At 50.7% G+C, this 286,503-nt stretch overlaps 1 protein-coding gene and 1 long non-coding RNA gene across 3 annotated transcripts; one reads left to right on the top strand and one right to left on the bottom strand.

Annotated features, from left to right (window-relative positions):
- The first annotated feature begins 21,648 nt into the window (after positions 1–21,648).
- On the top strand, positions 21,649–239,737 carry GRIK3 (glutamate ionotropic receptor kainate type subunit 3). 2 transcript variants are annotated; one of them, XM_006212677.4, is made up of 16 exons: positions 21,649–21,763; positions 154,860–155,036; positions 165,194–165,451; positions 170,950–171,131; positions 173,446–173,499; positions 183,972–184,145; positions 184,851–184,994; positions 190,638–190,745; positions 194,046–194,159; positions 202,676–202,879; positions 216,274–216,497; positions 222,337–222,455; positions 224,904–225,121; positions 235,538–235,760; positions 236,276–236,526; positions 239,169–239,737. In XM_006212677.4, the coding sequence occupies exons 1-16, from the start codon at positions 21,649–21,651 to the stop codon at positions 239,361–239,363; spliced, it is 2,760 nt and encodes a 919-aa protein (XP_006212739.2). In that variant the 3' UTR covers positions 239,364–239,737. The 2 variants fall into 2 exon arrangements, with proteins under 2 accessions (XP_006212739.2, XP_072831913.1); XM_072975812.1 differs by lacking the exon at positions 239,169–239,737 and having other exon boundaries at positions 236,276–236,757.
- LOC140700937 (uncharacterized) lies at positions 119,562–123,469 on the bottom strand. Its single transcript, XR_012079697.1, has 3 exons — positions 123,426–123,469; positions 120,020–120,239; positions 119,562–119,907 (listed from the first exon to the last, which is right to left on the bottom strand). It is a non-coding gene; the product is annotated as an uncharacterized lncRNA (long non-coding RNA).
- Positions 239,738–286,503: the final 46,766 nt, after the last annotated feature.

A 286,503-nucleotide genomic window follows, 5' to 3' on the forward strand; every position in this document is an offset into this window, starting at 1 on the left:
CCCTCGCCCACAACCTCCAGCAAAGCAAAACCTTGAGAAATTTCAGGCTAAAAATCAACCCTCAAATTCCACTGGAGGTTATTCAAAGGAGAAAAAGAATAAAAATCAATGCGACCCAGTCTCCGGTTCTGAGGAGCAGTCGCATCTTGTTTGTAACCTGAAGGGATCAATAAGAGATGCTTCTTCTGGTCCATTTTTTAAGCTCGATACCATGGATGCAATTTGGTTGACAATTATGAACAATCAGCTATCTTGTACATTCTCGCTCCCACATCAGCCGCCCTTTCAGACAATCATGAGCTATTACCGGGGTGGGAGGGTGGGGGCGGTGTTGACGAGGGGCTGGCTCCTGTGACGCACTCACCGACCATCACTCAGAAGTAAACGGAATTTGCCGATCAGTTGAATCATTGGGATGGAGAAGTTATGAATGCTCCAATGCAGAAGACTGGCTTCTCAAGTTTTCGGACCCATTAGTCAGGGCATAGATGACTATTGATTAAATCATTCATTTCCCTGGCTTGGCCATCTCTAGGGCCAAGTCTAGGTTGGGACTTGCAGGAGTTCAGAAATCAGGTGTCTCTTACCGTCATCAAGAACTCAGTGAGATGGTTGCCTTCACAACACCGATATCTGAGTTGGGTGGATAAAACTCTGTGAGGTGCCCCTGGGTGTTCGTTGCCCCAGAGACAGGCCTGGGCTAGAGCCTGGCAATTCCCCATGGGGAACATTCCTCCAAGATTCTTAGCGCGTGGCCCTTTGGCTATAGGAACCCACAGGAGAAACCGAGTGCCGAGGACTTCAACCTCTTCTGGGTCATGGACCACGTTAAGCAACTGATGCAGGCTCTTATTCTTTCCTCTGGAGAACTGGTCAGATACTATGAAACAAGGGTGACTAAAGCAAAGCCAAGGGTTTAGGAATCAGATAAACCTGAATTTCTTCCTTAGCAAACTGTGTGATCCTGGGCAAGGAACCTTAGTTCTACAACCTGCAGTTTCCTCCCCAGAATGGGAATGGTCATTGTATCAACCCAATAGATTTACAAGATGATCCAGGCAGAGCAGTAATACATATGCTTAGCATTCAGTTAGTGGTTAATAAACATTAACAAGCATCATATTAACATGAATGATAACGATTAGTGGGAAATAGCTACAAATCCTGTAATCTCTCTATGTGTCTGTAAAATGAGGGTACAAGAGGACCTATCTCACAAACACATTTAAGGAAGTGTTACAGAAAAGCATGTGTGTGGGGCAATTAGCCCAGACCTGGCACACTGTAGGTGCTCGATAAACGGTAGCTGTTTATGGTGATTATGGTTGTTCACATTTTTTTACTAATAAATATAATTGATGATTTCCTGGTTGCTTCCCATCTGCCCAGGATTAGGCTGGGGCTGAGGGAGGGGAGGGGTCTGACAAAGGCCTTGGCAGCAGCCCAATGTCAAGGATCTTGTTGTTAGTGAGGGACCCTGGCAGGGTGGTGGGGATGGGGAGGCAACAAAACAACCACATGATGCAAGCTGCCCCAGCCCCCCAGCCCTGTGATGGGTATGCTGGGTGACCTTGGCTAAATTTCTTTCCCTCTCTGGGCAGTACTTCCCCAAACGTATTGTGGGAAATTGAACTGGATGGTTTCCAGTGGTGTAGACTCTAGTGGCTCAACCCAGCTATTTTATTGCTGGAGAGATTTCCTGGAGCTGACACTGAATCTGGAGGGGTGTAGCTTGATGCTACATACAAAAGAACCCACCTCCTTTGCTTCCTCCCTTCCCTTGGAAAAGTAGGGCTCATTGACTACAGGAGTTTCTCAGATCCTCCTGGCCACGGTGGATCTGCTTCCATCACATCTAACAGCTTCATGTCAGGCAAGACTGCTGAGTATCACTGTCCCAGCAGGCAGGACAGCCAGGGTCATCTCTCCATCCTTCTTACCTGAGACCAGGAACCATGGGCTGCCTCATGCTTGATGCTTTGGCTGGGGTGGTGGGAGGGCCCACCTGCCCTGCCTCCACCATTTACTTACAGATCTTTCTGAGCCTTACTTTCTCCTTCTGTGGGATAGGTAAACAGCCCTTGCCTCCCCTCACCCCTGAGGAAGAAGGGCAGGACTTCTTCATGAAAAGCAGGGACAGTGGTGGGTCACTAACAAAGCCACTGTCTGCCCCAACCCTGGCCCTTTGAGGGAGCTGGTCCACCCCAGCATCATATCCTCATGGCCTTTACGGAGAAACTTCTGATGCCTGGGGGTTGAGGGTGGGGTGAAGGCAGCTGCTTCTCATCCTGGATTTGCCCCTCCCTCTCCTCCAATGCCAACCTCCTTCACTCACATGCTTCTCCCCAGTTCCCAGTTCCTGAGGCCATCTCCCCACCTTTATGCCAGCCCCTGATTTCATGTCAGCAGGACTCCTTCCTGGCATCATCTGGGTTCCCACACTGCTCCTCTTGGCCGGCTCCTGGCTGATCTTGTCCCTTTATGTCTGGACCCCCAGCTCCTGTCCCGGGTCCTTCCTCTGAAACTATTTTTTTTTCCAATTCACAGCCAGTGTCACAGCCGTCTTCCTAGGGGAAGTGGGAGTAAGAGGGATTGGGTGACTCCTAAAACCCTGGGCTGCATGATTAGAAGCATGCTATATAGGAAAAGGGAGGTGACATTCCTGCTCATGGGCCTGCCAGGCCATCCTGGTAATAATACTTTCAGAGAGCTGGGTGGCCTTCCTTTACAGCACATGTCTCACTGTTTGTAATGACCTATTTATGTGACTGTGTGTTCATGTCTAACTTCCTCACCAGTCTGCATGCTCCCTAAGGCTAGGGGCCGTATTTAGTTCATCACTGAATTTACAGCTGCCATGTAGGAGGTACTCAATGTCAATTCACTGAATAGGTGAATGGATGAATCGATGGTTAGATGGATGGATGGGGAGGTTAAGAAGGAAAGTAGACTTTCTATAGAACCAGCCCCTTACAGATGTGGGTTCAGAGGAAGTTAGGAGGGGGAGGAGCCCTATATCCTCAGGTCAGTGTTCTGTGTGAGTCTGGGAGGCATCTCACCTCCGAGTCAGAACCCAGTTGTCCTCCCAGCTCAGGGCATCTTCAGGAGGAGCAGGATGGACCACGGGGTCCTGGACATGGCCCCGCCCCTTCCCCTGCCCCTACCCTTCTTCCCATTGGATGGCAAGCTTGTGCTCTTGGCTGCCTTGCCCCAAACCATCTTACTTTCAGGAAATGATCTGATCCTTTTAGGAGCACCAGAGACTTAAGTGGATTCCATTCTGGGGCTTATCTGCATTCTAATGACCAGAAAAAAAAATGTGCAGATGTGGTAAAACAGCAAGCCCTTGTGCAGGGCTCTTCCAGGTGTTTGGAGAGAAGGTCTCTAGGTGAGGAGGGTTTGGACCCTTGCTGGTTGATGTCCCCCTGCCAGGTCTGTGGGCCATGAAGCTTCTTTTCCTGCCTCCTACGCCCAAAACAGTCTTTATTTCCAGGATGGGGCTGGGCTTTCGATGGTGGGCATCATGGCAGCCTTTCGGAACACAGCTGTAGGCTCTTTTTACTCTCTCCTCCTCAGTCTAGGGTACTTCTCCCTGCCCAGGCCTCCCAGCTTGGCTCCAATTCAGCACCACCAGAGACACAGCTTCTGTACGGGCACTGTAGCTTCTGCAGAGGTGGGACTGGAACAGCCAGGCTGCTTAGAAGCCAGAACTGGGTTTGCAGGCAAGCCCCAGCCCCTCCCGTAATTAGGCAGGTGCTAGTGGGGAGGGGGTGGGGGAGGAGGGTGAGAGTGCGAGTGAGAGCAGGCATTCAGCATCAGAAAAACAGCCATATGACATGCCTGGGGGATTCTGGGACCAAACAGTCTCCCAGAAGGCCCAGATGGCTATGAGCGACCCCGAAGAGCACCCTCAGGGGGTGGGGATGAGTGGAGATGGTTTGAGAGGAAAGCATCCTTTTCCCAGCCTTCCTGGTGGAGAATTGCTCTCCCAATGAAAAACAGGCGCACTTTTGTTTAAGTAGCTGGTCTGTGCAGTGGCGCATTCATCTGGTATTCATAAGCCTGGCGTTAGTTCTAATGGCATGGCACTGCGGGCTCTGGCTGTGACGCTCAGCACGGCTTTGCAGCTCCCTTTCCCGGCCACCCTGTGATTTCCCATTAGTGAAAGGCACATGCAGAACTCAGACGACAGTAGCTTGGACTGCCAGGCATGGGCACACACCAGCATGCACACGTGTCTACACATGCAGACACATGGGGCTGGGTTCTGACCTAATGCCTGGGCGAAGGTGGCAGGACAGCTACCTCCAAACCCAGATAAAGATCCTCAGGGATCTGCATGGAAGCTGCTACATCATAGAACGCTAGAGCGTCACAGAGGAGGAGACGAGACCGGAAATCGAGAGACCCAGACTCTAAGAGCTAAGATCTGCTGCGTACTCCCACACTCTTGGCACTGTGCCGTGTGCAGTGTGTACCTTATATCCTCAAATTCACACAACAAATACTCAGGTGGGTATCATTGTCCCATTCTATGGATTAGGAAACTGAGATCAAGTAAATGCTTGACATCCTACAGCTAAGAGGCAAAGCTGGGATTCAAACCAGATCTGCCAGAGTCCAGCTAAAACACTGACCAGCACTGTCTCACTGTTACTTACCAGCCTCATGACCTTCTCAGTTTCTGCATCTACAAAATGGAAGCTCTTACTGTTTCTGCTTCCTACACAGGATCGTCATGAGCCTGGCAGGTTGTGTGTGTACTTACACACTCAATGATACTTTTAAGCCTCTTTGTCCATGTTCAGTTCTAGCCCAGAGATTCAGACTGTCTGAGATAGCTGAGAGCATTCTGAATATTCTCACTAGGAAAACCCCGTTCCAGTAACTTGACAAATGTTCTTTTCCTTGTGAGAAAGGGAGGATCTGATATGTTGAGGAGGAAATGACCTAGCCAGACTTGGCAATGCCTGAAAGGATGCAAGGTGAGGCATTTCTAGGAACTTTCACGTTGACCTCTCTGACTCGTTGCCTTGAAGGCAGAAAAAGAACCAGTGATGGGTGTCTGAGGCACCTGACCCTTCAGCCCTGGGGCTCTTGCCCACTCGAAAAGCCAGGAGCCAGCCCACTCTTCTTGCATCTAACTGCCTTTGTCTGTTGACGATGTCCCAGATCAGTTCTCCCGGGGCCTAGACCAAGGGACATTTACTTAGTTTGTACTAAAATCAGAGACCTCGGAGAAAGCATGAGTGGGCCTCCAAGAAGAGGGCCTGGGCAGCCAGGAGGCTGATTTTCCTCTGTTTTGGGGCCCAGGACACAGGATGGATGAAACCACCAGGTCGAGGCTGACCTGGTCAGACCAAAGTAGCAGGATTTCCATTCCAAATAGCAGCCTTCTCCCGTCTACCATCCTGCTCATGAGTAAAGCCATAGCCACCTGTGTGGTGGAGTTGGAGGTGTGCCCAGCTTGCCAGTCTACCGCCTCCACACTGAAGTGTCCTGGCTACCAGCCTGTGGAGACGTGCTCATTCCAAGTGAGCAAGGCACCAGGACATGCAGTCATGTGGTGAAACAGAACTGCGGGGCCTTTTGTCCCAGACCCAGGGTGTCAGGGGTGTGGGGTGCACAGGAGAGATGATGCAGATCCTGGAGAAAGATGAGCTTGCTGGGAGCCACCATTTGGTTGAAGCTGCCTCACTCTCACCTCTTCCTGCTCAGGCCCCAGGAGCAGAGGAGCCAAGACCCTCCTTCTCTCACTTTACTTGCAAGCTTCTTTGCACCATTCTGTAAGCAATTCTGGCCCACTGCTCCTCTACTTGAATGAGTCAGGGCACATTTATGAAGATACATGTGTATGTATATACATATGTATTTGAATATGTGTGTACATATGCTTATATGAGCCTGTTGTATGTCTACAGCACATGTGTGCATGCACATGAGTGTTTAGGAGAAGCACGAGCCCATGTGTTTGCATGTGTGTGCATCCTCAGCCCACCCTCCTCCCGACTCTCTTCCCTGCCTGGGTAGCAGGGTCTCCTGGGTGCTGCTCTTGGCCTCTTCTCTCCTGAGTCCACACACTCATAGGGGATCTCATCCTTGTTCACAGCTTCTTTTCTTCCCTCATGAGGATAATACTTCCAAATCCATGCCTCCAACCTCTGATCTCTTTTCCAAGCTCTAAAGCCTCATTTCCAATTGATAATTTGTGTGCGTCTCAAACCCAGTGTTCCCGTTGTCCCTTGTCACTCTTTTCCCTAAGCCAGGTTTCCCTCCAGCCCTCACTAAGCCTGAGACGGGCATCACTACCCCACCGGCCTCCCTCATCTCCTACATCTCACATTACAGAGGCCCGTGGCTTCTTCCTGTGAAACACGACCTTCCCTACTTCACCACCGCCATCCTAGGTCAAGACTTATCACCACACACCCGTTTCACTCACCAGCCTTACTTGGTCTCCCCGTATCCAGGCTCTCTGGCCCCAATACACCCAATTCAGAGAGAGCAGAGCCCTTTTGAAAAGCACAATCCAGATCATATCACTTCCCATTCCAAACTTTGACTGGGTTCCTGTGGCTTTTGGAGAAAATCATACCTTTTCTTTTCTTTCATTTTTTAAAATGTAAGTATAGTTGACTTACAATGTTATGTTAGTTTCAGGTGTATGGCAAAGTGATTCGAATATGTACATTCAGATATATATATATATATATATTCTTTTTCAAATTCTTTTCCATTATAGGTTGTTATAGGACATTATACAGTATACAGTGCAATACAGTAGGTCCTTGTTGTTTATCTGTTTTATATATAGTAGTGTGCATTTGTTAATCCCAAACTCCTAATTTATCCCTTCCCCCTCTTTCCCCTTTGGTAATCATAACTTTTTTTTCTACGTCTGTGAGTCTGTTTCAGTTTCATAAATAAGTTAAATTGTATCTTTTTTTTAGATTTCACATATAAGTGATATCATATGCTATTTGTCTGTCTGACTTATTTCTCTTAGTATAATAGTTTCTACGTCCAGCCATGTTGCTGCAAATGGCATTATTTCATTCTTCTTTATGGCTGAGTAGAATTCCATTGTGCATGTGTGCGTGTATGTGTGTGTGTATATATATATATACACACCACATCTTCTTCATCCACTTATCTACTGATGGACACTAAGATTGCTTCCATGTCTTAGAAGCCAACTATACCTCAACTCAAATCTTATCTCTGATGTTCGCTACCTATGGGCCCCTGGCCATGTTACCCAGTCTCTCTGAGCGGCACCATGGTTTTCAGAGAGATATAATGGAAACTGAGCAAAATAACATGTGAAAGTACTGCAAAGTGTCTTTTATGTAATATGTATGCTATATGCATATGTTTTTTACATATTGTATAAATATGTATAAGTATTATGTAAAATATGTATTTTCTTAATTTCAGTTCCTTGGTTTTGGGGGAGAAGTAGTGTGCGTATGTGTGTATGCAAATTTGCAAATATGAAGGAAAATGAGTGTTGCATATAACTGCATGCACTGAAATATTTTTATTTGTATTTCTCATTCATTCATTCATTCATTCAGTAAGCATCTGTTGACCCTCCACATACCATGTGTTGGTTCAAATATATAGAAGCACCCAAGTTCTAGCTCTTAAGAATTTAGCATCATATATGAACTTCCTCTCAAGTCATAAGTGCTGACAAAATCCAGATTCAGCTGTCAAGTCCCAACTCATTTGCTCAGAGTTCATGGGGTGTAATAATGTTTTCAAGGATGCCTGGCTGGCCCCCTACCTCCATCACTGAGGGACCCCTCCCCTGAAGTTATTTGCCCTGAAAATCGCCAGGCTCCATGGAATCCTTCTGCAGCCCAGCAGCCTGTCCTCTGCTCTCCTTTGCTTTGCAGAGCATGAGGTCCTGGTCCATGCAGACGGTGGCCTGGGCAGAGGTGGGGTGTGGTCCCTGCACACAGACCCTGGGAAAGCCACATTTGCCTTTGTAGGGGGCAGGGAAGTGGAGGTCGACGAGACTCCATCAAACTGAAGTCTCTCCAATTTACTTTCAGGAAGGAGCTCCATTAACGCGAGCGTTTGGGGAAAAAAACAAAAACACTAATCACCATCCAAAATGTACATGCTATTTCCCATCTGGTGTGCGGAATTGGATCGTCTTGGGAGTCTCGGGAAAATGCAGCAGATGGGCTGGGTTTGGAGCGCGTCTCCCCACAGGCGGCAGGGAGTGGAGGAAGAGACTTGGCACAGGCAGCCAGCCTGTGTGAGGGATGGTGGGCCCCGCTGGGCCCCCATCAACTGGGTCCTGGAGGAACCCTCCCCTCTGTCAGATGCCTGATGCCGCCAAAGCAGCTGTGCTGGCTGCCCCCGCGGCTCCTGGTCCATCCTGGGAAGCAGTGGCTCCTGCTCTCTGTTTGCAGAAACTCTGCGGCAACTCTGACTGCAGTGGTACCAGAGAAAGGTTCGAGGACATCAAACGCTTGCTGGTACTGCTTCCTCATGGTGCAGGACAGGCCAGTCGCTCACCAAGGATCGTAGTTGGTGCCTCCTAGAGTCACCAAGAGACTTAATGGCATCGACAGGAAGCATCCAGCACTCTGCCTGCACATGCTATTACTTGGTTTGATGGCCCCAAGCGGAAGATTTAGGTGGTCCAGAGAGGATGGGGCAAAGCGATGGACGTCTGCTGGAGGGTGGGGGTGGGGCATCATTTGCAAGCTTCTAGCCAGCCAGGCCAAGGGAAGAGGTACCCAGAGTCCTGTGCTGCACCACTGCCAAGGGGCCATGGGGCCCAGACTGCAGCTTATCTGTGACCTTTGAGTGGAGTCAGAAGGGCACATGCAGCAGGCAGGAGGCTGGAACAGCTCCCAGCAGGCTGGAGCAGCTCCCAGCAGGCAGAAAGAGAGAAACTGGGAGGGAAAAAATCAGCTACAAAAACAGGGTCCCCGGAGAGAAGCACCACGGAGACCACAGGGAGTGAAAAATGCTCTCAGAATTTCCTGCTCACTGGGGTCTCTAGAGAGGGGACAGCTCCCTTGTCCGCCTCCATCTGACCCCCGCAGATGGCTGTTGTCCTATCCGATGGCAGGATGCCACCAACACCTTTCTTTTCTGCAGTGACTCTCAGTCCTCCTCCCTGGGGCAGTCCCTCCCCCCAACATCTAATTAAAGGGAAGAAAGTAATTAAGGAAGGGCATGTAACATTCCCTGTAACACTGAACTTAATGACGGCCCCCGGCCCCTCCCCACTTCCAATCCATAAATATGACAGGCAGAACAACTTGCCGCAACCCCAAATTGTTTATTGCTTGCTAAGCTGGAAAGCACTTGAATTAACCTCCTGAGTAAGTGGAGTTAGGCAAGATCCAGGCGTCTCTAAGTGGAAAGAGGACGTGAGCTAGACAGAGTCGTCACAGAACCCAGAGGATGGGACCTCACTCACTCATGCACTTGCTCATTTATACAAGCATTTACTGAGTGCCAGATACAGAATGGACTTCTCAGGATAGAGAGGAGAATAAACAACATCATCTCAGCAGTTCGAGACATATTTCAAAAGTGGCGGCTGTGACCCGGTGACAGGAAGACCTGTTACATTAGAAGAGGACACTTCGGGGCTGGAGGCTAAAATGAGATGCAAGGGCAGCACCCCAGTCGCCCCCACCACCTCCAGTCCTGGCTGGACCCTTGCTGATCAATAAGCCAATTATATACACCAGGCACAGTTAGGGGTACGGAGATAAAGCAGATGCTGTCCCCCTCAATCTAGAGAAGTGCACAGTCAAGGTGGGGAGACGGACTGGGACACAGCATGAACTGCAGCATTAAGAGAGTCACTCCTTAATCAAGATGTGTGCAAAGTGCAGGAAAAACACAGGGACAGGAGCGGTTAACGCCATCTGGGGGAGTTCTAGAAAGGATAACAAAGGAGCTGACATTGAAGTCGGGTTTTGAAGCATAGCTAGGAATTCCCAGTGGAGAAAAGGGCACAGGAAAATTGAGTATTAGGAAAAGCTTGTGCAAAGACTCAAAGGCATGAAAGAGGAGATGGCTGTTAAGGGCTGAAGTGGAGAGGGGTGGGGGGCACGTGGGGGAGGGGAAGGAAGCCACGGAGATAACAGAAGAGAGGAAGATAATGCACAGTCTGTGAAGAGCGATGTGGTCTGGTGGTTAAGAGAACTGGAGAAGGTGGCCAGGATGCAAAACCCGGTGCCACCACTTCCTCGCTGTGTCTTACTCAGTTTCCTCACTGGCAGAGTGGAAAAAATACTGGTACCTACTTTACAGGGCAATTTGTGGATTAAAAGAGCAAACACATGCAAAGTGCCCGGAATGGTGCCTGGCATGTACCAAGAGCCAGTAAATGCGTGTGATTACTGTCAACTCCTTGTCACCTCTCTACCCGACATCCTTGTCCCGGGGCCATGGAGGGTTTTGAGCAGAAAAGCAGCACCTTTGCTGCATGTTGTACTTTGGAAAGATCCCTTCAACAATGGTTTAGACTCAGTACGTTCCCAACACCGCCGTCCCAGGATCCCCCAGGGAGACTTGTTCAAATACATATTCCTGGGCCTGCCCCAGAAGCACGGAGTCAAAGTTCCCCAGGTCACGAGGGGTACTTTGGGGAGGAGGGAAATGTTCTAAAACTGGATTGTGGTGATGATGGCACAGCTCGATACATTTACTAAAAATCACTGAATGGTATACTTAAGAAAGATGAGATTTATGGTATGTAAATGAGCCTCAATAAAGTGATTGGAAAAAAAAAGACCCCCCAGGTGATTCTGTAAGACAGCTCAGCCTTGGAGGTTGGAGCACGTAGGCGGGGCTGGGGGACTCAGAGCCTGACTTTGTGAGGCTGGTGGGTGAGTTGAGGGGAAGGAAGGACAGAGATGTGGAGTAAATCCTGCAGCAGCTGGGGTAGTGCTTGCCTGAATTTGAGGCTGCTTCTTGGGACTTAAACAGCTCTCTCATCTTTATCAAGGAAGCCATTGGATTTCTCTAAGGGCTGTCCCTCCTCAGGGCTCCCACTGCACCAGCGTAGCCTACCTGCTGTTGCAGCACTCGGCCCCATCCGTGGAGTGCACTGCTTCCAGGCCTGGCTCTCCAGGAGTCCTGGGAGCCCCTCAAAGACAGGTAGACAGCGGGGCACAGACTACATGGTCACCTAGCACACAGGGGGTGCCCTGTGCATGCACCGCCCTGGGCTTTTCTTCTGTGTGGGGTGTGGATGGTGCTTCAGAACGTAGGTGGGGCCCTGGGTACCTGGCCCTGCAAACATCTTTCCAGGAGCAGATGCTAAGGTTGGCCTTCTACTCCTAGTTGCTCAGAAGCCACTCTTTTTTTTTTTTAAATTCAGATTTTTTTCTAAATTGAAGTATAGTCAGTTTTTACAAATGTTGTGTCAATTTCTGGTGTACAGCATGTTTCAGTCATACATTCATACATATACATACGTATATTCCTTTTTATGTTCTTTTTCATTATAGATTACTATAAGATATTGAATATAGTTCCCTTTGCTGTACAGAAGAAATTTGTTGTTTATGTATTTTATATATAGTAGTCTGTTTCTGTTTTGTAAGTAAGTTCATTGTCTTTTTTTTAAGGTTCCACATATGAGTGATATATTTTTCTTTCTAGCTTTCTTCACTTAGAATGACAATCTTCAGTTCCATAATGCAAATAGCATTATTTTATTCTTTTTTATGACTGAGTAGTATTCCATTGTGTGTATGTGTATGTGTGTATATATATATATATATATATACACCACAACTTCTTTATCCAGTCATCTGTCGATGAACATTCAGGTTGCTTCCATGTCTTGGCTATTGTAAACAGTGCTGCTATGAACATTGGGGTGCAGGTATCTTTTATATGTAGTAGTTAGTATCTGCAAATTTCGAACTCCCAATTTAACCCTTCCCACCTCCCTTTCCCCTTGGTAATCATAAGTTTGTTTTTTATGTCTGTGAGTCTGTTTCTGTTTTGTAAGTAAGTTCATTTAGTCATTTTTTTTTAGATTCCATATATAAGTGATATCATATGATATTTTTCTTTCTCTTTCTGACTTACTTCAATTAGTATGACCATTTCCAGGTCCATCCACGTCGCTGCAAATGGCATTGTAGTACCCTATAATGAAAAAGAATATGAAAAGGAATATATGTTTGTACGTACATGACTGAAACATTATGCTGTACACCTGAAACTGACACAACATTGTAAACTGATTATACTTAAAAAAAAATAAAAAATAAATTTAAAAAACAGTTAAAAAAAAACAAAGAACAAATGAATGGTTGAGGAAAGCAGGTGTGCAGATATTTGGAACTAGCTTGAAGTGTGATTGGTGTAAAGGGCTTTCCCTTGAATTATCTGGAAAATTGTTTCTATTTTTTGCTCAACGGTATGTGTGCAGACATGGGCCAGGCCCTCAGCTCGCCACCATGGGCTGTGGAATTTTTGTCCACACCCCTGTCCTTCTTTCCTGGTCTGTGGCCACAGGAGCAACAATCAAGGAGATAATAAACATCTAACTAAGGGCTCTTACTCCCTGGGGCACATCCCACCCATTGGCTCTCTCAGGGGCACCCAGGAGAGTAGTGTAAACAGCCACCCAGGGCTCCATCCTAGCTGATCTGTGGGTAGGGAAACTCCTGCCCTTGGTAGGAAGAGCCAGAGGGCCATGTCAGCGTCCCTCATGTCCCTGAAGAACAAGCATCAGAATCTTGTTTTCTGTCCCCATCCCCTGGTTCTCCTCTGTCCTCAAGCTGCTCAGAGTTTTGGGCTTCTCTGTGTCTCTGAGCATCCTGGTGCTTAGAAGGGACATACATGCATGCTTGAAGGCAAATGGACTCAGCCAGCTGAGTCAATAGAATGAAATGAAGCCAAATCAGAGAAATGAGTCTGTGGCCACTGGCATCTGTCCCCATCTGGCCTGTTTACTCAACCCAACCCAACCCAGGTGGAAGGGGGGAGCCTGGGATTAACGAATTGGCAGAACCTGGTTCCCCATTGCCCGTCTTCCTGGTGCCTCAGAGATAACGCAGATCTGCGCCTGGCTCCTGCAGCCTGGCCTCCTCCATCCCCAGTCCAGGGCTCCTGCCCAGGCCTCTTCTCCCTGCTGCCTTCTGCAACTGGCTTCCCTCTGTCCTCTGGGAGGCACAGCAGCATTCGCAGCCAGGCAACTAGGCCTGTGGACCTTGGGACCCCAGCTCTCCTTGAGCTTTCCGAAGGCTCCCAGCTCTGGATCAGGGTGGGAAGGGCGTGTTCTCTTTCTAAGTGGGATCTTCTAAATGGGAATTGTTTCTCAGGCCAGAGGCTGGGATATATCCCTGGGGATGAGAAGGTCCTGGACTGAGATGCAGGAAGGGGTCAGGAACATCACCAAGGTCAGGACCAAGAGGAAGCCCACGTGGGTAGGGGTGGGGGCTTGATGGGGAGGAGGGAACCTGGAGAATTTTCCAAGCCTGGTAGCAAGTTAGGGGTTCAAGTCCTAGGCTTCTCTTTCCCTGGCAGCCAGCTTGCCCACTGCATGAACAGAGACCCCCACCCACTCTCACACACACACACACACACACACACACACACTCAGCAATCCCACAGCTTCGGTGGGTGCGGTCCTCATAGTGTGAGTGGGTCAGGAAGGGAGTAGAGGAGTGGCTTAACATGCATCATGCCTTCTGAGCCCCTCCCCACCCCACCTACACACATCCAGTGAAGCCTGGAAGGCCTGGAGTGAGGGTGGAAGCTCACTGCCCTTCCTACTGCAGGCTTGGAGGAGAGAGGTTTTTTTCCCAGGATCAACTCAGGAGCCTGACGTGCCCAGGCAGCAGAGAGAGTTAATCACTAAGTACCATATGCCCTGCCCATGTGCTGGGCACTATTCTAAAGCACATCACTGGTATTAACTCATTTAATCTTCACAACGACCCTACAGGGCAGATACTATGATGATCCCCATTTTACGCACAGAAAACAGAGGCACAGAATATTAGGTAAACTGCCCAGGGTACTCAACTGGTAAGAAACAGGGCAGATATGAAGCCAGCTGCCTGGCTCCAGAGTTTCCACTTTCACTAGTCCTAGGAGGATGCTAGTAGCTGTGTGTGTGTGTGTGTGTGTGTGTGTGTGTGTGTGTGTGTGTGTGTGTTTGTGAGCAGTAGCATAGGCATGTTCCTGTACTCATGTTTGTGGGTGTAGAGGCAGACCACCAGGGACAGGTGCCCTGTCACGCAGACCTGCCCAGTTCTGTTCAATGAAATCTTGAGCAATCTGTCTCTTCTCTGTCCCCTAGAGGAGCCTGTAGCTTGGCCCAAGCTGCCCCTGCCTCTGACCAGCTCCCAGAGCCTGGTCCTCTGGTCCTCTGTGTCCTCACTGCCTGTGGACAAGGCACTGGAAGGAAACAAGAAAGCAAAGGTGCATCTGAACTCTGAGTGTTTAGGTGTGGGATAAGCTGGATTTCCAGCCTCTGATGCAGTGGGAATTTTGATCACCCCCAGCCCCATTCTGGGCACAAACACCAGTACTTCCTTCCACATTTGGCAGTTGCTGGAGAAAAATCTCTCCCTAGATCAAGGCAGGATAGGGGCTGTGTCACCAGGGATCTGCTGTATCACCAGGTGGAAGCCAGGACTGTCCCAATCAGAGCCCAGGTCTGATGTCATGGAGAATCGGGGACCCAGTGCCCACTCCCTCCGGGACCTGGGGCAAGGATATAGCATCTCTTCCCAACAGCCTGCTGTCCCCATCTCCCCGGGGTCCTCCTCCTGAGCGTGGAGGGCACATGCTCCTCTCCACTCCCAGCCTGGATGCCTGCTGTCTTGCCTGTCTTACGGGCAGAGAAGCACCATACCTGCGTGCCAGAGAGGCACAGGTGTGCCCGTGCCGCTCACACAGTGTACCACCTGCTGGAATCTTGGCGAAGGGCAAACTTGGGATGGGATCCATGGGAGAGACAGTCTGTGGCATAATTAAGAGGGAGCAAAACACAAAACAAAACAATGTTTTCCTTCCTCTCTCTTTTCTACCACTTGCCCTAATTATTTTCCCACTTTAAAATTCTACATCAACTTTAATTAAGCTGGCCTCGGGCAGGGAAGTCTGGCAAACTTGGAGAAGTTCTCTTGTTTATTTTCTTATCATCACTCAGTGATTGGATTTTCCCAGCACACTGTCTCCCGCTCTCTAAGGAGGGGTGATGGCAGCCTCCCGCCCGCAGGGGGACAGGTGCAGACAGGACTGCTCGCCGCAGCCTCCGAGGGAGGCACGTCTCCAGAAAAATCCACTGCCGGTCAACTTATGCTCTGGTTTTGTCCCACCTCCCCCTCCAACCCCTGCCTCTTACGACACCCTGGAAGGTCAGGGTGTGAGAGTAGGGTGTTAAGCAGCTGAGAGAGCACTGGACTCAAAGTGCAGGAACTTAGGTCATAAGCTCAGTCTTGTCACTTATTTGTCGGACACGGGTCATTTGTGCATTCATTCATTCATTCATTCACTTGTTCATTCATCTGCTCAATCTCTTACGTATTCATTCACACATTCACTGACTCCCATCACTCAGTTGCTCTTCCATGTGCTGTCTCCCTATCCCAGTGAGCCAAGTACATGCCTGCTTCTGCCCCACCCTCAACCCCAGCAAGTTATCTGTGGGCAGGTTATTTGGTTCCTCTAAGCCCATCTCTTCATCCTTGGGTTGTTTCAAGGACAAAGGGATCATGTGAATGGACCGGTGTGGCTTCTGGCTCAGCGTGGTGGCAACACGGGGCACCTCTAATAGGACATCCATCATCAGACCTGGGCTCTGGGGCTTTTTGGACCTCGGATTTTTCCCACAAGTCAAATGCCCAGAGCATCTCCAGGGTCAGGGATGTCAACTGAATCCTGAAGCTTGCTGAATTTCACAGTAAAGCAGAAGCTATGAGAGCTGGGTGCTCTGAAGGAGCCACAAAGCCCGGGTGGCTGATTGAGGAGCTCAGTACAGCCCTGGGGAGCCCAGGGCTGTACCATGAGGTTGGACGGAGTCTGAGGTTCAGCCCTAGGAGTGGCTGAGGACAGGAGAAACAGGCAAGTGTCTGCCCAGTATGGTGGGGAGGCAGCACATACCTGACAGGGTGAGTGGATGGATGTGTTAGTATCTGAGCAAGTGGGTGATTGAGCAAAGGCCTGAATACATGAATGAATGAGTGATCAACTGAGAGCTTAAAAGCACAGATGATAACTAAGTACAGGAATGAATGAATAAAGGTATAAGTGATTAAGTGGGTGAGTGTGAATGAATGAATGAGTGAACAAAGGTTGACTAGATGGATGAATGAATGAATGAATGTCTGAGTCATTAAGTGATTGAATGAATGAGTTAGAAATGACTGAATGAATGCATGTGAGGATAAATGGGTAAGAGGCGAGTAAATGAATCAGTGTAAGAGCAAATGACTGGGTGGATGATCCTATGAACAAATGAATGAATGAATGTGACAGTGAATGTCTAGTGAATGACCGAGTGATCATAGGAATAAGTTAATTAGGGAATGACTGAATGGCTTCAATAAGTGAGTGAGTGACTCTCATCTCCACCCCTGGAACTGGGACCCAGGGACCCGAGAGGTGATGGGTTCCTGTGGACAATTCTCCCTTCCTCCCCTCCCCCCGCAGCAGCAGAACTCACGGGCTTCTTGACTATTGGAGACCGTTCCATTATGCAGAGATACAACAGGATTGCCATGTAGCATTTACTCCACCAGAACTGCACCCAAACTATTGAAATGCAGATGTCAGTAAAATAACAGATCTCTGGTGGCTTGTCTACCTGTCTCCCTCACTGCTGAGAAATAACTCTCAGCAGCAGGTTAAGCTGACAGTAAACACAGGAATTGACTTCAGTGGGAATGAACTTGCTTGACTGTTGACAAAAATCTAAGGTGATGCAACCCTCCCAGGGCTTGTTGCTAGCTCAGGTGGCAGCCGGCCCCACTGCTATGCTTCTTCCTTCCTGGGACAAGGATGAGGGACAAAGGCACCAGGCTGGTGAAAGAGTCCCTGTTCCTGAGCCAAGAGGCAGGTCTCAGTGTCCTAAGAAGGGCGGAGCCTTGGGTCTTGCAGTTGGCAGCAACTTTGCAGAGTAGAGAATGCTGTTAAGTAAAGAGCGGGTATAATATGGCCTCTCCTTCCTCCTGCCCCCTGCTCAGGCAGTGGACAAAGATCAGGTGGGCTGGCAGCTTCCAGGATGAGATGGTGGGGGGGGCTTTCTCCCCCACCTCACCAAGGCACCCAGAGCTAGCTGGAGCGCAGGTCTGCAGAGTTGCCAGTTAGGGGCGTGGCCAGAGGCCGGCTTCAGCGTCCAGCCCCCACCAGCAGCCTGCCCGCCGGGCAGTCTGAAGGGAGATGAAGGTAGGCAGGCTTCGGCAGAGGGCACTCAAGTCCTAGGAATCTGCACTCAGCAACCACACGCCTGTGTTTGGGGGTTTCCTGGGGAAGCGGAGCTCATGAATCTCGGTAACTCGAGCCCAGGGCCTCATCACTCACCGTGATTGTGGGGGGATTGAGAGCCGGAGTGGATCAGTCTAAACAAAACACACACACAGGGGACTCGTCCAAATGAGCCCGCTTGGCCACCACAGGAAGCTCCCTCCTCATCCCCCACCCCCACAGAAGCCAGGGAGGGGTTTGGAGAGGGGCCAGGAGGGGGCCGGCAGCCTAGGGTTTCTCTCTCCCCCCAATCCCCACCTGTGAGCCGGTGGGAGACATGAATCTGGCTGGCAGCGACTTGGGCCAGCTCAGCCGTTTTTTTCGGGGATGTTAATGAAATGCGGGAGCACTTGTCCTTTCAGACAGCGGCTCCTTTTATTTTGGAATGAAAAGCTGCATTAGTCTGAATGAGGTTTGGAGGCTTCATAAATCCGACGCTGACTGCCTCGTTGGGGAGCGAAGAGCAAGGCCTGGCTGGTGCGGAGACTTGTTTACCAACAATTTGAAAAGCCAGGATTGGTGCTCCCAATCCCGGGAGATGTAGCTTGAGATCATGCCAGCCCTGGTGCCCACAGATGGCAGGGCAGCCCAGAGAGGTGCACGATGACAGGGAAAGAAGGCTGCCTGAGGTGGGGACAACGGAGCTCCCCAGTTTGCTCTTGTAAACTCTTGTAAAGGATCCACATCCTATTCCACTCTAGCCTTTCTACAAGCAGCCAGAAGCCCCAGTGAGCCTCCAGCAGAAGTGCTGAGGATCTTCTGCTAGAATATCTGTCCCCTACTCAGGCCAGACCAAATGGGACAAAAGTCAGGCATGCCAGCTTAGGATACAGATAGACCTGAATGTGTTTCCTGAATCCACACCCACAGTGCCTGACAGTGATGGCCAATAAACATTAGAGGAAGGAAGGAGGGAGAAGAAGGGTCCCATACTAGCTGTGTGACTTTGGACCTCTTAACCTCTCTGAGGCTCAGCGTCTTCAACTGTAAAATGCAAAAATCACACGGATCCTGTCACAGAGGGCTGAGAGAGGGTTAGAGGAAGCGATGCGTGTAAGGTATGCTGAGTGAGTACATCGCCTGGAACACAGAAAACAGGTAATAAATACTAGTGGTCTTTATCCTCACTGCCGTTGTAATGCCTCCCACCCTCCCCCAGACCGGGAGGGAGCGGCCACTGTCCGTTTGGGGAGACCTCTGTGTTACAAAATGGCTTGCAGCTGGGTTCAGAACAAGGCCCAGTCCTGGGCTGGGGGCAGTCAGCTTCCCTAAGACCCCAGGGTTCCAGTGACCAAGCCCCACAGTCCCCGCAGCTTGAGGCTGTTTCCCAGCGCAGCCAACGTGGCAGCAGAGGAAAGCTTCCGTCCACAGCGCTGGCTAACTCCCGCCCACTCTGGGATGCGGCAGGAGCAGGAGCGAGCAAGGCATAGCCAGTGCTGCTTCCCTGGGGTCGGAGAAGGGGCTTCGGGTGACAGGGCCACACTCTCACACCCTGGCATCCTAAGACTCCCTCTCTGCCTTCATCCATTTGCTTCTCTAGCACCATTCTCCTTCTTGGCTTTCTTGGAGACTGCTGCTCCTTCTCCTGCCCTCCACCCTTCATCCCTCTCTCCCACTGGCCTTTCCCAGGGTTCTGGTCTGGGATGTTGATCTGCCCTTTCCCTAGAGTCCCTTCTACTTCTTCAGTTTCCCCGCGAGGCCACTTGTTCCCTACACCCTGCCCCTCTCAAGGCAAGAGGCTGTCCGTAGGATAACCAATGTGGAATTAGCATCCAGGCTCTCCCCTCCTGCCGTGGCCCCTAACCATCCTTGGGCACTGCTAGTGATGCTTTCAGAGCCTTGCATCCTTTGCCTTGATTTCAGATCCTGCCAACCCCCCTTCCATTTCCTTATTAGGGCATTTTCTTCCTTAGAGAATAGCCAGGACTTTCTGGTTCCTCTGAGCATCTAAACTAGCTGTGGAAGCTGATAAGTGATGTGTATGGGGTGTCCAGTCTTGAATAAAGAGGCTCCCTCAGCTTTATCCTGGAGGGTGGGCCCTTCTGCTCCCCTCTCCTGCACTTCCTCCTTGCTGGTGCCCACTGGGGCCCGTTACTCTCTATCAAGAGGTGGCAGCTGCTGCTTCTCTGGCTCTGGTCTGCTTGTCCTTCCCTCTTGTCCCTCGGGCAACATTTTTCAGTGGCTGCTTGGGAAACCAGCCACTCCTGCTTGAGGGTGAGGGAGCCCCAAAGTCTGGGGGAAAAAAAAGAAAAGAAAGGTAACCTCCACTTGCTGGAGGATCTTTGAGGGTGCCCTGGAGACCAGCACATCTCCTTCCCTTCTCAGGAGGGGGTCCCTGGGACTCTCTCCTCCTTCCCCTACAGCTACCGTCCCCTCCATTTCAGGTGGTAGGGAGTCCTCCCAGCCCTCAGTCGACAGGATTGGCCACGCTACAGTATTCACATTCCCACACAAAGCCACCGCCTCCTATGTCTGGACGGGGAGGGAAAGGAAAGACTGAGAAATTAACAGGCCAGATAGAGCCCGACTCATAGTCTGTTTGTAAGAAAATTAAAGATTTGTTTTTCAGATGTTGGGGGCCATGCTCTTACCAGACAGCTGGCAAATGGGAGAGTTTGGGAATGATGGAATAGATCAAATTATTTAAATGAGAAAAATAAATTCACACACAGCCTAGCCGCTGCCCGGTGACAGATCCGTTTATTTATCTACTGTATCGGCATCACTTTGTCTCTGTCAAAAAGGTCATTAAACTCGCCTAACTGCGTATTTCGCAGCCTCCTGCTCCAGACTCGCTCCACAGCCCTTCCCTTCCCTCGACACCCAGCGCCACTTGAAAAAAATTTTATTATTGCTAATAAACAAGGATTTTTTAACCCCTTCTAGCTTGCTCCCCCATGGGTCCTGCTCCATCCCACGGAAAATTACAGTTTCTCTATTCTTTCTCAGGAGGAATGGAGGCGGGGGCCAGCCCCTCCTGCAGTTGGACAAGAGGGATGGGAAGTCGCAGGGTGTATCTCAGCCGCCCCTCTGTATGGAAGGATTTAGCCATCTTCCTGCGAAGCCTCTGTAGTTACAGTGCGCGGTCAAGTCCTGCCTTCCACAGCAGAGGGTCTTGCCTGGGCTCTCCCACCCCAACCAGCTCCTGCAGCTCCCCTAGCCCAGCGTGGACAATTCTCTTTGAATTCTGTCTCCCCTGAGTCCCAGCTCCAACTCGAACTCTGCTTCCACGAGGGATGGGATTAGGGAGGGAAACCGCCTCCTGGGTCAGTCTCCGGCCGCAGCCGTCCAGCCCGCGCCGGCTACGTGGGAGTCGGAAGGCGAGACTCCGCAGACGGCGGGCTCCGGGGCCCTCTGCTCCTGGCGGGCGCGTCTCCTCCAGCTGGTCGGGCTGCGAGGCTGCCGCCGTCTCCCAGCTCGCGGTGCCAGCTCTCGTGCTCCACGCCCGGCTCGCAGGCTCCGTGCCCTCGCAGTTGAAGGGACTAGGGGCCGCAGGGCGGATGGGGACGTCTGGGAAGCGAGGATAGTCCTCGTTTTCTCCGGGCGTCCCCCCAAACCAGGTCCCGGGTCCCCTTCCCCGCCCCCTGCGCAGGTGTGAGCTCGCGAGTGTACGCCTCGGCGGGTGTGAGTGTGAAGTGTGTGTGCGTGGGGGAGTGCGCGGAGGGAGCGCGGGCGGCGGGCGGCGGGCGGCGCGGGAGGCGGGAGGCAGGGCGCGGGGGAGGGGGCTGGGAGGGAGTGTGTGCGCGCGTGCAACTCCACTCCGGGGCTTTGTGCGAGCCCGGGCGATAGCATCCGCGGCAGCTGGAGGAGGAGCGGCCGGAGACGCGTGCAGCCCGCCCGCCAGCGCCCGGCAGCCGGGCAGGTGGGAACCCGCGCGGGAGTCGAGCCGACGCGAGCCGGAGCCGAGTCCGAGCGGAGCCCGGGCGGAGCCCAGGAGCCTCGCTCGCGGGCGGCCCGTGGGCGACAGCCGGGCGGGGCGGGCGCCGGCGGGGAGGCCCCCCAGTAAGATGTGCGCGGCGCCGCGGGGCGCCCCCCACTCACAGCAGCGCTCGGGAGCCGGGCAGCTGGGCCAGGCGGCGCCTCAGGGGCTGCTGCGCGCCCGCGCCTAGAGCTGCCGCCCCAGGGAGCCCGCCACGGCCGCGCCCCGGGCACGCTCGGCGGCGCCCAACGATGACCGCTCCCTGGCGGCGCCTCCGGAGTCTGGTTTGGGAATACTGGGCCGGGCTCCTCGTGTGCGCCTTCTGGATCCCGGACTCGCGCGGGATGCCCCACGTCATCCGAATCGGTAAGGGCTCCCTGGAGCCGGGGGTCTCCGTGCGCCCGGGCAGGGGAGGGAACGAGGGGCCTCTGAACGCGACCCTAAGAGATTTTCCAACCTCTCTCCGGGGTGCCGGGGCCAGGTGACCACCAGGAGCTCGACCCATTAAGGACAAAGTTCCAAAGCCGGGGTCACGGGCCTTACTTATTGGCGAGGAGGCAGCCAGCCGGGCTGCGGCGGGCGAGGGGCCCTTGGCGCGCTCCTGGGAGGCCAGACCTGGCGGAGTGTAGCGAAGTGTTCCGGTCCCAGCCCGAGTCGCGGGCGCATTCCCCGGAGACTGCCAGCAGGACCGGCCGCAGACCGAGTTCTGGGACCTGGCTTCTCCGCGAAGCGGGAACCCTGGGGAAGGCGCCAACTTCTCTTCCTTCCCTGCTCCCCGCGGGCCCCTTGCCCCGACCTGAGGCATGGCTGGAGCGGCCGCGGCGGGGACGCAGAGTCCGGCTTCGCATTACGAGGGCAGTCGGTCTCCTCTCCTGGTGGCCGCTCTCGGCCTCGGTGGCCCCGGTTCAGCCCCGTGGCTCGGGGTAGGGGAGGGGCGGCCCTCGTTGGTCGCTCCAGCCGTCCGTCGCGGCCGAGGCCTCTCTCCCGCCTGGGGCTGCGCAGGCGGGGGGAAGGGAGCAACGGAGCCTCCCCAGCGCAGCCAGGGAAGGCCACGGGAGGCATGCGAGTGGTTTTTAAAGTTATCCGAAATCCCTCCGCAGCTGGCGGCGGCTGGCGGGGCCGCGCGCAGCTTTCTGGAGCTCTGGCGTCTCCGCGTCTATACTCGCCAGAGACTCTTACTACGGGCTTTAACTTTGTTGTGGCCGCCCCAGGCACCGTGTAGGCAGCGCTATCGGCTGTGCGGCGGGCCCTGAGTGTCCCAGGCCCGAGACCGCCACGGCTGGGCCCGGCCTGGCCACGCGGGAGCCTCCGCCACGCAGGCCCCGTGCACGCCGCCAGGCCGGAGACCTGGGCCGCCTGGGTTCGCTAGGCGCCACCACCAGCATCTGGCACAAGGAGGCCAGAGCTCTGCTGAGCCGGGACAGCCTTCCTCCCCTGTGGCTCTAATCCAGGCGCGGACTCTGGAATGCCAGCGGCGTAGAGGGGGTGCAGGGAACCAATATCGAGCTTGGTTTCCTCACTTGAGGTTTTCCTAGGAAGCAGGCAGAAATCCTGAGGGTGCCTCTCTCCTCCCTGGCTCTCTCCTGGATCCCAGATCCTCTTGAACTGGACGTCTGGACCAGGAGTAGAGTACAGCCCCCAGCACTGCCCATGCTGGGGTCTTTCTGTCCATGCCCAGGACCCTGGCAGGCAGACATTTGAGGCAGAGGAATCCAGGCACCGGACTCTGGGGACAACCCTCTCGGCCAGGCTTAACCCTTTGCAGCCCAGGCTGCTCCTGACAAACCGAAAATGTCTTTTGTATTTCTGCGCCTTTTCCTGCCCCAGCACCGAGTCTGGTCACCATTCCAGGAGCAGGCAGCCCCTAACTAGTGGGCCAGCCCTTCCTTTATTCCCTCCTTCCTTCCCTCTGTTTTTGTTATTTTCGTTTGTTTGGGTTTTTTGTGGGCCTACATGGTAGGGCACCCTTGGAAGAAAAGAAGGGGGACTCAAAAGGTGCTATACACCCAGTCCACGCATTGCAGTTTCCTCTTCTGTGGTCCTTCCTCTGCAGGGGTGTGATGCCTGCACTCCCAACCCAGCATCCGGGATGGAGGTCTTACGGGGGCTCAGGAAGACAGGAACAGGTGAGGGAAGCCCCAAAAGGATGAGCTGAGGAGGGCAGAAAGATGTATCCTCACCTGCTCCCTCTTGCTGTGAAATGAAATTGACTTGCACTGGGGGACTCCTCACTGCCCTGAGGGGAAGCCCCAAGCCTGCCCGCCCTTTCCTGGGTTCAGTGTGTAATAATGCAATTAAGGATGGCAAAGCCCTCCTCTCTTCTAATCTTCTTCATATTAAGCCCCAGGATTAATTAGCGTGTCGGCCCAAGCCATTTATATCCGAGAGCCCTGCCCTATTTGATTCCCAGCCGGAGGACTAGGGTGCTGTGCCGATGCCAAATGTGACCGCCGGAGCTGTGCCAGCTTGGACGGAGGATGGGAAGGCTCTGAGGCCTCTGGGCTTCTCTGGAGCTTCCTGGAGAGCTGAACTTCCATCCTTCTAGCTCAGGCTGGAGCCTCAGCTGGGGCCAGGGGCTACAGTGGATGTGGCACAGAGAGAGAGACAGAGAATCTCATGCTGAGACACAAACACAGCACCTTGGCTGGGCCCGATGCCATCTCCCTTTTCTCCTCTCTCCCCACCCCTGGGATCTCAGGGCTCTGGCTGAGGAATCGAGGGCTGTAGGAATTGAGACCCAGGAAATTGAGCTCCGGGATATGCTGGGTGCGTCTGGTTTCCCAGACTGGTGCCTGAGCTGGCTGCGCTGGGAGCCGAATCCTTCTCCAGCAGGCAGGCGTCGCCCAGCACCAGCCTGGGAGAGGGTTTCCCTGCAGGTGTGCAAGGTTCTTTTTGGGCTGGGGAGCAGCATACCCGCCCCTTCTCTTTGTGCCTTTTTTGGGGGCTGAAATTTCCTCTTAGACAAGGAGATGGATAGCTCAGCAGTGTGACAGAGTGTTCAAACAATCCGTCTTGAATAGATGAATTGCGTTGCTCTGTCTTTTTGTAATTGTGTCTATCAGAGGGAGAGGTCAAGGCATTGATTGCTTGGATGGTTTGCAAGTAACAAAGGAGAGTGAGGGAGAGAGCGAGGGAGAGAGAGTAATTGGATTGTAGTCTGCGGGAAAAAAATGATCATTGATTATTTTATATGAATATGTGGAAGATGTATTCTGCGTGTGATTATCAAATGTTGCTCATTGAAGGTTTTCAAGGCATATTGTTCAGCATTTTATTATTATTATTATCATCGTTATTATTGTTCAGATGGATCCTAGTCATAACTCACAGAAAGCAGCTTAATGCATGGGTCCTCCCAGCCAAATGTGGTTCAGTGGACTCATGTGGGAACCTGGAATTCCTGGTTATGTGACCTGAAGCTGAAGTGGAGGGGCCCTGGGCTGGGAGCCAGGAGGCCTGGGTTTTTTGCTTTGCCTTCCACCAGTTTTCTGGGCCAGCTTGGTCAAATCGCACTCTCCCATCAACCTCGAGCCTCAGTTTCTCCATCTGTAAACTACTGAGTTGGCCATGATGGTTTGGGATATTCTGTGGTTTCAAAGTTCCCTTTAGTGCAGGCTCACGGGGACTATCAACGCCATCATAGGTTTCGTGGCTTGCATTACGTACACACCACAGGATTCAGGGCCAGCCTGGAATTTGAAAAGGGAACCAGACAGTGGTGGTGGCAGCTGGGGAGCTCGAGTGGACGGTGGTGATCTCTAGTCAGCCATGGGGGAGATTTAGAGCCAAATGACTGCAGAGACATAAAGCAGGTGTGTGTGTGTGGGCAGTGGGGAGGTGAGGAGTAGGTGGGAGGGATGGGTTGGCTCAGCACCAGACTCTCGAGCATCTACAGAGCAGAACAGAGTTTCAAGGCTGCCCAGCGGGCGTAGAAGTCTCTCCCTGGGGCTTGAAGTCCCCTCCCCCAGAGTTCCCAAATCAGCCCTGTCCGCATCTCCTCCCATCAGTTCACCCAGACGATCCTGAATGTTCATATCCTGAGTTTGGGAGCCGCTGTGTGTAAAACAATGAGAAATTTCTCGCAGTGACTGGTGATGTGCTGAAACATCGCTGCTGTGGAGGAGCAGACAGGAGCTGAATAAAGATCAATAGGGTTTCCCCCCCTGGAAGTAAATAGCTTCAGACAAGACCTGGGAGTGGCCCGAGGGGCCTTAGAAAGCATCAACTTGAGGAATCTCTGCCTCCACTTTCTAGCCCTGCTGCTCCTGTCAGCACGGGCTCCCCTCCTTCTGGAGCTGGAGTTTAATTTCTTCTCGATGCCTGCCTTGCACTGCGTTAAACGTTAAACTGTCTTTTGACGTCAGGATGATCTGGGGTTTTGCGAGATGGTTAATGCAGGGTGAGCCAGCCCACTGTCCTGACTAGGCCCTTCCAAGGTCACTCGCATCCCCCTGCCACCACCACCAGCACAACAGCTGACTTCAGAAGTCCAGCCGGCTGTGCTCTTTCGAAAGGGCTTTCAGGAGCGGCTTTTCATCCCCACCCTTCAGAAACACAAGGCTGCTTGGCTGCTTTTAGGATCCTTCGTGGGACCTGGGAGCCTCCCTGAGTCCCCGCGTTCCCACAGGCACTATGTGTCCCTGCCCCAGGAAACAGCCCCCTCCGTGGGGGAGGAGGTGCAGATACCCTGTAGATACTAGAACAACCCCTTCGGGGTGGGGGGTGGGCAGTGGTGCACGGCTGCATGCAGGGGGGCTCAGGACTGCTTGGGGTACTCCTTTTGGGGAAGACCTGATTGTGCTTCTACACCTGGGACTATTGCTGACCTGCCGAGGCCGGGCTTTCTCCATGCTGTCGCCGTCAGCTGCCCCTGCCTCTGCCTCCCTCCTCGCTGGCTCAGGACCCTCCAAGGTTCCCTTTGGCTAGGCAGCAGCAGAGAGGAGCTCGGCCTCACCAGTCCTTGCCTGGCAGGCAGAGGGGACTGGAGCTCCAGGAGCAGGGCCCTTTCTCCTAGGCTAGCACCCAGCAGGCCCTAGCTTGTCCTCCCCAGAGGCTGGTGTGATGGGACAGGAGCTTTGGATGGATGGATAGGCCGAGGGAGGGCCTGGTGCAGAGGGCGGGGGCTTGTTGGCTGGAATAGCTCTTCTGGCAGGTGCTGATTCCCCAGCAGCAGCACCAGGGGGCAGTGTGCCTGTGCCGAGGTGGCCGTGCCATCTCTGGCCTGGGACCCCACCTGGGTCTGGAGCAAAGTCAAAATAATAAAATGATACACAACAGCAATACGATGGCCCCGATTTATTGAGCACTTACTAGCTGCCAGGCACTGTTCTTTTCAAACAATGACTCCTCACTTGGGTAGGAAGGGCTCCAGGAATGTAGCTGTTGCATTTTTTTTTTCCCTCACCATCTTGTTTCGCCTTCACCACCCGGCAGATATTATCCTCATTTGGCCGATGAGGAAACTGAGCTTGGTGAAGTCCCTTGCCCAAGATCACGTGGCCAGTGAGTGGGGGAGGTAGGATAAGAACTCCTGCCAGCCTGACCCCAGATCCTGTGTTTTTAGCTGTCGTTGTAGTGGGAACATAAGAAGCACTGGTTTTCACAGACGCTGAATGCCACCCCCCGCCCACCCCCAGTTCTGGGTGGCATCACTGGGCTGGGCTCTTTGGCTCACTATGGGTGATGGCTGTGTGGGCTTTGTGACATTAAACTGTACCAGTGCCAGTTTTCAGAGTCAGACTGACCTTGCCAGTGGGCCACTGGGCAGCTAGCTATGCTTCCTCTAGAGCAAAGGTATAGACGGCCTTTTTCACCCTTCCTGCGCCTGCAACATACATCCTTACACTGAATACACCCACCTTGTCTGGGATTCTGGACTTCTGGACTCTGCCTAACACTTTAATCAAAGCCCCAGATATAGTTTGGACTCTCCCAGAGGAATCCCTCTATTCTGGAAATTCCAGCCTATGTATCACCCTAGTAGCCATCAGGCTGTCCTCAAAGACTTCATCAGAGCCTTGAGGAAACTCCAGGGCCACGCGTCTGTGTCTCCCTCTCCTTCCATCCTCTTCAGCTGGTGGCTTGACCAGAGAAGGTGATCAGTGCATTAGCTCTTTGCCCTTCCTTCCTTCCCCCACCTCCCTTTTCCCTCCCCAATCCCATCTCCTCTCCCCTCCAGCATCCTTTCCAGGCTAATAGGTTTTATGGTCATTTTATTTTTAAGCAAGGGTCACTTGCTGACCTTCTAAGTAAGCCCTGCCTTGCCTTGAACTGGGTCTGGTGGACAATAGGAGGGTCAGGTCCATTGGCGCTGGGCCCTGGGGTATGTGTTGCTGTCCCACAGACACTGTGGGTTGGTGTGGGGACCTGGGTGCCAAAGATGCCCAGTCCACCCTTCCCCTTCCACCTCTGCAGGAGCAAAGGCAAGCCCACATTCACCTTTCTTGTAGATCATGTTCCTTCTTCCAGGAGACAATGGGAGACTGGGATAATAGTGGCCACCAGGGACTGAACTGTTCTGGAAGTGGGGAAAACTGCTCTGCTCAGAGTCCCTACAGAGGTGACAGACTGGGGACAAGCACAATCAAAGGGGTCAGGTTATTTTCCAGAGCCTCAATTTCCCTGTGTGTCAAATGGGGAAGAGACTACCTACCTCAAATAGAATTAAACAGATGTAATGTCTTTTCAGGAAAGCTTAAATCCTGTCCAAGATCAGCATTTCTCCTTCTTATTGTGGAAGGAGAGGAGTCTGATGCCAGCACTGAGCAAGGGACTGGGGTGAGGTGAGTGAGGCTGTTGGGGTAGCAGGATTTAAGGAGGCTCTCAAGTGGTGACCCTGCTTTTGCTCAACTGGCTGTGAGAGTAAGCACGCGCCTCCTTAAATTTTGTGCCCCAGGTGCCTCACTGGCCTGGACCATTTTAAAGCTGCTGGGCCCCAGGGCACTCCGCCCTACCTACATTGGTTAATTTCCTTGGAATTACCTCCAGGGTCTGCTCGACCTCCTGCTGCAGCCAGGCACTCTCCTCCCCACCAGGCTTGCGTGCCCACATCCCTCTCCTGTCTTCCTTTGACCTTTGTGCCTTGTTTACTAATGCTTACTGACCTTGACTGTAGCTATGCTTGTGGGTAGGTCAAAGGCTTTCTCTAGTGAAGAAGTTTTTGGAGTCAAATGATGTATTTCATTGATTCTAAGATGGATTCTTTCCCTCCCACCCTCCCCAGCACAGTTTCACATCTTTGAAATCAGTCTGTGTCTCCCATGTCAAATCCCAGTTTACTTGTGGATTGTTCCTTTCTTGGCACCTCCAGGCATAATGGTGTGTCTCCGGGTTTGGTGGAATGTGGTGGGTCTGAGTTTGAGCCGGGGAGTCTACCGAGCTAGCTGTGTGACCTTGGGCGAGTCACTTCACCTCGGAGCCTCCATTTCCTCATCGACGAGATAGAAATATTAATATTAGGTTAAACCGTATTCAGCTAGTTTTGACTTATAAAAAATTCATATGGTTGAGCCTTACAGTGTGGTCTTCATAAGGTTATTCTGAGAATTAAAGGAGATAAAGAATATAAAGCTCTTTGCCCAGAGCCTGATTCTTAATAAATGTTAGGAGAAAAAGTATTCGCCAAGGGTGGAGACTTTGTCTCTGCCATCAGACTCTGAGCTCTGAGGCTGTCTGCTTCCTGTATGTCCTCTGCCTTGTGCCAACCCTGGTGCTCAGTCCCTGCAGCTCAGTATGTGACGTTTGCCCACTTCCCGCAGACCCATGTGCCCGGCAGTGGAATGGATGGCGCCGGCAGCCTGCGACAGTTACTTGCCATGCTAGGAAGCAAGAGCGGTGCCCTTCCTAGGATGCTCCGGTACATCTAGAAGCTTCCAGACTCCTCCTAGCCTGTTATTTGTCACATACCTGCAGACCACAGTGTGCTGGTTCTTCCCTACATGTGCAGTGTTTTAACTGAAATGCATTTTGCATGTAGTCAGACCTGGGAAGATCCTGTTTGTGGGATGCTCCAGAGGGATTGGTCCAGGGAGTCCTGATCAATCTTTCTTGGATGGGGAGTCCAAACTTGCTTCCTCAGCAAGCCAGTGTATCCCAGAGAGGGTCTGCGGCTGGAGGCTGGGCCTCAGGGGATAGACATTGCTGGTTCTGCTGGGAGACACCAGGTAATGAGTCCACGGCAAAAGCCAGGGAGGAGAGAGTCCCCATGGTGATCTTACAGATCGGAGATAATGAGATGGAGTGAGATCCGGGGGGAGTGGCAGCTTCGACTCCAAATCCTTTGGTGCGATGCTGAATGGTGGTTAAGGAAGGCAGAGGGAAAAAGAGGAGAGAGAGGAGCTAAGATTCCAGTTTGTGTGAAGAGGGTTCCAATACATAGGAGACAATTAAGTCTTTTGCTGTTAAAGGGACTGATGCAGACAGGCTGCGATGGAAGAGGGTTTATAGAGTTCTCAGAACCACTGCAGGGATGGGCTCTTTAAATATGGGAATGAGGGAGACTTCTGCAAAGCCTTCCTGCATCTGCTTTGCAGAACTGAAATATGCTATTCCAAAAAGCCTGCCCAATTGGGCGGAAGAGCAGGAGCAGGGAGCCAAGGACTTCCCAGGGCTCCAGGCATCACATTTCCTGTCTATGGTGAAGAATCACAGAATCCAGGCTGAAAAGAACCCCAGGGGTCAGTTTGGCCCCTGCTTCTTAAATATTAACATGCATCAGAATCACCTGGAGTGCTCAGTAAACTAGGCTGCTGGGTCCCACCCCCAGAGCTCCTGATTCAGTGGATCTAGGGTGAGGCCTGAGAATTTGCATTTTAACAGGTTCCCAGATAATGCTGATGCTGCTTATCTGGGGACGACACTCTAAGAACCACTGTTCTAAGTCACTGGAGCACCCCCCTATTAGGTGGAAATCTAGTCTCTGATTGAATATCTCCTGTAACAGGAAGCTCACCATTTTTCGACCACGCTTTTGTTCTTTATTGCAAACGTTTTGGCTCATTCCAATTTTTGTTGTACATTTTCCCCTAAAATTGGTTTCCCTGCAGTTCCAGAAGGCAGGATAACTTGAACGTTGAGAGTGTAGGATCTGAAATCCATCTGTCTAAGTTTGAGCTCTCATTCCCTCCTTCCAGGCTATGTCACTTTGGGTAAGTCATTTAACTTCTCTAAGCCTCGATTTCCTCACCTGTAAAATGGGGATAATAATAGATTTGACCTCGTGGGATCATTATGAGAATTAACATGCCTGGCCCAAAGGAAGCTTTCCATATATTTTAGCAATTTAACATTGTGGATAAGCTCACAGGTTCTGGAATCTGACAGCCTGAGTTTGAGGGCTGCCTCCATCACTTTCTACCTGTGTGATCTTGGGCAAATTATTCAATCTACAGTAATAATAATACTAGTAGTGACAGTAATACCTGCCTCATGGTTTTTTTTTTTTCAAATTGCAGTACAGTCAATTACAATGGGTCAATTTCTAGTGTACAGCACAATGTCCCATTCATGCATATACATCCATATATTTGTTTTCATATTTTTTTTTCATTGAAGGTTATTACAAGATACTGAGCGTAGTTCCCTGTGCTGCCTCATGGGGATTTTATAAGGATTAAATAAGTTAATGTACATAATGTGTTTAGACCACAGCCATGGTAAGCACTCAATAAATGTTACCATTGTTCTTATGATTATGCTCACCCCATCCTCTGATATTGGTTTGGATTTGCACCCTGCCCCACTGTGCAACCCTACAGAAATGTAAAGGCATTTCTCCAGACTAAAGATGCCCACTCCTTCCAGCATGGTGTCGAGAGCTAACCTCAGTCCCGCTTATGTGTTGTAACTGGTAACCTCATCACCAATACCTCCGTGTTGGTATCTACTTATACAACCCCAGGTTACTTCAGCCTTTTCAGCAGCCATTTCAACTCTGTTGATTTATACTGAGCCGGTGGTCTCATGAGATCGCAAGGTCTTTTCCACAGGCATCGCTTCTCTCTTTGGCAGTTGATTTTTGAACCTCGAGGCAGGACCTGTCATTTATTTCTAGGAAACCAATCCTTGAACCTCAGGGCAGTTATTCTTGCTCTTTGTTTCTGGACCACCAAAGCCTGTTCCCATCTCTCCGTCTTTGGGAGGTAGGCATGGATTTCACCCTCTTCTTCCTCCCTTGCTTGCCTTCAGGGGCTGTGGTGGAGAAGTAAGTGGTTGTTGACCTGTGGCTGGGATTGGGGAACCACTGATCTGGACAGTGAGGCTTTTTTGGCTCCCTTTCTGTTGTCTGGCGTGCTTCATGCCATCTGAGCCTGGGATGAACGTGCCTTCCCTCACTTCGGCAGTCCCTGCCATCAACACATTAGGCAGGAAATGACCAATGTCAGAGTCTGTTGGCTCTAGTCAGTGGTCTTGGATCCACTGCCCTACACTTTAACCAGCTTCAAAATCCCACTAGCCTCCTCTTGCTTTCAGGCCCTGTCTGACCTGCTGTGGTTGGCTTCTCCGGGCTCATGCACTGTCCCTTCTTGCCTCACACACACTCTCTGCCCCTCTGTACTGAACATCCAAGTCCTCAGAAGGCACTGCACTTTCCCTCACACTCAGCCTCTGCTTTTGGTATTCTTTCTGGCTAACTTCTAGCCATCCTTCCTTCAGGTCTCAGCAAACATATCTTTTCCTCCAGGAAGCACTTCTTGACTCTCACCTCCTTCTATGAGTCCCCACAGCACCCTGAACTTCCCTTGTCATAGCACTTGCTGTGTTGTAATTTTTGGTTACCTTAGAGAGAAGCTCTCTTAGAAAAGTCTTAGAGACAAGCAGGGACGTAGGGACCACAGTTGGCTTAGTCACCACTTTGCCCAGTGCATCTAGCACCATGTGTGACTCATAGTAGGTGATTAAGAACTATCTGCTGAGTAAATGAATGCCTTGATGCACACTGGGTTCTGGTAGTGTGAATGCATGCACGTGTGTGTGTTTGTGTACTTGTAAGAGACGACCAAGGAAAGATTTGCTTCTCTAGCACAGGGTTCCCAAATTGGAGTTCGGTAGCCATTCTTTATCCCAAGCTTGATGAATGAATATAGTCACTTTCCTTTGTATCAGTGGGGAAACTGAGGGCTTAAGTGATGGTCCCAATTTCTGACTGACTGGGCTGACCTATCTGCAGTGTTAATGTAGCTGAGAGTGAGGGTGGGACAGGTTTGCAGGGCAGCCCTGAGCTTCCTCTCCTGAACATGACAGGACCAGGCTCTCCCTTGAGGCCAGGACCTCCCCTTTCTTGCTTCCCTCCCCAAGGAAACAGATGACACATTATAAGCAGAAAGAGCTTGTTGCCTACATGGCCATTTTTCCTGCCCAGTTTAATAGAGGTGACAGCCGTCTATTTTACTTGTCTCGTAACATCGAATCAGTAAATAAAATATGGGTGAACTCTCAGGTTTAGCTGAATTATGGCTGGTCCATGGGGACTGAGGGCTAGGGGGGTGAGTTGAGCAGAGAGATTGAATCCCTGGCTTCTTGCAGGAGAAGCTGATCCTTGTCTCTTCTGGATCCAGAAAATCTTCCTGCCTGGAGGAGGCCAGGTAAGGTCATCCTGTTTGACAGTCTCTGAGTCCATATAAGAACCAGAAATCACAAGTGGAGGCACCCCAAAGGTCAGAGTTACAGGAGCACAGTTCCTGTCCCCACTCTTTTCTCTTGTAGATTGGGATACTGAGGAATGAAAAGGGGGAAATGACTTGTGCCACATCCCTTGGTGAGCCAGGGAGAAATCAGATGAAAACATGGTCTCTGATCCCCAGTCTGTTAAGAAAATCCCATCCATTTTCCTGTTACACACACACGCACACACGCACACAAACATGTACACATTGGAAGCTTTAAATTTTCAGTCTTTAAGAGAGATAAGGAAGCTAGATTTGTCCTATGTGGCAAAACAGGCCGAGAAAACCTCTTTTTCACATTGAGGAGAAATACAGATCAGATTATTATGTGTTTCTAAAAGCTCGTAGATAGTGATAACACCCTGTGCCAGTGGCGAGAGGCAGGAAGATTAAGGTTCACCCCAAACTCTGCATTCAGCACCACGGAGAGCAGCCAGGCCCTGGGGTAGTGAGTGGGCACCACCTGCACGCTGACTCGTCTTCCAGGGGCGATGTGGTTATTGTAGGATTTTGCTAAACAGGCATTCTGTACAGGCATCCTTTTCCCCAGTGCTATTCCTCTAGGACTCTGGTGTTCGCAAACTGGACCGAGGTATTTAGCAGGTACACAGCAGGCTAGTAGGAACTATTATTTGTGGTCATTCAAATCGAGTAACTTACAGTAAAAGAAAATGGAGCCAATGGATAGAATTTTCTCCTTTTTTTTCTCCCACATAAATTGTTCTTAAACCTTTGGTGCCTTGTACGGCTTGTCTGCTAGGGAGCAGTAGCAGATGACAAAACGAGTGAACATTCCATTGTCAAATATCACACCTGATACCAAGCGTCTTTGCTCAGCTTGTCAGCATCATCTTTCACATTGCATTTGGTAAGTAGGCTTGTGTTATGTATTTTTATCCTGCTAAATGTGATTTCTTAAAAGTATTTTGTGTGTTATTATTTTCTGAGATGTGGAGCCCTGCATACCTATAATAGAGCCGTATTTTCTGCTAGTAAATAAAATTACTCCTCATTCAGGTGATGGGAATTAAATGTGTCACAGCTTTGTGGCATTCCCCAAAGAACCCCAGCAGTGCCAGGTGCTCCACCACCTGGATGTGTCTGAGAAGCCTTGTGATCTGGCTGGGCATTGACAGAAGTCTCTCCCAGACAGGAAAATCACGCCATGAGTGACCTCAGCAGGCTTCAGAGAAAGGGGGAATTTTGTTCATCATTGGGATACTGAGTTGGCTGAAACACCTGGACTAGAAGCCAAGGGCATAGGAGGCTAAGAGTGTTAGAAAGATAGAGTCAGAGGATTGGCATTTGTCTTTGAACAAGGAGAGAGTTTTAGGTAAATGGGCTCCTGGAATTTAGGAGGCAAGATGGCACCCTGAAGTCTACTGCAGATAGAAATATCTGGAATGGGCAGGGGAGATTTGGGCTATGGTATCTACAGAGTAGGGGCCCTGACTTGAGACATCCTTAATGCAAGGGGATTGGGGTTTTTGCTGCTTCTGCTTCGATTCACGAATCAGAAAAATCTGCTTGGAAATGTGGCTATTTTTATGCTGCTTGTAATTTAGTGTTTATTTCCTGTCTTTTCCACATGGTCTCTGGGCTGACTCATTGATTCACCAAACATTTATGGATCGCCCACTCTGTGTACTGCAGAGTACACAGGGCAGGGGATTGCAGGGGTCTGCAGGATGGTGCAGCATCTCTGGACCTGGTGGCATCTGAATGGCTTCATGGTATGTGCATGTAGGTGACCTTAAGTGATTGCCGTGGTTCCTGGAATATTTAGGTACACACAGTTCAGGCTAGAGCCCTGCACTGAGGTCTACCTTGTTCTCCTGTGTTCTGGGGAGGAGTACTGAGGCTCAGAGAAGAAAAGAGACAAGGTGAAAATCACACAGTAGAGCCAGCTGGGCAGCCACATCTTTTCCCTTTCACCCTTCATTTCTGCCCTCTTTATTGCCCTTTCTCCTAAATCATTTCATCACTTACATTTTTCCTAGAGTTCTTTTATTCCTGAGCTGTCACACCCTTATCCTCCAGTCCCACTCCAGGTTCATTTCTGTCTCTTGGTAGAACTGAGCCTTAACTTCCCTAAATGGAATGAGTGCACGTGTAAGTAGGAAGGAAAAGGTAGAGACGGGGGTTAGTATCCTATTTTTTATGTCTCCAAAGGTTACAATTCCATCTCATTGATGGGGAAAGTCCTCTTTCTGGCCAGTTCAGATTCTTCCTGCTGCAGAGTAAATCCATCTCATCCATAATGTGAAATGGCCATTCGTGGTGTTTGGGAGGAAATATCTAGATTGGGAGCTGTTAACTTGAGGGACTTTTTTTTCCACTGGGGCTGCAGCAAAGAAGCTCTCAGACAATTAAACTGAAATGGCTACACTTTCACTCACACAGGTTTGGGCAGATTTATAATATTTTCTTTTCTAAAAAATTGGGATTTTTTTCATGGAGACAGTGATTTATGGAATAATCAATTTCTTTATCTACCTAATACATTGGAGTGATCTATCAGTCCAGGCATCAATCTCCCCCAGAGGCTGGGGAGGGTGGACAGCCTTTGAGCCTGACTCACTCAGGAGAAGACTTTTTTTAGTGTGAGCTACTGTGATCTCAGATCTGAATCTGAGGCCTGCTGTAAGGAAGGTCTGAGCAAGGATGCTAATTCCTTCTCCTCATCAGATTTACCCCCACCCAGAGAGGAGTAGGGTGCAGCACATGCTGTTGCCAATGTACAGGTGTGGAGACTGAGCACCAGGGAGGATGCTCAAAGACCAGAGGTTGGTGATGTGAGGCCAGGAGTGGTTATCTCTCAGTCTGAGGACAGCAACAGAGAAGAGGGCGCACATCTGAGCTTAGAAGTCCTAGGAGAGAATTGGGGCCAGTAAGGCGATGGTCCAAGAGGGCTGAATTTGGCTCAACACCATCTATTTCTGTGCTATTTGAAGATTAAGTAAGACACATTGGGAGTAGTGAACTTCTTGCTACAGGAGATATTCAAGAACAGATTGGCCAGAGATGTTTCAGAGGGGCTCTGGATTCCTTTCACTATGAAATTCTAGGCATCTTCAACTGTGCAGCCAGAGATGCTATAAAAATTTAGGCTTTCTGAGTTCCCTAAAAGGTTAGAACTATGCCTGTTCCAGGTTACACAAACTCCATGAAGGCTGAGCTCAGTTTGACGGTTGCAAGAAATACTCTTAAGGTCAAACCCTTCCCTGCGTGTCTTCCACAGCAGTTCATCTCATGACAGGGACCCAGGGAAGGAGCCTGGTGGCTGCAGTCAGCTCCAGGGAGGGCCCATCAACATTTCTGAGCAGTATACTGTCAAATGCCCTGGCATGCCCAATGTCACTTAATTTGCACGTCTCTTTGATATAGGAGGGTTACTGTCTTTTGCAGATGTGAAAACTAACATCTGAGGGAAATGGATGGTCCAAGGTCACATGGCCGGTCAGGGTGGAGCTTTGTCCACTCATTCACACATGTGGTTGGTTGCTCAGTGAGCCTTTACTGAGCACATCTACATGCTAGGTGCCAGCACACAGGGTGAGCAAGACAGACGTGATTCTGGCCTCATGCAGCTTGCAGTCTGGCAAAAGATAAACATCAAACCGCCATTACAAACTCAAAGCGTATTACAGAGGGGAATGCAGACTGCTGGGGGAACATCAGGAAGGGCTTCCCTGAGGAGGTGACATTTGGGCTGAGATCTGAAGCAGGAGAAAGGGATGGTTAGGTGAAGATGATGGGAAGGAGTGAGAGATGTGTTCTCGGCAGAGGGAACATCAGGTACAAATGCCCAAAGGGTGGACAGTTATGTTAAGCTGAAACCCTATAAGCGTTGGAGGTCAAACATGGTCAAATATCAGCAATTTCATGTGTTTCAAACTAGAGTTTAAAAAACTCAAGCATGTCCAGGGGATGGATATAGCTCAGTGGTAAGAGTGCATGCTTACCATGCACAAGGTCCTGGGTTCAATCCCCAATCCTTCTATTAAAAAAATAAAAATAAGAATAAAAATTAAAAACTCAAGCAAGTCTAGTGTGAATGGAAAAATGTCAGGGGATGTGAAAAAATAAGACTTGAGTAGTGGGAGTATGGAAGGCCAGATAAGCTAAGGTAAGGAGGCTGGACTTTACCCCCCAGGGCACTGGGGAGCCATTGAGGACTTTATGAAGGGGAATGACGTAACCAGATGTATACCTTTGAAAAGTCGTCCTGGTGGCTGTGTGATGTGAGTGCAGGCACAAGATTGGAAGCTGGGGGTGGGAGGAGGGTGGGCAGCGGGCATTAGGGAGCTGATCAAGTAGTCCAGGTGAGAAAGGACAGGGAGATGAGTAGACAGAATGGAGGGTCAGTCAAGAACAAGTGTCCTGATTCCTGGTCCAGGGCTCTCCCCAGAAGCCCGGCCATCACCTTAGCCCCAGGCCTGAGCACAGTAGGCCAGGTCACGACATGCCATGAGGCCACGCGTCTGTTTCCTGTGTCCTCCATCGTTGGATGCCACATCTGCTGTCTGCGAGCTCAGCTGGACCTCTAGCCCCACTTAATGGTTCCCTGGTTTGACTGGAAAACCCTGGGTTTGTTCCGTCTCCTGGCACTCGAGGCAATGAGCACTCCTCGGCAGGTGGCAGCTCCCCTTGGTCTCTCTGACAGCCTGGCAGGGAGACCCAGGAAATGGGCTTTGTCTGGTCTTGGCTTTTCTCTTAGATGCCTCCATGGGGCCGGGAGCTTCCCTGTGGCTGAACTGAAACGTCTTCTCCCACTAAGGGTAGAGTCATGGCAGATGTGGTGGGAGGAGGGAGACCTCAGCCTGCAGGACAGGTGCAGGCACCACTGATACCCAGCACTGTGGCCGCAGGGATGGACATGGCGGCCCCAAGCAGATATGGCTGGGCTCTGCTTCCCTTACAATATCCAGTGACCTGCACTAACACGGTGTTACTGTTTTAATGAAATAATAATAGCGATCCCTGGAAGGCTTACTATGTGCCAAACACTGTGCTAAGCATCTTACACACCTTCAGTCACTTAATGCAGCAAATCTAAGAGGTAAGGCCTTTATCCTCACTTTATAGATGAGGAAGTAGAATCCCGGGGTAATACACACGGAGAAAGCATTCCACAGATGTTGAGGAGATCATCATCGCCTTCGTCATGATTGCTGTTGTGATTTTAAGTAATGGACCTGTCACAGTGCCAGCCCATAGTAGGCGCTCAAGAGTATTTGTGGAATCTGTTTGTAGAGATTTGGTCAGAAAGTGGGGTGAGTGGGCGGGGTCTGGTAACCATCTTGGGACAAGGCTCTTCCCAGCCCCCTCAGTCCCTGAGGATCTCTCGCTCCCATTCCTCCACGGACTTTCTTAGCCTAGTCCCTCCCCCTTCTCATGCACGTAGCCTGTCTCCAATTCCTCTAGCCAGCCACCTGGATTCTCTGGCCTGCCAGATGCCTTTTCTTGGCAGCCGCAAGGAATGCAGGGACAGCCCTCAGTACCCCCTCTTTTGGCGGGCCGTGGCTGTTACAAGACCCCCATCCTTCAGGACTTCTGTGGTTGGCTCCTCCCAGTCGTTAGCCACTGGCAGACCCCTCCGCTGGCCCAGCCCAGCCAGGACACCACAGAAACCCCTTTACCTCCTGAACCATTGTCAACTCAAGACAAGCAGGGCTGTTTCTGACTTCCATGTTGCTGCATGCTGTGCTTCCCACCTGGAATACGCTCCCCTCTTTGGCCTCCTGCTGAATTTCTTCTTTCTCACACTGCATGTGCTATCGTAAGTCTCACCTCTTCCAGGAAGCCCCCTCTGATGCCCCCGGGCAGTGGCTCACAACTGTCCCTGAGCCTCTCTGGAGCCTTGCTCTAGCCCCCTTTATTGGTGCAGAAATGGCTCCTCCTTCCCCACTATTCTGCCTCCTGACCCCACAGCCCACAATGTTGAAGCTTATAGACCTCTTGTATTTGCCTCAGACTGTTTTTTTAAGCTCGTTATTAAAATAACAACACCTTTTTTAAAATTTTATTTTTTATTGAAAGGTAGTTGATTTACAATGTTAGTTTCAGGTATACAGCAAAGCAATTCAGTTGTACATAAATATTTTTTCAGATTCTTTTCCATTATATGTTATTACAAGAAATTGAATATAGTGTCCTGAGCTATTCAGTAGGTCCTTGTTGTTTATCTATTTTACATGTAGTAATGTGTGTGTTGTTAATCCCAAACTCCTAATTTATCCCTCCTCGCCCTTCTCTGTTTGGTAACCATAGTTTGTTTTCTGTGTCCTAACCTCACTCTTCCTTTCTTTCTTTTTTTTTTTTTTAAACACCTTTTGATAGTTTACTCTCTTGAAGACAAGCTCCTTAGGCTGGAATTCAAGGAGTTCTTCTTCTGGACTCTGTTTCTAAGCTCTGCCCTCCCCATTCCATCAACTTAATAGTCAGTTGCATTCATTTTTTAAGTGAATTAGCCAACATTCAAAAAATTGGGATGTTTTATACAAAATTGTGGATTTCCAGCTTCTTTTCCCACATCCCCACATCCCACAGCCCCCACCTCTCCTTAGACTGCGTCCCCTGTGCCAGGGCCATTGACTGTCATGCATATGCCCTTTTTATTTTTTGCAGTAGAGTTAAGAGGGAAAAGTAAAATATTTTGTGTGCCTGTGTTTTTGTTATCAGGAGTGAACAGAAGACAGCCTAAGAGGGCCGTTTATTTTGAATCTTCTTCTCTCACCAACCCTGCTTCACTTTAGGTTTTCCGTGGGCTCCTGCAGGCACTGAGTCCCCGACCCCACAACCCTGACCCAGTGGACCAGAAGCTTCTCAAAGACAAGGGCCTTTTCTCATTCCTGTTTATCGTGATAATAACAGCTATTGTTCATTGAGTCCTTTTCCATCTTCCCACTTTCCAGGGAAGGCATTTGAGTCCTGGGGTGGGGGGAGGTACCCCTTCAGGAAGTGAGGTTTCACCAGTGTGGGAACGCCCATCCACCTGGCTCCAACTCCATTCCCCATGTATTCCCAACATCTGCCCCAAGCGATGCCCACAGTAGGCAATTAATAAGTGTCCGACAAATCTAATTGAATTCCAGAGTCACAGATGGGTTGGAGACAGGTGGGGAACCTCCACCCTGGGTGGACTGTGACATGTTTAGTTTGCTCCTGGCTCTTCCTTCCTTCTTTTGGCGCCTGGCTGGCCCTGAGCTGTGCTGTGTACCTGTAGGGTGGCACATTACCCAGAGTTAAGTTAACACATGCCGGGTGGGCAATCTGCTGTGGTCCCTTTGCATTACCATGTCTTTGAAGCGCCAGGACATGGTGTGAGCATCGGAGCTCTGCAGGAGGATTTCAACAGCCTCTGTCCTTGTTCGCTCCCTGCAGTGGTCGCAGTGGCCGCAGGCCCATCACTCCGACACAGTCCCAGTGACTAATTGGGCCTGGATAATAGGCCACACAGATGTACGCCCTTTCCCATCCCCCTCCTGGCTCTGAGGTGAAGCTGCCACTTCTGCTTGGAGGGGGTCTGGGTACTTACTGTGCTTGGCACCCTCACCCTGGCCAGGCCTTGGCAGGGCACCTACAGTGAGAGTGTGGGCTGTCTGGTGTCGAGTTCCCTGTGTACATGGTCAGGAGATGGCCATAGGAGGAAGAGTTAGCAAAGAACGAAGTGCCGGCTTTCTGCCTAGAGTAGTGCCTGTAAATCCTCCCTCACCTACATCCTGAGATCTCATTATTCCATCGGCCCCTCGGAGCCAGGTGGCAACAGGAAGCTTCAGATTCGTATTTGGAAGGTGATTTCTTTGCAGAGCCTCCAGCTTCCTGTACAAGTGGATTAAGTTCTGGACCAAACGGGGGCTCTTACTTTCTTGGCATTTGGGGCAGGCTCGGCCTTCCTGCCTGTGGGCTGTGTGCTGGATATATGGGTTATCCCTCAAATCCAGATTCGGGGATCCAGAGGCTCAAGCAGGCTTATAGCTTGAGATTCTAGACACCCGGCCTTCCTGGGCCTGGAGCAGGTCCCTTTCCAGAGAGAGAGTATCCTTGGTTGATGGTGTTGGATGTCACAACAGGGGTGAGGAGGGAGCAATTTAGTCTTTGCTGCTCTGGTTTGGGAGCCAGGAAGGCCTCTCTAAGGAGGTGGCATTTAGGCTGAGACCTAAAGAATGGGGCAAATCTGCCAAGTGAAGAAGGGGGTGCACTCCAGGCAGAGGGAATAGCATGTGTGGGGGCCTTGAGGTGAGAAAGAGCATGGGTTGGTCAAAGAACAGAGAGAAGGGCCAAGTGGCTGGGGCTTGGTGTGCAAGGGGTGGGACGTGGCATAAAATGAGGTAGGGGAGGTGTTTTTCTAAAGCTCTACTCGGGGTCATCCTGGGCTCTCACTCCATCCTCATCCTGCATCACTTCTACTGAAGACCATTGGTTCCTTGGGTCCTTTCAGGCTCCAGGGCTCAGCCTTATCCTCCTTTCCTTGAATCCTTCCGTGGAGCTGCTCTTGGTGAGTGATGTCTCCTCCCAGCAAGGGGTCTCACCAAATCCTGTCCCAAGCCCGTGCTTGGCCCAGTGGTGGAAGAGCTGACATTGCATCACTGGGGAGCAGAGCTCTCTGCAGGGGAAGGGCTTCTCTTCCAGGAAGATTTACATTTCCTGGAAAATCCCTAGCTTCTAGGTAAGTGCACCCATGGAGGCCTAAAGGTGCAGAATCATCCTGGGGCAGGTGGGGAGTTAAGCAGCAAAGGTTCTGATTGGCTCCGTCCATGAAGCCTGTGCCAGAGTTTGTAGCTAGGTGTGGACCACGCATCTGGAGGAAGAGTACACACCCATCACCCAGATATTTCGAGGATGTGACCCCAGGCCATCAGTTCAATCCACTGATGAATCACCCAGCATGTATTAGCCTCGGGACCTAGGCTAGGAGCTGGGGGGAGTCTAGGAAGAGAGACTGCCATTTGCGGTAGCACAGTTCTCTTCAGGTTGCCATGTGCGTTCCCCTCTCTGTCCGGTTTAATGCTTCCAGTTGTGAGCTTAGCACGCAGGGCAGGGCTGAGTCTCCGTATGCACATGAAGAAACTGAGATTCAGTGAGGCTAAGTCACTCATTCAAAGTCACACCAGTAGAGCTGGATCTGACAAGTGCTGAAGTCAGATCTGAACACAAATCACTGCTTCACCCTTTGGTTGCTCTGCCACCTTGGAAGCACACTATCAGTCTCTTTTTTATCTGAAACCACAGAGGAACATGGTGAGTGTTACAGCACTTAGCTCGGGGGCCTGGCAAATAGTAGGTGCTTAGTAAACGCATAGCTCCACTCCTGCCCAGCCTTCAACCTGACCCTGGGCTGGTGTTTCCTAACTCGTCACTTTCCGAGCTTTGAGTGCCTCAGGTTCCTTGTTGTGACCTTGCGTGGAAACATCTTGATATTTGCTGCCTGGTAGACAAAACATCTGGAAGATTGGCCCATCTTTTTTCTCTCCATCCCAGCGTTTTGGTGTCATGACGATAAAGCCAGAGAGATGTAACTGCCAGGGCCCCGTTCCCAGAAGGCCATAAAACACGGGCGGTTCTGCCCGGCCCTGCTTGCCGCAATCCAGCAAAGTGCTCTTCGCATCCAACACATGGTTATTTTTTATAAAATCGCTGAACTAGCCATGTTAGCTGTATTGATCAATAAATTACTTTGATGAAAACTCAATAGGCAGTGGCCCCCTGGCACTCGTTCCCACACAAAGGAAGGGCTTTACAACTTTCCCATCTCAGGAACCTAGGTGCCAGTTCCCATCCCACTTTTCTTCTCTTTGTACCACTCCCAGGGGCCACTGGCCTGGCCAACAGCTGCCTGGACAGGGCTTGGAGATTTCTGGGACCACCGGCAGAGGTTCTTAGGGACCAGGGCTTGTGGGCTCCGTGGGCAGGGGAGTGGAGCTTGATCCATCTACCCAGGCCTCAGAGAAGAGTTTTATTTTCCAGGCCATACTGGAACCATAGCCACAACTGCTGCTGGGCATCCTTGCATCATTAGCTGCTCTGCTCAGGGAGTGACAGCCAGTCACAGCCCAGCCTACATGCTGGGAAGAACCAGGAGCCACAACAGACCCATGGTCTTCCCTTAACTTCCCCGCTTCATTCATTCATGTGACATTTTTTGAGCCCTGGCTCTTTATTGAAAGCTTTCCATGTATACTCTTACTGAATCCTTACCAAAAGGCAGCTGTTTGAAATTAACTTTTCATCCCTTTAGACAGAACAATAGCCTGCCTTGCATGCTTAGAAAAGGCCGGTGCTATACTAAGTTAGACACAGGCATTATATGAAACAGGGAGACCATGCTGGTCATGAGCCCAGACACTGGGACCTCACTGCCTGGGTTCCAGTCTTGACCTTGGATGCAAGTTTGGAACCTCTGTGTGCTTCACTTTCTCCATCTGTAAAATGGGGATGAAAAGTGTTTACCTTACAGGGTTGTAGAATAGATTGAGTTACCATGGCTAAGCTCCACATGCCTGGCACGGAGGATCCCAAGTTGTTGGCTGCTTTTAGCTGGTGAGGATGAAATGAGCTAATAACATGCAAAGTGTTCAGAACAGTGCCCGATAGATACATAGAGCTCAGTGCACAGAAGTGCATATATCATCATCGTCTTTTATAATTGTCACAACAGTGCGGCGAGGCAAAGACTGTGAGCCTCCCCAGGTTACAGTCGAGAAAACAGAGGTCAAGTAGATGGCCCAGGAGTTTAGAACAGAGAGTTTAACAATGGCTGGTCTGACTCCAGCCTCAGGCGTTTTTCTGTAGCGCTGGACCACCTACTGCAATCATAGCGCTTTGGAGCTGGAAAGCACCTAGAAGATGCTTGGACCAGCAGAATAAACGTGGTACAGGTGGGAAAACTGATGCCCAGAAAGGTGCAGTGACCTGCCTGAGCACCCGCTGACAGTTGGGTCAGTGACTCGTGGGGGCTTCCTGTGTCCCTTACAGCCAGTGACCTCATGCCGATGTCCTGGGGTTGCTGGGCTGTTCTAGGTGATTATGAATAGTGCCCCCTTCACTCCAAGTGTGTCTTTAAGAGCCTTCTTAACCTAGCTGTTAAACACATAGGTTCTTGAATCAGACTCACTGGATTTGAATCCTGCATCCTCCCCTTCCCATCAGTCACACTTTCTGTGCCTCAGTTTCCCCAGCCTGTAGAAAAGATCGAGTGGGATAAGATGCCTGGCACGTAGGAAGCACTCAGTAGACATTATCTTTAATTTAGTCTTCTCAAGAATAAACATTCAAATAAAAAGAATCCATGTCCATGCATATAGCCCTAAATATACGTAGAGCTCGTTCTGACTCTAAGATAGCTCTGGGAGATGGATTGGGTAGAGTTCGTCTTTCCTAATTTGGAGCTGAGCAAAGAGCAGTCCAGCTCTCTTGGGTGACTCGTCCAGCTCACCCGGCTGGCTGGTAGGAGAGGCAAGGCTCAAATTCACATCCATGGATCTGCAGGGGGTCCCCCGCTGCAGGAAAACCCCACCCCCTTCAAGAAACCGGTATCCAGCAGAGCTGGCCTCTCAGGCGGCTTCTCCCCTCTTCCCAGGTGTAGGTGTGCTCTCGCTGGGGTTGGCCTGCCCTGCTCAGCAGTCCCAGCGCTTGCTTCCTCTTCTTTATTATTGAGACATTATCCAAGCTCTGCCCCCTCCCACCAGCATCCTCAGGACCATGGCTGTAGGCCAGGGGACATTTTTCCCAATTACTGGGATCACCCAAGTTCCTGATTTAGCCCGCCCCAGCCCAGCCCCGTTTGAATATCATTAGCTATGATGCCATGCATTATGGATTCATATTTAATTTTAGTATTTTTGGGAGGCAACTCTAACCTAATTAAAATCTCCCTCTCCAAGAACCTGACATTTCCCCAAACTATGGTAACATTGACTGCGCACAATTGGACCACACACACACACACCCCTCCAGCCATAGACACACATTGCCATTTTAGCCCCAGTGCCATGGATTCATTTTTTAAATGAAAAGGGAAAAAAAATGAAAAAAAAGTCTTTTTTCTCCAAGATGATTTGTATGCAGACTTAGCTCTGAGAGCCCCTGGGGCTTGTGCCTGGAGAGGCCATCAGAGCCAGGCTCCATGAGAATCCAGGTGGGGCAGCCTGGCCTCGACCCACCTCCCCCTGGGAGTCACCGAGTCTGCCCGGGCCTCAGTTCCCCCTTCTTCTTGAGACCATTGAGTTAAAATTCTCAAGTCCTAATCACACCGTTATCCTCAGCCCAGTTCCACTTAGGCGATACGAAATGAAGTATGTGGAAATCTTTTTCCTTAATCAAATGAAAATAAAATAGCTGGGGCAAGGGATGGATGGATAGGTGGAGCAGGGGAGATTTTTAAGGCAGTGAAACTCTTCTGTATGGTACTATGATGACAGATACGTGTCATTGTACATATGTCAAAACCCATAGAATGTGCAACACCGAGCGTGAACCCTAATGTGAACTCTAGACTCTGAGTGATAATGACGTGTCAATGTAGATTCACTGATTACACCAAACATCCCACTCTGATGGGGGATGCGCTTGATAGGGGACGCTGTGTCTGTGTAGGGGAAAGGCATATATGAGAATCTTTAGACTTCCTGTGCCTTTTTTTTCTGTGAACCTAAAACTTCTCTTAAAAAATAAGTTCAAAAAAATAAATTAAATAACTTTTTTTGTGTGCTCACTATATATGTCAAGCACTTTACATGCTTTAATTACGGTTGATCCTTGAACAATGTGGGGTTAAGGGTGCTGGCCCCCAGTACAGTCAAAAACCCTATCTCTTCCTCAAAAACAAAGAAATTGATAAAGGACTCACCCAAGGACAGGAAGCTGAAACATTTTGGATAGACTTGGGATGCAAACTCTAGTTTTTTTAATTCCCTGTACTGTGATCTCTAATCAAACAGAAACATCCCACCACACTTAGTTTATTTAAAGATCTAGAACATGAAAATACAGGTACTGTATTGAAAAAAATCTGCCAATAAGTGGACTGATGCAGTTCAAACCCATGCCGTTCAGGGGTTAACTGTAATACTCACAACAATTTGAGGTTGATGTTACTATTATAATTATTCTATCCCCACTTTACAGATGAGGAAAGTGAGGCTCAGAGGGCTACAGAGCTTGCCCAAGGTCACACAGCAAGTAAACAGTGGAGACTGGATTTGGATGCAGACAATCTGACCTCAGAGTCCAGTCTTAACTGTAACACAGCTGCCTCTTCCTTTTCACGAAGGAAAGGGTCAGAGAGAAGGGCTGGAATTACTTCATTGTTCTAATTCTATGATAATGACTTAATTCTCACTGGACTCAGGGGCAAGGTATGGGCCACCATTCATCTCCCTGACATTTCTCAGAAATCAGCAGGTCAGAGTTTTCTGAACAGGCTCTACTGGAGGCAGCAGAGCTCAGGTCAAACCTGGGCTAACTGGGCCATCCTTCTCCGGGAGAGCAGGGGGAGGGGGTGGGGGGTGCAGTGAGCACAGTGCTCCCAGGGAGGGAGGACCCTGGCCCTGTGCCATTCCCAGGCTCTCGCTGTCACCTGCCCAGGCCCTTGAGTCTTTTCATATATAGAATAACCAGAAAGAGACATCTAGGTGGGTTGCTTTTTCTGTGTCTGACTCTGGGTTTGCAGTGTCAGGGGAAGAAAAGAAGGTATTTCTTGTCCCCAACATTGAATTATGAAACATTGGAAATGTATGGAAAAGTTGAGAGAATTTTGCAGTGACCACCTCTGTGCTCACCTGGTGTCCTTTAGCCATCATCTGCCTTGTGCTCTGGCATCATCCTGGGTGATTCCCTTACACAGTCATTTAAGACCCCATGGCGTGGGGCATCTCCCTTCCATTGTGCAGATGAGGACACTGAGGGTCAGATGAAGTAAACCTTGCAGGGCCCCCCAGCTTGGCAAGGGTGGAGCTAGGAGTTGCACTTAGAGCTTTCTGACCCTCAAGGCTGCTGTTTTCCTCTACTCTGTCCCCTGTTATCCCCACGAGACTTGGAAGTCCCCTTTACAGTGGCAGGCAAAGCTCTCCCCACCCAGGCCCCTCTGGGTGTTGGGAGGAGATGTGGGTAGTGGTCAGAGGGTGGGATGAGAGGTGGAGGTGAGATATGGGGCGTTACTCTCAGGCAAGCTTGCACTGGGCACGTTAACCTTTATAGCAGTGGCTCCCACTTCTGAGGCTCCTGGCCCATGAGGGACCCAGGGCCCTGAAGAGCAGCTGAGCCCCTGGTATGAGCTAGGAGGCTCCCAGGCTCAGGGCCCTCCCTACTGGAAGTCCCTTCCCACCTTCCCTCGGCTGCCTGCTTGGTTGCCACACTGTGAAGGCCGGATGAGGGCTGGGTCCCAAACCGCCTTCCTCAGAAGCCTTGCATGGCTCCCACCATGCTCAGCCCCCAACCTTGGTCCCCTGGGACAAGGCACTTCACCTCTTTGGCAGGACCACATTCTTCGACTGTGAAGTGAATAAGTAATCATTGGACCAACCGCATGTGGTTGATGATGTTGAGAAGATGCCTTGAATGCTTAGCCCAGGGCCTGGTGCCCGGTAGGCATGTAGCGTGGAGCTGTTCCCATGTCCTCCATCGGGAATTTCCCAACAAGATCTGTGCCCTGTCTCCAGCCTGATGGCTCCCAAATACCACCACACACTCAGCCCTTTGTTCCTGTGGTTCTCTCTGCTAACATCCATCAGGGTCATCTCCTACCTCCTCCAGGAGGTTTTCCACGGGCCGCCAGGAGGAATGACTCTTCCCTCCTCAGCTTCTCCCTGGTACCTGAGCTCTGTGGAGAGAGGCACAGATTGGGGCCAAGTTGTCTGGTTTGACTCTCAGCTCCATCACTTACTGGTTGCATGGTCTTGGATAAGGTGCTTATCCATTCTAGACCTCAGTTTCCTCATCTGCAAAATGGGCATGATGATAGTACCTATGTCGTTGTGAGACTTAAATACATTATGAGAAGAAAGAGCATTCACCTGGTGCACATGGCATCTTGGAACCTTGTGGGTGGTGGGACCTCCTATGCTTGTTTGCTGACTTAGGTGATTCCCACTCTCTACATGTGAGACGCAGTAAGGAGGAGGCCCTCCAGTGGACAGGATGCTCCGAAAGGCAGAACTTCGGGCAGCTGGCAGACCGGGGCGGGGAGTGGGCATACCGCTGGGCTGAGGCTGGGGCTTTTCTCCTGCATGGGGGCATCTCAGCAAAGAGATGGGCTTGCAGGGCCACAGCGCCGGTGTTCAGGCATGTGGAACAGAATCTTGGTCATAAGAAGTGGTTCTGGGGACAGGTAAATCTGAGGTCAATTCCTGGCTGTACCACTGGCTTGCTCTGTGGCCTTGGGCAAGTTCCTTAGGCCCTCCCAGGCCTCAGTTTTCTCTCCTGTGAAGTGGAGATGGCATTTGTCCTCACCTCCTAGGTGCTCAGCACAGCAAAGCGCAGCCTTTCCAGCATTTGTTCTGTGGCTGCAGATGTTTCATCTCAGTCTTGACAGCCCCGCCTCCCTCACCCCGCAGCCCCGCCTCCCTCACCACGCAGCCCCGCCTCCCTCACCCCGCAGCCCCGCCTCCCTCACCACACAACCCCACCAGTGACAGGCAACAGAGCTCCCACCTGACCCACATGCCTGGTTTACATGGAGACTGCCGCTGGTCCAGAGGGATTTCGATTTTTCACGAATAAGTTCATCTGAATCCTGCAGAGCATTGACCAGGAAGGTCTTTGACTCCAATCTCCCATTAGCTGTCTCCTCCTCTCACACAGAGGCTTTTGCAGAAAATCATTTAATGTTTTCTCTGTGTTTAAAAGAAAGCTCCAAGGGCCCATCAGGCTCAGCCTGGCTGACTTGATCTTGAAAGAAAGTGCAGTCCCCCATGGAACGTGCCAACCTCTGCTCTTAAGTAAATTCAGAGGAACATCTCCGCACGTGCCCTGGCTGGCTATATTTAGGCCTTGCCAGGCCTCTGAGTTCCTCCCCACTGCATTATTAAGGTTGCTGCGAGCCTGAGAGGGCTCAGGCCTGGAGGACAGCGGGAGAAGCCCCACCCCTGTGAACACAGCTGGAGTTTGCCCTGCGAGGCCTGGAAGTCATACTTGACTCTGACAATTGTGTGTTTAGAAGCAGAAGAGCCACAGGCCCCAAGGAAGCCGATGGCCTTCCATGAGAGGAGGCTCCCCCAGCCTCGGGTCTCCTGTGCTCCCATCTCACTCCCCACTGATTCACATCCACATCCTTCTCCCTTGCTCTCGCTTTGTCCCCACCATGGCCCAGGTCATCGCTTATGTCAGTGATGCCCAGTCTCCTGTATGCCTTCGCATGTCAACTTAGCCTCACTCCGAATCCCTCAGGGGCTCCCCTGTGCCTGCAAGATAAAGGCCAACCTCCTCAGCCTGGCATTCCAGGCCTCCCATGGTCTAGTCTTCACCTGCCTCGTCTGTAGCCCTAACGCTCTTGAGAGTGAGCTCCGTGGGAGTGGGGAGGGGCTTTTGTCTTTACCACAATATGCCCAGTGCCTTGGACAGTGTCTAGAACATCGTAGGAGCTCAGTGAGTATTGAATAAATAAATGAAAGAATGACTGAATGAAGGAGTGATGCAGTGATCTGTAGTTTCCCACTCTCATGGTTTTGCTCTGACAGCCATTTGCTGCCTGGCCAGCCCTCCTGCCCTATTTCCCACCTGCATTCTGCCCTTTAAGGCCCAGATCAGACCCGCTTCCTCGTGTTCCTCCCTGGTGGTCCAGCCCCTGTGATCCCTCCGGCTAACTTTGGCACCGTCTCTTGTCAGATACTCAAAACCTTCCTTGTTATCTGGCTTTCCAGAGGCTGCACCTACTCCTGTACTTGGCTGCGCAGCCCTGAGGTCTAGGACAGGGGAGCATGTCTCTACCCCTCAGTATCCCAGTACAGGCCGACCTCGGGGATACTGCAGGTTGGGTTCCAGAACACTGCAATACAGTGACTATCACGATAAAGCAAGTCACACAGATCTTTTGGTTTCCGGTGCCTCTAAAAGTCACATTTACACTATACTGTAGTCTGTTAAGTGTGCAGTAGCATTGTCCTGAAAAAGTATGTAAGTGCCTTAATTAAAAAATAGAGTATTAGTCAAAAATGCTGTCACCTGAGCCTTCAGCGAGTCATAATCTTTTTGCAGTGGTATCATCAAAGATCACTGATCACAGATCACCCTAAAAATATAATAATGATGAAAAAGTTTGAAATGTTGTGAAGATTACCAAAATGTGACACGTGACATGAAGTGAGCAAATGCTGATGGAAAAATGACACCAGTACACCTGCTCGGTGCAGGGTTGCCACAAACCTTTAATATGTAAAAAACACAGTATCCTCAAAGCATGATAAAGCAAAGTGCAATAAAAGGAGGTCTGCCTGTGCCTTGAAGAGTTTCTGTGTGCCTTTTAGTGGATGGAGGAGAGCAGGTTGATCAAATAGGATGGAACTCAGGCTGTCCAGGCAGGCAGAGCCACCCCTGGTAGGAATAGTGGGTCGGGGCAGAGATGTAGCCACAGATAGAGGTAGGGCTTGGTCCTTTCAAGGCAGAGTGTGATGTCCAGAAATGCTGGCAGCCAAGGTCAGGAGGACCTAGGCAAGCAGGGCCACCAGTGAGGTGCAACATGGGGCAGTGGAGTGGCCAGAAGTTGACAGAGCCCAGGGGAAAATCCCAGGTGCTAGTAAGATGCAGAGATCCAAGGCAGCAGACAGAGTGGGCCAGGATTGGACTTTCTGTCATTGGATTAACTGTCTTTGGAGGGAAGAGGCTTTTAGGCAGGTGTCTGAGTCCAGCACTCAAACCCAGGGAACAGACAGGAACCCTTTCCCAAGCTAGGGACCAAGGTGAGGACTCCAGCTGGCTAGGGGGGCCCTTGATGGTGGCCCTGCTGTCTACAGTATGGGGCTGACTGGTTAAGTCCCTTCTGCCTCACCTGGGGTGGGGCCCAGAGATCTAGAGAGCCCAAAACTGCGGGTAGAATCCAGTGATCTTGGGGAGATGGAGATGACGTTGCTTACGTCACACGCGGTATGTGTTTTGTAAACATAGGTTTCAGTCACTGCAGATCTTGATTGTCCCCACTGTGGTCACCACACTAAGTCACACATGTGAAATCTATTGGAAGGCTTTAGAGGACACACACATGCACACACAGAGAGACACTCACGTGTAAGAGTAGCAACTGAGTAGGGAGGGACCTGATGACCTCCAGGTGACGTCTGGAGACCTCATCTCTGAAGACTTAGGCCTGTTGATTCAAGGATCCAAAGGAAAACAAAGGGAGTGCTGATTCCATTTAGGCGAGGGGTAGGGAGGGGGTGCTGGGAGCCCCCTTGGCCAGCCCACCCCCTCACCAAGTCCAGAGCCTGAAGCTCGGTTTCTCTCTGGTTCTTCTGGGGTCCCTTAGCTCTCAAAGGGAACAATCACAGTAACAATTCTCACTCTTTTATGCAGTTCTTTATCCTTTTCAAAGCCCTTTTGTGCCGAGTTTTCAATTGGATACGCCCTCTGTGAGATAGGCTGGGATCCTTATCTCTGCTTTAAAGATAAGGAAATCAAGGCTCCGAGAAGGTGCGGTGGCTTGTTCGAGCCCCCTAGGAGGGTGGGCTGTGGAGTGGGGATTAGAACCAGACGCATGTGACTTCCTGCCCTGTTGTCTCTTCCTCCTCCCTCTGATGTGTGATTTTTTTGGAGAGCAGCTTCCCCTGGCCTGCACAAGTCTAAGCTGCTGCGATGTTTCCTGGGGTGTGTGTGTGTGTGTGTGATGTGTGTATATGTGTGTTGTGTGTGTGTGTGCCTGCATGTGTGCTTGTGTGTCTGAGGTTGGCCAAGTGCTGCCTCATGTATTTAATCTTTCCCCCTTCAGCCTCCCTCAGGTTGGCTTTGGGCTTCCTGATGGGCAGCAGGAGCCGTTCCAGCACCCCACCTCCTCTCCTCGCCTCTGCCCACCTGGGACAGCATACAGAGGAAGTTTGGGAGCTGAGGAGCCAGTGGGGTGAGTGGGGTGGGAAAAGAGACTAGAGGTGACCTCCCAGAAGGGTGGCAGCCAATGGGACTGGATTCCAAATTTGTAAAGACAGAGGGAGCAGAGAAGGGGAGTGCCCCGACTCTCTAGTACCCACTGAGGCGGGTCTGTCCTCGGACTGGAAGGGACAAGCTTTAGGATAAGTTCGAAGAAGAGGTTACGAGGAGTTTTGAGAGAGATAATGGGTTAGATAGTCAGTTACTCAGAAAGGCCAGGACTTGATTCAGGATATAAATGAAAACAGAGAATGGTGATTCCATTTGGGTGAGGTACATGGAGGTGGGGGGCTTGGAGCCTTCTGGCCAGATCCCAGACCCCACCCCACTCCAGATCCTGAATCTCAAGCATCTTCAGCTCTTGAGGCTGATATCACAGAAGTTGAGCAAAGAACGTTTCTCTTTCTCTTGTCCAGGGCAGACTCAGCAGCTGAAATATCATGGCACTGACTCAGGAGGGCGTCATTGATGTTTTTTATTTGTGTCCAAAAGCGCTACTGGGGCCATCATCGGCTGGGCTTAATTTTTCCTGGATAAATTAGTAACTGCTTCATCTCACTCCACAAAAGTAATTTGAAGTTATGTACAAGAATTACACTTAATAAGATCATTAACTTATTGTTGAAAGAATTCAGGACCAGGAAAAATATAAATTACAAATATAATGTTTCCTAGGAGGGAAGGTAAAATGCTCTGTCCATAGTGTATGCTATATGATGTCCATTACAGTTGCTATAATTGGCTCAAGCATTTGACTTTGCATTCCCTGGTGGCCACAGGGAAAAGAGAAATACTGCTAGTTATATAATTTTACCTTTTCTATGTGAAGAAATCACCCTAGTATCTCTGAAACAAAATTAAGCTTTTATTAACCCTTCATTTTAAAATAATTCTTTTTCACCTGGGGCTTTGTGGGGAAGATACTGAGAAAGACAGCATCCTTCTACCAAATGGCAGATTTCCCGAGACTGTGTCTGCTATTTTGTCTGTGCTCCCTGTCAGCTGAAGGCGTGATGACAAAACACACAACGACAAAACCAATCCAGGAGCCTAGGCATGTGGTTTGGGTGCACAGCTTGATCGAGGATAAATCCAAGAAGAACTGGAGACATAAATGGCCAGCCTTTTCTTCTGCCTGTTCTCCAAAGTGCTGTTCCTCTCCATTAGACTTTGGATTTGTGTTGGGCAAGAGATGTGTGTTGAGGTGACCATCTTGGCAAGACCTGATATCCAGGTAGTTGGCTGTCGGTAGCTCCCTTTTAATCTCAAGCAGTTGATCTCGAGGCTTCGATTGATAATGATCACCCATTAGTGACAAAGTTTAGCATGGACCCTGATAAATGTGATTTATTCTTTATAAGCTGTATACAAGTACACCTGGCTCAATCTACTATGTACGTAATAAATCGTACGTGAAAATAGGTAATTAAAAGGGATGAGGTTCAAATCAATGTAGGTGGAAGTTACATTCCCAGTGAGTTGTCTTGTGCACTCCTTGGACTGAGCACATATCCCTTTAGATTCCTCTGTGAGCCTGGGCTGCTCACTGAGAATACTTGCAGCTCTGACTGCAGAGTGAATGCCTCCTCCCAAAGAGATCAGGACGAGGACAGATCCACCACGATCCCAGTTTACTGTCCTTCATGATTCTGCGGCAGGTTCTGCACCACCTCCCAGAGGTTCCCGGCGGTGGGGGGGTGGCCAGATTGAGCTCCAGCTGCCCATGGGGGTAACTTACTCGGCGATGCACCCATTTATTAGCTGCTTCCCTTTCCCCATCTCACTTCCCTCTCCCCTACCAGGTATCCGGAGACCATCTCCCAACTAAACTACTGGCACTCAGCTCTCTGGGGTTCTGTCCCTGGTAAGTGCAGGTTTGCTCAAAACCTTTTAAGGGGATTGAAGACCCTATCGAGATTTGCAGATACTAACTACTATGTATAAAATAGGTAACAAGTTTCTTAGCACAGGAAACCATATCCAATACCTTGTGGTAACCTGTAACAAAAAAGAATATGAAAAGAAATATATGTGCCTATACGTATGACTGAAACATTATGCTGCACACCAGAAATTGACATGACATAGTAAACTGACTATACTTCAATTAAAAAAAAAAGTTGGCACCTGCGTTCCAGATCATGGGCTGAGTTCTGGAAGAGAAAAAAAAAAAAAACTTTTCTTCTCACTTCAACATGGAGAAGGGCCCTGGGTTTTTCATTCGAAACCAGTCCTGTGTCTCTTCCTACAAATGAACAAACGGACAGTTCATTTCCTGGTGTGATGATTCTGGTCTGGAAGGTTTCCTTATCAGCCATTGCAGGCCCCCTCCAGGAGCGGGGAGAAATTCCATAATGCTTCCGAGGAGGGCCAGGGGTGGAGCCCTGCGGCTTCCTGCCAGGGGATCAGGTGCGGAACATCCCCCGAGTAACTAAGTTAAGCTCCCTGCTGTATAGACTTATTGAATATAAACTCGTTAAATTTGAGAAGACAACTGCCAAATGCAATTGATTTTTGCTTTAGAACAATTGATCTCAGACGATTCTTTCTGACAACAGGCAGATGAAGGACCACTTGTCTATCAGCCACTCCCGGCCCATGACAATAAAATGAAGTCAGTGGCTCACGGGAGCTCATCTTTCTGAGTGCGATGGGCAGCAGGGGTAGGGGACATGGGACATACATTCACAGACTCTAAAGACATTTCAATTCTGTATGTTATGAATGAAAATTACTGCTTGGTAATCCCAGGAATATCCTTGGGTAGTTATCGACAGAAATTGAAGTGGGATGCTGCAACCTTTTGCGTTTTACTCCCTAACCTCTGCAGCTGGGTACTGCTGCCAGCTTCCCCTGCTAAGGAGTTAAGTGAATCAGGGCCCAGCCTAGTGATGTCCCAGTGGATGTTCATTGAATGTGGGTTTCGGAGACGGAAGACTTCCCACTGGCGTTTTGACCCAAGAAAGGAATTGGGATCGAGGCCACCGTTTTCAAGACTCACCTTCTCTCCCACTCTGATCTCAAGTCCCTCTGACTGCCCATGCCTGATGGGAAGCTTGCTGCCCAGGTGGGCATAGGGGAAAGGAGGCGGCTTCAGATTCAGACAGATGTGGGGTTCAGTCTGGGCTCTGCACCTTGCTGTCTCTGTGACCTTTGTCAAGCCATGGCATCTCCCTGGGCCTCAGTTTCCTTTTGCATAAAGTTAAATTATTGCCTTGTGAGACAGATGGAAGCATTAACTGATAGGATCCAGGTAAATCACTCAGCGTGGTGCCTGGCACATGGCTGTGTGACCTTGTGCAGGTTACCTGACTTCTCTGAACTCCATTTTCTCCATCTGTCAAATTGGGTTAATAGCACTTACCTCCTAAGGTTGCTGTGAAGATAAATTGATTAGACTTCTGTGTGTGAAACATTTATCACCTAGGAAGTGCTCAATAAAGCTGGTTGTGATTATTAATTACTTGTAATATATGATAGAGGTGATAAAAATAACACCTGTCTTGTCGGCCTTAACCGGAAGAGGGCTGAAAGATTCAAGGAGACAATGGATTTCTGAAGGTCATTCATTCATCTAGACAACAAGTATTTCTTGAGTGCTTACCACGTGTCAGGTACTGTTCCCAGCACTGGGGACTGAGCAGAGAGTGAAACAACACCAGTCCTTGCCCTCAGAGAGCCTGCATTCTCGCGGGACAGTAACCCCCAGCATAACAGTTAAAGTAAAACGCAGAGAGTGTTTGATAATATTGAGTTTTTAGGAGACAAAATAAGCAGGGATGAGGAACAGGAGGAGGGAGGAGAGGTGATGTGAAACATGGTTGGGTCCCCAGGGCCTCAGTGAGAAGGCTGTTTGAATAAGACCTGGAACAGCATCTGGAAGCTGGGGCTTGTCACCCATGTGTGTGGGACTGCGGTTGGCCTCTGCCCGGCAATGCCTCCTGCCGGGAGCGGGCTGAGCGTGCTGCGCTGAAGCCCAGCCAGAGGACCCACCCTGTACTGGGGTGAGCCCAGGCTTCTGAAAGAGGGTGCGGAGCTGAAAAGTCTGGGCCGGGCGGGGCAGGTTAGATGACCAGTCCTTAAGGCCCCTTTCCACCTGCCCTGGGCCTCTTTGGTTGGGAGGGGAAGATAGACTTAGACTTAGGGCCTCAGGTACTTCCCAGAAAGGACCTTTTCAGAAAACAACCCTGAAGGTCAGATGCCGATGCTGAGCTCTCTGTCCTGCTGCTCACCTGGCTCCCCACACCTGGCGCCTGACTTGCAGTTTCCTTCCTTCTGAGAAAGCAATGTCTGGTCCTGGTCTGGGAGAGATACCTGCCTCTCCATCTGCCCCTGCAGCTGCCTCTCCTTCCTCGGTGCACCAGGGCCGCTTCCTCTGCCCCCCATCTCTGTGCACTGAGCCTCCCTCCCTGATTCCTGGGTTGTCCTAACATGTGCGGCTGACTCACCTCCTCCCTTGTACATTCAAGCCCCTCAACCTTGGGCACCCGAGCCTTCCACTCTGTATCCCATATCCCAGCAGGTCACCTAAGCTGCCCTCATCCCTTCTCCTTCTCTCTCCACCTGCAACACACACCACCTTCCCTTAGTTCTGAAGTTAGCAGAGTAGGGTGGGGAAGGGTTAGAGGTCGGGTGATGGAACTGCAGACCCTGCAGGTGGACCCCTGAGGATGTAGCAGGAGCCTAAGAAGCCTCTTGTGCTTGAAGCGCTGGAAGGGCCCTTCAGTGGTTCTGGGGCCTGAAGACTTGCCGCGCTTCCCCTACTACCTTGAACTGAAATTCACACTGCCATTCACAGGCTGGGAAGGGGGGCTCCCTTCAACACTGAGATGTTAGGGAGCTTGGGAGGGGCAACAGAATGGGGTAAAGGGGGGCTTCTATGGGCTTCAAGCTCCTCTTCTATAAAATAGAGTTGGTAATCCCATGTTACAAAGCCATCAGGAGGGCTGGGTGAGATGGCACAAGTGAAGCACTGAGGACAGCACTTGGCATGTGGTGGGGAGTCCAGTAAACAACGCCTGGGATGAAGAAGATGCTGCTGGTACTTGCACACCAGTCAGCTACTGGTTCAGGGATAACTCCTAACAGCCACAGGTTGTCTTCTGCCTGTAGGCCCTTGACTGATGCTGGAGACAGAGAGTCAACTGAACATGGGCTGGTTCTTGGGGAGAACACAGTCTTACTAGGAAAGCAGTACTAAGTTACAAGGCCTTGCGGTCAGGCCCTAACAAAAGTGAGTTGGGGTGCCAGGGGAGGGGGGGACCAGCGGTAGGGCACAGTTAGGGAAGGCTTCCTGTTTGAACATGGTAGAGAAGGGCCTCTGATGGTGGGGTTTTAGGCCACTTTCACAGCAGGAAGCAACATTTTGGCCAGGGCCTCCCATCCCCAAACCTGGATCAGGTAAGCAGCTACCTGTTTTACTGGTGTCCTTGGGTCCTCCAATCAGAAACCTGGGCCTGAGGGAGGGGCATGGCCAGCTTTGGTCCTTGTAAGATGGGCCCGGACACCACTGCCCCTCCCATGCATTCATTCAGCTCTGCCTACTATGTGCCAAGCATCCTATGCTCTGAAGTCACACCAGAGAGCAAAACAGATCCTGGTCCCTGGATTAACAGAGCTTCAATTCTATTTGGGGGAGAGATGGCCAATAAAATGGGCCTGGCCTACTCCTAGGCTTGGAGTAGCCACTCCTCGCTCCTCCCTGCCTGGATTTAGTCATGTCCTTTCCAGGTTACAGGCTTGTCCACCCTCAACTCCATGCAGGTTAAGTCTGGTCATTTCTGGTTTTTCTTAGGACCCACACTGGGCCTGACCACCATGGCACCACTCCAGCGGGGTGTGGTCCCCCTTTCCCACTCAGTGTGGGCCTGGACACTCTCATCTTCCCCAGAAGCAGCCTGAGAGACAGGAGCTGGCAAAGGCTTTGGACTGAGTCCCTCTGCCCTGGGCTCCTCCACTGTTTTCGGTGTGGTTGTAGCTGGGCCCCCCCAACAAGGCCAGTGGGCGGGCGGGGCGCTGGCTCTCCCTCTCTGTGTGTGACGTTGAACTCTGGAATTCTATTTCCCGATTTAACAACCGCCAGTGTTTGCTGCACCTTTACTACCTTAAAAATGTTTTCTAATAATCCCCAGGTGTTTCTCTCGCATACAATAGCCTGGCTTGTTACAGCCCAATTAAATCCTTATTTGAGACGCTTAATTAAAACTCTGAACAGAACAAGCCATAAAGCTCTCTCCTTGCCAGCTTGGTGCCAAAAGTGCCTGTCCCTTCCCCCCACCTGTCACCCGTCACCCCTTTCGTAGGCCTACCCCTGGCGCCTGTTACTTCTGGTTTTGAGTTGGTAGAGGTAGGGGAATCCGGTTTCCTGCCTGAGGGTGGGGTAGGGCATGGATGCTGAGCTCAGTTTTGAGACAGGGAGGGGCCCTTCCTTGAACCCTTGGCTCCCAGGTCCCCAACCCGAATTAGCTCCTTCTGGCTTCCCCAGAGCAGGGTTTGACAGCCTCTGCACTATTGACATTTGGGGCCAGATAAGCCTTTGTTGTGGGAGCTGTTCTGTGCATTGTAGGATGTTAACCAGCATCCCCGGCCTCTGTCCACTAGATCCCAATAGCACCCTCCCCCACAAGTTGTGACAACCAAAAATATCTCCAGGCATTGCCAGATGTCCCCCAGGGTGGAGGGTGGTAGGCAAAATGATCCTCTGTTGAGAACCGCTGTCTTGGAGGAAGGTACCTTCCCAACACCATGTCCCCAGGAGCCAGGACACAGCTGGGCAGTCCCCAGCAGCTAATTCTCGCCTCCAACCCCCACTGAGTTCTAACTGAATGGGGACCACAGGCGACAGAGATGCCTCTGTTCCCCTCCAGGATCAGGGATGCCCTGACACCAGGAAAGTGCCTGGTGGGGAAGCTGAGAGGCGGGGCCCTGCTTTGGACACAGACACACATCTCTGCCTGAAGAACCGATTTTGCTTCACGTCTTCTTGGTCTTCCCCTCTTCTCCTGCTCGCTGCTCAGCTCAGGACAAAATGGAGCCAAGTCCCTTTGAGTAGCCTTGTCCTCCAGGTAGAACCTCAAGGTAGGGTGACCAGCTTGTCCTGGCCCGGGACTTTTCCAGGTTTAGATGGGAGACTCAGTCTGAGCAAACCTGGATGGTGGGGAAGGCCTGTCCGTTGCTCATCCTGCCAGAGGGTCCCTGGGGGACAAAGTGCACCTGCCCTGGGATAATGGGTTCTTACTGATAAAGCAACGTACCCTACATGCATCATATAATTTTATCCCATAACTAATTACAACAATTAAACCTGGTGGGTGGGTTTGGTCTTAGCAGCTTCATTTTATGGGTGAAGAAACCAAGCTCAAAGAGACTTGCCCATGGTGACCAGGCAAGCAAGTGGAGAGCCAGCACCCAAACCAGCCCTATCTCTCCCTCCTCTGCTCTCAGAGGCCTTTTCCACAAGATCCCAGAAAGGGAAGACTTGGACACTTGAGTTCCCCTCTACAAAGTCTCCCTTTGGCCTTGGCCTGGTCATGGAGGACGTGGAGCCATTTTCCTAGTGCTGATGCAGAGGCAGAGGTGGTGGTGATGGGAAAGCCAGGCCTCCAGACAGCAGCTGGGAGTGTCCTCAGACCCTCACAGAGCCTCCAGCGAGTTCTTGACTTGCCTGGTGACAGTTCCAGCTCCCAGGACAAAGAGAACATGCCCAGAGGAGCTGCCTGAGACCTAATTCTGACCAACCAGAAGGTGGTGGGTGAAGGGGCACAGCAGGATCTAGATCTGTGACGTCAGGGGAGGAGGATGCAGCCCAAACTTTAGCAAGTGATGTCTTGAAGCTCAGAGGACACATGAGCAGGGTTGTATTTTGAGACAGAGCTCAGAAATTTGGGGAAATTGCAATCTTCTGTTTCCGAAGGTGTAGTTGGAAATTGACCCCAGGAGACAGAAGGGTGTGGGGTGGTTCCTAAGGAAAGTGGCCTGATGGCATAGGGAGCTCTCTGAAGAGACTGGATTAATTGAGGTCGTATCCCAAGGATGGAAAGAAGGGCAGTTAATCAAAAAGGCACATCAGAAGAGGTGTGATTCCTAGAGCCCATCATCCCCCAGGAGGAATTTCGAATGCTGAGGCTTTCAGGCGCTGCAATGGAGTATGCATGCCTCGAGAAAATAACCATACGTCATAATAAGGCTGTTATGTACTGAGTGCTTACTATGTGCCGCAGATGGTGCTAAACCTCCTTCACATAATGGGAGGAATAATCTCCCCAACAGCCCCCGAGGAAGGAAGTACTGGTCACCCTGTTTTTTTTTTCCAGATGAGGAAATTGAGGCAGATTATGGTACCTGCCCCAAGTCAGACAGGTGGTCAGTGGTAGAGGCAGGATGGAGAACCCACAGACCAGGATTCAAGTTCTGGTTTGACTATCCTCTTCCTTGCTGTGTGGCCTTGGAATGGTTATCAACCTCTCTTTTCTGGAACGGAGATCGTGAGACTTGGAAGAATTCATCCATGAGATATGTTGACATGGATGGGTGTGTAGCTTATGTCCAATAAATAGGAGTGCCCTTCCCTTTAAGAGGCCTGTAATAATAGTGTAATAACAGCCCCTGGTAATAACGTATATTGGAAGAGAACCTGGAAAGAAAATATGCATATGGATGTATGTGTATAACTGAATCACTTTGCTGTACACTTGAAACTAACATTATAAGTCAACTACACTTAAATAAGAAATTAAAAAAAAAAAAGCCCCTGAATGGGCTGTGGAGTGAAGAAACAGGGGAGCAGAAGGCAGGCCAGGGAAGAGTGAAAAGTCTTTTCAATTTCTATTGAGAACGAGAAAAGGGTTTCATGTTGATGGGTGACGACAGACACAGAGATGACAGTTCACTCCTGTTTTGCTTTTACTATTGAGGGGAAGCACCGTCAACTTGCAAGGGGCAGCCGGGACCCCAGGGAGAGAAACAGCCCCATGGTGGGCTGTACAGGAGTCCCCCGCCTGGGCACTGAGGGAACTTGCCACTGAGATAATTGAACCAATGCTGGTGACTCCTGGAGCACATAAGATGGGAGGGTCCTGGGAGACTGGGGATGGGCAAATTTCAAAAGGGAGAGTGATTTCCAGAAACTGCCGATCAGAGAACTTTCTTGAGGCTGAAATGGTTGAACATGGATTCACCATAAACAAAAACCAAGTTTTCTTGAAAACCTCCCACATGTCACAGGCGATGTTAGGTACAGGGCCTAGTTCTGCCAGGTGAAACTTTCTTTCTCGAATGGGGTCAGCAAACTTTAAGAGCAAGGGAGCACTTATGCCTGAATTCAGCAAGGTGCTTGGAAAGCTTCTCAAGCTGTCCTTGTGGACGAGATGGAGGAGTGCAGATATCAAGGTGGGTTAGTAACTGCTCACTGATGTTCTAACCACAAGTAAAGGGGTTTCTGCTGGAGTGCCACAGGGTTCTGCCCTCGGCACATTGGCCAAGGGTACGCTAGAAGCAGACTCCCTCTCGTGACCTCAGGTCACAAGGGTTTGTTGCAAGGGTACTTGTGTGGGACCCAGTAAAAGTGAAAGAACCAGGACTCCAGCAGAGCAGAAGCTGAAGGGCACTTGGGGGGCGGGGGGGGGGGTCTGGGATGTCCCTGGGGACCTCAGCCACAGGAGTGCCCCATAGGCAGGCCTCAGATCCCCCGGGTTCTGCCTTGCTTTCCTGACTGCCCGTGGCCTCCTTACCCCATTCTCTGCCTCGGCACCTGTGCTCACATGCCCTCCTGGTGCCTGTTGCTTGCATGTGGTCTGTCATGACCCCTCTGTCCTCCCTAATCTCGTGGCCTTTCAGCTTCCACTACCAATCTCTTCATGCTCAGCGTTGCCCTGTTCAGATTCCCATGAGAAGGAATCTGATGGGACTCCCAACTTTCCACATGGCCTTGGCTAACCTGGGGCTGGGCTGCCAGCCTTATCAATCATTTGAAGCTCTAGGGGAGGAGGGCTAGAGGGTCGCAAGGCACAGAACAGAGGTGTTCAGGGACTGCCTATCAGCAGACTTGGTGGATGGAACATGACCGCTGTGAACAGTAGTGATCATTGCTATTACTGACAGTGTGGCCGGTGTGAGTGTGCTGAGTAATTTCACATGTAACGTGAAACTGTGGGAAATTGCAATTATGCTGGATGACAGCGGCGACATTTCTAAGGATCTTGATGGTTCTGCAGTCTTCATGAAACCGCTCCCTCCCCCTGGTGGGCGTCTGCCCAGCTCCAGTCCCGAGCTTCTCCTTCTAAGTCCCCACTGCTCTGCGGAGGTCACAGGTAGTGTCTGTCTGTCTCTCTCATTTGTGAGCTGTCTCTGCTCTTCTGTTTGGGAAGGGCTTTCCCCAGGCGAAACCAAATCGAACAAGGTTAACCGTAGTGGAGAGAATGGTGGGCCTAGCACACAGATTCAGAATCCAGCAAGAGTCAAAAGGCAAAGACATGCTATGGAATGTATGTGTCTGTGGAAGAGTTTTAGGAGTGGGTCACCCCCCACCCCGACTCAGCGATCTTAGTATGATGCTTTGTATGGTGAGGCATCCAGTTGCTGACAAGAATCAATCTCCAAAAATCCTAGGCAGTGTGATTCGAAGTAGAAGTCTGAAGAGAGAGGTGATGGAGTGCCACATTACTCTGCATGAGAGAGACTGGAGCCAAGAGTACTGCACTGAGCCTTTGGTACCAACTGATAAGAGCTCTGAAGACAACAGCCGACATTAATTAATCAACTAGCTAATTAGTTAATTAATTAATTAATAGTTTCCTTTTAAAAAAACTTTTATTTATTTTTTTGGAGGGGAGGGGAAGTAGTTAGGTTCATTTATTTATTTATTTTTAGAGCAGATACTGGGGATTGAACCCAGGACCCTGTGCATGCTAGGCATGCATTCTCCCGCTTGAGCTATATCCTTCCCTCAAGTGCTGACATTTATTGAGAACCTACTTCATGTAAGACACTGTTTCCCAAGTATTTTGTGGGTTAACCACTTATCTTCACACTAACCCTGTGGGATGGATGTCATTTTGTAGATAACAAAACTGAGAAACAGAGAGATTAAGTAACTTGCTTAAGGTGGCTCAGCTCCAGGTAACTTGAAACCTAGATGTTTGTATAATTATTTGAAAAATTGGGAACAAGAAAATGTAACAGTCAAACGGTCTGAAGGCAGAGCCCATGTTAAATAAGCAGGCAGTGCATGAAGATCCTAAGAAGTATTTCCTAGTTTAACACAACACTTGTGTGAAATGGGGGTTCCTATGCCTGTTTGATAATGGAGGACATGAAGGCTCAGAGAGGTGAATTAACTTGTCCTAGGTCACAGAGCTAAGAAATGGAAAAGGGGATAACCCTGACTGGTGTTGACCACCCAGCTAGAAAATGTCGATGCAGCTCCCTGGCGGGAGAATCAGATAGTGGCCAGCCCTGTCCACCGATGGTCTGGGCCCCATGGGGAGGTGGAGTCTTGCTGTCATTGTGTGGAGCGTGGGCATGGGGATCTCCTGGCCGACTATTTAGAACAGAGTGCTCCCAGGACCCACACCAGTGAAGGGAGGGAGGGGAAGCAGGGTTCGGCAGGGAGAAATGTTGCGGCAACACAATGGCCACATGGGCTTCTGCAAATCCCATAAGGAGCTCTGAAGTTGGCATGGCTCTTCCAAGCTGAACTGCACTGGGACAAGAGTACCCAGCCCGTGCATGTCCCTGTGCTGATCAGCTGTTCTGTATAGACCAGCCCTGGAAGGAGGCATGATCTCAGCTGAGGCAGTGCCCAAAGCGGGCTGCTGGCTGAGGGCTGTTTCAGGCAGCAGGGGAACAAGGGAGTGAGCTGTCTTCCTAAAGGGGATTTGGGGGGTGCGTGTCTCTGTCCACCACACCCCCTCCCTGCCTTCCACGTGTCATCTACACAGACCTTGCCCAGACTCACATCACAAAACCATTACGGTGAGAGTACATACAAATATCCATCAGATTTCCCGTTAACAAAAGGCTTTTGAAAGTTGTCGCATTTTATCCTCCCAAATACCCTCCGAACAGAGTATTTTTAATGTCTCCACTTGATAGAAAATGGGCTCACATGCTCAGAGTCAAGATATTGGTTCAAGGATGCACAGCCAGCAAGAGGCAACTCAGGGACTCATCAAAGCCGGCTTCCTGACCCCAGCTGAGGGCTCCTCGCACCAGGTTCTGCTCTCCCACGGCACATGTGCACATGGCTCTGTGGGTTTACCGCGCTCAGTCACCCTACCAGGCTCTTCCTCTGCAGCCTATCCTTCCGATGTGTCCTCCACAGGCCCACGCCTAGGGCTTCATCTCCCACGTTGTACTGATGCCTCCGGAACTTCCATTTCCCCTGAGACTCAGGCCCACAGTTTAGTCCACCCAGAGGTCCCGGCATACCTCAAACGTGCCACGTCCAGCACTGATCTTCTCCCCTGACCCCAGGGCAGCAGGGCAGTAAAGTTGCATGAGCTCAGGCCTCGGGGCCCGACTGGGTTCTAAGCCTGATTCACCACTTCCTGGCTATGGCCTTGGGAAGCTGCTTGGCCCCTTGTTGCCTCAGCATTCTCATCTGTAAAGTGGGGATGAAGGTGGTGTGCCCACCTCATAGTCTCTGTGAGCATCAGCTGAGCTAACAGTAGGGCCTGGCACGTCGTCGGTGCTCCAGACACATGAGCTATTTTGACTCTTGCTCCTCCACCGAGTCCCAGGTAGGTCCACATGCTCCCTCACCTTCCTTGTCTGATTGGTCTCTGCCTCCCCATGTCTTGGGCTCACGTTGCCTCCTTACCGTCCCAGTCACCACTGCCTCAGTCCTGGTCGGCTTCATCTTCCACCCAGACCCAGTATTTCCTAGCAGGTCCACCCGATCCATCCCCTACTCTTTGGCCACCAGAATTTGACTTTTCTAACATGAAGATTTGATCATGGCCTTCTGCTTGCATTCCTTCTAAGACTCCCTGTCGCGCTCCAGTTAAGGTACAGGTTCCAGAGACAGGTGTTTAAGGCCCTCTGGCAGCCCGGCCACGTCTCCCTCTCAGCCCCCTCCCGCCCCCACACACCCTGGGATCCTGCCTCACTGAATACCTGATGTCTCCCCTATATGTCTTGCCTTGTGACTTCTCGCACCTGGGTGACCTTCCTTCCTTAAAGTCAGCCTCCTTTACTTCCCTAAACTCTGTGAAGGGCAGAAAACAGAATCTTGTTCCTTTCTCTCTGTGCCCCAGGGTCCACTCATTATGGGTGAACTTGAACTCGAGGAGAAACAAGCAATGGAGAGGGTGCCAGTTGCACAGCAGGAGTCAGCTTTCTTCTGGGAGCTATTCTGGTCAGCTCCCCCATTTTCCTGCCAGGCCTTGGCCTGCCTGCACTCCCAGGTCCCATCTGCCCTCCCCACCAAGCGACACACTACCTCCACTGGGGGCAGGTGAGCCCTGGCCACCCAGCCGTCCCTAGCACATGGCCCCAAGCCAAGCCTCTTCCACCGGGTGTGACTCCCAGCCCATGCCAGGATACGGGTTCATCTGGGCAGAGGCTTGTACACTGCTCCTGGGCCCTCCCCACCACCTGGCTGAGACCCTTCACTATTAAGGTCAGTCTTGTTTCCTGGGAGAGCTGAGGGCTGAGTCCAGGAGAAGCAAAGATCTTAGCGTTCAGCTGGGGAAAGGCAGATTCCCGGGGAAGAGTACCTTTTGGAGCCACAGAGACATGGGTTCAAATCCCCACTTCTCTCCTTGCTGGTGGTGTGGCCCATACCCTTTTCCCTCTCCAGCCTGGATTTTCCTCTGGAAAATGAGGGGTGTTGCTAGGAAGCTCGTAAAACAGCCTCTTGTGCAGGTGAGCCGGTGGAGGCAGCCGGGGTGCATGGGAAGGGCCAGGGCTGGGTTTGAGTTTGGCTTCTGCTGCTGCCTTGCTGTGTGCTTGGGGCTGCGCACTGCCTCCCCCTGGGCCTGTAAAGCACAGGAGGTAAAGAAGATGGCTCCCGTGGCCCCTTCCGGCTCTGACCTAGGATGACCTAGGGCTCCTGCGAAGGGGAGCCCAGGAGAGGTGGGAAGAACGAGTAGAGCTGACGTCTGTGAAGTGCGTCTGGTTACCAGCACTGTGCTAGGTGCCTCGCCTGCATGGGCTCGTCAAATCCTCCCAGCGTCTGGTGAGGTGAGGGCTTTTATTCCTAGTGGAGAAGACAGGCTCAGAGCGGTAAAGTGACTTGCCTAAGTTCACACAGTAAGGACATGGTAGTGCTGAGTCTGAAGCCCACGTGCTTCCCTCAGGCAGCTCAGGGTAATCTACAGCCCCATCCCCACCACAGCTCCCCCTACACACCAAGGAAAAGGCAGCTGGGGCACAGGGGGATAGACAGGGAAGGTGGGGCCCAGGACCCAGTCTCCACAGCCGCATGGACTATGGCGGCAAAATTGTTGCCCCTTTGCAGGAGGCACGTAGCCCCAGCAAGGCCTTGAATCTGCAGCTAAGCAATTCTCTTCTCATCTGATCTCAGTGGCCGCTGGGGGCCCCTCTCCCCACTCCCTGGAACTCTGGCTACCACCAGCAGTCAGGGCCCTGGGCTCAGCAGTTTGCAGCTGCCCAGTTGTTCCAGACCTCAAACCAGTCCTCTGGGATTCCTCCACACTCACATCCATGCTTACAAAGGAATGGTGTCATCTATTCTGCTAACGGATCTCAGAATCCTGTAAATGCCTTTATTTGCCATTAGAGAAGACGAGTTTCATTTTCCTCCTTTATAAGCTGGGCTCCAGCCCAGGCATCTCCCTGGAACTCAAATATTTAAAACAGCAAATTTATGAGAACTTGTCTGAATGGAGACCTCCAGGAGTCCAAAAGCTTCTCCGAAACTTCTGGCCAGTCCTCCCAGTGGCCGCAGAGGCTATCCAGAGCCAGCTCCTCCGGAGTCCTCCCAGTCCCCAGGGATGTGGGGACATGGCTGGCCCTGGTACCAGGGTACTGGCCCTTCCAAGCTGGGAAGTGAAGGAGGATCTCGTGTTGGGGGATGCAGATGGCTGCACAGGGAAGCCTAACCCAGCAGGCACAGCAGGTGGATGGGGTGAGGACATGACGGTCAGGGCTGGCCCATGTTTCAGAAACAGGACCCAGTGCTTAACGTAGGTAGCTGGGGAGGCTGGGAGGACTGGGCAGGGGCTGGGGACTCAGCCTGGCAGGTCTGGGTGCTGGAGGGCAGTGGTCAGGACAGAGACCTGGAGGGCAAGCCGGGAGAGCCTTGTTATGGAGTAGTGGCTAAGGGTGTGTGCTGTGAAGCTGGACTGCTGGGAGTTCCAGTCCCTTCTGCTCTAGCATGATGCCTGGGTGAAGTAATTGCTCAGTAAAGGGGGACGTGGCTCCCTCCTGCATTGTGGGTGCCAGGTGGGCAAGGCTGTGAGTTAGGGCTACCTCAGACTGAGGCCAGGGTCCCAGCAGGACATACAGGAAGGGACCCTGTGGACCCCAAAGTGAGTGAGCACAAGGGGCAGCCAAGCTTTTCTGGGCTGGAGGAGGGGGCGGTGCCTGGTCTGTGTCTACTGTATGGTGGGCAAGGCTGGGCTGGGAAGCAGTGAGGGCTCAGGCTGGGTCTCCCCAGAAGGATCCCAGAGATCAGAGCATGTGATTCACAGGGACCATTTTGCAGACAGCTCCCCCGGTCACACCAGACTCCAAGCAATTAACCAGCCAGGCCCCTGGGAGGAGCGCTCCGCGGCAATCAGAGGGTAACCTTGACCTCCTTTGCACACTGCCGCAGCCGCCGCCTACCTCCTGTCTCCAAGGTGCTGAGAGCTGTTGAAGGGCAACTCTTCCCCCGTGCAGGGAGCCCTCCTCCCCCGCCAGCCAGAGCAGTGAGCGAGGACACCTGGGCCTGCCACTACTGTTGGCACTCGGGTCTACCACCCGGGACGGTTGGCCTCATTTGGTCTTTACATGCTGAGAAATTGTTCATGATCTGGGCACCTTTCTTGGAGATGCACAACATCCTCAGCTCTGTGTGTGTGTGTGTGTGTGTGTGTGTACGTGTACAAAGGGGAGAAGGGATGGGGGTGCGTGTGCATAGGCGTGCAGGGGTGGAGACACCTGTATGCCTGTGAGAGGGGAGAGGGCGTGCATGCATGTGCTGGTGTAGCAATATGGACCAAGGATGCCCAAGGATGCAGGAGTGGGAAGGCAATTGGGGTTGTCTGTGGGGTGGGTAGGAGGGTGGGGCCTTGTCAAAGTGGAGGGGGAGCTGTGCTCAGGGAGGCAGGGGAGTGTGTCTGAGCATCATGTGAGTGGGAGGCAGGGGAGTGGGGAGATGGTGCGAGGGGTGTGTAGGACTTGGGTTTTAGGATGTAGTGACAGTACGCTCCCGCCACCCCCTCTCCACCAACTCGGGCCTGTACGTTTCAAATACTTCATTGTCAGCCCTGGTAAAGCCTTTATTTATAAAGCGCGAGTGTTTCATTCAGCTTAACTGAAAAGGCCTTTAAATCACCGCAGCTGGGAAGGGCTAATTGCAGTTAGAGTTGTCAAGGACTCTCTTGTCTGCTTTTGCCATCTGTGACATAGTGAATGCAAAGATCATTTTAAACATAGGCAGTTAATGTAGAGAATAATTTGAGAGCTTTAGATATTTATGGTAAATTATTTAACTTTATAGTTGAGTTTTATTGCCTCATTATTCCATGTGTGAAGAATCTTGGCGTTTTCTGTGACTCGGCACTTTGTGGAGTTTCACTTTGCAACACTCAGGGGTAAAGTTACTCTGCACTTACGGGAGCTCTGGGCACGTTGCAAGTCCTCTCACGGAAGGGACTCTGATCTTTGTCCATTTGGCTGACAGCCACGGCTTCTTCTCAACCCACCATCAGGGTCTCTGGGTGGACTTGGGTGCTTAGTAAAGCTTTCTGGCGCTTCTGACAGTCGAACCAGCCTAATTGCTTCCTGCTGCCCCGTTGGTGGAGGCAGCCAACCAGAGCATCCGCACAGCCATTCCTGCCTTGGGCTCCTCGGTGATGCCCTGGGGCCAGAAGGATGGTGCCCAGGCACAGTTTTTGTCTGCATTAAAGTTCTTTGGAACCTCTATCCTGGCACCTTTTGTACCCTTCCTGAGTTCTATTAAGGAGGCACTTGTCATCTGGATGTCGTCTATCTGTGTGAGTTGTCACTAATCACTGTTCGGAGTTGAACCAATTACTTAGATTTCTTTTGAGTGTCTGAAACATGGCACTTCCTTCATCCCAGAAGTGAGCCTGTGCCTTTCCATGGTGGCCAGAGGGGCTCCTGGCATGGGCCCTGCTGCAGAAGCCACTGGTGCTGTGCCGTGTCCCCAGCACTCACTCCAGTCATGCTGTCGGTTTTTGCTCCAAGTACCTAAGACTCCTTCCCCCGGCCAAAGAGCTGGGGTTCTGATGCACCTGGAGCAGCCCTCAGCCAATGGTGGATAGGGATTGGAGGATAAGTACCCCGACTTCTCAGCTCCGCCAGAGGGATCAGCCTGGGACATAGTCTGCGCTGTCTCCCAGAATGACCCAGTGAGGTTCAGCCCAAGTAGCCCTTGGCCATAATGTACGCAGCAAAGCTCCATTTTGGGGCTTCCTTCCCTTCCCTGCCTTACATCCCCTTTCTTCATCAGCGTTTATTGGCATCATGTCCCAAATAAACTACTTGAACGCAAATCCTTGTCTCAGGTCTAGGAGAAACTCTACTAGACAGACGTGCAGTTGACCCGTAGCATTGCCTTCCTGGGCTTGGAGTTGTGACCCTTGAACTCACCTCCTCAACTCCCTGGCTTGACTTTGGCTTTGGACATGGCATGTCCACTGCTTGGGGCTCTGCTCTTAACAGTTCATCTTTGATCAGGATTTCTGTGAGAGGGGAAGGGATGGTCAGCTAGCCGGAGCTACAGCATAGACCCCCCTAAATGCACATGCTGGGATTTCTAGGGGAAGATTGTGTCCTTGGAAAGGGTGCGTGACAACTTTTTGTGAGGCTCCAATTCTTAGTTCAAGGTGTAAACTGACTGCATTGTGTTCGACATCAATGCTTAGGGAGGATTTAGTTTGAACCCCCAAAAGTTACTAGTTGTGGAGCTAAAACTATCACAGGACACCTCTGAGGAGTGTCAAAATGAGCTCTCCCCCATGGCTCCAACTGGAAGCCTGCCACTCTTTAAGACTCAGCTGAAATGTCACCTTCTCTGCCAAGCCTCCCCCAGCTCCTCCAGACTTTGACCGATGTGTTTCCACAGCTTCTCATTTGTCGCTTGGTAATTGGGCTTATCACATTGGCCTGTCATTTATCCGTCTCTATATCTGGTTCTTGACCAGGTTGGGAGCTCATCTCAGGCAGGGACTGTGTTGAGTCATCTTCTTTGTCCACAGAGCCCCAGGCTTGGGTGCAGCCATAGCTCAGGGAGCAGGACCTGAATTAATGGATGAATGAGTAGATGGGTGGGGGGGTAGATGGATGGACTGAGGGGTGGAAGGATGGAAGGACTGACAGAGGGAAGGAGGGAAGGATGGACTGGTGGGTGAGCGGATGGATGAATGGATGGACAGATTGTTGAACCGTGGCATTTTGTGTCCAAGTCGAGCTTCAGAACCAAGAAACATCCACTTTCTCCAATGACTCTGTATTTTTGAGCAGTTGGCTTCTTACGATTCTCTCAGAGAGGAGGAGACAGTGAGTCTGGGTCCCTGGGATGGGGTGTGGGCTCCTGTAGTCTGAAGGGCAAGGTCCCTTCCTCTTGGGCTGGGTGAGGACCCGTGGTTCAGGGAAACTTCCTCTCCAACCTTCTCCTGGAGCATCCTCCACCATCCCTGCTTTACAAAACTCTACAAAGACATCACAGCGAGGAGTGGAGTGGAAATCAACTGGAAGGGGCTGCCGACACCCTCTACTGCAGGTCCCACTTTGGGAGAGATCAGACAGAGAAGGGCCCCAAGTGTGACATGACCAGAGGGGAGAAGGAACCCGCATACAACTCCAGCTCTGCAGCAGGAGGTGGGGGAGGTGCGGTGGTGGCAGAGGCCCACAACGGCCTGGAGGGCAGAAGGCAGGAGTGTCTTTGAGGTCTAATGACCTTAGCTGGGGGCTTAGGATGTAGCCACCTTGCGGTTGTGTGGGTTGTGTGGGAGGAAGACTGAGACCCCAAGGACTTTCCTCTGCCCTGAGATGTCCCAGCTGGAAAAGTCATCCCACTGCCACACCTGAGACCCATCCCGGCCACCCTGCGAATGAGCAACACCCACACCTTTTGCCCAGCAGCAACAGAGGAGGCCAAAGAGGATCAGAAGGGCGTGTGCCCGTGTGCACACGGTCTGCACACACTGTTCTGTGCGCAGCATCCTGTACGCGGGTATGAAATTCACCATGCCTGCTCCTGCTGCCCTGACCCCAGACGTTGAGGCGAGTGAGCTCTATGAAGACTGTGCCCTGAGGCCCAAGTCCCAGAATCATAGTAGCTCCTGGGGAGGCAAGCTGATGTGAGAGGCTGTGGCTGGTAGGAGGGTGCATCAGGATGCCTAGCTGCAGGGGGACACCAGGTTTCAGGACTTGGGGCAGCTTTATTAGGGTTAGGCAGGAACATCCTGGCCTGCCTTGAAGCCCGAGGAGGGGACCCACTGGCAGCACCCCTCCCTCCTCCTCCCAGAGCCCTACCTACTTTCACCCTGACCCTCTGTCCTTTCGCCATCCCCTCCTTGTTGATCCCAGGCCTCTCTCTGACCCCTCTGGCCGGCCTCATGGTATCCAGGGCTGGAAGCTACCTCTGTTCCCCGCACTCCTGAACGCCCACTGCGGGGTGACCCTGTTTGGGGCTGCTCCGAAGGGCAGCGCTCGGTGTGATTTTTCTGCTCCTGCCCTCACTTCAAGGAGTCTGAGCATCGTACTGCTCCCTGCCCGACTTTAGCCCTGTCCCCGCCCCCTGTCCAACCTCCTCTGTCCCACCACTCCCTCCTCTACCCAATCTGCGTGCACCAGGCTCCGCCTGAGATGTCCCTGAGGCCTGGATCGCCCTGATTAATCCTCAGTCTGCTCTCGGTGTTCAGGTGGCCCGGCTGGCCTGGGCCCCGCATCCTCACCGCCCATGTGGCCAGATGGTTCCGGCATGGAGGTCCTGTCCCTTGGCCAGGCCAGAGGGGATGCCAAGGAAGGGAGGGGTTTTGTCCTCACCCCAAGGCCCCCAACTGTCATTCACTACCTTTTTCTCCCTTCTTTCCTGGCTGCCACCTCCCAGTCTTTCATCCCCACACCTACTGTTTCCAACTTGAAAGCACCCCTTGATACACACTGATCCCATCTTATGTTGCCCTGAGCCCGTAAGTCCCAGAGTTTGGGCAAACAGGGAGTAGCCACTTAGAGATTTGGGGGCAGGATCTCTGGCTGTCTGAGAGGCTCACTTCCTGGGACCAGATTGCTGAACTACAACTGCCGTCCTTCCTCAGCTCTGTCTCCTGGTGAAGCTCCTGAAACCACACCCCATCCCCACCAGTGTGTGTGTCAGGGGGCGAGTGGCATGGGTGCAAATATGGTGGGAGAGGGTACTCGTGAGACTGTGTGATCGCACATCTCTGGGAACGTGGCAGAGTGATGGCACGTGCGTGCTGAGGCTGTGTGACACTGAGTGTGCGAGACTCGGAACCCAAGGCTCTCTGCTGGTACAGATGTGAGAATGGGTTGTTGTAATGCTGTCTTCTGTACACATCTGTTAATTCTGTCTGGACTCTTACCAAGTGCCTGCTCTACATCCAAGACACCCTGGGAGCAGTATGGATGGAACCCCCAGCCCCATGGGGTGGACAGCGGTACAAGAGACAGTCTAGAACAGATCTCAGCACCCAGAACAGCGCCTGGGACCTGGGAGGTGCTCCATCAGCTATTGCAGAGTGAGTGAGTGAAAGTCAGACAATCCCATAAATATATCACCAGCTGTGATCACTGACTTCAAGGAAAAGGCCAGAGCACCCCTAGACCGTGTGCCAAAGGGACCTAACCTCAACTGAGTGGAGGGGGGAAAGGAGGGCCTCAGCTTCGAAGATTTCTTGCCGTGAGCATCGTGGGATGGAGCAGTTTAGGATCCTGGTCCCAAGCTCAGATCCCTAGCTGGTCCCTAGCTCTGCTGCTTATTAGCTGTGTGACCTGAGCCAATACTTTGACATCTCTGTGCCTCCAGATGTATGCAGTGAGAATGATCATGGCTCCTACCTCCTAGGGTTGCAGTGAGGAGTAAAGCCATGGACTTAGGACAGTGCCTGGCACGTAGGAAGCTTTCAGTGAGTGTCCCCTGGAATTATTACTGCTCCCCACCCCACCCGAGGTGCTGGAAGGGGTGTGCATGCATGCAGCTCGTGCACATAGGGGTGTGAGCAGAAGCGTGCACGTGGAAGAATGTATGTGACAGAGCAGGTGTGGGGATGTTTGCGTGAACTCTCTTGTGTGTGGAATGGTGCAAGCACGCTGTGGCTGGGGAAGAGGCTGTTTGTGTGTGCACCACGCCCAGAGAGGCAGCCGTTCCCAGGGCTCCGGCAGCCCTCAGGGGATACGAGGGGAGGAATATGCTCGCTACTTGGGTGTGTGGAGGTGCGGGTGCACGCCGATGTGCGGTGTGAGGATGGGAGGGAATGAGCATGTGTGACTGGGAGAGAGCAGGCGTGTGTGCGACAGGGAGAGAGAGGGCTGGACCCAGAGTCGTTGCAGCAGCAGCAGGTGGGCCCAGGGCTGCCAGGGCTCACCAGAGACAGCCGGGTTTTAATTGTCCGTGGAGGTGATGGCGCTCTAGGGAGTTGTCAGTAGTGCTCTGAGAGCTGCAGTCGGCTCCTTGCCCAACTTGTTGGCCAGCATCCTTCCACTGGCCTTCCTGGTGGAGGCTCTCGTTCCTTCTTCCTCCTTCTTCCTCCTCCCCCACTTCCCACTCGCCTCCCTCCCTCCTGCCTTCTCCCAGCCTCAGAGGTTGGGGTCTGATCCCCTCTCCACCTCTTCTCCCTCTCCCCCTCACCTTCCTCCACTGCTTGAAGACACTCTGGGCCCCTGAGCTGCCTCCTCCATCCTCCCTGATCAGTGACCTTCCAGGACCCTCCCTGTAGACCCACTGGGCAGTTCCTTTGGATAAGTGGCTTAAGGCTTCTCCAACTTGAACAAGGGATTGTTCTTCTGTGGATCTGATTCTGTGGGCCTGGGGTGGAGCCTGAGACTCCGCATTTCTAACAAACCCTACCCCCACCCCGGGTCTGGTCTGAGTACCAAACTTTGAGTAGCATGTTCTCCCAGCTCGTCCTCTCCGATGCTGGGCTGAGCCAGGCCGCCTCCTCTGACAGCTGTAGGAGCCACAGCTGCACGTGAGACCCCAGCCCTGGACAGCCACAGCCACAGCGCACATCAGTGCTTCTGGTCGGCTGGTCTGGGATACTGGCCATCTCTATCCTGTCCTGGGAAGCTGCCTCTCACCAGCACCACCTACCCACTCCACCCAGCCCACCAGTTCAGCTGAGCAAACTGGGATAGTGTCCTGAGAGTCTGCACGTAACATGCCTTCTGGGGCATCCGGGCCTGTGCTGGCTGAGCTGGCTGAGGTGGGGACAGCAAGGGTGGGATTCAGGAGCTGGGGGAGTGGGGATGCCTTGGGAGCAGGTCAGGGGCCTTGGGGAGAACTCTGTCCCACCTGCAGCGCCTCCTCCAGGTGCACTTGCCGCTTCACATTGCTTTGTAGGCACAGCCCAGAGAGACTCAGACACACGGCTCCCTCACTGCTAGGCTGGTGTCATTTGCCTCTTGACATTACAGCCTTTTTATTGGTTTATTGTCTGACCCCCTCAATGAGACTCTAGGCTCCAGGAGGGACCTTGTTCAATGTCGTATCCCCACTGGCGAGAACAGTTTCTTGGTACATAGTAGATGCTTAAAAACATTTACTGCATGGATGAAGACTAAACAAGAGTCATAAAAAAGGGACATGAATCACTTCTCATTCCCATCCCTCCTGGAGGAACGGCCAGGCTGGCTTCTGGGAGGTAGAATGGAGTGGAGGACAAGAGGAGGGTGATCGGACAGGCCGGGCTGTACTCCCTGCTGTGGTCACTTCAAGCTGCACAAGTCTCCTAGGCTTAGTTTTCTGAACTGTGAAAGGGAAACAATTATCCCCACCTCACTGTGGCGATGAAGAGTCTGAGAGCATCATCTAAACGGAGCTCCAGTGATGGTTCCCTTTACCTTCCCTTTCATCCCCTCTGATCCTGGCTGGCTGCCTCTCCACCCCACCTCCCTGGTTACTAGGCAACCAACTAAGGAGGCGTGGCGATGCCTGATCCATTCCCCCACCTGGAGACCCAGCTCAGAGCCTTGAGGTGAGGGCAGGTGAGCATCAGCTGGCCCCCTCTCTCTTCATGCACCCTCCAGCCACTTGCTTCCATGGAGAAGCCCCAAATTAGCCTGAGTTGGCCAAGGCAGCTCAGGTTAATGGAGTGGGCATTAGTTCTGGAACAAGACTTCCTGAGTTTAAATCTCACCACCACTTAGCAAGTGAGGGATACTTAAAATCTCCCTGATTCCCATTTTCTTCATCTGGTTAATGTGTTTTAAGAATGGAATAAAATCATCCATGTCAGACACTTAGCGCAGTGCCTGGTGGATGGTCAGCACTCAATAGATTGCAGCTGTGGTCATTATCTTCTTTGGATATAGCTCATTGTTCTTATGGCCAAGGCAATGGGACAGAAATGTGGAGGAGGACGGACGGATGGTGGGAGCTTTAGTTTCATCGTCTATAAATAAAAGAGCAAGACAGTCTTTCATTATCATTTCCTGCTCCTGTGGACCCTAAACTTAGCACTTGCATCCATCGCTGTGTTCTATGCTCTTTTCCTCAGGGGTGGGGGAAGGAGGAGAGAAGAGCCAGCCTCACTGAGGGAAGCCAGACCATCCCAGGACTGGGGCTGGGCGGGGGCAGGGCTGACTCCGGGTGGGCGGGGCCTGGAGCTCCCCTGATGCTTGTTGTTAGCACCCAGCAATGTGGTGTGGCCAGTCCCTGAGTCTGTGCGGGAAGGGCTTGTCCTTGAGGATGTCCATGCAAGTCAAGCGTCCAGACTATACAAATGGAGCCATGGGGGCAAATGGCACCCCAGGAGGAGGGAGAGTACCCCAGGCAGGGGGAGCAGCAGAGGCAAAGACCCTGTGTAAAAACAAGCATGGCACATTCATGCCATGAGAAGCTGGGTGCCTGCATGGAACCCAGCCAGCAGGGGAGGGGAGCATGGTGGGGGGTGGGCCAGAAGGCTGGCCAGAGGCCAGACCACACTGAGCTCCGTAGGCCTTGGGCAGATTTGCAGTTTATCTTAAGAGCAGTGGGAAGTATCGGAGGGTTTTAAACCAGGCTATGGCCAGATTTGAATTTTTAAAATATCCCCCTGGTTACTGCGTGGAGGTCCATGGTTTGGTCCCACTAGTTCTGCTACAGTGAAGTTGGATTCTTTCAAAGGGAGCTTTACTAGGAAATCAAGAAGGACATGAGGAGACCCAGACACGCTGGAACACGTGAGTTTGTGGAGTGTTGTGATCAGATTTGTCAAGTTGCAGGGAATAAAAGCTCACTTAGGAGGACTGTCAAGAAGCGTGTGGATTGGAACTGGAACTGGAAAGTCTCCAGAATCCAGGGGGCCCTGGAGAGCTGCCTCTCTCTGTCTCGGTCCCTCTCCCTCTCGCTCCCTCCCTCCTGCCCGCCAACCCACCTCAGGGCATTGCGGTTTCAGGCCTGTGAGTCCTCCCTGTTCTCCTCCCTCCACTTCCACCCTCTGCTCTCCATGGCTTCTGTGCCCCATCACTTGAACTCCCAGTGACCCATTACACCCTCCCTGGCCTGACAGAAACCTCATCATCTTTCAGCTGCAGCTCTGCTGCTGACCAGCAAATCTTTTCTGTTTCTTAGTTCAGATTCCCAAGAGAAGAAATCTGACTGGGTCCACTGTCCTTTATGAGCCAGGTCATAGATTATTTGTCTTTGGGTCAGGTGCCTGCCCTTTTGTCCTGTCAGCTGTGTCCAGGGAGGGTGTGGCCTTAAGCATGGCCTCCAAGGCAGCAATGGCTGTGAATGGGGCAGCTCCCTCTGGAGGGGCTGCTGATAGCGCAGGCACATAACCAGCTTCTTCGACACCTAAAGCATTCCTGAGCCAGGCCTTCTAGATCTGATTGCTCAGTTGGTTGTGCTAGGAGAAAAAAGCCAGGTCTTTGAGCTTTGGGTGGACCAGGACTGAATACGGATCTCCAGCCACACGTAAGACCTGACTCTGACCTGTTGGTTCACTAGCCCAGGCCGTCGGTTCCAATGAGGGAATGCGAATGGTTCCTTGCAGGCCAGTCCCACCATCAAAACACGCATTGTAGTGAGGGCTGGGGGATCTGGAGTGCTCTTCTGTCTCAGTGATTAGCCTATTAGACTGGGCTGAATACCACACTTAGAGGGGCAATTCAGTTTATAGAAGTCACCTTAACCAATAGGAATTTCTCTGCCCCTGCCCCACCCAACAGGGCTCTGACATCATGAAGTGGCATCTGAGCATGGCCAATGCCAGCCTTTCTTGGCCTTCCAATATGTATCGTTCAGACATGGCCAGGAGTAGGTTGATAGCAAATGGCTGTAAGTTTTCATTCTTCCCTGTATCCATGATCTATGCACTGTGATTGCAGTCTCTCTCATCAAGAGGTAGTCTATTTCAGCCAATAGAATTTTCAGAAGGGACATTGTACCCATTCTAAGCCTGACTTTAAGACTTCTTACCTGATTTTACTCTCTCTGTCTTTGAATCCTGCTACTTCCATATGAGCAACCCTGGTATACCTACTGGGTGATGAGAGATGGGAGGCCAAGTTACCCCTATTGTACCAATTGATAGTCAGCCAACTGCTAGCCATTAAATGAGGTTATACTAGACCATCTATCCCTCATAGGTGCAGACATACTAGTGAGCCCTGTGTAGGCCTGCCTAGCCTGGCCCACGTCAGTAGAGCCATTCAGTTGATCTATAGACTCCTGAGCAGTAGCAAATGCTTATTGCTTTAAGCCACTGAGTTTTGTGGTGGTTTGTTACACAGCAATAGCTAACTGATACACTTCCCTGCTGGGAGACCTCCAAGGATGTGTTAACATATGCTTTCTAGTTTAGTCCCTGAGCCTGGGAGATCCACTCCTTGAAGGCAGGACTCGAAACATGGTTGGTCTCAAGTTGCAATGATGACTGTATATTGATAGATGCCCCGTAATCCGGGTGCGGTGTGTGCCAGGCAGCTGCACTTCCTGCCACTTACAGAGAATTTGCTGTAATGCATTGTGATGCATTAGCATAATAATTGCTAAGCATTCACAAATGAATAGCTCACTGACTGATGGATTTTGTACAGAATCTGTGAAGGTTACATCGAGGGTGAAAACATTTCACTGTGTCAGTGAACATACTTAATTTTTCTGGAAGTGCTATTTAAATTGCGTCGTGCTATGACATTAGCATAACAAAGACATAATGCATTCGTTTATGCTGTAGTAGGGAACACTGCCTTAATCAGCGGACACAATGTGGGGGGAGTGGAGGGGGGAGAGAGGGTGGGATCTGTAGAGAGTGGCCTGGGAGCTTAGAAGTGCAGCCCCATTGGATCCCTGTGACCATGCAGGGGAGGTCCCAGCCCTACAGGCCCCGCCCCTGACTTGGCTCTGGGAGTGCTGGGGGGGCTCTTGCAGTGGGTGGACTCTTTATTGGCTTGTTTTCTTTTCACTGATTTTCTCTTCTCACTGCGCTGGCCACCGAATCCTGTTAATGGGTGGGTGGGTCTTGGCTGTCAGAAGAGAAATCCTCAGGAGAATTAGGAAGCATTCAAATCTGGCAGGATTCACCCACCCCCTTCAGCAGGGCAGGTGGCCTCCCCAGAATCAGCCAGCTGGTCCCAGGAAGCTGTGTGTTGGGCCCTTGGTCTCTCTAGCCCCCTCCCCTAAAAGGCCGTCAGAGCTGTCACAGAAAGCCTCATGAGGAGGCTGGAGGATGGCTCTATTACCTTAATTTTCTACATTTTCTGCATATCTGGCTCTTCAAAGGGAAAGTGCTTGGGAAAGAGAGAGTCTGCTAACAGTATATATTGCTTGCCAGGCACCAGCTCCCAGCTTCTCAAACAGCTATGCACAGAAGCTGGGCACAGAAGCTGGGTTCCATGGTCCAGCCCTGGGTTAGGCAGAGTGAAAACAGATTTTCTTTTTGCAGATCTTGTTAGAACTTTAAGTATAACACTGAATCTTATGTGTCTCCAAGAGGAAGATATAAGGGTATTAAACCTCTAAAACAGTGGAACTTGGTTTGGGAGAGGTGGATATAATTTCATTTGTTACTTGGTAAGGACTCAGTGAGGTAAAGATTGTTAACCCTATTTCAAAGCCAAGGAAATGGAAGCTTCATGAAGAAGTAATTTACACAGAGCTGGCGAATGGCCCAGGTGGGATTTTAATCCATAGCTCCCTGATTCTGACACTAGAGGAATGATATAAACTGGCTTCTTGAGGGGAAAGGAGGTGATTGTCAGTCAGTCTTTGGAGGAAGAGACCAAACTGAGGATGACCCACAATTGCTGCTGGTCACCCGCATTCGGGACCCCGATTGTCTGAGGTAGCCCATTCAGGGGATGCCCAGCTGAGGTCAGCACTGAGAAAAGAGTGACTCTCATCTGTCCTGTGGCCAGGGGCCCTTCTGGCAGAAAGCATGGAGTTCTGGAGTGTGAGTAACTGGGGAGTGGTTCCACCTGCTCTCTCTGGCCCCTGGGGTCCCACGGATGAGGTCACTTGAGTGTCCTGGTGCTTTGGGACTGGACTAGTATGGAGTGGAAGTGCAGAAAGGCTGTTAGGGTTCGGACCCAGGTGGGGACTCAGAGCCCTGGGAGTGAGGAATGGGGAAATCCAAGAACCATGGGGAGGGGATGGGATCAGCACCCCATCATCCCCTCGACCAAAACATACCCTTGAGATACAGTTGATTTCACACTCCCTGAATCCCAGTTCTCAATCCAAGGGGTTATGAGGTCTGGCTAGTGGCTGAGCCTCCTGCGTGGGCTCCTCTACTCTCACCTGCCAAGGTCCAAGGCCCTAGGTGGGGGATGATTTGAATGGGACCGTAACTCAACTGGCTTTCTCCCCAGAGCCAGAAACTTCTCACTCCTTGAGAGATCACAAGTCCTTTTAGAATCGGATGAAAGTTATGGATCCTTTCCCCAGAAAAACACACATTCATATAATAAGTTGTGTGCAATATGATGGGTCATGGATGCCCTAAAGACCATCCCAAGGTAGGGGATGGTCCTGGGGAGGAGACTTGGGACCTTGGCAGAAGGGAAAAGGCAACGAGCCTTTCCATTGGCTTTCAAGGACTCATTCAGTTGCCCTAGGTTGGCATTCAAGAGCTCATTCCCACCTTCTATCTTCCTCTCTAACCACCCCAGCACCTGTACCTGTGCACACCCTACGTGCCCGTCCTCTGCTCCAGCCCAGCCCGGCAGCTTGCAGTCCCTGGAACCGTCGACAGCTCTCCCTACTTTGGGTTCCTTCTTGGGATACTCTTCTGCCTCTGCTGCCAGAGCAAATCTTGTTCATGTTTGGAGTCTTTCCTCTTCCAGGAGACCTTCCTGATCGGCCACTTCTGGTTCAATCTCGTTCAATTGAGCGTGTCTTTATTGAGCACTTTTCCACATCCTATGTGCTGGGATACACAAAGGAACAGGAGAGACAGGTCACTGATCTCATGTGACCTATAGGCCAGCGGGGAACCAGACAAGGAAATAAGCATGTGATGGGGACCAGGTGTGATGGGGATTATCAGAAGGTGAAAGAGGAGGGTGCTCTGGGAGCAGTGGAAATTTCATTTCATCTAGAATGATGGTTCCCAAACTTTGATCATTTAAAGTCCACCTTCACAATTTTTGCCACATCAGCATACTGTAATCTGTACTGTTTTTTTTTTATTGAAGTAGAGTTGATTTACAATGTTGTGTTAATTTCTGGTGTACAGCAGAGTGATTCAGTTATACATATATATATATATTCCTTTTCATATTCTTTTTCATTATAGGCCATTACAAGGTATTGAAAGTAGTTCCCTGCACTATACAGTAGGACCTTGTTTATCTATTTTACGTATAGTAGTTATATCTGCAAATCCTGAACTAATATTTACTTCCCAATTTTTCTTTAAATAAACTTTAAATAGGCTGATCCTCTTAGCTTTGTCCTAAGCAATATTGTCTGTGAAATGATGGGTATTAATGTGCTTTTTATATTTTTTTTTAAATTTGAAGTTTTACATATTATGTAAAATACATATAACCTAAGCTTTACCATTTTAACCATTTTAAAATATATGATTTGGGGGCATTAAGTACATTCACAGCATTGTACAGTCATCACTACCATCTATTTTCAGAGCTTTTTCATTATCCCAAACAAACTGGACCCATTAATCAATAACTTTCCATTCTCCCCTCCTCCCAGTTTCTGGTAGCTTCTCTTCTACTTTGTGTCTCTATGAATCTGTCTATTCTAGATAGCTCATATAGGTGGACTCCTACAGTATTATCCTTTTGTGTCTGGCTTATTTCATCTTAGTGCAATGTCCTCCAAAGTTCATCCATTTTGTAGCCTGCATCTGAATTTCATTCCTTTTTAAGGCTGAATAATATTCCATTGAGTGTGTGTAACCACATTGTTTATCCATTCGTCTGTGATGGACATTCAGGTAGTTTTCACCTTTGGGCTATTATGTGTGCTATTTATATTTTAATAGGTGTTACAATATATATATATATATAACCATTAAAGTAAAAAGATAGTTTTCTTGATTGCTTGTCCTGAGATAAAGACTTGAGTGAAGGTAGTTTATTTGGGAAGTGCTTCCGGGACACAAAAGTGGAGGAGTGGAGAATGTGAAACAGGGAAGGTATAGAAGCCAGTGAAATAGTGAGCTGGTTATTGCTGTGGGCAGTTGGGGCTCAGTCCTACTAAGGCATTCTGCAGAACCAAGTAGAACACACCTCAGAATTACTCCACTGGAGGATAGGGAAGCTGGGCACATATCTGCAACTCCCAACACCCACCATTCTATCTTTATCTTCCCCCACACTTCCTGATTGCTCCTGAGGACCTTCCCAAAGTTCAAGAAAATAGGGAGACTCCATGGCCTGTGCTTGAAACGGGACATGGTCAGGGAACTGTCCACTACAGCTGTGCTGAAGTCAGGTGTGCTTAGAGGACATGGCACATGGCCTCATAAACATCTCCTACCTCATCTAGAAACATTTCTTATACCTCATTCTGTGCTTTGAGAGGGTTGGCCCCTAGAGAAAGTGATGTCTAAGCTGTAGGAGCTTGTCAAAGAGTGTGGGAAATGTGTTCTTGGTGGAAATAACAGCTCAGCCAAAGGCCTGGAGTGCAAACATAGTGAGGCATGTTTCCAGAAGGCCAGAGCTGCTGGAGTGGGGAGGAGGGGCAGAAAAATGGCTCTGGGAAGGTGAGCAGGGGACGGGCTATAGAGAGCCGTGAGTGCTTCAGTGATGTCTGTATGCTATCTTAAGAGCCATGGGAAGCCTGGGAAGGATTTAAACAAGGTTGTGTGTGTGATGGGACCACCTGCTGCCTTTCCTTTCTTCTGTTCTCCTGGGGCAAAGACTAGACTGTCATCAGTCAGTCACTTACAATACCTGACTGTCTTCCCAGGGAACTACAGTGATAGCCTCTCAGGGTTTGGCACCCCTAGGGTCCATTTGGCACATAGTACATGGTCAGAGTTGATGGTGATGACAGTGGAGACCTTGAGCCTGAGACCACCAGGGCAGGCCATACACCTATGTGTCTGTCTAGTTTCCTCAGTGTTAGAAAATCTTCCTTTGGACACATGTTCAACCCCATCCTTTGACCTCCAGTGTAGCAGAGGGGGAAGAGTCACATGGAACTGAGTCCCACCTCTACCACCAGCTAGCAGAAGGGCCTTGGGCAAGTCACTTTTCTTCTCTGAGCCTTAGTTTCCTCGTCTGTTAAACAGGAGTAATAATGTCTGTCTTGCATGGTTTGAGGACTGATTTCCGTGGAAGAACTTTACCAAGGGCACAGCAAAGTGCTTGGAAGCTTAAATGCTCAAGACATGGGGGTTTCTTTTCTCAGTACCCTATACTTATCTTGGTTCCCAGAGCATAATCTGAGGGAAAAGTCACATAACAACGGCAGAAAGACTGAAGATGGGAGGATTAGGGTAAGGCCCACACCCCATTTCTCAAGAGTTTGCTTCTGCCTCTTTCATCCTCTCCACAGTGTAATTAAGGGGTGAGATCGCTGTCTATCATTTTATCCTCATCCAGGGGCTGGCTGGGGTCAGATGGCCCCGATACTTTGCTCCCAAGGTGCTGAAGCCAGGAAGAATGGGCCATTCCAACAGGATCTGTCCACTTCCTGTCTTGGCTGGCTCTTTGAACCTAGACAGAGTGGGATCCCTGGGGGCTCCAAGGCAGCCTCAAGCCCGAGGGAGGTTCTGACAGGCAATTCTCAGGGTTCCCAGTGCCTGTAGATTTCCCTTCAGAAATAACAGCCTCGTTGGGATGCTGAGCACGTGGCAGAGTCCATGCCAAAGATGGATCTGGAGCCTCCGCGTGTTGGCCCGGCTGGGATGATTACAGCCGCTAAGTAAATTGCCGGTGCCTCCTCAAGCCCCATCCTGTCTGACTCTGTGATTCATTTCTGTTCAGAGAAGTTTAATAATTAGCAAAGGGGATTTCTACCAACAGATGGTTCCTGACCCTGGGGAGTGGTTCTGCTGCAGACATATTTTGCAGAGAGGTAAGCTGGAGACATTCTCCTGCTCTCTCCAAATGGGTATCTCCAGGGCTCTGTGACTACTGCGTCTATTTGCATAATGTGGCTGCAGGAAGAGCAGAAGGAAAGGAGGGTGTTGGCTGGGGGCACGTGAGTGCTGGTGGCTCTGCTGGAGAGGGGATGCCAGGCAGTGGTCTCCTTTACTCTGCTACTCATCTGGAGGCTTTCAAAGATAGAAGGTCAGAGCAAGAGCCATGAAAGACCACTCAAGAGCCTGCCTGGGACTGAAGCAAGACAGCGCAAATGGGCTAGGAGCCTTCAGAAATATCTAAGAGGCTTCTGATGTCCAACCACAAACTTTTCTCCCAGACTGTCTCTGAAAGCAGATCAGTTTGCTCATCTCCCATCCCTCTCATGGTACAGAGGGAGAACTTAGACCTTGGTCTCACTTGAGTTTAGAAACCCAGCTCAATGTATCTTAAGTAAAAGAGGAATTGGCAAGCCCCCTGAATTGGACAGATGAAGGGTAGACTGGCTTCAGACATAGCTAGACCTAGGGGATCAGGCCATGGCATCCCTTGACTTCGCTTCCATAAGGCCTAGATGTTGCTTCATTCTTTTTTATAGCATTGACTTTCTTTTATTGGTGTGGGAAAAAATTTTTCCCCCTGCTAGCTTTAGCATAAATCCTCCAGATGGGCCTGGACTTGGTCATGTGCCCATCCTAGAGTTAGTCTCTGTGGCAGTGAGAATGACTATGCTGATTGCCCGGCTTGAACACTTGCCCATCCCTCTGGCTTGGAGAAAGAGCACCATGATTGACAGCCCCACCAGAACCATGAGGAGTGTTCTCCAAAGGAGGTGCTGCAGAAGAGCCAGACTGAGCACTTCCTGGAGGTCCAGAAAGAAGTGGCCAGCCATGGTTATGCAGGAGCAGAGCTGAGATAAGATAAATTATCCTTTGCTTGGCTCGTGGCTTCCCATGGCTTGGCAGGGCTCCCCAGTGAAGGCTTGTTATGATCATATCATCACCTAGTGAGTTTCTACTAGGACTTGCCCAGTGATCCTGGACTGTATTGGAAGAGAACACAGGCTCTTTCTTCTTGTGGTAGTTGTAGAACTTAAAGAACAGATATAAACAATCAATCGCAAAACCAAGAGGAATACAAGAGACATTGCAGGGTAGTTTGTGGAATTAAGGCATGATTCATTTCCCAGTGAGCACAGCAGATCCATACCAGGAATCAAGAGGAACAAGTAATCGCTGTGTGATGAAGTAGGCTGGGGGTGGGGGGGGGGGTCCCTGGAGGAGAAGTCTTTTGAGTCAACTTTTCAAAGATGAGCTGGGTTTGGATAGGGTGTTCCAGGCAGAGCAAATGGCATGGTGGTAGGACCTATCCAACCATTAACCCACCCATTCACCCTTTTATTCATTCTGCAAGGTATTTATTGAGTACAATCTATGTGCCAAGAATCGAGCTTACAATGGTGATCAAAACAGTATAGAATGCAAGGTAAATGAGTAGAATGATCCAGCTAGTTTAGAGAGTATTGTGAAAGAAAAGGCTGGAATATAGTTTGGGTCAGAGTAGGGAGCCTCAAATACCAGATTCAGGTGTTTGAGGATTTTTCCGAGGCCAGCCAGGCCTGACACGGTGAGATGACCCCACTCACCCGCCGTGGATGCCATGGGAACAGCCTCCTAGGTCAGATTAGGGGTTTCAGGAGCAGAGAGACTAACTATAGAGTGATCTTTTCTCAAATCACAGAAACTGTGCAGTCAGTTGATAAGATATTCTCAATCACCCAACCCTAATGCATTGTTATCAAACCTTTGGTGCCTGCTAACACTGGTCCCCAGGAGGCAGTAGCAGATGACATGACCAGTGACTTTTCAGTTTTCATATCTCACACCTGACACCAAGCATCCTTGCCAGCCTGTTGACCTTACCCTTCACACTGTCATTGGTGAGAAAGCTTGTGATATATCTTCCTGCCAAGATGGGATTTCTTAGCAGTACTTTATATTGTTATTCTTGACATGATCATGATTTCTGTTGGCTGAACTGTTCTTAGCTTGTATAATAAGAGTTCTGTCCAGTCACATTTTCACCAAGTTCCATAGAGTGTGACGCGATTTCTGGGTATGCCATACCCAGATGCATTTGAGAAGACTTGTACTGCAGCCTGAAGCCAAGACCCATGACTTCACTGAACTATATGGTCTCCATGTTTCTCCTTGATGAATTCCTACTTATCCTTCTAGTACCTATGCCAGTGTCCCCTTGGCTGTGAAGCCCTTTCTGATGCCCTTAGAAAATAAAGAATCTTTCCCCACCATAGGCTCACAGGACACCTTGTACGTAGCTCTACCTTAGTACTAATTCCATTGTTAGGGTTTTCATTTCTGCACCTCCAAGGCCTAGCCTTGGGCTCAGTACATGGTTGGTGCCAACATATTGAATGAATAAGTGAGTGAATGAATGAATGAATTTATTAGTGATTATGTGTGAAAGGGTTAATTTTCAAGATTAAGACTCTGTAAACTCTGTTCCAAAAAAGCCCTGACAACACAAAACCCAACTCTGTTCCCAGGTCAAAAACAGGTCCCACTCTCCTTGTTAACTCCTGCCACTGGTCTTAACAGGGGTCATGTGGACTGAGGATGATCAGACAGTGCCCTGTGCTGGTTGCCGGGGCAGAGGTGACCTCCCTGAGTTTTTTAAGTCCCTTCCTCCCCCTTCTCCCTGGCTGTCTTAATGGGCTCGTGCCACTGGCAGGGACCTGCTCAGCCTCCAAGGAGGCTCTTGGCAAGGGAACCTCCAGGGCTGATTGAGGAGACGAGTTGGAGGATGCTTGTCTGGTTTCCTGGAAAGGTTGCTTTGTCTTGGGAGGCAGAATAATTTAGGGGAAGAGAGGGCAGCATTTGCAATCAATTCCATTCATCTGGTCTCCTCATGGCAAGCAGAGGAAGTAGAGAGTTGGGGCTGGCTCTGCAGTGGGCACTCTGATGGGGTTACTTAATCAGTTTCCTTCCCTTGGGAGAGGGTTGGAAAGACACTCTGCCTTGGTTTTGTCTCCAGGATATATCATCCTGTTTGCTCAAATTGTCGAGGTTCAAACCACAGTTGAGAGTGTGCCCTGGGCAGAGGGTCAGTTCTGTCCCGACAGGCACATCTGATCCTGAGACATCCATAGTTGGGACTTGGGGGCCGTGTTGCTACCACATTACTGGCTTGAATGTCTTTGCAAGGGCTCCATGAGGGCCAGACCGGCCCAATATGGAGCTGTGTCTAGGAGGTAGGGAGGTGGGGGCTCCAGGCTGGGAAGAAGATGCGGCTGCTGTGACTGTGTCCCAGTGTTGGTGGACTGGCGGGGTGTCTATGTGTATATGAGAGGAAGGTGGATCTATAAGTCAGGGGCCTTTGAAAAGGCAGGTGAAGATATCATCTGAAGCTGCCCAGAGCTTGACTGGAAACAGGTTAAAATGTTCCTTGCTCTTGGGGAAGTAACAAGTCCTGGGGGAAGTATACTTAATCAACCCCCTTAACAAAGAGCTTCTGACTTGCCTTATGAGAACATGTGTCAGTCTCAAGGGTCACTAGTTCTCTTTCCCTGAAGGGCAGTGATAATGATGGAGGGGAGCAGAGACAGAAAGAGACAGAGATGGAGAAAAATCATGCTAGAGGGAGCGTACGACCAGAGGGAGACAAATCAAACAGACATAAGAGTAGGTGAAACTGAGGAAGTGAATAATACTCTCATGGCCCATGGTGGAAATTCCTACCTTCAAGAGGCAGATATAGATGGGAGTTGTGCAGTGGAGAGTCTGCTCCCATCACAGAACACCCTACCCTACTCTCAGTGGGACAGAGAGCCTGGAGATCAATCTAGGCTTCTGTTCCCCGGTGCTTGGGAGCCAGGCCTTTCAGAACAGCGTCGCTGGACAAGTATATGTCATTCATATCAACATTATTGCTATCATTTGTTGAGTGCTTAACATAGATCATAGATCCATTATCTCAGTTAATTCTCACAACAAGGATATAATTTTTGCCATTATTAGCCCCATTTTACAGATGAAGAAACTGAGTCTTCGAAAGTTCAAGTAACCTCCCTGTGAGGGGCAAAACTGGGCTCTAACCCAGGCCCATCTGTCACCAAAGTACATCTTCTTTACCCTTTTGTCTTTCATCACCAATAAAATACCTTCTATGGGCACTACCTAAGGGCTCCTTCCATTGTCCACACCACTCTGTCCAACTGGATTTCCTTCTTGGTTTTCCTTCCTGCTTCCTTTTTACCTCTTGTTCTGTCACCTCGCACCTTCCCAGACCATAAGCTGTGGCTCTGCCTCCTGGTATTGGCTTTTCCCAGCTCACTACAGATGACCCAGTAGTCTCTGCTCCCTTATTTCCAATGTCAGACTTCTCAACGGTCCTGAGCTGCATATATGGAGTAACCCTCTAGGTGGAGGGTAGTCAGCTGCTGCTGGACATAGAGGTGAGAGCAGAAAGCCAGGACAGGCCAGAGGAAAATGATAGGGTCAGAAGCACTTCTCAGGGCTTTGTGGTGCTCAGGAGAAGGGACCCAGGCCTGAGCACACAGCCCCTGGTTTCTCAGCTGTCAGGGCAGAAGGGAAGATGAGGGGCTGGGGAAGGGAATTTAGGACCAGAAAAATCTCCTCTATGCACCCATAGGCCTCTTGCACACCATCACAGCACAGATCAAACTATATTGTCATCTTCTAGTGGTTAGGAGGGTTGGTTCTGGAGTCAGGATGCCTGGGTTCAAATCCTAGCTCCTCCTCTTGCTAGCTGCATGACCAGATAATGATGTCACCCATTGTATAGGGTTTCTTAGACGATTAAATGAGATGCTATCTATAGAGGGGCTCAACACAAGACTTAATACTTGGTAAGAATTCAGCAAATATTAGTGATAATTATCATGAACTTACTTGCCCTTTCACTCATTGAGAAAGATTCTGTACATTTAATTTTTACAGCTGTGTCTCCAGAAACAAGCACAATTGTCTTAATACATACTTGTTAAATGAATGAATAAGAGTCTCACCATACTGGGATCTATTGTTCTTTTTTCCCCTGAAGGTCAGAACCATCACGAAGGTGAGAGTACCAGGGTATGGGGATGCTATGCTGAAAGAAAGTTCTGATAAAGAGGATGCTGGTGAATAAGCTGCCACTGAATCCATGAGGGATCAGTGGTGTCCAGAGTGATCCATGCATGTCCAGAGATACCCTAGCTTCCTGAGGAATGGAGAGGGGGCTCTTGCATAGATGAGGACTAACCATTTCCAAAAAGATTAGGACCTTCCTTCCCCATCCTGGCCTTTCAAGCTAGAAATTTCTCTTATCTGCTTTTCCCTGAACTGTGGAAGTCAAAGGCTGTGGTCGTCCCTAGCCTGGGCCAAGCAGAGCCTTGTGGGAAGCTGTCCCTGGTGCTGACCTTCTAGCCCCAACTCTGTACTGGCAAAGAGGCTGTGGTCCAGGCTGACTTAGCCCAAGCTGGCCTGTTCTGCTGAACCTTCAAAAGCTCTTGTTGGCTTGGTAAAGTCTTTAGGCTCAGTCCAGGCTCAGCCCCAGTCCATGGGCTGTCTGTCTGACACTTGTCTGGTAAACTGTCTGGTCCCCTCTTCTGCCACAAGCCACCAAGCTGATGCAAACTGGACCTGTGGAGATGGGATTGGGGTGATGAGAGGAACACACACTGGTTTTCCTGTGTCTTCTATGCTCAGTATTTCACTTCTGACACCAGATATGCACCCCCCACACCAAAAAATTCATCAGTTCTCAGCAGACACCAATGTGTCCTACAGTTTAACTCAATTCTGACCCTATCTACCTGGAGTTGGCATCAGATCTCACAGGTTAGGGGGCTCAGTACCACAAGACTGCCCCGACTTCAGATGAGAACCACACGTAACAGGTGCCCAGGTTACCTACATTTCTTTTTGACTTGGCTATAAGTTGGGGGTGCCCACAACCCCCTCCTCAGGTTTGATAGTTTGCTATAACAGTTCACAGAACTCAAAGAAATATTTATGTTTACCAGTTAATTATAAATTAAAGGATACAGGTGAACAGCCAGAGGTACATAGGGCTAGAATTTCTGTCCCTGTGGAAGAGTGTATCACCTTCCCAGCACATGGATGTATACACCAGTCTGGAAGTTCTTTAAGCGCCACACTCCAAGGATTTTTTGGAGGCTTCATCATATTGACATGATCAATTATTACTCAGTCTCTGGTGCCTCTCCCCTCCCTGAAGGATAGGGGTTGGGGCTGAAAGCTTCAAGCTTCTGGTCATGGCTTGGTCCTCTGGTGACCAGCCCCCATCAGAAGCTCACCAAGAGTCACCTTGTTAGAACAAGAGATGTTCCTATTAGCCAGGAAATTCCACAGGATTTAGGAGCTCTGTGTAATATGCTCCTTTCACCCCCATCATTGAGGAAATTATAAGTAGTTTAGGAACTCTGTGTCAGGCACTGGAGTCAAAGATCAAACATTCACAGGAGCTGGAGGCAGAGACCAAATGTATCTTATGAAGTCACAGGTGACCCCCTTCAAGACAAAAGAGGTGGTGCATCAGTATACAGCTGGCTGGACCTGCACTCTTGGCTGATGCCTCTCACTGGCCAGGGAGCCCTATGGCCCAGTGTCTCTTGGGTTCATGGGTCATATTTCTCTTCCAGAGCAAAACTCATGTTTCAGGTGGGGCTGAGAAGTGCCGTCTCAGCATGATGCTTCCCCAGCTAATATAGCAGTGCAAAGGCTCATCCCTGGAAGGGCAGATTAATCATTTCCGCCCCGAGTCACCATCCAGGCCAGATTTATGGTGGTGGGAGCATGGGAGCCCCCGACTTTATGGTCTTGTAAATTACAGAGCTGCTTGTGCGAGAGGCAGGCTGGGCTGTAAATCATGTGTAAGTGCTTGTAAATTGGGAAACAAATAGTATTTTTGCTTAAATTACTCTCTTTGCAATGTTTCTTAGGGAATTGAGGTTCCATAGAGGACCTTTAACCTCCCTGGGACCAAAATTCCCATTGGGACTCAATATAAACCAACTCAGAGTCTCTCAAAGCCACATCCCAGCTGGTCTGGAGGCCTTTGGGTTAAATGGAGAAGAATTGACTGCAGTCATCATAAATTCCTCTTTTAAGCAGGCTTAATCCACATTCTCCTGGGACCTCCCCTCTCTCTCCCTCCATTTCAAATTAACCCCAAGGGTCCCATCTGGCCCCTGGCTATGGTCAATTCTCTCCAAGACTCTGGGAAGACAAGTCCACGTGAGCTGCAGGGAATCCAATTTCATTTTTCCTTATCCCCCCATGCAAAGGCAGTGACTCACTGTATGCTGGTAAGCGTGGCCTCTGTGTTAAGATGCTATTTGCTGGCTTTTTCTCATCTTTTCCCATTTCAATGAAATTACATTTATAATCTTTTTGCTTGCCTTGGTCAACTTCGAAGAGTCATTAAATTTGCTGATAGGCAGCCTGGTAAACTTTAATTGAATCACGAATCACACGCTCCTAGAAGGTTCAGCCTTCAGGGGACCTTGAGGACTACATAATTCAACTCCCGTGTTTGACAGATGAAGAAATAGAAGTCTGGGGTGGTTAAGTGACTTGCCCAAGGTCATACCCTGAGTGAGGGCAGCCCAGAGATGAGAACTGAGCCTCCTTTCTCAAGTGCCCCACGCTTTCTACTCCACGGTGCCGGGCGCCTTGGATTTAGCTGTCACTTGCGCAGTTCGGCTGAGTGTTAAAGCTTAAGAGGATCAATAAGCCTGTGTCTTATTATTGGGAGAATTAGCAGCATTTCAAAACCTTCCCTAGGAAACTGGGCTGTGATGGTGGCCCCTGGTGGCTGTGGGACCTTCCTTATGGGCTCTGGCACAGGACTTCCGTCAGATGCCTTCGGGACTCCACTTTTCAAAATGGTGCTTGAGGCTTGAGTTTGATGCTCTCGGTTACAGCTGCGCTGACCCACATCACGTGGGGTAGGTGTGGGGAAGCGGGTACTAGAAAGGACATGGATTGTCTTGGATCCAGGCTGTGCTGCCCACTATGAGTATGGTCCTGGCCAAGCCACTTCACTGAGCCTCAGTTTCCTCATCTATCAAACGAGCATCAGAAGCTTTCCCTTGCAGGGTTACTGTGATGACTACAAATGATGAGGCATGAGCCCGGCACGTGGAGAACCCTCATCCTTGCTGGTTGTATCAGAAGGGCTGAGATGTGGGGCTTTGGCTTTGAAGTGATCTGAACTTGTCTGTGGAGGCTCCACGTGTGAGAAGACGGAGAGGGATAACTGTGTGGAGGGCACCCCTGGTCACGTGGAGCCTGTGGTCTGAGTTCTTGTCCTCCAGGTCCTCATCAGCCACTCCAGCTGAGGCTGCCAGGCCAGAGCTCATGGGCAGCCTCTGCAGGGAGGTCACCTGAGCTCCGACAAGTCCTCAGCCAGCATCTCCCTGGGCAAGACAAGGGAAGGTACTGTCTGGGGAAGGACTTTGGGGCTGTCTGGAGGGCTGAGGTATAGCAGTGTGACCTACCTGCTCCATCTGTCCCAAGCCTTCTTTGGTGGTGAGCAGCCTGGTGCCCTCGGACTCATGGGTAGCTCTCTTCCTGCCTGGCCAGGCCCATGGCTTCTCAGGACTTCCTGCCTCAGCATGCTTGGTCCCATGGGACCCCCCAGGCCAGGGTGGTACAGACAAAGGGTGGTTGGCTTCTCTTTGGGTTTAAACACTGCCTTCTTACTCTCACTAATTCCTTGTCCCTGGTGCTGACAGAGGCAATTTGGGACTAGGTGGGATGTAGCGAATCCTTTGGGAAACCCTAAAGTCATTCAAAGCAGAGGTGCCTCCCAGGGTTTCACCAACCTAGAGAGTATGAAGGAGCCTGAGGGGACCCCGCACTAGGAACTTTTTTTTCTTTAATTTTTTACTGAAGTGTAGTTGATTTACAGGTAGTTTCAGGTGTAAAGCAAAGTGATTCAGTTATACATGTACATACATATATATTTTTTCTTTTCAGATTCTTTTCCATTATATGCTATTACAAGACATTGAATGTAGTTCCCTGTGCTATACAGTAGGTCCTTGTTTTTTACCTGTTTTATATATAGTAATGTGTCGCACCAGGAATTGTTTTCTAAAGGACTCTGGGCTTTGGTAGGTGAGGAGCTCCCACAGAAGACAGCACCCTCTCACTGCTCTGCATAGATCGCAGGAAATACACATTAGAAGCACAGGTTCAAATCTTCGTTCCACCACTTCCTGGCTGTTCAACTTTCGGCAAGCTCCTGAACCTCTCTGAGCCTCAGGTATTCAAAGTGCATGAATAACAGCACTCAGAGAGTTGTTGTGAGGACTCACTGAGATAATGCATGGAAAGAGCTGAAAACAGTGCCTGCCACACCGAAAACTTTCCTCGACATTGTGGCTGTTCGTGTAACTCCCAAGCCTCCTTCTGGGCATGCAGGAAACCATTGGGAAGCGTGACGGGTGTGACTTTCATGTTCAGCCTGGCGTCCTGAGTGTCCTGGTCTCAGGAGGCTGAGCAGGAGGATTGTTTATTCCTGGAGCTGTTTTCTCCACTGCCCGCCTCCCCCAGACATACTTAAGGAGCCAAGTGGGCAGGAGGCACGAGGGAGACCTGCCAGCCTGATGGAGTGGAAGGCTGCGGACTAGCTCCTGTGGACAGACAGATGGAGCAGAGGGCACTGGGCATGCAGTCCCCCTGCCCAGCGCCCTGACCCCAGGCTTGGCCTGGCCTGGATGGAGACCCTTCTCCTCCTCTTCCCCCTTCCTGCGTCTTTCTCCTCCCTGACCCTCACTGCTTCTGTCTCCTTCCACCCTTGTTGTCCTTGCCATTGCTCCTCCTCGCATCCACCCGCCCCAGATAATTGTTGGCTGTTGATCTGCCTCTCTGGCTCTTTCTCTTTTCTTCCTTCCTTCCTTCCTCCCTCCCTTCTCCCTTTGTACAATCGTTCTCCATCTGATTTGATCCCCCTCTCTGCTTCTCCATACCTCCCTCTCTCTGATCTATTCACTACTGTCTCACTGCCTGTGTCTCTCTAACTCATCAATGGGCTTGCTCATTCTCTCTCTCTCTCTCTCTCTGTCTCTTTCTCTCATTTACTCCTATTCCCACCTTCCTTCCCCCCACCCTGCCCCGCTGCACCAGTTCCCTCTCCAGCCCCTCACCTGCTCCCCTCACGGTTGGTCAGCCTACACTGTGGACGTTCCCCAGGTCTGCTCAGAACTCCCCTGTTTTCTCCTAGATCTGCTAGGTTGCTGGGCTCTTTGTCCTTCCCTCAGAAGCCAGAAGCATCACTTTGGTTATTTCCAGCAAAGTGGGTCCAGAACTGGTGCTGACTTCCTGGAGCATGTACCTGGGGGAGACTTTGAATTCTTTGGAGCAGGAAAAGCCGGGACCTGAGCCTAGGACCCTCCACCTGTGGCCCTTTTCTGACCATAGACAGAGCTTCCATTTGTTGAGGTTTTCTGGAGCCCACTGTGTGCCCAGGACTGTGGGGGATATAAGCGACGTGGGAGAGTGCCTACCCACAAGGGTCTTTCTGTCCAGTAATGGATGAGAAGCTAATACATACCTGTGAACTTGTTCAGAGATGGGTATCGGGCAGTTAGGGAGAAGAGTCATCCACCATGATGTCTGGAGTTGTCAGGGCCGGGACCGATGCTCCCACCACCAGCTGACCAGCCCCAGCCCCTCCCCAAGTCCTTCCTTGGGTCTCCCTCCCTTTAGAAACCCTTTCATGTCTTCCCCGACAGCCTGGACCCGGTGTCCTTCATCTACATTCCCAGGGTACCGTATTTGGGTTCTCAGACCAGTTATCATGCCGTATTGAAATCACCTGGCTGGGTTTCTCTGTCCTCGTCCATCAGGCTGGGAGCTCCCTAAGAGCAAGGACAGTTGGCTCTCCCGGTCCCTGCCAGAGTCCCCAGTGCCTAGCACAGTGCCTCATGCAAGGGGCACATTCTGAGCTCTTCATAAGAGAGGCTGGGAGGAATAAGATGTGACTTAAATTACAGCAGGACAACCTTGATGCAAGGGTCTTTGCATCCTGCGGCAAAATGGTTTTGTCCAGCACATCTTAGCTCTGCCGTCTCGAGGCATTAGTGTTGGAGCTGGCAGGATGTTGACATTGCTTTGTCCAACCCTCCCAGTTTACAGATGGGGTGCTTGAAGCCCGCACGGGGCTTGGTGTAGTGGGCGTGGAGGAGGGAAGGGCTCCCTTGGGCTCTGCCTGGGGCCAGCATCCTTGCTCACTCTTTTGAGTGGCTGCTTCCTCGGAGATGCCGCCTCTCTTGGTGCCTGTTGCTGACTCTGTCTCTGCCCCCGGCTGTCTCTCTGTCTGCTACTGTCCTCGTCCTCTCCTGGGTTTTTTCCCCCCTCTGATGGGATAATTATGCTAATCAGCCTGTCAGAACAAAGATAATTTGTGGTGGGCTATTTCAGACTTTGGAATTCAGGCCGAAGCCTCTTTCCTGCTTGCCTCTGCGTGCCCCTTGACCTCCATTTCAGGCCTGAGCAGGGCATGTCTGTGAAGGGAGGGCTGGGGGCACATGCAGGGTGAGGGTGTGGACGAGTGCATAGGTGTGCACATGCGTGCGTGTGCGCATGCGTTGCACAGGGCTCACCTCTGTGTACAGGCACACGCTGCACCAAATGTCTGCAGAAACCAGTGGAGCATGGAGGGGTTGATGAGAGCCGCTATCCCTGGGATGTGAGAGCTGAGGGCAGGTCATCTCTGTGCGTCTGGCTCCAACTGTGGGGTGCCCACTCACCCGCCTCAAAGCTGTGATAGTACTGACATGCATATGGTGATGCCCTGATCAAGGCCAAACCAACACCCTTTCATCTCTGGGGCTTGTACCCCTTCCCCCACCCCAGCCATTCCTGGGCTAGAAGGGGCCTTGGGGTGTTCACTTCCTGGGTGCAGTTGGTCATCACTGGGTGGGGGAAATAGAGGGCTGGTGTGCCAGGCAGGAGGGCCAGAGCGGCAGTTCTGTGTCCCAGGGGTCTCCAGAGGGTGAAAGGACTGATTCCTGAGGACCCAGGCCCAGCAACGGGAATCCTGAAGGTGCTGATGGGGTGACCAGGGCTGGAAATGCGGTTCTGGGCCACACTGCATGTTCCTGTTTCTCCGAGAGTCTGAAGTGAGCCAGAGGAAAGTGGGCTCAGCCAGGCAGTGGAGTCAGAGCCCCGGAGGCCACTGCTCAGCCAGCCAGGCCCCCTTCACATACCGCATTCTTGCCCTTGGCGTCCGCCTCCTTCTCCAAGGTCCCCCAGTCCCCTCACCTGCCTCTCACGTTCATTCACTCAACTGTATTCACTGAGCATCCAGCGGGAGCCAAGGACTGTGCTAAGCACTGGGAGTGACAGACAGAGTACCTGTCTCACGGAGCACGTAGACTCATGTGAGCTTTTCAGATCCATCCCCACTCCACGCCCCACCGAAAGTTCTCTGCAGTGTAAACATCTCTTCTCTAGCTGTATGAGTGCTAGCCCTGACCCAGCCTCATTCAGGAGCCTGTTTGTCAGAGCCTCAGTTTCTACACCTGTCATGTGGGCATCATGCTCCCTGCCTCCCAGGGATGTAAATGAGGTGGGGGGTATGGTGTCTGGCACACTGCTGTGCTCAAAGCTTGGTTGTCTCCACCACCTTCCCCATCCCACCAGCAACACCCATCCTCCCCTCTGCCCTGTCCTGGCTTTTTAAAAGACCCATTCAGCAATTCACCTTTAAGGCCAGCTTCCCCTACACCAACCCGGCCCCTGCCCGCTGCATCTCCCTCCCTCTTCTCAGCTCATAAGCAGCATCCAGTCTCCAGAGGGCCAACCCATGCTAACATCTCTTGGTGGAATTCTGCCCCCACCCCTCCTCCTCCAGCGTCTTCTGACTGGTCACTCCAGACCAGCCCCAGGCCTCCTGCTCTGGAATACACTCCAGCTGCCCAGCCTCACCCAGAGGAATGCAGATGTGTCCTCTGGACAGTGAACGCTCTCAGGGCAGGGCCTCCAAGAAAGCAATGGATTGAATGACTGCATAATGGAGGGACTGGATGATGGATGAGTGTTATCTCCAAGAGAAGGGAGCCAAAACTTAAAAATAAACAAACAAAAGAAACCTCTTATTTCAGAAAATTTCAAACTATGTGAAAGTAGAGAGACTGGGACAGCGAGCCCTCACATGCTCCTGCTCGTCGCCCATTGTGATCGGTTGTCAGCTCGCGGCCAGTCCTGTCTCATAGATTCCCCGCCTACCTTGGAGTGACAGGTGAGATTGCAAGATATTTTGCTCTGTGCTCCCTGTTCCTTTCCAAGGATGCTGGGGCTCAGGGTCAGGCTCCTTTAGGAATCTTCCAAGACCAGGCAAGGATCGGTGATGGAGCATGCTGGCCAAGGGAGGGGTGGTGGTGGACATGACCCTGGCAGCCCTTTTCCAAAAGACAGAAACCTGTCGGCCACACACTGGCTGGTGTGGAAGGAGTTAGTGGCGATTCTCCCTCTCCCTGGGGTGCATTTGGAATGCCGCCATCCTGGTAAATTGTGGCAGTTTTGCAATTGAGGCTTTGAGTCATTTAAATGGCTGTTGGTGAGATGCTACACTGACTCATTCAATCTTCCTCAGGAACTTTCCTCTCTCGTGCTTGTGCGTTGGCCGAGCTGCAGCCAAGGTGGCTGCCAGGCCCCACCCTTCACTCCTGCCTGCCCCACCCCCACTCCTCCAAGGGCTTCCTCCCTCTCTGCTGCCCTGGCTCAGCCGCCTGCTGGCTTATCTGGAAAGGGAAGAGGTTGGTGTTGGAAAGGCAGGTATTAGAGCTCCTTGGGCCCTGCTTCCCAGGTTGAGGGCTGAGCCGGTGAGCTAGGCTCCAGGACTCCTGCCCATAGACCCTCCACTGGCTGCCAAGGGAGGCTGGTGGCCCAAGAGCGGAGATGCTGTCACCCACCAGTCCTGAGATTCTTGTCCAGACGCCGGGCCTTTGTCGTGGCGACCTTGGCCATGTCTACCCATCAGGGGTGACCAGGCGGTACGCCAGGCCGTGGCCCAGTTGGCAGTGAGGAGACCCTCATGCAGAAGGTCTGCAAGCACTCTGCAGTTGTGTGTGTGCGTATGTGCTCTGGCAAGGGGTGGGGGGTGTCTCTAGTCCTAAACGCCTTGGTGCGTTTGATGCATCCACGTGTGTACAGCATGTACCAGGGTGTTTATGAGTCTCCTGCTGTTGCGTCCACATATACGTGTGCTTCAGTGTGTGTTTTGTGTGTGCCCTGGGTATATCTGAGTATGTCTGAGCACGCGTGTATGTGCTCTGTGTAGCCCGTGTGTCTGTCCTGATGTGCCTGTGTGTGATTATATGTGCATGTGCCCCGCGTTTCCACGTGTCTGGGCAGTGTGTGTGTGCATGTGTGCGTCCTGAGGTGTGTCTGTTGTAAGTCTGTGTGCCACGGGTCTCTCCGTTTGTGTTTGGGTGACACGAGGGTCTGTGATGACGCAGTACTTGTCTTTCCCCGTGTGTTGGTGCCACGCATTTTTCATGCCTCGGTCTGTCGTCCTCTCCATCTGTCCACGTGTTTGCGTGCTTGCCCACGTGTGCACAAGCGATGTGTGCTTCTCGGGGAGAGTGGGCATGGGGAGCACACTCAGGGCAGTGTCCGGTCAGGCCCACCCTCGACGGCCCAGTTGAGGACAGCCCGTGCTGGGCGCTGCTGTGAGCCAGGTGGGCTGTCACTTATCTATGGCCGCTGTTCCAGGAGGGGAAGCAGCTGGCTGGCGGGCTGATGTGTTCACCCGAGCCTCAGCAAGTTGGTGAGCTTGAGGCCCATTCTGGGTGTCCCCTCACTCTGCAGAGGGCTGTTGAGGGCTGCGCGGGACTGGGGGACCCACAAGGGTGAAGGCTGCTGACACTGCCTGAAGCACCACCATCCAGCACAGAGCCAGCTTGGGCTTCCTGCCTGCCCTTGAAGAAACAGGACGTTGCCCAGGGCTCCTCTGAGCCCTTGTGTATGTACGTGTGAGTGTGTGTGTGCACATGCATGCACACATAGGAGCGTCCCTCTGTGCACACCTGCAGGCCCTTGTCCTTTTTACACTTGTGTGTTGAAGTACCTTCGTGTGACCTGACCCTGTGAGTCCTTGCGTGTCTGGACCTGATTTTACCTTTGAGACATATGTGCATGTGTATGTCCTCGTGTATGCAGGTAGATACACCTATGCTTGCAGGCATGTGTGCATGGATCTATGTGTGGGAGTGACAGTTTTCCTCTCTCCATCCTCCCCACCACCGCCTGCCCTGGGCCACTAGGATCACCACCTCTGCTGCTCTCCTGCATCTGCTCTGGCCCCACCCCTCCATCTGTTCTACACGTGGTTCTCTACAAATTCCATCATGCCGACTCCCACCATTTAAAGCCATCAACAGCTCCCCGTTGCTCTTAGGATGAGACCTAAGCCCTGTGCTTGGCCCACCAGCTCATTCAGCCCAGTCATTTCTTTTCATCCTGCACATCTCAGCTCAGCATCACATCCTCAGGGAGGCCTCCTCTGACCTCCCTCCCTTCCTGACTCGTGCCAGGCCAGGTCCTTCTGTTACCCACTCTGTTCACACCGAGCATCTCTTAGCACTTGCCAGAGCCAGAGTGAGATGCTTATCGGGGTTTATTCATTTCACTGGCTTCTGGCACCACCTCTGGACTAAGGGCTGTGAGGCCAGGGCTTTGTCTGGGTTTGCCTGGTGCCAGCAGGGAGCTCCTGACAAATGCATGAGTGGAAGGAAGGGTGAGCGGAGATGGAGCCCCACCTTTTCCTCCTCTTTCTCCTGCTCCTCCTCCGAGCAGTCTTGCATCAGCCTGCAAAGCCCCTTCAGAGGACACAGCGTGGTCACCTTGCTGGTGACAGGGATGCCCCTGTCACCTACCTTGTAGAGTGTTGTTCCTTCCACCCAGAGAGCTTTTCCCCATCACATGGCTGGGCTCCTTCTCATCTTTCAGATCTTGACTCTAAGTGTTGCCTCCTTGGGGAGGCCTTCCCTGACCACCACGCATACATTAGACCCCCTCCCACCATTCTCTGTCTCTGTCTCTACCTTGGGTTTTTCTTCCTCGCACTTACACAGTCAAATTTCATTCATTCATATACCTGTTAATTGTTTGTTGGCCCCACCAAACCATAAGCTCCATGAGGACACAGACCATGACTTTATTTTCCACTAGTTACCCAGTGCCTGCCACATGGCCTGCTTGGCACACAGTAGGTGCCCAATAAGTATATAAATGAATGAATGCGGGATTGCGTTGTGTAATTTATTTTCCAACCCTGCAAGGGATCCATTGTAGAAATGAGAAAGCTGAGGTTCAGAGAGGCTGAGAAATTCACCAGTGGTTTGGAGCTCACGAGTGGTGGGGTGGGGACTGAAGCCCAGATCTGTCTGACCTGAAAGCCTAATTTCATTCATTCATTCATTCATTCATTCATTCATTCACTTACTCACTGTCTGCTCCGTGCTGGGAACTGGGGCACAGAGGTGAATCATCAGAGTTGCTGCCTGGGAGACTCTTGGCCGGCAGGGGATATAACCCAGATGATGGCCTTGGGGGCCCTGCAGAGGCTTCCTGGAGGAGACGCCCTTTGGATGGGGCTTTGAGGGCGGAGTAGGCTTTTGTCACTCTGTGACACATATTGTACAGCAGAGGGAGCACTGGACGGGGAGTCAGGAGGCCGGGGCTGCACTCATCCACCACTCCCCCGACCCCTGACTTTGGGAAAGTCACTTTCTTCCCTAAACCTGCTTCCACATCTGTAAAGCGAGGCGGTTGGTCCTCTGCCAGTGCGTGGGCTGCAGTGGCTGATTGGCGGGACATTTCTTTCCTTCACTCCCCCCCTTACAGAGGTCCTAGGAGGGCTGTTTGGTGGGTGGGAGAAGCAGGGGGCAACCTCTCAGCATTCCTGCCCCAGGACCCGCCCTTCTGCACCCCTGCTTCCCGTCCCCTGCCAACTGCCCTCTCTGCCCTCAAGCCTCCCTGTTTCTCTCCCTCCTCCTCTTCCCGTCCCCCTCCTCTTTTCCTCTCCTCCTTCTCCCTCTCCCTCTCCCTTTGCAAATCAGCCTTTCCTCCATCCTCCTCTTCCTCCCTTCTCCGCCTCCTCTCTTTCCTCTCTTCCTGCCCTGCCCTAGGGGGAGAGCACAAAGGGTAGTCAGTGTTAATTTAGGCTCAAGTACCTGGTCACCTAGAAACAAGGCCAGTCCCCCGGGCAGGGCCTCAGCCGTGGCCTCATTAATCTGCGAGAGACTGGCATTGGCGGTGCCGACATAAGTAGGACAGAAGCCACACTGCGGTGCCGAGGGGGCCTTGGGCTCTGGCCACTTGGTCCCCAGCAGTCACATGGCCACCCCTAGGTGTGCGGTGGGGGCACAACAAAGGAGAAGGAAGGAGAAACCAAGACCTCGGGGTGTCTGCTGTCCTTTCCTCCCTGTGTCCTTGCTGCTGGACCGAGGAACCCCTGGGCTTCTGCTGTCCCTTCTTTGCCCGCATCTGTGACCATAGCCCCTTCTTCCTCACCCTGAATGCAGGGCTGTGTTGGCCCCCTGCTTTAGAGAGGGCTGCAGAGCTCGAAGTCACCAGTCCTGACCTCTGCTTGCTTTCATGGACCCTCAGAGGACTCTGGTGCCCAGCCTCACAGCCGCAAGCTTCTGCAGCAGGAGTGCCAGGTGACCCCAAGCAGCTTGGCCTCCCGGCCCAGCTGGCTCCCTCCATGAAGCCACCTCCTTCCTCCCAATTGCATGCTCCAGACTGTCTCCTTTCCTGGGCGCTGCTCTGGGACATTTTCCCTTTGCGCTTGAGTACATCTTCTTTGACCTGCTTTGGCTCACACTTAGGAAAACCTCTGACCCCAGCTTGCAGCTGAGGCTCCACCACGCCCCACCTCAGACCTCACCTGCTCCGCTCACGATATCATCCCAGGCCCCAGCATCCCGGCAGTGCGTAATTGGGAGATGAGAGTGCTTGATCATTCATGACCTCAGCTCCAGCAGATTATGACCCCCAAACCCCTAGTTCAGTTCTGCAGCTGGGAAAGCATCAAGTGCTCATCCAGATGGTCCCTGAGGATAAGCCGACAAATCTTGTGAAGGCTCTTGCATTTCCCAGAGCAAACTGTGCAGTAGCCTGGAGGGTACCAGCTGGGCCACCATCTCCATCACGCTGTGCCTTTTCTCTGTGCAGCCCACCAACCGCCCCGTCAGCCTGGCTCAGCCAAGCCCAGAGCAGTCTAGCTTTGTCTTCTGGAAATCTGATCCACCGGGCATGCGGGAAGGTGGCCGTAAACACTGGCCACAGCCTGACTGTTCGGCTGTTGGGATTTGTCAAGGGAATTTTGGCACACCCACATTTTTATGGAGAAATATTTTACTTTAACGGAAAAATATTTTTAAAATGGAGGAAAGACTGGAAGGACCTGTACCACAACACAGACTGATTTTTCTGGATGGTGCGACTGTAAGGGTTGTTAATTTTTTCCTTTATGTTATTTGGTGGATGTGTATTTTGTACGCAGGGATGGATACATGTCAAAGTCTGAGTTTGAACATCAACTTGATTGAGTGTCAGCTGTGCTGTCTTTGGCAAGTCAGAGTTCCAATTTCTATACCTGTAGGACTGAGTAATAAAAATCATGTCATAGCATTGTTCTGAGAAAGAAAATGAGATTTTGTGTGCCTGTGTGTGCATGTGTATGTGTATCTTAGTGTGTGTGTACTGAAACAGGGGCTGGCACACATCTAGAGCAACTCCAGTATGATGAGGACATAGAGGCACTCTAGTGCCAGGTGGCCTGGATTCAAATCCTGACTCTGACACTTGCCAGCTGTGTGACTTTGAGAAAGTTGTTTAACTACTCTGTGCCTCTGTTTTTTGTCTGTAAAACTGGGGTTGTTGTAAAGCATAAAGGGATTAATACCTGCCAAGCACTTAAAATGGTGCCTGTACACAGTAGATGCTCAATAAGTATAGCTGTTCTTATTGTTCTTATTATTTTATTGTTGAATACATGCTCTTTCCCTTTTTTCCAGGTGATTAGGACTCCAAGCCCTGAGGGGCTGAGGGACCACCTTTCTCAGAGAGGGTTCTTCCTGCTCGTCTGTTACAGAGTTGAGGAGACAGAGGTCCTTCAGGGGTTCAGTGTAGAGCTGGGATCCAAGGTCAGACTGGGGTGAAAGTCAAGGTTCAGTTTGGGCTCAGGGTCAGGACTAATGTGAGGAAAGAATCAGGCCTCTGTCTGGGGCCAGGGTGCTCTGCAGTGGAACCAGGGGGAGTCGGGAATCTGCTCCGTGCTGCTGGTGGGGCATCCAGAAAGGGCCTTTCCCTGGGTCCCGGCCTCTCCCCTCGGGTGAATCCAAACTTGGACCAGTTTCAGCCTCTCCACAGGCCACATGGTACCTTCCCTCCCAGACAGTCTGAACCACAGAGCAGTGCCCTTGACCCATCCTCCCCAGGGAGTCCTCAGGAGCTGCCCTCTGTGTGCTGGTCCCTGAGCATCCTCCAGCTCCAGGAGCAGCCAGCTCAGCCCAGGCGGGAGGGAGGAGCACTCCCACCGCACCGGTGCCCAACCTTGGCTGTATTTTTAGAATTGCTCCTGCCTGTCCACCTGGTGGGCAGTGGGCTGGAGGGCTGGAGACGAGGAGGCCAGGTGCCCCTTCCCCCAGGCAATGACAAGTTGATGGAAGGCTCAGATGCCCCCCAGAGCCGCGCTGGGCTCCTGTGCTGGGCCTTGCTGGTGATGAGCTGGTGTGGAGCTGTGTGCACAGATGGCCCTCCATGCGCTCATCATTTGCCAGAATAAATAGTTATTATTAATCTCCCTATGCTTGCCTTCGTCCCCTTCCTCTCCCTTTTACTGCTCGCCCCAGGCTGATGGTGAGGCACTTGGAGGCAGAGCCTGCCTTGTACTTTTATCTTGCTGCCCCTGTGCCTGGTTCAGGACTAGCACACAGTAGGTACACTCTCAGCATGAGACCAGGCACATAGCTGCCCCTCTCCTGTCCCCCCATCATGGGAGCTCATTCAAACAAGATCTTTGCCCAGTAGGGTTTCAGCCAACTCAGGTTGGCACACAGTAGCTGCTTTCTTGGCATGGAGCCTGGCACATAGTAGGGCCTCTCTCGGTGCAGGACTTGGCACATGGTAGAAATTCATACATTATGGCATTGGACACACTGTAGGGCCTCAGCCAATCCAGAATTTTGGCTAGAGGTAGATAAGTTTTAGACAAATGTTTGCTGAACCAAGTTTTCATTCTTTCTGCTATGCTCAAGAAATACTTACTGAGTACCTAGTAATTTCTGTCCCTAAAGTTTTGCCTCTTTTAGAATGCCATATAATGGAACCATAATGGAACCATTTGTATATGATTTCTTTCACTTACCATGATGCTTTTCAGATTTATATGTTGTTGGATATATTAGCAGTTCATTTCTTTTTGTTAGTGATATTCCAATGGGTGTACCCTAGTTTGTTTATTTATTCATTTGAGTTGTTTCTAGTTTTGTGCTATTTTGAATAAAACTGCTATTAACAGTTAAAAAACAAAAGAACCAGTTTGGTACCAGGTACTTTTGGGGGAGCAGGGTAGGGAAGATATCGACATTTCATTCTTACTTAGGGAACCTACATCCAAGTGATGAAATACTAGCCCTGTACAAACACTCCATCACAAGGCAGACTGAGTTGGGTATAGGGAGGGGGCTGCCTGGAGGAGGAGGTACTAGAGATGAGTCAATCTCCTTTTTCATCTAAAGAGCAAAGATGAAGATATAAAGTGGTGAGGCCTATTAGAATGGATGTGAAGTGTCACTGGTCACTGCAGCAGGGAGTACACACTGTGGGGTGGCAAGGTGATCATTCACTTATTCAACAAGCATCAAGTGCCTATGATATGCTGGCACTGCTCTGAGCCCCGATGACATGGCTCAGAATAAAACCGTCCCTGCGTTCATGGAGACGGCAGCGGGGATGGAAAGTCCAGTGTGTTAGATGTCAGCTGGTGATCGTGCTTTGAGGAAACATGAAGAAGGGAAAGGAGTTGAAAGACCGGGGTGGGTGAGCTCTTTTGCAAGGTCTGACATGATGCGATATGATGACATTTGAGCTGGAACCTGAATCCAGTGAGGGAGAGAGCATGTGATCAACAGGGGGAGAACCTGGCAGAGGGGAGGGAGGGCCGGGAGATGGGGCCTTGAACACCAGGGTGAAGAATGTTGGACTAGAGATTAGGCGGCAGCCAGCCTCTGAAGGCCTTTGAGCAGAGGAGGGACGTACGTGGTCAGAGCCTTAGGAAGGAGAACCAGCAGAACTGGAGGCTGAGGCCGGGGCAGAGGGTGGGTGGCAGTGGTCCATGTGGAAGATGGCAGGCCTGGTTACAGGTGGTGATGGGGAAGGGGAGGGGCAGGTGCCATAGATCTCTTGTGGGGGATTGTCTGGTTGTGTGAGCTTAAGGGAAAGGGAAAAAACAAAAAGGCGTAGAGTGAACTGGGGCTGTAATGAGAAACATTGGGCTGGAGCGGGCTGAGGGAGCAGATGGTCGATCCCTCCAGAAACTGCTGTTTCCCCCTCCTCCCCTCCCTGAGCTGCCCCCCCGGCCCCTCCTTCCTCCTCCCCCCTCCTCCCCCCTTCTCCTCCACCACCCCCCTCCAGCACCGCCCACTATGGGGTAGAAACTCCACAATCCAGGTCCCTGCCTCTTCTTCTTTCATCTTACCTGTGTCTCTTTCTCCTCTTCTGCCCTTCAAACTCCTTCTGAGCCAACTTTCTTGGAGAAATGTTAAAAATCAAACTGTCGTGGTCTTCATGTGGCCCCTGGCAGCCTGATGGGGCGAGGGCAATATCAGAAGTAGTTCAGGGCCCTAGTTTTTGCATTGAATGAAGTCAGGTTTGCATCCCAGCTCTGCTGTTTACAAGCAGCACGACGACGTTGGTTGAGTTCCTGTCCCTGAACCACCGGCTCCGCGTCTATAAAATGAGAAGATACTCGTGCCAGCGCAAGACCTGGCACATAATCTGACTTCAGTGAGGGGCCTGTTGCTATTATTATTGTTATTTATTAACTGAGTGGGAGGCTGCTCACCTGGATAGATCCTTTGGTTCCAGAACCACCTTTGGGGAGATTTGTATGTTGCGGAATCAGGCCAGTTTGCCCAAGTCACTCGTGGTGATGGACACACCCAAGTGTCCCAAATCCCCACTCCAGGCAGACTGCCCCGTAGGCACTCAGGGTGGCGTGCTCCAGCCCACGGGAGGCACCAGACCCTCAGTCTCCCTGCAGGAGGCCCAGCAGGCCCTGCAGACCCTTTGCTGCTGGCGGAAACTGCACACTCTGGGTGGCCCCGAGGCCAGGACCCCGCCTGTACTGTGGTGCCCCCAGGGCCCGTGTCCCCTCAGGCAAAGGACAGGTGTCCCATCTGTCCTCTCAGGGTGCAGCCCTGTCTCTCAGCCCCACGCCCCAATTGTCAGGGCTTCCATGGAGGCGCTGCGTGCAGTTCTCACTTCGGTCCCAGCCTGGGCTGGGCTGGGGCCCGGGCCGCAGCTTTAATGGTGAAACTTTTGGCACCTGTGCTCTCCATTAGCCCCAGGCCCAGCCCCTCTCCTGGTGGCCTCTCAAAGTTCCGCCCTCCCTCTCACTTTCCTCGGGCATTCCCGTATGAATCTCTGACTCTTCACTTGGGGCACAGACCCTCTGCCTCTGCCACCAGACCAGAACTTCCCGGGGGGCCAGGAGTTTGTCACCCTGGGGAATCCAGGGTACTCCAGAAGGTGAGACTCTTTAGGGCACCACAAGGCTTTGTCCACGGGCACCAGAGGAATGAGAGAAGCACCCCCATCCAGCATGGGGTGGTAAGAGCAGAACATCCAATGCTATCATGTGTCAGCTGTGTGACCTTGGGCAAGTCACCTAACCTCTCTGAACTTCTATTTCATCATCTCTGAAGTGAGACTAGTAATCCCATCTTTCAGGGCCAGTAAACTGATTAAATGAGATTATCAGCACCAAAAGCACCTTGGAAGCTGGAGCGTGCTGGGGAATATTGGTTATGGATCAATACCTGGGTCAGGAGACCCAGGCCCTGCCTCTGACTCAATGGTCAACTTTGAATCATTAGCGCTCTCTCTCTCAGGTGCCCAGTGTCCTCCTCTCTGTTACATGAAGGATCAGTCAAAATGATGTTGCAGGATGAGTCTTAATGATTTCCCACATCTCTGCCAGCTCTGAAAGTTGGTGATGGACACCTTGACTTTTCCATCCCTAGTGGAAACCCTGAAGCCTCGGAGCCCATCCCAGCCCAGACCTGGTTCTCAAGACTGTCTCAGGCCCCCCTCTAGCTCATCCCACTCCCCCAGCCTCTCTCCACTCCTCTACCCCTTTTCCCCTAAACTGATGCATTGCCCAGAAAACTAATTGCTGTGACTCCAGTGTTTATTTAGTGACAATACAAGTTGATTGAAACTGCCGCATCAGGAAAAATACGTTCCACTTAGATCTTTAAATGAGATGAGGCTGGCCTGGGAGAGGTGACCGCCCTTGTGCTCCACCGATCATTGGCCACTATGGGCCATTTGCTTAATGAACAGTGTGGCCAGCGGTCAGGAGGCGGGACCAGCTGGGCACACCTGCTGCCCACAGGCTGGAGTGGCTGGGTGGCCTCGCTATCCCATTGCCCTGGGCCTCTGCTCCACAGCCTGCCCTTCTGGTTGGAGAGGACACCTTGGGTCAGCTCCGTCACTGTGAGTGGCTGTAATATAAAGATGGTACCAGCCACCAATTACTAGACACTTCTTTTGTCCCCTGCCAGGCAGGCTGAGCTCTCTGCGGACATTACCTCACTGAACATTAGAACAACCTTGAGAGGTCGAGGCTGTTGTTCATCCATTTTACAGATGAAGGGACTGATTGAGAAGCTCGTGGAGGTCACGGGGAGAGGACAGGAGGAAAGGGACTGAAGTAGGGGATGAGGAGCAATGTCCTTTCTGCCAAAAAAGTGTACGGTCCCAGGTCCCTGCTGCCCTGATGTCTCGGAGGCCCCATTCTGCCTCCCTTCTGTTCTTGTGGCCTCAGTCCTGGGAGCAGGCTCTCTGCAGCCTCTCCTCGTCCTGCAGCTCACAGTTTCCTGCCCCGCACCCCAGATTCCTACACTTGGGGGCTGCCGAAACCAGTGAGAGGCCTGCAACCCTTTCAACCTGAAGGACCTTCCAGTAAAGAGGCCCCTTTGCCATGTCTAATATCAGTCTCCAGGGAACGACATCTTGGATGTTCAGAATTCACCGTGCCTCCCAGCTGGTCTGTTTATGAGCAGAGCAGCGCTGGCCTGGGGGAAGATGCTCTTGTCACTCCTCTCCTTTATTTCCCTCCTGTCCTTATTCCAGGCCCTCCTGGTGGAATTTAAACATCAGGGCTGCAGCCCTCTGAGGAGTGCCCAGCTGTCTTCATCTCGTGTGTAAGGGGTGGGGTTGTAAGTGCTTGGGATTGGAATCCGATTCTCAGTTTCCTCGGATGCCCTGTGTGAGATGCGGATCCTGAGCTGGCTTGGAGCCTGCTGAGAAGATGCTGAGGGGCGGAGCTCTCACCTTCCCCAGGACTGCTGTACCCTGCAGGCTCGGTGGAGGTCTCTGTCTGAAAGTCAAGCCTTCACCTGCAGCCAGGTACCTAATAGGTCCCTGCAGGTTCCTCAAACGGGATGAGGCCAGTGCCTGAACCAGCCCAGCCTCTGGTGGGGTGGCACAAAGCAGAGATGGCACCCTGGCTTTGCAGGGCTCCCTCTTAGCCTACAAGCTCCTCTAAGGCAGGGCACATGCCTCCTTTCCCTAGGATCCCATGACTACTGTGCTGCTCGGGGCATGGCAGGAGTAGAAGAGAATGAATGAATAGTAGCTGACTATCATTCATTCAGCCACTATTCATTCATTTGTCTTTTATTCATTTACTCATTTACTGTCTACTCTTGCCAGAGGAATTTCCTGGTCCAGATTCTTAACATGTAATTACCTCCAGGGCCAGGACTAGGGAGAGACTAATGAGGTGCCTCAGGCACAAAACTGAAGGAGACACTCTCAAGATCATGTGAGGGCCTGATTAGCTCAGCTCCTGAAAATAACCTTGCTGGTGGGTATTGTAATTTCCATTTTGTAGATGAGGAAATGAGGTCAGAGAAAGGCTCGTTACCTCCCATGGTCACCTGGTTGGTAAATATTTGTTTCCAGGTCTGTGTGACTCCCATGCCTTTGTTCTTTCCTCTAAATGGTCCTAGGTTTCCCCATCATTGTGCCAGACTTCTGAGCAGGGCCCCAGCACAGGGGAGGGAGGATGAGTTGCAGACACTTCTTTCCATGTGTTATGCCTGCCTCCACCCCGGCTTCTGGACCCTGAGCACAGACTGGCTGCCTCAGGTCTGGTCCCATCTCCTCTGCTCAGCAGAAGACGGTGACCTTGGGCAAGTTACTTAAACTCACAGTACCTCAGTATCCTCCTCTGTGAAAGGGACAGAATGGTAGTCCCTGTGTCATGGGCTGCAGTGAGAATTTGAATGTATAGGGAGATATGATCTGTTCAGCACTTAGGACAGTGCCTGCCCCGTAGCGTGCTTCCCTGCCTTGTTAGCTGTTATTTTCAATAGCTGGGGAACCTGTCACCTGAAGGTTGGGAGAGTCTGTGATGAGCCCTAGACCCTCAGCACACGGAGATCTCTGGGTTCAGTCCCTGCTTCCCCAAGGTCATTAGCTCCCAGGGTGTCACCTCAACTCTCCTGGAATGACAGTGCCCAAGAGTCCTTGAGAGGTGGAACCATGGAGGTGGGATGTGGTCCCTGACACCCGGTTCCCTTCCAGCTCCCGGGAAGGAAGCAGCCTCCCTGGTCCTTCCCATCTTGCGCTTTCCTGGAATTCACAGAAGGTTTAAAGAGAGAGAATTCACACTTCACTGAAAATGTGTTTCAAACAATTAGCAGGTCTTTACCAGAGCAGCCTTTGAAGTAGAAGCCCAGACCCATCTCTGTGAAGTATTTCTCCAGAACTGACAGGCTGGCAGACGCCTCCACCAGCTCAGCCGGTGCCTGGGTGCCCGGGGCTCTGTGAGTCCCTCTGTTGTGGCAGCTCCAGTGTCCTCTTCTCCAGTGCAGAAAGCTGCCGCCACCGTGGGGAGTACAGTGGAGCTGGGCTCCCATTCAGGTCCTGTGTCAAGTCCATGGGATTTTTCTGTTCTCCAGATCCCCCAGCCTATAGGTTAGGGCAGCTGAAGCCTTTGGAGCTTCAGTGAACTTGGAGCTCTTGGGTTCTTGAACACTGCCTGAAACTGTATATAATTATTAGCTGACTAAATGTGTGGATTCTTCGAATGATTGGCCCTGGAGCTAGCCTCCATCTCCCCATCTGCAAACTGGAGACAAGTGGGGTGGGAGGGGCCCCCAGGGCTCTGAGCGAAACCTCACTGTACGTGGAAGGGCTCATATCATGGTGGAATGAAGGTTGGGTCCTACTGCGGCTCCCCTTGTAGCTGCATGATCTTGAGCAAGTCAGTGGATGCGTCTCAAACTCTTCCTCAATGAAATGGGTAAAATAATCTCTATGCTGCCGAGCTGTTGTGAAGATTAAATGAGGGAATGCCTAGAAAGTGCCTGGTACAGTTAAATGTTCATGATTTATTGAATACAATTAGGCCTTTATTTTGACTTTTCTGACCTTTTCTTATAGTCAAAGTGGATGGTTAGCTATGGTGGGAGGGGCCCCTTACGCAGCACCCTGACCCCAACCAAGCTTGCGGGGAGGGGCAGAGAGAGCAGGAGGATGGGAGCTGAAAGGGCCCCTCCTCACCCTCCCGGCCCCTGAAGCTAGCCCCCTCCCCAGCCTGGGCCTCTCGGCTGCTGTTTGATTCCCTTTCCCTGACATTCCATCCATCATCATAATTGCTTCTCCTGAAAAATGAATTTGTAGTTGATTTCTTCAAAAGAGGGAATCAGCCAACAGATAAAAAGGTTGTTTTATTTAATTTACATGAAGAGGCTGCTTGCTGCTGCCCAGCTGTGCTGGCTGGGCTGCGGGGAGGGTGGTGCCTGGTGTGCCGTGGGTGCATGCAGGTAGGCCTGGTGTGCCGTGGGAGTATACAGGTAGGCGTGGGCTGGTCCCTGGCTCAGAGGCCACCTCCCAGGTTGTCGGGGTCCTGGCCCCAAGGATCGGGTGCTTGGTGGTCACACTGAGCTGACATCATTCTATCGTAGGAGACCCCATCCTGCCCCACACCTGTTCTTTCTGGGCAGGACAGGGATTCTAATCCAGAAAGCCAAGGACCAAGAAGCCAAAACTCAAGAGATGAGTTACAGATAACTCTGTAAGGCCAGGGTCCTAACACAGAGTAAACATCACAGAATTTTCTCAGGAGGAAGGGGTATTTAAATTGCATGTGTGTTTGAGTCAAGATGGGAACCCCAGGTTCCTGTTCGAGATGTATTTCACTTAAGGGTGTTGTGTTTCCTGTGTTTCCTCTTCAATTCGGCAAACATTTAGTGATGCTCCCTTGTGCCCAGGACGTGGCTGGTTCTCTCTAGGAGTTTCTAATGCAATGAGCTTGAGCCCCATCTTCAGGAGAAACCCTTGGCAGGGGTGGGAGTTAATGGCCAGGGCAAAGCCATAACCTGGGGTAGAAGTGGGACCAGGCAGGGAGAGCCATCTGAAGAGATGCCTTCCTCTCTGCCAGGCCTCTCATGCTGAGCAGTGATCAGGGAGGTGGGCCCCAAGGTTTTGGGGGGCATAATTCAGTAGGACTCCTCATGTGGTTCAATGTCTGAAGAAGAAGTGAAACATTCATTCTGTCATCAAGATGCTCCAGGGATCCAGAGGTTTGGGTACTTCATGGATGGGGGGGGGCATATAATTTATTATCTAAGCCTGGACATTTTTGCAAATGGAAATGGGTTCTATTAATTACTGCAGGACAACAAGTGTAAACTAGGACTGTCCCTGGCAATACAGACATGATTACCCTAACCATGTACCAGATACAACAGGGACTCAAGCCAGTGGGGCATCCTCCCAGGAGTTGCCAAAAAGAGACTGGACATATCTGCACAGAGCTACAGGGCATCCTCGAGGCTACCAGGGCCACAGAGTGGAGGTGGAGAAGCAGCTGGGATAGAAGAGTCAGGAGTTGGGTCCCATTCCCCGAAGCTGCCACTTAGAGGGAGTCACTTACCCTCTCTGTGCCTCCATCTCCTCACCACGAGATGCTGAATGTCAAAGTATCTTACACGTTGATTACATTCTATAATTGCCTTACTCCTTTATTTATTAACTTGTTTATTGCTTGTATCCCCACCTGTCACACAGTCTCTGAGGACAGAGGCCTTGCCTGTCATATTCACTGCCATGTACTCAGTTTCTAGAATGAATAGACACTTGATAAGTGGGACACTGCCTGGAGGGGACTGCAAGGGGTCTCAGCTGCACATTTTCAGGTTTGAGAGGATGATTGTGTCAGTATGGTCCAGGACAGCTTTAGTGGAAGCAGGTGGTAGACCAGTTGTCCTCTGAGAGCGCCTTCCTGGTCTCTGTTTCAGAAATGTTGTCCCCTCTCTGATTCACATGGAATTCCTCTACCCCATGCTGTCAGTAGCAACAACATTCTGAGTGCAGAACCTTGATTGTAATTATTAGGGCAGGTTTGAGGGTGGGATGGAGCAGAGGGGTCCCTGACTTAAAACTTTGTGAAGATCACAACAGGATTATCAACAATGACTAAATACTATTTATCATTTTCTACCAGCTAACTAAAAAGCATCAGGGATAGCAACTGTGGCTCACCCTGGTGTGCTTCTAATACTCATTCCTGCTTCTTCTTTTCCCCTTCCTCCAGGGGTTGGTGAGAACCCCTGCCCGGGAGCTGCACTGTACCACCTGAATTGTTCCTTTACTTGAATCATCTCCCCAACATGGACCCTCTTTGTTCTCCTTGCGGTTCTAGTCCCACTTGCTCTGAGCTGGGACATGCAGCCTTGCGTCAGCACAGCCCTCTTAACTATTTTCAGAAGGGATTGGTCCTCTGCTTGCAAACACACAAATCCAACCATTGGCTCTTTCTCTCTTGTTCTCTTTGGGAGAGATTCTTCCTTTGCAGCAACCCCCGAGGAGAGGGGCTGCTGTTCCACTCGCGTTGTGTCATCCCTCAGGGCCTGGGTCTCTCCCACCAGCCTCCTCTGTGGACACACCATCAGTTCTGCTTCTGTGTGCCGTATGTTAGAGGGACATTAGGCCTTGATTACAAGTGTGGAAACCTCATATCAAGGAGCTGATGTGTCAGTAGGGCAATTATTGGCTTGTACAGCCAAATGCAGGAGGACAGGGCAGGGCAGCTTAGCTTTAGGGACAGCCAGAACCAAGGACAAGTCAGTCCCTTCCTCTCCCCCTATGACTAGGCGACATGGAGACAAGAGGGCATGAGCTGCGTCTGGAGGGCAGGGCAGGAGTGAGGGTGGCCTCTCTAATGTAGAAACTGATGGGCACCACCTCCAGGGGCTGCTGCCACTGACTCTCACCCAGTCCAGGTGGAGCAAGAGAATGGGGAGACAGGCCCCACTCTGTGCCAGACAAGTGGGTACAGACCTGACTTCCTTCCCCAGAAAGGGCATTGCGGGTATTTCTGCTCAGGCCAGGCCCCCTGGAGTCCAGGGTTGAATCACTGACCACAGAGCAGGGGTTTCCACGATTAAACAGTGAAGCCTTGCCTTGCAGCTGCCAGGGAAGGAAGCGACAGTGTCAGGCAGGAATTCCGTGGTGCCTGCATTTCTGTCCACTGGAGAAATGTGTTTTCAGCCTGGACTGACTCTCAGCGTTCTTCCTGCTAAGAGGCCGGGAGAGGAAGTGCCCTTTTTGCGTCAGTCATAAGCTGGAGTGATTTTTCACCACCCACCCCATCCTTCCAACAGCAACATCCACTACCCCCACACCTCAAGGTTGCCTCCTTCAGGACAGTGGTCCCCCCACTGCCCACTCTACGCCTGCATTCTGAATGGGAAGTGCCATCCATCCTCTTTCTTGAACCGTCTCCCTGACCGCAGTCATTAGTTGAGGGGATCAGCGGCTAACGCCCACTGTGTCCTTTCCTGGGGTCTTTCAGACAGGAAATGGGAGAAGATGGGGGAGAAAAGACATTTTCTTTCAATGTAAGACTATAACAGATGAATCTCTGGAGTTCCCGGAGGCTGTCATTCGGGCCTCACAGAGAAGCCAGCTAGAGAGAATGAAGTTGACTCACAGGGCAAAGCAGGACCCGTGAGCCAGAGCAGGATGAGGACAGAGCGGGAGAGAGACGGAGACAGAGACACAGAGAGACAGGCAGGGAGACGGAGAGAGAAAGAGAGACACTGCCTGGAAATCAGGCTTATTTGCTTCCTGCCCTCCTGGTCTTTGGGTGCCTGAAGGGCACGTACAAGGTTTTGTTCTTTGGTTTGTCCTAACATGTGACATAAGACAGAGCACCCAGCATATCCTTAAGGGGACGCTAATTTATTATTTACTGCTAAAAGAAAGTGTACACGCTCAGAAGGCACGCTGGCAGAGGGGGCTGGAAGGGCAAGCTGTCCAGCAGAGACAGCTCAGGGCAGTCTGACCAGCATTTATCTGAGGGCCTTGAAGTTCGACTACAAAGAGCCTTGCCCTCCACCTGGGTTAGTTCATGGATTAGTGGCCCTTGGTTCATGGATACGTGGTCTTTGTCCCCAGGTCCTGACACAGAGCTCCTAAAACCTCTTAGGGTTTCCAGAGTGATAGGGTGAGAGAAGCATCTCTTGTTCTCATGGGGTGACTCTTGGTGGGCCCCTCTGTAGCTTCAGGATGGGGGGTAGTTGCCTGAAAAACCAAACCTTGATTAGAAGCTTAGAACTTTCAGTCCCACCCCACCAACTTCTTGGGCAGGGGAGAGGAGCTAGAGGTTGAGTTCAGTCACCAATGGCCGATGATTCAATCAACCATGCCCACATAATTAATCCTCCATAAAACCCCCGAACAATGAGGTCAAAAGAAATTCCGGGTTGGTGCATACAAAGAGGTGCTGTTTCTGAGTGTATCCTTCACAGTGAACCAGTGACAGTGAGTAAAGTGCGTTCCTGAGTTCTGTAGCTGTTGTAGCAAATTATTGAAGTTGAGGGGGAGGGCCCTGGGAACCCCTGATTTATCGCCAGCGTAACCGGAGTACAGATAGTCCAGGACTTGCAAATGTCATCTGAAGTGGGGACAGTCTTGTGGGGCTGAACCCTCAACCTATGGAGTCTGCACTAACTCTGGGTAGTTAGTGTCAGAACTGCACTGAATTGTTGGACACCCCATTGGTACTGGAGAGTCAGAGGACTGGTTGGGTAGAGGAAGAAATCCTTCAGTGTCACCATCGATGGCATACATTTCTGACCTTCTTAATCTCCTGGTACAGGCGTTAGCGTCCAGAACTCCCAACCACGTTTAGATTACACTCGTCCCGTTTAGGTAGGGGGTCCTGTGAATCTGGGATAATGTGAAAAAACATCTCCTCTCCTCCTCCTCTCCCCTCTCTTCTCCCTCCTGCCCTGCCCCCACTCCCAGTGAAGATAAAGAGAATGACTGAACTAGCATGAAAGATACGGAAACTTCCCTCCTGAATGATCTCGCTAATGGTAAATTGATGGGATTGAATACATTCAAGTCGGAAATGATCCAAATATATGCTAATGAAGCTGAATATGCATTATTTAGACTAAAACAAAATAACTGCGAGTCAGGAAATAAAGTAGGTGAATTATTAGTTTGGCAACTCAAAGAATTGGAAAACTCAAGCACCGTTCCAGAGACAGGCAGAGGCAGGCAGGAAAATGTGGTTAATGAATTCTAAACCAATTAACCGCAAATTGATGGCGCTCACTGGAAGACTCGCCACCCCCCACTCAACTCCCTCAGATTACTTTCTGAAAATTTAAAAAGGAAACCCTGCTGCCGTGCACTTTTCTTATCTGCGCTTCCTAAATGTGCTCTCCTGGAAACTTGAGTGAAAAAGAAAAAGAAAAAGAAAAGGAAGAAAACTACATTTTCCAGAGATGAGGAATCAGGCTATTTTGGCTACAGGGGGAGATAAATAATGCAAATAGGAACTTCTCAATTCTTCTTTGTCAAAGATGACCATCCTCAGACTGAGGAGAGGAAAGCAAGCCTTGACGGGAGAGATCTAAAGCCCAAGATGGGTAAAGAAAACATAAAAACATGCCTTGCTTGTCCAGACTAGAACAACTCGACCATCCTGGCTAAATTCCAGCCAGGAAACATCAGATACAGGTGAGGTCCTGGTGAGACTCTGAGACCGCGGAGTCACTAGGAAGGGGTTAGAACCCAGGAGGTGGCAAAGATGGAGCCCGTAAGTTCAAGGCATTGGAGGACAGTCATAGAAAAATGTCAGGTTCAATTCTTAGAAATGAGACAGGAGGGAAGTGGGCAGGGTGCAACCATTGAAGGAATGACGTAACAATTGAGGATAGGGCAAATACTGATTAGAACCAAGGTGAGGGAAGATTCGACTTCCAGTAGACCTTGAGCCTCATGGCACACCCACAGGCACCATGACAGTTCCTAGGCTGACCATAAAAGGTCCCAAAGTGGGTGGGGCCAATTCCTGGAAATCCCCGCCCCTTCTCCAACAGAGTTGGAATAGTCCTCCTACTTGGCATATGAAATTACCAAGCCCATGAAAACGAACAATCCGGCACCTCGTGGTCACTCTCTCTTGCCCTCTGAGACAGCTCGCACTCTGTGGAGTGTGTATCTACTCCTACTTTAAACTAAACACCCCCAGACCTCTGGGTCTCTCTCCCTCTTGCCTTTTGAGATGGCCCACATCCTGCCTATGGAATGTGTATCTCCTAAGCCGCTCTCCCTTCCGAGTGAGACGGACCACAGTCTTGTCTGTGGAGTGTGTATCTCTCTACATAAACGTGCTTTCACTTTACTGTGCCTCACTCTTGAATTCTTTCCTGCCAACTCTTGAATACATATTCTCTGCCAACAGAAAGGTATAGGTTGTGAGATCCTAGGAAAGCGAGCAGTGATTAGTTGGAGCCAGCATGGGTTCACCATGTACTAAATTTTTGCTGAAAGGGCACCTTTGTTGATGAATGCCCTCCTGACCTCTCTACAGAAACTAGAGAGATTTGACTTTTTCACATGCCCTCCCTCCTGCCCACCCCCCACGCCCCCTCATTCCCATCCCCCACTGACTGGTTTCCTTTTCTCTGTAGCAGTTCTTGTCATCCAACACATATACAGCGGTCCCTTGGTGTCCCTGGGGGATTGGTTCCAGGACCTACTGCAGATACCAAAGTCCAAGGATGCGCAAGTCCCATAATCAGGCTTTTGTATCTGTGCTTCCACATCCAGGGATTTAACCAACGTGTCTTTGTACATGTATTTACTGGGAAAAAAAATCCATATATAAATGGTGCTGCACAGTTCAAACCCATGTTGTTCAAGGGTCAACTGTATTTACTTATTTATTTTCTTCTCCTCCCACTGGACTGTAAGTTCCATGAGGACCAGGACTTTACCCAACATGATAGGGTCTCAGTAAATGTCTGTTGAATGAGTGAGACTTCTCCTAATTCCACATTCACCCAACATGGCCAGGCCCTCAAGGCAGACCTGTCCCCATCCACCTACCCACTCACAGACAGAAACGCTGGAAGAGAGACCCGGAGGGCAGCCCAGGTGCCCCTTCGACTCAAGTCTTGACCTCTAAGGCACATATGCTCCCCACTAGGAAATATGGCTCAGTGGACTCTGAATACTCTGTTTGACCATCCTCATCCCATGTGGGGCATGAGGAGGGAAGGAAGGGGATGAGAAGCCCCTGTGGATGTTCCTCCTTCCTCTGGGAAGAAGCAGACGCATGAGGAGAGGGGTGGTGATTCTTCCCTCCCCCACACCTGATCTAACCACTGGAGGAAATGGAGGAAAAGGCATGGCTAGTGAGTTTTGATCTCAGCCCTGTGTCTCTTCTACTATACTCTGCTGCCCCTGAACTTGGAAGTCATGTTGAAGAGTGTGTAAGACACATGAAGGACTTCCACTGCCTCAAGTCAGCCAAAGCGACTGGAGATCTTCTACCTTTGAGGGAGTCACTCGGTGACTCTGTGGGTGGGCTCACTGGCTTGCAAATAACACCTTGGGAAAACATAATAGTAAGGAAAACAATGGGGCAGGGTGCAGATGTGAAAAAAAGGCAAGTTGATTACCAATCAGTAACAACATCCTTCTTTCAGAAGACGCCAGCTGTTTGGAACCACATAGTTACACTGAGGTCCACTTTGTGTCCATGGCAATGTGAAACCTCCCTCTCCAGCAGCCATCCATAGGGGCAGCATGTGGATGAAAGTGGAGCAGTGAGGACTCTCTGAGTGACTCACTGTGACTTGTGTGGACTGAGGTCTGACACCTTGAGCCAAGTGGGGTCACCTGGCAGGGAGGTGGGGAGTGGCATGGGTTGGGGAGGGGCTGTTCACTAAACCAAGACCCACCCCGAAGCTGCTGGGCTTTGGCACCTTGGCCCAGGCAGGCTGCCAGGCTGTTACCAAAGCAAAGAGCTCAGCCTGCTCCGTGACAGACTGCGTTAGTGTAGGCTTTGTTCTCTACTCACACACAAAAAAGATAGCTCAGATAGAAACAGACAACGTAACAGACTGCAGAATGAATGGTTAATGTGTTTCTACATACTGGATGTGATTGGGACAGAATCAGCTGACAATAAAGTGTCTGTCGGCATGTTTGGGGTTTTAGTGTTCACAGTGATTGGGGTTCTCCGTGACCTCTTTCCCCCTCCGTTATCCCAGGACATTCATTCAAAATGTACATGCTAGGCTCTGGGCTGGAGATCAACAGTGAGCAAACAGACGTGGTACCCAGCCTCAAGGTGTTTACGGGCTAGAGCTGACTGTAGATGCGAGAGTGACCAGGGATGACCAGGTGTAACTGCCCCTCTCTCTTCTTCTCCAAAAGTGTTCAGAATGAAAGGAAAAAATAGAGATCATTCAGGAAGTGGAGTGGATAGATGTGAAGCGGCAGCTTGGAAAAAAAATATGGATTGTGTTTTAGACATTAAGCTTCTTAATGGAGGAGGTGCCACTGGCTGTAAAGGGACCATCATGGTGGTTGAAGGTTTGTTGGAAAGCAAGGCCCTGGCAATATTGCCCCTGTGTCCTCTGACTTCTGACCCCAGAAGGGAAAGGATGCAGAACTCCAAGTATTTGTGGTAGCAGTGGGCAAAGAAAGGCAAGGAAGGTCTTGGAAGTGCTCACGTATCTCCTAAACCCCTCTCCCTGGTGGAGGAGGGAACCGGGATACACCCATGCTGCAAAGGCCAGAGAGGACTGTAGGCATCACCTGGTTGGGGGTGGCATTCACATAGTTTCTAGAGATTGTGTGTAAACCAAAACCCCGGGTTGGCTTTCTATGCCTGGAAGCTTTGTAGCGTGATAAAAATTAAAATGAGAATTAGATTAAGTCATGCAGAAACTACTCTCAGTCAAATTAGAGTTAAGATCAATCATCAGGAAATTGTCAGCATCAGAATTCAAGTCCATGGGCCCTTCATCTTTGCCCTGGAAAAGAAGGGGAGAACAAGCTGAGAGGCCAGTAGGTATGTAGGATGCTGGTGCTCCAAAAAAGCCCCCAAGCACAAAAGAGGTTCACCCAGGAAGGGGAGGAGGTGATGAGCCCAGGCTGTCAAGGCAAGCATCAAGGTCCGAGATGGGTCTTGTCTCAGGGGGCTGGACAGGATGGAGATGGAGGAGAGGGCTGGCAGAAGGGTTGATGCAAAGCCTCTGAAAGCTCCAACCAGAACCAGACAGGTGAAGGTGCAATGGACAGTCCACTCCTAAGAAATGGAGTCAGCAAGTCAGCCCCAGCTAGCTGAAAACCAGGCAGGGCTCCTTGCCAGATGCCAGAGACACAGCATCTGAAACCCAGAGAGAAGGGGCTGGGCTCACCTCTCTGTGGGAGTGAGTTGGAGAAGCTCTTCTCTGGTCCTGATGCCAAATTAAGAAGATGGACTCTCTTCCAGATGACTTCTACTCTCGGGCGTATGGCAAAGGAAAACCCTCTTCTACCAAGGCAAGAACAATCATTTTTAGAGTGCCAGCTTTGTGCTGGGCACTGAGGACAGAGTGAGGAAGCAGTCATTGTCCACATTCTCTTGAAACTTGCAGTCTTATAAGGGAGAGAGAGAAAACACAAGTAAACAAACACATGGAGAAGCACACAATGTATTAAGTCCTATGAAGGAAACAGACAGGGATACACATAACTATATAAAATAGATAAACAACAAGGACCTACTATAAAGCACAGGAAACTATATTCAATTTCTTGTAATGAGCCATAGTGGAAAAGAAACTGAAGAAAATATATGGATGTATGTATATGTATAACTTAATCGCTTTGCTGTACACCTGAAACTAACATTGTAAATCGACTGTACTTCAATAAAAATAAGAATAATAATTTTAAAAATCAGAGTAAAAAACAAAAGAATGAGGAATAACAGAGTGATGAAACCTTAAAAAAAGGTGATCAGAGAAGGCTCTTTGAGGAGGGTGGGGTTTAAGCTGAGGCCTGCGGAATGATGAGGACCCTCTCGTGCCTCTCTCTGGGGGAGACAAGGGCCGAGATGAGTTTATTTTAGCAGTGTGGGCAGGGAGGTGTTCCTATTCAGTCTTGTTCCTTATTGAATTCCCCTCTTTATCTTGCTTTTATTGTCATCTCAGGTTTCCTATAACAATTCGACAAATTTACTTTACAGAGAAAGGACATATTCGTGGAAACCTATGAAATACTTTGAGTCCCAACAGCTGAGTGGAGGGAAGACCCGAGACCCTGCTGAAACCAGCTCCACCAGCCACTTGTGACAGTAACCAGAAGGCCAACCCCTGTGTCTAGAAAGACATAATCCCTGGGAATGTACAAACCCAAGCTATCAGAGATCCAGGGTCAGTAGGCATCCCGGGTGTGGCACTCAGCCCTCCCACCTACAGCAGCAGCTTGCTCTGCTGCTGCGTGGCTGGCTAAGCTCATGTTTGGAGGGGAGGGTGGGTCTCAAGATGTGGGTTTTGAAGATAAAGCACCTAGTTCCTCTTGTTCCCTTGAATGGTGGTGGCAGAGTTACTCAGAGAAATGAGACAGATATGAATGGGGCTACCAGGAGCCCATCCCGTAATATTTCTGCCATCCCTGCTCCTCCGCTCCCAGACCCCACACTCGCTAAGGAAGGGCTCTACTTCCACCATCCCTGGCCTGGAGCCCACTGTACCCTTGGCCCAGTGCAGTCAGGTCTGCAGAAGGTTTAAAGCTTTGGGGAGGCCCGTGATGCCCCCCTGGAATTTCAGGCCAGTGGATTTATACGTACATCTTGGCAGGCATGTGTGGAGGAGAAGGAACACCAGAACTGCAAGTCAAGGCTTGTCCCTTACTTTCTCTGTGACCCTGGACAATTTCTTTGCTTTTATTATTTTCAATTTGTTCATCTGTGAAATAAGAGTTTGGATTGAATGGCTTCCAGCTATGACACTTAAGACTCATGATTCCATGAGGTCAAGAGTTTTAGGTCAAAAGAGGCAGCTATAAAGAGAATGGAGTGTAAAAACCGAGTAGTCACTGGTCATGGTTGTGATGGTTCGAAATAAAAGACCTTAAAGAGAGGAGACACCAAGTTCCAGAAGCTGACACCAGAGAGCCACCCGGATAGCCAGCCTCCAAGAAGGCCCCACAGGGATCTTTGCCTCCTCGTATTCATGCCCTTACATATTCCTTTCCCACGTTGTATCAAGGTTGCCCTGTGTGACCAATAAAATGTGGTGGGCCCGACAGCCTGTGACCTAATGCTAAGTCATGAAAGACATTGCCACTTCCACCTTGCTCTCTTGGATCAATCATTCTTGGGAAGCCATGTCATGAGGACACTTGAGCAGCTCTGTGGAGGGTCCATAGAGGGAGGAACAGGTCTTCTGCCAGCAGCCAGCACCAACTTGTCAGCCATGTGAGTGTACCATCTCGGAAGTGGAATCTAAGCCCCACTCATGCTTTCAGATAACTGCAGCCTAGACTCATCCTGAATACAACTCATGCAACAAACACCCAGAGCCAGAGTCTTCCAACTAAGGTGCTTCTGAATTCCTGACTGATAGACACTATGTGTGATAATATTTACTGTTGTTTTAAGTTGTCACGTTTTGAGATAATTTGTTACATGGCAGTAAGTGACTAATACACCACTCCTTATATCCCCAAAAAGGTGACTCGCAGATGATGCTTAACAAATTTTGTTGCTGGGACTCTGGTCCCAGGGGATGCTCACCAACCAAAAGCACTTAAGAAGCCCCAAAGTAATGAAGCCTGTTTAGTTTTGTTTAACCCAGCGTTCTCTAAACTCACATGACTCTGAATATCCTTTAGTGCCTAATATTTTCAGAATTCACGCCCCATGCCCCATGTAATATGTTTTGGGAACTACTGTTCTAGGACAAATATATAAGGTTTGATTTTTACTAACGCACTGTAATCTTACATTCTTGTTACCCCAGTGTCTGTTTGGATTCAAAATACCTCTAAATTCATTCATCCATCTATTCAATAACATTTACAGATGCCTCATCTCTGCTGGAACTCATGCTGGGTACCAGGAGTACAGAAGTGAATCATACAGTCCCTGTCTTCAAAGACTCACAGTCCAGTGGGGTTTAGCAGAGTGGTTGGAATGAGGGCTCAGATGTCAAAATGCCGGATTCTGAAGCCCAGTTCTGTCCCTTACAAACTGCATGACCTGAGGCAAGTTCCTTTATGTCTCTGATTCAGTTCTCTCATCTGTAAGTTGGGACTAATAATGATGGTATCTACCCCACAGGGAAGGTTTTAGGATTCAGTGCAATAACAGAGGTAAAGATTATGCTCCTGGCACATAGTAAGTGTTGAATAAAAGTGAGCTGTTCTCATTATGTTTATTATCCATTCTGCAGGGTTCAACATAGGTGCCGTCTCCTCCAAGAATTGTTCTCTGATGCCTGTACCCCCAAGCTAAGGTGACCCTATTCTCTCCTTCCTTGAGAATATCATGACCTCCATCAGAGCATTTTCCTACCAAGTAACTGGGTACAGTGAGGGCCCTGCTATGACCAAAGAAGAAAGTATAAGAGAATGAATAAAGAAGTAGGGTTGAGGGCTTTTCCTTTTTTTTTTTTTTTTTTTTTAGGTTTAAATCTAGGCTAGATTCCCTGGATAATGGGAAGCCAGGGAAGGTTGCAAGGAAGGGTATGGCCAGCTGGCCCTCCACCCCCAGGCCTGGCTCAGCCTGCCATTAAATGATGTCCCACAAGGCAATCCTTACCCACACATGAGCAGTACCTTGTTCTAAGGCCTGTGTTGGCAGCCAGTGGTGTTGCATGGCCCTCAGTGCCCCATGCCACTTGCCACTTTTGTTCAGACATATCCCGCATACCAGGTCACGCCCTCCTTTGTTCACCTGGGCAGCCACAGTGAAAGTTCTGAGTGATGGTGTGGAAACCTCAGAGGCTCCTGGGGCCTGCATCCTTGGGGTGGAGGGAGCTGGGGCCTAAACCATGGCTGTGGGAATTCTTTGTCTTGTTATAGCTGTAGTTCACCTCAGAGGGTGTTTGCAGAGAACAGCCGACAAATTCACTTCAGCGTCTGCCTCCCCCAGCCCTTCGCCGCTCCCTGAGTGGGTGGCTGCCTCTCCAACAAGACATAGCTCTGAAGGAGCCTCCAGGTGACTCCGGGGCCCTCCCAGCTCACCAGAGGCAGCTCCCAACCAGCTGGCCTGGCTTGGAGGCCCCCCGACCTCCCTCCCAGCCCACTCTCTTTGAGCAGATTGAGTGGCCATGTGCCAGCAGCTCCAGGAGGGTCGAGGCAATGCCGCGTGCCTCCACCTCTGCTCTCCTTCCCTCTCACACATAATTCCGCAGGCGGAATTTGAGACAATCTCTTTTTCTTCTTGAATCTGTGAAATCAGGAACCAGAGGGCAAACTAGGGCTCTGGGTCTCCAATTATCTCTCTCCCCCTGCCTCTCGGGGAGCCTCACACTCTCCCACTCGGCTCCAAGCAGTCAACAGCCTCTCGGAACCTGTTGAAATCTATTACCGACCTTTGGTCTCATCACCACAAAGGAGCTTTCTGCAGCGCGGAGATGGATTAAACAGAAATGAATTGGCCAATGGAGGCTTTACCACCCTCCCGGTTCTTGCCTTCCTTTTTCCCCTTCTTTCCCTCTGTCTCGCTTTTATTTTATTTTTTTATAGAAAGCCAGCTGGGCAGAGCCAAGAAAAGGCGACGTGACCCACATGGACTGAGGTCACAGACACCTGAATGAAATTTCACTTTGTTCGTTTTGCAAACTAGGACACTGGCAGTTCCCCGGCACGGGGCCTGTTAGCGCTAAATTCATCGTGTCTGGCAAAAAAGAAAATAAAACAAAATGAAAAGCCCATAAAGTTGAACCGTTAAATATTTAGGGCTCGTGATGAACAGCATGTCATAATATTTGTTGAATTGCATTTGCTAGTCAATGCATCTTTTCCCCTCACGGCCCCAGTTTGGGGAGGTAGACGGAGGAAAACTAGAAGAATTAGGCTACATCAGAAATGAAACGTGGGCTTTCATTCAACCTCAGAAGACAGATCCCCCTGCCTGTGCATCCTGGGCTGCACGGCTGTTGGTGCTCTTGGATGGGGTCTCTGCCTCCCTTGGAGCCTGTCTTTTCGTGTTCACACACGGCTCCGTGTGTAATTAAGCAGATGCTCTTCGACGATCAACTTAAATTATCAAATGTCAGGACATGACACTTTATTTGTGTATGTTTTCCTTGCTTAGCAATTCAGGCAGTACCTGGGGAAGGCAGATGTGTCTGCTCGGCTCTTGGAAGGAGCCCCTCCTTGGAGCTCTGTGTCTGAAATTCTACTCTTAGAGGTTCACTTCTTTGGCTTATTAACTCTTTTCAGGCACATTTCCCAGGAGAACCCATGCAGACTCAGTTACTTGCCTAGTCAGAGGGTGGGCTAATAAGATCTTTTCTTGAGAGCAAAAAATGAGGGTGAATATAAGTACCTGGGGAATCTAAGAGGTGGGGAAGCCCTGGCTCTGGCCTGGACACAATAGTAGATGCCTTTTCAACAGGCCTGAGATATCCTGCTGAAAAGGCAGGGAGATGGGTGGCTGGGGAGAGGAAGGATAGGAAAGAGGGGGAAAAAGGAAGGAGCCTTTTGTGTAACTTGTATGTAATTTACAAAGTTCACCTGAAGCATGTACCACCTCTACCCCCATCCCCCACACCTCCCCCACCACCATCACCCTGCTCTGTGGTGCTAACCATCCAGGCAGGAACTTTGCCTGCTCAGGGCTTGCCTTTTTGTCAGGAACCCAAAGGGCCAAGGCAGAGGGCAGAGTCAGGCTTTCCTCAAGTAAAAGCAGGGCCCCAGGACTGCTTGGGGCTGGTCCTGGGACTCACTCTGATCTCAGGAGTCAGCCAGAAATGGTCTTAAGGATCTCTTTCCAATGGCTACCCAAATCATCATGCAGTGACCTTTGGAGTCAGTGAGCAGTGACTTTGAAAACCAGTCAGAAGTTGGTCTAGAGCATCAACCTTTAGTGACCATAAGAACCAGCAAGTAGTGGCCTTGGCAATCAGTGAGTAGAGATCTGATGAACCAGTGAGTGATGACTCCTAAGGGAGGGCCCTCAGAGAGGCCTGGAGGCAGAGGGTCAGGCCAGGGGCCCAAGTAGGCAGGACCAGCGGGGGCTGAGATGTGGGTGATGCTGAGGATTCCCTAGCCAGACGCCTGCCACACCAGCACTGAAACCCACTCTGTCCCCTGGGCTGCTGGGACCCAAGTTGCTTTTTGCTGAGCTGCCCAGGGTTCAGGAGAAGTCTGGGCACCAAAGCTGAGCCTTTCCCCTCTGTTGCTAGGCTCCTGTGCCAGGCTCAGCCTGTGGTGGTGGCCACACTGGCTGTACCCTCCACAGAGCCCCAGCCTCTGGGAGGGTCACGCAGCAGGGCCTGGCCGAAGCTGAGCACCCAATTTCAGCAGGCTTGTTTGTTTCCATACAACATCTGGGGCTTACCCTCACCATCTGGACTTGCTCCTGATCAAAGCCCATTCTCTATTGCTGTCTGCCAGTGCTGTTATCAACATCAGCCAGGCAGCCTGGCCAGAAAGTGGGAAGATGGCAAGAGAAGGGCTCTGAGGGCATGAGCTGGCTCCCCGGGGCAGTGTGTCCAGACCCCTGGAGAGGCTGAGGCAGAGGGCATGTGGGCTGGGAGGGAAGTGCTTATGCCGCGTGTGTGTTTGTGTGCTCGCGCGCATGCGAGCAAGTATGTTTCTTTGAATGAGCATGTGTGTCTAGGTTTGCTTCTGTGTGCTTGTGTGTCCATGTCTCTGTGTGTGCATCTGAGTGTACATGTGCCTTTGGGTGGGGAGATGTGTGACATTGTAATGAATGGTAAAAACACTATCTGTGGAGTCAGTCTCTTGGAGCCTCAACTTTATCTTCTGAAAAATGGGAGCATGATACTGCCTATCATTTAGAGCTGTCGGAAGAGTGGAACTAGATAATGCATACTAATAGTTTAGAAATCATGCACGTAGTAGGCATTCAATACATATGATACATGGATATTTGTGTGCACGTCTGCATGTGTGCATCTGTTTGTATATTGATGGTAGGTGTGCCTCTGGGTCCCTGTGTGTGTCTGGGGAGTAAGTCTGCATGGATATTTGTATCTGTGTGTTGGCATGCTGTGCCCTGTGTGAGTAGGTGTGCGCACGTGTGCTGAGAGCCAGGCGCCCGCTAAATATTTGTTTTACTGGGCCCCAGGGAGCACAGTTGGCAGAGCTGCCAGCGCTGCGTGCAGTGTTTCTGACAGCTTGGGCTCGGCCCCCGGAAGTGTGAACTTTCTCAGGGTAAACAGCTAATGATACTGTGATACCAGCGCTGACCCCCTCTAGGGCTGCCTCACAGGCTGAGAGTCATTAGGAGGCTTCTGGCTAGCACTTCCCTCCCGCTCCCCAGCCTGGGAGTGTGTGAGATAGGACAGTGGCGCTAGTGGGGCTCGGTACCCTACCCCCACCCCACCGCCTCCCACCCTGCCTGCAGCTGGCAGGCTAGCGGTGGAGGAGAATAACGTCTCTTAGCCTGTCTCTCCCTGCCCCCAACAATCAGCACTTTGGAGAGCTCCTGGCATGTACTGGGGCAAGTGTGGCATGGCCCCAACCACTGCTTTTAGTTCAAGTGCAGCCAGGACAGGGGTTGTGGGACTCCAGCAGCTTCAGGTCTCTGGATCAAGGGAAGCCCTGGTAAGGATGTGATTACCTGTTAATTTATGCAAAACCTCACTCTTGTCTAAATTGGGTCACAGCCTCTGGGAGCTCCTGAAACCCAGGCAGGAAACCTATTTTGTTGGTGATAAAAGTGGCCCTTGATCCTCTGCCCCAGCGGCACCCTCCCTGCCATTGCTGTCGCTGAAATGTGCATGACCTTCTGCCCGTGCATGACCAGGGCAGGGCTTTGCCTTTTATGCAGCTGTGTGTGCCTGGGCGCACTTGGGTGGGAGCGCTGAGTCTGTGTGCAGACTTGCTTGTACAAGTGGGTCCCTGGATGCAGATGTGTTCCTGTGTGAGTCAGCCAGTGTAGATGTGTGTACATGTATGTACATACATGTGCATGTAACCAACAGCACAGACCCATGAGCACCCTTTTGTGCTTGTGTGTCACAACAGGGGTTTTCCAAAAGTTATGCCCGGGCAGGAGGTATCTGGATACACCCCAGATGGGGCTCAGCTCCCACTAGGTTATCTGCTGAGGGTAAGGACAAAGTAAACACTGGGATTTATAAGCCTATGATGTGAGAGAAGCAAAAGTTGAGAGGAGAGTGTTGAAGACTGTTTCATTCTCTTCCCCAATTTACAGATGAGAAAACTGAGCCCTGCCAGGGAAGTTGGCTTGTGTAAAGGGGCAGAGCCAGAGCCACATCCCATGATCCTGCTTCCCACATAGTGTTCCCCCGCCCCCCAGCACCATCCCACTTCATGAGTGGCCCACTGCTTCTGCTTTAAGACCCCTCTAAGGCTCCAGAAAATCAGGGTCTCCAGTCAGGCCTGAGGAAGCCCCCTAGGGTCTCTCTTCCACACCTTGCCCCATGCCAGTTAGCTGAGGTCCCTTTAACAGATGGATCAGGCCTCCCGCCCCCTACCTCCCTACCCCCTGCCACTGCCACTGAAGAGAGAGAACCTTTCCGGACAGCCCCTGTCTGTGTTTCATTACAAAGACGCAGCCATATTCCATTAATTCCTCATTTGCTATGGGCTAAGCACTGATACATACGTTTTTACCTGGGGTGGTTTTAATCAGTTAATTTAACCAGAAGCATTAATAATGTATTTCTTTGCCACTCGACTGCCCATCTGTTGAACAACTTACCTGTTGGAGAGCCGTGTCACCTCCTGTGACTCAGAGCCCTCGGCTGCCCAGGAACAAGATGAGATTCTGCATATTTAATGGCTTTGCAGACCAAGGGTGAGAGCTGGCGGTGCTGCTCCCTGCTCGGCGTGGGCCCCAGGCTACTGCTGCTGGCAGCACGGCCTGCCTTTATCCCGGGCGCCAGACAAATGCCATCTCCCCGCCTTTGATCATGCTTGGAGGGCGGATTCTGGGTTGCTGGTGAGGTTGGGTTCCTGCTTACAGTTAAAAGTAGAGGGGGCTGTGTGAGCCAGGAGATGCCGGTAGACAGACCTGAGCTCTGAGTACGTCCCAGCCTCTCCCTGGGCGAGCAGCTGCACCCCGAGCTTCAGTTTCCTCATCCACCTCTTGGATCTGTGGGAAGAAGTCTGTGTGAAGTCCAGGCACAGGGCCAGGCACAGAGTGGGTGCCCCATGTAGAAAGGTTTCCTTCCTTGAAGCTAAATAAGCTTACGGCCCCATATTGTCAGGACTGATCCCAAGGAAGCCGAAAGTCAGAATTACCTTGGGGGAGTCAGGGGTGATAGTCTGCATAAGTTATCACCAGTGTGAGAGGGGAGGGGCGGCAGCCAGTCAGAGCCCCGCTGTGGGGCCAGGCATTAACTGTTTAGTTGCTGGATGACAGGCAGTTCAGGGAGGGGGTTGAAGCAGTTGAGGCAGCAGCAGAACTTTCAGAGGCTTGGAATGCTGCTTGGTTGAGGAGGTCAGGGGGTGCCAGCCATAGGGCAGAAACCATGACCTGACCTCCCCTAAATTTCGTCTTTCCTGGGATTCTCAGCTTTGCACTCCTGCCTTGGAAACCACAAAGCAGCCAGAGCTCCGGGTGCGTTATCCCACTGCAGAACCCACCCCTCTGGGACTGACACGCAGCCCACTCTCAGGTCTGTGTCCCATCTTCCCACAGTGCTGGGGTCACTGGATGGTGGCAGTGGCAAAGACACTGTGCTCCCACCTAGTGGCAGAATGAGGACTGGGACCTAGTGCACACCCACTGCCTGGCCGTCCAGCTCTCACCCACCCTTGGCCTCTTCTGGGCCCTAGTGAGCAACATTAAAAGCTAAGCAGACGCCTTTCTATCTAAGGGCTCCAAATTTCTCTGTCTAGAAGGACACTGGCGTCATTCTCAGACAAAACAGCTGGCAGATGTCAGGGAGGGGCAGGAGAGGGGTGGGTTGGGGGGGACGCTGGACCCTAGGTGACCAGAAGGACTTGTTCCCTGGGGCCAGGGGTTGGGGGCAAGGCAAGTGGGATACCCACAGGACACAGCAGGACCAGATCCTCAGCAAGAACTCTCCTTCTGGCCTTGGTCTGCTTTGATTTCATAAATACTGAAACAGCCCTGACTGTAAGATACATAATTTTATGTACTTCCCTAAGAAAGAAAAAAACTGCCACCAATTAAACTATGACACAGTGCTTTCTTATCATCGCTGGCAAGATCCATCTCCATTTCAGGGATGTTAAAATGTGGAGGAGAAAAGTGTGATTTGAAATCGATGAAATATGGTAATAAAAACAACACTCACTGCAGTTTATCTAGCGTTCTCTGCTGAGGGCTACATGCGCAGCTTCTCATTCAGTCCTCCTGTGAGTCGAGGTATTGTTCAGAGATGTTCAGCAATGTTACAAGGTCACACAGACAGCCCTAATGATAAATAGTGTTGGACTATGCTCATGTACTAGCAAGATCACCCTACACATCTGTAGTTAAAGACTTTGAAGCACAGAGAGCTTGACAACCTTGTCCGAGGTCATGCAGCCTGTAGGCGGCAGAGGAGCTGGGGTTGGCTGACCTCGCCGCCATCCTGTTAACAGCTGGCAGGGGCAGAGCTATACTTCAGATTCTGCTCCATGGAACTCTAGGCTATGCTCCTAACCACTAGGCATCATTGCCTCTTTTTAAGAGCAAAGGGCACCAAAGTGGGCATTTCTGCACAAGTGTCTCCCTGCAGGACTTAGTTTCTCTCTGGCCTCCCAGTCTCACGGAGGCTGCTGCCCACTGCCCACCCCGACTTCTGATGGGCATTTGCCTTCCCTCCTGGCTGGCTGGTAGAGGGTGATTCCCACCTCTCTGGCCCCCTTCAGAATCCTAACAGCCAATAGGATTAGGGGGAGCAGCAGGCAGGCAGGGATAAGGCAGAGCGAGAGCGAGAGCGAGAGCTGCCTTCGAAAACTCACAAATTGGTCCCAGAGAGAAATGGAGCCTCTTTTTTGCCCATCAGCTCACTCCCCCAACCATTACCAGGCAAGCCGAGTGAGGGCCTTGGTTGGAGCAAAACCCAGGCATGGGCGTGGGGAATGGGCACATTAGGGCAGCTGTGGCTCCCTCTTAGAGCGCCATGGAGACTCTGGGAACCAGCCTGGCCTGGCATCCTCCGAGGAGAACTGGGCAGGAGCACGGAGCTGGTGCCTGGGGAAGACTTGATCCCACTAACTTCAAGTGGACGGGAGAGGCCAGGACTCACCTCAGGCAGAGAGCAGGGGCAGGTGCTGAGTAGACAGGCCAGGAGGCAGGTGGAGGGGTACTTGAAATCTACCCCAACAGCAGATGGTGGCTCCTGTGTATCAGGAATGGACAAAAGGTGATGCTGGACTTGTAAATTCAGGGGTAAGCCTTATCCCAAGTTGCAGGAAGGAGAATCTGAAACACATCCACTGTGTGCCCAGCACTGGACCAAGAGCTTTAGGTGCACCACCTCCTCTAACCTGTCTAGCAGCCCTGGGAGGCGAAATTCCCATTTCACAGATGTAAAAACTGACATACTCAGAGGGGAGAGGAATAACAGCTGGTCAGTGGTTGAGCCTGGATGTGTTCTGTGCCAAAGCAGTCTGGCTCCAGACCACGTGCTCTGGTGCTTCTAGGGAAATGAGGCGTTAGACAGGCGAGCCAGGCAGGGCAAGATGAGCTCCCAGAGCCAGAACACATAATCAGCACAGATGAGCTTCAGGGGCTAGTGTGCTGCGATTCCTGAATTCCCTCCCAGCCCTTCTCAGCCATGGTCCTCGGTCCTCAGTCCTCAGTGTGTGGCAGGGCTGAGTGGGGGGTGGGACGCAAGCCTGGCTTTTGAGAACTAGGAGCCAGGCAGCATCCACAAGGTATCCACAGCTGCACCCTGCATGCTTCTCCTGATGGCCAGGATAGAGCTGGCTGTCTGGCTAGGAGGGGTGTTCCATCCTTTTCCCTGCACCACATGCCTCTCTCCTGAAGATGAGGGTGCTTGCTAGCAGTAGGCAGGGCCTGGGAGGCCCTGGGCACTCTGTTTTCCCACAAGACTCTCCAGTCCTCCACTGCCAGCCTCACTGGCAGCCCTAGCGCCTGCTGGGAGATGCTATGGAGGTGCAATCACAGTGTGTCAGCGTGAGCAGAGGCCAGCAGCACTGGAGAAAGGAGCAACAGTTCCTAAAAGCAGCACATCTTTCTGAGTCAGGGACTGAGAACTCTGATACCTGGGAAGAGACAGCCTGGCCTGTGGGGCCTGCTCATGCTCACGCTTGGCCCCTCCTTGTGTGTCAAAATCACCAGGCCCTTTCATACTCCACTCCTGCTGTTCCTCTGCCCATTCAGTGCTTTCACTGCTCTGCTCAGTCAGCTTCTATTTATACTTCAAGGCCCTGCCTAAATATCACCTCCTCTAAGAAGCCTTCTGAGATTTCTCTTGGCCATTTTCATTCCCTAAAACACTTTACATTTACCACAACAGAGCAATCATCACCCTTATTGTTAATGATTTCTTTGACTGCTTCCACTTTCAATCTATGAGCAACCCAAGGAGACAACTACCCTTATCCAATTTTCTCTTCCCTGGCACTGAGAAGGTGCCAATGAATGTCTGTTGCATTCACCTTCCCTTGGGAGAGTCATAAAAGCCAGTCCCCTGGAGGCATTCTATCATCTCACCTGTTCAGGAGATGGGAGCTTGTTTGCTTAGATCAACACCATCTCCCCAGTTCTGGCAACACTCCTGTAACACAAAGGAGGTAGTCAATGAACACTTGTTGAATTCATGTATGAATTAGAAAAAGGCTGTTCTGAGGGGTCAGACACACCGGGCCCAAGATGTGGGTTTTATTCCCACTTGCTCAGTTTCTGGGCACTATGCTGGGCACAGGATGACACAACTCTTGAAGGCCCTACAGTTGAGTTGGGGGATGGACATAGAAAGAGTGACAGGTAAATGTCAAACCAAAGACTGATCCAATCACTGTGGTGTATGGGGAGGACATACCTGGACACACCTGGGATCCAGGTGTGAATGGAGGGGAAGTTACAACTCTATTGAAACTTCACTTTCCTCATTCATAATATAGTGAGAATCTAACTTTAGGGATATTGTAAAGATTAAATAAGATGATGCCTATAAAGCACTTGGCACAGGACCTAATGTATGAGAAGGTATCAAATACTTTGTCGCCATTAATAAGGAGCATAATGTCATGAACAAAGGCATAAAAGTGTGGAAGTTAATGGAGTAGTTGAGAAACTGAAATGGAGACATGTCCATGAGAGGTTCAATGGGACATAAGACAGAAAGGTAGATATGGGCCACATTTATGAAGATATTGAAAGCCAGAAAGAAGGCGGAGGGTATAGCTCAAGTGGTAGAGCACGTGTTTAGCATGCACAAGGTCCTGGGTTCAATCCCTCCAGTACCTCCATTAAAAAAATAATAATTAAAATAAATAAACCTAATTACTTCCCCCCCAAAAAAGAAAACCAGAAAGAAAACTATGTCCCTGCTTCTCTGGGCAGGAGGAAGCTAGGGAGTGTATGAGGCAGAGCATTGGCACCATTGCGTTTGTGCTTTGGGATTCCTTGGGGAATGCGGGAAGGGTGGACTGGGAGAAGAGTGGGCCGAGGGAGGGGAAGCATAAAGGGGCTGGTACCATGGTACAGGACGATGGAGGTAGGAAACACAGACCCCAGAATCATCTGAGGGGCAAAGGGCGACATGGGAGATGGCGCTGAACACCAAGGTTTCCAGCTTGTACCATTGAAAGACATCGGTGCCCTTCTCTGAGATGGGAAGCCCAGAGAGAGAGTAGGTTCGGGGAGAAGATGCTATATTTGATTTCAGTAATCTTAGGATGTAGGTGTCATGGAGGGCTTGAAAGTGGATCACATGACAGTTTCTTACCCAGACAAAAGCCTATTCCTTAGCCACAGCCTGGAGGCTGCCAACCTCTCATCAAAGGCACATGCTGGCAGGAGTGATGCCAAAGATCCCTCTCCTGGGCGAGGATGACAGGCAGCCCACCCAGACATGAACAGGCCCATTCTGGGGCATTGACTTGGTCTGTCTTTGTGGAAAACAAGATTTCACCTTTCTTATTCTCATGGCCTAATTCCCTGTGCTTGGAAATACCTGAGAGTTTTGGTTGTTGTTGGTTATAACCTTTTAAGGCAATGGAAGAATTAGTTGGAAATGACTGAACCCAAGTACAGAGTGAGAACCACACACCATTGGCTAAATGGTTAATCTAGAAACACTAAATTATGAATACTCTGTGGGTGCTGGTGTAACTACTAGGTGAGATCCTTTCCCAGACGAGGCGTAGGAAGGAGATTCCTTTTTGGTTCTGGGCCAGATGCTCATCACCAGTGTGCTATTTGCAATCTTAGTATGTCTTCTTTGGAAAACCATTGCAGAGCATGACTCCTGGATCTGCAGAAGCTGTGTGATTCTGGACAAATCACTAACTTCTCTGTGCTTCCATTGACTCCTCTGAAAAAATGAGAATAATAGTAGAATCCACCTCTTAGAATCGTTGACAGGATTAAATGAGCTAAGGAACAGAAAATGCTTAGAATACAGACTCAGTAGGTATGAATGATTCTTGTTACTGTCATTACGACGCCTGAACTGCTTTTGGTTCCCCTGCTAATTCACACCAGATGGTTATGCAGAAAATTCTGTCTTTGCCTTTGTTCAAAGTGCAAGGTTTAGTGGAGGATATCTTTAAATAAGTATTTTTTTCCTTCCAGTTTTACTGAGATATAACTGACATACAGCACTTGTGTAAGTTTCAGGTGTACCACAAGATGACATGACTTCACTCCATCGTGCAATGATTGCCACAGTTAAGTTTAGTGAGCGTCTGTAATCTCAGATAGAAAAGAAAAAAAATAGGTTTTCTTGTGATGAGAACTCAGGATTTACTCTTTTAATAACTCATAGACAACATACAGCAGTGCTAATTGTATTAATCATGTTGTACATTACATCCCTAGTTCTTACGTATTTTATAACTGGAAGCTTGTGCCTTTTGATCACCTTCATCCAATTCTACCTCCCCTAATACTTCACCTCCAATAACCACAAGTCTGATCTTTTTCTTTCTTTGTTTAACAATGGAAGTATAATTGATTTACAATACTGTGTTAGTTTCAGGTTTACAGCAAAGTGATCCATATATTTTTTTTCAAATTATTTTCCATTATAGGTTATTGTAAGAGACTGAATATTGTTCCCTGTGCTATACGGTAAATCCTTGTTGCTTATTTATTTTATGCATAGTGGTTTGTTATCTCTTAATCTCATACTCCTAATTTATTTCTCCCCACCTCCCTTTCCCCTTTGGTAACCACATGTTTGTTTTCTGTCTGTGAATCTGTTTCTGCTTTGTATATAGATTTACTTGTAATATTTTTTAGATTCCACATGAAAGTTATATCATATAATATGTCTTCCTCTATATGACTTACTTCACTTAGTTTGATATTCTCTAGGTCCATCTATGTTGTTGCAAATGGTAATATTTCATTCCTTTTTATGATTGAGTAATATTCCATTGTGTATATATACCTCATCTTCTTAAATCAGTTGTCTGTTGATGGGCACTTGGGTTGTTTCTGTGTCTTGGCCATTATAAATAGTGCCACTATGAGTGCATGTGTCTTTTTGAATTAGAGGTTTCATCTTTTTGGGATACATGCCCAGGAGTGGGATTGCTGGATCACATACTAGCTCTATTTTTAGTTTTTAAAGCAATCTCCATATTGTTTTCCATAATGGCTGCACCGATTTACATTCCCACCAACAGTGTAGGAGGGTTACCTTTCTCCACACCCTCTCCAGCTTTTGTTATTTGTAGATTTTGATCATGGCCATTCTGACTGGTGTGAGGTCATACCTCATTATAGTTTTGATTTGCATTTCTCTAACAATTTGTGATGTTAAACATCTTTTCATCATCTGTATGTCTTCTTTAAAGAAATGTCTATTTAGATCTTTTGCCCATGTTTTGATTTTTTTTTTTTTGATGTGGAGTTTTACGAGCTGTTAGTGTATTTGAGGTATTAATCCTTTGTCTGTAGCCTCATTTGCAAATATTTTCTCCCATTCTGTAAGTTGTCTTTTCATTTTGTTAATGGTTTCCCTTGTTGTGAAAAAGCTTTTAAATTTGATTAGGTCCCATTTGTTTGTTTTTGCTTTTATTTCTTTTGCCATGGGAGATTGATCTAAGAAAATATTGCTACAATTTATGTCAGAGAATTTATTGCCTATGTTCTCTTCTAGGAGTTTTATGGTGTCATATCTTATATTTAGGTCTTTAAACCATTTTGACTTTATTTTTGTGTATGATGTGACAGAGTGTTCTAGTTTCATTGATTTACATGTGGCTGTCCAGCTTTCCCAACACTACTTGTTGAAGAGACTGCCTTTCCTCCATTGTGTATTCTTGCCTCTATTGTTGTAGATTAATTGACCATAGGTGTGTGGGTTTATTTATGGGTTCTTTATTCTGTTCCATTGATCTGTATGTCTGTTTTTGTGCCAATACCATGCTGCTTTGATTGCTGTAGCTCTGTAGTATTATCTGAAGTCTGGAACGGTTATACTTTCAGCTTTGTTCCTTTTTTGAGGATTGCTTTGGCAATTCTTGGTCTTCTGTGTTTCCATATAAATTTGAATATTATTTGTTCTAGTTCTATGAAAAATGCCGTGGGTATTTTGATAGAGATTGCATTAAATCTATAGATTGCTTTGGGTGGTATGACCATTTTAACCATATTAATTCTTCTAATCCAAGAGCTGAAATCTTTCCATTTCTTTGAATCATCTTCAGTTTCCTTTATGAACATTTCATAGTTTTCAGCACATAAGTCTTTCACCTCTTTGGTTAGATTAATTCCTAGGATTTGGGGTGTTTGGGGCTTTTTGTTTGTTTGACAATTTTAAATAGGATTTCTTTCACTTTCTCTTTCTGATATTTCACCTAATTAGTGTAAAAAATGCCACAGATTCATGTATATTAATCTTGTATCCTGCTGCCTTGCTAAATTCATTGGTTCTAATAGTTTTTGTGTGGCGTCTTTAGGGTTCTCTGTATAGAGTATCATGACATCTGCAACTGATCTCTTTTTCTATGAGTTTGTTTGTTTTTGAAGTATAATTGTTCTACAACACTATGTTAGTTCCTGGTGCACAACATAGTGATTTGATATTTCTATACATTACAAAATGATCACCATGATAAGTCTAGTTATCACCTGTCACCACACAGAGATATTACAGAACTATTGACTGTATTTCCCATGATGTACAGTTCATCCCTGTGACTCATTTATTTCATAACTGGAAGTTTGCACCTCTCAGTTTCCTTCACCTATTTCACTCATCCTCCCACCCTCTCCCCTCTGGCAACCACCTATTTGTTCTCCGTGTCTATGACTCTGTTTCTGTTTTGTTCTGTTTGTCCTTTTGATTTTTTTTATTTTAGATTCTATATATAAGTGAAATCCTGCAGTATTTGTCTTTCTCTGTCTGACTTATTTTACTTAGCATAATACCTTCTAGGTTCATCTATGTTGTCACAAATGGCAAGATTTCATTCTTTTTATGGCTGAGTAATATTCCACTATATATGGAAAAATATATATATACTACAACTTCTTTGTCCATTCATCTGTCAGTGGGTGTTTAGATTGCTTCCATATCTTGGCTATTGTGAATAATGCTGTGGTGAACATTGGGGTGCATATATCTTTTTGAATGAGCATTTTTGAGTTTTGGGGGGGAAAATACCCGGAAGTGGAATTGCTGGACAATATGGTAGTTCTATTGTTAATTTTTTGAGGAACTTCCGTACTGTTTTCCATAGTGGCTGCACCAACTTACATTGCCACCAACAGTGCATGACGGCTTTCTTTTCTCCGCATCCTTGCCAACACTTAATTTGTTGTCATTTTGATAGCAGCCACTCCGACAGGTGTGAGGTGATATCCCACTGTGGTTCTGATTTGCATTTCCCTGATGTTGAGTGATACTGAGCTTCTTTTCATGTGCCTGTTGGCCCATTTTTAAATTGCATCGCTTGTTTTTTTGATGTTGAGTTGTATGAGCTCTTTGTCTATTTTGGATTTTAATCTCTTATCAGATACATCATTTGCAAGTATCTTCTCCTATTCAATAGGCTGCCTTTTCACTTTTTTATTGTTTCCTCCACTATACAAAAGCTTTTTAGTTTGAAGTAGTTACATTTGTTTATTTTTGCTTCTGTTTCCTTTGTCTGAGAATACATATCCAAGAAATACTATGAAGACCAGTGTTAAAGAGTATATTGCCTATGTTTTCTCCTAGGAGTTTTATGGTTTCAAGTCTTACCTTCATGTCTTTAATCTGTTTTGAGTTTGTTTTTGTATATGGTGTGAGAAAGTAGTCCACTTTGACTCTTATGCATGTAGCTGTCCAGTTTTCCCAACACCATTTACTGAGGAGGCTGTCTTTTTCCCCATTGTATGTATATTCTTGCTTCTTTTGTTGTAGATAACTGATCATATAATTGTTGGTTTATTTCTAGGTTCTCTATTCTGTTCCACTAATCTACATGTCTGTTTTGTGTCATTGCTGTATTGTTTTGATTACTGTAACTTTCTAGTATAATTTGAAGTCAGAGAGTATGATACCTCCAGCTTTGTTCTTCTTTCTCAAGATTGTTTTGGCTATTCAGAGTCTTCTGTGTTTTCATACAAATCTTTGAATTATTTGTTCTATTTTTGCAAAAAAATGCCATTGATATTCTGGTATCAGGGTGATGCTGGACTTACAGAATGAGTTTGGAAGCATTCCTTCCTCTTCAATTTTCTAGGATAGTTTAAGAAGGATAGGTGTTAACTCTTCTTTAAATATTTGTTAGAAATAACCTGTGAAGCCACCTGGTCCTGGACTTTTGTTTGTTGGGAGTTTTAAAATCACTGATTCAATTTTGTTACTGGTAATTGATTGTATCTCTTCCTGATTTAGTCTTAGGAGATTGTATATTTTCAAGAAAAATTCCATTTTTTCTAGTTTGTCAATTTTATTGGCGTATAATTGTTTGTAATAATCTCGTACGATCCTTTGTTTTTCTGGGGTGTCAGTTGTAACTTCTCCTTTCTCAATTTCTGATTTTATGTGGCTGTCCAAACCATTTATTGAAGAGATTATTCTTTCCCTATTGTATGTTCTTTGCTTCTTTGTCATAAATTAATTGTCTGTATATGTGTGGGTTTATTTCTGGGATCTCAATTCTGTTACATTGATCTATGTGTCTGCTGTCCTGCCAATACCATGCTATTTTGATTACTATAGCTTTGTAATATACTTTGAAATCAAGGAGTGTGATACATTCAGCTTTGTTCTTTTTTCTCAGGATTGCTCTGGCTATTTGGACCCTTTTGTGTTCCATACAAATTTTAGAATTCTTGTTCTATTTTTGAGAAAAATGTCATTGAGATAGATTTTGGTAGGGATTGATTGCAGTGAACCTGTATATTGTGTTGGGTAATATGGACATTTTGATAATATTAATTCTTCTAGTTCATGAGCATGAAATATCTTTCCATTTCTTGGTGCTTCTTCAATTTCTAGCTTATAATTTTCAGTGTACAGGTTGCTCCCTCCTTGGTTAAATTTATTCCTATTTGTTGTTGGTGTGGTTGTATATGGGATTTTTAAAAATTTACCTTTCTACTAATAAGTAAAAATGGGTCAAAAACTTGAGTGTAAGATCTTGAAGCCACAAAACTCCTAGAAAAAAACATAGGCGGTACACCCCTTTGATATCAGTCTTAACTGAATATGTCTTTCTGAATATGTCTCCTCAGACAAGGGAAACAAAGACAAAAATAAACATGCGAGGCTACATCAAACTAAAAAGCTCTGCACAGGAAAGGAAATCATCAACAAAACAAAAAGGCAACCTACCAAATGAGGGAAGATATCTGCAAATCATATATCCAGTAAGAGGTTACTATCCAAAATATATAAAGAACTCACACACACACACACACACACACACACACACACACACACAGACAACCCGACTGAAGAATTGGCAGAGGAGCAGAATAGACATTTTTCCAAAGAAAGCATACAGATGGCCAACAGTCAACATGAAAAGATGTTCACTATCACTATTTATTAGGGAAATGTAAGTCAAAAACCACAATGAGATATCACCTCAAGCCTGTTAGAATGGCTGTTATCAAAAAGGCACGAAATAAGTGTTGGAGAGGATGTGGAGACAGGGAAACCTTGTGCATTGTTGGTGAAAATGTAAACTGGTGCAGCCACTATAGAATGTATATATTTCATATATATGTGGAATGGAAATTGGTGCAGCCCATATGGCGGTTCCTCAAACACTAAGACTAGAACTACCATATGATCCAGCTATCCTACTTCCGGCTATTTATCTGAAGATTACAAAAACACTAATTTAGAAAAATAGATGCACTCCTATGTTCATCACAGCATTGTTTACAGCAGCCTAGATACGGGAACAACCTAAGTGCCCATCGACAGATGAATGGATAAAGAAGATGTGGTGTATACAGTTGACCCTTGAACAAAGTGGAGGTTAGGGGCACCATCGAAAATCCAAGTGTAGCTTCCAGTCAGCCCTCCGTATATGTGGGTCCTCCATATCTGCAGTTCCACACCCACTGATTCAACACATTGTGGATCGGGTAGTACTGTGATATTTACTATTAAAAAATCTGCATGTAAGTGGACCTATGTAGTCCTAACTTGTGTTGTTCAAGGGTCAACTCTGTACACAGTGGAATACCATTCAGCCATTAAAAAGAAGAAAAAAACAATGAAATCTTGCCATTTGCAACAACATGGGTGGACCTTGAGGGTATAATGCTAAGTGAGATAAGTCAGACAGAGAAAGACAAACACATAGGTATAGTGCCACTCAAACATGGTATAAAATAAAATGAACAAGCCAAACCAAACAAGAACAAATGCATAGATACAGAGAACAGAATTACCAGAGGGGAAGCGGGGTAGGAGGAGGGCAAATGGGTAAAGGGAGTCAACTGTAGGAAACTAAACTTGTGGTGGTGAGCCACCTGCATGTATACAGTGTACACATGAAACTTATGTAACGTTATAAACCAACAAAATAAAATTTAAGAGATCGTAATTTTGCTACAGTTCTGGGACTGTCCTGCCTATTACCGACTGCCTTGGGCTATCTGAGTGGCTGTGACTACAGGGGATGATGAGTCTTTCCAGCTTTTGGCGAGAAGTGTTCAGTTTTTTGATCGTCATGCTGCTATAAGGAATCTCCTCTGCCATCCAAAAGCCCCAAATTACAGTTCTGCTTTTTATGGTGTCCACTTCTGTCCCCCTGAGGCATGAAAGCCGCTGTCCACATGTTACCTCCCTGGAGTTCTGTTGTGCAGCCAGTCCATGCTCGTTTATACTTGTATGTTCCATACACATTTATTTATAGTTGAGAAACATGTATTAAGTGCCTACTGTGTGCCAGGCACTGTTTTAGGCACGGAAGAGAAAATAATGAATGAGCTGTTTATGTTCAAGGAACTTATATTCTAGTGGTGGGGGGGACAGAGGCAGACTATAAACTAGATAGCAAATAGATATTTGAGATCATTTTGACCTGCATTTAGAGCTTTGGGAAATAAGCAGGGAGTTTCGGGGTAAGGGTCTCCCCTACTGTTTATCTCCTGTGTGCTCGGTGCCTGACACATGGGAGGTGCTCCCTGAGTGTTTGGTGAATGAAAGGAGGGCTGAGTAGATGAATGTCTCTATCAGTGGTGTCGGCAGGGGGGACAAGGTCGCTTGGAATTCCTTTGTAGGAGCTGAGAGCTTGTGAAGATGCAAGCCGTCTCATTTGCTAATGATCATAATTAAGTCAGCATCTCTTATTTCAACCCAGTGCCTTGGGGAGAGAGGCACAAAGGTTTGGGCTGATGAATTGGCTCCCCCTGCTTCCTTCCCTGCTGTACCCCCCCCCCGCCCCTGTGAGTTGTGTGCCTACACCTGCCCAGGTGTGCGCGCATGCGCATGCACACACAAACACACAGACACATGCTAATGAGAGCCAGCAGAGTAATCATACCTCGAAGCTGTGTTAAAACAACCAGTCACTGGTGTCCCAGAATCAAACCAGTAGAAAACAAAACCCTGGGGTTAAGAAGATCGAATTACTTTCACCATCATACTTTATCATAATTTCTTCATTCTTGTGTGTTTCTGGTGCTCAGGGCCAGGGACCAGGTTATATGGGGCAGACAGATGTGAAGGCTCTATCCCTGAGCCTCAAATAGGTCATTCCTTAGAAAGGGTAAAAAAAACTTTTGCCCAAATCAGTGTAACACAACGATTCCCAAAGCGCGTTTTCAGGGAGATGCTCTGCCAAAAAAGGTTTCCACGGTTGTCAGATAAGTTTGGGAAACGTTGCTTACGCTCCCCACCTCTCAGAGGCTGCACATGAGCCTAGTAAACGCCCAGAGAAATCCTGCAGAAAAGAAACCTGCTCGACCTTGCTTAACTTCTAGTTTCCCAAATGTCTGGAAGACTTTAGCCTCCCTGCACACTGACTGCAGTTTCCTGGCATCGCTGAAATAGGAATGACAAAATTTTCCCTCCAGCCAAGCCAGAGGTGCCCATTCTCTGTTCTACCCAAGGCAGCCTAGTCGATGAAGTCAGAACTTGGGCAGGATGAGAAGAGAAAGCAAAAGGGCACACCTCCCCAGCAGGAGAGCGGAATCACTGTTAACTATCTGAGGAACCCTCCCTATGGTTCCAGGCACTGTGGGGCTGCAGCGTGGGGCTTCCCTGGTGAACAAGGAGCTATGGGAGGGACCGGAAGGGATGCCAAGGTGAGCTGGACTAGACAGTCAAATTCCAGAAGACCAGTGCAAAATCACAAGCCGAGACCCCAGAGGTCAGAGCGTGTGAGCACCTTGGGCTGAATTTGTGGGATTTTTTTTAATTGGAGGAGGCCCTGCAGAGTGGGTGGGCCAGGAGCAGACAACTGTACCAATATTGTCAGTATCTTGAAGTCCTGGTTTAAAAGCTCCCACCAGGGAGAGGTGTGCCCAGGAGGCCCACCTGGGAAAGCTCATCCCAGAGTCCGGGGCATGGGGTGGGGGTGGGGGTGGGGGGCTGGGGGCGGGGCCTGCAGGGCAACGTTTGTTGTTGCTGCCTAATCTAAACAACACGTGTTTTTGCTCCATCAGACTCCTTCCTGTCACTCCAGCAGCATTGTCAGAGAAGAAACAAAACAAAATAGAGAAATGGAGGTTGATTCTATAATTAGTGCAGTTTCTTCACTGTTCATTCAGGATCTCCAGAGATCAATTAGCTTGCTTTTAAGCTAAAAGGCATCTGAATAAGTATTTAACCTGCATAGCAATTGATATTTAAAACAGATGAAGATGGGAGTAATAATGCAGAACAGGCTGGCTTCTTCCTCCTCCGCTAATTTCCCAGGTTCTGCTCCCCCTGCCCCTTGCCTCCACCCACGCTGCATCCCAGTGGCCTTAGATTGGCCTCCTGGCATTTTCAGGGCAGGGCTGTGGGCGGGCAGGCTGGCACTGGGGGGCTGCTGGCAGCAGGGCTATTTTCCAGATACTGACCCGACGGTGGAGCAGGGACCTGGGTTGGGAGAGGCACGTTGGTTGGGGCTGGTTATAGGGCCCACCCCCAAGCCGGGGAGAAGCAGGCCCTCTCTCTACAGCCACCCAACCATGTCACCAGGCACACAGTGCCCTATCTATCCCTGCAAGGAGCAGGGGCCTGGAAGGATGCCTACCAAGGCACCTCAGCCTCCTCTTTCTCCTCTAGCAAGAGCCAATCATGCCCAGCGCTGGGGAGGGGGAGGGGCTTGCAGATTGCAGGACCTGGGTGTCCTCTCAGCTGCATGTCTTCTTGGCAGATGGTCTGAAAGATATTTGTGTGCTTCTTGCTTTGTCACATAAGTATCAAAATCCTGAACTGGAATTAGCTTTTAAAAACAGAGAGAGAGAGAAAGCATATGTGCACACGCTTGTGCACTTATATATGCGTTTATTTAACAAACATGTCTTGACACCCTCTCTGTGCTAGATAGTGTTAGACACTGGGAGTGGGAAAGAGATACTAGGATGACCAAAGTGTGTCCCCACCCTCCAGATGACCACAGCCTAATGGGGAGGGAGTAGTGCACATGACATGTAACACGTATGAAGGTACAGAGGGTGAATATGGAGCTCAGGGAAGGTGGCTTAGTTGGGAACCCACAAAAGCAGGCCCTGTAATGAGTTGAGGTGCAAGTAGTTTATCTGGGAGGTGATTCCAGGAAGCATGGGGATGAAGCAGGGAAGCAAGAATGGGGAGGAGGGAAACCAATGAAGATGTGTTAGCAGGTGGATTATGCTGTGGGCAACTGGGGTTCAGCACTGCTGGGGCCCTTTGAAAAACTGGGTAGATCGTGCTTCAGAATTGCACCTTTGAGTCATGAGAAAGCCGGGATTCATCCACCTGCTCTCTGCCTCCTCGACTGAGGCTCTGCTGAGCTCGACTCCCTGGCTCTTGTGTCCTGTCCTTCGCTGGCTCCACCTGTGCCATCACCAGAGAATGTCCTCAATGCAGAAAGCCCGGGGGGCAGTGGAAATGCCTACAGGTGGCCCCTGGGATGGGACAAGAACATAAGGACAGTGTCTGCTACACAAGGTTCAGAGGAGAATTATGGAAGCCAGGTTTGGAAGGAGGAGACAGAAGGAAAGGAGATCCAGACAGAGGCACGAGGCGAAGGGTGAGAAGTGCAGTGTGGATGGAGGACGTCCTGCTTGGGGGAGTTGAGGCTGAAAGAGGTCAGGCCAGAACTGGGGGCCTCGAATGCCAGGCTTAGGGCTGGTCTTTCTGCTCTGGGCAGGTTGCATGGGGGTGGATTGTGTGATGGTTCTGCTCGTCCAGGAGGTGGGACAGCCCCACGAGTGACTCAGGATTCCCAAGCTTCATCCCTTCAGCCCCTTCGGCAAGGGTGCTTACTGCCCACTGGGCCCCTCCGCAGCAGGCCCCTTCCCAGCAGCCCTGGCTCCTGCTCCTCCGCCTGATGACAGCCCATCGGTCATCAGGGTCTCTGGGTAGTACGGGAGCCTCCAGCCATCCTCCTGATGCGGTCGATTCTGCAATATTTGACTTGCGTGTCCCTGAGTTGTACAGACAAACTCCGCATATCACCAGGTCAATTAAAACAACTGCCACCAGGTCCCGGGACTCAATCGGAGCCCTCCCCTGGGACCCCCCGGGATTGCACATCCTCTCCTCAGATCTTCTTTTTCTCTGGATGCCCCCATCTTAGTTAAAGGCCCCTCGGCTCCCCTGTCACCACATAATAATAACTTCTTGCCCTTATGAGGGCTTACAATGTGCCTTAGGTGATTTATGTCATTTAAACCTCAAAACAACACTATTTGTATGTGCTATTAATATCCTTGTGTTCAGGTGACAAAATGGAGGCACGGGGCGGGGAAGGGACTTGCCCAAGGTTGCACAGCTGGAAAACAGAGGGGTCAGTTCAAGCGCAGGCAGCCTGGTGCAGGCTTGACCGCACCCGCATCCTGGTCCAGATTCTGGGACATCTTTGATGCCCCCTTTCCCCAGCCCCTGCCTCCCCGCTTCATCTCATCCCTGACCAGTCCTAGAGACGCAAACGCAGCAGCCTCCCTCCTGCCTGGCCCCTGCCTTACTCCCTCCCCACTGGCCCTCCCCCGGCGCAAGTCCTCATCCCCGTGAACCACCCAAGGCCATTCTCTCCCCCGCTGGTGCTGTGTGCCCTCCACAGATCAGCTCCGAGCAGGGCAGGTGCTGCCTCCTCCATGGAGACATCCACGGTGCCCTCTCCTCTTGAGTCTCCGCAGCTTTCTAGACGTTCTGACCGCGTGGAGAGTTTTCACCCTTAGAGTCCTCTTATTCATGCTCCTTCTCTCATTTCCTCTTCCAAGCTGTGAGCTCCTACAGACCTAGGAGTATGCCTGATCTCTCTCTGAGTCCTCTGGTGCCCAGTATGGGTCCTTGTTAACAGCTGTAGCCAATAAACTATTTGGGGAAGGAATGAATGAATGAATGAATGAATGAGCCAACCAACCAACAGATCCACAAGAGGAGAGACACATATACACTTTGTCTCCCATCCCTTGCCCAGGACCTCAGAAAACACATCCCTGGACCTTTTCCACTGGGCACTGCTTACCATCTACAAACCACATCCTATGCCCGGGGGGAACGCCAGCCAGTGTGTCCCCCCAAGCTCCTCCTCCTGCTGAGACCAGGGCACAGAAAGGCAGGTCCTGAGGCACTGCCAGGGCCCTCCAAAATGCTGGCTAAGGTGCAGTAGAGAGCAGAGCCTGGCTTTTCCAACCCACGGGCTGCACAGAGCCGCAGGGGCCCTGGCAGGGAGAAGAGAGAACCCTGATCAGAACAGACAGGGAGGCGGCCCCGGGAAGAGGCTGTTAGCAACAATCTCACTGATCAGCGTCTCAATTAATCTCTCCGACACCTTGGAAACTTCAGAAAAAGAACAAAGCAGATGAGGAAAGAAAGAACACACTCAGGCCCCGGAGGACAGACCATGCCTGGGCCTGGGGTACTGGGAACGTGCCTGTCTCCTGGGACTTGGCCGCCAGACAGACGGGTGTCAGCATGTGGCTGAACCTGCTGGAGTCTGCCAGGCTCACAGCTCCGGGCTGCGCTGGCCGGGCTGCTTTTGCAAAGGCCAAAGTCAAGAGCACAAAGTTGTTTGAAAGAAGGGAGAATCTCAAGACGCCCTAGACAGTCATGAGTTCATGGGCTTAAGCAAGGAACTCAGCCTTCTGCTCCCATCTGCCGGAGGTAGGGCCTGTCAATTGGGGGATCATCTAGGCCCAGAAGGAGTGTGTCTTGGGACAGCAGGGGGCATGGGGGCTGCCTCCTTGCCCTGAATGATGAGACGTGGCAGGACAGCACGGGGTTTTTGAGGTCACACTCAGCTTGACCCAGGTCACTGTAATTCACATGGGAGTCAGGGCCATGCCACCATTTGGGCATATTTCCAGAGTCAGAAAAAGCAATCTTAAAAATAAGGGCATTTATGCTTAGGGCAGTCAGAACGTTTCTAGAAACATGACAACGTGACCTTGGAGAAGGAGTGAGAAGGAAGTTGGCTCCAGTTGGCACAGCTAGTTCCAGCCCTCCTCCCCGACCCCAGGCCCTGCTTCTCGCTGTCAGCAGATGAGGTTAGTTTTGAGCAGTGGTTTTCGTGCTGTGCCTGGTGGAGCCCTGGGGCTGCCAGAGCCTTCTCAGGAACAGTGGCATCCAGTGTTTGAGAGCCCCAGGACGAAAATGGGCTTGGGCCATGGTGTGCGGGTAACCGTGCTCTCCAGGAAAAAAAAAAAAAAACAAAAAGCTCTCGTTTGTAGCACCTGCTTATCTTTGTGGTATAAATACTCTCATGGTGGCTGATTTCAAGCTGCCAACACTTTAGTAACTCGCTTTCAAAACGCCTGAAAATTTAACAAATGGCCCTAACAAGCGGGCTTTGGTTGCGGAAGAGAATTTACCAAATAGTAGTTTTAACAACATCTTTAACCTCTCAGGGCCTCCGTTTTCTCTTGTGTAAAATGGGGCAATAACTGTTTCTATCTAATGGGATTGTAGAGGTTATTCAATGAACTGGGTGGAAAGCCCTGGGCATCATCCCTGACACATGATCAAATATTATTACTGTTGTTGTTATGTGTTTTACCCACTGGGTTTCCACTCAAGGTTTTGTTGGAAGAAAATATTCCAGCTGCACTGGTGCTCCACCCCTGCTAACATCTTCTGGGCCCCATCACACAGCACGTGCACGTGTGCGTGCGCGCACACACTCACGTACACACACACACACAGACCCCATCCCATTTCCTCAGCAGCCCTGGTGTCTCTGATCCATTTTATTAAAGCAGAAAGCAGTGACAATTATTTTCATAATGAACTGGCTCTTCAAATTAATGCCAATTACACTATGCAATCATGATTAAGATTATGCATTAATCAACGGTGCCAACCTACTTATTAGCCTCTTTAAATAACGATCATGAGGAATGTATGGGAAGAAAGAGAATGGAGGGGAGCCAGTTGAATGGGGGGGCTGCCTGGAAGTGGGGCGGGGTGCTCCCTCCAGAAGCCAAGACCCAAAGCAGCCTGTCTTCCATGAGTGGAGCCCGGATCAGAACCCTGGCCCATCAGAGCCTGAGCTTCCACAGCTCCCTGCTCTATAGCGCCCTCTGCGCAAAAGAAAAAGAGGTCAAGAGGACCCAGAAGGCAGGTGGTAAAAGAACCCTCAAAAGTTTTCCAGTTGTTGAGGTTTGGTGCCCCCTTCCCTTCCTCCAAAAGCACTGAAACGTAGGTGATTGATACTCTCCCTGGAGCAACGTTACCCTTATCTTAGGTCAGGTTCCCCAGATGCAGAGCCTGACTCAGGGATTCAGATGCCTGGGGTTGATAGCGGGGAAGAGCGCTCTTTAGAAAAACCCTGCAGGGGAGTGAGCAAAGCCGGACGGACAGGGAAGGGGACAGGGCTGAGCAAAGATGTGGTCTTAGGTAAGATCTGGCCTTTGTCTGATGCAAGGTGGGGATGTTGGGAGGGGCTCTGGAGCATACAGGCACCACAGAGTTATGCCACTCTGAGGCAAGGGGACCACCTTTTTGAGCCCTAGTATTAATCAGTCATTAGCTGCAGGCTGCCCCCCAGGGCGGGATGAGTGCTATAACCTTCTGGCCAAGGTGGTTTGGTGTAACTGGGAACAATTCTCTAGAGAAAAGGGCAGCCTGTGAATGGAACCAAGTTTCAAACCTAGGTCTACTGCCTTCAGAACCCACTCTGAACCTTTCTGCTGTATTCGAGTATTTGCTGCCTGGGTGTCCCTAGACACCCAAACTTCGGGGGTCACCTTGCCCTTCGTGTTGAAGTAGAATGACTCCCATCCTTGCACTGTGTTTGGGAGGTGGAAATGGGGGGAGCCTCTCCCCAGAAACATCTGAGATGCCCTAGGACTTCAGGTTTCTCCTAATCACCTCCTGTTCCAACTTCCTTCTCTGCTGACTCTTCCATCCCCTCTCATCCCATCTCCTGCACCTCTTGTCCTCTTTCTGTCCTGATTCGCCCTCTGCTGGGCTCTGCCCACCTTCCTTTGCTGTCCCCAAAGAGCACAAGCTGGGATCAGTTTCCTGTGACTGATTTTACTAAATGATGGGGCTTCTGTAAGGAAGGAGACGATAGCATAATTTAGGCCAACTAGACACTAAGCACCAGGAGTCAGTGTGTTAACACGGCCCTTCCTGCCCTGGCCTCACCTGCCTTTGGTCCTGGGATATAGTGTCCTCTTCTTTTTCCCCGTTTGCTCTCACTTCCTATCTATTCCCTTTCTCCTGGGCTCTTCTTTGCCATCCTCTCCACAAGGAAGCTCAGCATTCCATCTTTGTTTCTTTTGCACAACAATTCAGTACTATCTTTGTCTTATTTTCTCCATCTAGGCCCTTAAGGTGCTTTTACCTCTGAGGTAAAGGCTGTCTTTCCCCATGGAAGAGAGCCAGCTGGCCAAGTACAGCCCACTGCCTATTTTTGTAAATAAAGTTTTATTGAAACACAGCCGCACCCATTGTTTACTTATCATCTACTGCTTTCATGCTACAATCAAAAAGTCAAGTAGACCAGCTGGCCCATGAAGCCAAAAATATTTACTGTCTTCTCCTTTATAGAAAAGGTTTGGGAACCCCTGCCCTAGAATGTGGAAAGCTCAGAATTTATTTTGCTTTTCTAGCATTGTTTCATGCCTCCTTTAATAACTACTCTTTACTAAGTCCTGGCCAAATGGTACACATTCAGCTCCATCGTTTTCTTTCTTCTTGCAACAGTCAACCCTTTGAAGTACATGCCCCATTTTAGGTGAAGAAACTGTGTCTCAGAGAGATTGAGTGAGTTCCTCCAGTGGGTAGAACTGGGGTTTGGACAGAGGCATGGCTGTCACTGGAGCCTGAGTGGGGAACCTCTCCACTACTGGGTCTAACAGCCGAGCACCACACGTGCTGGTTATGGTCACCTGCTTATTGTCACCTGAGTGCTCCTAGGGAGCAGGGACCCAGGACTGACTTCTCTTATCCCAGCCCCCAGTGACAGGTTGGCAGGGGGCAGAGATCAGTGGGTACTCTTGGAACTGAACTGTGTATCCTCTAGGCTTGAGACCCTCTCTCTCCTCTCCCCCCCACCTGCCAAGGTCTGAGAGGCAGGCAAGGATATGTGAAGCCCTAGGAAATGGCCCATTGTCCCATGACGTTTGACTCTCTTTTGGGACAGGGCTCTGTAATGACTAGATTTCTCCTCAGGCTCTCTTGGAAGATTTTTTTTTAATTTTTACATTTTAAAATAATAAAAATAATACATATTCATTGGAAATAATTTGGAAAAATCAAGAAATGACAAAGAGCAAGATTAAAAGATTGAAAAAGAGCAAAATTAAAAGTTAAAACCCCTTCTACCCAGAGAAAGTCACTGGTAACAGGATACAAATCCTTCTAGTCTTTTTTCTATAAATACAGATATGCGTCTTTTGTTTGATAAATAAGTATCACACTGTAATAGTATTTTGTTGCCTTTTGGTTGGGGCGGGGGGAAGGTGAGCATTTTCTATATCATGAAATATTTTTTAAAGCAATTTTTAAAAGCTTTTTTCCTTATTACCAAAATTCTTGTTCAATGCAGAGGACTTGGTGGGTGGGGGAAGCACTAAGCAAAAGCTATCCATTATCTTTTTACTTTCTAGAAAGAACCTCTGTTAACATTTCAGTGTATGCCCTTCTGGTATGTCCTTTTTGACTTTAATTGGAATTGCATTAAATTTATAAATTAATTTGAGGAGAACTGACATCTTTACAATATTGAGCCTTCCCTTCCAGGAGAAAGTTATGTCTCTCCATTTATTCAAGTCTTCTTTTATGTCCCCCAGTAAAGTTTTGTAGTTTTCTTGATATAGGAATTGCACATTTATTGTAAAGTATTTTATTTTTTTGTTGTTGCTTTTGTGAATAGGGTCTCTTTTCTCCCTTGAAATTCCTCACTGTTTATTGCTGGTTTATAGGACGGCGTACATTTTTTTCTATATACGTTTTACATGCTGGCCATTTGATGAGCTTTCTCCTTACTTTCTACTAGGTTTTCATCTGATTCTCTCGAGTTTTTAAGAGAATGGTAGTAAGCATCTGCAGATAATATTGTGTCTCTTTTCTGATTGCACTACCATGATTTGTTATTTTTGTCTTATTTATACTGTTATTTTAAAGACTATTTTATTGTGGAGAGTGTCTGTCATATACGCTTAAGGAGAATGGTATAGTGAATCCCCATGTACTCCCCACTTGGCCCCAGCAACCAGCAACCCATGACCTTTCCTGTCCTATGAGCACTCCCTTCACATCCTCCCCTCTCAGACTAATTTGAAGCAAATCCCGGACATCATATCACGCCATCCTATACCCTGACTGTGAATGCCTGCAACTTGTTCTGCCATATGGGTGGGTTTTAATATATTGAGTAATCTTCTGCTTTTGAACATCAAGTTGTTTCTACTTTTTTTCAATATTATGTCAAGAATATCCTCATACATAAATGTTTATGTATTTCTAACTTTTTCTAAATTTATACTTGTAGAAATGGAATTACTAGATCATATGGTATTTTGATCACTTACTTTCCTTTAAACACATATACACAATCACACGATGGCTTTTCTGATTAGAAATAGAACACATGTTTGCTGCAGAACTTTTTGGAAACAGAAAAACACAAAGAAGGAAATTAAAGTCACCCATAAACCTCCTCCTCAGAGGGAACCCCCCCCTTAACATCTGGGGATGCATTCTTCTTGTCTTGTTTTATGCATGTGCTCAACGTGTTTTTGCACCCCCACACAGACTCACGTGCGTGCACACTACATGTTACAAACTGTAAGCCTGCTTGAGAACCAGCACCAGGGTGGGGAGAGCAGCAGATTTATTTGTTCACTTTTTAAAACATTCACTTCTTTTTTTTTTAATTTTCAAAACAATTGAACAACCCAGATACCTATCAACTGGTGGTGAATGAGTAAATAAAACACAGTACATCCATAGAAAGTATTACTATTTGACAATAAAAAGAAATAAAGTACTGATACATATCACAACACAGATGAACCTCAGAAACATTATGCTCAGTGAAAAGAGCCAGTGCAGAAGACCACATATTGCCTGATTCCATTTATATGAAAAGCCCAAAAAAGCCAAATCCCCAGAGTCAGAAAGTAAATTAGTGATTGCTTGAGGCTGGGGGTGAAAACAATGACTAACTGTAAGTGGGCCCCAGAGATCTCACTGGAGTGATGGAAATGTCCAGAAGTTGGGTTGTGGTGGTGGTCACACAATTTAGTAAATTCACTGAAAATCATTGAACACTAAAACAGGGTAAATCTGATGAAATTTCTTAATGTAAATAATACCTCAATGAAGTTTATTTTGTAAAAGAATAAAGTTTACTTGGGAAATAAGAAAGCAGAAGGAACAAAATGAGAAATCTATTACATAGGACTATTCACTTGTTTTGTTTGGAAATGTTTCCTGTTCTTAACGTCAGTGATGTAAATTCCTCCTCCTCTTCCTTCTATTCTTCCTTTTCTAACGTGGGGTCACACTGCGTCTCCTGTGTTATAACTTTCTTTTTTTGCTTAAAATGTATCATAGATATTTCCCAAATCATTACATTTTGCTCTCATGTGGAAATGTAGAGCAAATGGCCGTTCACTTACTGTTTCTCTGGTGTTGAACATCTCTAGATCCACCTCCTCATACATGATCTGTGTGCCCGTCATTGAAGTCAGTTCCTAGAAACCGAGGTATTGAGTCAAAGATGTGAGCATTTTTAAGGCTTTCTGATACATTTCTAATGACCTTCTAGGAAGGTGGGTGTACCAGTTCCCACTTCCACCAACAGTAAAACAAATGTGTGTTTCCAAACACCCTCAGCAAAGCTGGGTGTTATAATTTCTTTTATATGTCTGCCAATAACTCAGGCAAAAAGTGGTATTTTATTGCTATTTTAAATTGAGTTTATTTGATTATCGCAGAGGATGCACATTTCTTCATATGTTAATAGCTCCTTTGTATTATTTTTTTTTCTTTTGTGAAATGCCCATGCTTGCCCTTTGCACATTTTTCTATTGGCGTATTTGTCTTTTTAAGAGTTTTAAGTGCTTTTTATAAGATAAGAACATCAAGCTTTACACTGGCTTATATGTTACGGATATTGTTTCCAAGTTTGTTGTTTGCATTTTAATTTTGTTTATGGTAGTTTCGACATCTACACATTTTATGTTATTTCTGTGGAATTGCCAATTTTTCTCCTATGGTTTCTGACTTTATTGGAATGCCTAGGAAGACCTCAATATTATACAATATTCACAGAGATTGTCTTTTAAAGTACTTTTATAGTATTCCTCCCCTCCTTCCTTCCCTTACTTTCTTGCTATTTAATCTTTACTCCATCTGGAATTCATTTTGATATATGGCTTAAGATTGGAATCTTACTTAAATTTCTCCCAAATAATTGAACAATTGTCTGAGCACAATTAATGAATAATTCATGTTCTACCTACTGATTGGGAATAGCCACCTTTATCATGTCTTAAATACTTATCTCTACTTGAATCTCTTTCTGGGGGCTTTTATCTTCTTCCATTGATCTATCTGTGTTTCCATATGCCATTAGGACATTGTTTTAATTATTTTGACTTTATGATAGATTTTAAATCTGGCAGTGGAAGTCACCTCTCATCTCTTTTTAAGCTGTCATTTTTTATTTAGTCTTCTAGGTGTATTTTAGAGTCATTTTCTCAAGTAAAAAAAAAATACGTATATTCTTCTTTGATTCAGATTGGAATTGAATTTAACTGCAAAAGTAATCTGGAGAAAAACTGACACCTTGACCCTTGACCCTAACTACCCAGGAACATGATGTGCCACCTCATTTAAATCTATTTTTATGTCTCTCACTTAAGGTGTTTTTGTTATTTTTAATATTAGAACTGAGTTATGATTACTTTTCTTAATATTTTGTTTATGTTGTAAATGATATCCTTTTGCCATATACAACATTGTAAACTGACTTTACTTCAATTTAAAAAAAAGATAAATATTATAAAAAAAATTTTTTTACTGGTCATTGGTGATTTAAAGAAACACTTAATTTGTGTTCATTAAACTTGACTCTCCTAATAGTTCTTACTAGTTTTCATGTTTAGGGATTATTTCAAGAGTTTTTAGGAAAGCACTTATATCATTTGTAAATAAGAATTTTTTCTTTCCAAGAGGTATGCCTTTAAATTCATTTTCCTTCTCATCTCATTGGTTAATGGTGTGGTGTGATTCCTTACACTCCTTTTTTTTTCCCCCATTAATGAGAATGCCTCTAGTGTTTCACATTAGTTGATATTAAAGGCCAATTTGAGGTGAAGATGCTTCAAGGAAGTGTTTTTTCTGGAGCTAGTTTATTAAGCATTCTTAACAGCAATAGGTATTGAATTTTATCAAATGCCTTTCTGTATTTTGTGAGTTGATCATATTTTTTTCCCTTTGAACTATTGATGTGACAGAATGATCTTCATAGATTTCTTTATATTGAACCACCCTCACATTCCTGGAATACAACTCTGTGGTCATGGTGTGTTATCCTTGTAATATTCTATTAGATTCTACTTGCCAGCACTCAATAGGGAATTTTCATAGCAATATTCACAAGTTGGTCATTTTATTTTGGCTCTGTGTGTCAGTCTGTTATCAGGAATTTGCTAGCTGAGTGAAATGAACTGGGAGGATTTTCGTATTTTTTATGCCCCAGCACAACTTCTACATGTGGGAATTCCCTAGCATACTATTAAATATCTGGGGAAAGATTCTTGCCCTTAAAACCTTCTGAGCCAAGCAGCTTTCTTAGCAGCCTTCCTCCTTCCCCAGCACACACAATTCTACCCATCTCTCACAGGAGGAATCTTTGAGTATGCAGACGGCCCCAACGCCCAGGTCATGAACGCTGAGGAGCATGCCTTTCGATTTTCTGCCAACATCATCAACAGAAACAGGACTCTGCTGCCCAACACAACCTTGACCTACGACATCCAGAGGATTCACTTCCATGACAGCTTTGAGGCCACCAAGAAGGGTGAGTGTGCTGCCCCTACCGCTGCCATCCTGGCCTGGGGTGGGTGGGGGGTGGGGGTGGTCGGGGGTTGCTGTCCAAGGTCCTGAAAACGGGCCAAAGCTCTGGGTGGATTTGAGGCTTAGAGCCTTTTCTGCTTGGTTTCAGGACCAGCCTCAGGCCCAGTTCATCTTAGGCTGTGTCATCTCCCAGGATCGGTGGGTTGTCCCTCAGGAGTTCCCAGAGGCCAAGAGGGAATGAGGGGCCAGGGGAACAGGGTGGGTCTGAGGGGTGGGGGCCTGATATGGGTAAGGAGGCTAGCCTTGGTCTCCAAAGCCTCTGAATCAAAGCCAGCATTTTCAAACTTATTTTTTCTTTCATTGAAATCCTACACAGTATATCAGTATTTGGAAAATATATATAAAACAGATAATGTATGAGCTCAAATACGCAACATTTACTTGCCATGAAAAGACTTACTGAAAACAAAAACAGCTGTTTCTGTGGCTATGACAGTTTGATCCCAGAGGCTATGGATGACACTTGAAGTCTGACATTGGTTTTAGCTTTCAGTACATCTCCATATTTTTGTTTAGTCTGCATAATAATCAGAAAACCATAGTTCACAAAAATAAGTGTAGTAAACCTAGTTTTCCTCACACCTGAATTTAAAAAAATCAAATATTGAGCTGCGTTCTTTCACGTTAGTGGTACATTTACAGTAAACTCCAGTGACTGCATAGACTGAACTTTATTCCAAGATCCTCAAGGAAAAAGCAAGGTAACTTGTCAATACCTCAATGAGCTAGGAGTATCCAATGTGGCATATGGCACATTTGAGTATACAAGTATGCTCTTTTGTCCCTGTCTTTAAAAATGCAGTTAATATATATAGTTTCCTAGAATTTAATGTAAAGGCTTAGATAACTCTGGAAATAACTTCCATAGAACCCTCGAGTTCCATGCAACACCATTAAAAAAAATCTTGGACCTAAGAAATCTCATTCCTAGGGAAGTCTAGGTCATCCTTCTTATAATATCCTGTCATAGCACATTGCTTTTCTTCTTCAAGGCCCTTGTCACAATTTGTAGTTAAATAATTGTATGTATTTAATGTCTTTCCCCTTATTTCCAACACCTCTGAAAGGAAGTCTCTCTCCTGTTAACTGATACAGCCCTGGCACCTACAAGACTGGCATATAATAAATGCTCAGTGAAATGATCATTGAATGAATCAATGAATGAGTAGTGTGAGAATGGGGCACGGAAAGCTGAGCATCATTGCCCAGGATTTCTGTCAGCTGAGCATTATCCATGCATCTTGGGAAGCCCATCCACAAGCTCCCCTTGGTCTTTCTAAGGGGTTCTCAGGAGTTAATCAAGGTCTCCTGGGCTCTCAGGTGCAGACCTGCCAAGGTGCTGCCTGCTGCCGGCTCTGTTTTCCAAAGTCCCATTGTGGGTAAACATCTCAGCACAGAAAGGCAGCATAGCATGGACTTGGAGCCAGACTGCCTGGACTTGCACCCTGTCCATTCTGATATTAGTTGTGTGACCTTCCACAATATGCCCCGTGCCTCAGTTTTTTTCATCTACGAAATGGGCACACCTCTGAAGTGCTTGGCACTTCAGTGTCTGGCATATATGAGGTACCATTGGATTTTGTTCTTATCACATTGGCTGCCTTGCTCTCCACACATTGAGCCATCAGGTCAAGGGCCTCACACCTACAGGTGCTTCTCCACTGCTGGTCCCTGACTCACCCACCTTGCTTCTCCGCACCTTGTGCGCTGAAGGTTGGTGGAGGTTGGCTAGGGCCACGACATTGAACACTGTTGCCACTGACATTTTTGAGGCCACTGCCTCAGTGTCAACCAGCACACAGACTAGAGGCACCCCATCCTATTAGCCTTAAAGAGTGGTCCTTTGTCATCACTTCATCCCTCCTCTCCCTGTGCTGGCATGCACTCCTCACTGCCCACATCCTCCTAGCTCTCTCCCAGCATGCCCTGCGGCCAACACCGTGCAGTCAGGTCTCCACCTCCCTGCTGAGAGTCCATGCTGGCACCCTCTGCCCGGCCTTGTCCAGCTAGAAAATGACTGAACTCACTTAAAACTGCTCGGTAAAAAGGTAAAAAGACACAGAACAAATGCCTGGGGACAGAACACAGAGGCCCACGTGGGACACAACCACCCCAAAGGGCTGGGCTGTCTTCTGCCCATTTTTTCTAAAACTCACTAAAAGAATATGATGACTCTCTAGTGGTGCACCTGCCATTCAGCACAGGGACCTTCCCCGGCAGTGAGCCCGGGGCAGAGCTTCAGAGCCTTCCGAGGTACTTCCTCCAGCAGGAACTCACAGTCTCACACTATGTGGAATTACCTGGTGGCAGGTGAGTAGACCCGAGACAGAAACACTCAGTACTGAAAGTCCAGCCAGATTGGTTGAAGTGACCAAAGCTACAGCCCCTACCCACCCTACAGCAGGTCACACGACCTGTTTATTTGTAGTCCTGTCTAGTCTAGCCCCAACATGACCCTCAGCCACATCTGTGCCGCTCGCTTTCTCAGCCCCTGGATTCTAGCCATCTCTGCCGTTCGCAGGGGGCCATGCTTCTTCTGACCTCAGGGCTTTACTCGTGCTCTTCTCTCTGCTTATAATTCCTTTCCCCATCCCGCGCTGCCCTGCCCTTTGTCTAAATAACTCCTCCTTCTCCTCACTTCTGATCTTCAGGGGGAGCCCTCCCCACGCCCCCAGAGAAGGTTAGCTCTCCCTCCTTCCATCTTATAAACACTCTGGACTTTCTTTTCTCAACCCTGACCCCATGTGTGTGTGGGTGTGTAATTATTGTCTATCTCTTCGGCAAGATTGCCCTCCCTTTGTCTCTTCATTGCTGTACTACAGAGTCATGGTTCTGACCGCTAGTGCCGTACACTCATTTGCCTGTTTTTGAACTTTGCATAAATAGAATACCCTGTGCTTTTTTGAGTCTTGCTTCTTTCACCCTACAATAGATCTGTGAGATTCATCTCTGTTGTTGGATATAGCAGTGGTCTCTTGTTCTTCATTGTTGTATAGTGTTCCATTATATGAATCTACCACAGTTTTTAAAAATCAAATTTACTGTCGGACATTTGATTGTTTCCATCTGAGGCCACAGAATAGTACTGCTATGAACATTCTTAGAGATTTTTTTGGTGCACACACGTGCACATTTTTTGTTGGATACATACCTAGGAGTGGAAGTGCGAGGTCATTGGATGCACATATGTCCAGCCTAACGGTTTTCCAAAGTTGCTGTACCAACTGGCACGCCCTCCAGTCATGCATGACAGTTATAGTTGGCCCAGGTCTTTGCTGACTCTGGTAAAGTCAGTTTTGTTTTTGTTGGTTTATGTGGTGGATGTCTCATAGCGGTTCTGTCTTGCATTTCCCTGCTGGCCAGAGGTATTGAGCAGCTTTTCATATGCTAATAGACCATTTAGAGCTTCTCCTTCCTGGAGTGCCTTTTGGAGCCTTTCAACCACTTTCGAAAATTGAGTTACTTGTCTTTTCTCATTGACTTGCAGGAATCTTTTATATATTCTGGATATGCATCCTTTGTTGGATCTACGTATTGCATGCATCTGTTGCAGACGAGCTGGCCTTTTTACTCTCTAAGTAGTATATTTTGAGGAGCAAAGTTTTTAATTTAAAGGAGTCTAATTTATCAATACTTTCCATTATGGCTAATGCCTTTTGTGTTCTGTTTTGTCTACCCTAAGGTCATGAAGATATCCGCCTATGTTCTATTCTAGAAACTCTATTGTTTTATCTGTCATAGTTAGCTCTATGATCTATCTCAAATTGATTTTCTGGGCATGGTGGGAGGTAGAGGGTGAGGTGTGTTTTTTCCTCAACAATGCTGGTTGGAGTGAAAACTGATTCAACTTCTCAGGAGAGCTGTTTGTAAGTATCTACTAAAATGAAATGTATGTCTGTAAGGAGGTTCCTAGCCACTTTCTTGATAATAGCCAAACACTGGAAATAAATTAAAGGCCCATCAACAAAAGAATGGCCAGACTAGGGGTACATTTATACAATGGGACTGAATCAGCAATAAAACCAAAACCAACTCTTGCTACGCACGACACCATGGATGAGACTCACAGGTGTGTTATAAGTGAATGAACAGAGATCCTGTCTCAGGGAGGGAGTACAGTGGCTGTTAACTGGAAAGGGGAAGACAGAACCTTCTTAAGTGATGGAAATGTTCTATATTTTATCTAAGTAGTAGTTACATGAATGAAGTTATATATAAAAATTCGTAAAAGTCTGTGCTTAAAATTAATGCACTTTACTGTACTATATTATATCTCAATAAAAAAAATTTAAGCAGTTCCACTCTTCCTTAATGTCCTTCTGATAATATACCTAAGATAGACCACTGCTGTGGTTAGAAGCACCACTGTCTGACCCTGGAGGCATTTCTGCTGTTGGATCATGCTCCCTATTGGGCATCCTCTATCCCTCCAGGAAACCCATGTTCTGTGATCTTTATTTTTCCTTTTGATCTTTGGTTTTTAAAAATGTATTCCTCTGGAGCATCATTAGGGTTCTTCCTGGGGTAGGGGGTGAACTTGGACCTAATTCTAATTAACCCAATGATAATTCATTTTCCCTAGGCAAAGGTTCTCATCACAGCTGGACCCAGCCCCCTCGGGCCATATGAGTTGAGGGGATACAGAGGCACAGAGCCTGGTACCGGCTGCCCTGCCAGCTCTGGTTAAATTAGTCCTTCCCTCCACATGAGGCCCAGGAGGCCTTTCCTCATTAACAGGGAATTTCACTTATTGTCTTTATTTTTAAATGTTTTGTGGAAAATTAAAAGATGAGTGACTGCCAGGCAGTGTCTGAGCCAATAGCCCAGAGAGCGTCTGTGTTTTCTTCCAAGCCTGACCGGAGTGGGCCTGGAATCGACCCAGCCCTCCCCAGGCTCCTCTCCCTTCACTTATTCTCTGGGCTGCTCGATTCCTTTTAAGACACAAATTGATTGGGATAATTTTTGCTCTAACTACAATTGCCATGGAAAGAGGGTGGGGGGAATTGCATTCAGGCTGTGGACTCCTGCAATGACTGTGAACCACTGAGTTACTGTAAAATGACCAGAAAATGGATTCAAAATTGAAGCCACAAATAATGTAATTACTGCTGCTTGTGCCCAGGGCTGCCAGAATGAGGGCGGGCTGCTGCCCGGGAAACATCTGGAGACAAAGCTTCTGCTGCTCCTGTTGCTGTACCCCTACCCTGGTCCCTTTGGGGACTGGAAGAGCCTCGGAGGGTGGAAATAACATGCAGGGGAGAAGAAAAGGGATGTGGAGAGAAGCATAGGGAAGAAAATGTTGAAGAGCACAACTGATGTCTCCTGCCACCCAACAGGGAGATCTAACCACTGTGACTTTTAGAATGAAGCCCAGTGTGGTCATTATCATCATATCACATCATTGTCACCTCTGTCAACACCAAAGCACCATCATCACAATTACTGTCATCACTTATCATCAACCATGGTTATCACCTCCACTCTTCACATCAATACCACCATCATAGCCCCTACTATCATCAGCAGCATCACTGCAGTGACAGCGATGTCTTCATCATCACCAGTCTCATCAATGCCAACATCAGCACCATCATTCCTACTATTGTTATCTCTGTTAGAGTCATGTCATTATCACCAATCTTATCAGTATCATCGAAATTGTAATCACCCCCATTCATATCCTTGCCAACATCACCGCCCCTCCCGTCATCATCACCATCACCATCATGACATCAGCATCTTTAACATCATCTCTCATCACCACCACCATCATCACCGTCATTAGTGTTATCACCATCAACATTGTTATCACCTCCTCTCTTATGAGCTCTTTCATCATCATCATCATTCCTACCATCATCATCGCCATTACTGACATGGCATTGACATATTTATCATTGTCAGTCCCTCATCACCATCCCACCATTGTCACAACATCATCATCATTCCACCCTCATCAGTGCCATGATCATCAACAGCCTCACAGTGTGGTCTTCACCATCACAACTATCCCAAGGATCATCACAACTATCCCAAGGATCATCAGTTTCCTTTATCATTATCCTCACAATTGTTGTCAGAATCAAAATCACTTCCTTCAAGATCCCTCTTATAATCCTCTGCATCATCATAATTTGTGGTTGGTCCACTCTCCTCTGCCTCAGTCAAACAGGATCCCCAGACCTTGGTCCCGGGCAGGGGGTATGACCCAAAAGACTGGGCTGATTGAGGATGAGGGTGGTAGAGCAGCATTTGCCTGCCTGCTTCAAGGCATGGATCAAAATGGGAAATCCAAAAGACAGGTTCTTGGAGAGGTTAGTGGAAGGAATGAGACACAAAAGTCATTTGACCAAGTCATCAATCAGAAGGTCCTAGAAGGAAAAGAAAAAGAGTAGAGATGGGAGATAGCGGAATAGAAACCAGGGACATGGAGGACAGCTAGAAAGTTCAAAACAGAGGGAGGAGGTAGAGCATGAGAGAAACCTACAGGTTTCACAGGGTGCCTGTCTCCTCAGGTTTGGGCAAGAGGGAGGGAGGGAACAGACCTGGATGGCTGTCACTCACTCTCACCATCTCTTCCATGTTGGTATCCAGCCTCCATGGCTACAGGATGGCTTGGGGAGCAGCTGTTTGCAAGGGGACAAAGTGGTCAGAGAGACATTCAAGACACCCAGAGAGCAGAAGAGCAGTGTGAATGGGCAGTGAGAGTATAGGTCAAGGCATGCCCTCCTGGGGGGCAGGGCCCCGAAACGGACTTTCCCCAAATTGGACCATTTACCAGCAAACCTAGAGTTCCAATTTTTGGAGCATTTATTGTCACTGGGGTTTATGTCACACACACACAGTCACACAGAGTGATGCTGAGGTTTGTTCACTGTAGGGTGACAATAGCAGGGATAAAACAGTGCTCCCCTGACTTGGTCTCCAGTCCCACAACTGTAGGAGCACCAGGAAGTCACCGTGTGCCTCACTGTATGTCCTCTCCTGCACTTGGCATTGGCCACGAGGAGTCCTGGTCACCCAGGAGATGCCCTCTGTGCTGGCCCGGCTGCCTCCCACACGTGGCCGTGCTCTCCTGTGTTCCAGGTGGCTCCAGCAGACTCCTGGCAATAACCAGCCTACCCCCCAGAGGGCTCTGTCTTTCGCCCAGACCAGAATGGCATTCTCTGGTGTTCTTGGGGGAAGTACCAATTTCAGGGGAAATAACTGCTTTGAACAATATCTCCTATTCCTAGGAGGCAGTGAGGGAAGAGGGGCAGATGTCAGTGGAGAGGAAAAATACCCTAAAGATCACACATTCTGACCAATCCAAAACCACCCTTTATCTTTGGATCCACTGGTACCACTTAGCCCAGGCAAGAGGGGCCCTTTCCCTTTGGAGGGGCTGCCCTCACCCTCCTCTGGTTGGCGTCTCCCCCCAGGACAAGGGGTCAGTGAGACCAAGGAGACTTGCCCACCAAGAGCCTGTTCCCTGCCCTTCTGGCTTTGCTCCGAGTATCTAGAACTCTGAATTTTCTGCCCAGTTGGCTCTGCACCCACCTCCAGGCCTGCATGCGCCTCTGCCCTGGGCTGTCCTCCAGAGGGAAAGCCATGCTGCTGTGGCCACACCCCTAGGCCCTATCTAGGAGTGACCAAGGGACAGCTGTTTGCAAGGGGTGTGGACAGAGCTTGGGCATAAGAAGTGGGGTGTCCACATGGGGGAATTCAAGGCCCTTTATGCTTCCGAGTAGAACCAGTGGTCAAAGAGAAGAGGACAGGGTGGTGGCTGGTGCCACCTCTCCCCACGTCACTGAGTGTGAGAGGTCTCCATTCTCACCTGACTGGCCAGGTTGTGATGAAGGCATATCTGCCAAGGTAGAAGGAAAGGGCATATTTTATATAACAGTTTGTTAGCTTGACTTGTGTTTAAATACTAAGCCACATGGTATGTGGGCCTCTCTTTTTCTCTGGCCCTGGGCCCTGCAAATCTCAGGGGCAGCCCTGAGCCTGGTAGATCATTCCCAGAGGCCCTTGCAGCAGCCAGGACATGCCTGAGTCCACTGCGGATCCATGTCTTGCCTCCTACTTGCATCATATATTCATCCATGTGCACACAGTGTGGTTCCCATGGCCACAGACAGGTGGGTGTGCTGATGCTCCACCAATGGTTGCAAGTGACAGAAAACCAAATCCTAACTGGCTGAAACAAAAAGAGAATGTGTTGGTTCATGTAACCAAAGTCCAGGGTTCCACTTGATGGTGGGGCTCATCTTTCTTTCTCTCTCCAGCTCTTGCCTCCTCCCAGGTCCACTTGTAGCAGAAAGAGCCCCCCTCTCAGTGGGAAGTCTCATGCCATCCCATTGGCTCCATCTGATCACATGACCATCCTCTAAACCAATGACTGTAGCCTGGGGGTGGTGAGTGAGCAGTCAGCCTTGGGTCTAGGTCACCGGCCCTACCCCTCAGGGGCTGAAAGTGGGAAAGGCAGTGGAGCCCAGAGGAAAACTAGAGACAGTTGGCAGAAAAAGGACAGCAGCCCCTGGGGAGCCCGCCCCCTGACTGCCCCTGAGAGGTCCCACTTTATGGATCTTTTAGGCACAATCCCTGCATGAGCCAGCGCCTCCTTTGTGCCCCAGCTGTCCTGGGTCTTCTCATTTCATGCTCTGCTGTGCCCACTGATGTTTGCCCTTCCTAGAAGCATCTGCTATCTGACCTGCCTGAGCCCTCGGCGCCCCCCCCCCCAGGAATGTGAACTATTTGAAGGCAGGGATTCAGCATCCATTCACTCAGCAGATGTCGATTAAACACCTACTCAGACCAGATATTGTGTTAATCCCTGTTGATACAGCAAGAAACAGCATAGATCAAGGTCTTGTCTCCCTGAAGCTTACTACATTTTAGTGGGAGGAGAAAGTCAACAAATGAACAAGACTTCGGTGGTCATTTAATAATGAAACAAAGCAGGTATGGGTTTTTGGAAGTGTGGCTGGACAGGGATTGCTGTTAAGACACTAAGACACAAAGACCTGGAGGGACGGAGGTAGGGAGTCATGTGGATATTTGAGGGAAGAGCATTCCAGCCAGAAGGGACAGTAAGTACTAAGGCCTTGAGGCAGGCGTGAGCTTATTGTGTTTGAGGAACTTCATGGAAGCCAGTGGGGCTTGAGGGCTGTGAGGAAAGGCAAGAAGGATAGAAGATGAAGTCAGCAATATGGTGGTGGTGATGGGAACAGAAATGGGGAGAAGCTACAACAGCAGGACCACATTCATCACTGTAAGGACTTTAGCTTTTAGACTGAGTAAAATGGGAGCTCTTGGAGCAAAGGGCTCATTCACTCTAGGTTCTGAAAAGCAAGATGGTAGGGAAGATTATGGAGGATGCCAGAACCAGTAAGGAAGCTTCTGTAATACTGCAAGCGAAAGATGATGGTGGCTTGGATGAGAATGGGAGTGGAGAGAAATGATCAGATTCAGATATACTTGGAAGGTGAGGCAACAGGAGTTGCTGATGTGTTGGGATGTGGGTTATAAGAGGAGAGGAGTCAAGACAAAACCACGGTTTGGTACATAAGGCACTGGGACTGTGGAGCGGTCATATACTGGTATGGGGGAGGCTGAGAGGAGAAGAGGGGGTTAGGTATTGGACACATCAGGTCCGAGATGCGTCTTAGACATCCAGATGGCGATGGTGCGTGAGAGGTGAGACGTATGAGTTGGATTTTAGGGAACAGGAGGGGCTGGAGGTTTAAGAGGCATCAGCAGGTAGGTGTTTCATTCCTATGTGTTTCTTAACATCCCCCCCACCACCCAGAATAGGGCCAGATACAGAGCTGGTGATTCTAATCACAGCAATGTTAATGTCCAGAAAAATTATCATTTCTATTTCACAAGTGCTATGCTGTGTCTTATACTCATTATCTCATTTGACTTTCCTGTGATCCCATGAGGCAGAGGCTATTACAACCCCAGTTTCCAGATGAGGAAACTGAGATTCAGAGAGCTCATCAGTTGTCCACCCTCAGAGGGATCACCAGGATCACTGCTTCCCATGCCTACAGTGCCCACTGCCTGATAAGACAGCACTGACCCCTGTATCATCCTTCCCTCCCTCCTTCTGTGCAGCCTGTGACCAGCTGGCGCTGGGGGTGGTGGCGATCTTTGGACCATCCCAGGGCTCCTGCACCAATGCTGTCCAGTCCATCTGCAATGCGCTGGAGGTGCCCCACATCCAGCTGCGCTGGAAGCACCACCCACTGGACAACAAGGACACCTTCTACGTGAACCTGTACCCAGACTATGCCTCTCTCAGCCACGCCATCCTCGACCTGGTCCAGTACCTCAAGTGGCGATCGGCCACCGTGGTCTATGATGACAGCACAGGTGGGTAGCCAGGCCTGGCCGGGCCGAAGGCAGGGGATGAGGGTGGCAGAGCCCCAGGACTGAGCTCACTGTCGCTCGCCCAACTCAGCTGTCCCTGGGGAAAAGGTCTGCACTTATAGCCTCATCCAGTCACAGCAGTACTCACCCTGCACTCACCCGCAGCCTGGTGCACACCAATCACTCTCACACCTCACCCAGCCCAGCACACTTCACACCTGCCCCGCAGCTCCCCCACGCTCCCACTCCACCCCAGCACCATGCTCCAGGCTGCCCTCGGCACCCACCAGAGCACCTGCACGCCCACGCCCACCCCTGTCTGCACTCCCACATTCACACATTCCCGTCGGCAGCCAAAACACCCAGCCCCGTGCTGGCTACAGGCTCAGGCTCTGGACTCCAACCCACCACCCATGGTGTGTGCCCGCGCTGCCCTTGCTAGCTGGGCGGCACGGAGCTGTTTCCGCTCCTCCTCTTTCTTTTCGAAGACTCAAGTCCCAAGACATTTCTTAGCCCGGCCTTTTAAGAGAGAGTGACCTTGGCAAGTCACTTAACCCATCTGGCCCTGCTCTGCCCACGTGACAAGTCAAGATCAGCAGCGTCGAGCTTGGAGAGAGAGCCCTCCGCCTCTCGGCTGCCTGTGATTCAGGGTCAGCTCTTGATTGCCTCCTCATGGAGAATGGGACTAGCGGGGGTGACTCCCTCAGGAAAGACAGCCAGAAGCTGTTTGCTTAAGTCGGGATTCAACAAACCTCTCTTGAGTTCCTGCTGTCCCAAAAGTGCCAGACAGAAGATCCTGGATGGCAGAGAACCCCACCCCTGCTAAGTACCCCTTAGAGGCACTCCTGCCCAGCTCCCAGTCCTGACCAGTGTTTCTGCAGCCCTGTAGTTTTGTCTGTCTTAACATACTACCACGAGTGATTGATTGTCTACCTTGGAGCCTGTTTCTGCTTCTAGACCATAAGCCTTCTGTGCCTCCAGGGTTTAGTGCAGAGCCTGGTACAATATAGACATTGAAATGTTTGTTGAATTGAATTGAATTGAACCGAAAGTAAAATGGAAATAAACTATAATTAAATATTATAGGAAAAGGGTGCTTTGAGCAATGGTGAGGAAGAAGGAATAAGGATGTGGCTGTGCCATCTTCTTTGAAGAAGGTAGTCAGATTGGAGGAGAGTGAGTGGCCGCCCAGAGGCCATCAGAGCTGAGCATCAGGGGCAGGCACCGACAGTCAGAGCCAGGGCACCTGGGGAGAGGCAGCTCCCTGGCCTTGGCTGGCCTGGGCTGACTTGGCAGAGGAGAGGGGACATGAGCCTGGCCTTGGGGATGGATGGACATGGAGAGGAGCCAGGAGGTCATTACAGGAAGGGGAACGATGTGCGCCAAATGAGAAGGTGGGGCCGTGCATGGCAGTCTCGTCAAGAGGACAGTCTGGTGGGGGGAGAGGGTTCCAACATGTGGGGGGAGGTCAGATATACAGGCTGTGTACAAGGTCTCTGCTGTGTAGCTTCAGAGTTCTGGGTTTGTCTTAGCAGCAGCCAGGAGCATTGAGGGTTGTTGAGCAAAGAAGCAGAATACTAAAAGCAGAGTTTCAGAAGGGAGCTCTGACAGCAGTGCACAGAGGACTGGGGAGAGAGCCTGGAGCGAGAAGACTGAGGCAGAGGGGCTGTCCTGGCCCAGGCAGGAAGCAAGGAGGCCTGAATTTGAGGGGCTGCTTGGAAGAGAGCTTGGGGCCAGAATGGGAGAGAAGAACTGGATGTGACAGGTGATACTGAAAATATATGGGGGTGTCCTGGACACAGAGTGGTCAGAACAGACACTGGCAGAAACCACTGCCCGGCAGTACTGGGGCCTCCAGGCTGGGTGAGAGGAGAGAGAGAGGCTTTGCAGAGAAAGAGATGCTGTGGCGTGAGGTGGATGCTGTACCAGTGAGACTGGGCAGAGTGGATGCCAAGGCCTGGAGCCTCCTCTTCCCAAGGATGTCCAGCTTTGACTGTATGGACATGTCACTTGTTAGCTCTGATGACCAGTGACCTCTGGCTGGGCACTCACTCCCCTGTGATAGGATTAAATTCTCAAAAGAAGATGGGACAACATCTTCATTTCTTGCCCCTTTCCAGTGCCCAGCACCCTCTTTCCTGTAGGATTTAATTATAGTTTAATTCAACTGGAGATTCAATTCAATTCAGTTCAACAAACACTTAAAAACATAGGGAAGTCAATGATGGAGCTGGTTTGGTCAAGAAGAGACTCGGTAGTCGGAATTCAGAGCTGGATTCACTCAAACAATAATATAATGTCGATGAAGAATAGTGGGTAGTAAGAAGTATGCTCCCAGAATCAGAATATTTCAAGGGGCCGGGACAGCTTGTGGGTCATCAAATCCACGAAGTAGAAAGCGTTACAGCAGGAACCAGCCTGCTAACTGAGTGCCCAGGGAAACACAGGGATCATAGGGTAGAAACGACTTTGGTCATGAGTTTGGCCCATGATTTCAGGAGGCCAGATCATCAGTTACAGAATATCAAGAATGATCATACAGGAACCAGCAGTGTTTGCCCTGTGAGCCTTGCCACGTGGTCACCTTCCGAAACTAATCTGCACACAAAGACAAACTCCTATCAAGAGTGAAGGGAAGGGGCTTAGAAAAAGCTTGGTTGGAGACAAAGACCCCAGCCCAGGAGCCAGAAAGATTAGGTCTTGAATTTTGATCACTTTGCTAGCCTGCTGCTAAACCTTGGGAGGGTCACTTAGCCTCCATGGGCCTCAGTTTCTCGATCTGTCACATTGGAACAAAAGCCCCTACTCTGTATGCCTTCGAGGACAGGGAGATGGTTAAATAGGGTAATGAATGCAGAAGTGCTTTGTAAGTGAAAAGCATGACTTCAACAACCGTGATTCACTGCAGATATTTTGAGAGAGATTGATTAGGGAAGCAGCCAGAAAGGAGAGCTCATCTCAGGCAAACAAAGAGCCTAGTCCTCTGCTGGGATGGGCCGAGAGGAGCCCCTGGTCTCCTTCGGGAGTACACTGATGGGAAGGAGGTCTGACATTTGCTGCTAGAGAATGTGGGTCACTGTGCACTACACGGGGCAGTGAACTTGGCTGACAAGAAAGCTCTGGTGGCCTCTGCTCCAGCATCCAGGCTGTCCCTGTCCTCATGTCCTGGGTCTGAAAACTGAGTGAGTGAGAGTGGAGTGTGCACTCAGGGCCTTGTAGGGTGACAGGTGTGAGCAGGCAGCATCATTCAGACAAACTAAGAACTGGAATTAGTTAAGGAGGGAGGATAAGGCTGTGTGTTTGTTGGGGGGCTTGTGGCCCCTTCCTCCTCTGCTAAGGTCGTCTGATAGCCTCTTCCTGTCCCCTGCCCCCAGGTCAAGTCTGGTTTTAGAAGGCACTGGGGCCCCTGTTTGATCCAGACTGCTCCAGGACTCCAGAGCCGTCTCCCAGCCCATGCACCTGGATCTGAGACCTCCAGGCGGCTGAGGGCTCCTGATGGCAAAGTTTGCTGGGGGAGGTTTTGGGAGGCTTGGGCTACAGAGATATATCTCTGTCCTACCCAGCAGAGTGGAATGTTGGATGCCCATCAGATTGCTTTCCTGCTGTCCAGCTCTTGGAAATGGGAATGAGAGGCCGAACAGACCCAGGTGTATGTACCAGAAATGACTTGGAAACCCAGACTCTCTGTTGGAAGGCTCCCGAAGTGGGCTGCCTGTGTGGAGGGACTCTGTCCAGACAGAGGCCACTGCAAGAGCTGATTCCAAACTTCGATCCATCACAAACTAGCTGAAGCAACAAAGCGGGGGAGGTGCGTGGGTTTCATTTGTTGGAAAGTTCAGGAGTAATTTCAGCTTCAGAGGCTTTTATGAGTATCATTAGGGCTTATTTTCTCTGTGTCTTGACTTCCACCCTGTTGGAATCCTTCTCAGGTTCTATGTGGTGACCCCTAGACTTACTTCCTCCCCATTTGGAGTTAAATGGAAAGGGAGGTACCTCTTCCCAGTGGCTCTGGCACAGTTCCTGGGGGTCATCTGATAGGACCAGCTGGTGTCAGACATCCATCTCTAAGGCCATACCAATGCCTGGAGGAATGTGTATGCTGATTACCAGGCTAGGACCACATTCCATGGCCCTGGAGTGGGGACAGATCCCTCCTGAGTCACATAGACTGAGCATGGGGGAGGAGTTGTTCCCTGAAGGAACACCAGAGCGCTATTAGTGGGGAAATGGAGCATGGCTGAGTGGACAGTGCAGCCAGGATGCAGAGACACTGAGCCCTGAGTGTGGGCAAGGAGCCCAGCAGGTGGGAGGGGATGGCCTGCTTGGGGCCCTGGCCCCGTGCTGCCCCAGCCCTCCCTGCGGTGGGGTGGGGCTGCAGAGAACAGCAAGCAGGCTCACTTCCAGGCTAAGCAGAGAGGAGTCAGCAAGAACGAACCTTGAAATGGAGACGGAAATGAACTTAATTAGACCTAAGCAAGCCATTTGTCTCCAGGAAGTGACATTCAGTTTTCCCTGGAAGTCCCCAGATTAAGGTTTTGCAAAATGCCAAGGTAGACGATGGATTTTTCAGCGTGGGGAGGAAAAAACAGTAGTCAAGCCAATTATGGAAATTTGTACCAGGCCCTGTGCTAGGGGAAGTGGAGACCCAGCCTCTGATGTTCAGGAGCCTAGGACAGGACGAGGAGAGTGCGATGAGGCCAGAGGGGGCTGGTGCTGAAGGAGGAGGCCATGGAGTTGGGAAGGAGGGCTGGGAGTAGGGTGGGGACATCTTGTCGGGCAGAGCAGTAGGGGTAGGCTTCATGGAGGAGATGGCTGCATTGAGCCTGGAAGAATGGGTAAGCTTTACGGAGGCAGCTTGCCCTTGGGGGTGGGATGGGGGCTGGGTATGAATACCAGCTGGCCCTGCCCAGTCCAGCAGTTGGTACAGCAGAGTCTGGGGCTGTATCCTGGAAGCAGGTTGCTAGGGATGTTTAGGAAGGTTATGTCCCATGCCTCATACTGTTGCTGGAAGGCAGGAAGGAGGAGGAGGCAGTGCCCCTGGTTCAGGTTCCGTAAGTCTCTATACCCAGAGGGTTAGAGAGGAGCAGGTAGGTGTAGTCAGTGGGGATTTGCTATCTGTGCCTGCTTTTGAATCTGCAGGTGTGTACACGTGTCTGTGTGTGCACACACCTTTATCTACATGCGTGAACATGTGTTTATCAACCCAGGTGTATGTCCTGTCTATATCCACATACACGTGGATGTAAGCACGTGTTTATATGTGTCTGTGTGCATGTGCTGGCGTGCACAGCTGGGTGCGTGTGTCCATGCCCTGGTGTGCTGGTGCCTGTGTCTGCACACACATGGCTGTGTCCATGCACCTACCTCCGGGGGCCACGTGTTGGTGTCCACATGTGTCTGCAAGCCTGTGGCCACAGGTGTGTGCATGCACACGAGTCTGTGGACGCCTGCAGCTGTGTATACGTGTACACATGTGTCTTTTGCACCCTGGGGCCTCTCAGGGCTCATCCGGCTGCAGGAGCTCATCATGGCCCCATCGAGATACAACATCCGCCTGAAGATCCGCCAGCTCCCCCTCGACTCTGACGATTCGCGCCCGCTGCTCAAGGAGATGAAGCGAGGCCGGGAATTCCGCATTATCTTTGACTGCAGCCACATCATGGCCGCCCAGATCCTCAAGCAGGTGCGTGAGCGCTGGCCAGCGGGAGGGGCAGTTGGGATCCTCCTGCCACCTCTCCCATCTGTTCCTTCCCAAATACAGGCATGAGGTCAGCGAGATTCAAGTTTGACCTGTAGGATGCCTCTCTCTGGCCGCATGACCTTGGGTGGTCACTTTGTGAGCCTCAGTTTCACCAGCAGCAAAATGGACATAGAAGTCTTGATACTCTGAGTTGGTGTGAGGATGAGATGAGGTGATGACTGAGCTGCCCCAGCCAGGCCTGGCGCCTGGAAGGTGCTGAGCAGATGCTGGTTTCCATGCCACCTCAGGGCACGTGGGAGGCAGGGGCTGCCAGGAGGGAACAGAACACTTCGGGGAACACAGAGAGACCTAAGGGTCTCAGGAACAGCCCCCAGAGCACCTCACTGCCTCTTCCAGCCACTAATCCCTCAGCCCGCAGCACTCGGTGTCACTAGGAGGTTTATCAAGGCTCCACGCACCATCTGCTCAGCTCTGCAGCGACAGTGGGGGAGGAGAATGGCTCTCAGTCCTGGCCGGGCCTCCGTTCCCGACACAGCCCAGCCTGGCGTGCTGGGAACCCGAGCGAGCTCTGCCAGCCACCCAAGGGATGAACGGCGAAATCCCTCACAGCCCCCTCCGAGGGTGCCACACCTGAAACCAAACCCACTCTGATTCGAGCCAGTGCTTTGAGTAAAAGACAATTACATGGTCCCAGAAAGTGTCCCTGCTGATTGGAGGAGGCATTCTTTGCAGCCCTGACACAGGACCCCGGGAGATGTAGGTGGCAGGGAGGGGACACAGGGATGCAGGAGCAGGGATGTATTCAAGGCCCACCCTGCGAGGGGTACCCAAGCCGAATGGCAGCCTCTGTCTTCCCCCAGAGGAAGCCCCACTCTAGGCACCTTCACACAGTAGCTCGAAAGCTCATTTGAGAGCTTGAACCCTGCTCCTGCCCTTGGGTGTTGTGCACCCTAGAGCAAGTGGCCGCGGAGTCATCCCCTCGCGTGTAGATACTGTGAATGATGCCTATCTCTTATGGTTCTGGAGGAATCGGTGAGATGGGGCAAAGTTTATCCCAGCGCTCAGTTTGCAGTGGATGTGATACTTCTTTAAAGTCGCCATGGAGGAGACACGCTCCCCAGAAGTCCCTCAGCCCTCGCTCTCCCGGCCAGCTGGGCCCAGTGCATCCCTCCTCTTCTGGGCATGCACAACAGGATAATAAAGACAACCCCAGCTTGGGCCTACTGAGGAGTTCCTCCGTGCCGGGTACACACGGCTCCTCATTTACCGCCACCAGGGGACGTGGGGACGATGATCACGCTCAGTTTACAGGTGAGGAAACTGAGGCTCAAGAAGAAAGGAATGCACCTGCGGTCCATCCAGCCGGGAAGTCAGCATTTACTCCCCAGTTTACTGACTGAAAACTTCTAGAATTAAAAATGAATATTCTGCACTTAGCATAACACTGAGCTAAGCGAAGGTGAGCGTGTCTGTGTACAGAGAGCTTCTCGAGCCTTTAACCTGAGGATACGGGTTGTGAGCCTCCGAGATGGGAAGGAATATGAGGCATTTTCAAAGTGCGCTTGACCCAGTGACATTTCCCCTCTGAGCACTTTGTGGGCCCGCATTCTGAAGAACTCTGTAGAAAATGCATCATGGTCATTACTATTACAGATTGCAGACTTCTAATAAAACACACAATATATAATGTAGATTTCGTGATGGTATGTAATAATAATTCACAGCAGCCACATGGCCCTGCTGTGCAGTCAGCCAGGAGCCGGGAAGCAGGGAAGTCTCAGCCCTGCCGGGGGGGCCTCAGACTGAGGACAGACCCCTTCTTTGGGCCTGGCTGGGCTGCTGGGGGCCGGACTCCCACAGACTCTGTCTGAAGCCAGGACTGTGAGTTCAGCTGAGCGGAGTCAGGGCACTTGAGAAGGCAGTGTTGGACGGATTTCATCAGCATTTCTCCAAGTGTGGCAGTCCCAGAGATGCTTACTAAAAAGGCAGATATGTGGGCCCCGTGGAATTTGGAATCTTTGGAGAGAGTGGCCCAAGATTCTGCATTTTAATGTGTTGCAATTGGTTTTCCTGCGCACGCCGGGGTGAAATGCACTGTTGTCTGCCAGTCACTGTCACTGTCGGGAGGTGGTCTCAGAGGACGTCCCATTCTTAGAGGCCAGCCTCCCCCACCCTTTGCCAGCCTCTCCTTGTCCCCGGTCCTCACACTGTGCCCCCCAACCCTGGAGTGGAGGGGGGAGGGGGAAGGGCTCCTCGGGTGTCCCCTGCAGGGTGCTGACGCTCTGCTTTCCCGCAGGCCATGGCCATGGGTATGATGACCGAGTACTACCACTTCATCTTCACTACTCTGGTAACGTACCTCTGGGTCCTGGCAGGGGTCGGGGTGGGGCTCCTTTGGAACACGGTCAGCCTTGGTGGGGACAGTTGCTGCAGGCTGGACTCGCTTCCTACAGCTGTAGGCGTGGCCCCAGGCCAGGCCACAGATTTATCTTTGTGGCCCGCCAACTTGGACGGGTGACATCACGTTGCCACTAAGTGCAGGGACTCTAGAACCTGCCGGTGTGAACACAGGCCCCTCTGCTTGCTGGCCGGGAGACCTTGTGAAGGTCATCTAACCTTCCTCAGCAAAAGGGGCACGATCGTGGCTCCGACCTCCTAGCGTTGTGAGAACCAAATGAGTCCATGACGTCAAGTGCTAAGAGCTGTGCCTGGCTTGTGTGAAGCACCGTTAGGATGGCGATGACCCTCGGCCCTGGCCCACGTGTCCCCACACAGGTCTCAGGCCTCACACAGCAGCAGGAGATGCTGCTTTGAATTCCTGCGGCATGCACACTGAAGTCTGCCCGCTTACCGCCAGCCGGGCCAGCCCACCTCGGGTTCCAGATGGGTCCTGTCCAAACCCTGAGAACATTTAGGGCCATTTAAACCCATTAGGATAATTAGCTGTGGTCTGAGATCAGCAGAATAAAGAGATCCTTGAGCCAAAGGGTCACCCACCCCCAGCCACCCTGCCTTGGAGCCAGATGCCCTCAGACATCACTGGGGCCCCAGGTGGACGCTTCCACCCAGCCCAGGTCTGGGGCGAGTAACGGCATCGCTAACCATCCTGCGGTTGAAATGAGCTCCTGAAATCTGCATCAGATTTGCCGCTGCAGCCCTGCAGGCTCTACCTGTGTTCCTTCACTCATCCAGCACCCAGTTAACATTCCTCACCCAGCGCCTGTGCTCAGCAGAGGATCTTAAGATGACTGGCCCTCAAGGAGCTCCCAGCCTATCCAGTCTGCATCTCTGTATCTAGCACATTCGGCAGGCTTGTGCCATCACAGACCTGGGCAGGTGGCCACAGGGCACAGTGGAAGGAGACGCCAGGTGCTGCAGGGCTCGGCAAAGGTCGAAAATTTCTGGCAGCCTTTACAAGAAAGAAGATGCTTGAATTGCATTTTGAAGGATCAATAGGAGTTCACCAAGGAGAAAGAGGAAGGGTATTCCACATAGAGGGAACAGCACAAGCAAAGGCCAAGAGGCAGGTGAGCTCTCCAGGGAAGTGTGGAAACTGGCTTGATTTGGTTGATTGCGAGAGCCAGTTGTGTTCATCTCTTCCTAACTCCACATTCAATGACATCTTGTAGGTAGCTTAAAATCAGCCACGGTGGGAGTATTTATACCATAGAAGTTGGCAAATGCTACAAGTAAGAGATTTTACCCTCCCTCCCCGAAGAGCTGGTTACTAAGCATTTACCAGCCACCACTCCTGATTACCCTCTCTGCACCCCCCACCCACTAGAGCCTGGGCCCAGGGCAGTGCTCAGGGGCCTCCCTGCCCACTCTCCTGATCCAGAGCTCAGACCTGGGGACCTGTCAGGAAACATGGTGGAAGAAAGGGGTCCTGGCAGCTGGTGACTGAGACCAGGCACTTCTCCCCTGAGTCCCTTCTGAATTTCTACCCACCCAAGCTGACTTCTCCCTTGGAAAAGCCTAATGGCTAGAGGATGAGGCCATCAGATCCCCAATATTCCACCTCCATTTGGATCTAGAAGCAAGGCAGAGCAGCAAGGTAGGGAAGGAAGGGCACATTCCAGGCGCCCAAGGCTCTGTCTCCAGCATGGCAGCCCTGTCCATCCCACCCTGGGCTCCTAGGGCGCTGAGACCAACCTCTGGGCCCTTAGGGGTCCCAAACAGCCACTTCTATCCAGCTGGCTCATCTCCCTGAGTCCTCGCCGCTCTGAGTTGCTGTGGCAGAGCCCTGGAGTCCACGACAGGAGAATACAAGGGAGGGGCAGGCAGACCTCCCAGGACTGCTGCGGTCCCCCTGCAGGCCCGACCCATCCACCCTCCACATTACTTTCCGGTGTGGTGACAGGAGAGCAGACCTTGGAGGCACAGATAAGGATGAAAGTCCCTGCTTCACCACCTCTTGGCCGTGTGTGTGGGCAGGTTGCTTAACCTTCCTGAGCCTCAGTTCCCTTGACTTTAAAATGGGAGTAAGTAGTCGTGATGCTGCCAAGCCTCAGATCCCTCCTTTGGCCTCTTGGTTTTAAGGAGCAGAATTCACTCAGTGACCTTAAGTCATTAGGGGCTCAGGAATGAACCACCAGGCCACAGGAGCAGACGTGAGGGTGCTTCTGATCCAGAGCGACTCTGGACATCATGGGGGTTATGGTTCTGCCCCGAGCCTCAGCCGGGCTCTTCCGTTCCCTCTCTCTGCCCGTTGCTCCCTCCCCTGCTCTTGGCCTCTGCTCCTTCCTCGCAGTCCCCGTTCCCTGGAAACTTCAGCTCCTCGTAGCTGCCCTGGGATCATCACATCCAAACTGACCATCTGTTCCACCTCTGCCACATCTCACCACGTCTTTCTAGAGTATTATTGACTTTCCCCAGGTCAAAATGCTGACTGGCCAAGCACCAGTCACCACCTCTCAATGGGGCACTGTACAGCACCTGGGGCTAGACAGTTCATCATTCCAGAATGTCCCGCCAACTCTGGAATGTTTAGCATCCCTGTCCCCGCTGACTGACTTCCAGGCCTGATGACAAACAAATAAAGGCCACTCCACATTTCTCAGGTGTCTCAGGGTAGGGGCTAGCATCAGCCAGATTGTAGAAACCCTCCTTGGGGCAGGTGACCACTCCTTGGTCACTCACTGAGGTCCGGCAGTGGGAGGCCGAGTACAGTGGACTCACAGAATCTAAGACGCGCCACCAAGTGGAAGGGCTTGGGGCATTGGCGGCGGGGTCCCTGTAGAAGCGGCAGGAACAAGATCCACACATCTCATTCACTCACACAAGGAATTGCCCCCTCCACATAGGGCCTGAGGCGAATCCCTCTCTGGGCCTTGCTCCCTCCCAGTCCTAGCTCCAGACAGTCAATTAAAAGCATCTCCATCTGGCTCACCCCTTCATTCCAAGGCCAGATGGGATGTCCCCCCAGAGAGCCGAAGCTTTGGCCCCTCAGCCCTGTGGCTTGACCTGATCTTCTGGGCAAGACTCTGGAGACAGCACCACTTCAGTGACCTCAGTGCCTTCCACATCAATGCCATTGCCGGCGTGGGGTTAAGGATGGAAGCCTTGGAGGGAGGCGCAGGGCAGTATCCTAGCAACCTGGAGCAGGATCCCAGCCCCAGAGAGTATACACTTTCCCTACTTCTACATTCGTTAGTTCTGTCATTCATTTACTTAACCAGCAGCCACATGCATATGCCCTCAAGGTCCCAGGTACCAAGCTAGTCACTTGGATGGGAGGAGGTGTATAGAGATACATCCAACACAAAGCTCACCAGCTGGTGGGCTTCCTTCATGCGTCTAAGGATCAAGGACCATGCCCAGTTCATCTCTATCTCTAGTGCCCAAATAGTGCCTAGAATACAGTAGATGCTCATCAATGCCTGAGTGAATAAATGAATACAATACAAAGGCGAAAGTGATCAGTGAAGTTAACATCCTCATCATAGCAACAGTGAGTGAAGACCGTAGACTCTGGTGCTGGTCTGCCTGAGTTAGAATAGAGATTCTTCTACTTCCTCGGGCAAGTTACTTCGCCTCACGGTGCCTCATCCCCCATATGGGCCACGACAACAGTATTGCCTCATAGGATTGTTATGCTGAGCATTAAGGATGTTGACATCAGTAGAGCACTGAGGAGAGTGCCTGGCATTTAGTACTGCGTAAGAGTTAAATCGATTAATTAAATAACTCCTGCTGATGTTTTTTGTGTGCTCAGCATACCCCATCTCACCAAGACTCAGATCAACTCTCCAAGGGGAGATACGACTTTCCCAGTTCAAAGAGGCTCAAAGAGGTCACTCCATAAGAAAGGGACAGAGCAAGGATTTGGACCAGCTGGGAGCTGTCCAGCTTGTCCAAAGCCCTCTGCTGAAGCTGGTGCTGAGAGCCTGCGTGCAGTGTTGCCCGGCTTCCTCTGGCCGGATCCAGCTCCAATTCCCCAGGCCGTGATGGTCCTGGCATCACATGATTGACACTGATGGGGGAGAACGAAGCCTCCACAAATCCCAGCCGGGCCCACACTTCACAGGTTCCAAAGCCCTTTCTCCACATTTCTGATTTTCCCCTTCACAGGGCAGAGTTTGTGCTCCCTGTTGATTGATGGGGAAACCTCGGACCAAAAAGGTCAAGTGAACTGCCCAGAGCCTCACAGCAGATCAGTGATAGAAGCCTTGACTCCTGACTTCTGTTCCAGCCCATAGCCCTTCCTCCCCACGCCTCTCTGAGGGTCAGGGAGAACCGATCCTTCCAGGGAGGCACAGTCCCTGTGAGACGAACATTTCTGTAGTGGAATATGTGTGTGTGTTGCCGGGCATAGTGGGGAGGTGGGTGGTACCATGGCATCTCCCGGCAGCTTCCCACGTGCCAGGGCATCAGCTATGTCTCCTGGGTCCGCATATCCAGCTTCCGGCTCCAGCTCCACGATCCTCCTTCCAGCCCCATTGGCTTACGAGTCTACCTCGTGATTCTGCCTCTTTGTGCCCATTGGTCAGTCGTGGCTGTACTTGGGAGGGCAGTGGCATTTGGCATTTACCTCCTTCCCTTTAGGAAACCCATGTCATCAGTTTCTTTGCCTCTAAAAAAAATTCTCCAAACTCGCTTCTCCCACGCAGAAGACATTTTAATTACCCCAGCTGCCATTATCTGTTCCAGCCAGCTTTGAGCCATTCCCAGATAACCCCGCGTTAATCAGCCCCAGCTGAGCCCCTGGTACATGTCATGTGTAGGTAAAAGCCTGGAGGTGAAAAAAGAATTATAATAAATTAATAGATAAGCAATCACAATTAATGCCACTTCCCGGCAATAACAGTTATATCATGGGAAAGATATTTTCATCTGTCATTCCTTAAGGCGATGTTTTCTGAGCTGCAGCTTCTACCCAGTCAGACCCATGGGGTGCTAATGAATTAGTCTATTATGTTATGCTGAATGTTTCTAAAAGGTCCCTCGTCGATACTGAATTCAGTGTGTCAACATTTGGCATGGAGAACAGCAACTTTTTGCCAAGCAGCAAGGTTGTGCACAGTTCACTGTGTACAGCACATGGGGTCTCAGCCCAGGGCAGTTTGGATGAAAAATCAGAGCCAGACAAAGAAGCCTCTTTTCCAGCTCTCTGTTGTCACTGCCTTCAGGTCACAGGGAGGGTGGCATTCAGTGCCACTTTGCGGCTAAGCCCAGGCTCAGGGTGACAGAGATGAAGGTGACCCCAGCAGTGACAGTGATTGGTCATAGCCTCTGTAGGAGTGTCAGCCAACACAGTGCTGCATCTGGACACTGGAAGGGCTGATGTCACCAGCACCCGAGCCCCCACCGAAGCCAGAGATGCCGCCTTCCCACTGAGTCCAACTGGCCACGGGCTCTAGGGGAACTGGCGAGTTCCCCCTGGCAGGCTAACGTTGGGCATCTTTCAGGCCTTAGGTATCAGATTAACACTAACCTGGAAAAGAGGCTGAGCGCCACACAGGGGAAGAATGAGGAGGGCGCCCCCTGGTGGCAGAGCTCAGCCTCTCTTCCATGGCCGCAGCAGTTCAACTCTGGCCCCAAACTTGCATTCCGTAGTCTACAAAACAAAATCCCTGCATCTCCCCAGACTCTCCTCCTTCAAAGGCTGCTTGGGGAAGATGTCCTGTTTCTAAAGCAGTCCCATAGAGATCCTAACTTGCAGCCCCACAGAAAGCTCCCCCGAGAGGAGGGTGTAAAACACTAGTCTCACCATTCCAGGCTCTTTCCAGTGCTGTGTAGGTGCCCCAGAGAGCTACCCGACTCTTTCTTTCTACTCCGGGTGACAGAGGTATTTAGTTTAGGGGCTCACAGGGGAGACAGACACAGACATAGACAACTGTTATCAGTAGGGTGAAAGCAAAGTGGTCCCAGGATAAGAGACGAGGTACCCCTGGCCTGCCCTATTTTGTTTGTGCAGAGTAGTGGTCAGGGAAGGCTTCCCAGAAGCTCGAATCTTGGAGGAGAGCCCACCCAAGAAGGATGAGGACAGGCGTCCCAGCCAGGGGATAAAGCGCACACAGAAGGTGGCTGGCTTCATGACGGGGGCAGGGACCAGCAAGGGGTGGGAAAGGAGGACGAAAGTAGTTCAGTGTTCCTGGGACGGAAGGTGGGAGGAGGTGGGAAGAAAAGTGAGACTGGAGGGGTGGAAAGCCTTGTGAACTATCCTAAGGAATTTGTCCTTTATTCTGAGAAGGCAAGAAGGAGCCATTGAAATATGTTAAGCTGGGGAGTGACAGGATTGGATTTATCCTTCAGGAAGACCCCTCTGAGTGCTATGTGGAGGGTGGCTGGCATGGCCAGTGGGTGGAAACCGAGGGCACCGGACAGCGGGGAGGCTCGGGAGCTGGTGACCTGGATTTGATGCCATTGCTCCCCAGCTATATAACCTTGAGCAAAAGACCTAGCCTTTCTGCGACTCAGTTTCTTCCTCTTAGATAATAACACCCACTTCATAAAATGGAAATGTGAATTACGTGAGTTAACACATACGGCACTTAGAAACGGTTTACAGGTGCTCAGTGTATGTGAGCCCGTCTTGTTTTGGTGTTGTCAGGAGGGGTGAGGTGGGGAGGATGCGGCTCACGTCTGCTGCTCTCCTCCAATAACCCAGTCATGTCCCTAGGGGCTGTGTCCAACAGCTGTCTCAACCTGCTGCCAGAGAATGCCGAATATGAATATTTGTCAGCACGTCCATAATGTCTACCATGCACCAAGCATGTTCTAAGAACATCTGTTAACCCGTTTCTTCCTCATGGCCACCCTGGATGGTAGGTACCAGTATCATCCCCATTTCGCAGGTGAGGCAACTGAGGTTAGGAGAGTAGATGACACTGGAACCCAGATGGCCTGGCCTCGTGGTCTGTGCTTATAACTGTTACCTGGGGCCGCCCAGTGAGCTGGACTTGGGGAGGCGCTGTGGGAAAAGAGGCCTCTTTCGGTGTGTCCACTGTCTCCTTGCTGCCCCTCTCTGAATCCACAGGTATCCCCGTCTAAGCCCAGTCAGGAGTAATAGCTTAGATTAGTGGAAAACAGATACTGACCTGACCCCACCCCAGACCCTCCATGACCTATACTTTCCAAAAAACAGACAAACAAAAAAGCTCCAAAGACAATTCTGACGCATGTCTTGTGTTTCATAACCACTGAGGACATAAAGCTTGGGGATTCCTGAAGAGGACAGACGTGGTGCGCCAGGAAATGTGTACAACAAAGTCCCAAGTGCCAGGGGAACCTGAATTTGTAGTGCCTGCCGATTTTTATAGTGTAAATACTCCCACTGTGGCCAATATCAAACTGTGAATGAGCTGTCACTGAACGCAGAGTCAGGAGGAGGTGCTGACAGTGCGCTCCCGCAAGCCAGTGCGAGCCAGCTCCAGCGCACCCTTGAGACAGACCTGGGTACAAATTCTGCGCTGCCTTCCTGACCTTGGACAGGTCACCTCGCCCCTCTGTCTGTTTCCTCTGTGAAAGGGAGTACTGTTAAATACCTGCTTGACGGGGGGTTGCGACAATCAGACGATATACTCCACGCGCAGGGCTGAGTGCCCCGCCCGTCCCCCACTCCCTGCTGAGAGAGGGGCCGTAGAGACACCCTCTGGCCAATTCAATGGGGAGCCCTCCATCTACTCAAGACCCTGCTTCCTGCTCGCCCCCAGCCCCTTCCCTATCCCAAATCCTGGCCTGGAATCAGGGTCTTATTTGTTTGGGCAAGGCTGGGACTGAACTTTCTCACCTGGGCTCAAATCTGCTCCCAGCTTCTCCCCTAAGCCCTAAAACTTCAAAGAGGAAACTAACACAGTGTCTTCCAGAAGGAGGCCAGTTGGGGGTACAGGACGAACAGAAGGAGTTTAGTGTGAATTAGGAACACCTCAGAGACCAGAGGAAAGGGCTGCTCTGCGGGCTCCAGGTCTGATCCCTCATCGTCTTTCCATGAGCCATCATCGATTTAAGTGCAGCTGGGACCCTGATGGGGCCCTGTTACTCCTGACGGCTGCAGCCATGGAGAGACAAGCACACTGGCCCCAGCATGAGATGGAGTGACTGAATTGAGGGAACCAAGAAAGAGGACAGGCCAGGGGCCAGGGTGGAAGGCAGCTGAGTGAAGGGAGAGTATGGAAAAGAAGAGACAATAGAAGAGGAGGCACTCAGACTTTAAGATTCATTTCCCCCGCTAGTGGGATGGGGCCAATCTAGACTGACAACGGATATGTTTCAAAAAGTAACATGTGCAATAGCCAAGATACGGAAGCAACCGACATGTCCACGGACAGATGACTTTATAAAGAAGTTGTGGTTATTTATACAATGGAACACTACTCAGCCATAAAAAAGAATGAACTACTGCCATTTGCAGCAACATGCATGGACCTGGAGATTGTCATACTAAGTGAAGTAAATCAAACAGAGAAAGACGAAAATATGATATCACTTATCTGTGGATTCTAAAAGAATGTCACAAATGAAACTTATTTACAAAACAGAAAGAGACTCACAGACATAGAAAACAAACTTATGGTTGCCAAAGGGGGAGGGTGAGAGGGATAAATTAGGAGTTTGGGATTTGCAGATATTAAGTACTATGTATAAAATAGATAAATAACAAGATCCTACTGTTTAGCACAGGGAACTATATTCAATATCTTGTAATAATTATGATGATAAAGAATATTAAAAAGAATATACATATGTATAACTGAATCAATATGCTGTACACCAGAAACTAACACAGCATGTAAATTGATTATACTTCAATAAAATAAAAAAATAAAAGTAACATAACTGTTATGCAAATATAGAATGAATATGTCAGAGGTGTATCCAACTCTTGAACAAAGGAACCAGAAGGATGACAAGGCTGGTTCAAAGAGCATTTGAAAGATTGAGTATTTATAGGTATTTGGTGGGGCGGGGGGAACAGAGAACGAGACAGCTGGGTAAGATACAAAATGGATTAATGTCCTACAGGGCAATAAAATCACCACCTTGAGGATTATCTTTTCTACAGGCAGAAATCTATGCATTAACCCAGAGTCTGAGCCTTTAACCGGTAGCTAACAGTGAAGTCAAATCTCAGTGCTGTCTCGCAGAGACTTACACAGTCCTGGGAGGGCCTGGTAAGTGATGTCGTTGTGTGACATTAAAAGGACATGCTGTTCTCTGTCTGCCTTATTTCCAAGTTTGGGTAGTTTTGCTTAATAGGATGGAGCTCTGCCCTGCTCCTCACACTGCTGCTCTTCACCTCCTGCCATCTCTTTTTAGCTTAGCACCTGGCTTCTCCCTCTGCACCCAACCCCCCTCTTTCCCTTTGCCTCCTTCCCTCACCAGCTCACCTTGCCCCAGAGCTGGAGCTGGAGGGAGGGGCTGAAGCTGGGCGGCCCCCATGCATTCAGGCCTGTCTTCCTGGCTTTTAGAACCAGGCCTGCCCATTGCACCAGACTGGACGTGACCTGGCCCACAGAGAGACAGGCTGACCACTCTTAGGAAGCAGGAGTGAGGGGGCCTGGCTGGTGATCTGGGGGAGAGGGGAGAGAGGAGGTCAGCTGTACTCCTTCAGTTCCAGGAGAAGAGACTATTTTAATTGTTTTAATTGAAGTTTAGTTGATTTACAATGTTGTCATAGTTTCTGGTGTACAGCAGAGTGATTCGGTGATGTATTTTTATCCATACATCTATTATTTTTCAGATTCTTTTCCATTATAGGTTATTACAAGATACTGAATATAGTTCCCTGTGCTGGACAGTAGGTCCTTGTTCATCTGTGTTATATACAGTAGTGTATACCTGTTAATTCCAAACTCCTAATTTATCCCTCTCCCATCTTTCTCCTTTGATAACCATAAGTTTGGACTATTTCAAAATAACTCTCTTAGGAAAGATAAAACACTCCCTTTAGCCTCCTTCTGGGTAACTTGGAGATGCCCAGACCCGGCACCCTTTGTCTTCCCAAAGTGGGCTTCCCCGATCAGAGGAAATGAAGGTCATGACCATTATCAAGCTCCTTTGATGTTCCAGGCTGGGCATTTTATGTGAACTGCTTCACTGGGTCCTACAAAAGAGGTTCGATCCCCATTTTGTAGATGAAGAAACAGGCTGAACAACCTGTCTGAGGTCAGGCAGTGAGTACGTGGAGTCAGCCACCAGGCAGACGGGTCAGGTCGACTCCGAGCGCAGCGCTCCCGTGGTTGCTCCAGCCTGCTGAGCCTCACCTCCCAGGGCTCTGCAGGGAGCAGCAGCCACCCTGGGGCCCCCGGGAGGGAGGGCGGGAGGTGGGGCTGGAGCTCACAGCCGGCCACGCCTTTATTTACTGAAGCTCTCTCTGTCAAGGATCTTTATGCGTTAGACCTGGAGCCCTACCGCTACTCAGGGGTGAACCTGACTGGGTTCCGGATCCTCAACGTGGACAACCCCCACGTCTCGGCCATCGTGGAGAAGTGGTCCATGGAGCGGCTGCAGGCGGCTCCCCGGGCAGAGTCCGGCCTACTGGATGGAGTGATGATGGTATCGCTACAGGGAGGGCCGGGGGTGGGGGCAGACCTGGGAGCTCCCCCTCCTTCCTTCCCTTTCTTCCTTGAAGCCTTCCAGCCTTCTTCCTTCCTTCCATCCTCCTACCCATCTTTTCTTCCTCCCTCCCTGTCTTCATTCCTTCTCTTTCTTTTCTTCCTTCTTTCCTTTCTTCCTCTCTTCCTTCCTTCTCTGCTTCCCCCCTATTTCTTTTTTCCCTCCCACCACCTCCCTTCCTAAGACCTGCCATGTGTCTACCAGACCTTAGGCCAGGGGCCAGGGACACAAAGGAATCAACACAGTCCCTCCCAAGTGTGGGAGTACAGGCAAGTAAACAGGTGGTTATGGAGAGCGGGGATCAGGACCAGTGGGCCCTGGGCACGGAGGACTTCCAGCTGTGGCCGCAGGAGGCCGGGGAGGCCCGGAAGGAGAAGGCAGCAGCAGGGACAGCAGGGTTGGGTGGAGGGACTGGCAGGAGAAGGTCTGAGCTGCAGAGGGTGGGAGTCTAGTGTCTGCAGAGCTGCAGAGACAGCCCAAGCCTAGCCCCTCACAGGGGCAGGGACAGGGTCACCTCCAGGGCCTCAGGGCCTTCTCCTTACAAGCACCCCTGTTCCAGAGGCAGGAGGGGAAGGGGGTCAGGGCCAGGTGGGCCAAGCTCTTGGGGGCTGAGCCACTCTCAGGCAGCCCTGGGCCCCCCTCCAGACTGACGCGGCCTTGCTGTACGACGCCGTCCACATCGTGTCCGTGTGCTACCAGCGCGCCCCCCAGATGACCGTGAACTCCCTGCAGTGCCATCGGCACAAGGCCTGGCGCTTTGGCGGCCGCTTCATGAACTTCATCAAGGAGGTGAGTGCCCCCTGCATCCCCGACCAGGGCCGTCTCCTGGGGGCCTTGGATGCCACAGAGCCACAGGGCAGTCAAAGGGCCCAGTTTGGGAGTCAGACAGTGTTGATTTCCAATCCACGTGAACTTGGGCCTGTTCCCTCACATCTCTGAGCCTGTTTCCTCCGGTGAAAATGGACTCAGTAGGACCAATCTTGCTGGGTGACTGAGAGGCTGAGTCCTTGGCACTTAGAAGGATCTCAGCAGGTGGTCGGCATTGTCAGCAGGACGCAGCCCTGGCTTTAAGGTACAACAGATGCAAGTCTTGGCCTCCAGCTGTGTGACCTCAGGCAAGCTAGAGAACCTTGCTCGGCCTTGGTTGCCTCATCTATAAATGGGGTACGAAGTGCACCCACCTTATGGGGATGCTGTGAAGGCGACGTGTGACACCATGTGGACAGTGCTTAGTGTGGGGGTGGGGTGATGCAGAGGGGGCTCAGTAAATAATAACCAGCCCCACAAACTCCTCTTCATGTTGTGGGCCCATCGGCCAACTTCCCAGCCAGGGTCCCCACTGGGACCCAACTCTTAGGCACCATGGCAGCCATGAAGAAGTCCCATCCATGGAGCTGATTCAGAGCAACCAGAGAGATGAACCTGTCCTGCTGCCAGAGGATGACCACAGAAACACACAGTGCCAAGTTTTAATTTCAGACTCTCCAACACTGTTGTCCTCATGGATGGCAGAGTATACTGTTCCCATTTTACAGATGGGGATGCTGAGGCCTGGGCTTGTACCCAGGCTCCATCAGAACGAGCTGTGTGACTTTGGGTGAGAGGATTCACTCTTTGATCCTCAGTTTCCTCAACCATAAAATGAGTATAGTAAGAGTTCTTGCCTCAAAGCGTTAAAAAGACCATGTTGAAAAACTATGTGCAAAGCAGGTAGCCCAAGGCTGGACAGAGTCAAGTCCCAGTAATGGCAGGGGAGGAAGGCTCAAGGGGACGAGATCTAGGCGGGGCTGCCCTGGCTCAGAGCGGGTGACCTGTCCAGGGCAACACCAAGTGCAGCCAGGGGAAGCCCTCTAGGGAGGCTCCGTGTAGACCATCCCTTTGTAGCCATCACAGTGGACCAGGAATGAAGCAGCCTGCCTTGGGACTTCATTCATTTATTCGGTAGCTATTTGTGCAGGCCTGCTGAGGGCCAGGCACTGAGCCATCCCTGGGGATCCAGTGAGGCTGGAACAAATGGGCCCCTGCATGCACAGAGCTCACTACCTAGGAAGACGTCCATCAAGTCATTCCATTAATGAACGTAACCCCATATGCAGAGGAAGGCAGCACAGTGAGGACAGATAACAAAGAAACCCATCACCTTACACGCAGCAGACAGGGCAGCTTCCCCAGAGGCCCCCAGTTCACCATTACTGCTTGGGATGAGGCCAATGACAGCCTCTGTATCTTAGGATGACACTAAAAGGCATGTGGATAAAACATAGGCTTTAGAGTTTGATGCACACGCCTTTGGGCTTGTCTCTGCCTCTTCCCAGCTATGCGGCTGTAGACAAATTCCTGGACAGTCATGCTTGTCAGTTTCCTCACTTGGCAAACAGCATCTCGTAGTCACTGTGAGGGAACAGTTAAGTCCTTAGCAGCAGTTCCCTCTGCCCAAGAAGGGACTCCAGTATCAGCTGTTTTGGGATAAGTGGATCATGAGGGTCCCTTCACATTCAACCCCTTAAAACTACAGAGGAAGTCCGATTATCCAATGCCCTGAGCAAGGCCTGGCTGGCCTGGGTGATCATCGACTTTTCTCTGGGAACTCTGAGGCCTGACTCCCAGCCCCCGAGCCTCCTTCTTCAGCAAGCCTCCAGCCCAGTAACCAGAGCTGGCGGAAGTTTCTCAGTGTTCAAGGCCACAACCCTGGGACCCTTAGGAGCCAGACAAAAGTGGCTTTGAAGTTTAACCACTTTTCAGCTGTGTGGCCTTGGACAAGTTACTGAATCTCTCTGTGCCTCAGGTCTTCCTGTACAATGGAGATAATACCGAGGTGACTGTAGGATTAAGTGAGTTAGGGTGTGTGAAGCACTTAGAGCAATGCCCAGCACAGAGCAGGTGCTGAACTGATTGGCTGCTGTTATTATTACTTCTATCATCACATCCGTCATCCCTGTGGCATCTTGCTCCCTGGTGGGCTTTCCAGCTAAAGAGGATCTCCAGGCCACAGAGCTTCAGGGACCCCCACTCATTCACCCCTGACCCCTTGGAGTGCTTGAGGCTCCATCCTGAAGCCCATGAAAAAGATTTGTCACTGCCTATGCCACAGATAGGGGAGCCCCCTTCTCCTACCAGGGGGCTGACCGCCCACGCTGGTGTACCTGGTCTCCCTGTTTCCCCGCCCCTAGCCCAATGAACAGCCCTCTGTACTCACTCTCCTTTACAGAGTCCTTTCTGACACATCTTCATCTCACCTCCATTTTAGGGAGGTGGAGATCAAGGCCCAGAGCAGCCCCTGGCTCCCCCAGGGTACCACAGCTGGCCCAGATCAGGACCAGGTGCCCTGCCTGAGCCCAGCACACTATCTTCCTCCAGACCATTTCCAGCTTGCCCGTCTCCCCATCTGACTGCGTGACAGTAAATCATTTTAAAGACTTGGCATTTCCGAGAGGAGCTGGAAAATACCAGGCCGGAGTTCAGAGCATGTGAAGCATCTTTCATTTAGAGAGTCCTGAGCGGCAGCTGGAAGGGGCAGGAGGGCTGGGAAATGTCACCTGGGAGGAGCTGCCAGCGGCTCCCTGCCCTGGCCCTGCCCCTGCCCGCCCGCCCGCAGACAGGCTGTGCACCTGCTGGCATTTAATTCCTCTGGAGCTGACGAGGAGGAAGGCTTTCCTCCTTCCCTCTGAGGGCAGGTTTGAGGGCGCCTGCTGTGATATTCCGTGGGGGCTGGGAGTGAGCCCAAGGGGTGGAGCCCCAGGCAGAGGGGAGAGGAGGCAAGGGACTGAGGAGTCAGCCTCAGGGAAGACATCACCTTCTCTGATGTATTTTGCTTTAATTTTTTTTTTAATGGAGGTATACTTGAGATTGAACCAGGACCTCGTGCTTGCTAAGCATGTGTTATATAGCACTGAGCCATACCCACCCCCTGCATTTCTTTAATTGAGGTAAAACAGTGTATCACATTATCTAAGTTTACAGGTGGACAACATTATAATTCTACATCTGTATACATTACAAAGTGATCACCACTCAAGGTCTAGTTACCATCCATCACCATACAGCTGACCCCTCCACCCTTTACCCTCCCTTCCCCAATCCCCTTCTGGCTGGTACCCAGCACCCTCTTTTCTATCTCTGAGTCTGATGTATCTTTAAATCTGTGTTCCCAACCCCCATCTCCAGCTCCCTGGGCTCCAAAAAATGTCCCCACTCAACGTGGGCAGGATGACCCCAGCTTTGCAGCTCCACTCAGCACAGAGGGGATCTGCCCGGCACCATCATTACCTAGATCTGCAGAGCTCAGTCCCTCTTTGAGCCTCAGTGGCTGTGACTGTAAAATGGGGGCAATCACAACACCCACCTGGCAGGACTGTGATGAGAACTGGAGGAGCTGACGCAGGGGAGCTGATCATGGATTGGCTTCCTGTGAGAGGGGTTCCACTGATGCCTCAGGCTGTGGCCCACATGACCATCTCTCCCCACTGCCCAGCCAACGGCTGGCCCTCATCCATGAAGCCCCACGGAAGGAAGCAACAAAGTGAAAAAATACTGGTCGGGATTGTGTATGCCAGACACTGCGCTAAGCACTTCATACACGTTTGTTAACACCTGGGAAATAGGTCATTTTCCCCCTCTGGAAGCTCAGAGAGGTTGGATTCTCTTATGCAAAGCCCCCATTCCATCCACTTTTGATTCCCAGCCTCTGGGAGCCCTCGGAGGCGCGCCCCTCTGCCTGAGCTGGTACACCACGCGCCTGTCTGCACACCTGTCCGCAGGACTTGGCAGTGCTGCATGGCTGCCCTGGTGCTCGGAGAGTCCCGTGGGTTTCATTTGGGGTCTGCAGATAGGCCTCTAGGGATCCAGGCACCTGTGTGTCATATTGTGAGTGTAAGCCTGGGTGTTGGGGGACCTTCAGGCACAGAGTGGCTCTGGAACCTTCTTTAGAATCTGCAGGGGTCATGACCCCAGTGGGGATGAGGAACCCACCTCCCAAAGCTGCTGTGAAGTTTGCATGAGGCGAGCAGCGTGAAGCACCTGGCAGCACGAATGCTCTCGGTCCCCAGGAAAGGTATTATCTAGAGCGGGAGTCGGCTGACTTTTCCTGTGAAAAGGGCCAGACAGTAAATATTTTGGGCTTTGCACACCAGATAGTCTCTATTGCAACTACCCAGCTCTGAGGTTGTGGCACAAAAGCAGCCACAGACAACAGGTAGACGCCTGGACGTGACTAGGATCTCATAAACTGTTTACAAAAACAGGCAAGGGGCCCATGTGGGCCGCCAGCCGTGGTTTGCCAACCCCTGCTTTAGGCGACAGAGCCCTTCTCAGTTTGGGTCCTGTACCGTCTCTGAGCCTCTGCCTGTGTTCTGTGTTCGTGATGCTAACGACAAGAAAAAGCAGCAAAAGCTACCATTTATTCAAGGCTCAGGTTGTTCCAGGCACTGTTACCAGTTTTGGGCGGAATTCGCCTCACTTCACCCTTGGAGCAATTTGGTAAGATGGGTACCATTATTAGTTCCATTTTACAGAAGAGGAAACTGAGGCACTGAGGCAGAGAGATGAAATGAATCCCCAGGTCACACAGCTAACTGTGGTTGGACCTGGCTTTCTGACCTCAGTTCTCTTTTTTTTTTTTTCCCTTTTATCCCTCTTTTTTTTTTTAATTCAAGTATATTTGATTACAATGTTGTGTCAGTTTCTGGTGTACAGCATAGTGATTCAGTTATACCTACATGGATATTTTCTTTTTCATTATAGATTATGATAAGCTATTGAATATATTTCCCTGTGCTAGACAGCAGGAGGGACCTTGTTGTTTATCTATTTGATATATAGTAGTTTGTGCCGAGAAAGACAAATATCATATGATATCACTTATAGGTGAAGTCTGAAGAAATGACTTATTTCTTTACAAAGCAAATTAACTTATTTCAAATACAGAAACGACTCACTGACCCCCAGTCTTAACCATGATGCAGGTGGAGCTGGAGCCAGGGTGGGGGACCTCTGTCGCCCTCGGCTCTCTGAGGGCTGCTCCAGGTGTCTGGTCCTATAGCCAGAGCCCCTTGGCTTGGCCCCTTGGCTTCCTGCCTCTTGGCAGGTCTCACCTGCCCCAGGCTGCCCACCTGCCTCCTTGCCCCTCTCTGGGAGCCCGACTCTGGCTCCCCCTCCTCCTGGCTTCGGGGCGGGGGCTCATTTGAGCGCATCCGAGATCGATGTTGTACACGGGAAGGTGCAAATGTAAAGCGGGCTGAGGAGCATAATAGAATTTATGGAAATCGCTGGCTCGCACCACAGCCCTAGCAATGATGGAGGTGATTATTAATTAATCATGGTCTTGGGGGAACAGTATCAGTGCAAGGAGTAATTAAAATGAAGCATTGTACAGTTGTACCGAATGATGATTTATGAGCCCGAGGAATTGCCGCTCTGCCCTCTCCCTTCCGGCAGGCTCAATGGGAAGGATTAACTGGACGGATTGTTTTCAACAAAACCAGTGGCTTACGGACGGATTTTGATCTGGACATCATCAGCCTGAAGGAAGACGGTCTGGAGAAGGTGCGTGAGCTCAGGCGCGGGAGGGCAGCCCAAGGAGCTGGGAGTCCTTAAATCCCCCATGACAAACCTATCAGAGACCCAGAGCAAGGGGGCAAGATCTGGTCCAACTGTCCCCTCAGGGCTCAGCCTGACCCAATGTGGCCAGTGCCTTGGTCCATCAGAGAACACGAGGCCTTGTCAGACTGGAGGGCTGCAGAACCCAGTGGCCTGGCCACGGCTGATACCCAGACCATCTGAACAGGAGCCATCAGGGATGTTTAATCTGTCAGGGGACAGACAGACTGTCTCTAAGTCCCTGCAGGGCCATCATGGGGCACAGGGACAGACGTGTCCTTGGGTAAGAGAAACTCTCTAATGACCATGGGGTGCCTGCCTGGGGAGTAGTGAGCTCACTGTCACTGGAAGCATTTAAGCAAAGACTGAACAAAGTGATTGCTTGTCTGGGAGAGTGGAGGTGATTCTTACCCTTGGAGAGAGGTTGAAGTGCATGGATTCTGAACTCCCCACCCTAGGCTTCCAAGGCCTCTGTGATTCCAGGGAATTTCAACAAAGAAAGCAGGCCTCCAGGGCTGGGCCTCCCATCTGGCTACCATAGAAAAGGGGCCAGTTCTCGTCCCTGGGAGCCTTCAGCCTAGTCTGACAGAGCCAGGCTGCTGGGCTGAGATGGGGTTTAGCCTTAGCCCCCGATTCCCAGCATCCCCTGGGACCTTGCGGCCAAGCGCTCAGCCACACCCTCTCCCACAGTAGGGTGGCCCCTGGGAGAGGTGGGGATATACAATGCAAGGAGCAGAGGCCGGAAGTGGAGGGGCCAGTTCTGGTGCCCGTGATCCTTCAGAAGCCCTGCATTTCCCTGCTCTTCTCCCCTGCCCTCCCTGGCCCAGGCCCCTTCCTTGGATCATTTTAACACCCCCACCTGGCTTCCCACCTCCACTCCTGAGCCCTCCACCCATCTCGAGTGTACACATCAATGAAGCTACCCAAAGCACAGCTCCACCCCACCCTGGAACTGCGCGTGGCTCCCCAGTGCAGAAGTGTTTGGCATTAGCCCCTCACCCCGGCCTTTAAGGCTCTCCAGGAAATGCCTTACCGCTCCAGGCCTAGTCTCCACTGATCCCTCAAACATTCCTCATGGCCCAGTCATACCCCCTCCCTCTTGCACTTCTGAGCCTGTGCCCACGTGATCACCCCGGTCGCAGAAGTGGCCTCTGTTTCCTTGGTTCTTTCCCACAGGCTCGGCTTGGGTTGCACTCTGTGGCCAAAGTGATTTCGTTCACTCCTGAGTGTCCCACAGACTCATGGGGCCACTGTGCTGGGGAGGGGTGGCCGGGGCAAGCTCCCCATTCCTCCGCAAGTCTTTCAGGCACATGTAGCATCAGTCCTTTAAGAACAGGCGCTGTGCGCTCTGCTCCCAAGATCATCCAGGCCAGTTGGTCCAACCCTATTCAAACTTTATCCTATCAAGCACTCTGCCAGCTCCTCTTTAAAGTCCCACAGTGCTGGGGAGCCCCTTCCCCCTCTGGCAGGACTCCTCAATAGTTGTCACTCAAATAGCTGTCTCATTTTTGCTCTCGGCTCTCCATCTCTGGGGATAGCCTAAATTCTAAGGATGGCAATTAGACGACACGTTTACCACCACCTCCCCATCCCGTGCCCATGGCAGGCATCAGTAATTGCCCATCAGAGCACTCTTGCCATCTGAGCCTACCCACTGTTCCCACCAGCCCTCCGGCAGCAGGTACAAATCGACCACAGCTAATACTCGAGCAAACCTCTCTGCTCTACCCAGACACAGGTTGACCTGCTGAGGCCCCACCAAAGGCTCTTGGTCACAGCCAACCGGATTGTGGACAGAGAGCCCCTGAAGGCTGGGTCCTCCTCGATCTAAGTGTTCTCGCAGATCCATGGCACCTGGTGTCTAGCAGGTCCTGCTGTTGGAGCTCAGCAGATGCCTGCTGGGGCGAAGATCCCTGCTGTCCATTTGGCCACCTGCCGGCTGCTTGTTGAGCGCCTCCTGCGCCCAGGCGTGTCGCTAGGGTCCCTCGTGCTGGACGCAGCTCTGAGCTCCGCCCCCTTGAGAGAAGAGCCTCTTTGATGCTGTCAGCTTGTCTCCCCTCCTCATGGCTCTGGGGGGGTCTGCATAGACAGGGATGCTGCCCGGAGAGGGTGCTGAGCCCCCAAACACAGCCGTTCTGCCTCTCATCGCTTCTGTTTGCTAAGCTGGGTCATAGCTGATCCAGCCAGCTCCAGCCGGTGGCTTTGGGAGGATTAAGGCAGAATTACCCAAGCATAATTACATGTCTCTCTGCTATCTGCTTTGCACAGCTCTCTTAATGGGATGTTTGCATTCGGCCTCTCTGTTTAATTGATTAAGTTTCCTGAGTACCCCCACAAATGGGCCAAGGACAGAATGGGCAGGCCAAAACCTTCCTGGAGAGAGAGGAGCTGGGATGGGTGCAGAGCTGGGCAGAGTTGGGTCTCAGAGGATCTTCAGGAGGTCCAGGGCTTTAGGACGATTTGTAAACTTGATCTTCCCTTGCCTCCCTCGAGCCTCAGGCCTGATATCCACAAGGACACTGCAGGGCAGAGATTATGCCACTTCGGCCAGGGGATCTGCCAACTTTAGAAGTAAAACCACAGAGCAAACTGCCTTCAAACCCAGTGGCATCCAACACCCCCAGTGAGGGTTGCCCCGCTCTGTTCTACCATCCCCAGAATAGCTACCCAGACCAGCCTCCTGCCCAGCCTGCCTTCCTGCACATGACACATCTCGTTGTCCCTGTTCTCCTTCCACAGCTGCCTAGTGAACGTCTCCCTTTGCTCCAGGCCCTGTCCTGGGCTTTGGGAGGCATCTGGCCCCAGAGCTGGCACTGGGGCTGAGACCCCGTGAGTGAGCAGCTGGGTGCCCACGTCTGCCCCAGGAAGCGGGATGCTGCCCCAGGCTCGGAATGACTCTGTCCAGGGCAGGACCTGGTTCTGACCCTGACTTTCTCCTGGCATCTGCTCTACCCTAGGCTGGTTTCCACTGTGATCCCAGGCTGTCTTTATGTTTTACGTTTTCCCTTCCAGCTGTGACGGGTTTCCCAGCAAATGGGGAGGCAGCAGGATTCAGGAGACCCAACACCTTGGACGCTTCCTCTGGGAAGGAGGGAGGCAGCGGGGTTGCCAGAAAGGTTGGCTCAAAAGACATCGGTGATGACAATACTCATGAAGAATGGGAGCGAGACGACCAGCTCATTGGGGTGGAGAAAGGATGGGAGACTGCGGACTCAGCCCCTGTTCTCCGTCTGTCTGTCCATCCAGGTTGGGGTGTGGAGTCCTGCTGAAGGGCTCAACATCACAGAGGTCGCCAAAGGCCGAGGTCCCAACGTCACTGACTCTCTGACAAACAGGTCCCTCATCGTCACCACCGTGCTGGTAAGAGCTGCAGCCCTGTGAAGGGGCTGGAGCTGTGGGCGGGCAGGCCGTCAGGGGTCCCCTACAACCCAACCCAGCGTAGACCAGGCACCTCTTAGGAGGCTGCTGGGAGGCTGGAGGAGGCGGGGGGCTGCAGGAAGGTGGAAACAGTGAGGGTCCCTCAGAAAGCCCCAGAGAGCAATCAGAACACAGCAACACTGCTCACAGCCACAGGAGAGAGACCCCAGAAGGTGACTGTGAGCAGCCCCTTAAGGTCAGAGTGGGCCGGCCTGGGACCTGCTTGGCCAGCTCCTCTGAGGAGGCCTGTGTGTTTACATCTCACCCTCACTGAGCCCCTGATGCCCCAGTAAGAACCGTGATAGGGGAAGGAAGGAGGGTTAACCTGCCCTCCACACCAGGACTCGGGGTCTGCGCCTTCCACTGCAGGGAAGCAGTGGTCCCCCCAAGCCGTGGCAGGTGCTGTGGCCACACCTAGAGAGCCCAGTGGGTGCTGGGAGCCCATGCACGTGCCACCATCCACAGTGTCCCATCCTGAGCACTCTCCCTGCCACCCTACCCACCACTGCCCAGAACTGAATAGTGCTTCCTTCTGACCATTTCAACCCAGGAAACAGATTTTGGGGTCTCCTGGGCTCTGTGCATGTTGGAGCTCAGGGCCAGCAGGACACAGAGGCTGCTGGCCTCCTTTGGCCAGTGCTGTGCCCACTCCATGTGCATCAGCCCCTCCTGGAAGAACTCCAGGGTGTCCAGAGGCTCCAGGCTCACCCTCTCAGAGACTCAGCACTGCTCTTGGGCCCAAGCTGGGTCCTGTGGGGGGAAGGCAGCCCAGTCACAGCCCCGGGGATTCTGACCAAAGACCCTTGGAGGATAATTCTGGCCCTGGACAGCTTCTCCTTATAATAAAGCAAATGTTTGTAAGGACAATGTACTGAGGTCATTCTCTACAAAAAAAAAAAAAAAAGGTGGGGAGTAGTTCAAGCTGGTTTGTGTTACTCGGATAAAGTAAGGCTGCCACAGGATGGGACCTGGGAGCAGGGATAGTGTGACTCACCGGGTATATGCTCGGTGGCTGGGTGGCGGGCAATCTGGGGGAGGAAGGGATGTACTAGTTAGACTCCATCATCCCCGGAATCCAGGGCACCATCAGCTCGTGAGGAGCAGTTGTAGCCTGTGGTCTCATCCCTAGTCTCACGACTATTTAAATCCATGTTAAAGGTGATGGAGACCTAACAGTTCTGGACATGCTGCTGATGGAGCCAGGATGAGAAGCCTGGGGGGAGATATAGAGCTGCATCCCCACCTTTTGGGAGTAAGACTGCCCCACCGGCATCTTCTCTGAAACCATATGTCCTGCCTGCCTTCATTGATTGACCGTTTGTTAACTAAAAAAAATAAATAAATATCAGGCTAAAAACCAGTAAGTCAAAAGATCTCATCAAAAATGGAAAAGAAATATTTGAAAAATTTAAAGATTGAAAATAAAAAGACATAAATAAAAAGAGCAAAGGGATGAGAATGAAGAATGATGAGCAATTAAAGGAATATTGATGTCGATAAAAATAGAAAAGATAAAAGGAGAGTTGAGAGAGGGCAAAATAGAAAGGTTAAAAGGAAAATAAGAAAGAGAAAAATGAAAATAAGGGATGAGATAAAAAGGAAAGCTATCATGAGAGACGAAAAATTAAAATAAATAATTAACAGCCCTGGCTAGAGAAGGTGAAAAATGTAAAACCAAAATGTCAGAAAGCAAAAGGATAAAAGTGTGACAAAGCTAAAATATAAAAGGGTAAAAATAAAATAATAAAAAGGTGGTAAAAGATTAAAAGCAGAGCTGCATAAAATGTGAGATATAAATAAAACACTTTGCAGAAGCCAAGATTAAAAAAAAGGTGAAACTAGTATGCTTGGAGAGATTAGGGGAGATGATTAAATGGGCTGGGATGATTCAGCCATAGAACAATACTCCAAGGGTAAGAGGGGAGCTAAAGATAATCTACCAAAGAATGCAAAATACACACCTTCAAAGACCACAGGGTTAAATTTTTATTAAAATGGCAGCAGCCTGATTTCAAGGGCATAAACCCTTCTGTAAACCCGCAAGGGATTTTTCTACATCAGCAGAGGCAGAACTGTGAAGACATCCTGTGCTATTCTCATAGCTTCTTGGTCAATTCTGGAAACTTCTTGCAAAGGCCTCGACCTGCTGCACTCAGTTGCTCACTGGGAGTCCTCCCTGCACTGCAGCATCCCTCTGGCTCTCAGCATCCCAGGGGAGAGGGAAGGAAAGAAGTCCCTCTTGGCCCGCAGCCTGGGCACAGCTCCATCTGTCCCACCACTCGCCATCCAGGCAAACATGAGCCCAGCTGCCCTTGAGGACATGCAATTGTGACCAGGACACAGGGGCCAGACTGTGGGATGGTTAAGAGACTCAAACCGGGTCTGAGTCCTGGCTTTACTGTTCACTAGCTGTAGGACCCTAGAAAACTGCTTAACTGCTCTGTGCCTCCGTTTCCCCACCTGAGAAAGAGAGGTGGTAAATAACTGTGCTACTTTATGGAGTTGAGAGGATGTACTGATGAATAGAAATAAATGGCACAGAGCTTGTGTGGTCTAAGTCAGAGCTGCTGTTGTTATTGATTACAGATCCAGTCCCCAGTAAGCACAGGTTTAAGAAAATAAGCAGAATGAGAGTTCTAGAGAAAACCCCACCTTCCATCCTCAAGCAGAGCCCCGAGCATCACTGAAGACTGACCCCTGACCATGGTCACAGAGGTTACCTCTGTCTAGCACTGGGTGCATTATAAACTTTGAGCTTGTATTTTTTTTAATTGAAGTATAGTCGATTTACAATGTTGTGTAAATTTCTGGTGTACAGCAAAGTGATTCAGTTTTATATATATATATATATGTGTGTGTGTGCGTGTGTATGTATTCCTTTACATAATCTTTTTTATTATAGGCCGTTATAAGGTATTGAATATAGTTCCCTTACTATACAGTAGGACATTGTTGTTTATCTATTTTATATATACTAGTTAGTATCTACAAATCCCAAACTCCCAGTTTATACCTTCACCCTCCCCACTTTCTTCCCTGCCAACCATAGATTTGTTTTCTATGTCTGTGAGTCTGTCTCTGTTTTGCAAATAAGTTCATTTGTGTCCTTTTTTTTTTTAGATTCCACATATAAGTGATATCATATGGTATTTTTCTTTCTCTTTCTGGCTTACTTTACTTAGTATGACAATCTCCAGGTCCATTTATGTGATTACAAATGGCATTATTTTATTCTTTTTCATGGCTGAGTAGCATTCCATTATATAAATATACAACAACTTCTTTATCCAGTCATCTGTCAATGGACATTTGGGTTGCTTCCATGTCTTGGCTATTGTAAACAGTGCTGCTGTGAACACTGGTGTGAGCTTGTATTTGAATGCCTTTCAGGCCTGGCTCACCACAGACCCTATCACTCCCTATTGTTCACACTTGGCTACTTCTTATACAGATGTTTCCTGATTGATCCCTGAAAATATTAGAGCTTGTGACCTCCTGAGCCCCTCATAGCTCTAATCTCCTACTGATATTTTAAACTCCACATCCCAGCTACCACCTCATCCCCTGCCTCTACCAAAGTCTGAGCCCCTGGCCCTGCCATCATGGTAGTTCCCTACCCCTGGACTCTTATGCCTTGACCTCCGACATAGCTGCTGACCCACATGAAGCAGATGTCCCTCCAAACATCTTAACCCCATTAAGCAGTGTCAGATACTCACATGGTCTGGGAGTGACCCATGATTCAGCTGTCTCCTTCCCCCCTGCACAGAGAGCACGGAGGGTTGGGTCTGAAGAAGCCCAGTCTTTCCAGGGGGGACAGAGCAGGGACAGAGGGTGTGACACACAGCCTTTACACTAGTCTCCAAGAAACTCTCTGTGTCCAGCTGAAAATGGCCTTAGAGTCTTATGAAAGTCTCAGCATGGTCTGCTTGTCCCAGAGCCCTGGATAGGGGTGGGGAGATTGTCTCAGCTTGGGCTCTCCGGGACTAGTTACAGGGTGTGGCCCAGCCTGGCCCAGCCCAGCTGCTCTGGCTGAAAACCCAACCCCAAGCCTGGCAGCCTGAAAGCAGAGCCAGCACCTCCTGGGAGAGCGCTGGCCCCTGCCTGTCTGGAAGCGTGTTGTCAGGGCAACAGCGCTTTGAGTGGCAGGCAGGTACCAAGCCTGAGTACAGGAACATCCACCAGTTTTGCCTCTGGAGAACAGGGCTGGACCCAAGGCTCTGATGAGAGGGGTGTCTGTTCCTCTTTTTGTCTCTGGAATCTGGGTGTGGCAGAGAGCACAGGGAGATGTGTGGGCTGCCCCTAAGGCCCCTCCCTTCTCCCCCATCCTGAATCCTCAACATAGGGGCCAAGGGTGCATTACCCTGGACACACAGATAGACAGAGCCTGGACCCCGCCCTCTCTGGTCCCTCAGCCACAGTTTCTTTCCCATTCCTGAGGCTGAAGCAGCAGCAGTAAGAAACTGGAAATGTGCCCTCCCCACCCTCTTTCTGCCTAGCCCCAGCCTCTGTTCAGGTTCCGCTCTTCCATGAGCTCATGAAAAATTCATCTGCCCAAAGCTCAGCTCACACACTGAGAAAACACACTCAACTCACTCCTGAGGGGCCCTGATTTGGCAGGTTCGGGCTTCTTGGGGCCGCTGGAGTGAGTAGCAGTGTCAGCACGTATGTGGGCACCTGTGCAGATGTGGGACTGGCTGTGCACAGGTGTCTGGACACGCAGCGATGGGTGTGTTTGTGCCATGTGCACATTGTGACCCATTTGGAGTCAACTGCCAGGAAGGCCGGACCTGCATACCCAGCACAGGGGAGGGGAAGGCTAAGGAGGCCAGGCTGGGGGCTGGGAGGACCACCCCAGGCTGGGGACCACTCTGGGCCCCACCTGCTGGGACGACTGGACTCCTAATGCTCTGTCCTGGTTCTGAGTGGCAGCAGCCAAGCCCTGGGGGCCAGGGTCCTTGGCCTCTGTCCGAGCAGGGCAGAACATCCGAGAATACAGCGTATTCGTGCCAGGGGTGTTGTGCGCACACACATGCACGCGTGTGTGGGTGTGTGTTAAGACAGCCTAAGCCGGAATGGGGCTTGGGAACACAGCTCTTAGGTAGCTAACCCTCGGCTCTTCCTCAAGAGCCCCTCTTCCAACTCCACAGGTCCCATCGCTGGGAGAAGCTTAGCGTCAGGTGTGGCTCTCACGTTGGCGAAACTAGACCAAGAACCCTGGCGATGAAAAGTCAGAAAAGGTTATTTTTCCGGACCCCTGTTTCCTGCGACTTGTTGCAGAGAAATATTACCCCTGTTCTTCCGGCTGTTCTCCCAGAGCAATAGGAGAGCGTGAAGTTATGAAATTGAGGGCACCTTCACTGAGCAATCGATTAGCAGCCGAGAGAGCTTGTGAATTGGCTGTCTGGACATTTCCAGTAATAAATTGTGAAATAGTCCATGAATAAGTAGTTGGCGGAGTTCAGAATTACCCCCTAGGAAATGTTGCAGGTCTAGAGACACATTACTAAGGCGAGCACCATTTTAATGCTCTGGGCTTTGGCTGTTAAATATGTATGCCATCCGCAAAGCACTTCCCGAAATTAATGGCATTTTACAGCTGCTCCGAAGGCAGTGTATTTATATGGAGATGTATAGATTCTGGGCCTGTGGTGGCTTCACAAATGAAGTGCTAATTTTAGAGGAAAGGGCCAGGAGGGGCTCAGAGGCCGGGTCAGGAAGTGAGCCATCACAGGGACCTTCCCGGAAATAGTACTGCACTCCTAGCTGCGACTTTTAACCTTTGGTGACACTGGGCATGGTCTCTAGGCTGGAAAGGTCACTGCAACAACAAGCCACCCAGTTCACAGAAGGATGATAGCGATATTATTGTTAATAATAATAATATAATGCAATTTACATTTGCCAGGAACTGTTCTAAGTGCTTTCCACAGATTGATTCATCTAATCCTCACAACAACCCTGTCAGGTAGGTTCTATTATTATCCCCATGTTACAGAAGGAGATAGATTTTGCTCAGAAATCTATGTGTGGTTCGTGATTCTCCCAGCAAAGAAGGCATCTTCTCTCTAATTCTTTCCTTGAGCTAACATCAGGGCCACCAGGTGCAGTGGTGCAGTTCGTTCACTGCACAAGAGCATCTGACCTAACAGATGAGATGGGATTTAAACCCCACCCAGGCCCTGTCACCAGACCCCGTGCCAGGGTTCCGGGCAGCACCTTCCCAGAGGCTAATTGGCACAAAGGCAGCGTACACGCTAGCCTAAGTCCCCTTCCTCCCACGTAGTCCCAGCACCTTCCCCACCCCCTCCTGGACTCTTTACTCCAAACTTGTGAGCTGTCTACTGGGATGGGAGGCACTGAATTTAGCATAGTGTCTAGCCAAAGGACACAGCTTTCCGCCCAATTAGACTGAGAAGTGGTTTTCTCAGAATCCCTAGAGAGGTGGGAACCCCATGGGGATTCAGACACTCCCTTGCCCTTTCTCTGAAGCATCCCAAAGGACTGCTGAAAATCTAGAGTGAATCAGTGAGAGGATAGGATGTGATATTGAGAGGTAGCGTTGCTGGGGAACCAGGGCCAGAGAATCAAGTCTGCCTGCCACTGCGGGAGCTAGGCAAGAGGCTGCCAGTGGGTTTCTGCACCCAAGGATCCCCGTTCTACCCCTGGTGAGGGCCCTTCACTGCTCATCTGGCTCCAGCGGCCCACAGAGGAATGGCCCCGCCAATTGAGACAATGATGAGGCACTTCCAGGCACACGTGCATTCTGTCAACTAATGGTTGTCACTTATCAGCTGAAGGCTTGAGGCATTCTGACATGTGGGGGTGCCGAGGTGGCTTGGGGGAAGGTTACACCCCAGAAAGAGGCCAAGGAGCTACAGACAGGAAGGACTGAACCTGGACTCCATCAGACTATAGTTCAATTCCTGTGTGGTTTTGGAAAACTTACTGACCTTCTCTGAGCCTCAATTTCTTCATCTATCAAATGGGGATAATGTCACTTGTCTTGGAAGCTTGTGAGGCTTAAATCGAACAGCTGTGATTTAAATCAGCATATAGTGCATAGTAGGAACTCAATAAATGGTGAGTTTGCTGCACATTCAGCCCACGCACTGAAGTTCCTTACTCTGTTTTATCTCAGACTGGATGAGATCAGTTGCTTCTTTCCATCAGTTTCCTGCCTCTCCTCCTAGTTATTTTTTGCAGGCTTGCCAAGGGTTATTTTTAAATGAGAAATCAGACCGAGTCGTGCCCTTCCAAAGCCCTTCACAGGCTCCCCATCACCTGGGAAAGAGGGAGCCTGATGTGGGGTCACTGTCGCCTGTGCGCTGGACCCACAAGCCATCTTTGAGGACCCCCTGCCCCCTAGGGAGAAGCACCACGTGACTCAGGACCCCTGGCGCAGTAAGGAGTTAAGCGCTCCCACTCTGGGGCCACACCAGCCTGAGTTCAGCTCCTCTCTTTCTGCTAGCTGGGTGGCCTCCTGTGAAGTCACCCACCCTTGTGAATCTACTTGCTGCGTCTAGAGAATGGGGTTCTAGTATCTACCCCCGGAAGGTTGAGATGAAAGTTAAGTGAAGCAATATAGCTACACTCCAAGGAGCCCCCTGGCTCTGCTGGGCTCTGCTGGGCTCGGCGCTGGGCCCTCCACAAGCACTGTCTCAGCTGCTGACTTATTAATGCCTGGCACATCCACCTAGTCATGCAGACTGTCAAAGTTAGCAGGAGTCACTCACTGGCAGATCCTAACACTGGGGACTAGATCCTTGGCAAGAGAGGAAGGTTATCAGGGCACCTGTAGATCTAGTCTTTTAAAACAGGAGGTTGGGGAGCAGTCAGGGAGGAAACGAGAAAGGGCCTTCTGCAGCATTTGAGCAGACCTCAGAATCTCCTGGAGGGCTTCTTAAAAATGGTGGCTGGGCCCCATCCAAGTTTCTGGTTCAGTAGGTCTGGGTGGGGCCGGAGAATGTGCATTTCTTACAAGTTCCCTGATGATGCTGCTGGTCCAGGGACCACACTTTGAGAACCATTAGCCTGTGTGGTTGGTGCAGCAGAGACAGCATGAGATTCAGAGTCACAGTCTTGAGTTCAAAGCCCTGTTCCACCAGCTCTGTGACCTGTGGACAATCAAGTCAGTAAGGACCTACTGAGTCCCGTGGGCACGTCCACAGGTGGCTGTCGGTGAGGCACAAAGTTGGCCCTTTCCCTCTTGGTTTTTTTTTTTTTAAGTACAGTTTATTGACAATGTTGTGTTAGTTTCTGGGGTACAGCATAGTGATTCAGTTACACATGTATATGTATTCTTTTCCATATCCTTTTTCATTATAGGTTATTACAGGCAGGCCATTCTTACGAGCCACTCCAAAGATGGCTTAGAACATCCTTGCAGAAGACCCAGCCCAGGCTCTGTGGCCCAGCTGGCCTCGCCTTCATCACTCCTCTCCCATCTGTCCCCACAGGAGGAGCCCTTTGTCATGTTCCGGAAGTCTGACAGGACCCTGTTCGGAAATGACCGATTCGAGGGCTACTGCATCGATCTGCTCAAAGAACTGGCCCACATCCTGGGCTTCTCCTACGAGATCCGGCTGGTGGAGGACGGGAAATATGGGGCACAGGACGACAAGGGCCAGTGGAACGGCATGATCAAGGAGCTTATCGACCATGTAAGTGGGGCAGGAACATGGTGGGTGGGGGGAGCTGAGGACCCACTCCCTCCCTGGGAGGCTTGGCTATCGGGGGTGGGGGACATCCTGGCAGATGGGGTTCCTGGGGCAAGGGAGATGGAGATAGAGTCTGTGACTTCAAGCCTGACTTGTTCATGCTCTCCGACTCCTAGATGTTCCCCTCTATACAAGCACACATGCACAGGCCCCTGTATGACTCAGAACCATCCCCACTGGTGTCTTGGATGAGCTTGCTCTGGAAGGGTCCCCCCCCACCACCACTGCCTTCTACTCCCTTAAGAGCTACAAAAGGATGCTCCAGCCCTGAGGGCGAGGTATCAATACGAAATAGTTCACCAAACTGTCAGACACAGGTAACTGTCACTGCCGTGGGTCCAGGGGGAAGACAGCTGGTCCAAGGAGCTGAGGACTGGGATGAAGGGGATGAGCAAGGCTCAGGACATAGGTACCAAGGAGACTCATAACTCTGCTTGAGATGGGGGAGGACCCAGGAAGCACGAAGCCACAGCAGGCAGGTGGGGCTTTCAGGAGAGGGAGCAGCTGGTTGGAGGGCCCTGGGAGGAAGACAGAGAGAAGCCACAGTCTAGGGACACCCCAGCATGGGGGAGTCAGGAGGCCCTGGGTTCGAGTCCTGGTTCCTCATTCATTGGCTATGTAAACAGGAGAAAGTCGCTGGACCTCTGTAAGTGCTTTCCTCATCTGTCTGTCGAATGAGTACTAATTCGCTCTTTCTCATGGGCTTGTTGTGGTCCTGGTCAGGAAGCACCAGGCGCAGGGCACGGCCCACAGCAAGCGCTCTGTAAGAGGGGGAACTCGTAAGATGCTGTAAAGACACACATCACAGTATTTAGGAGCCCAGGCTCTGGTTCGATAGACCTGGAGCTCAAGTCCCAGCTTTACCAACTAAGAGATACATAACTGGGCAAGTTCGTCAATCCCGCTGAGCCTTAATTCCTTCACTTCTAAAACCAAAAGAATTAACAATTAGGACAGTTCCTACAGTTGTTGCGGGAATTAAGTGCGGTGACATCTGAACAGGCTCACGTGGCAAAAACTCAACATTACCTGCCTTCCAGCTCGGGCCCCAAAACTTTCCAAAAGCATTTTCCATCAAAGATCTGCTCACACATGCAAGGACCTGCTCTGTACCTGACCCCTCAGATTCCTTCTCTCGTTTATCCTTACAACCCAGTGAGGCAGGCACTGTTACTACCACCCATTTAACAGACAAGGAGGCTGAGGCAGAGAGAGGTGCAGGGTCCCAGCTAACAAGCAGTGGAGCCGGGGCTTCAGGGTTCTTTGGAGGCTCTCTGCTTCTGCAGCCCTGGGCTCCACCCTCTGCAAACAGCTATCTGACCCCAGGACCCAGGGCAGAGGGAGGTTCGTGCAGGTAGTCTTTGCCGTCTGAAAAGCACTGGCTGAAAGGATTATCATCACCTTGGTTCTCCAAGTGCAGGCAGGCAGCAGCGGGGCCTTCTTCCGGTAGCCTTCCTGCCCCTGTCGGAGGGGAGCTGGGAAGGGAAGGAGGCTGGAGCTCAGAGCAAGAAGACCCAAGCAGAGCCTTACCGGTGGAGACATATCCTAGGCCCCAGGAAATGAGGCCGCCAGGGAAGGCTAGTGGGAGAGGCTAATGGTAAAGAGCATGAACTTGGGCTGAGCTTGACCCCTGCTCTGCCACTTCCTAGCTGTGTGCTCCCAGACTAGTTTCTTAACCTCTCTGTGCCTCAGTTTCCTCATCTGTAAAATGGGAATGGTAATAACAGTGCCTCCCCCATAGGCTGTCGTGAGGACTAAGTGAGCTCACATATGTGCGTTCCACAGCAGCGTGTCAGTCCTTGCTCTTATTATTTTTATTTGTATATGTGAGCTCTTAATAAGGCTCTTCCTTTGAGACTGGGGAGGGGGCTTCAGGAAGTCCCTTTATCTCCCTGAGCTCACTTCCTAACTCAACAGCGAAAATAATGATACCTGCCCCGCGTTCTTCCCAGCTGGTTGCTGGAGGTGAGGACGGGGTTGGGGGGAAGCAGCTCCTAGACTGCGGAATTCAGTATAAACAGGAGGGAGTGGTGTTGCCACCGATATTAGTAATAACCGTAATTATTATGGAAATTAATCAGCAGGCCCCAGAGGTATCTCCATTTATCGACTCCCCACCAAGCTTTATTAGTGGGGCTCTGGAGCATGGGACTCCAGGTGGGTTCTGAGCCTGTGGTTTGCAGAGGTGAGCTGGGCTGGGGAGAAAGAGGGAATCTCACGGAGAGTGGAGGCTACGTGCAGGAGTGAACAAGGCTGACACCAGTCTTGCCACCCACAGCATCTCCAGCAGCCCAAGAGCTTTAAGGAGCCATTTGCAAGAGGGGTGGGCTGGATCAGAGAAGCCAGCAACAGCCAGATCTTCTAAACTGCCTCTCAGCTGGAGAAGAGAGGGGGCCTCATCCATAGCCTCCATGCAGCCCCGTATCCATCAAGACCATGGGCTCCGACGGCACATGCGGGGGACCTTGTTAAACCCGATCCCCTACAATTGATGAGCCTATTAATCCTAGCTTGGTGCCATTTTTAATAACATCATAACCATTTATTAGTGTCGTCAGATAATTAGTCTCCTCACTAGCTCATAGAAAGCGTGGTAAAGGCTTGGCAATATTATTACTTCCTTATTAGGGATCTGAACGTAGATGTAAAAATGATGAATGCTCACCTTTGCAAGAATCTGCCCCCTGAGGCCCATTTGGAGGCCCTGGGTGAAGCCTCTGACCAGCAGGACTTAAGAAGTCCTTCCCTGACGCTCTCTGCTCGTCTCTGTCCTGGGCCACAGGTCATCCAAGGAGCCAGGGTTCGGGGAGAGGAAGGAGCACCTAGAGGGTGTGTCCCCCTCCTGCTCACACACTTGCCTTCCCCCGGGTTGCCTCAAGAGCAACAAAGGTGATTAGACAGAGCAGTGATTTCTCCATCCATCACCCGATCTCTCTCCCAGATCGTCACTCTCTCAGTTTTGGTTGCCTGCTCCCTCTCACTGCCCCCTCTCAAAAGTCTCCTACTCACAGCCATGCTTTAAATTACTCCCAGGTGTTTCAGTGACTTTGGCATCCAATAGAGATGGGTTCAAAATCAGGGTCTAGCACATTTCAGCTGACAGCGGGAAAGCTATTCAATCTCTCTGGCCTCCATTTCCACAGCTAGGAAATGGGAATAATAAAAAAGCCTTCTGCCCAGGGTTCACGGTAAGATTTAATGGGATACAGCACAAAACTGCTTAGCAGAGTGTCTGGCACTCAGGAACTGCTCAGCACATGGGCACCGTCCTGCTCCTCACCCCTCCGTCCAGTCTAAAGTGTGTACATGGGTGAATGGGATGGTGGTGGGAGAGTCATCTCCTCGGCCATGGTCATCCTCGTGGGCCACAGTGATCCGGGGTCTGGACCTTGCTCCTCTGAATCCTAAAAGGAGGCTCAGGGGACTGACTCACTTTGATCAGACTCACAGGGAACTGAGGCACACACGGAGGCATCACCCCCTTACTTCACTTGGGGCACTGACCTTTCCTGACACCTGCCATCCAGAGCTTCTGTTCTGGAACCAAGTGCCCAGAAGCCTACTGGGGAGGCTGGAGGCAGAGCCCTACATGTGGGAAGCCTGAAGCCAAGAGGAGAGGCTGCTGCTGGAGAAGGGAGCAGGGGACAAGCCTTGAGGAGCCTTGGGTACTAAAGTGAGGAATTTGATTTCAATCCCGAGAGCAATGAAAGATGTAGAGCAAGGGGGTGACACAAGATTGACACTTGAGGAAAGCCGTTGTGCTCCTGGGCTAAGCTGGAGCCAGTCCAGAGGCATCGCTGGGACCCAGGTGATGGTGAGCATGGTGGCCTCAGAGTGCTATGGTCAGAAAGGAGGGGAGTAGATGGCACGGAATGAAGACAAGTAGGTAGAATCGATGAGATTGGTGATTGGTTGGGTGAAGGAGGTGAGGGTAAGGGAAGACCAAGGGTGAGGTGCGAAATTCTAGCTCAGACAGCCAGGGAGATGGTGGCTTCATCCCCCGATAAAGAACCTCTTGGAGAAGCAGAAGATTCTGGAGAGGTAAGGGGTTCATGTTGGGACTGGGGACCCAGGAGACAGCTGGCCATATGGCTGGGCACTCAGGGGAGGGAGCAGGGCTGGAGGCTGAGATTCAGAGTCATCATCACAGCCTCAGAAGGAATCTTGGGACCCAGAGACAGAGGCAGGAATGCTGGGGAAAGAAGAGCTAAGGACCTGGGCGGGACCCTGCATGGCACAGAAGTGTGAGGAGGGCATGAAAGGAGGCCTCAGCAAAACGCCTGAGACAGCAGGTCAGAGAGAAAGGAGGAGGGCCAGGAGAGTGTGGGTGACAGAGGCCGAAGGGGGAGAGGCTGCCGGGAAGGCATGGACCCAGGCTCTCAGGCAGCAGGTGGGCAGGTTGAGGGAGGTGAGGATGGAACAGCATCCACGAGTTGGCATGAATGTGATCTCCTGGGGTACAGGGTGGGCCCCAGCACTAGCTCCTCAAGCATCCTGGCCTGGCCTCTTGCAAACTTTGTTCTCTGTGATGCAGGAGGCCTGTCCAGGCCCTCGAACAGGGGAGGAGAGGGAGCCGGGGGCCTGACCTCAAGGGGAGGCACGAGTGCCCTCCAGGCCCCAGGAAGCTGCTAGTTCTTTTATCTCGAAGTCGTCACATCTCACTGTAGCGTGTAAGGCGGTTTCCCTGGTTCATAAATGGGGCTGGACCAAGACGGGGGTGGAACAAGCAGGAGACAATGAGTGGTATGTCATCTCTTCCCCTGTGAAAAGACGTAATGCTGTCCAGATGTCCCCTCTGCCTCCCTGTAACACCAAGAGCAGAGCAAAGAGGGTGGCACAGCTGGAAGGGCCCATTACCCCTACCTGACTCTTCTTCCAGACAGAAAGTGCCTTTGGACCACACTGGCTGCTGCCAGCCCTGGGCATGCGGCGGGGCTCACGGAGCAGGTGGTGATGAATGAGGGAGGTGCGAAGGAGCCCATGGGCTTGCATACCTTCCCCAGAGTCATGGCTGTAGGATCTTGACAACTGACCTTCCCATCTAAAATGTGCAGGCGGAGGTGTCTGATGTCAAGGCCATGACCCCATCACACACTGTGCCACCTGCCTTCCAACCAGGAACCAGATTTTAGTTCTGGCCTGCATGCATTGCTGTTAGGAGGGGCCCCAAGCCTTGTCTGGGTGGCCAGGAAAGGCTCTGCCAAGCCACCTCCTGCAGGTGGTCAGTGCACTTTGAAGCAAGGCATTCTGGAAACTCACCTGGGGCAGGTCAGAATCCTGGATGGGACAGGGCAGTTGAGGGCAGGGAAACAGATGGACTGAAAAGGTAGCCTCTTGTCAGGGCAGCTAGGTGGCCCAGAGCAATGACTGAGGAACTCTGGGGAAGCTCGAGATGTGCCTGAGGATGCCCGGGTAAGCAGGTGAGGGATGTGGGAAGGATTTGGGCCATGTTGAGATTCACCGCAGAACTGCCAGCTGCCGGGACTCAGCAGAGACCAGCCTGGGAAAGACACGGAAAGAGCTTGGCAGGGGGTCGGGGTCCAGATAACCAGGTGCGAGAGAGGACAAGTGCGAGGCAGCAATCGAGCTGCGGGGTGAAGAGGGTACTGGAGGGAAAGCAAGGTCAGAGGGAACACGGAATGTGCTGTCTGTCCCTCTGAGGATCATCCATTTCTCCATTCTTCCTACAACACTTCACAGAGCCCTGTCTCAGCCTGGGCTCCTGGAGGGCAGAGGCTGAGGCGGAGGCTTGGATGCCACTACTGAGTGAGTTGGTGTGATACCCGGGGAGAGGTGGGCAGGGAAGTGCAGCAGGAGGAAGGGAAACCCAGTGTGAGAATGTACTGAGCCTGTCACCACTGAGCGCGACTAATCCCTGAATCTGCACTCCAGAGAAGCCTGGCAGAGTGTGTCTTGGGACTACCTCTCGGGGTGAGAAGAAAAGAGGGAACAGGTTTCTCCATGAGCCCCTGATTTCCAGGCATTTCTGGGTTTGGCAGAGCAAGCATGGGAGCCAATCAAGACCCTGCAGCAGCATCCACATTGAAGTTGTGGGGGAAGCAGGATTGGGGGAGGCAAGTTGGGGGACCAGAGGCATCCTGGTGGGCAGGAGGTGAGATGCTGTCACCTTGTGCCTGCATGAGATTTGTGGTGGCCAGAGGATCTCACCTGGTGCATGAGTGGGTCTGAGCCAAGCACAAATGGCGTGCCAGCCGCAGGGTGGTGAATAGAGAGATGGAAGCAGCCAAGGTCAACATGGTCCCTGCCCCTCTGGGAACAGGCAATGAATCAGCCGAGTTAAATTCCATTAAAATTTTGATCAGTGCTGCCAGGGGGAGTATGTACAGTGGACTTCGGGAGTATAAAACTGGGAAATGATTCAGGCTTCCCTGCAGAGGTGACTCGTGAGCTGAGACTTGAAGAATGAGGAAGAGATATCCGGACATGGATGAGGGTACCGACCTGGGTGAGGGCGCCCAGGTTCCTGAAGTCTCCACCCTCATCAGGGGTCCTGCGGGGCTGGCAGGACTGTGCCAGGGCCGACCCTGAGCAGACATCAGCCTTGTGGACATGCAGGGATGGGGAAGGGAGGCTCTTTTAGAGATGGGAATGGAGGTGTGGTGCATCCACGAATCAGGGACCACCAGCTGAGCTGTTCAGAAAAGACAGCTGCAGGGCAGCTCTGCTTGGGCTCAGGAGCCGGGCGTTCTCCCAGGCCTGGGAAAAGCGCAGGCTTCATTTCTCACTGCCAGGCGCCCATCAGCTCAGGAAGCCTATATGTGAAGCGCAGGTCCAGGACCTGCTGGGCAACACTGAGGAATTTTCTAGCACCTGTCCCATCTCTAGATATATACAGCTTTTCGGAGGTCATCAGTGGCCGCAGTACTTACGGTGAAATGTGGCACTGGCTGGCTGGTGGGACACCAAGGGGTGCCCCCCGTGACCCACTGAGAGCTTCAGGGCAGCAGGCCCTAAGGGAGGGCTTGCTGGGTGACCTCTTCTAAAACTCCAAAGGTGGATCCAGTCAGTGCTCCCATTGCTCAAGTTACTCATTTGTTCATTGAATCTATTAAGCCCCATGCTAGGTGCTGTGGACAGTCGGGACCCCTTCCCTGAACCTCAGGATTTCACATGCTGGTGGAGGAAACAGGCAGTAATCTATGAACGGATGAATAGATGTTACTATTCTGCAAGAAGGATGTGGTCAGGTGAAAGCACTTCCTTGGCCCACAGAGCAGGGCGTGTGGGCTGAGAGGTCCTGCGGATCAGAAACCAGATGGGAGTTGCTTCTGATCCATCCCAGGAAATCCTGGAGGAAGGTCCCAGAGACTTGTGAGAGGTAGGGGTAGCTTCAGAAATGCCTTCCTTGTCCCCTTGGCCAGCAGCATTCAGAGAAATCCAGGGAGGGGGTCTGGGTCATTTCTGGCTCCCTGGTGTGCAGCAAAAGATGGTCCATGATGGATAAATGAAGGAGGGCATAGACTTGGGAGGAGACTGTTTACTCTGGTCTCCCAGCCTCCAGGAAAGGTCTGGTCTCAAAGACAACAGCATCACCCCACTGTGTCCTATCTTCCACCCAACCAAGGAACAGACTTTGGTTCTGATCTGAAGCACTGGTCCCAACTCCTGTTTGTTTGCAAGGCCAGGGAAGGCGCTGCCCAAGTCCACTCTTCCAGCCTAGGCCAGGGCACTTCAAGGCAAGACATGCTGGGAGCTCACCTCAAGGCAGGGCAGAATCCTGGATGGAGTGGGGCCAGCTAGGGGTCAGGGAAACAGATGGACTGCAGAGGTGGCCCCTCCCCAGGGCAGCCGGGTAGCCCAGGACGGTGGCTGGGGAGTGCTGTGTAGCTGGAGATGTCACTTGGACCTGCCTGAGGAGGGCTATGAGGGCCACCAGTAAATGCTAGGGTCAGAAGTAAGGGGGCCCATCAAGGGCGAGGGTGCAGAGTCCAAACTCTGGGATGCTGGTGAGAGACAGGCAGGGAAAGCTGGACCCAGACAGACTGGCAGAGATCAGTGTGGCCTCGGGAGAATGGGGATGTGGAACAGGGAGGGACGGAGCCCAGAGCTCGGCGCATTAGGCTGAAATAAGGGTTGATCAGGACTCTTGTGGGTACTTTGATGCTCAGTCTTCCAGCAAAATCTTACTGAGCCCTTTCTTTTGCCTGACTTTGTGCTAATCCTAGAGATACTTCAGTGAGTGAAACAAATGTAGTCCCTGCCCTCCCAGAGCTGATGTGCCAGCAGAGGAGCTCGATATTAAACAATGACTTACAAGTAAAAATTCAACTGTGGTACAGGCGTTGAGAAGTAGCATGGGGGCTATGGGGACGTATAACCGGGACCTCACAGCCTGTGGAGGGAGGGGGCTCACTGGCCCCAGCCCCTTGGGCTTGGCTGGGCAGGGCTTGTCTGGGCTGATGTCACCTTCAGGGCCCTATGCGATGGGGAAAGGGAACACCTAGAGACAGGGGATGGAACTGTGGTGCCTCCATCTCCGGTGGCCCTTGCGGCTATGAAGCAGGGAGGACCCACCCATCCTTCCTGAAGGACAGAGGCACAGCATGGAGCCTGCTGGGACTCAGGGATCAGCAGTTCTCCCAGGCCAGCAGGAGGCATGGCATTATCCCACGCCATCAGGTTGTGAGGCTGCCACCAGCTTGGGAAGGTGGCGTGTGAATCACAGGTATTGGCAGTTGACCAGTCCACAGATGCTCATGAATTTACTAGCACTCTACCTAGAACTTCTTCCTCCCCAAACACTTTCTGCTCTGATCAGATGTGTGGGTTGTTGAGGCTATTGGTGATCAGGTTAATGTCCAGGGCCTTTCATGGGGCACTGTGTGTTTCCTTAAGCTTGGAGGCTAGGGGTCATCAGCAGACACCATCTGTGACTTGCTTTGCTCTCTTAGGTACTGCCAGGTGCTCAGCCAGCTGGCTCTGAGAACGTGCTTGCTGAGTGTCTCTCCTCAACCAGCAACATCCCATTCATTCAGTCCCCAAATCTCTACCAAGGGCCTGCTGTGAGCCTGACACCATGCTAGGCAGGGGGCATGAAATAGTGAAAAGACACAGGCTCATCCCCGGCTCTCATGAGCTTATGAGCCAGCGGGGGAGAAATCACCCAGTACTTCTAAAATTCCAACTGTTATCAGTGCTAGGAGTACGAATACCTGATGCTGTGAGATTTATCACCAGGGAGACCTGATTTCATTTGAGGATTTTGTCTGTGGAAGGGATGTTTGAGCAGAGATCTGAAGGAGAAACATTAGCTAGACAAAGTGTTTAGGGAGGAAGAAGTTCTAGGTAGAGAAAAGTACCTGTGCAAAGATCCTGAGGTGAGAGCGAGCAAGGACTGGAGGGTCTGAAAGAAGCCAGGAGGAAAAGAACCAGGGGGAACATGGTGGGAGGTGAGGCTGCAGAGGCAGGCAGGGCTAGATCTGCATTTTCCAATGCAGTAGCCACTAGCCTCATGGGGTTATTTAAATTTAAACTTGAATTAATTAAAATCAATTGTTTAAATTAATTTAAATTATTTAGCTTAAAATGAGTGAAATCCAAGTGTAAATTCACTTCCTTAGTTACCTGGGGCTCAGGTGGCATGTTGGGGCTCAGGATCTTTTCCCCTGAGAGGACCTCTGTCTTAAGAGAAGGCTGGTCAGTCATAAGTTGCCAGAATTGGGACCATGGTCACAAGGCTGCTCTTAGAACCTGGTAGGAAGTTGCCCACATTTCACTCTGGGATACAAGGCTAGCATTTGACTGGCAGCCCAGGTGGCCAGATGCTAAGGGCACAAATGTGGAGCTATAGCTAGTTCAGTCGTTCTTGCATTCACTTCTGGTTGTGGAGACCGTAGAGCAAATGGTGCCAGTTGACCTCATGCAAGCATGGAGGAGAGTAGGAAGCTGGAGCCAGCTGGGTCCTGACAGATTCCTGATAAGTGGAAAGCTGCTTCTGGGAATGACGTAGTGTCCTGGAAGGGATGTCTTGCCTGGTCCATTTTTAAAAGATGGAAAGGTCCTCAGTGAGGCAGAAGGGGCCGACAAATCACCCATAAGACCAATGGATGTGTTGGACAAGTCAGAGATTTGGTTTGTTCAAGGACATGATTACTGTAACTATGAGGACAAAGACCCTGGACCTTCTCTGAGCCCCAGTTTCCCTCTGTAAATAACATTGGTTGGAATAGATGTTGCTGAAGATCTCTTGTCCAGCTCTGACAACATGTGATTTTATGAATCACCCTCAAAGAAAACTTGCACAAGTGGGAAGAGTCTGCCAAGATTGGGCCTTTCATTCTGAGTAATGAACTGAAACAGCAACGGCTTGACATCTGTTCAGCTTTTTCAAGAGAAGATGGACAAAATAAAGCTTTTTTCAGAGAAATCGTAACCAACAGTGAAATATAGTATTTCCTACCTAAACCAAAATCAAAATGGAGAACTCCAGGCTTCCTGAAGCCCAAGGGAGAACGCACATCAAAACCTCCTGTAAGGAAGTTCAGGTCGACCAGCTGTCTTACTGCTATAGGCACAGAATGCCTAGATACCCCTGTCTGTCAACACCATTAGAGACAGAAAGCAGAAAGGCTGGTGGGGAGATTCTGAAGGTTCTGAGACTGTCCGGTGGAAGAAAGAGGGCCTGTGGTCCTGTGGTTAGATTCCTTGCCAGTCCTAGAACACTCCTGGTAGGAAAAGCATTGGCTGCAAACACCTTGAACACCCAGTTACTAACGCTCTCACCCAACCTGCCATCAAAAGTCAAAGGAAGATTTGCCACCATTGACTTTGAGGTTCTTCCCAAGTATCCACTCCAGGCCCCAGAAGCCATTCCCAGAGACCAGTTTCAAATGCATTCTGAACAGTGATGATGACTTCGGAGTTAGCAGAGAGCCTCCCAAAACAATGTGCTTTGAAGGGACAGGGCTAGGGAAAGCCAAGTTCTAGAATCAAAAGCCCCCTGCACCCATCATGCCAACATTATGAAGGATCCTAGAACTTCAGGACTGAAAGGGACCTTCCAGAATGTCCCACCCCAGCTCCCACTCCACTTGGAGTCCTGTCCACAGCCTCCAACAGGGATTCTCTTGAAGGGAAGCTCATGAGAGCAGAGCTAGGTCTCTTGCTCACCCTTTATTTCCCAGACAGGTGCACAGTAGGTCTTGAGCAAATGCACATTAGTCACTCTGCACCTTCCCTGACAGTTCTCTCTGCTTTTGCTGCTTTCCTTTGTACACACCCTGAACCGAGAGGGCTCCAGGGAGCTGGGTGGCAGCAGCTGCCCCTTCCCTCTTCCTGTGCCTCCAAAGCTAGGCAAGTTCCAACTCACATGGTCAGAAATTTACCCAAGGAAGGTCCCAGTATGAAGCATCCTTTGTAACAGGCTCCTCCTCCCTAACTTCCCCAGGTTCTAAGATTCACCAAATCCTTTGGCTTCTAGTGTCATTAACAATCATCAGCCACAAGGGCTGATGTTAGAAGGAGAAGCATTGGGGTGAGCAACATCAGAGTTGTGCATTTGCCAGTGCCCCCCCAGCCTGGGGCACCTGAAGAGTCATTTAGGAGCAGGGGTTCTCCCCTCCTTGATGTCTGATTTCAGCTTGGTTGCTGGTTCCTATTCTAGGATTGGTGAAGTCAGAGATGTAACAGCTACCACTTAGTAAACAATTTGATTAATGTCCATCTACCCCATTAGACTGTAAGCCCCATGAGGGCAGAAACCATGTTCGTTTGGCTCAGCTGCATATCCCTGGTGCCTAGTGGAGCTCACAAAACAACTCATTAACTGATTGATTAAGCTGGACCAAGTCAGTGGGTGACTGCCTAGAGACTATTATTTGGAAGGGGGTTCTCAGAGGCAGCCCATGCCCTTAGCAAAAGGGTCTTTGAGACTCAGCCTCCCTTTCCATCCTGCCCCACCTGAGGAAGGGAAGTGATCACTCGGTTCACATTCTGATATATAAATATCTACAGCAATTTTTCATGCATTGTAAATGAAATACTATGTTTTTATCATCAGTTTACAATAGTGTGTTATATTTTGGTTGTGTATTGAAATATAATCATGTTGCGTTGTCTAAATAAATAAATAAATATCCACAGCAGCCCAGGAGGCAGCCTCCCTGTGGGGAACATTATTCATTAATAAATATTGCAGAGGTTGAGATGGGGGTTGGGAGTGGAGAAGCGCAGCAGTGAATCAGCCATAGTCCCAGCTGCACTTAGGAACTCAGGTAAATAGGCAGATATGACAAAAAGTCACATAGCCACACATACTGCCAATCCAGCTGAGCAGGCTAGGACCTTACCATGGGACAAAGGGAGCTTCATGGGAGTTTTGAATTGGAGGCTATCAGGGAGGGCTTCTTGGAAGAGGAAACGTGTGCAAAGCAATATGGGAGGCAGTAAGAGTCAGACAACCGGGAGAGGGCATTCTCAACAGGGCACAGTGTGTGCAAAACGTGACGGTCAAGAAGGGAATGTGGTTAACGGGAAGCAGTTAAATAGGGCCTCACATAGGAGGAGAGCAATGGGGTGAGGCTGCCAAGATGGGAATGTGAGATTGTAGATTTTTAATCAGAAAAAGCTCAGACCAAAGAGATAGAACTTTAATTATTCCCCTCATTAAAACTCTGATGGGCTAAGATTTATCAACATATGAACATCCCTAACCTTCCCCACCCCCTTCCCTTCCTCCTCTGCTCTGCTCTCTTCCCTCCCCTCTCCTATTAAAGAAGGCTCTTAATTTGCCTGTTTAGTTTCTTCCCCACCCTCTCCCCACAAAGAGAGTATTATTTTTTTCCCAACTGGTCTAGGGAGCCTTTAGGGTATACAGAATAACCCAAATGGAGTGAGGCAGCCAAGAAGTGCATAGGAGAGGAAAATATATAAAAATAAGAGTTGTTGTGAATTCTGTGTCCTCTTCATGATGTTTGAAAGTCACAAAGGAAGGACATGAGCTATTTTTAAATGTTTGTAGATTACTGAACTATATTCATTTGACAAAGCCCCATTCTGAGAATGGACCACATGGGTTACAGCTATAATAGGGTTCTATTCTCTGCCTGTTGATACCACTGTCCTCTTCTTCAAGGCCATGGACTCTTGGACAACAGGGCTATGGTCTAATTCATCATGGTCTTCCAGCATCCCGGTCATGACCTAGCCCAGAAGCAGGGTTAGTAAACATTGAAACTGAACAGTGGTTAAGTGACCCGGGGCCCAGGCAACAGACTCCACTTCACTCCCTAATCTCTCCTCCTTCAAGAAGTGATATTCTGTTCCCTGCTAGTCTTAGGCTTTGCTCAGAGTCTGTCTGTCTGTCTTTCTCATTGCAGAAGGCAGATCTGGCCGTGGCCCCCCTGACCATCACCCACGTCCGTGAGAAAGCCATCGACTTCTCCAAGCCCTTCATGACTCTCGGTGTGAGCATCCTCTATCGCAAGCCCAACGGCACCAACCCCAGTGTCTTCTCCTTCCTCAACCCCCTGTCCCCAGACATCTGGATGTACGTGCTCCTCGCCTACCTGGGTGTCAGCTGTGTCCTCTTTGTCATTGCCAGGTAAGGGCAATGCCTTGGCCTGAGCTCTGGCCCAGGGTTGGGGGCTTAGGGAGCCAGACAAGGCCCCACATCCTCAGTGCTTGGCACAGAAGGCCCAGGTTCAGGCTACTGCTGTATCTGCTTCTCTCTCTTCCTCCCTGTGGCTCACATCCTTTCATATCCCTCAAGAAACGTTCTATGGCCCCCAAGCTGGAATCCCTGAGTCCTCACCCTGGGCTATATCCATGACTCTGAGACGCAGCAGTTATATCCCTGGTCCTATGAGCAGGCTTGGAGAGGTTAAGTCACTGCCCAAAGCTGCATCATCTGGGCTAGGCACCCAGGACAGCAAACCTAGGTGCATTGGGTGGTCCGGCAGGTAGCTTGAAACTTGAAAACAGACTGTGTTCGTCCAGTCCACAACAGCAGGAGGAACAGTGCCACATAAACTTGCACACATGCAGAAACGTGGCATGCACACATGCCTACCTGCCTGTAACACGCCACCAGTATCCTTGAATGTTCAGTTATTCACATGAAGTAGACACAGTGCATCCACACTGGGGGATGGTAGGAGGAGGTCACTAGGGAACAGGTTTAGTTCAGCATTTACTGAGCACCTACTGTGTGCCAAGCACCATACTCTATACTTCACAGCCATTATCTTACTTAATTCTCGTGGCCTCCCATGGAAGAGAGACATCTGAGACTCAGAAACGCTCAGTACTCACCAAGACCATCCCGGCAGTAAGGGACACACCCGGCATGTGACCTTGGGTCACCAAGTGTTTTACCTGCAACCCGCATCTGTGGCCTTCTGGACATCTGTGTTCTGCCTCCACCCCAAGTTGGTGGTTCCTGGGCCCTGGGCTCTCTGCCTGCTTCCTCCAGCTCCAGCCCCAGCCCCTGCCCTCATTCTTTTTTCTCTAAATTCTAACAAGGTGTGAAGAGAGACTTCTCTGGAGAAGCAATTTGAGATCCAAGGACTTGGTGTTTCAGCCTTTTTTTCTCCTGAGCCTTTGAAAGCCTTCCCCCGACCCCACTCCCTTTCGCTCCCTCCTCCTGCACAGACAGACCAAAGGGAAGGATGTGAGAGAGGAAACTGTCCTGCCTCCAAAGCCCTTCGCTGCTGGCTGGCCTGGTGCTACCTGCCTGCCCGCCCAGCCCAGCCGGCAGCCCAGCCCCTCACAGAGCGGCCCTCATTACGCCTCTTGTCTCTAATGGTCTAACAAGCCTTTGAAAGCCAGGAGCCATTCTCCGGAGCTCTCACCATAATTTTAGCAGCTCCAGCCAGCCTCTCGGCTCCCCATCCCCTCAAAAACAGCTGGAGCTTTTCCAGCATCAGCTCTGCTCCTGTGATGTGCATCCCATCCCCCTCCAACTCCTGGCCTTTCATCAGCTGCTGGCAGCCAAGCCGGCTTTCCACCCTACCTCCCGGCCAGGCTGGTAGGAGCCCCCCTCCCAAGATTAGGCCAGGGAGACTTTCTGGAAGAGATGAGATTTCTGAAGCTGCTGAAGTACTCAGGACACCTGAAGAGAGAGGAGAGGGACAGGAGTCTTGGCCACAGAGCCACGAACAGCATCATAGGGCAGTTGTCACGTGGGGTAGCATTCACACAACCCAATTCACACCCATCCTGTCCAGTCTGTACAGCAGTTGTGAGAGGTCGGTATCATTATCCCCACTCTACAGAAGCAGAAACTGAGGCTCAGAGGGGTTACGTCTTTGCCCAAAGTCAGAAAGCCTTGTCTTGCAGAGGTGGGCTTCAAACCAAGAGTTGCCAGACTTTAAATCAGGGGTGGCCAGCACAGGAAGGCTGAGGGAGTGAAGCGGGCCAAGCAGTAGGCAGCAGGGAGTGGTGGAGACTGAAGCAAACTGGAGGGCACACCTGGAGGAAGGCACCACCACTACTCAGCTCCCACAGGCTGCGCTAAGCAGGAATGCGGGGCCGGTGCTGCGGAGTTCATGATTCTAGAGACAGGTTCAGATTTTTCTGGACCCCTCATGGCTTTTATCTGTAACCACAAATTCAATTTTTTACAACACTGTTAAGGTCAAGCACAGCATATCTGTAATGGAGATGTGGCCCTCTGTCTCCTCCCCTCCATGTGACCTGAGTCCTTTGGACCGCTCCATGCCTGCTGCTGGAGCGCTGGACACAGCTGCCTAAGAGATGGGGTCTGCAGGGTGGGCAGGTGTCCAGGCCCACTCCAGGCAGCCCCAGCCCAGCACAGGGCTGTCCATCCTGCAAACTGGCCTGTCCTGTGCCTGTCTAGCACCAGGGGTCCAGGCATTGACCGAAGCCCTTCTCTGCCACCAGGATATTCTGCTTCATGCTCAGTAAGGTAGAAGGAAAAGGGAGGGAGGATGCTTTCTTACCACGGACAGTGGGACAGTTGGCACGTATGACGTGAGGAGATGATCCTGAGTGCCTGACCCCAGAGCCAGGCCTGAGGGTGAGCTGCCAGGCCAGCCCCCAGGAGCCACATTCTGGCCAAATTTAGGACAGAGGAAAATCCCAGGAAGAGTTGGTCGTGGCCACAGTCAGTGCTCTGTTTACACCTCTGTCCCCGGGGCTGGAGTCTAGCCTTCTCCCCTGAGTGGAGACAGTATCTCCAGGTGAGCCACTGTTAGCTCCCACTTACTTACAAGACTGGGAGGACCCCTTGCAGCCACAAGCCATAAATCCCAGATTCACCATTCACTTTGGTGGCACCTTCCTTACCATTCAACGCCCATCCCACTCCACTTCCCTCCTGTGGTGCTGGAGTTAGCTGCCTCCCCATCCGTAAAGTGGGTGCCCACTGCGCTGTCGGCCTCTCAAGGGGCCATGAGGACCAGGTCTGTAATGGTACTTGATAACCAAGAGGCCTATTCTAGACCAGTTATTTTTATCATGGTAAGCGCTTCCACCTCTGGGAATTTATCCTGTCAAAAGTGACCACTGAGCCCCACTTTATAGCCCCCTCCCAAATCTAGAAAGCCTTCTCAGCAAGGCCCTGGACAAGGCTGCCCTTTGGCATGGGTACCCACGGAAGTGTGTCCAAGGTGCTTCAGCAGAGTGGACCGCAGTGGAGAACAGGACCAGCCTCGGTAACATCAAAAGAGAAGTGGTTCAAAACACCTATTAAATAGTTACAGAGAATAAAGGGGATCAAGAAGAACTGATGTAGAAAGAAGCTGATGACTTATTAAGTGAAAAAGTTCTAGGGGGGAGGGTATAACTCCGTGGGAGAGTGTATGCTTAGCATGCACGAGGTCCTGGGTTCAATCCCCAGTACCGCCATATAAATAAATACCTAATTACCCCTCTCCCCCAAAATCATAAATTTAGAAAAAATTTAAAATGGTTAGGATGATAATCAAGAAAAAAAAATTTTTTTTAAGTTCTAGGACAGTATTATGGTCTGATAAGATCTTTTTGTGTTAAACGATTATCACATATATCATGTATTGGGGATGTGTGTGAGCGTACATTAAAAAAGCAGGGCTCATAAGATCTCATCTGAAATCATCTTTACTTTGTCTCTCATCCACCTTCCGGTGTGTTCAGAGGTGAATCTTTGCCCCAGTGAAAGCTCTCTCGGGACCTGTCACTTTTTGGCTCATTTCCAGAGCACGGAAACCCTAGGTCTCTCTCTCAAGCATAAGCACACTGTTTCAGTTCAGAAGTTAGAAGGCTGAGTCCAGTATAGTCCTCAACATTTCTACCCTCATTCACAGAGCAGACTCCTCCCCTAGGCCCTTCGTCAGCACCTCCTTGTCAGCCCACCTCCCCCGCTAGCCCTGGTCCTCCAGCAGCCCCTGCCCTGTGGCCTCTCCCTGTTGTCCCATTGCCCATTGTCCCTTCTCGGATAAGAGTCAAGGTGGATCTGGGCCGAATCTCTCTCTATATGGGCCCATCTGGTCCAGGGAAACGCCCTTAGCCCTCGCCGTGTCTGGGCCCGCGGGCCAGTGCCATGCAGCAGGGACCCACTCTCCTGCCTCCACCTGGGAAACACACATCAGCCTCACCCCAGCCCTCCAAAATCCCAGGCAGCGGTCCACCCCATCACTCATAACAGAGCTGCCCCCCGAGCTCCCCCTGCCACCCTGTGGAAGCCTCTCCCAGGACTTCGCAGGTAGGGGGACCAAGGGGGCCACTGAATGCACAGCTCTCCAAAGGCTTCTTCTAAAACCCTTCTCACAAGAGCCTCTCAAGTCTACTCTCTTCATCCTCTGTCTCTTCCTTGTGGATTTTTTGAGCTTTTAACCAGTTCGTGGTCATTCCCTTTGAAAATCCCCATTTTGGCTTGAAGTCTCACTTTGGAATTTCCCATCCATAGGATCTTCCCACTTTGTGAAAACAAAATTCTCCTCACGTGAGCACTGGTTGTCAATGTACCATTTACTAAAGCCTTTAGAAGGAGGATGGAAAGTCACAACATCCCACTTAAAGAGCGTCACTTTTTTTTTCCAGTATTTACTTATTTATTTTTAAATTTGATTAATTATATCTTTTTTAAATTCTTATTTTTTATTGAAGTGTAGTCAGTTTATAATGTTAGTTTCAGGTGTACAGGAAAGCAGTTCAGTTATACATATACGTACATATCTATATATTTTTTCAGATTCTTCTCTATTACAGAAAGAGTGTCACAGTTTACAAAACAAAATTCCATCGGATATGTCTCTCCTTCTGGGTCTCCCATCTCAACAAAGGACCTCACACCAGCCACTCACACCAGCCATACCAGCCTGGTGGGGACTTTCTCTGGGGTCTTGCTATCTCTCCAGGGTCCCTTAGCTTCCTCCAGCTTACATCTCCTCAACTGGAATTTACACAGTAAACAAAGATCCCTCCAGCTATCAGGACTTCTCTTCCTTAGAACGCAGCAGTGGGGGGCTTGAAAAAACACCTTTTTTTCTGTCATACATGTATTTGTATATTCAGAGAAAAATCTGAAAAAAAAAATGTATGGCACATTGTTCTTCCCAGAGAGTGGGATCAGGGAATACTTCCACTCTCTCACTGTATTCTATACTGTTTGAATATTTTATGAAGAGTGTATTTTTCTTTTTTTCCATATCAAGGTTTTTTTAAGTGTGCAAGTAATTCAAAAGCCTGTTCTCATTTTTTACAATTCATGTAGTATATACAAAGCAACAAGCTTCCATGAAATTTTGTCTGCCATTCTAACACCCCTCCCCAGAGGTAAACACTGATTTTTTTTTAGATACGGATCCTTCCAGACTCTTTATAATGCATTTATATACAAATGTACGTAAGTAGGTGTATAATTATGTCTTCGGGAATCTATTTATATAACCTGACCAAATTGTTGTTATTTTATCACTTTCTTTTTTAAACCAAGCAATATGTGTCGAAGATCTTTCCCTCTTGGTACATCAAGAAGTAGTTCTAACAGCTTCATGGCGTTTCAGAGTACGATCGTGGCATCGCTTATTTAATCATTCCTCTGCTGAAGGACATTTAGGTTGTTCCCAGTTTTTCGCTATTACAAACAATGCTTTGATAAACACCCTTGCGCACTTCTCTTTATGCTCCTGTAGGAGTGTTTTTTCCCTTGGATGGATAATGAGTTGCAGAATTGCTAGGTTGAAGGGCATGTGCACTTTTAATTTTAAGAGATACTGCTGAGTTACTTTTATCACCAGAAAAGGGCACTACCATAAAGAACAATAAGCAAAATGGCCCTGGTTTCCCATCCCCTGCCTCCCCAGCAGAACAATGAGGAAATTGATGCTGAAGTGGTTGGTACATCAGTGTTTGCTAAACCGCCAGCTTACGTGGCGTGGACACCCCATCCCTCCTGTCTCCCTCTGACCTAGCCTCACTGCCCTCCCTTCCTGCTGCAGGTTCAGCCCTTACGAGTGGTACGATGCTCACCCCTGCAACCCCGGCTCCGAGGTGGTAGAAAATAACTTCACTCTGCTGAACAGCTTCTGGTTTGGAATGGGGTCCTTGATGCAGCAAGGTATGTGGGCCCTCCCCAGACAGCCTCCTCTCCCAAGTCAGCAGAGCCAGCCCACCCTCCAGGGCAGCCTCAGACCTTCTGAGTCCTCAGAAGGTTGTAGACACCCTGATGCTCAGGTGTGTGTCCTTTCTCAGGTCCCTGCACTCCACTCCTACTGCAGCTGGACCAGCGCAGGATCTGAGGCTGAAGTATATAAGCCCCCCACCCACCCATCCATGGCATTCAGGGCTCATCCCCAGCCCCTCCTGCTCCAGCTGCAGTGGATCTACAACATCCCACTGGTGGGGGCCCACCCCACCAATGGCCTCACCGCACAGAATCTGCTGAGCAAAGTTGGGCTGAGGATGGCGAGAGTCTGGAGGCAAGGAGGCTGGGTGGGAGGCCATGGCAAGAATGAGATAATGAGATCTGAGCCGGGGTAGTGGCCATGAGGGTGGAGGACAGAGATGGACTAAGAGAACTTCAGGATGGAGCAGGGACGGACTCTGTGACCGCCTGGCTAGGGGAAGCCTGGGAGTAGTCAGGGTCACGTCTGAGGTGGGGACGTTAGCCTGAGTGCATCAGAGCTGGTGTACACAGAAGGATACCATTTTCTTCCATCTTCTCGAGGGAGGGTGCACGGCTGCCCCTGCCCCCTGGCTAGTGGCCCATCTTTTGGAGAGATCTACGGCTGCTCAAATATCTCAGAAAGCACAGCACCGGCAAGGAGAGTGGTGCCGAGACACCAAGGGCTGGGGACGAGCACAGGGGGACAGGACCCCAGCCAGGAAAGACCCCCAGGAGAACGCCTCTCCCAGCCCTGCTGGCCAGGAGCCAAGCGCTCATTGCCTCTGCCGCCGAGTCACGTGTCAGAGCCTCTTATCACGGGGAATGGGGGATCCAAAGTCTCTGCCTGTGTTAGGGTCCCGCTGAGGGACAGTGGGCAACCAGGGGGCCAGGGAGGGAAGGGGATCCAAGGGCAAAGAATTTCCCTGCCCTCACTCACCGGGTGTATCCTTAAGGCCCAGCACCAACCCGGGGCCTCCTCGGTAGGTATCTACCAGCAAATGCTGAAGGAATGAATGATATTTTCTCAGTGTGTCCTGAGTGCCCCACCACATGCCAAATTCTGTGCTGGGCAATTGAATGAAGGACCCTGGACCTGAGCGACCTCCCAGCCATGATAGAGGCCAGGGCAGGGGCCCATCAGAGCCCGGCAGAGCTCACCAAGCAAACAACCGAAATAAGTCGTTCTCCCTTCAGAAACAGCTTCAGCCCTGGCTCAGAGCAACCTGGGGGAGGGCCAGGCAGATGAGCCTGGGCGTGGCTGATGGGGGCGTGGCCTCCCATCAGGGAAGTGACAGGCAGCTTGGAAGTGCCTCTTTCTGTCCCCACCATTAATGAGTGTCCTGAAGCCTCACCTTGCTTCTTTGTCCATCATCTTTGTTCGGTGACAATTGGGAAAGACCTGGAAGCCCCTCAATGCAGTAATAGCTCCTCTTCCCCCTCCTGCTGCTATTCAAAGCACTGGCCCCTGATGTCTTCCCCGCGAGGTTTTGATTAGGAGGGAGAAAAATAGTTAGGTATTTGAAAAACTCTCCCTTGAGTGATTTCTTTGAGGAGAAAAAAAATCATCCGTATCAAAGCAGACACTTTTCAGACTGCAGGTCCAAATATTCTGGAAAGTTCAGGAGTCACTTGCGATTTAAATCTCTTGAAAGCCACCTAGTTAATTACTTCAGTTAGAAGGTTTCATCTCATTTGTGCTCCATACCCAAGGTCGGGGAGGAAGAGTGATCTGTTTTGGCAAAGAACTTCAGAAAAATGTTGATTTTTCTCCTCCTGCAAAGCCTCGCACAGCAATCTTATATTTGTATACCACTTGTATTTCCCACACAATTTCTCCTCAAATGATAGCACTGCAGCAGCGTCGTGGTGTTTGCGTGAGGCTGGGACAGAGGAATGATGATTCTCCATGCTTTGCAGAGTCCCAGAGAGGGAAAGTGACTGGCACAAGGCCACACAAAGAGCTGAGAGCAGGATTCACTGAAGAATGCAAGGGTTCCAGCCTCTGGATGTTCGGACCCTGGGACCACACAGGTGGTCCACAGATAGGCATCAGAGGGTCTGGCAAGCCTGTGAAATGTGCATGTGTGTGCTGTTCTAGAGCAGTAGTTCTTCAGTTTTAGCCTGCATCAGGATCACCTGGAGGGCTTATCAAACCCAGATTGCTGGGCCCCACCCCTGAAGTTACTGATTCAGTAGGTCCTGGGGTGGGGCCTGAGAAGACGCATTTCTAACAGGTTCCCAGGTGATGCTGATGGTCCAGGAACTACACTTTAAAAACCACGGGTGTAGGGAAAAGGTCTCAGCTGTTCCTAGATTGTCAGTGGAGTCTGTGACCCAGAGGACCCGAGCAGCCCTGGTCTGGACACTGTCAGGGACCACCTGTCTTCTCCCTCCTCCCAGGATCTGAACTGATGCCCAAAGCCCTGTCCACACGCATCATTGGTGGCATCTGGTGGTTCTTCACGCTGATCATCATCTCCTCCTACACGGCCAACCTGGCTGCCTTTCTGACCGTGGAGCGCATGGAATCGCCCATCGACTCTGCCGATGACCTGGCCAAACAAACCAAAATTGAGTATGGGGCCGTCAAGGATGGGGCCACCATGACCTTCTTCAAGGTGAGACCCTCCCCCTCCCTTCACTGTCCTTCCCTCACCACACAGAGCCAATGAGCCAGAAGTCCCCAGGGCTCAGTCCCTCCCTGTTTGGAACCAGTTGACTTTGGGGTACTGTGGTGACGTGGTCATTTGGGTTGGTCCCAGCACAGATCCTAGAAGTTTCCGTACCTGAGAGCAAGCTGGAAGATGCTGTGTTTCCTTAAATCATCAGAAGAGGACAGGTGGAGAGAGGAGGCTGGAGAAGGGGGAAGGAGAGGTGTAGCCAGACTCACAAATAGGCCCTGTGGTCAGTGAGGTCCCTGCCCTGGGCTTGGCCTCAGTGGCCTCCATCTCCAACAGGCCAGCCTGGGCTTGTGGTGAGCTCTCCACCACTGAGAGGGCGGCAGGGGCGCATCCTCCAAGGAAGGGAGGAGGCTTAAAACTTGAACAGGCTTTTACAAACATTCCTCAGCACAGTGCACTCTTGGAATGCTGATGTCCAGATAAAGCCCCTGTCACCTGCTCAGATTACTCCTCTCAGGGGGATCTGGCCATGACTTTGCTGCACTTCTTGTTCTGTAAAACATTGGCTCAGAATCTTAATGTTTTTTTCTCCTAGAGTAGCTGAGGGTTTAGGAAACGGGCTGAGCCTGACCACCAGGAGCTGTAAATGTTCTTCCAGAAATTAAAGTGATAACAACAATAGCCACCGTCACCAAGAGCTCACAGTGGGCCAGGCACTGCACTCCATGCTTGGCCTCATTTAATCTTCATGACAAACCCTGGGAAGTAGGCGCTGCAATTACTTCTGCTTTGCACAGGTGGAAATTAAGGCTCAGAGCCGTTAAGCGGGCTGTCTGAGGACTCACAGCTGAAGGAGCTGGAGGCCGAACCAGGTCTGCCTTCCTCCAAAGCCCATGTTCTAGGCCACGGTTCTCAGACTTAAGTGTGCGTCCAGATCACCTGGAAGGCTTGGAAAACTCCAGGTTGGCGGCCCCACCCCTGAGGTTACTGATCCAGTAGGTCCTGGGGTGGGGCCTGAGTATGTGCGTCTCTAATCAGTTCCCAGGCGATGCTGATGCTGCTGGTCCAGGGACCACACTTTGAGGACCACTCCTCTTGATGAGGTCTCAGAAAAGGGCAGGACTTGGGAACCCTGTGGCTGTGGGTTTATTCATTCATGTATTTGTTTAGTAGTCAATTGCTCTCAATCAATCCAGAAACCTGGGGTGTCTTCCTTTCCTCTGGGCCCTGGATCCCCATCCCCCAGCCCTTGCTGCCTTCCAGCTTAAGCCTGTGAGTGATGGGTTGAGCCTCCAATGGGAACCTGAGTGAGGAGAGGAGGAAGGGGTGGGATGGGAAAGCCTTCCATCTCCGGGGCTTGGAGCCCCAGCAGCTCTCCCCAACCCTGGCCTCCCCTGTGCCCCTTCTTGAGGGTAGAAGCAGCTGCCTCGTGAAGAGGAAAGACAGTGGAAAAGGGCTCCCCACTTGGATGCTGAGAAGCAGGAAATGCAGCCTTCCTACGAGGTCACCACCATGTATTGAGAGTTGGGGGAAGATACAGCATTGTCGTAGACATGCAAGGGCCTCCCTGGGACCCCGTGTATGTGTTCCTGGGTGTTAGCAAGTGTGTATGTGAATGCTGCACATGCGTGTGTAGCAGTATATGATGTGTCAATGCATGTTCGTGTATGGATGTATGCACACATGTGCCCGTGCACAAGAGTAGGCCTGTCTGGATGCTTGTGTGTCTTTATGCTTGGGCATATATATATGTGTGTATGTACTGGCAAGCATAAGTGCGCATGCATCTCTGTGATCTGGGCACGTGGATATGTGCCTATGATTGTATACAAGTATTGCCAGGGTGTCTACAGGTATCTGTGTGTGGAGAGTGCACTCCTGTCTATCTGCTTAAATGTCGCCATGGGCTTGCCTAGATAAGTGTGAGTGGGGGGATAGGCCTGTGTGTGTGTGTGTGTGTGTGTGCGGGTGTGTGCACGCGCACAAGCGCCTGCTCCTGCCTATCCCCAGGCTGCAACCCAGCCCTTTGACTGTGCCAGAGCATCCCTCATGCATTACACATGAGCCCGTCTCTAAGCAGGGCTCCCGATCAAAGGGAAGCGGCATAAATAAGCCCAGTGCAGGCTCATTGCCGCTGATTGGATGCCCTTGCCTCCCTCCATGCTAAGATGCTCAGATTGGCTTCCAAGAGCCCAGGCCCTGCTCCCCACCGAGCTGCTGTCCTCAGCATCAAGCAGCGCCTCCCGCAGCCTGCTCCACCCTCAGCCACCTTCCCTGCAAATGGTGCAGTGAGGCGGGCAGGGGAGGGACAGACGCTGCTGCCCAGCAGGGATGCTGGGGCTAAGGGGCCCAGTCTCACAAGGACCTTCAGCCAGAAACAGCAACGCCGCATCCCCCTGCAGAACCAGCCCCTCTTCCTTGCTCTCCTGATCGCCAATGAATTCCTCTTGCTGTCTGGCCACCTTTTCTCCTGATTTAATTCAAATGAAATGCTTCTTGCCCAGGCTCCCTCCCGGCAGCAGCAGGACTGTTATGTGGGCAGAGGGGAACCTGTGTGTGGATACATCAACCCCACTTCAGATGATGAGCTAGAAACGTGACCCTCCCAGAAGGTCCCTGGACAAACTCACTTCCTCCCTGCCCCACCACCCCCCAGCCCTTCAGAGTCAGCCCTCGCTCCCCAAACACCCCCCTGCCCCTGCACCAGGCCAGGTGGTAGCCTCCTTATGGTCACTTTCAAGTTAGAGCTGGAAGGAAATCTGAGTTTCACCTAGAGAAACAGGCCCAGAGGGGCTGGGTGATTTGCCCGTGATCAAACAGTAGAGCCAAGATGCAAGGCCACATACTCTGTCTGCACACACAATGCCCTCTCCCACAGCCTCTCCAGAGTCTTATTCTGGAGGTTGGTCCCCTCCCCTGCCTGTGAGTGTATACAGCAGGGCTGGCACTAGGGTTGAACAGGAATCAGCTCCAGAAGCAGCCATGAGATGTCCAGGAGACACTGGCAGAGTCGACAATAATAGTAGCGTTTACCGAGCACTTACTGTGTGCCAGGCAGTGTTCCCGGCGCTTTATCTGTGTTCAAACCCATCATCCTCCTAACACCTAGAAGGTGGAGGCTGTTATTATCCCCTCCATTTAACACAGGGTGAAAGCAAGGCTCAGAAAGTAACCTGAGTTAATACTTCTTGCCTGACATCACACAGCTAGTGAAATGCAGGGCTGGGATTTGAACCCAAGTCGTCTGGCTCTAATGCCTGTGCTCTTTGTCCCTCTGTCCACATCGTTTCTCCAAGGAGCCTGCCGCCATCCAGGAGTTCCTTGGGGCAGAGTGAAGCCACAGTCTGTTGAGCCACATCCCCAGCCTAGAACAGTTGTAGCGCATCGTAGTTGCTCAAATGATACACGTTGAGTGGATGCAGTTGTTGAATTAACAGATGGAATTAAAAGACAGCAGGAGCTGAGCAGAGCAAGTGCAGGAGACCATGTTGAGGACAGGAGCCCAGCAGGCAGCATCCCTGAATGTCCGGAGCATGGGGCAGATGAAGTTCATTTCTGCAGTTACTGCATTTCCTGGTTAAGCTGCGAACCATCTTAAAAAGGAAAGTAGCATTGGCGGGAGAGAGCCCACTCCTGCCCAAAGATGACAACAGGAAGTGGGATGCTGGTCTCTGAGGGGCTCCAGATCCCTTGCCCAGCCTCCCCCTACCCCCCACAGCCCGGGAGACGCGTGGCTAGAGGCAGCCCATCATTCCAAAGGAAATTTCATTTGAAGAGTTGTCAGGGAGCAGGAAACATCACAAACAGTGTCTCCTATGTTGTCCTCCCTCCGTCTTGGAAGATAAAAATTAATTAGGAGATGAAAAAGGAGGTCTTTGAAAGCACTGTTTGGCTGTAAAAACATGTAGGCAAAATGTAAAGGAGGACGTTGGGAAAGCGTGTTCTTGGTGGGGAGGGCTGGGCAGCTTTGAAGGGAAAGGATGTCAGAGACAGCTTCTCCAAGGATTTAGCCCTCTTTGGTGTTGCGATGGGAGAGGCGCATCACACGTGGGAGGGACTGTGTGTTAGTGACAGCCGCTTAGGAAAGAGGTAGGCGCTGAGGGCCAAGAATTCTAGGCTCCCAGAGTCCCTGGCAGCTTCAGGCCCTCCCCCTTGCACAGCTTTGCCCCATCCTAGCAACTGAGCCTGGAAGATCCTGGAGAGGCCATCCAGTCCACCTCAGAAGACTTCCCTGAGCTAGAAGGCTCAGGAGGGTGCTCCCCGCCCTCAGCTTCCAGTTTCTCCTATCCTGTCTGCTGGCCTCTCTGATAGAGCCTTAGCCCTGCCTCCAAGCAGAAGCAGGATGGGAGCATGGAAATGCAGGGACCGGGCAGAATTCAGCGCAGTACAGCCTAGTACAGTCAAGTTCCATCAGTCAGACAGACCAGGACTTGAGTCGTGGGTGTTGTCTGCGCTAGGTGACCTTGGGCAAGTCAGTGCACTTCTCTGAGCCTCAGTTTGCTCCCCTGTGTGCCATGGGTGCTGATGCCCACCACACGGCAATTAGCGAGGAGATGCAGTGGGTTACTGTGTATGTGGTTAGGCCAGTGCCAGACACACCAAGCACTTAAGGCAAAGGCTTTCTGCTCTGGATGTCCATCCAGGTGGCTGACACACAGGATGGGCAAGCCAGCTGGCCCCTTTTGTTCTTTTGCCCCATAGTCCCCTCCTAAGGCAAAGGATTTCCCTGGAGCCCCATGGAGAAGCCCCAACCTAGAGAATCTCCCTCCTTCCAGGCCCCTCCAGATTTGGCCTGGGGGCTTTGGGGAGGACACTGGTGCCTCTGTCACAGGATGGCCGTCTACCTCTGCATAAACTAAGCACCTCAGGAGGAGCTCAGAGGTCCTCAGAATAGAAGATACCCAGAGCGGGCAGGCAGAGGAGCAGTAACAGGTGCAGGGGAGGCCCAGGAATGATGGGAAGTTACTGAAAACTCTGCAGTTACTGACAACCTCTCTGCGCTTTAGTTTTCTCACCTATTAAATGCATATAATAATAGTACCCCCACATAGAGATGATTATTATGATTAAATGGGATAATTCATACAAACAGCTTAGAACCACACCTGACACCGAGTACACGTACAATAAATGTTAACAATTTTTATTGTTTATTCTTGACGATACACAGCCCTGTTCAGCCCACAGATACGATTTTAGGGGCCATACATTTCTTACATATTTTTAATTAGTTACCAGCATTTTAAAATTGGGAGGTCTTTCCATTTTAAAAATTCGTATTTCCAGCTTCTTGAAAATGTGAAAGATGGAGCATCACTGAGCCGGCTCTCCCTCAGGGAGATTGTCAGGAGCCAGTAGGCAACAGCCTTCTCCCATTACCAGAACCCCACGCAGCGGTCTTTACGTATTTACAGCACACTGCCTGGCCCCTGTCAGCACTGGAGTCTTCTATCACTATTATGTCATTTAGTTTCTGTAGAGAATCTGCACTCTAGAAATTAGTATCCCTAATTCCTAGATGAGAAAACTGAGCCTTAAAGAGAATTAAGGAGGCTTAAAGAGATAGCATGACGCCAGCCACTTATCAAGCACTTCCTGGGAACCTGGCTCAGTGCTAAGCTAACCCCCACTTTACAGATATGGAAAGTGAGGTTCAGAGATGTGACATCACTTGCCTGTGGTCACAGAAGGAGCTGGCATTTGAACCCAGGTTGGTGTGACACCAGAGTCCATGCAGCGGAGCTAATCCTTCCCCACACCTCCATCCCCAGTGTGCGGCCCTCACCTCCTGACTGCCCCCTGCAGGGGCGAGCCTGCAGCCCCCACACAGGCAGGCCTCAGGGGCGCATGCAGACAGCAGAGGCCGCTGCTGGACCGGAGGATCAGCAAGTCTGTCCTGGCCAGGTGTGCTGCACCCATGGGCAGAGGCAGGGGACTCAGGAAGGCTCCTGGCCCCCATGAAAATAACCCAAGAGACATGATTAACTGTCCGTGGCTCTGGTAAGGCCAAAGACTCACACTCAGGGATAAGAAAGCCAATTAATCTGGGAAAAGATCTCCTTTCCAATGTGGAAAATCCCCAAGGTCTCGCATGGACTCACACTGCTGCCGCATCCCCGCACACATTCCCTGGGATTCAGCTCCCTTTGGAATTGATATGTATTTTTATATATATATACCTATATACATTTTCTTGTACAGAAATGTTAAATTCTCAAGATTAAATATCTTCAGCTGGGGAAGATCAATTTACTTCTTTGAGGAGGCTGGAATTGAAAGTCGTGAGCCTGAAACTTACTTTCTTGCCAATTTGACTGATAAAAAAAGCCTCTCTGTCCTGGCATGTCGCCCTGTATTGGCTGCTCCAAACGATTCCATTAATTGATTTAGGTGACTGGCCCTAAAGCAGTGCTTATGAAGGTCCCCACTGGAGCTGGGACAGGCAGGATGACATTGGAGCCGTAGGTATGTAGGACTCTGTTCCCTCAGGCGGTGACTATAGCTCAGGCTGGTGACAGGAACTCAGGCCTCTGATGACTAGGCCTAGGAAGATGGGAGAAGGGACTGAGGTTCCAGGAGGGGGCCCTGGCTATATCCCTCCTTTCCTCAGAGGTGCCAGAGGGAGGCTTTTCAGGGATGTGCCCAGAATTACAGAATCACCCAAGGACAGAAGGACAGAAGCTTAAGGGGAATCAGAAACCATGAGTGGGCATGGTCGAGAATGAGGATCTCAAGATATGAGACAAACAGGGGGTGGCCTTTCCAGAAAATCAGATTTCAGAATCATCTGCCTAAAGGTGGAGGAGGTAGTGAATTAGTTGACACTAAACCTGGGAGAGCAGAACCCCTTGAACTCAGCATCACAGCCAGCTGCCGCCTTATTGTGTCTTCTCCTCTTAACTGGCCCAAGCTCTCTGGTGTCCTTTCCCATCTTCCTCATTTCATTCCTTTACCTGCTGCAGGCTTTCCTGTGTCTCTCCTCAAAACCCATCAGCCTCAACACCAGCCCTTCCCCACACCAGCCTCCAATGGAAATTTCTATCTTCATTTCTGATAGAGTGTTACTGGGAAGAACATATGTTTTAATGTCAGGCAGGCCTATGTATAGGAGGAATAGGGTGTTGAGGAGAGGATGCAGGGAGGAGTTTGCAGAAAGAGGAGATGTTCTCATCCTCTTCTGAGACAGAAGGAGTGGGGCAGGGCTCCCTCAGTGGTTCATTGGCTGGTTGTGTGGGAGAATGAGTGGGTAAAAATGGGTGAGGTGGAAGGGTGGATGGATGGTTGGTGATAGATAGGTGGATAAGAGGATGGATGGATGGATAAATAGGTTAAAAGGCTAGGTTATAGTTAGATAGTTAATTGAATGAATTAGTATGTAGATAGTGTGTGAGTGACTGGGTGAGAACATGAACATGATGAGAGAGGATGGATATATGGATGGATGGATGGATGGATGCATGGATGGATGGACAGATGGATGGATGGGTTGGTGGATGTGGTAGATGGGTGAGTGGGTGGATGGGTTGGTGGATGGGTGGGTAGATGGATGGATGGGTAGATGGGTGGGTGGATGGACTGGTTGGCAGATGGGTGGATGGATGCATTAGGAGATGTACGGGGAGCCCTGATGAGAGGCATCAATCCCTAGTTCCTACCTCTAGTAGAAGAAGGAGAATTTGGAAAGCAGGAGAGACTGGGATGGAAAAGGAGCTGAGGTACTGAAATCACTGATGGGAGAATAGTATTTAGTTACAATAACCAAGAGCACAGAGTGTCTGAGGCAATTTGTCCCTGGCAAGCAGGGATGATTGGACTTGGATAATCTGATTAGAGGAATACTGGAACTGATTATCTGAAAAAGCAACTATACTGGGAAAAGAAGTAGCTTGGTGGGTACATGTAAGAGAGTGTATCAGGTATCTCCTGCTGCATAACAAATTACCTAAAACTTTGTATCTTAAAACAATATTATGATCTCACAGTCTGGGTCAGGAATCAGAGCAGCTTAGCTGGGTCCTCTGTGCAGGTCTCTCAAAGGATGTCATCAAAGTGTCGGCTAGCACTGTAGTCACAAGTCTCCATTTCCAAGCTTGCTCACATGGTTGTTGGTAGCATTCAGTTCCCCCAGGCTGTTGGATAGAGGGCTTCTGTCTCCACTGACCACTGGCTGGAGGCTGCCCTCTGTTCCTTGGCATGTGGGCCTCTCCATGGGGCAGCTCACAGCAGGGCAGCCAGCTTCCATCAAGCAGGGAGCGAGAAGAGTCAGAGAGAATGCAAGCAAGACAGGAATCATAGTCTCTTGTAACCTAATCTCAGACGTGACATCCTATCACTCCTGGAGGAGTTAAAAGCAAGTCACTGGGCCCAGTCCACACTCACAGGGAAGGGGTCACAACAGGGCATGAATCCCAGGGATGGAGATCATTGGGGCCGGTTAGAAGCTTCTGGCCAACAGAGAATCTGGGTGGGAAAAGTAGCAGAGTGAGAAAAGACCAGAAGGAGAAAAGCAGCCAGAGTGGGGAGAGTCTGGATATCAGAAATTATTTAGAAAATAAGAAATGTCTGGAGAGTCAGCAGAGCTGGAAATCAGGAATGTGTTTAAGGGCAAGAGTAGCTAAGTGCGGGGGGAGCATCTGGGGCCTCGGAGATGCTGAGGTGGAAGAGAAGCTGGGAGGATGGAACAGCCAGAGAGCACAGAAGGTTTGGAGGCCGGAGTTGCTGAGGTAAGACAGTAACTGTGGAGGTGGAGTAGCTGGAGAGCAGGAGTAGCTGAAAATAGGACAGGCTGAGGACCTGTAGGAGCTGGGGGCAGCCAGCTCCCCGCTCTGATGGAACCCGCAGAGGGCTCTGAGCATCTGAGCCCTTCCAGGCTGCCCTTCCGGCTTCTGGGCCAATAAATCTGCAGGGGAATCTGTTTATCTGTGAAGGTGTCCTTGGGCCTTGTGCCCAAAGAAGGCATCACTAGTAATCAAGGGATTCTGGGCTCAGATGGAATCCCAAGTAGGGTGCTGCCTGCTGCTTTGGGGCTCCCTCCTCTCCCAGCCATGCTTGGGTCTCCAGGAGCCAGTTTGGAAGGGAACAGTCCTTAGCATCAGGAAGCACCCGGAGAGTAGCAGGTCCACTTTCCTCCCAGGCCCATCCCCCCACAACTCCTGGCAGACACAGCTTCTCCCTGCTCCCCCAGCCCCGCGTCAGCCTGTTTGAGCACACCCGTGCCATCACGCACACCGGAGCTGGGCCGGGTGCCAGTCAGACAGGCTGACATCACAGACAGGCACAGCCAGACTTGGAAGCAGCTGGGGACCATGGGGCCTGCAGAGCCACCTGCTCCCCTGGGACCCACGGAGGCAGGGCTGATCCCTGCCGGGAGCAAGCAGCTGGCAGGCACTAAGTTCCCAAGAAATCTCACGAATGCCCTGCACCTTGGCTGGCCTGGTGTCCTCAGACCCTCAGACGGCCAGAGATATTCAACCCTGCCCCCTCTCCCAGCCCCAGGCCCTATCTGAGTCTCCCCAGCCAGGCGAGGCAAACACAGTAGCCCACCCACCAGGCCTGATCGTAGGAATGCCAGTTCCATTTATGTAGCAGCATCCAGCCCAGGATGCTCTGGAGACAAGGGAGTGAGGGGCCTGTGGACCACCTGCTCTGACTGCCCCCACTTTTCTCCCTGCTCTGCAATTCTCACCCTGCTTCTCTTCCACTGTATTAAAGGAGAAGAGACAAGAAGTCTTGCCTCAGACAAATCTTCCCCTGGACCGTGGTACACAAGAGGGGCCTGCTTTGGTTGAAGTGGGAGCAAGTGGCCCAAACCCACAGAGCTCTGCCCTCATCAGCACCCACCCCTCCCTCCCCACCCTCACAGCGGTTTCTGAGGCTGTGGTGCTGAGCAGTTAGGAGCATGGACTCCGGGGCTTGGATTTGAAGCCTGGTTTGGCCGCTTTGTGTCTGAGTAACCTTAGGCCAATTGAGGCACAGCTAAACTCAATTTCCTCATCTGTAAAATTGGACTGGTGAGAGTCCCTGCCCCTCTGATGGCGAGGAGGCATCAGTGAGTTCATGCAGGGCAGCACTTAGAACAGGGCCTGCACAGGTAATTGTTGAATAAACCTTAGAGAAAGAAAATTGACTTTTTAAAAAGCAGCCTAAAACCCACTTATGTCTTGGCAGAGAGCCAAGGGTTTCCAGGTGGGTGGACCCTGGTCTGACTCCACGCTTTATCACTCAGTTTGCTGTGTGTTTGGGGACCTCTCCTCCCAGGACCTCAGTTTCCACATCTGAGCAGTGGGTGACACTCCCTCGCTCTGAGGACTGTGCACAGAGTTCTGGGCCCCAAGCCCTGCTCAGTGCTTGGTCCCCATGTGTTCAGTAACGGTGTGTGTATATCATCTCCCCACCCCCACCGCCACCGCCCAGAAATCCAAAATCTCCACCTTTGAGAAGATGTGGGCCTTCATGAGCAGCAAGCCCTCGGCGCTGGTGAAGAATAACGAGGAGGGCATCCAGCGGACGCTGACGGCGGACTACGCGCTGCTCATGGAGTCCACCACCATCGAGTACGTCACCCAGAGGAACTGCAACCTCACGCAGATCGGGGGCCTCATCGACTCCAAGGGCTACGGCATCGGCACGCCCATGGGTGAGCGAGGGGCTGCGGTGGGGGAGGGGGGCGAGGCCCCGTCCATCCGCTCACGCGCACACTTGGCCTCCGGCTCCCCCTTCGCGTGTTGCCCCAGGAGCCTTGAAAGGCGGAAAGGCGGAAGGCGGCACAGCCTCAGCCCAGAGACGAGGGATACAGCCACAAGCCTCGAGGGGTCAGCCCTGGCCTGAGCAGGAGACTGGGGCAAACACAGGGTGGGGGGTCGGTTCATCGGTCATTCCACCTCTCCCTTATCTCTTCCCTGTGGATGCAGCCCAGACACACAGGGCCTGCCAGAGGCGGGTGGAGACAGGGGTCCATGGGCAAGGCTCTCTACCCCACATCTAGACCCTTCCTCCCACCTAGACACCATAGATAGATTGAAAGAGGGACCTCTTGGTCATAGGATCCCCGTTTGTGTAAGCTTGGTGGCTGGTGCCTGCCAGGGTATTGACAGGGGCAAACAAGATGGACCGGAAGTTGCTGACAGCCAGGGCCCCCTCTCTCCGACTCAGGCTCCCCGTACCGGGACAAGATCACCATCGCCATCCTGCAGCTGCAGGAGGAAGACAAGCTGCACATCATGAAGGAGAAATGGTGGCGGGGCAGCGGGTGTCCCGAGGAGGAAAACAAAGAGGCCAGCGCCCTGGGTATCCAGAAGATCGGGGGCATCTTCATCGTCCTGGCTGCTGGGCTGGTCCTGTCTGTGCTGGTGGCTGTGGGCGAGTTTGTATACAAGCTCCGCAAAACAGCAGAGCGGGAGCAGGTGAGCCCCCCAGAACTGGGGCCTGCACGGGGAAGGGAAGGACACAGGACAGGGTCCGGGCTGGTTTCACATCTCCACTGTGCAAGGCACAAGCAGGTGTCTGACCCCATCCTCACCGTAGCCCACTCTGCATCCAATCCAGGAGGCCCCACCGGCCCCACCTCCGCACCCACTCGGAGCTCTCTTTCCCATCACTGCACCCACTGGGAGCTCACTTTCCCATCACCATGATTCCAGGCCACACCCATTACCTCCAGCTGGACCACCCACCAGCCTCCACTCCAGCCTTCCTGCCTCCACTCTTCCTCTAAACCAGCTGCTCTCCACACAGCAGCCAGTGCCCTGTTTAAAACTTAATTTAAACCATGTCCTTCCCCTGCATAAAACCCTCCAGGGTAATTGTGGAAGCTTCGTGATGCTTACATAGGGGTTCATTATACTGTTCTCTCCACTTCTGCATATATTTGGAAATTTCCATAATCAAAAGTTTAAAAAAGAAAAAGAGTTAAGCAGGATGGCCCAAGCTAGCTAGGTTCAACCCGTCTGATTAATTCAAGTGTGGCTGGGCAGTGGTTCTGGGTCCCAGGAGCACATTAGAATCACAGCGAAAGAGCGTTTTAAGTGCTAATACCCTGGCCTCACTCTCAGAGACTGGGTTTTAATTGGTCTGTGGCGGAGCCTGGAATTGGCTTCTTAAGAAACCGAATGGGGTGATTTAAATGTGCACCTTGAGTTGAGGGCCACTGGACTGGGCGGAAGCACCTTTCACAGAGAAATTCAAAGGGATACAGGGCAAGTGTGGAAGGAGATTGCAGTTAGATCATCTGTGTAAGATGCAGTTATACATCCATCCAAAATGAAGTGGCGTCCGTTATAGTCAGAAAGTCTGAGTCAGCAAAGAGGAAAGGGCAAAGGTAATTCTTGGTGTTGGAGTTGGCATTTGTGTGAAGAGAGGGACCCGTTCCAGTATTGCTGGGGGGAACCAAGAGGGTATGTTTCTGGAAGGCAGCTTTTGCAGTATGTTCAGAGTCCTTACAAATGACCGCATGTTTTGATCAGTCAATTTCTACTTTTAGAAATGCCTGCAGTGGAAATGGCCAAAGATATGTACAGTTTTATTTACAAAGATGTGTGTTAAAATGTTCATTGTAACATGAAAAAAATGTAGAAAAACCAAAATGTCCAGTAATAGGTAATGGTGTAAGAAATTATGCTACCTCCAGAAAGAACAACCAAATTCTTTAGGTTGTTCTAGAATTACTATTACAATTGGAATGAGCTCCAAATTCTACCAAAAGTCTATGGGATCTGATCGTTGCCCACCTCTCTAACTTCCTCATTCCCACCCTCCCCTCTTTTACTCTGCTTCATACACACTGGCCAGATTTTTAGTCCTTAACCCACCAAGCACATTTCTGCCTCTGGACCTTTGCACATGCTTTCCATCCACCTGCAATGCTCTTCCCTCAGAACTCCATATTCTTAATGTCTTCTGGTCATTCCGGTTTCAGCTCGGGTCATCTTCCCCACCTGTGCCCCTCCCAACCCCACTCTATCTCATTTCACTGTTTTTTTCTCTTAATAAGAGTTATCCCTCTCTCAAATTATTTATTTGTTCGTATGTTTATTATCTGTTTCTGTCCCATCCTTAGACCAGGGGTTCCTTGAGGGCTGGGGCCTTATCTGTCTTTTTCACTGCTGTGTGTCTAATATCTAGAACACTAGGTGTCTGGTGCATGATGGGTCTCAGTGAATAGTCTCAGAATGCAGAAAGGAAGGTGAGATGGGATGATATTCTGCATTTAGTAGGGAAGCAAGGGAAAGCTTGGAGAGGTCACCCAGCTGGTAAGAGGCAGAGCCAGAACTCAAAGCCAGGTCCCTATGCCCCTGCACCGCCCAACCTGCATAGGAACTGTCTGAATGCTGATGCCCGGGCCTCCCTGGGCAAGGTGAGATGGTGACAGCCCCGCTGCCTTCTAGACAAGCCACAGGACAACCTCTGGCAGTTGGCTTCGTGGAGCCACTGCCATCAGATACCTGTGGGCATCACTGCACTTGAGCTGTTCCTTTGGAAACCCACAGGGACCCAGGGCTGAAGAGGCCACTGCCACCCAGAGCCCTATAGGGACCTGCCTCCCAGTGGAAAAATATGAACTGGACTTTCCAAAAGTGGGAGCACAGTGACCCCTTCCCTCAGCTGGAAGCCCTTCCAGCGACATTATCCATAGATTCATCAAGTGTTTCTCAAGCCCTGACTCTGAGCCAGGCTTAGAGCTGGGGGCTGGGCTGGCCCGGATGACACTGGCTGGTTCCTGCCCTCAGAATCTAGTGGAGAAAAATCAGGCAGGTAAACTCCTTGAACTTTAATGTGCATGCCAGTCAGAGGCACAGTTTGCTTATCGGGAAAATGGGGCTAAGATGACACCACCTTAGTCTCCAACCAAGAACCTGATGCTTTGTAGGCTGCTCCCCAAATTGACCACCCGGCAGGGGGCGGATGGTGGGTGGGGTAAAGGTGGGAGAGAGGCCGGGTGGCCTTGGTACAGACCCTGGGAGGAAGAGGAGGAGTTGGCTGGAGTTGCTGGGCGAGGCCTCACCCGTGTGCCCCTTCTCCCCTCCTGACTCCCCCAACCCCCACCCAGCGTTCCTTCTGCAGCACCGTGGCTGACGAGATCCGCTTCTCCCTCACCTGCCAGCGTCGGGTCAAGCACAAGCCGCAGCCTCCCATGATGGTCAAGACCGACGCCGTCATCAACATGCACACGTTCAATGATCGCCGGCTTCCGGGCAAGGACAGCATGACCTGCAGCACATCCCTGGCCCCTGTGTTCCCCTAGGCACAGGTTGGGTGGGGACCACAGGCCTTGGGGCAGGACGGAGGAAAGCAAAGGAGACTGGAAGGAACGTCCTCAGTCCCTTGTGCTGGGCTTGGGGACCAGAGCTGCTGCCTGCCAACTGGGCCAGGAGACCCTGCCCTTAACCCACCAGGAAACCAGCAGGCCCCCAGGCCAGCTGCTTGGGCTTCACCCTCCTCTTGTTCCTTCTATGGGTTTCTAAAGCTGCCAGCCAAGACAGCCAAGGCCAAAGGAAGCACATGCCTCTCTCAGGCCAAACTCACCTGCCCCTCAACTCTCTTCTACAGTCAGAAGTTTCTACCATGGCCCTGCAGAGGCCAAAGGAAATGGGAAACAACTCTTATATTGCCACTCCTTCCCCTGAGCCCAGGCCTTCCGGAACTTGACTATGAGACCAGAGTACCTTGGGTACCTTCAGATGTTATAGTTTGGCTGCCAATGGGAGCCAAAGATGGGAGATGGCCACCCCACATGCCTGGGCAGAAGGAAGACTTCATCCCGTAGGGGCTGCTCACATGGTCCTGATCTCCTGGACTTGACACCATCCATGGAAGCCCCTGTTTTGGCAAAGTCGAAGACAGAGAGCCCCACAGGAGAAAAGAGGAGTTTGGAGTCCAGGAGAGAGGAGAATGCAGAGACTGTCATTTTGAATCCTTCTGGACAATGTCCCAGTGTGCCCTACTCTTCCAGGAGGTTCTAGGAGTAGAGGAGTGGTCAGAGCAAATTTTTCTCCACCTTCTGGCCAGAGGAGAGAGGACCCCTGAATCTCTCATAAAGGATGCCCAGAGACCCAGCCAATATTTGAAGCCCAGAGGAACAGTGAATTCCATGGAAGCCCTCGAGCCATCGAGCCATTGGATTTTACTTTGCTGGTTACCATGCTGTTTTCTAAACCCTGGTGGCATTAGGGAGCATGAGCTCTGTGCCAGCTGCTCTTCAGCAGCTCCCCGTTCCTGGCCAGTTCACCTTGACCTTCTTCTGTCATCATGGAAGGAGAGAAGTAGCCTAGATTGAAGTGAACGTCATCACCCCTCCTCCAAAGAAGATGGTGTCCTACTGCACAGGCCAGCTTTGGGTGAGGTAGGGAAAGCCAGAGGGGCCCTAAAGAACTCCTGGCCTCCTGGACTTGCCACACCCAAAGATGCTCCCCAGAAAGAGAAAGTGTTCAGGATAGCCTCCTCATAAAGGACCCAAGGGTAGGGAGGGAGAAACTGCCTCCTGGAGAATTAACCAAAGACCCCACAGAGAGACACAAGGCCATTATGGCCCCAGGTCTCTTGTCCAGAGCAGCTGGGAATTTGTGGGGTTTGGGGGTTCAGCAGAGGAGCAGTAGCTGATGAGGTCAAGTGAAAAATGGGCCAGATGATCTGTGGGTGCCAGCTAGCTGTGATGGATACTCTAGAGGTCTGTGACTCTACGATTCTGGGAGAAGTTTTGAGACATGAAAGGATTAGGAACAAAGTGTCCTTAAAGAGAATGCGATGGGGCCAGCAGGGCTGCCCATGGCCGAGGCAAGGGCAGTCTTCGAGGCGGGGATGGCGGCTAGAGATTCTGGACAGGGGCCCAGGAGACACCAGCCACCCCACTCCATCTCTCTCCTGTTTCTGCTTGGGTACCCTGCATAGAGAAGAGCTGTATTTAGGTCTCGAGAACTTTCTCAGCTGGGGTGAAGGATGATCTCTAGCTCCCCTCAGGACTCCCAAGGCAGGAGAGCACAGTGGACTCGTGTGATGAATACTGTCCCTCTTCCAAACTGAGCTGCAGGGCCAAACCAGCTGGTTCCCAGAATCACAGCGGCTCAGACAGGCTGTGTGCACTGGAGGTGGGAGAAGAGGGCTGGACATGCCACGTAGCCAACACATCTCATAATAGGAAAAGCCATGCTGTCGTGAGCTTCTGGGTGTAGGAGTGTGTGTGTGTGTGTGTGTGTGTGTGTGTGTGTGCATATATGTGTGTCTTTGTCTTTGTATGTGTGATCTTTGGGGGCTGGGCATGAATGGCAAATTAGAACATGTAACAGAGTCCCGGGCAGGCAATAATAGAATCCTTTGGGTTCTGATGTGTGTATGTGAGCATGTGTGCAAACTGGGGGTAAGCGAGACAAATTTGGACAAGCAGCAGGGCCCCATACATATAAAAACAGGAGAAGCCATGTTGTAATGGGGTTCTGGTGGGTATACATATGTATACGTCCATGCTTGTGTGTGTGTGTGCGTTTGGGCACCAAATGGCAGAGGGCAGAGGACAGACTGAAACCCGCAAACATCGCCAAATACGTTTAAAAGGAGAAGCCATGTCATCAAGGCATCTGCATGTGAGCGTACGTGTATCTGTGGGCGCAGTGGAGGGCGAGAGGGAGCGCAGAACCAGACAGGTGTGCGGCACAGGGCGATGCATATTGTATGAGAAACCATGTGGGAGTGGAGTGTGTGTGTGTGTGTGTGTGTGTATGCTCACATATGTGTGTTCAAAGACACACATATGTTCCAGCTCACAGCAGGAGCAGAGATGGACAATCAGGAAGGCAGGGAACCAGAGTCTGTGTGCACTTCTGTCGTGGAGAGAGATCATTTGTCACAGAGATCTGCTGAGGTTGCACAGGCATGGGCATGGGGAGACTGGCCAAGTAGGGGTGAACCGCTTCAGGGACTCATGGCTGGTGACTCCTAGCTCTACGTAGAGTGTCCTGTTTGAAGGGAAAATGACACTTTGGGTGCAATTCCAAGATAACCAGATTCTAATGAAGGTATCTGTGATCTCACCAACCACAGACACAAGCCACTATCTTTCTTTAGCCAGTCTAATTTCATAGCACACGCTCACATCCAAGCTCATCTCACACACATGTGTATGTGCTTTTGTGTATGACACGCTATGAACGTGTCATTTCTTCTGAGGCTATGCACATATATAGACTGTGATGGGAGGAAGAAAAGGAGGTGGCATGGGGTCGGAAGATCTTCATGAAAGGAGGGGGAAATGGTGGAACTCAGAGGCACAGTTCAATTAAGGAAATCCCCCGACGGGGGCTGAAATGACATCTAGAGTCCTAAACAGAGGTGGAATGATCTGGCCTCCTGTTCAGGCCTTATGTCCATGTGTGTGGATAGTGTTCAAAGTCTGCCTGATGTCCTGTGTTTGTCTTGGAGACCAGCCCGGTGATCAGAGCACCGCGGAGACCACTTCTGCCCACGTGTGAGCTGTGTCTGCCGCAGGGTACCAAAGGTGCCCACTGCATCTTGGGGATGGGGGTGGAGAGCTATTCTCAGCAAGGTGGGTCATGTGGACTTAAACTTTAGGCCCACCTGCCAGCAGGTGTGGATCTGACCACAGTGGGTGCTCATGGGTGCACGTGCACACCGAAGCCCTGAGGCCGGTGGCTGGGAGTGATGGAAGCATCATCACTGGTTTGGATGGAACAGAAGATGGGACTGGCCTGAGCAGGTGCTGGACTGTCTCTGTCTGGCCCCACATGTTGATCCTGAAAAGAAGAGCACCCCTCCCTTCCATCCGCACCTCCCACCCCGAGATGCCGGTGCTTCCTCTCAGCCTGCTCAAACTGGCCAAATGGAGGGGCAGCAGTGAAGACACACACACCCTCCAAGGCCCTGGGGCTTTGGGGCCAGGGGGCCTGCTTATCTCTCCCCCCTTGACCTGTTACTGGTCTCTCTTCTACGGACTGATAAGAAAACCCTGAGACCTTTGTCGCCATTCAGGTGGCCCCATGTTGCAGGTGTCTTTCAAGAGGGGTAAGGCCCCCGTGGCTGATGAGCTGAGTCTGAACCTCTGAAGGCCGGGAGCACCTACTCCCATCACAGCCACAATTCTGCCTCGGCTGGAAGAGCACACTGGCTCCCCGGGCGCTGGGAGAGGGGAAATCCGGCCCAGGATGGAGTAGGGGCCAGGCAGTAGTGGGTGAAGGCTCTGAATAGTTAGAAGTCACTCTCCTCCTTAAACTGGAGAACAGAAGTTAGAGGGAGGCATACACTCACTGAGGACAGTCCGAGGCTCCCTCCTCGCCATCGTTTCCAGGGGCACTGATGTGCGGGGTTTCAGCGGCCACTCCGTCACTCGGCGGGAAGTTGCTCCCTCCCCAAGCCGCTCCCAGCTATCTGCACAAACATCTGGAAATAGGCCCAACTCCGGCCCATGTCTCTGGTCCTGTGTGGCTAGCCATCTGGGAGGGGCCTCGTGGTCTGGACAGACAGCTGTATGGACTTAACAACCGAGATGGGCCCCGCCCCGTGGGCAGACACAAGAAGTAAGCCCAACCCTTGTAGACAGGGGTCTGGAATAGACACATCCGGAACAGCCCCAGGCTGGGTGGGCACAGCGGGACCTGGCCCAGCTGCTTGCCACGATGGGAGGGCCCTGCCCTTTGCTCCCGTGCCCAGTTTGAAGCAAGCCCTCATTTCAGTCCTGGATTTGCCCTGGAGTTAAAAATTTCAGCGCTGAGGCCATACATGAAAGTCACAAAACTGTTTTTGGTGGAAAGTTACTGTTGTGTACATTATATATATGAATGTAAAAAGATATATATATATATATGCTGTATATATATATATATATATGCACAGTGTATATATGACCTGTCGCCCATGTGTATACACAACCCCTCCCTGCACGTCTGCACACGGAGTGTACATAACCCAGCCAGTACGGGTGGGGACCAGGAGAGAGGTGGAGGCTGCAGCCACAAAGTCTGGGATGGAGGCCACTGGGGGCAGGGGCTGTAGAGAGCCCCAGGGGGGAGGGGAGGGGAGGGAAAGGGAATGTGTACATCAGAGCTGCAGACCCTGAGCAAGAGGGGAGAAGTGTAGGGCTGGCGGATGGGCCTTGCACAGCCAGTCCCCCTGGGGAGGGGCAGGAGTGGCCCGGGGTCCTTCTCTGCATCTGAGAGTGTCTGAGGCAGGACAGCTGGGCTGTGTCAGGAGAGCAGTGTCGTCCCCATACTTGGATCCTGAGCCGATACGACACTCTGGTCCCAGGGCAGTTAACAGGGAGCCGAAGGGCAGGGGAAGAGGGGGCCACTCCCTGGACCTGCCCTCAGTACTTGCCTGCACAGCCACCAGGTAGGCGTCAGGCTCCACCTGGAATACCCTAGAAGGCTGGAGAATTCTAGACGGCAAAGGCCTCTGCCTCACGTTCTCACCCACACGCGAAGGCAGAGCTCCCAGCTAGGGAAACCCTTTTTACAGAGAATGGCCCCCTGGGCATTGCCAGCATGCCAGTCTAATGTCCCATGCCCTAGGTATTGGCCTTGCCTCCATCCCCTGCCTTCTAGAACAGACCTCAAGTCACCCCACAGTGTGTCTCTGTTTTACAGATCAAAGGCCTCCAGATGCTGGAAAGCAGCTGTAGACCCAGTAATTGCAAGCAAGAGTTTGTCCCATCTCAGACAACCTCCCCAGCCCCATTTGCCCCCGAGGCCAGCTGTCAGGGAGTTAACGGAGGAGCCCGAGATATGAGCAGAATAGTGACATGGGGTGAAAGAGGGGAAGCCAAGAAGGCACTCCTGTCCGAGCACACCGGGTGCCACCTGTCTGCCGGCTCTTCTCTGCCACACCTTCCCCTGCAGGGCGGTGGCAGAGAGCCCCCGGCAGTACCCTCAGACCTCAGCCCCTGCCCCCACCGGATCTGTCTGTTCTTCACAATTCCAGTCCTTTAGCTAGTGGTCCTGCTCTGTCACAGGTCAGAGCATCTCTGGAGCATGCGGGAGAGAGACTATCTGGAGTGGGCTTCCACGTGGTCAGCCTCCTGCCCTCTACTTGGGCCCCAGGCCTCAGACTGGTCTGCTCTTAACTGGATCTGCCTCCGGGGCCCTGGGCAGAGCACATTTGAACCCCACCCCCTGAGGAGGGGACTGTCTTAGCTCCAGAACAGGAATCCGAGGGTCCAGGGGCCCCCACGGCACTGTGCTCCAAGTCCCCAGCCCGCCTCTGCCTGGGCCAGCTACTTGGCTGGGCCTCCCATCATGGGGACTTGGATTCTGAGCCCCCAGACAGCACCATGTGAGACCCCTGGCCTGTCCCACCACCCAGACCAGAGTGCCTGGACGCCCCCCACTCCCACTCAACATGGTTCCCACACACTGGTCTCTGGGCCATTCAGGGGATGCCCTTTGTGGACATGCAGAATTTCTATGAATATAGTTTTTTGTAAACATTTTGTAACAATTTGGGTTTCATAGTAACTGTGTTACTTGCCAATCATTCTAGGCTGATGTAAATAAATTTCCAAACAAATCTGATTATTTTCCTTTTTAAGACACTGTGATATATCAAAGTGCACAGTTTGCTGTATGAAGTAATATGGTTTTAAATTTTAAATAAAGAAATGTTTCTAGAAAACAGGGCTCCCTCAAGGTGTGTTTTCTGTTTCTCTCTTTAGAACCAGAGGGTGCTGGCTGTTAAGCTGTGCCGTCTTCACCCAGGGCTGACTGGGCCCTGGGCAGGAGACCCTGGTGATGGGCAAGTGGGTGGCTCTAGTCAAGGCCCCTGGTTTCCATTTCAGATACTGAGCAGGTGGTGTCTGTCTCTGACATCATCTGACCTCAGTCTTCCCTTTCATTGGGCACCTTCCTCCACAACTCATCTCCATCCACATAGCTACCTTGGATGCTGCCATGTCCTTATGTGACCTTGTCCCTTTGGCAACAGCTGGGGAGGCTGGGTGAACCTCATATCCAAGCTTGGCCGATCAGAGATCTTACCTGAGCTTTTCCAAACTGGAAATGAGAAAGCTCTCAGTCTGTTACTCTCAGGAGATGGAAACTGTACACATAACAAGGGTTCAGGACAGGGCATTTTAGGCAGGAAGGGATTGAATACAGATGTTTCCAAAAACCAATGAAAATGAGGGAGAAAGTCCACACTGGGCTTCCAGTGGCTCCCAGGACAAAACAGAAGTGACCTGCCAGGGGAGTGACCACCTCTGAGACTGGCGTCAGAACTATGAGGCCAAAACACACCAGAGCTGCAATCCAGGGTTCAGAAGGCCTGGATCGGGAAGCCAGGACCACCACTGCCCTCATCACAATTGCTTGTCATCACCCAGAAAACTGAAGTAGTGCTGCTAAAAAAACCTTCTGTTCCCACGGGGGCGGGCAGAGGGGCTCTGACTCACTTCTGCCTTCCAGAATTCATGCAAATCGATTAATTGGCAGAGACTAATTTGCATCCAGAACCCTCCTTGTGTCCCTGTGACACCATTGTAATCGGAGCTAACATCTGTGAGCATATCCTATGTGGCAGGTGCTGGGCTAAGCTCTTGACGCGTATCCTCTCCTTTCATACTTGCCTCAGACCCTGACACAGCTCGGACCCTCACTCTACACAACCTCTCAGTCCAAGTGTCCCCACTGACTCAGTTTCTCTGTGTCCCCATTCTATCTCCCAGGATAGCGACTATGATTGGACCAGCTTGGGACAGTGGATCACCTGTGGCCCAATCAGCTGTGGACAGTGACAGTAAGGGGATCATGGTCCCCAGGGGTTTTGCTCAAGGAGGGTTGAGAAAACTGGAAAATTATATGAATTGGGAAGGCCTCCTAAATTGTGAAGCCTCCTATTCTGTCAACTGACAAGTGCCAGGTAAGCCAAGCCAAGTCCCCAGGAATCCCTGGAGAATGGAAAGGAGGCCAAGACCCTATGGGTTACAGTAGCTGAGAGCCGCAGCCTGGAAAGAGGCCTTGGGTCTGAGCCAGGTAGGGGGCAGGAAGAGGCCCTGGGTTGAAGCTGTTGGAGTGGGGGCAGAGGTAAGGTCCATCCCTTAGTAGTGAACATACTGGAGTTCAGAGTGGACTCTAAGTCCAACAGGGAGTGGAATGATGTAGACAAGAGACAAGGAAGAGACATGGTGGGAATTAGGCCCACGAGGGGGTGAAGGAACAGGTAGGACGCCCACTCATCCATTTATCCATCCATCCATCCATCTACCCACTCATCTAACCCCATTCTCAAGAACATCTTTCCGTCCACCTACTGATTCATCAATCAATCCATCCTTCTACCTGTCTACCTACCCTCAATCCATCCATCCATCCATCTGTTTAACCATCCATCTGTTTATCCATTCATAGACTTAAACAAATAGTTTGTGTATGAGTCCCAGCTCTACTGCCTACTAGGTGTATAATCTTAAACCTGGAGAAGGGTAATCACCACCTACTGTGGGCTGAGCCCTCCCTGGGGGCAGAGTGGTGAGCAGTGAGGCAAGAATCCTCCCCAGGGGACACAGAGCCTGGCCCAGAAGCCCATCTGTGACACTCTAGGCTCTAGACTAGGATCAGCCGGCCCTCTAGGGATGGTGGGGTGGCTCTGATTGCCTCTGGATTGGGCAGCCTCCCTGAGAAGCCCCTGACTTCATTGCTCAGCCCATCTCCACCTGGCTGGCCCTCCCAGCCACTGAGCTCTCTCTCTCCACGTTTCTGTCTGTAGGAGGCAAGGAAGTGATGCTGAGCCTTGCCTCTCTCCCACCCCCACCTCACTCCCACCTCACCCCCAAGGGCAGGGTGTGCTACTTCTCCCCCAACAGAGGGGGCTCTCCCCGCTCCTGCCCTGAGGAAATGGAGCCCACATTACCAGGCACTCAGTACCAGCCAAGAGTCCCTGCCAGCACTTTGGACCCATTTCCCACGGACTGAACAATGACCCTCCAAAGTGGGCACTGTTATACACCATTTTACAGTTAAGGAAGCAAAGGATTAGAGAAGTGAATGGATTTGCCCAAGGTCACACAGCTCGTCAGTGCGACATTCCACACGCAGAGTGAGAATACCAAAAGGGGCTGTCTGACCCTCTCCATTCTGCTCCTCTCCCCCGGGACCTTATGCCTCAAGATATGAAGCCCTTCCCCTCCCTGCCACCTCCTGAAGGAGAGATGGCAAAGAAAGGAGGGGAAGGAAATCAGGAGGCCAGGCTTCAAGGTGGCGGTGGAGGCGGGGCAGCCCTGTGGCCATTCCTGCTTCTGCCTCTCCTTGATCAATGCCCTTCGTGCTCCTCCCACTTCCAGGCACCAGGACACTGGCTCCTGGTTCCGATGCACCCAGCCCGCAGGAGCAGAACCTTCAGGAAGGTTCCTCAGTCGGGGATTGTTGTGGCAAGAACAGAAACCTTCTCTAACTGGAGGGGGGTAAAAAGACTTCATTATAAGGGGTCTGATGGAAGCATAACCAAGCTTCTCTCTTTCTCTCTCTCTCTGCCTACCCCTCCCCTTCCCCTTGATCAGAAGGTCCCCAGAGGAGTAAATGGCCACCCCAGTCCTGGTTTCAAGATCCCCCTGCTCCAGGGCCCAATAGCCAAGACCTTGTGTGAAAATGTCTCAGTTCTAAATCACCTGCCCACTCCTTCAAGGAAGACCTGGGAGGAGCAGAATGAGAGAGTGCTGGATGGGAAAGTTCTCAGTGAAAGGCTGTATCTACACGTTGGCTCTAGACCTGCACTTCTCACACTTTAACATGCAAACAAATGCCCCGGGGATCTTGTTAAACTGGTGACTGGTTCAGTGGGTCTAGGCTGGGCCTGAGATTCTGCACTGCCGACAAGTTCCGAGGTGAGGCTGGGGCTGCCAGTCCACCGCCCGCACGGTCCGTAGCCGAGCTGCAGAGGGGAGCAGTGGAGCGGCACAGTCTCAGGGGATCCTCCTGCTCCACGTTCTGGAGACCCAGGTCCATCCACCCAACTTTTCAGCAGCACAGAGCTGTATCCGCCCCCTTTTAACCCTTAACTCACCCCACCTGAAATGCTTAATTCAACCTCCTGTCATCCCGCCCTCTTCTTCCCCCTCATCTAGCCCCAGAATATCTAGGCTGGAGGGGACACCAGCTCACTCAGGGCCCCTCTGCTAGGCCTGATGGCAAGCCCCACCAAGCTGTACGATCAGGGACGCTAGAGTTGCTGGGCTGTGCCCCTCACTGTGTCTTCTTTAAGCTTCAATTTCCTTGCCTACAGAAAGGAGAGACCAAGTCCCACCTCAGGGGGTTGTTACAAGGATTCCATGACATTGTACCCGACTTGCACCCGTACAGTTCAACCAATGGTAACTTCTATTGTGGACGGAAAGTAAGACATGATTGAACCCTTCCCCAGTATTCCAAAAGTCAGAGTAGACCAGGCACAGAGAAATCAGAAAACAAAGATAGCCAAATACTCAGCTTTTAGGTTCTGGGTCTCCATCTAAGACCCAAAACATCTGGAAGAACACTTCATTCCATTCCCCCTCCATCACTTCCCAGATAAGGCCAAAGATTCTACAGGCTGGAGGAGGGAACCTGGGAAGGGACCGACAGACAGAAACAGAATCAGATGCAGACAGACTGTGTCTGTCTGCACATTCTGTCGCCAGCCCCAGAGGATTCCAGGAAGTGAATCCCAGCCTCCACCTGCGTGAGTCTGGTTATGGAGACTGGAGACTTGCCCCATGAGACACCCTTCTCAGTGCCTCTGTAAGGGCCGCTTCCTTTGCAGCCGGGTGATGCCCCCTGGCCATCTTGCATGAGTGAAGAGCCATCTGCACCCTGAGAATTCATTCAGATCCCATTCTCCCCACCCCCTGTGGCCAATCAGGAATCAGGGCTCTGTCTTAAAACCTTAAAGGGAAGGTGATGGTATATCAAGGCACTTCCCCACCTCTGGCCAAGTGGGACTTGACTAGAGATTTCCTTCTGAGCTCGGGAACAAGCCCCTTCTGCACTGTCTTCTTCATCACCGTCCTCACTGTTGTGGTTATCATTATTTCTATTCCTCAGGCAGTCATGGGGAGTCCTGATGGCTTGGAGGTGATTGGCCAAGACGGTTCTGGAGCAGATTCTGGCTGGGCTCTTTTTTGGTCTCTAGGTCTGGGGAAGTCCCATCCCTGATAACTATACCCTTGATGTCAAGGGCTCTCTCGCCTTTGGCCCGGAGCACAGAGGTCTGAGAGCTGTCGAGCTGGCTTTCACCTCCCACCGTTCCCCACCACCCTCCAGACCAGGGACAAGCCCTGTCTCCTGCCATCCCCCGTGGTCAGGTCTCCTATCATTCATGTCAGAGGACAGGGACTCAAAATCAGGCACAAGCGTTAAGGCTCTCCCACCACCTTAATTTAAGCAGATGACCTTGGACCATTCACAAGCCTTCGTTTTCACGTGTGTGGCGGGATGCTCATTTTGACAGCTTTAGGGAGCTCATGTGAGAATGAAAGAAAAAGCTTCCTATGAAAACATATGTTAAGTGTGAGGCATCAGGTTTACAGTTAGTGAGGGTCCTTCTCTGCTCTTCTGTCAGTTTCTTCTTCTCCCACTTCTTCCCTCTCTCCTGATCCCTGGGTCCATCTGGGGTGAGCGAGGAGCAGGAGGAGCTCAGGGACCAGGCACTCCTGTGGTTGCAGGTTGCTTTTCCAAGAATCGGGCTGGGCCAGGGCCCGCGACTTCCCCAGGGGCCTTGATGACACTTCCTTGGGAAACAGAAGCTGAGTGTTTCAGAAGCATCTGTCATTATGGAAACAAAGTTGCCAGTCCATTTTTTCTTTTACTATTTTTACTGCGGTTTCATTATCTTATGCAAATGAGGCCGCTGATGAAGCCTTTCTGCAGGGTGGCCCATGCTGGGACCAGCTCCACGAGGGGATTTATTGCCTGCCTCAGCCACCAGACAGGATCAGGGAGGAGGAGGCCCTGTGGAGATAGCTTCCAGAGCAGCTGCCCCACCCTGGAACACACAGCTTCCTGCCAGACAAGTCCCCAGGTCCTGCCTCTGTCATAAGAGTGCCCGGTCCTTTATTTCCAAAGACCCAAGTGTCAGGTCAGCCTGGCCCAGACCTCTGTCCCCAATTCCTCAATAGCTGAAGCTCCTTCAAGATGGAGTTGCTAGACCCAACAGGATTCAAGGAAAAATATGGGAAGCAACTGGGGCTCTATCCCACCAAGGACCTCTGGTAGTAGCATATAATAAGCAACTCAGTTTTCCATTCAAGGGGGAGGGAGCTGGGGTATGTATACACCAACTTTGGTCTATGCTGGTCTCCAGAGTTTGGCAATCCCACGTGCTTCTGGCATGCCACAGGTGGCAAGATGGGCTCAGGGAGCAGGATAAAGCCTCAGGGAAAGCAATGCAGGTGGTGGCAGTCTGTGCAAAAGTGGTGAGGGCAGGAGATACGTGCAAGACAATGACAGCATCTGTTATGACCCCATTTTAGAGATGAATAGCCCGAGGCTCAGAGAAGCCAAATAGCTTGTCCAAGCTCCAGGGGGTAAGTGGCAAGGCAGAGTTAACCCAGGGCTGTCTGCCTTCTTAGCTCAAGAAAACACCAGGGCCTCACTATCTCCTGGCCCTCTGCCCCTCCCTCACATCTGCCCAGGCCTCCCCCATGCTCCTTCTGCAGCTCTGGCTTCTCTGAAAGCCCTCACAGTCCCTGCCTACTCCAGGCCATCTCCCAGGCCATTTTCTCCCCACACTAGGTGTGATGGAGAAGCTCACATTCTCCCCAGTGAGCCCAGAGGCTCCCAGATGTGGAGAGATTTTCCTCCAAGAGGGTCCAGCCTCTGGCCAGTCCATCTAGCCCAAAGCTTTCACTGTTAGTGTGCTGTAAAGAGCAGCTTCCCTTCCTTCTCCCTAATTCGGTCTCAGGACTCTCTCAAGTCTGATAAGGCATCTTCTGGGGCAGGAGCAGATCTAGCATTTAATAAGAGCCTTCTGCCCTATGTGGGCACGTCCCTCTGTGAGGTGGTCTAACTCAGCTCCACACGTCCCAAGGGCTTGGCAGCAATGAGATGACAAATGTGGAAAATCAGACGTTTCCCAGCCCCACGCACCTGAAGGGGGTGTGGAGGGAATAAGGTCCCAGTATTTGCCATAACCCAAATGTCACTGGTGCTGTGTCTCTTGCGTAGCCCTGACCTCCAGTCCCCTGCAAAATCCAAGGGACAGGTCCCCTCTGCACTTGGAATCACCCTCTCAACTGAGGACCAAAGGTTAAGAGCTCTTAGTACTTGGCTCTTTCTTTTCCAGGAGAAGTTGTCATTAATAACAAAATAATAATAATAATAATAACAGCAACAACAATAATAATCATACACCCAGCTACTTGAGTGACAACTCCAGACCTGGGACAATGCTTAGCACTTGGCAAATCTCATCTCACAAAATTCTCACCATAACCCTATGACCTAGAGGGTATCATCCCCATTTTACAGATGTGGAAACTGAGGCTAAAAGAAGTAGAATGACTCACCTACAGTTAATCAGTAAGCATCAGGATGAGGCCTTCCAGCAGGGACTTCCATGTCATAGATCTGATAAAGGAGTGAATGACTAAATGAATGAGTGGATCAGAAAACAGTCAATAATCAATGCTGTTTACAGACACTAGGGAACTTCCATGCCTATAGACAAAAAAAATCCAAACTTGATTGGGCCAAAAACAAGAATTACTAATTACAGCCGCTTGCAGGAACGACCTACCATTTATGCCTAATTGCAGTGCAGTCCAATAACAATTATGTACATCAATAAATGTGTCAGATTAACTTGGGTGTACGTTTTATTTGATTGCAACACTACACCCTGTTTGTGGTAGCTCAGACTTGGGAGGCCCATCCTTGGGAGCCCCCCGGTCAGTCCCTTCTGGAAAAGAGGAGAACCTTGGGTGCTGGAAGGGAAGCGGGAGACAGGAGATGAGAGGCGCAGCTCTCTTCTCTGCCGCAGCGGGTCTGCTCTGGCAAGCTCTAGGAAAGCAGTTTGGCAGGGGGTCTTCACGGGGTGTGCAACGTCACAAAACCTCCCCTCCTTTCTTCAATGCCAAAGGCAGCTTCCTAATTAGAACATCCATAACCCTCAGCATCTGCTCCAAGAGAATTCAGCTGCTCTAAGATGGAGAAGTCCATTAACTTTATTGCACAAAACGTCGGACGTGCTTTTAGACAGAGGATCACTGCCAAGTGAGATAAACTGCCAAGACCCGCTGGAGAGACAGGCCAGAACTTTCTGCAGTCCCCAGCTGGGTCCTCGCAACTGCCTCCTCACCCTGCCCAGGGCCTTGGGTGGTACTGGGGCATCCTGGGAGGCTGGAGCTGGGGAAATTGTGACTTTTAAATGCAGGTGCAGTCTGAGCATCCTGGCCCTCTTCGTGCAAGTGGCAGCCTGTTGGATGGCAGTGCCAGACAGGTGCCATCTGACTCCCAGAATGCATCAGGATTCCCACCCCACAGTTGGGGCCGCTCCTTCCTGCATCAGCAGGAGCTGGATTAGCTGGTGTCACTGGAAGCAGTGGAGCAAGGTAGCTAAGAACAGGCTTTGGAATTCAATGTTCCTGGGGCTAAATCTCAGCTCTGCCACTGAGGAGTCAGCTGCATGACCTTGCAAAAGTGCCTTAACGTCCTGAGGCCACTCTGTAAAGTGAGCTGAGTCAGATCCACCTCGGGAGGTTTAGATGAGATGATGTCAGACTCCTCGCCGTGTCTGTCACACAGCGAAGGCTCTGTAATGAGAGCACACCTTCCAAGTCACCAGTGTGGAAATGGAGAAGGGGCCAAATCTCACAGTGTGCAGGGAGGGGAGTAAACACTGGGTTGGAGTCAGTCCATGTTCTGATCCCAGCTCAACTGTGTGCTTTGGTCCCCTAGGCCCTCAGTTTCCTCATCTGTAAAATGGGGTTGATCGTTCTTGTCCTCCTTTCCTCACAGGAGGATTAAGAAGACATGGAAGTACTTAGAGGCCACTAAAGGAACATCCAAAGCTGCAACATTATTGTTCCTATTACTCTAGTTGTGAACCTAATGTCTAGTGCTCCCCGGGGCACACCAGGCCAGAGGCTGGCTGCTCCCCAGCCTGGAATTCATCTCTGCCTCTGCGCCCCATGCCAAAGCCCTCTCGCCTCATCCTGGGAGGCCCAGGTCTCCACAGGCAGCAGCCACACACCTCCCAGCCTTCTCGAACGAACTGAACGTCTCACCAAGTGGGCCTCCTGGGTGTCTTTTCTCAGGTTCGGATTCTTCTTAATATGAATAATTAGCAGAAACACTCCGAGGGGGAGGCAGCCACCACAGCAGTCGACCCTCATGATTTCCGAGCCGCGGGGAGAGCCCAATTTTGCTCCGATCCGGATGCTGTAAATTCCCATCAAGCTAAGAAAATATAGTGCAATTTAGAAACACTGATACGGCAATAAAACACGGATCTCTGGCAAATGGAATTCAGCAACATCTAAAAACGGAGTCATACATTACTCCGCCCGCAAACTCCCTCCGGGGATGCGCTGCTGGGAGAAGCGGGGGAGGAGTTTCAGGTTCAAGTTGCTCTTGCCTTTTCGGATGAAGGCAGGGCCACCCGCAGCTGAGATCGCGGTGGCCCTCTCAGGTCTCCTCTCTGGGTCCAAAGAAGCGTCCAAGGTGAGCTCCCCAGCCTGAGGGGACCTGTGGCCCGGCCTCTGTGACCCAGGGGCTGCTGGAGGAAGCCTTTCTGAAAGGGTGGGATGGGAAGGAGGGAGAGAAAAGTACTGCCTGTCATCCAGTCCTTACAAGTGGCCTTCAAGGGAAATGTGATTGTTCCTATTTATCAGATGAAGAAAATGATGTTTGGAAGTAAAGAGATGTGTTCAAGGTCACTCAAGACAAGCAGTAAAATCTGGATTTTGAACCCATGTCTGTCAGCCTCTTTCTGTGCTACTTACCATCTTCTCCCCAGCTCAGGACTCAATTCTTGGCCCTGTGTAAGCCAGAACTGAGCCAAACATCACTGCTCACTGCCTTCTGGGAGTAGAGATAGGACGACAGCCCACACATGGCTTCCTCACTCTGCTTCGTACGATCATTAGCCCCATTCTGTAACCCGAGAAGTGGGAAGAGGTGTACTGATACAGCCCCCTGTCTTCTAAAGGGGTCAGGGAGACCAGGGTCCCCTTGGGAAGGATTGTTGAGTAGAGGGGAGACTCAGCCTCCAGGAAACACAGCACCCCCAATTCTCCCCTTCAGAGGCCAGGGAGTTCCATTTGAACTCTTGCCTCCCCATCAGCACACTGTCCCCTCCTCACCGAACCCATTTCATCCCACCCTCACTCATGCAGACACACACGCACACACACACACACACACACACAGAGCACTCATTCCCACCTCCGCACTTCGGCTTGGCTGGTCCCCACCAGACCGTGAACTCCATGGGAGCAGAGACTGGTGTGCTTGTGGCCTCTGGCGGACCCCACTCAGGGATCCTACTAATCCTTGGGATTTTCTGGAGACAGTTTTCAAATGTTCCCCTTCCTTGGTCCTACAAACCCTGGTGCCTTCATCCCAAAAAGGACAGAAAAATCTAGGGTGGCCTCTCTGGAATTTGTGCATTAAGAGTTCCCATTCAGGGACCTAATGAAACTTACAAGCTTCTGCAGAGCAAAGGAAACCAGAGATAAAACAAGAAGAAAACCTACGGAATGGGAGAAAATTTTTGCAAGTGAAACTGACAAAGGCTTGATCTCCAAAATATATAAGCAGCTCATACGACTCAATAAGAAAAAAATAAACAACCCAATCCAAAAATGGGCAGAAGACCTAAACAAGCAATTCGCCAAGGAAGACATACAAATGATCAAAAAACACATGAAAAAATGTTCAATATCACTAATTATCAGAGAAATGCAAATCAAAACTACAATGAGGTATCACCTCACACCAGTCAGAATGGCCGTCATTCAAAAATCCAAAAATGACGAATGCTGGAGAGGCTGTGGAGAAAGGGGAACCCTCCTACACTGCTGGTGGGAATGCAGTTTGGTGCAGCCACTATGGAAAACAGTGTGGAGATTCCTCAAAAGACTAGGAATAGACTTACCATATGACCCAGGAATCCCACTCCTGGGCTTGTACCCAGAAGGAAATCTACTTCAGGACGACACCTGCACCCCAATGTTCATAGCAGCACTATTTACAATAGCCAAAACATGGAAACAACCTAAATGTCCATCAACAGGTGACTGGATAAAGAAGATGTGGTATATTTATACAATGGAATACTACTCAGCCATAAAAACCGACAACATAATGCCATTTGCAGCAACATGGATGCTCCTAGAGAATGTCATTCTAAGTGAAGTAAGCCAGAAAGAGAAAGAAAAATACCATATGAGATCGCTCATATGTGGAATCTAAAAAACAAAAACAAACAAACAAACAAAAACAAAGCATAAATACAGGACAGAAATGGACTCATGGACAGAGAATACAGACTTGTGGTTACCGGCGGGGGGGTAGAGGGTGGGAAGGGATAGACTGGGATTTCAAAATTGTAGAACAGATAAACAAGATTACACTGTATAGCACAGGGAAATATACACAAAATGTTATGATAAATCACAGAGAAAAAAATGTGACAATGAGTGTGTATATGTCCATGTATGACTGAAAAATTGTACTGAACACTGGAATTTGACACAACACTGTAAAATGATTATGAATCAATAAAAATGTAAAAAAAAAAAAAAAGAGTTCCCATTCAGGAATCAGACAGACCTGGCCTTGACTTCCAGCTCTGCCACTGACTAGCTGTGTGATAACTTGCGGCTGTTACTTAACCCCTCGAAGCCTCCGTTTCCTCACCTGTAAAATGCAGTGAATCATAGATCCTGCTTGGAAAGGGAGCTGCAGGGGTTTCGTGAGCACTTACCACAAAATGTGGCGTACGGCAGGTGAACAAAAACCTGCAGTTAGTCAGGCTAGGCTAGGCGAGGCTACAACAACAAATAGCCCCACGCCTTGGTGGCTTAACACAATTCTGTCTATTTCGCAGGCACATTTATCTCTCTGCAGGTCCGGCAACCATCTGGGATAACCACCTTCCATTGTGAAAATAGGTGGTCCAAGCTCCACCATCTCAATACGAGGCCTTCTCTGTCATTGTCTCGGCAAAGGAATAAATGGACTGAAGAATCATGGAAGTGATTTTTTACTGCCTCTGCTTAGAAATGACATGCATTGCTTCCACTCACACTTCATAGACTAGAACAACCAGAACCAGACATATGACTCTAACTGCCATCAGGAGTTGGAGGATGTCTCCCACGTCCCCAGGATGGAGAAAGAACTGGATACTGGTGAGCCCCAACAACATCTTCCACCACCATCCTTAACTGCTATGTCCCCTTTCTGCATCCCTGTCCAAGTTCCTCTGCCTAGGCCCAGAGCCAGCTCTACTCCCCAAGATTTTCCTCTTTCCGCCTTCGTTCCTGTCACGTGTGCTGCAAACCACCCTGCTGCTTCTCCGGCTGAAGCCCAGCCCTGGTCCAGGGGTGGCGATTTTTGCAGAGGATGAGCTATTTCTTTTTTTTTTTTCTTTTAAATTTTTTATTGAAGTGTAGTTGATTTACAATGTTAGTTTCAGGTATACAACAAAGTGATTCCATTATACATATACATATATATTTTTTCTTTCCAGATTCTTTTCCATTATATGTTATTACAAGAAATCGACTATAGTTCCCTGTGCTATACAGTAAGTCCTGGTTGTTTGTCTATTTTAAACATGGTAATGTGTGCCTGTTAATCCCCAACCCCTAATTTATCCCTCCCCACCCTTTCCCCACTGGTAACGACAGTTTGTTTTCTATGGGATGGGCTATTTCTGAAGCCCTCCCCAGCCCTCTCCCTGGCCCCTTTCCCGCTGACTGAGAGCCCTCGTCAATTTGTTGACAACCCTGAATTCAGGCCTCTAGCATCTTATTACAATTGTGCCTCTGACTGTCAGGGATAAATGTCTGTTGTCTTTAGGAAGATCTATGTTGATGGAGGTGTCAGCAAAGACAGTGGTGGCAGAAACGGATGCCTCCCCACTGAGATGTCATTTGCGGGCAAGTCAGATATTTCTAGCTCTTGGCAGAACCCGGGCCTCTGCAGATAGTGGAGGTAGGACCGGACGCAGATATGTGGGGCTGCCTGGGGTGAAGGGCAGGAAACCAGAAGCCAGAAGTGAGTGATCTCAGTAGGTGAGGATGATATGTACCTTCCCCAGCAGCCCAGAGGGGAAACTATTTAGAAGGTGGTAAGTTGTTGGTCACACATCCAACAGCTGTGTGACCTTGGAGGAATTGCTCAACCTCTCTGAGCCTCCTCTGTAAACAAGTGCTCAGAAGCTCTGCTTTGTGAGTTTCTTGTAAAAATGCAGTGAGATGGATATAAAATGTTCAGCACAGGGCTTGACCCACAGCATGATCTCAATCAGGGGTAAGTTGAAACCTGGTGAGAGGGAGGAAGAGGCCCATTCAGGAGATACTGGGCCACTGGAGCAGGCAAAGTAGGCTCTCTATCTATCGCCTTTGCCTGGATCATGCATTCATTCCTCTGCCTCTGGGAGTGTTGGCTGGTAATGCCGTCCCCTTCTCAGGTGCCTCCTTACCCATGAGGTTACGTTTCCCATCTCCTGGCACTTGGAACAGCTCACAGCCAATGACCTGCAGTGTGAACCTACAAAAGGCCTCCCCATTTCCTTAAGATGGGACTGACTCCAGGGGGCTCTCTGTGCTCCAGCGCCTGGCAGTAGGATCGGTAGGAAGCCAGACTCCTGCTGAGACCATGACCTTGCCCCTGCCCTATCCTGCTCCCTCACCCTGCTTCTCTGGAGAGCATTCCCTCCACACATTAGGGGCACTTGAGCTCCCAGCACAAGCTCTGCTTCTAGAGAATCTGACTGAGACAGACACCCAGCAGGGGTGCAAGAACTAAGACCTAAGGGAGTCCTGGGGTGGCCTGGAGCTGGTCATGACCCGGAACTAACCCGACAGGCCTCGTGTCCAGTCCCTGAGCTCTGTGGCCTCAGGTGAATTGTGACCCCCTGCCCGGGGGTGGGGCTTGGCCCAGAGCTGGAATGGCATTTGATCAGGGCATTTGGTATGAGCTTTAGGGAGAGAGGGGGGCAAAGCGAGGAAGAAGAGCGACCTCACAGACCTTCCTATTTCTCTATTTATTGCTTCATCCGTGGACGCCTCATCCCCATGTACTTAAACAGGATTTGAGGAGCTTAAAACTAAATGCACTTAAAAGGGAATGATTGTAAAAGCAAAACAGCACAAAAACCATGTCAAAGGAGTGAAATATTTTTATTTCCTTGGAGGCTAACTGGGATAATGAAGGCAGAGCTTCTTATTTAGATCACCAGGAACGCGAGTTATTGGAAGCAGAGCCCCTGAAGAGTCAGCAGATCCCTTCATTCCCTGGAAGTTCCTCCGAGTTCTTGGGCTCCTCAGATGCTCCTCGCTGTCCGACCCCAGAATGACGCCTCCTGCCTACAACAGAGCGGGCAGAGGCTGCGGCACTGTCCCTGGCACTTGGCAGGGCCTGGGGAGCATCCCTTCCCTGTCCAGCCCCCAGTGTGCCCCTCTGCAACGAGAAGGTTGAGGCTGAAGGTCTCAGGGGGTGGGGAGGCTCTCTAGCTCTGCTGCTGAAGGACTCCTGCTAAGAAAACCAATCAGCGGCCAGCAGCTCCCAGGCCTCAGGCAGGTGGAATGTGACTTTCGGGTCCCCGAGCCCAGAGGTGGGAGATGCAGACACTGGGAGATGCTGAGGACCCAGCACTGAGTCAGGAGCTGATAGACAAGGGCAAGGAGACTGGGTACAGCTTTGAGCTGAACGGAAGATGAAGGAAGTACAAGATTAGGGGATCCAGGCAGGAGGACAGAGGGCCAACCTGAAAGCTCAGAAAAGGGCCGGAAAGACCAAAGACCCCCCATCCCACTGGGCAAGTCTGGCCTGAGCTGGGGTTGGGGCCAAGAGAAATGAGCAAGGGTGATAGACCACCCTGTCCTGGCTGAGGGGTGGGGGTGGGCAGGGCAGGCAGGAGGGAGCTGGGGGCCCTGGGCCAGAGGTCTCCAGCATCTCAGCCTGTCGTTGCTCACTTAGCAGGAGGCAGGCACTGGCTGTGCACTTTCCTATCTCATCCTCCCAGCTCGCTTTGAGATGGACTCCATCACAGGCTGCCTCTGCCCCAAGGTCATTGACTAGTAGGAGACAGAGTCAGATTATGCCTGGGTTACTTCTGACCTGAAGCCAGTGCTCTGAACCCCGCGATAGTGCCTCCCTCCCCTGTACTGAGGCATTCCCAGTCCTAGGAGGACCCAAAAGAAGTGGGGTCCTGCTTTGTTAAACGTACCCATTTTAGTACCTCGTTTGCATTCTCATTTGCCATCCAGAACTAAGCCCTTCACCGGAAAGGCACTGACGGGGGAGTGTTAGGCGTTGGATCAGGAATGGAAAATTCTGGCAAGGTGGAGCTTTTTGGTCTCTGTAGATATCAGCCGGTTAGCTGGACACTACCTGATCTAGAACCTGACTCCACCCCATCTCAAGATCTCTACCCTAAGCCCTGCATTTCCCAGGACCAAGGAGGCCGCCTTGGTCTCAGGGCGGCCATCGGGGTTGGCTGCGAGCTCTCCTGGTGTCCTGTTGGCACAAGGGAGACATCAGCAGCATCTCCCACTTAAAGAGCATTTCTGAGAAGTGCAGAGGCGGCAGCGGTGTGCCGGAGAGCCGTGGGCGCATGGGGATTAGCAGGCCGTGAGTCTCATTTTGCAGGCAGCCCTGCTCCTCGGCGCTTAGAGACAAATATTTCACGAGGAGTATCGTCCAGGCGCAGAGCGGCCCTTGAAAGAAAACCCAAAGGAGGCTGTGGAAAATGAGTGGCTGCTTTCTGGGAATAGTATGTGTTTCAGGTAAGGCAAGTGGGGTCCCTAAGGACCCAGAGGCGACCAGTGGCCAGCCCAGTCTCAGGCCTGGCATCAGAGGCCAAGAGAGTGTCACCCTGATCCCCTGGCACTTCAGGAGCCCCAGAGAAATTCCACAGTCAGCCCCATGCCAGGCCGTGGGGTTAGTACTGTCATTAGCCCCCTTCTACAGCTGGGGAAACTGAGTCTCAAAGGACAGGAAATCTTTGAGAGTGAGGTTAAGAATGTGGGCGCTGGACCACGTTTGTTGGTATGAATCCTGGCTCTCCCATCTTCCAGGTGGGTGTCTTTGAAAAATCCCTTGATCTCTCTGAATCTCAGTTTTCCCACCTGTAATATGAGAGAAATAACAGTAGTTCTCCCAGAGGTCCCTGTGGGAACTAGATGAAAAATGTAACTGATGCATCAGACCCTTAAGTCCTCAATACACAGTAGCTTTGGTGATTATTAGATTATTAAGGTCAATTAGGTTCAATACTTATTGACCACTGGGTTGAATCTATTCAAGTATTTAGTAAAAAAAAAAAAAAACCCGTTCTTTTCTCCTGGTTGATAATAACACTGAACTTCCCCTCTTGGGCTACTTGCTCGGGTGTTATGTGGATGCAGCTCCTGGACCACACGAAAGGCAGGGCCACCCTGACGTCACCACCCCTTCCACCCGCCCCCTCAATCCTTGTCCTCAGAGAAGGGGTTGCAGCCCATCCAGACACTCTGCCTGCACTGGACCACAGGACACCTAGGAGACGTCCCCATGGGGAGGCCCCAGGTGAGCCCAGGAGGTGAGAGGCTGGAGGTCGGCACCCAAAGACCAGACTTTGCACGGAGACTGAGCAGGGGCAGGTCAGAGATGGGAAGTGAACCTCAGAGGATGAGAGATTAGAGGTAGGTTTGGGGGCCCTGGGGCTGCACAGGTGATCGCTCCCATGCCCAGCCTAGGCTCCGTCAGTTTCTGCCTCACCCACCCTCTACTGGGACGGAGAACGGCTCGAGAATCTGCTGTTGGTCCAGGAAGGCTCAGCCAGCTCGGGGTGGGGGTCAGGTGGTCTTGTGGATCCAGGGGCAGCACAGACCCACCTCCTGCTGCTCTTACTGCCACACCCTGGTGGTGTCTTCAAGACACTCTGTGGAGAGGAGAGCATAGCTCAGGGGTAGAGCACGTGCCTAGCATGAATGAGGTCCTGGGTTCAAACCCCAGCATCTCCATTAAACATCAATCAGTCAGTCAGTCAGTCAGTCAATCTAATTATCTCCCCACCCCACCCCCAAATACACTCTGAACAGTAGAAAATAGGGTCCATGCAGCTAGGAACTCTTCTCCCTTATTCTACCTGGCATCTCCGGTGCCCAGAAAAGGCTTTGCCTGCAGGAAGTGATAGAGGAAGCTGCCCATGTGGTCTAGGTCTTTGGCTTTCTTGGAAAGTTCCTGAACTGAATCACAGTAAACTCTCTTTCCCTATGTCTCTATTTCTCAATCTCTCTCCCTCCTCTTCTCTTCTCTCTCCTTTCCTCCGCCATCTCTCTCTCTCCCTCTCTTCCTTCCTTCCTTACCTAATTTCTCCTACCACTTTCAAGTCAAGAATCCAAGGCAGCCTAAAACAACACATCCATTAAGCAAACATCAAGGGAAGGGGAAATGAAAGCAAGCAAATTCAGAGCATGCGGTCAGGAAAGAAAATACAAAGTAAGTTACTAGAAGGAATTTGATTTCAGGCCAAAGTAGAAGGAACTGGGATCTGTCGCCGGATCTGTTGTGGGGGAGGGTCCACTGGATAAAATCAAACAGGCTGCACGCAGGTGCTTGGTCTAGAGACCACAACGCATGTGAATGCCCTCCTCCACAGCAGACTTAAAAATCCTGCCCGAAAACCCATCCCCAGGCTGGTGAGCTGGGGTGCTCTCTGGGGCTGACCCCCTGGGTGGAAAGATGGCAGGGATCCGGGCCCTGGATCCCATCCTGAGGGACCCGAGACCACAGGGACAGCCTCTCTCCCCGGACCCCCCAGCCGGTATCCTGGGGATTGGGCAGGCATCTCTCATCTGGGTCAGTTGCTGCTCTGACCTCTTGGACCCACAGAGAATCAGAGAGGGGAGGAAAGAAAGGAAGGCACGTTTACTGAGCTCCTGCTGTATGCCAGGTACTTGCTCAACGCTTTCAACCTCCCAAGGACTCTTTCCCACCTGGGTCTTGGTGGCTCCCTCTGCCTGTGATGTTGTCTCTCCCGTTTGCCATTGGACAAACTCCTCCTGTCTTACACGTGTTTCCTCATGAAAGGTCCTCTGCCCATCTCCACATCGTGCCCCCTATTATCCTTTCTCATAAACCACTTCTGTTTCCCTCACAGTGCGCATCACAATTTATGGTGCTTTCTGAACGCTTGTGTATGTGCATGTCTGCCTTCATTTGTATTCTGTTCTTCCGAGTGTGTGCAGCATTTCTGACAGTGCCCAGCACCTAGTAGGTGCTCAATAAATATTGATTGAAGGAGAAGGAGATTATTTCTGTTTATCTGATGCATCTAACGGGATTGAAATAACTTGCTCAAGGTCACACAGCAAGGAGGAGCTGGAGCCAGGATTTGAGCCCAGACTGTGTGGCTCCAAAGTGGCATCAGCAGCCCTGGGGCGAGCAGATCCCAGCCAGGGAGGTGCAGGAGGAGACAGTGGAGGGGATGGCTGGCTGTGCAGTCCCTGGGAGCTCTGGGCATAAGGGGGAAGGTTGTTTGGCTTTGAATCAGTCCTGTCACAGGAAAAAGCATTGCAAGGAATGTTTCCTGCCACCTGCTATTCATAAATTCTAGAAACATTTACTGAGCACTGAATGCTGCGCTTGGTGGCAAGGATCCAACACTAAGCAAGACAGGGAGTGCTGCCTCTGTAGACCCTGTGATCCAGCAGGACCGCCCAGACCGGTTCCCAGTGGGGTGCGGGAACAGGCTCAAACAGGCTGTAAGAGCCAGATGTTAATTTTTCAAGAATTTTCAAGCCAGCTGATGAACATAGCCACTATTAAAGATTAAATATGGAAACACACAAGTAAATAAAGTCTTTTATAAACAGAAGTAATAAATGCTCAAATCCATCCTATCTTGATTATTTTACTGCTATCTATCAACCAGAAGTTATTTACATCCACTGAATCTGGGAATGCCCTATAATGGTGTGCTCAGTGACGTCACATTGGACACCATGGAACCTGGCAAATGCTATGTATCAGGGTTTTTTTGTTTTGTTGTGTTGTAATTTTTTGAGAGCCAGTGGCTAAACACAGCTCCCCACTGCTGATTACCCATCCAGTCCAGTCCAGACCATCTTAGACCATCTTGGCTCCTGGCTGGAAGTTGGTGGGCCAGGATTTGGGCTGGGAGCTGGGGACCTTGGAGAGGGGACATTCTGAATCCTTTGTCCCCTCCTCATTGGCCTCCGGGTGAGTTTACAGATATGTCGGGCCCTAGCTCTCCACCTCTTTACCGCCTCACAATAAAATCTAAGCCCGACAGATCCATCGGAAAACAGTTGTTCCCATGAAGCATTCAGGGCTCATTTCCGGTCACAGGCACAGCTGGACCACAGCTCCCACACCGACATGTAACTAACTTTCACTTTACTCACATTTTCAGGAAAATTGACGATTTTCTGCTGTTTTATTACACTTGACGATAATTTAAAAGGCAGGTTTACTGCATCCATAAAACCAACTTTGCAACAAGCTTGTGACGGTAGAAAAATATATTTGGCCAGGACCTCTTGTTTGGAGCTCTAAAACAGAGGCCACGGAGGGCCCCCTGGAGGGGCCGGGTCTACCTCCATCCTCTGTTTCCAGAACTCCGGCCCAACACTGTCCCACTTCTGCAGGGGCCAGGCCAGCCAGGGTCTTCTCCCTGCAGGTCCTCATCTCAGCCTGAGCAGAACATCCCCCTGCCTCCATCCCTGACCAGCTGCTCACTGACCACTGACGCTGGAAAACTTGACCCAAGTTCTGGGGGACACACACACACCAAATGCTCTACCGAGATCTTCAAGGGCATTGCTGGCTTCCGAAAAGGGAATTTATAGCCAGCTAATCAAAGCTTAATTACAGCAGCTCGGCGGGCTCCAGCAGGAACTCAGGCCAGAACGGTTTTGCTAGGAAACTTTTTACGAGCTTAAGCAGAAGCAGCAAATTAGCAGGAATGAGAGGAAAATCGTCCTGCCTTCCCTGTGTCCCTGAGCCGGGAATCTGCAGAGTCACCCTGCAGAACATGGCTCTGGGTGGACCAGGGAAGTGGAGAGGGGGTGTGGGGGCTGCCTGGGTGTGGTCCCCTAGGGTCAGTGGGCTAGACCCTTGTGACCCGAGCTGCTGCCCCCTTGTGGTGATGGAAAGTGGTGGCTCCCACACCTCTTCTCACCACTATCTACCCTGATTCCATCGCTGTGGCCACTGGGCATGGCTGACAGCCACCCACAACTGTGTGACCTGGAGTCTCTCCTCATTCCCAGGCATCACCCTCACCTCAACTCTCAGTTCTTCCTAAATACTCCTGATCAATAAACAGTCCCACCCTCCCTCCCACATCTCTATATTTCAACATTCCTCTCCTCTCCAAAAACCTCAAATTTATCATTTAAATAAGCTACTCCTTCTCTCTTGCTCGGCCAAAGACCTGCCTCCAAGTTCCCAGAAAAAAACAAAGCCGTTAGTCAGGACTGTCTCCAAACCCCGACTCCTTGACATCTCACACCCACACCTTCCTGCATGCACACCCCTGCTTCCTTTCCGCCTCACTGCTCTGAGAAAAAACTACTTTACAGCAAAGAAAAGCCAAACCCAGGTTTGAATCCTGGCCCTGCTACCAACTAAAATGTACTGTCTTAGGCAAGTAATTCAGCCTCTTGGAGCCGCAGTGTCCTTGTCCGTACAATGGGAATAATAAAATCTTCAACGCGAGATGGTTATGAAGAAATACATTGAATAATTCATGTGCCGTTGAATGCCACACCTGCACATTATAACATTCATAAATGATGGTTATTATGTTTAATTATAAAATGGACAGCAGAAATCCATAGAGAGGACAGTTGCCTCCTGAAAAAGGAATCTAGGTACCAGAGCTTCCAGGTCCCTGTGTGTGTTATCACTGGTCAGACCCAAAAGACACTGACTCTGCATCCATACTGGGGAGAGGGTACCCCGAGAAAGAGGGTGAGAGCAGCACTAGAGACAAGTAAGCAAGGAGGATGGAGGCCTCAGGACAGGGGAAGGCAGGGACCCCGAAACTGGCTGTGGATAAGCAGGGCAGGGGTCTCCTGCCAAGACCAGGTGACAGCGAGCAGTACAGAGCAGGAGGGAGGGGGTGTACAGGGCTGGTTTCAATTTCTCAGCTAAAGCAGGCTTCTGGAATTAGTAATTTTATTTACAAATTAAGAAAGAACTGAAATACGCCTTGTTCTGTGCTAGCCCACGTAGATGCTGGTTTTCAACTTTATGAACTTCTCTAACAATGAATAAAACCACTCTGGCATGACAGGCGCCTGTATTATTCTGTGCGGATTCCTTATTCCTAATGTCATCAATTACAATAATCAGAAAACTGTAACACCGGGTTGGAGCAAGGATGTTGCCAGGGAGTGGAGCAGGCGTGCGAGACCGCGGCTCTTCAGAACCGCTCACTCGTGTTTTTAAAGCACCATAAGGTGGCTGGAAAAAATGATTGCCCTTAAGTTTTAAATTACCTGCAATCATTAAAATAATCTAGTTCTTATTCATAAAGCTGTGATTATGCTTTACATACCCAGTAAACACTTTATGAGAAAAACCCACAATTCTGCAGCAAAATAAAGAGGCTCTGTCTGGTGGTGTCAAAATGCTAAGACACGTTGGCGTGAAATTACCCCCAAAACACTGAGTTGGAGGTTGAACACTATTCGTAGAGCATGTTCTGTGCCTCTCTGGTGGGTGGTGGGGTGGGTTTTTGAAAGGGTATTAGACAGGTAAGGAAGAGAACGGACAGGGGAAGGGGAGGCAGCCCATTCCCAGAGCTTCTGGAATCGTCCTCAGCTGGTGTCTCTGGGTCACCTCCATCCATCTGGCCCCTCTGGTGCCGATGCTGAAGGTCACCACCCATCATGCAGGCATGCCCAGCACCACAAGATGCATGCTGGGATTCCCCTGAAGGAGGAAATCTTTTCCTCTCATTTGATAGATGAGGAACCTGAGGCTCAGAGATGTCAAGTAATTTTCCTAAGATCACACAGTCAGCAAGAAACACACACTCAGGGAAAGACACACCCAGGTCTGTGTGATTCCAAAGCCCACCCTCCACACTTTTGTGTGAGTGCCTTATTCCAGGTCATGTGGCAATGGATGCGCACTGGCATGCTGCTGGCTGCGTGTTGTATTGTGACCAGTCATGCAGTCCAGTCATCCTCAGCATTCAGTGGGGCATCCTAAGTGAAGTGTCAAGGGCAATGTCCTGTGGGAATTGGATCCCAAGCCAGGTATTTTGCAAAACTCCCTGCCTTAAAAAAAAAAAAAGGTCTATTTCCTTTTTTAGTATTTTAACAAAATACTTTTCTTTTTGACACTGATGATGCTTAAGGAAAACCCAATAAATGACATCCCTCTCTTCCCACCAGAATTAGACAAATGGAGACCAGAATACCAGCCGTGGCACATAAGAGAACGTGCTCTGGGTGTCAGAGCTACATGACTTTGTCAAGATGAGCCCCCTGCATTGAACTTCCTCCCTTCAACTGCAGACCTGCCTCCGTGGGCAGAGTCCACCCCACCATTGGAAGGAGAGAGGATGGGGAAACCTCTCTGCAGCAAGCAGAACCCAGGAAGGAGGAGCCTAATCTGAGCATGCCTGGAGCCTTCGCCCAAACCGCCAATCAAAAAAGTTCTTCCTATGAGAGGCTGAGCAAGCATAGAGCTACATCCTGAGGGTTGTTCCAGCAGAAACATCTCTACCTAGAACCCCAAGTGGTGGTAAATGACTGCTCCTCCCACCCCACAAACGATAAAGAGCGTGAAAATTATTTCTAATCCCAGCTTCCCAGATCTTCCCTTTTGCAAATTCCCTTGGCTACTCTGTATATTTCATGTAACATGCAGCCACTGGACACATCCGGGCCATTTCAGAGCCAACTAGCATGGGGGTTCCCATGGCTGCTCAGAATCATCATGGCCACGTCCACTGGCTGCGAGAGGTTCCACAGGCAGGAGCCCATCATTGAAGTACCCTCCCCTCCTTACTGATGGGCCGGGGGCTGCTTCCAGACGGGGCATTACAAATAGCTCATGGTGGGTACTGAGCATTTAGCCTGGCCTCAGCCATTTTTCCCTGGGGTGTGCTGGCCACCCAGACTCCCACCACATCCCAGCATGACTTTAGTTGGGAAATACCCAATGGACTCAAGGAAATCCCATCCCCTTAAAGTTCCAGGGACAGATGTGGCTCTCCAGGTGTGCACTCACCTGGGGTCTTAGCAAGTAGTGCATTAGTGGGAAGGGGCTAGGGCCTTATTGGGCAGAAAATAGTTGAGCTCTAGCCTCGTCCTGCTCCACTGTAGTTCAAGAGCCTCTCTGGGGTCTTCTCATTTGTTAGATACCACTTCGTACATCTTCAACATGCCATGAGGTCTTGGCATCCTAGAACCCCAGAGAGTGGACAGAGCAAGACACACCCAGTGTATGTGGAAGATAGATGCCCAGAATGGCCTGACACCCACCCTGTACACCAGCCTCAGAAGCAACCCTGACACAGCTCAAGAGCAACAATCCATGCTATGAGCTGCCTGGAAGCTGTGTTAAGAAGGATTCTGAAACTGTTCAAGGAACAAAGCGGGGCCCAGGTTCTCAGAAGTGTGCCCAGGTTCACAGCAAGGCCAGGATGTCAAGGGCCCTGAGCCTTCTGGGCTCCTCTCTGGCCCTAACCTCCAGCCAGTCCAGCACCAAGTCCTGCTGACTCCACCTCCTAGTATCACTCTCAGATTTGCTGCTTCTCCCCATCCCTGTGGCTTCCCCCTGACCATCTCTCCACCCGCATATGTGTCACCCATCCTAATGCTGGCCGAGCTTAAATACACCCCTAAGGCTGGAGGGAAGGATAAATAGCACCCTCTTTCTTTCCGTGTCCAGACTCAGACTGGTGAGAGAAAAGGGCAGAATTGAGCAATCCCAGCCTCCCAAACTCACCAATGACATGAGTCTCTCCTCCTCCCCCAGGGATGGTCAGGTAAGGGCAGGGAGACAGGTTATTTTCCCTGGAGTAGACATTTCCTCTTGGAAACATGAAGATAAGGGAAACATGTTTCCCACCTCAGGGACCTCACACATGCTGTTCCCAGAGCCACCAATGTGCTTCCACTTCGACCCTTTATCTGCCTGATCTCCCTTCATCGTGTATGCCCATCTCAAGCCTCTCTTGCTCAGAGGCGTCGTCCCTGATTCCCCTGTAAGGTGCTCTCACAGCTCCTCACACTCTTCAGACCACTCATCACAATTCTAATTAGATACATAATTGAGAAAGCTATTATTTAACGTCTGGATCTCCATTACAACGGAAGTGCCCTGAGGAGAAAGTCCTTATTTGGCTGTGTCTCCACATATCCCCAGGCCCTTGACTGTAGGAGGCACTCATTCAATATTACTGTAAGGGACGTAGCACCATCCATCTATGCCAGCGAGCACTGGCCACGTTCCACTGCATCAACAAACAATCCTAGGATTTCAGGGTTTTAAAAGAACAAAGATCTACTTCTTGCTTATGCCTTGGGTTCATCACAGACCATCTGGGTCATTGGCCTAAGACTCGAGCTGACAGAACAGGCACCATCTGGAGTCACCGTGGCTGAGGAAGAGTATCGTGACTTGCACACTGGCTTGTAAAACTTCTTCCTAGAATCACAGGTTTGCTTCCACTCAATCTCGCTGTCCAGAGTGAGTCATGGGACCATCTCTACCCTCAGGTGCTGGGCAAGCACAGTCCTGCCCTGTGCCCAAGAGAACTGAAATATTTGATGGGCAGCATTAATGACTGCCAAACCACCCGCTTGGTCCCTGCTGCCATCCTGAGCCTGGCCCTATGTTGGTACAGGGTGGAGATGTGAATCCCAGACAGTGGTCTCTGGAACTGAGGTGTTCAACATGGCGGCTGCACATGACTGCTGAGCACTTGAAATGTGGCTAGCCCAGATTTAGATGTGCTCCAAGTGTAAAGCACTGGCAAAACGGAAAGAATTTAAAATGTCTCATGAATATTTTTTAATTTTGATTGCGTATGGAAATGATGCTATTTGGGTTAAATAAAAGATGTTATCAAACTTGATTTCACCTGTTTCTTTTTCCCTTTTCTTAATGGGGCTACTAGAAAATTTTTAATTACGTGTGTGGTTGGCATTTGTGCTCACGTTATACTTCTACAGCTCTGGCACCTCTGATTGCAGCTAAGAGCTGACCAAGAGCAGGACTGAGCCTGCAAATGAAATCGAGTGGCCCAGCCATGGGAGAGAAGGGAGCCGAGGAGGAGGGAGCCAGCAGGTGAGGTGGTCCAGCCACAACTGTCACTTCACTAAGAAACCTCGTGAGTCCTCCCTGATGATGAAGCCACTTCTCCATCCCTGGGTGGGGACCTCGTTTCCTGGTCTGCCTGGGACTCTCTTGCTGTTTAACACAGGCAAAACCATGGGGTGTGGCACGGAGCACCGCTGCCACAGTCTGATGCCCCAGGAGCTGCAGCCAAGAAGGCGCTTTCACTTGCAGAGAGGTGTTAATAAATATTTACCAAGCCCTCTGACAGTGCTGAGGGAGAATACAAATCAGCCCCAGCTGGCGCTGAAATGAGCCTCCCAGGACTGGCAGCCAGAGGCATTGGCCACACAGGGCCAGGCAGCCCACTGACCTTCGCCAGCCTGCACCTACCCCAGAATGTGTCCCAGCCAGCCCCGTTTACAGAAGCCGTGAAATAGGACAATCTCTCACTATTGATTTTGTGCCTCTCCCTGTGACCGCCGCCCTGGATAACTCACATCATATGGATTTTTCTATAAACCCCCAAATTAATATCTGCAGTGGGAGGGAATATACTGCTGTTGGATATGGCAAAGCCTCCTGGCCCCACTGGGCTGGGGATTGGAGGACACACGGCCTATTACTGCTCCTCCTGGGCCTGGGTCCACAGCCTGACCTCTGCTTTGCAAGAGTCAGCAGGCTGAGGGCATAGAGGCTGACCTGCTGGCTTACTCACCCACCCCCAGGGACTCTTAGTGTTCTCTGTGTTTGAACGTGGATGTGCATGCAAGAATGTCATCTCAAGATGCTATTTTTATGAAAAAGAGGACTAGCAAGGAAGCAGCAGAGTCTTTGCATTCACTGGACTTTGGTTTACTCCCAGCTCCACCACCAACCTACTGTGTGACCTTGGAAATTTTCTTAACCTCTCTGTCTCTGTTTCCTAATCAGTAAAATGGGGATATGATATTAACATTCCAGAGTTGTTGTGAGGATTATTTACTCATCCAACAAATGCAAAACAATAACATTTCCACTTGGATAAAAGCTATAAAGGCAATAAGCTAGGTACTAATCTAAAGAGTAACTTGGGAAGGTCACTTGAGGTAAGGTTGTCATGCAAGGTCTCTCTAAAGAGGTGACATTTGAGTTTAGACCTGAAGGGTGAGAAGGAGTCATGCAAAGAGCTGGGGAAGAATATTCCAGGCAGAGGGAACACAAGTACAAAAGCCCAGAGGAGGGAAATAATAAAGGAGATGTGGCCAGGTGCATGGTATATTTCCCTGCAAGGAGCAGGAACCCAGGGATGCGAAGTGCCCCCTTAGCTTCAAGAGAAAGGACCTTTGGTGGGACAGTGGAAGGGGTGGGGGACAGTGGAAAGAGAGTGGAGCCCTGCTGTCCTCTTCATGGCTCAGCCCTCTCTCCTGGTTAGGGGTGCGGAGAGTCAAGGCACTGTCCTAGGTGCTGAGGAGGCGGGGAGGTGGGTGGCAGGTGAGATTAAACATAGGAGAGAGGCAGCCAGGGTTTGTGTCCAGCCAGCTGGGCACTCCAAGGGCCAGTGATTGAGAGGGGAGTAGGCAAATTAATGAAAAATAAATAAATTCCCCCAGCTCAAGTCAAGCAAACATTCACTACAGAGGCATCTAATCCAATTGTCTTTAATAAAACTGCTAATTGGGTTTGGGAGTCTCCCCAGGGCCTGGCCAAGCCGGCAGGCTGCTTAGCTGCCCCCCAGTTTCTCCCAACCCAAGGTCCCTCCTCTGCTTCTATGAGTTAATTTGACGTGACACTTCAATGGATGCAGAGACGGAAGGCGAGCTAGGGCCAAAGGAACTCTCACACCTGGGGCAGGCGTGTGCTTGGGTTTAGGTGTGCATTGCGTGTGCCTCTGTGTGCGTGTGTGCACCACTGAGCAGGAAGTGGTTAAGGATTCTGGCTCTGGAGCCAGGCTGTCTGGGTTTCAATCACAGCTCTCCACGGCTTAGCCTCTTGGGTCTCAATTTTCTCTTCTGTAAAATGGAGATGATAACCGTAGCGTAAGCCTCAAACTACTACTGTGAAGATTGAATCCACCTAAAGTGCTCAATGGCTGTAAGTACTTACTCTCTGGCTTGCACTTCTGCCCCTGCCCCAGGCTTGGCCTTGGACCTCAGTTTTCCTATCAAGTACTTTTGTGCCTTCTCTGCTGGGCCTGATCCAACCTGCTTGATCACAGTCCTCAAACTTGCACAGTTCGTGCCTGTGTCCTTGCTAGGGCTGGATCCTGCTCCCAGTCCCTTACTCCTGTCCTGAGACAAGCCACGTCCTCATCTCCTGATTTCAGACAGACGAGGGCCATGACTACATCAGGTTCCATCACTGCTACAGCCTCCTCCATCAGACTGGTTCCTGCGGCCCCAGCACCTGGCTTTGTGCTTCCTGGTTCCTGGCTAGTATAGGCTTTGTATAGGGTGGCAAGTCCCCGAACCCCTAAACTGCCAGCCTCTGACTCTACCCTCTCCTTCCTGGGGGAGGGTGTGTCCCATGTGTCCCATGCCCAGTACTGTTCTCATTAATATCTCATACACTTGTATGCGACTGTGGGTGTGTTTGTGAGACAGAGAGAGAATTTGGATGTGGGTCCACGTGTACACGTGTGGGAATGTAAGAAGGGAGCAGAAGTATGTTTTGGGGATGAATCTAGTGGTAGATACAGAGGAGAAAGGAGGCACGGACCACAGAGGACAGGCTAGGAGAAGTGGCCCAGGACAGGGAGCTGGGGCACAGAGGAGGGCCCAGGTCTGCTGTGGAGGAGTTGATGACTGAGCCCAAGTGTGAGACATGTGTGGAAGCAGGTGAAACAGGTAAAGTGCTACAGGGACAGGAACATGGTGAGCAAACAAGACAGTGGGAGGGATCACCGTGCAAAGCCACCACCAACAGTGTGATCTTGCTGGAGCTGAAGACAGGTAATGGGGATCAACAGTATTTGAGGTACTGCTGAAGTCACAGGCAGGGATGAGGGGGAGAGCTGAGAAGAGCTCTAAAGACAAGAAGAGTGCTGAGGGGGAGGGGCCTTCCTTTGTCCAAGAGGGCAGGTGGGTGTGGGGAGGGGGCTCAGAGGCAGGGCCAACACAGAGTTAAACCAGTGCTCACCCAGCAGAGAGCTGGATGGTCAACAGTAAGGGGCAAGAGCAGGGCAGTGTCCATGGAGCATAGTTAGGGGACCAGGGATCAGAACTGATCACTGTGGTCCCAATGAGAGCCGGGACCACAAATCAGCAGGGTGCCATGGGCCGTGGTGTGTAGTCCTGTCCCAGTGGCAGAGCCTCTGGGTGAAAGGGATGGAAAAGAAGGCAGGAGAAATCCATGCAGGGCTGGGCCCTACCAGGCAGGCGGGACTCCAGCAAGGAGTAAAGGCACAGACAGGTGGTGTAGGTGACTCCCCAGTGGTCTCAAGCTGAGCAGAAAAAAGAGCGGCTGCAGGGGGCTGAGGGGAAGAGGGGGAAGGAGGAAGCAGAATTGAGAGCCATCACATAGGAGACCTACTAATTGCCAGTCACGGGGCTAAGCCCTTCATGCAACCTATCAGCACACCCACACACCATGCAGCAGCCATGCAATGCAGAATCAGTAAACCCATCTCAGAGATAAGAAACAGAGGCTCAGAGGGTTTAGAGGGATTCAGTGACTTTCCTGGAATCACACAGATAATTACTTTCACCAAGTCACTTAAAAGGACATGAAAGGCTACGAGGTTGTAGGCAGAGAGGGATAGGGCAGTTAAGATTGCAAAGCTGCACCCATTTTGAGAAGGTCCAAGGTGTGGCACTGATGACTGAGAGGCCAGGGTGCTGGACAGCCTGCCCACATGGCCACTGAGACTCCAAGGGTGGTGGAGTGAGCCCGGTATTTTACCAGCAAAATGGGTTTATTTGGGAGTAACAGAGAATTGCAATTCAGGACAAGCATGCTATAGCAAAAACTACAGGCAAATCCAGCAAACAAAGGAGAGGAATGTTACTTTATAGAGAAAAGGAAGAAGTTAGGAGGGGGTGCTCTGAACAAAAGTCCGCTGGAGGAGAGTGAGAGTTCAGGGTGATGGTGGCTTCCCATTGGTTGAGCTGCAACCGTTCCCATTGGCTGGGCTTGTTGCTGGGTAAGGCAAGATCCTTCTTCCTCCTGTTGGGGTGGCAAAGTAGAGACATTCCTGCTGGAAATGCAAGGTAGGGTCTCTTCCTGTTGGGGGTCTGTAACCAACTGGAGAGGTATTGCATGGGAGCTCCCCCTTCTGGCCTCCCAGCTCCATCCCAAATGAGGTTTCCTTCATTCAGTTTCACTTGGCAGGACTTGGAGTGAGTCAGATGCCAAAGTCTTCAGGAGATCTTCCTCCCTCCCTTCTTCCCTTGTCGTCCCTCCCCAACCCCCTCTTCCTTTTCCTCTTCTTTCCTCCCTCCCTTCCTTTCTTTCATTCATCTTTCTTTCAATAACCCAGTACTCATTGAACACTGGGGTTCTAGCTGTGAGCTACATAAACTGGCCTCTCCCCTTGTAGGAATTACATTTTGGTAGAAGAGACAATTTTAAAAAGCAAATAATAAAATAATTCCAGTTAGTGATAAGTCCATAATGAAAACAAGAAAGTGATTGAACTGAGTGCCCAAGAAAGGTCTCTCTACACAGAAACACAGTGATGGGAAAGAGCCAGCCATATAGCGATCTGGAGGGAGAGCATTCCAGGCAGAGGGCACAGGCAGGAGAACGTCCCTGAGTAGGGGGCAGCTGGTGGGTCAGAGATGCATCAGGAAGGCTTGGTGGGGCAAGAGTGCTGTGCAAGGGGGAGCAGGAAGGAGAGGACATGAAAAGTTGCCAGCAGGAAGGAGAGGACATGAAAAGTTGCCAGGACTTGAGCTTGGAGGGCCTAGAAGGGGTTGGACTCTATTCTAGTTGCAATGGGAATCTACTGGAGGCTTTTAATCGAGCGGTGGAGAGAAATACACCTTGATTCACATTTTAAGAAATCTACGTCAACTGCTCTGTGGACAATGGACTGCAGGGACAAGAAGAGGAAGCAGAGTGAGCAGTGGGGAGGTTCTGGTCCAGCCCAGGGGAGAGAGAGATGCTGGTGGCCTGGAAAAGGGACAGGGAGAAAGGAAGAGATGACATCAAATTTGGGATATAAGTGGACAAAGAGGGTCACCAAGAAGGTTCCAGTACCTCCCAGTGTTCTATGTATTTCTATCCATCATTCATTTCTTCATATTTGTACTTAGTGAGCCAGATCCTCCCCTGAGTGCTGGGGATACAACAGCAAACCAGAGACAAAATTCCCTGTTCTCAGGGAGCATCCATTCTAGAGGGAATCAGAGAGACAATCAGCAGGAACAAACGTGGACTGTCAGATGGTGGCAGCTGCTGGGGAGGGAAACAACCAGGGAGGCAGGATGGGGAGTGGGAGCAGGGGGAGGGTGTTGTTTCAGACTGGAGGAGCTGAGAATGGCCTTGCAGAGGTGATGACCCGGGGTGAAGTCTGCATCAGCAGGAAAACTGGGGAAGGGCATTCCCGGCAGAGGGGACAGCAAGTGCAAAGGCCCTGAGATGGGCTTGAACTTGGCATGATTGAGGAATAGTGAGGAGGCCAGGAGGGCTGAAGCAGTGAGTAGGCAGAGAGAAAAGGCAGTGAAGTTGGAGAGGTGATGGTGTCACATGGAATCCCCTCTGCTACACTGCAAGGCATTTATGGTTGGACCCACTTCACGGACAGAAAGGAGCAGAGGAACAGAGCACTTGGCCCACAGCCAGGTTGCAGAATGCCTCAGAGTCAGGATTTAAACCCAGGCTGGTTCCAAAGCCAGTGCACTTAATGAGTACATGCTACTGCAATCACTGTCATAAACAGGGGGATCAGACTGGGGATACCCTGGCCACCCAGTGCCATTGAATATCGGCCAACTGATATTGTACTAGTATTAGCCCCATTTTACAGATGAAGAGATAGAGGCAGAGCACGTTTAAGTCAGTTAACTGAGGCTGTGCAGCTAGAGGGTGGTGGAACTGGGCTTCAAACCAGATCTGTCTGACCCTGGTGCCACACTCACACCGGCTGCTAATAACAGTTGATCCCTGGGCCTGGACGAGGGTGGCACTCAGCCCAGGAAGAGGGGGCTCATAGGGACAGAATGAAGCACAGACTCCAGCCTGTTGGGATATGACCTGGGACCCCACCTGTCCATCCATCTGTCCATTCATCCTTCTATCCGTCACTATGTTCACTGGCTCTGTTCTGGGAACCGGCTCCCAGGCCACAAGTGAAGGGCTTCCCTCCAGCTCAGGGGCTGGCATTAGGGCTGACCCCTAGGGTCACCATCTTGCCATACTCCACCCACCAGCTGCCCATCGGCATGACACATCCTAGGACTTCCTGTCACTTTCCATCCAAGTTTCCATTCCGAGGTGTGATTGCTGAAGTAATAGACAGATAACGGATCTGTCTGAGCCCCGCCTGGTGCAACGGGCAGCTGCCGGGTTTTTCCCATTAGCCACAAGGACTTGACGGACAGTAATGGATTTCATACTGATGCCAGAGCCTGCGGCGGATAATTCTATGATAACGGTTTATCAGGCACTGACGGGAGGTAATGGGTAATCACCAGGCAGAAAGCAAGCCTGTCAGGGAGCCCTGGCTTCCGCCCAGTCGGGCCCCGCTTCTGTTGTACCAACTGCCACCTCTCCAGCTCTTGGGCCATCTCCCCTCTGTGTCCTGAAGGACAGCAAAGTGCTGGCCAACTGGGTGTGTTTGTGTCCACGCCCAGCCTAGGCCCCTCCTGGGCCCCTGCTGAGACCCTCAGGACTGTGTGCAGACGTGATTCTTGTGGGTGACATCGTCCCAACAAGCCCCCAGCCACCTTCCTGCCCACTGAGACTTGAAGCAAACTCAGGAGAAGAACAAGTAGGGGCTTCAAGGACAAAACAACCCAGTGTGTCCCCCAGGCTCCAGTCCTCCTGCCACACAGAGCCCAGGTCCAAGATCAGGATATCAAAAGGGGGACCGAACCCAGGCCAGACTCTGGCCACTGTTTGCATCTCCTGGGGATTTAGCCAGCCTCTCTGTAACCTGGAAACTGCTCCCCTGACCCCTGGGGGCCCAGGAGGGGCACCAGCCCCCTGCCACCACTCCGATGGCCCCCACACCTCATCCACACCTCTGCAAATACCTGAGGGTGCCACCTGGTTCTCGCCAGGACTTCCCTGACAGAGTCTGTCTTTTCTAAATCTGTAGAAGAAACAAAATGAAACGAATGGACACAATTTCCCCTACTTTAGAGTCTTCTCCCTTTTAATTATTTTTTTAAACATTGCAGTCCTCCTTATCTCCCTGTGACGACTCCAAGAGAAAGAATCCAATGAATGAGGAGTAAATGATCATTAGTGAGAAAACCTACGGCCGGCGCTCATGCCCTGGTCCACCTGGGTTTCCCTGTTTCCTTGGCGTGGCTCGGCTTTTCCAGAGTTTAGAGAATGTGCAGCTTATTAAATTGAACATTTCTAAACTACTCAACAAAAAATTCCTGAATTATGACTCGCTGCAGAATCCTAGTTCCCCTGACAGAATTTCAGTTGTTAAAAGGACAGCAGTGCCTGTGGATTCCCAAGGCCCTCCCGCAAAGGATGGGGTCTGGGACCCCAGATCTGGGCACAGGGAGGCAGGAGCGCTCCAGCCACTGGCTGTAAATTCTGCCCACAGAGAAGAAGGGGCCCGAGACAAAAAGAGGGTCCCTTCAGAGACCAAAGGAGGAGGCTGGAAAGAGCTGCCTGGGCTCGGGGAAGGTGAGGGTCGTGGGACTGGGGTCAGGTGCCCAGAGTGGGGCAGGGGCTGCACTGGTCTTGAAGGGTAGACAGAAAAGACATCTCACTGCTGAAAGCACCACCCAAGGGTTTGTTAAATATTTCCCGTGTCCTAGATGCCCTTCTAGGTGCTTTACAAGCAGTGTCTGGTCTTAAAGCTCATGCCTTTCCAGGAAGGGCGTTTGTTATTATCATGCCTATTTCACAGATGAGAGAACTGAGGCACGGTGAAGTTAGGTAACACATCCACAGTCACACAGCTGCAAGTGGTGGCGCTGGGACTCAGCCCCAGACACCTAAGCCTGGGTTCTAACCATGACCGTGTGCTGCTTCTCTCAACCAAGGTGGGGGAACTCAAGCTCAGAGCAGAAGAACACACCAGGGCTGAGCCCCAGGGGCTAGTGAGCAGGTGCTGAGCTGGGCCTGGGGGGTGGTTGAGGAGGGGAAGGGAGGGCGGGGTTGTTCCACACTAGGGAGAGGTATGAGCAGCAGCGTGAGGACTAAGCGCAGGATAGAGTGAACAGTGAGCAGGTCGGTCTGACGGACTGTGTATGGTTAATGGGAGCCAGGAGCACCAAGCCCCAAGGTCTGCCTGGGGTATGTGGACCCCCTCTTGCTGGGTAGGGAGAGCACGGCTGGCAAGAACAGCGTTTGAGGAAGGTGGATCTGCTGGCATGTCAACTAAGGGTCACAGGGGACAACTCAGGAGGCCATTAAGGGCATATAGGTCTGAAACATGGAGGCCCCCAACTACCGGATGAGCAGGGACAGGGTCAGGCCCCACCTGGGGAGGGGGAAGAGCAGGGCCAGGTGGCCAGCAGGGCACGGGTCTCAGATTCACCAGGGAGAATCAGAAAAGCCAAGATGCCCTTTGAACCCAGAAGGCACCAGCCTGAGGCCCAGCTGGGCCAGACTTAGCCCTGAGCAGACTGCAGGCCTGGGTTCTGGTCGTAGTGGGGTGTAGGGCCAGTGCTGGGCCGGAGCCGGCTCGTACGGCCTCTGCGCTGACCGTGGGCACCGCCCCCCAGCACTGCGTTCTGTGAAGTTGGGCAGGTGGCTTCAGATCAGTCCTGGTAGGCATGTCTGTTGAAATCAGCAAATACCACCAATCAGGGCTTTCCTCCCCCTCTGAAGAGCCAGTTGTTAAAAGTTGGCCAGCACATCACCAGTTCTGGGGACTTGGGGGTGGGGGCAAGTGCAGTGACAGATGTCTGTGCGGGGCCAGCGAGTGGAGGAAGGAGGTTATACTTGAGCCGAGGTTCCACTCATTCGTTCTTTCGTTTATTCATTCATTCAACACATTTATATAGCCCAAAGGTGAGCACAGAAAAGACAGACCAAGTGCAAGGGAAGCGGCAGATGCGGGAACGGGCAGTAGCAGTGGTGGGTGAGGAAGGGGGAGGGGAGCCCTAAGCTGACCCTGAGTGGGCTCCTTCTTCAAATGTAAACTGATCACGCAGCCTGCCTGAAGCCTGCAGGGCATTCTGTCCTTGCTCTACGCTCCGAGACTGAGATGGACGCCCTGCCTCCTGCTCCAGCCTCTTGGCCTGACCCCTTTCTCTGTCCCCAGACACAAAGGCCATCTTTCGGGTGCACAAAGGTGTGGTGCACCGCCCCCCATCTCAGAGCCTCGGTGCTCAGGGTTCCCTCTGCTTAGAATGTCACACGCATGTGCACACATGCGCAGGAACACATTCAAACTCACTCCCCCCATCTGGCTGACGCCCCTCGCCCTTCAAATCTCAGCTCAAATGCCATTTCCTCGGGAGTCTCCAGACCACTCCCGGCTCCTCACCCCTACCAACCACAACAAGCCCCTCCACCCCACGTTTCTCTCTGAGCCCCTCCCACAGGCTATGACAAAATATTCTTCTGGTGTTTATTTGACCCACATCTGCGGCCCACCTCCAGACTACAATTCCAGGAAGCAGAGCCATCACCTCTTTTGTGCCCAGAACAGGGCCAGCGACGAGTAGGCGCTCAGTAATCACTTGCTGGGAGCATGAATGAGTGGATGGAGCAGCGGACCCAGGTGCAGGTGGAAGCAGGAGGCATGGGAGGGAGCCACAGGTGGGTTCCTGCAGCTGGACCCCCGGGCACAGCAGGGAGAGGCAGGAGGTTCCGGCTTTCCTTCTGCAGGAGGGGAGGCAGAGGGAATTCTCTGCACCCCTTACCTGCCCTTTAGCCCTCAAGGGCTCAGCACGGTGGGGGAGAAGGGCTGGGGTGGACAGACAGACAGGGACTGGCCCGGCTGCCTCCAAGAGGCCAGCAACTGAGCCTGGAGAAGCCACCAGCCCACCTCCATCTGTCCCTGCCCTGCCGGCTGAGCACCAGGGCTAATTAAAATGGGTTTGCTCAGCCAGGCCCTGGCGGGCCCGGCTCCAAGCACTCCAGGTGGGCTTTGTTTGTCAATTTGAAAGCTAATCTCTGACTATTTAAACAGCAGCTTATCCGGGCCCAGCCCAGGATTAGCACTGGCACCTTGCTGAAGAGGGTGGGCAGTACTCCCCAGGTGTGAGGCAAGGATCTGAGGGTGAATTTCCATCCAGAAAGAGGAATAGCCCAGAGAACCCATAGGACCCCACCCCCCCAGCCCCAAGCTGGCCAGTAACTGCTCTGCAGAGCCCGCCAGTTCCCCCAAGCGTTCCTCACGTCCCAGGGGTGCACGCCCGCCCTGGGTCCTGGAGAGCCAGTGATTGTCTCCACCTTCACCTGGGGAGGGAGGGAGGGAGGGAGGGTGGGCAGGTGGGTGGCATCTCAGCTCACACCTTAGCAGCTCCAGCCTCATTCCACGGTACTTTGGAAAACCATCATCTGTGGTCCCCCAGGAACCCCAGATACCCCTTGACTATTCCTTGGGGTCTGTCACCCTTGACTCAGCCCCCTGAAAGCAGGTCCCATGGGTCAGATAGCCGCTTGGGAACAAGCAGACATTATCCCAAATTGAGGTGTGGCTTCTCAGGTCCACCTCTCCCTTGGGTGTCAGCCCTTCTCTTCTTCCCAGGGAGGCTCTGGCCTCCACCTTGGGAAATAATTACCGATGATTACAGAGACTCAGTCCTATGCCAGGCACTGACCTAAGCCCTGGAATCCAGGGGTGATCAAAACAGACATGGTTCCTGCCCTTTTAGGGACTCAGTCTGGTCAGGCAGGTAGGTATTTACAAATAACTCCGTAGTTCCAGGTCTGGGATGAAGGAATCATGAAGACTGATTGTGAGCACATAACAGGGCCCTGGCTGACCTCCATGGGACCAAATCTAACAGTCAGTTCTCAGGACTCATCTTGACCTCTCCGCAGCATTGAATCTGGTCAACCACTGTCTCCTTCCCCCGAAACATCTCCTCTGCCCACTTCTGGGGCCTCACCCTCATCTGGTCTCCCCTTACCTGAACACCGCCATCTCTGTGCCCATTCCCCTGTAGTGGGTTGAATGATGGTCCCCCAAAAGATGTACCCACATTCCAGAACCTGTGAATGGAACCTTCTTGGAAAAAGTACCTTGGCAGATGTAATTAAGTTACGGATCTCAAGATGAGATCATCCTGGATCATCCTGTGGACCCTAAATCCAACAAGTATCCGCAATAGAGACAGAAGAGGAGAAGACAGCAGTGGGGTTGGGGAGAGAGCAGAAGGCTGTGTGAAGACAGAGGCAGAGATTGGATCGATGCAGGCACAAGCCAAGGAATGCCTGAGCCCCCAGAGGCTGGAAGGGACAAGGATGGATTCTCCCCAAAGCCCACTGGAAAGAGCATGGCCCTGCAGACACCTTGATTTCAGACTTGTGCTGTCTAGAACTGTGAGGGAATGTTGTGTTATTTTAAGCAGTTTGTGGTATTTTGTTATAAGTACCACATTTGACCTCCAGGGCTTAGGACCTGTCCTATTCTCTCGCCGCCACCTCCCCCTTGGTGATCTCACCCAAGGGCGTGTCCCTAGATGCCTTCTATAAAATGAGGATGCCTGAATGTGTGTGTCCAGCCCTAATCCCATTCCTGAGCACTTGGGCATCCCCCCAAACCCATGTCCCCAAGTCTTCCACATCCCCATCCACATTACCCAGTGGCTCAGGCCAGAACCATCACCTGCTGTCTTTCACAGCCCGAATCCAGCTTCTGGGCAAATCCTGAGGGCTCTACCTTGAAACCATATCCAGAATCCAACCCCGCCCTGCACCGGGACAGCGGCTGTCCTGATCCCTACAGCCACTGTGTCTGTCAGACCACTGGCCTGGCCCCTGCCGGCTTCCCGGCTTCTGTGATCTGCCACCACATGGCAGCCAGAGGGGGCCTGCAAAAACGGAAATCAGGCCGTATCACCCCCGCTAAAAACCCTCAACGGCTTCTCGTTGCAAAACCCAATACAACTCCGACTTCCTGCTAGGACTTAAAAGGTCCTCCCTGACCTGCATCTGTGTTGACACCTGTGACCTCCCCCCGCCCTGCTCTCCACCCCTCTAGGCTCCTCCATCGCCTCCCAGCCAATTCCCCACCCACGCCTGCTGCTCCCTCTGCCTGGGACTCCCCACCGAGTGAGCTCCCAGTGGTTCCTCCCTTCATTCAATTCAAGTTTGTGCTCAGATGTAACCTCCTCAGAGAGTCATTGTCTGACCTTCTGAGCTGAAATTCCTCATCCCCTTTCCCAGACATTCATCACCTTGTATCTTGTTTCATTTTCTTCTATAGTGTGTCTGTCTGTCTGTCTGTCTATCTCTGTGTGTATGTCTATGTCTATGTATGTTTGTGTGTCTGTGTGTATGTCTGTGTGACTGTCTGTGTCTCTGTGTATATGGCTATGTGTTTGTGTATGCCTGTGTGTGTCTGTCTATACGTGTATGTGTGTCAGTGTGTGTGTGCGTCTGTATGTGTATGTGTCTGTGCCTCTATGTGTCTGTATGTGTGTATCTGTGTGTATGTCTATGTATGTGTGTCTGTGTGTATATGTCTATGTGTGTCTTTGTGTCTGTGTCTGTGTTCTACCCGCCTCCACTTCAGGGATAATAGAAGATCCAGTCGGTCTCCTTCACCAATGGCCTCTAGAAAAGTGGTTGGCATCTCTCAGGGTCTCAGTAAATATTTGTTGAATTATTGAAGGCAGATAAGAAAGATTTCCCTAAGAAAAGTGATATTTAAGCTGAGGCCTGAAAAATAAGAAAGGAGAGCAAGGCAAAGTGGGGGAGGGTAGAAAGGGCTTCCCACGAAGATGAAACAGAATATGCAAAGGTTCTGAGGCAAAACTGCTGGCACATTCTAGAATCAGAGCAGGCCAGTGTGGGTAGAATAGAGTGAGCTAACCAGGAAGACGTGGTGCCCACCAGCTTACCCAGCCTCAGCCTGTGGCCCTCTCACCTCCTGTGCTGACCAGTGGGGCCTCAAGGGGCAGGTCCAGGTCTGGAATTTCCTCCCTGCTGAGGTATCTCCAGTGGTTGAAGAACCACTGGACTGAAGCCCAGCGATGTCACTCCTTGCACATGTGCCCTCACTTCTGGACCTCAGTTTCCTCATTTATACTGTGAAGAGTTGGGTCCTTCCAGCCAAGAGCTGTATGCTCTTTTCCCAGAGGAGAGAGGCATTACTGTTACCCAGGGCCAGATATTCAGACTGAATCTCAGCAAACCCACCATCACAGGGGCTCTTTGTTGCAAATGAAACGCCAACAGAAATTGCCTTAAATGCATGGAAAATAAATTGGTTCATATGGCTGAAGAGTTGGGTAAATATGATAATGTTTCAGGTATGGTTTGATCCAGGTCTCAAACAATTGTCCAGGATCTAACTAACCCTTTCCCTCTCTCCTTTCTCCCCTTATTTCTACACACATATATTTCTCTAGTTCCACTTTCTTACTGGGAGCTCCCCTCCCAGGCCTCTTGTGATTTCAGTATGGCTACAGCCCCTACATCCTCCCAGATAAAAGGAAATGTGACCAGAGAGGAAAGCACAAGGTGGGGAATGCTGAGGGACGAGGCTGCCGAGGAAGCAGGATCAGAGCAAGCAGGACATTGGCCTGAGGGCAATGAGAGCCATAGAAAGTTTACAGCTGGGGGATGACAGTGACCAGACAGAGCTGAGTTTCCCAAGGCCAGCATTGGCATTGACCCAGACTGACCCTGCCCCCCAACCCTGAGGTTGCAGCCCTTACTTGCAGGTTCCTCCTCTGACCCACCGTGGGCCTGCCCAGACTTCTGCCAGGTCCCACATGCCAACTCAGGATAGAGCTGTCATGCAGGCTGGAGGCCTACAGTGCCAGTCTGGAAGGCACGCAAAGAAGGGGAGAAAAAGGGAGGAGGCTGTTAGGGAGATGGGCTCAGACAGCCAAGCCATTCTATCCTAGTGGCCAGTCTCAGAGGTCTGAGGCCAAGGAGCAGTTTGCTGGTCGCTGAGTGTTCTGAGGGGAGGGAATCACAGAAAAGAGAGCAGCACGTAAAGGAAGGTGGAGGGACAATGTGGGCGCCAGTTGAACACCAGGGCTTTGGAGGTGGGCAGCTTGCTCTCTGTGACAGACTGAGATGGCAGTCAATTCTGTGACACGCCTGCATCGGGGTATCTAAGTTCCCTCCATGGCATCTGGATAAGCCCTGTGATGGATGTGACCAATAGAACACACTGGAAGTTTCCAGCCCCAGGCCTGTGGCAGCTTCGACTTCCTGGCTCCTAGAGCACTTGCTGTTGGAGTCCTGAGCTGCCACGTAAGAAGTCCAACTGCCCGGCTTGGAGAGGTCGCACCGGGGGGCCCTGAGACTCCAGGGGCAGGGAGGGGTCCAGCTGGGCCCACTAAGGAACCAGGCACACAAGAAAAGCTATCGCGGACCCTCCAGACCCATCCAGCCATCAGCTCTGTACTACGGAGGGACCCCAGTCACTGCCAAGTGGAGCAGAAGACTCCCCCAGCCACGCCCTGCCCGAGTGCCTCACCCACAAAATGGTGAAATGTAATAAAATCGTGATTGTTTGAAGCCACTAACTTTGTGAGAGTCATTTACACAGAAGTAAGTAACCAGAACTGCCCCATCAGTTTTGTGACCTTGGGTAAGTAACAATCACCTATAAAATGAGGATAATGAGAATGACTACCTCACAGGGATGTGTGAACAATTAAAGACGTAACAGAGAGAAAGCAGTTGACATGGTGTCTGATCCAGTGTTCGTACCCGGGAAATAGTACCTCTCATTATTATTAAAGGACGCAGGGACAGAACTGCCGGCAGGAACAGACTGTCGGTTTGGGTTGACCTGGCCGTCTCCATCTAGTGGTGTCCCCATTTGCTCAGTGGGTGAGAGCGCAGGTTCCCGAAGCAAACCGCCTGGGTTTGTATCCCAGCCTTACTGCCTCTCAGCTGTGTGACCATTAGCAAGCTCTTAACCTCTCTGGGCTTCAGTTTCTTCATTGGTAAATAGGGATAACTGTACGTACCTCATAGGATGGCCAGGAGGATAAATGATTTCTTAATATGTAGAACACTTACAACAGTGCCTGATGCTGTTCTATAGGAGGATCTCAATAAATGTCAAATGTTGCTGTTTTTAATTATTTTAATCATCTGAGGGTGAGGATAGCCTGAGACTAGAGGAAGGAAAGAATAATGACCATGAGAAAAGCAAAAGGATCTCCTGCTGAAGAATCTGATGGTTGTATCGCCCCAAGTTGACATTCCAAGAGACCATCCAGGTAATGGGGACCTCTTGGGGTCCTGGGGTGCAGAACCTGAAAGGCACAAGATTTTATCTTTCGAACAAGCCAAGATGAGGGTTTGGAGACCTCCCTGAGCTCCTAAAGATGGCAGCAGCTAACCCCAGTTGTGATACCTTTGAGAACCATCTTTTTATAATTCGCCTGGCCTCCGTCATGGGAAGTGGGGAGAGGATGCCCATTACCCAGCAACTGTAGTGGATCCTGTGGTGTGCGGCCCAGATGCCACCTTCTAGAACAAGACACTCATTGCCCCACTGCCTAGGGTGTTGGCAATTGATGGCTCACAGCTGAGTCCCTCTCCAGGAACTGGCCTCAGCCAAAGAGAGCCTCCTTGCCCAGGATGAAGAACTCTCCTTGGAGGCAGCCCCCAGCCAATGAGATGTAAGCCACAGGCAGGACTACTCTGCAGGGCAGGATGGCCCACCTGTCCCCACGTGCC

The sequence above is a fragment of the Vicugna pacos genome, chromosome 13, assembly GCF_048564905.1.
Source record: "Vicugna pacos chromosome 13, VicPac4, whole genome shotgun sequence".
Taxonomy (NCBI): Eukaryota; Metazoa; Chordata; class Mammalia; order Artiodactyla; family Camelidae; genus Vicugna; species Vicugna pacos.

Bases quoted from the DNA above. Each gene is read 5' to 3' on its own strand.
- GRIK3 (XM_072975812.1), top strand. From the start codon at position 21,649: ATGACCGCTCCCTGGCGGCGCCTCCGGAGTCTGGTTTGGGAATACTGG. The intron at 184,146-184,850 runs GTATCGCTACAG...GCCCCCCTCCAG, and splicing joins TACTGGATGGAGTGATGATG to ACTGACGCGGCCTTGCTGTA. The intron at 202,880-216,273 runs GTAAGTGGGGCA...TTCTCATTGCAG, and splicing joins TCAAGGAGCTTATCGACCAT to AAGGCAGATCTGGCCGTGGC.